General features: G+C 36.4%; 3 protein-coding genes and 1 pseudogene across 3 annotated transcripts; 3 read left to right on the top strand and 1 right to left on the bottom strand.

Annotated features, from left to right (window-relative positions):
- Window positions 1-46,706: 46,706 nt before the first annotated feature.
- LOC137398346 (ankyrin repeat domain-containing protein 24-like) lies at window positions 46,707-182,473 on the bottom strand. Its single transcript, XM_068084454.1, has 9 exons — window positions 181,792-182,473; window positions 180,756-180,818; window positions 180,304-180,366; window positions 180,084-180,188; window positions 179,873-179,947; window positions 110,914-110,988; window positions 47,314-47,388; window positions 47,103-47,177; window positions 46,707-46,833 (listed from the first exon to the last, which is right to left on the bottom strand). The coding sequence occupies exons 1-9, from the start codon at window positions 182,471-182,473 to the stop codon at window positions 46,730-46,732; spliced, it is 1,317 nt and encodes a 438-aa protein (XP_067940555.1). The 3' UTR covers window positions 46,707-46,729.
- On the top strand, window positions 140,404-142,224 carry LOC137398810 (uncharacterized). Its single transcript, XM_068084988.1, has 2 exons — window positions 140,404-141,073; window positions 141,674-142,224. The coding sequence occupies exons 1-2, from the start codon at window positions 140,404-140,406 to the stop codon at window positions 142,222-142,224; spliced, it is 1,221 nt and encodes a 406-aa protein (XP_067941089.1).
- LOC137398811 (uncharacterized) lies at window positions 142,254-145,092 on the top strand (annotated as a pseudogene).
- Window positions 182,474-274,682: 92,209 nt separating the features above from the next.
- LOC137398348 (fibrinogen-like protein 1) lies at window positions 274,683-281,960 on the top strand. Its single transcript, XM_068084455.1, has 5 exons — window positions 274,683-274,758; window positions 277,678-277,896; window positions 278,005-278,141; window positions 280,743-280,860; window positions 281,809-281,960. The coding sequence occupies exons 1-5, from the start codon at window positions 274,683-274,685 to the stop codon at window positions 281,958-281,960; spliced, it is 702 nt and encodes a 233-aa protein (XP_067940556.1).
- Window positions 281,961-288,358: the final 6,398 nt, after the last annotated feature.

Raw genomic sequence — 288,358 nt, forward strand, 5'->3', positions numbered from 1 at the left:
AGCATAAGGACTCACATTCTAACTCCCATACCGTTACAAAAATATGGACTCACATGCTAACTCCAATATCATTACAATCATATGGACTCACATGCTAACTTCTATATTATTACAAGCATACGGACTCACATGCTAACTTCCATATCATTACAAGCATATTGACTAACATGCTAACTTCCAATTCATAACAAGCATATGAACTCACATGCCAACTTCCAGATCATTACAAGCATATAGACTCACATGCTAACTTCCATATCATTGCAAGCATACTGACTCACATACTAACTTCCATATCACTACAAGCAAATGGACTCACATGCTAACTTCCATATCATTACAAGCATATGGACTCACATGCTAACTTCCATATCATTGCAAGCATACTGACTCACATACTAACTTCCATATCGTTACAAGCATATTGACTAACATACTAACTTCCATATGATTACAAGCATACTGACTCACATACTAATTTCCATATCATTACAAGCATATGGACTCACATGCTAACTTCCATTTCATTACAAGCATATATACTCACATGCTAACTTCCATATCATTACAAACATATTAACTCACATACTAACTTACATATCATTACAAGCATACTGACTCACATGATAACTTCAATATCGTTACAAGCATATTGACTCACATAGTAACTTCCATATCATTACAAGCATATGGACACACATGCTAACTTTCATATCATTACAAGCATATTGACTCACTTACTAACTTCCATATCATTGCAAGCATACTGACTCACATAATAACTTCCATATTGTTACAAGCATATTGACTCACATAGTAACTTCCGTATCATTACAAGCATATGGACTCACATACTAACTTCCATATCCTTACAAGCATATGGACTCATATGCTAACTCTCATATCATTTCAAGCATATTGACTCACATGCTAACTCCCAAATCATTACAAGCATAAGGACTCACATTCTAACTCCCATACCGTTACAAAAATATTGACTCACACGCTATATTCAATATCATTACAAGCATATGGACTCACATGCTAACTCCAATATCATTACAATCATATGGACTCACATGCTAACTTCTATATTAATACAAGCATATGGACTCACATACTAACTCCCATATCACTACAAGCATATGGACTCACATACTAACTTCCATATCCTTACAAGCATATGGACTCATATGCTAACTCTCATATCATTTCAAGCATATTGACTCACATGCTAACTCCCAAATCATTACAAGCATAAGGACTCACATTCTAACTCCCATACCGTTACAAAAATATTGACTCACACGCTAACTTCAATATCATTACAAGCATATGGACTCACATGCTAACTCCAATATCATTACAATCATATGGACTCACATGCTAACTTCCATATCATTGCAAGCATACTGACTCACATACTAACTTCCATATCGTTACAAGCATATTGACTCACATACGAACTTCCATATGATTACAAGCATACTGACTCACATACTAATTTCCATATCATTAAAAGCATATGGACTCACATGCTAACTTCCATTTCATTACAAGCATATATACTCACATGCTAACTTCCATATCATTACAAGCATATTAACTCACATACTAACTTCCATATCATTACAAGCATACTGACTCACATAATAACTTCAATATCATTACAAGCATATTGACTCACATAGTAACTTCCATATCATTACAAGCATTTGGACACACATGCTAACTTTCATATCATTACAAGCATATTGACTCACTTACTAACTTCCATATCATTGCAAGCATACTGACTCACATAATAACTTCCATATTGTTACAAGCATATTGACTCACATAGTAACTTCCGTATCATTACAAGCATATGGACTCACATACTAACTTCCATATCCTTACAAGCATATGGACTCATATGCCAACTCTCATATCATTTCAAGCATATTGACTCACATGCTAGAGAATTATTTACGTTATCTGGAATTAAAGTTATAAGAGGTATAGACTATAGGAGCGTCAACTGTATTGAATTTGAACCATACAAACAATAGCATCTACACTATTTCTTGCTTTGATTATAACTGAATACCAAAGAAAAGTTGTACTTACCACAGTGAATTCTCTCAACCCTCACACCTCAGAGCTAGTAGTGAAGTAGAGAATATTACTAGAGTGATGTTCAATCACAGACAACATGATCCCTTGGTAGACTTCTGACACGTGGGAGCAGGTGTCGTCAATCATGTCTATCAACAATATAATAACAGTGAGAAAGATACATGTTATGGTGATTATAATGGAACTGGTGTAACAACCAACAACCATAGGCATATACTGTCATACCACAACATACAAGCATAATGTGTTCCAGGACAAAGCGAGGATGCCAATTCTCTCTTGTGTCAAATCAATTTTTCCTACACAAAAAAACTATATACAAATTAATTCGTTCCTATCCTCAGAAAAATCACCAACAAACTAAAAACCTAAACATAACAGAAAACATGTTTGTAATTGTGCACAATGACCCTACAGTGACCAAACCTTACAATTCACCACCTGTGCTCACCAAATAACAAATGCTTACATGAATAATATTCTAGTCCTTCAGTGAAGGAGGTGTGACAACTCCAAAGCCAACAGTTTGTAAACAACTTTATATTAATATTGATATGGACTCACATGATAACTTCCCTATCATTACAAGCATATGGTCTCATGAGCTGACTCCCACATCATTACAAGCAACTTGACTCACATGCTAACTCTCATATCATTACAAGCATATTGACTCACATACTAACTTCCATATCATTACAAGCATACTGACTCACATACTAACTCCCATATCACTACAAGCAAATGGACTCACATACTAACTTCCATATCCTTACAAGCATATGGACTCATATGCTAACTCTCATACCATTACAAGCATACTGACTCACATACTAACGCCCATATCACTACAAGCATATGGAATCACATACTAACTTCCATATCCTTACAAGCATATGGACTCATGTGCTAACTCCGATATCATTACAAGCATATGGACTCAGGTGCTAAGTCTCATATCATTACAAGCATATGGACTCACATGCTAACTCCCATATCATAACAAGCATATGGACTCACATACTAACTTCCATATCATTAGAAGCAAAATGACTCACATGCTAACTCCAATATCATAACAATCATATGGACTCACATACTAACTCCCATACCATTACAGGCATATGGACTCACATGCTGACTCCAATATCATTACAAGCAAATTGACTCACATACAAACTTCCATATCATTACAAGTATATGGACTCACATGCTAACTTCCCTTTCATTACAAGCATATGGACTCACATGCTAACTTCCATATCATTACAAGCATATAGACTCACATGCTAACTTCAATATGATTGGAAGCATATTGACTCACATACTAACTTCCATATCATTGCAAGCATATGGACTCACATGCTAACTCCCATATCATTACAAGCATATTGACTCACATACTAACTCCCATATCACTACAAGCATATGGACTCACATACTAACTTCCATATCCTTACAAGCATATGGACTCATATGCTAACTCTCATATCATTTCAAGCATATTGACTCACATGCTAACTCCCAAATCATTACAAGCATATGGACTCGCATTCTAACTCCCATATCATTACAAAAATATTGACTCACACACTAACTTCAATATCATTACAAGCATATTGATTAACATGCTAACTTCCACATCATTGCAGGCATACTGACTCACATACTAACTTCCATATCATTACAAGCATATAGACTCACATGCTAACTTCCAATTCATAACAAGCATATGAACTCACATGCCAACTTCCAGATCATTAAAAGCATATAGACTCACATGCTAACTTCCATATCATTGCAAGCATACTGACTCACATACTAACTTCCATATCACTACAAGCAAATGGACTCACATGCTAACTTCCATATCATTACAAGCATATTGACTCACATGCTAACTTCCATATCATTGCAAGCATACTGACTCACATACTAACTTCCATATCATTACAAGCATAGGGACTCACATACTAACTCCCATATCATTACAAGCATATAGACTCACATGCTAACTTCCATTTCATTACAAGCATATATACTCACATGCTAACTTCCATATCATTACAAGCATATTAACTCACCTACTAACTTCCATATCATTACAAGCATACTGACTCACATAATAACTTCCATATCGTTACAAGCATATTGACTCACATACTAATTTCCATATCATTACAAGCATATGGACTCACATGCTAACTTCCATTTCATTACAAGCATATATACTCACATGCTAACTTCCATATCATTGCAAGCATACTGACTCACATACTAACTTCCATATCGTTACAAGCATATTGACTCACATACTAACTTCCATATCAATACAAGCATACTGACTCACATACTAATTTCCATATCATTACAAGCATATGGACTCACATGCTAACTTCCATTTCATTACAAGCATATATACTCACATGCTAACTTCCATATCATTACAAGCATTTTAACTCACCTACTAACTTCCATATCATTACAAGCATACTGACTCCCATAATAACTTCCATATCGTTACAAGCATATTGACTCACATAGTAACTTCCATATCATTACAAGCATATGGACACACATGCTAACTTCCATATCATTACAAGCATATTGACTCACTTACTGACTTCCATATCATTGCAAGCATACTGACTCACATAATAACTTCCATATTGTTACAAGCATATTGACTAACATAGTAACTTCCATATCATTACAAGCATATGGACACACATGCTAACTTCCATATCATTACAAGCATATTGACTCACATGCTAACTCTCATAACATTATAAGCATATGGACTCACTTAGTAACTTCCATATCATCAGAAGCATATGGAGTCATTTGCTAACTCTCATATCATTACAAGCATATTAACTCACATGCTAACTCACATGCTAACTCCCATATCCTTACAAGCATATGGACTCGCATGCTAGCTCCCATACTATTACAAATATATTGACTCACATGCTAACTTCTATATCATTACAAGCATATGGACTCACATGCTAACTCCCATATAATTACAAGCATTTTGACTCACATGATAACTCTCATAACATTATAAGCATATGGACTCTCATACTATCTCCTACGTCATTACAAGCATATGAACTCACATGCTAACTCCCATATCATTACAAACATACCGACTCACATGCTAACTCCCATATCATTACAAACATACGGACTCACATGCTAACTCCAATATCATCAAAAGCATATGGACTCCCATGCTATGATGCATATTATATATACATATATAGTATGTTTAAACAGTCATGTCATTTAAACATGTCATGCGAAATAGCCTAATGCATGCAGCACCATGACATGTGCCCTAGAAACGCTCCAGTACTGCACTACACTACTGAACTATGGGCAGTAGGTTATACAGCAAATGTAGGACTACCAATACAGCACTGTAGGCCTACCAATACAGCACTGTAGCCTAACAATACTGCATTGTAGGCCTACCAATACGGCACTGTAGGCCTACCAATACTGCATCGCAAACCTACCAATACTGCACTGTAGACCTGCCGATACTGCACTGTATGTCTACCATTACTGCACTGTATACCTACCAATACTGCACTGTATGCCTACCAATACTCCACTGTATCCTACCAATACTGCACTGTATATCTATCAATACTACACTGTATGCCTGCCAATACTGCACTGTAAACCTACCAATACTGCACTGTAAGCCTACCAATACTGCAATGTATGCCTACCAATACTGCACTGTATGCCTATCAATACTACACTGTATGCCTACCAATACTGCACTGTATGCCTACCAATACTGCACTGTAGGCCTACCAATACCGCACTGTATGCCTACCGATACTGCACTGTATGCCTACAAGTACTGCATTGTAGGCCTACCAATTCTGCACTGTAGGCCTACCAATACTACACTGTAAGCCTACCAATACTGCACTGTAAGCCTACCATTACTGCACTGTATACCTACCAATACTGCACTGCATACCTACCGATACTGCACTGTAGGCCTGCCAATACTCCAATGTATGCTACCAATACTGCACTGTATATCTATCAATACTACACTGTATGCCTGCCAATACTGCACTGTAAACCTACAAATACTGCATTGTATGCCTACCAATACTGCAATGTATGCCTACCAATACTACACTGTAGGCCTACCAATACTCCACTGTATGCTACCAATACTGCAATGTATGCCTACCAATACTGCATTGTATGCCTACCAATACTGCAATGTATGCCTACCAATACTACACTGTAGGCCTACCAATACTCCACTGTATGCTACCAATACTGCAATGTATGCCTACCAATACTCCACTGTATGCTACCAATACCGCACTGTATATCTATCAATACTACACTGTATGCCTGCCAATACTGCACTGTAAACCTACCAATACTGCATTGTATGCCTACCAATACTGCAATGTATGCCTACCAATACTATACTGTATGCCTACCAATACTGCACCGTATGCCTACCGATACTGCCCTGTACGCCTACAAGTACTGCATTGTAGGCCTACCAATTCTGTACTGTATGCCTACCAACACTGCACTGTATGCCTACCAATACTGCACTGTATGCCTACCAATACTGCATTGTATGCCTACCAATACTGCAATGTATGCCTACCAATACTACACTGTAGGCCTGCCAATACTCCAATGTATGCTACCAATACTGCACTGTATATCTATCAATACTACACTGTATGCCTGCCAATACTGCACTGTAAACCTACCAATACTGCATTGTATGCCTACCAATACTGCATTGTATGCCTACCAATACTACACTGTAGGCCTACCAATACTCCACTGTATGCTACCAATACTGCAATGTATATCTATCAATACTACACTGTATGCCTGCCAATACTACACTGTAAACCTGCCAATACTGCACTGTAAACCTACCAATACTGCATTGTATGCCTACCAATACTGCAATGTATGCCTACCAATACTCCACTGTATGCTACCAATACCGCACTGTATGCCTACCGATACTGCACTGTATGCCTACAAGTACTGCATTGTAGGCCTACCAATTCTGCACTGTAGGCCTACCAATACTACACTGTAAGCCTACCAATACTGCACTGTAAGCCTACCATTACTGCACTGTATACCTACCAATACTGCACTGTATACCTACCGATACTGCACTGTAGGCCTGCCAATACTCCAATGTATGCTACCAATACTGCACTGTATATCTATCAATACTACACTGTATGCCTGCCAATACTGCACTGTAAACCTACCGATACTGCATTGTATGCCTACCAATACTGCATTGTATGCCTACCAATACTGCAATGTATGCCTACCAATACTACACTGTAGGCCTACCAATACTCCACTGTATGCTACCAATACTGCAATGTATGCCTACCAATACTCCACTGTATGCTACCAATACCGCACTGTATATCTATCAATACTACACTGTATCCCTACCAATACTATACTGTATGCCTACCAATACTGCACCGTATGCCTACCGATACTGCCCTGTACGCCTACAAGTACTGCATTGTAGGCCTACCAAATCTGTACTGTATGCCTACCAATACTGCACTGTATGCCTACCAATACTGCATTGTATGCCTACCAATACTGCATTGTATGCCTACCAATACTGCAATGTATGCCTACCAATACTACACTGTAGGCCTGCCAATTCTGTACTGCATGCCTGCCAATACTGCACTGTAAACCTACCAATACTGCAATGTATGCCTACCAATACTACACTGTAGGCCTACCAATACTGCATTGTATGCCTACCAATACTACACTGTAGGCCTACCAATACTCCACTGTATGCTACCAATACTGCAATGTATATCTATCAATACTACACTGTATGCCTGCCAATACTGCACTGTAAACCTACCAATACTGCATTGTATGCCTACCAATACTGCAATGTATGCCTACCAATACTCCACTGTATGCTACCGATACCGCACTGTATGCCTACCGATACTGCACTGTATGCCTACAAGTACTGCATTGTAGGCCTACCAATTCTGCACTGTAGGCCTACCAATACTACACTGTAAGCCTACCAATACTGCACTGTAAGCCTACCATTACTGCACTGTATACCTACCAATACTGCACTGTATACCTACCGATACTGCACTGTAGGCCTGCCAATACTCCAATGTATGCTACCAATACTGCACTGTATATCTATCAATACTACACTGTATGCCTGCCAATACTGCACTGTAAACCTACCAATACTGCATTGTATGCCTACCAATACTGCATTGTATGCCTACCAATACTGCAATGTATGCCTACCAATACTACACTGTAGGCCTACCAATACTCCACTGTATGCTACCAATACTGCAATGTATGCCTGCCAATACTGCACTGTAAACCTACCAATACTGCATTGTATGCCTACCAATACTGCATTGTATGCCTACCAATACTGCAATGTATGCCTACCAATACTACACTGTAGGCCTACCAATACTCCACTGTATGCTACCAATACTGCAATGTATGCCTGCCAATACTGCACTGTAAACCTACCAATACTGCATTGTATGCCTACCAATACTGCAATGTATGCCTACCAATACTATACTGTATGCCTACCAATACTGCACCGTATGCCTACCGATACTGCCCTGTACGCCTACAAGTACTGCATTGTAGGCCTACCAATTCTGTACTGTATGCCTACCAATACTGCAATGTATGCCTACCAATACTGCATTGTATGCCTACCAATACTGCATTGTATGCCTACCAATACTGCAATGTATGCCTACCAATACTACACTGTAGGCCTGCCAATACTCCAATGTATGCTACCAATACTGCACTGTATATCTATCAATACTACACTGTATGCCTGCCAATACTGCACTGTAAACCTACCAATACTGCATTGTATGCCTACCAATACTGCATTGTATGCCTACCAATACTACACTGTAGGCCTACCAATACTCCACTGTATGCTACCAATACTGCAATGTATATCTATCAATACTACACTGTATGCCTGCCAATACTGCACTGTAAACCTACCAATACTGCATTGTATGCCTACCAATACTGCAATGTATGCCTACCAATACTGCACTGTATGCTACCAATACCGCACTGTATATCTATCAATACTACACTGTATGCCTGCCAATACTGCACTGTAAACCTACCAATACTGCATTGTATGCCTACCAATACTGCAATGTATGCCTACCAATACTATACTGTATGCCTACCAATACTGCACTGTATGCCTACCGATACTGCCCTGTACGCCTACAAGTACTGCATTGTAGGCCTACCAATTCTGTACTGTATGCCTACCAATACTGCACTGTAGGCCTACCAATACTGCACTGTATGCCTACCAATAATGCACTGTATACCTACCAATTCTGTACTGTATGCCTACCAATACTGCACTGTATGCCTACCAATACTGCACTGTAGGCCTACCAATACTGCACTGTATACCTACCAATACTGCACCGTATGCCTACCGATACTGCCCTGTACGCCTACAAGTACTGCATTGTAGGCCTACCAATTCTGTACTGTATGCCTACCAATACTGCACGGTATGCCTACCAATACTGCACTGTATGCCTACCAATACTTCACTGTATGCCTACCAATACTGCACTGTATACCTACCAATACTGCACTGTATCCCTACCAATACTGCACTGTATCCCTACCAATACTGCACTGTATCCCTACCAATACTGCACTGTATCCCTACCAATACTGCAGTAATACTGTTTACTACGTATTAATGAATAGTTGTACTGCATGTATACTGACTACTTATTAGTGGTAAAAGTACACAAATATGCACAATTGCATACATGTAATTACAAACATGCATTATGCATTGTTACTGCATAATGCATGTTTGTGACATTCATTATGCAGTAACAATGCATAATGCAGTAATATTTACATCCAACTCTAGCTCTCTCCACTCTCCTTTAGTGTTGAATGTAAACTAACAGTTATTAAGCTATTACAACAAAAAAGGACCAACCAGGTGTTGCAAGTTGTTTTATTTGAAGGCAGTAAGTGGTAGCAATGAGTGCACAACTCCAATGTGATCTCCTCGGATCAGCTCATTTATCTACAAATATGTTAAGGTTTTACTGCTTGTGAGACAAAGGTGAATCACTGAATGAATAACAATTCATCTTTCAGTTTTAGCAAATGCTAGACCAGGTATGTAAAACATGGTATGCGGGTCATATATTGTAGTTCACAGACATATGAAACATATCTGTGGACTAACATAAAGCCCGTGGACAGGAAATGAGATAACATTGTGTAAAATAAAAATACTCGGTTGAGATTAGAAGCGTTCGATAAGACAATGCTAGCAGCAACGGGTAGTAGAGAAGATGATGTCTAATACTAGGGTTGTCTTAGAGCTGTTCGATGTCTACCTGCACTATACATTCAATTTCAGAGTTGTTTTCTCCTGAAGACTGAATGAAACCGAATGTTCAATTGTTACTTCGGTTTACTCATATTGGCATTAGGAACCGCATCGAACCGAGATTTGTATATTTATTAATAAATAGTAAACTAATAATTAATATTTGCAAAAAAACGTTTAAGTAATGGTGAAAATTTTAATTATATTAATATTAATTAATCAGTACAATTTGAAAAAATTTATCCTCTTTAAAATTTAATGAATCAACATCAAATTGATTACATAATTTAAAAACAAATGAATAGTATAAATAAAAAATTACAATATACTCAGGACAAATACAATCAATGAAGATTAATACCATAATAAGATATTACAAATATAAGTCTCTCAACAACAAAACATCACATGAGTTTATTTGGCAAGAGTCAAGGCTATTGCTGCAATTTGGATGAAAAAAAGCCCTAAACTCATTTGCTGACTGATCGATGCTCTCACGAAAATTTGCTTAGGAAACTGCTGCGTGGGCATGCGCAAACACCGAATCGAATCGTGATGTGAAATTCAGTTCATACGCAGTTGTTTTCTCCTTCTGAATCGATGAACCGAGAGAGAACAACTATCGAAAAACCGAATGCACTCGTTATCCAGCGCTAAGTTGTCTATAAGTGAGACAAGTTGTCTTACCTTTTTAAGTATAGTATCACAACTCCCTTTATATAAAATATCCTTAGAGGATAATAACCCATCCTAAATCAGTCTGTTACCTGAGAAGAGAGGAATATTATCCATGGTTACTCATAAACAGGAGAGAGAGAGATAGGCTGACATATGAAAAAGGCAAGACAGAGATACAACAAGGAGAAGGAGCATTAGTCACACCGGAGAGGAAGAAAGGAGGTACTAGGATGGACATAGTAGGTCTGATTAGGAGGTAAAAAAAGAAGTTGAAACTTACACTTTGAAGCTGCAAGAGAGGAAGCAGAAGAGTTCAAAGAAGTTGGGATGACTGTAGACTGTGAGTCAGTGATGAATGTGAGGTGCCTATAGCTTAAGTGATCTAGGCAGGGTGGAGAGATCCTTGATGCGAGCGCCATAGCTCAAGTATACTTGTTCTGGGGCCAACAAGAGTAGTGTTACAGGCTTTTGGTGAAAACAAATAAAAAATAGCCTAAGAGCATTTGTACAGGTTGAGGGATGGATATTTATTTTGAGATTGAAGATGTGTTAGTGATACTGAGTCTGTATACTTATTTACCTGATGAGAACTTATTACCATCAGAACAAATATGTAGTCAGAGACAGAATTGAATACGCTGACACCTAACATACATCCGCCATGTTAGTATATTTGGATACTAAGATGACCTAATTAATTACAAAGGTACATTACATGTAGATACTGAATTAAAAAAGGTAGATTATGTGTTGCAGTTATAAAAGTTACACAAATTTATAAAACAATTATGACTGACCTTTATAAAAGTCGCAATATCAGATTAATAAGTACTGCCTGCTGTCCATATGTTAAATGGATTGCAGTCACAGTAAATCTTTGCTTGGATGTCTATGTAGTTGCATTAGCAGTACAAAAGCCACGGTAAGCATGCCACAATAACACGGTACTACTGGGCAGTATGCATTATAAATGCAGTACAACTGGTACAACATAATAATCTGTTCCAGTAACGTAAATGTTATGAAACAGATTATCATGTTGTAAGAATGTGTATTGTAATATCAGTAGCAGCTTACCTGATGGACTGAGTGGTTAAGGAGGGAGAATATGCATTGCCTGGTATGAATGTCTAGGTATGAATGTCTAGGAATTATGGCAGGAGAAGCAGGTATTCGCTGATATTAACCAGAACACATCTGTCAGCTGCGGTGACATGACAAGCTAAACAGGTGGCATCTAACCAGCTGATGCCACCTAACAAGTAGGTCGCGCAGGTAGATGAAAATCAGCTGAAATATAGTGTAAAGAAAACTTGAGATAATATGAAATGCTAAAATTTAATTTAAGCTCAGCATGTGTCAATTTGTGTCCTGAATGTTTTAATAAGCTCCAGATACCCTTCAGATTGTACTTAATAAGGTTTCCATAAGCATTTTCAGCAACAGCCTTTTTATATCTATGATATTCATCCTCCACAGTTAACGCACAGAGTTATAGCTGCAGAGTTATAGCACACAAAAATAAATACAATAACATCACACAGCATGAGATTCATAAAATATCTGAGAACTAGGTGAACAGGAAATGACCATCACACTGATGATATAAAATGGCAAAGCAAGTGCATGCCATAACAGAGCAAGGGACTGACAGGACATGTGCATAACATGACCAAACAAGTTAAGAGAATCCACACAGTGATTAGAATTCCATGTAATACTCACTGATGAGCCACTGATTGGAGAAGTCCAACAGAGTGTGTTTACCAGCGTACTTCAGAGAGAGCTGTGTTTTATGTGGTTGGACTGACAACTGACTGAGGTATATAACAGCCAAAAAACTCAGGCTTTCCACCTGCACAAACAAACTCATTTAAAACTCGTAAAAAGCTCCACAAAATGTAAAGTATTATGATTTTGATCAATCTGAACTGTGAACCCCAGCAATCTCGTCTTTTTTCGTTGTTTGTTAGATGGTTTTGATTGTCCCCGGTGTCAATTGAAACGGTTCATAACTTATTCTAGACCAGTTTAGCTGACAATGATAAATCAATCAGCTGCCAAATTACATGTTGTGTCTCTCTGAAATTGAAAACATGCAAGATTTAGACAATATGAGCAACCTAGAGACACTCCATGTCATGTTCAGTATATGATAAAAGTGAGGAAACAAGCAGAAGATAAAATTATAAACCTGTTTCAATTAAGTTGACTGTTTCTCTGATTTCGTCCAATTCTTCCTTCCAACCTGGATTAGGAAATCCATACAATCACTTTCCCCTGTAGATCAGAGCTAAAACAGTTGATAACAGTTTTGGCTCAACAATTCCATTTCTAAGTATTTTCAAAACAGGAAAACCAGATCGTTATCATCATGGCATCAAGAAACAGACTCTATGATGCTAAAACAGTTGATAGACAATATTAGACAAGTGATTAATTAAACAAGCTAAAATCCCTGCCTCTGAAGATGAATAGAGATAGAGAAGATGAGCTCTCATGCACTGTACTAAAATTGAAGCTAAAAATACATACATAAAAACGAACATTAAAAATTTGCATTTTTATATGCAATCATACACGGTATGAGATGGAATGGTATGAGATGGTATGGTACGGCATGATATGGTATGAGATGGTATGGTACGATATGATATGGTATGATATGGCATGACATAAGATGGTATGGTATAAGATGGTGTGGTATAAAATTGTATGGTATGAGATGGTAAGAGATGGTATGGTATGAAATGGGATGAAATGGTAAGAGATGGCATGATATGAGCAGGTATGGTAAGAGGTGGCATGGTATGAGATGGTAAGGTAGGAGATGGCATGGTATGAGATGGCATGGTATAAGATGTCATGGTATGAAATGTCATGGTATGAAATGTCACGGTATGAAATGTCATGGTATGAAATGTCACGGTGTGAAATGTCATGGTATGAGAGGGCATGGTAGGAGATGACATGGTATGAGCTGGTATGGTAGGAGATGGCATGGTAGGAGATGGCATAGTATGAGATGGCATGGTATGAGATGGCATGGTATAATATGGCATGGTATAATATGGCATGGTATAATATGGCATAGTATGAGATGTCATGGTATGAGATGTCATGGTATGAAATGTCATGGTATGAAATGTCATGGTATCAAATGTCATGGTATGAGACAGCATGGTAAGAGATGGCATGGTATGAGCTGGCATGGTATGAGCTGGCATGGTATGAGCTGGCATGGTATGATATGGCATGGTATGAGATGGCATGGTACGATATGTCATGGTATGAAATGTCATGGTATGAAATGTCATGGTATGAAATGTCATGGTATGAAATGTCAAGGTATGAAATGTCAAGGTATGAAATGTCTTGGTATGAATAGTCATGGTATGAAATGTCATGGTATAAGACGGCATGGTATGAGATGACATGGTATGAGACGGCATGGTATGAGATGGCATGGTATGAGATGGCATATCGAGCAACAAGAACAGCCCCAAGTGTTGGGAAATTATACGCCATTTTGTGAGATTGTATAGATTATGTGTAAAGTTTATTTTAGTTAAACATATCTTAACTATGAGGGCCTTAAAACTTAGCAAATCGGCAAGCGAAAACCATTTTCCTAAATAAAAACTTCTAACATTCGGCAAACCTTTGGAAACATTTCAACCCCCTTAAGCAATAATATCTGGATTTTAGAAAGCTGCAAACCAACCAGTGTATCAACTACTGAGTCTGTTTCACTGTGAACTATAGTCTAACATCTGGACCAATAGACATGAACCATTCATTGAGGTGAGAGACGAAGTGCAATCTTGCTTTATTCTAGTAAGAATTTATCCTGGACAATTACTGCCAAAAATGTTTCACTGAAGTCAAGAAGACACAGATGGCGAAAAATATAGGATCTACAATCATTATATTATTGAATTGATGGGTCATACAAGAGATGAAATAAAATGAGTAACAATTGGTAAAAATCTGCTCACCTTGTGGCTGGTTTGAGAAAAAGGTATGAAACTCAGCATATCTCAGACAATGATCTCCAACAAGCACGAGAGCTTCAATCACCTTGTCTATTGATGAGAGACTGCTCAGGCATATCTCAACGGTGATTGGGCCAGCTTCTGCAAGCATGGATGTAATTGGCTAGCTACTTTGTTAATGCTCAGTTCTCATACTTATACAAAGTCTTTACAGATATTGTGATACAAACATACTAGTCATATAAAGCTCTTATTCTTAGGAGGTTGTAAAATTTACTGCTGTGTTTACTACAAGTTATTTTCATCAAAAACCTATAGCGAATGTGCAATGGCTGCCTAATAACACAGTATCAGTGCAGCTAAAAAGAGATCATGATTGTCGTGCTGATCACAGGGTTCCCTCGTTCATCACAGTTAATGGGAACCTGCACCCTCACGATAAGGGAAAAACCTGCCAAGTAATCTCACCCCTATATGTACTTTTGAAGACATTTTGAATAATATATCAATATTTTTCAAACCGGTTTTAACTAATAAAAAAGTCAAATTATAATGCTATTGATACTGTATAAGTGTAAATTTATTCAATTTAGCACAGGGTTACTGATAACCAATAACTAGGAGTTATCCTCTCCATATTTACTTTTGTGGTTAGTAAACGACAAAATAGCTACTATACCGATTAGGTGATGATCAGTACATGGATACAGTGAAAACTTTTTAACCTGCAAGAAACACCCTTGATATACATATCAGCCTGCAAGTCATAAACACTGACCAGGATCTCAAGCTAGGTTTCTTAACCTAACATCATAAATCAATGTTTACTAGCACAGACGTTTCCCTATTTATGAACATTCGAGTTACGAACAACGGTACATACGAACAGGTCTGAGCGTAGGCACTACTCAAAAGCACCACCCAGCATCAACTTTTCTCTGACCAGTTCGTTGCCGTGCATAGTTGTGTGAATGTATCTCCAGTGCGCAAAGAACTTTTTTATTTTTGCTGTAGGTATTGTAAATGGATTTGCCGGGCTTTACTCTGCACGATCTAGTCTAATAAATAAAGAGAAGAGAGCGTGTGTAGTTTCATTAAACTTTTAATTAGCGAAGGAAGTTTCACTAGCCGAGGAGCATACGGCTATCTTCTCTGCTCAACTAAATGAGCGCACTCCTTTATATACAATAATATCAACTGTTCCGGCTAACGGCAATCACACCGGCTAACAAGGTGAATAAATAGGACCGCTAGCCGTTGGTATGGCAACAATCTAAGTGACGATAAGTGATAGTGTTATGACGGTATATCAGATATAACAATAGCATAACGAGTGAAACAACCATATAATAAACGAACAGAACATACACAAAATAAGACAGCAACGATAAGTGATAGCATAACAATTAAAACAACAATATAATAAAAAGGACAAGACATACAATAAATAAGAAATGCAGTGTCATGGCCCGGCGTCCACCAAGGTATCATCTCCATTTTATTAAATACTTTTTTCAGTACAAACCAATACGGGTTACTTATACAAGCCTTGAACATACTTATATAAACCTTTAATATACTCATATAGGCCTTAAAGAATAGAGAAAGCATAATATTATTACGCTTTGTTAGTTATCTTGAGGTGTTGACTAATGTTCTAAAAAAAGAATCAAGGAGATTGACCCACTAGAAGCTGAGATATAGCCAGCCATACGCAGGTCTACCTAATAAAGAATCAGAGGAAAACCCTTCGAAAATCCCGAAAACACTGACGTATAAAATCGACTTAATGTTCATGTGCCGGAGTTGCACACCCTTACCGCCGTTACGTATAATGATTGTTTTGGCTACGAGATGTGAAACGCTTCTCGCGATAGTAAATAATTTACAGACTAGATCTGGTTTCTCAAGAGAATCAAGCAAACATCGTGTGGTAAAGGCATTTGCCCACAACCCCTCGCCATGATTTTTTAAAACAGAAGAGCAGATTTTGACTATTGGGCTTCAAATTTTAACTCGATCTCCACGGATATGCTCCGAAGATCCTCTGTTCAACGAACGACACGTATATAGTCTATATGCGACATCCACGATTGCAGTTCGTTTAGAATAAGAAATGGGAATGTGAATTTTTGTTCAATCATCATTTTTCTACTGTGTATCTACTGCAGCATTCAGTTGATTTTCATGATTATCGCCACTATTAACAGACTGTAAGTTTACTACAGCCATAATCTTAAAAAGAAAAACTTGACCGTGCTGCTCTTGCTGTAAGAAAAGAAAACGATAACTTTTGATTTGATTTTTTTATTAATCTATTATCTATGATTATTTTTTATGATTAATATAATAATCATAATGCATATTATACAAAATAATAATATAACTGAGTATAGAATAAATGATGTAACTAATATAATTTGTAAAAAGTGATAGCAGAATGTTGCGAAATAATAGATGCGTGTAATTATTTTATTCTAAAACTAATCTACACGTCAGAGGGACTGGAATTCTCAGAGCAATGATTGTTAGGCCCAATTTGATTGTTCTACACTTCCAGGGATTAAACCAATTATAACGCTGTGATTAATATAGGAGAGCGCATTAGTTGGCTTAATGGACCAATGGCACACAAGTCGATTTCATACGTCATATATTGATGATTACCAAAACACTTATGTTTTTTGGTAGACCTGTGTTTGGCTGGCTATATCTCAGCTTCTGGTTGGTCAATCTCCTTGATTCTTTTTTTAGAACATCAGTCAAGACAAATAATAAAGCATAATAATATTATGCTTTCTCTATTCTTTAAAGATAAATTATTATACAAAATATAGCACTGAAGCAACTTACGAACAAATTCACCTTACAAACAATCGTTCGGAACGTAACTCGTTCGTAGGTTGGGAACTGTCTGTACCTGTAAATGTAATATTAAAATACAAATATCTGACAAAAAGGTAAGTAAATAAAACTTCCTTTATAAAAATGCCTTCATTCGATCACAAAATCAACTTTTAATTTAAAGTACTAATATATTTCATATTTAATAATTTTTATTTTGTATTTTTTTCGAAATTCTAACTCTAAAAGTCCAGTGTCCAGTATCAATAAATCGCCATTTTTCAAACGCCATTTCCACATACTTTTTCCTGTCATAAAATGCAGAGAATACAAAATCTGCACAATTAATCTGAACTGCTAAAGAAGTTCTCGATTAGCGCAGGTGCTAGTGTCGATATAACAAACTGAATGTTACGAGATTGTGTCCCGTGAAAAGCAATCATTTGCCCTGACCTCTAACCCTAACCTCAGACATACGGACAGACTTTACTATAGTAAAAACTGCAGCATTTTTGCACCTACATTGCTGTAAAATCATTCACAAATTCCTTTTAGTTGTGAGACATTCACAATGGGAACCCATATGCCATACAGATACTTCCGATGTATTAAGAAACCCAAAAGCACTCAATGCATAGAATATAATAAGGTATACATATATTTCCATGTTATCATATAACTCAACATAATCTAACAGAATGACAATATGCATGCCCAGAGAGCAACCGCAACTTGACAGATAGTTGAGGCTAACGACTCTGCAGGCGACTAAGTGCAGGCAACTCTCAAACTGGCACAGATTAACTGTGCCACTAGAATAATTGTGATTATGTGAGGTCAAAGTGGGCTATTGAAATCTACAAATTACAAAATACTATCTCACACTGATGTTGAACTGCTGAACGACAGCAATTGGAGCACTTCACAATCTTTTTGCAGCATGCTACTTGAATCTGCGACACTCAGTCTAGAAGTGCAATATTCTACCACTCGGCCATCTTTAGTATAATAAAAATGATAGTCTGCGACGATAACAAATGTGACCTCTCGCGTGAAAATCGACCAAAAGTCGGCATTCACTATCGTTAGTAATGTAGCTTCGAAGTTTGAATTAGGTTTATTGGGAGCACATGGCTACTTTGTTTATTATTTTACTCTAGACCAATCAGAGTGTGAGGAATTCATTTCTGAAGTCAAAAAGTGATTTCATTGGCTCCTTATGCCGAAATTTTGCGATTGAAGTCGTTGCTATGCGATCGTGACGTCATCAAAATGGCGACTTGTGAAGATTCTAAATCTTCGAATTTTTTTTTAATCTGATGAATCTGAAGAAATTAGCACATTGCTCGATGATATTGATGCTGAATATAGAGAAGCAATGTCTAGAGATACGGATTTTCATGTTACTGATGATCTGCAAGCTCGGATGCCCGAATTTATTAACGATGAAGAAGACGATGTTGAACCTACCGAAGGATTAACTGTTATTCACTCGTATAGTACTCCGGTTAATGACTCAGAATGACCTGCTGCCAGCTTACCAACTCAACCTATGGTGCCTGATGAACCTATTAGCTTCAGTTGCAAGTGTGACTGCATCAACAAATTTGATAGAACTCTGATTTTCAGTCAGCTGACTTACAATAAAGGAATTTCAAAGACAGAGTTAGATTTGATTATCATGGGCCGAATTTCTACTTGTGTGGATGATGGAAACACCACAAAACCTTTCCAGCATAAGGAGAAGATCAGAAAAAAGCCTAGATGCAACTTTAAATAATCATGGTGGGTCTTATTGAATTTTTTCTGATCAACCCTGTTCATTTTTGGTAGTAATAGTATAGGTGTAGTAGCCTACTAGTTGCTGGCCCAGTGTATGCCTCCCTGAGTCACATAAAATTACACCATACAATACATGACTCAGTGATCAGTCGTACTCACTGGCCTGAGTTAGGTGTGTTTTCACTCATAATTGATTGCCAGTTGCCACATGACTTTTTCATTGGGTCAATGCTTGTGTGTTTACTTTTTTGCCTGCTGACATTAATCCTATGGCATGAACAACCAATCCCTTCGTCACACGATCACTAGGCCACTAAGTCTATTACTCGTAGAAGTGTATCAGAGTCAGAATCTGTTGCCAATCACCTCATTAGCTCATTCTTTAGATTTTTTCTAAATTAATTATGAATTAAAGGAAATTCTAAATTAAAGGAGTTTAATTTTAATTTAAAAGAATTTAAGGATTTAATTCTAAATTAAAGGAATTAAGAGCTTTCACAAGTTTTCTATCAGCCAAGCTTACCCCGGTACGATGACAGGTTATTCTCATAGATTGTTGTGTGTACTGTTTGCTAACCATGCTACCAGGGTCACTTTGATGCACAGCCATGTTTTTGTTTTGTTTAGGAAAAGTAAAAATTCAGACGTATCTAGACTTCCCTGCCATGAAGTAAGACTCGAAGGTATCAATGGACTGCCGAATGTGATAAAACCTGAAGGTTTAGACTATGACCGCCAAGAATACTTGCATACTAACATTCGAGAATGTTGCCGTCTTGGCACTGAGGGTTTAGTTTGTCTGAAGCCTCATGGCATAAGACGTAGAACATGACCATAGCATGAATTTTAGCCTTTTTCTGAGTCAGATATGAGTAGGAATGTAATCGAGGTTTTGGGTCTGATACCCCTTGTGTTTTTTTACACTCAGTGTTTTGGCAAAATAAACCTCAGTATGGATTTCAGATGTGATGTTAAATCCTGAAGCCTATCAGTTAGTGGTGATATATCTAGGAGCTTCTCATCTTATTCCTAATGTGCGGTTAGTGTAAAGTACGGAAGCGTAAAAATGACAATTTTTTTTCAATTTGAGAGCAGGGTTTACCAGTCTTCTGTTGTCCTGACCTTAAAATGATGTACATCAGTTGTTTCAGCATGCTTACTTACCCTATAGACCAAGTTTCACCTCAGTCAGTGAAATACAAATGGCCGTATCCAAGGAGAACCTAACGTAAACAACCTATTTCTGTGCGTCGCGTCTTTATTCGCGATTTTCTCCATTTCAGATTTTGGGAGTTTTGGCTGACGTGCCTTCCAAAAAGTCGCAATATCTCATGAACTACTTAAGCTAACTCAAAAATTCAAAATGCTTTAAATGCTCCACAAAATTCTGCATCTGGCTGTGTTACTAACTCAAAATCTGAAAATCCCTCATTTTGGTTGATTTTCACATGAGAGGTCACAAATACTTGATGTTCCATGATGGTAACACATTTTCATGCAAATAGTGTTACATTCAGGTAACACATTAAAGATGAACACTCATGAAATCTACTAAAGTTTTTGTGTAAGTTCCTATTTAAAGACAATTGTTCTCAATGAACATGTTTATGGATTTGTGTTGACAATGAAAAAAATTCTGAGCAACATCAAATTTAATCTATTATTTAAAAAGAGAAATATAGTTCATGTACCCTAATAGCTTATCAAGACTGTGTATAAAGTTTAGGTCAAGCATTACGACTCAGTTTCATATTAAATTAAGAATATTTTTGGGTTCCAAAGTAGTACCACCTTGTATATAAGTCCAATATATCATAGATCTTCATGCAAATTCATAAACTTAGAGTTATTCTCTACACACCACATACAATGATTAGCAATCAACGATGTAATTAAATCACTCTATTAGTTGAATGATAGTTAGTTAGTTAGATAGTTAGAAAGACAATATTAGCAGCATTCACTAAACACACTTGCTATACAACAGGTGGTCAGCTACTTTAATCTATTCATAATAGATTATGACAACGACCTCAGGTCATGGTTTGTAAATAATATGATGAGGCACACAAATGCACCGTTGATAAGATTTTACCCTTGTTTTTTAACATACCATCATGTTTCATCATCACATAAACTATCTTAACCATTATACAATTATCAAGTGGGTGATTACCATAAAAGCATATCAACTATGCCAAGCTAATCCAAAAGCACCCTAGCTTATCTCAGCATGGCCTTCTATTATGATAGTTCAGTTACAAATTAGGATATATTCCTGTTATGAGGTGCATGTTCAATGGCAATAAAACCATTTGCAATATAACCAACCTGGTGATATCAACTCACTTGGCTAATTACCCTGGGTCAGAACTAAATAAATGCGAATTGAACACAGACCTAGAAATGTATTATGTATACCAGTTCGCTGCGGGCAATTAGGCCTGCCTAATCCATGGTATAGATTACAGCATTAAGATATCTTTACAGCAAGTAATGAACATTGAACGAATATTATTCAGCATCTAATGTCAGGCCTACTGAACCTCTTGTAATCAGCAATCACGCTTGCACAATTCGACTCTTGAACAGTGTTTTTAAGCCTTGCATATTCTATGAACAGATTAAAAATTTATGAGTCATTTATATCAAAGTACCCTAGAACAACTCACTGCTTGAAATGCAATCTAGCCTACTCTTACTGAATGAGTACAGCCGTTGGCCTGTAACTTGAAATAGTAATGTAATTAGTCTACAAACCTGTTTAGTACAACGCTCTCTAATTAATTAAAATTTAACAATTTATAAAGTTTGTTCAAGTAGATAACCAATATTATCATAGCAATATTTACTTGTGTGTAACAAATGTGAAAGCAGGTTACCGGTGCAAAGGACTGATTTTAACAAGACGGAAATACGCAGTGACAAGACAAAACTGTGCTCGGCCAATCGTAACCCACAATTACTTTCTTTCATGAGTCTAAGGAGACGCTCTGTGAAATCATCAAAGCTTAAAACTTAATATTGTTTAACTGGCACTATGTCATGGTGAAGCGTGCCGGTCTCAGCATAATTTTACATTATTAAAGATTGGATTGCACCATTGAAGTCATTCAAAGGAAATTAGGACCGATATAAGGCTAAAACTTCAGCTACAATTTGATGTAATTTGTGACTTGGTAGACCAGCCTTGTTCAGAGATATAAGCGTTTGAATGAGATCATACTTAATAACGTAAAGACGCGCTGAGCGCTCGTTGTTCACAGGCCTGGTAATTTTATTATATTAATTATATCAGGTGGAATTAGTAGCCTGTGTCCTGGTCAAGTGCTCAAGTTTCAGCTTTATAAACCTTTACGGGGCGTCATCCAAAAACGTATGAGAAAATGCGAAGTGTTATATCGTGGATTACGACTGACCGAGCAGAGTTGCGTCTTGTCACTGCCTAATTCCGGCTTATTTAAATAGCCCCGGACACCAGTTTGCTTGCTTATACATTTGCTACTTACAAGTAAAAATTGCAATGATAATATTAGTTGTCTACTCAAACGAAAATTATTAATTGCTAAATTTTGAGTAATCAGAGAATGCTGTATCAAGCAGGTATGTAGACTAATTACATCAATACTTTAAGTTATAGGCCAACGGCTGCACTCATTCACTAATAGTAGATTGTATTTCAAGCAGTGAATTGTTCTAGGGTGTTCTGATTTAAATAGCCTATAACATTTTTCTCAATTTATTGGAATATGCATGGCTTAAAGAACACTGTTCAAGAGTGCAAAATTTTGCGCACGTGTGACTGTTGATTGCAAGAAGTTCAGCTGTAGGCCTGATACCAATAATATTAATTGTTTATCAATTGGTTAATATTTGTTAAATGTTTCTTTTTGCGGTATAACTACTGTGATGCTGTAATCAATGCCATTGACCAAGCAAGCTTAATTGCTTACAGCAAACTCCAATACATAATGGATTTCTATGTCTGTTTTTAATTTGCATTTATTTAGTTTTGACCCTGGGAGGTAACCATCTGAGTTTACATCAATAGGTTGATTATATAACAACATGTTTCATTGACTTTCACAATGCACCTAACCAGAGTGATAATTCAAGATTTGTAACTGAACTATCATAAGGGAAGACTATGCCGAGATACGCTACTGCTACGGTAATTTTAGATTTCTATGGTGTAGTTGGTATGCATATATGGTAATCACCCACCTAATAACTCATAAGGTTACAATAGTTTCTGTGATGATGAGAAAACAAGGTGGTATTTTAAAAAGCAATAGTAGAAGCTTCTAAACGGTGCATCTGTGTGCCTCATATTATTTACACACCATAGCCTAAGTTCTCTGTCATAATTTAGTGTTAGTAGATTAGGGTAGCCAACCACCCGCTGTATAGCATGTGTGTTAGGAGAAAGCTGCAAATAGTTTCATTATATTGATTCGCCAGTTGTCCTTGATTATCATTTTTAAAATTTTGTTCATTGTCAACACAAATCCATAAACATGTTCATTGAGAACAATTGTCCTTTAATATGAACTTACACAAAATTTTAGTAGATTTCATCTGAAGTTATCAGAATTTTTAAATATGAATATAAATGTTATATGTTATAAATATTTTTAAATCTTTAAATATGAACTTACACATTATTTTATTAGATTGCATCATAAAGTATCAGCATTTTGCTAGTTTTATATTCACAATAGCAAATAGTGATGTCATTTTGCACGTATTTTTCTTTTGAGGATTTTAATCGCAATTTAGTTTTGTCTATGTTAATTTTGAAACACCCTGGTAGTCATATGACTTCAAAGTTAAGAAACAATCTCAATTGATAGATAATTACCGACACTTTCTGATAGAATATAATAAGATTTTGTGAAAGTTCATCTTGAAAGCATGCGAAGGTGGGTTTTTAAGTTTTTAATCAGATAGACATTAGCACATTTTTACCATATATGGTCAATTGATATTGGCATAGCTTTGTCACTTTCAATAAACTGGGTTGGTCTGTTTTTATAATGCTTTTTCACACGAGAAGTTGTTATCATCGCGGAACATCATTCTTATTATACTAGAGTGGTAAAGTGTTGTACGTCATTTTTCCAATGAAGGTAAATACCACTCGGAGAAACATGGTTTTTATGAAAATTTCTATGGATAAAAGATGGTTGTGTTGAAGTACTAAACTGACTGTTGAGGATTTGATCCTCTTGCTGCACAACAGTTTTGAAGTGCTTTATTTTGTTAAGTTTTGGAGTGAAGTACCACTGATCATCAGTGTGACTCGCTTTATGATTACAATTATAGAGTTATTAGAATTATGACTTAGCGTAATCACAATTGTTCTAGAAGATTCTATAGTGCAGTATTTTGAGTCATTTTCACATTTAATTGTTACTTTATTGATAGCACCATAAGCCAAAGGTAAAGTTAATCATACAAAAGCTACAGACTCGAGTCATTCAGAGCATTTCAGAGTTCCTCATAATCATAGGGCGGACCAACCACCCAACCAACCTGACATCACTCAAAGAGTCACGGCTAAGGATTGCTGACCTTGCTGGTAGGCACATATCAGACTGTCTCTATTATTTTAATTAATCGCATAATTAATTAGCTAGTGTTTTTATGCCTGTTTGGAAGTTGTCTGCACTTGTTGCCATCAGCCAACCATATGACGCGTTGTATTTACTCTCAAGGCATGCATATTGTAAGAAACTGTTGGATTATGTGATATTGAGAAAAAGCAATTGTTTAGTTCATTTCTTTGTGTTGATACAATTGAAATGTTCACCATTACAAATCTAAAAGAAAATACTTAATCAGGTTTGTTCATCGTACTGCAGCTTCATGATAATGGAGGGCTTGTAGCACACTATATTTTATAATTTTAATAAATAGATGCAGCATAACTCTAATTCAAGCTAACATTAAAATGTCATTTTTGGCTAGCCCTTACATAATTAGACACTAAGGCTATCCCTATTATGTGTTTTAAAGGATCTGATGATATAGCTTCTGCAATTTGAAATTCTGTAAATTCTTTTATTTGATTTTTATAACATTTAGCCGTGTGTCATTGAATAATAATAATAGATATTTTCAGGTATAACTTCCACTCTAACTAAACAAGTTGCCATATCAATGAAATTATCACATCAGTTTTATTTTACTAAATAATGTTTAAATAAAAACTTGGTCGGTCATTAGAGATCATTTGCTAATAATGGACAATGTTTGGTGAGAGTTCCTTCATATATCCTATGTATTGGGTGCTTTTGGGTTTCTCTATACAAAATAAGTATTTGTATACCATATGGGTCCCAATTGTGAATGTCTCACAATTAAAAATAATTTGTGAAAGATTTTGCATTTACGAAGGTGCAAAAATGCTGCAACTCTTACTATATTAAAATCCGTCTTTGTCTGTCTGTATGTCTGAAGTTAGGGTCAGAGGTCAGAGTAAATGATTGCTTCTCACGAGACTCGATCTCATAACATTCAGTTTGTTATATCGACACTAACACCTGCGCTAATCAACCTCCTTTTCAGTGTTTCAGATTAATTGTGCAGATACATATTCTCTGTGTTTTATGACATAAAAAGTAAGTGGAGATAATATCGATGAAGTTTGAAACATGATAATTTATATTTCAGCCTGATGATCTCTCATGACACACTTGACTTTTCTAGAGTTACAGGTTTGGATGAAACAGGAAATAAAAATATCAAATATGAAATATGTTAGTAATTTGAACTGAAGTTTGAATTTGTGATTAAATGAAGGCATTTTATGAAAAAAGTTTTATTTACTTGCCTTTCGTCAAATATACAAGATTACATTTACGGGTGCTAGTAAATATTAACTTGAGGCGTTAAGTTAATAAACCTAGCCTGAGATCTTGGTCACTATTTATGACTTGTAGGCTACTACGTGTATCAAGTGTGTTAGATGAGGGTTAAACAGTTTTCACTGTATCCATGTACTGGTCATCACCTAATCTGTATTTAGTAGATATCATGTTGTGTACTAAACCCAAAAGTCGATATGGAGAGGATAACTCCTAGTTGATGTTTATCCATAGTCCTGTGCTAAAATTATGCCATTGGACAATTCTGAGGACATTTTTAATCACTGTGTTGTGGTTCATAGTAGTTGTTCCCTCACTACTTCATGCTTCTGTGGACTCAGCATTTTGTGAATAAAAATATTTATTTCAAAATTAAAATAATTAATTAACTAACTAAAATACATGAATTTCTCTCATACTCTGGCCTAGTGGAATCTCTCAATGAGCATCACTGTGATAGCAGTTGTCGTGGTTTAGTATTTCCTGTTACATGTTGTAAAGCGTAAACCTACATTTTGCTTGTGCATATATTTTTTCATGTCATTTAAATGTCTTTGACCTTCAAAGGCATCTAATGAAGATAAGTAAAAAAGAAAATTGTTTATAAATAATAAAAAAAGTGATTTTATTAGACTGAAAAATCAGACAATAATATCTGTAGTAAGGGAATACGGGCTGAATGAATCTACGCATATACAGTATTAATAACATCATAATTTTGCTTTTTATCTTATAAAACCAGGTTGATTAGTATTAAGACCGTTAAATCATTAAAACACCTTCAAAAATACATATAAGGATGATATTATTTTGCAGATATTCGCCTATCATGAGGGACAGGTCCTCATTAACTGTGATGAATGAGGGGACCCTGTAATCAATATGAAAAATTATGATAGATGTCTTTTTACTAGTACTCATACTGTGTTGGGCAGCCATTGTACATCCTATTTAGGTTTTTGGTGACAATAGTTCATATTAAACACAACAGTTAATTTTACAACCTTCTAAGAATAAGAGCTTATATATGAGTAATATGCTTGTATCACAATATCTGTAAAGACTTTGTATAAGTTTGAAAACTGAGCATTAATAAAGTAGCTAGCCAATTATATACTTGCTTGCAGAAGCTGGGCCAATCACCATTGAGATTTGCCTGAACAGTCACCAATCAATAGACAATGTGATTAAAGCTCTTATATGGTTGTTGGAGATCATTGTAGAGATATGCTGAGTTTTATACAGCCTTCTGAAACCAGCCGCAAGGTGAGCAAATGTTTATCAATTGTCACATTTTTTGTATTTCATCCAACGTTTCACCCATTAGTTCAATACTAGAAGGATTGTAGATATTTTACTATATTATATTGTGACACTCTATGTTTATGCTAGTTTGCGCCTTTTTGACTTCAGTGGAATTATTTTGCAGTAAATGTCAAGGTTAAATTCTTCCTAGAATGAAGCAAGATTGCGTTTGTCTTCCACTTCAATGAATCACTCATGTTTATTTGTCCAGGTGTTAGACTAGTTCACAGTGAAACAGACCCAGTAGTTGATATGCAGGATGACTTGCACCTTTCTAAAAGCCTGATATTATAGCTTAGGGAGGTTTAAATGCTTCCAAAGGTTTTCCAAATATTAGAATTTTCCCTTTCAAAAGATGGTATCCACTTGCTGATTTGATAGTTTTAAGACCTTCAGAGTTACGATATGGTTAACTAAATTGAACTTTTCACCTAAATGTCTCACAAGATGGCATTTGATGACCTACACTTAGGCCTGTGCTCATTCTTGTTGCTCATAATGCCATTTCATACTATCTCGTACCACTACATTTCATACCAAGCCTTCGCTTACCATGTCATATCATACCAAGCCTTCTCATACCATGCTATCTCTTACCATGTCATCGCGCACCATGCTATCTCATACAATTCCATTTTATGTCATGCTATCTTTTACTGTGCCATCTCTTACCATGCCATCTCATACCATGCCCTCTTACACCACTCCATTTCATACCATGCCATCTCTTATCATATCATCTCCTATCACTCCATCTCATACCACTCCATTTCATACTACTCCATCTCATACCACTCCATCTCATACCACTCCATCTCATACCACTCCATCTCATACCACTCCATCTCATACCACTCCATCTCATACCACTCCATCTCATACCACTCCATCTCATACCACTTCATCTCATACCACTTCATCTCATACCACTTCATCTCATACCACTTCATCTCATACCACTTCATCTCATACCACTTCATATCATACCACTTCATATCATACCATGTCATCTCATACCATGTCATCTCATACCATATCATCTCATACCATATTATATCATACCATGTCGTATCATACCATGTCGTATCATACCATGTCGTATCATACCATGTCGTATCATACCATGTCATCTCATACCATGTCATCTCATACCACTACATCTCATACCATTACATCTCATACCACTACATCTCATACCATTACATCTCATACCACTACATCTCATACCACTACATCTCATACCACTACATCTCATACCACTACATCTCATACCACTACATCTCATACCACTACATCTCATACCACTACATCTCATACCACTACATCTCATACCACTACATCTCATACCACTTCATCTCATACCACTTCATCTCATACCACTTCATCTCATCCCATTCTAAATCATATCATGCCATCTCATACCACTCCAATTCATACCATGCCATCTCGTACCACTCTATCTCATACCACTCCATCTCATACTACTCCATTTCAAACCATGCCATTTCATACCATTCTCTCTCTCATACCACTCTATTTCTCACCATGCCATCTCATACCATGTCTTCACTTACTATGCTATCTCTTACCATGCCATCTCATACCATTATATATCTTACCATGCCATATCATACCGCTACACATCATACTACTACATGTCATACTACTACAGGTCATACCACTACATATCATATCATGCCATCGCATCTCATACCATTACACCTCGTACCATTACACCTCGTACCATTACACCTCGTACCATTACATCTCATACCATTACATCTCATACCATTACATCTCATACCATTACATCTCATACCATTACATCTCGTACCATTACATCTCATACCATTACATCTCATACCATTACATCTCATACCATTACATCTGATACCATTACATCTCGTACCATTACATCTGATACCATTACATCTCGTACCATTACATCTCATACCATTACATCTCATACCATTACATTTCATACCATTACATCTCATACCATTACATCTCATACCATTACACCTCATACCATTACACCTCATACCATTACATCTCATACCATTACATCTTATACCATTACATCTTATACCATTACATTTCATACCATTACATTTCGTACCATTACATCTCGTACCATTACATCTCATTCCATTACATATCGTACCATTACATGTCGTACCATTACATCTCATACCATTACATATCATACCATTACATCTCGTACCATTACACCTCATACCATTACACCTCATACCATTACACCTCATACCATTACACCTCATACCATTACATCTCATACCATTACATCTCATACCATTACATCTCATACCATTACACCTCATACCATTACACCTCATACCATTACATCTCATACCATTACATCTTATACCATTACATCTTATACCATTACATTTCATACCATTACATTTCATACCATTACATCTCGTACCATTACATCTCGTTCCATTACATATCATACCATTACATCTCATACCATTACATATCATACCATTACATATCATACCATTACATCTTATACCATTACATCTCATACCATTACATATCATACCATTACATCTCATACAATTACATCTCATGCCATTACATCTCATACCATTACATATCATACCATTACATCTCATACAATTACATCTCATGCCATTACATCTCATACCATTACATATCATATCATTACATCTTGTACCATTACATCTAATACCATTACATCTTATACCATTACATCTCATACCATTACATCTCATGCCGTTACATCTCATACCGTTACATCTCATACCGTTACATATCATACCGTTACACATCATACCATTACATCTCATACCATTACATCTCATACCATTACATCTCGTACCATTACATCTGATACCATTACATATCATTACATATCATACCATTACATCTCATACCATTACATCTCGTACCATTACATCTCGTACCATTACATCTCGTACCATTACATATCATACCACTACATCTCATACCATTACATCTTATACCATTACATCTCATACCATTACATCTCATACCATTACATATCATGCCTTGCCATATCATACCTTGTCATATCATACCTTGCCATATCATATCTTGCCATATCATATCTTGCCATATCATATCTTGCCATATCATATCTTGCCATATCATATCTTGCCATATCATATCTTGCCATATCATATCTTGCCATATCATATCTTGCCATATCATATCTTGCCATATCATATCTTGCCATATCATATCTTGCCATATCATATCTTGCCATATCATATCTTGCCATATCATATCTTGCCATATCATATCTTGCCATATCATATCTTGCCATATCATACCACTCTCACTCTATTTCATACTACTCTATTTCATTCTACTCTATTGCATACCACTCTATTTCATACTACTCTATTTCATACCAATCTACTTCATACCACTCTATTTCATACTACTCTATTTCATTCACTCTGACCCATTGAAATCTCTCAATGAGCATCACTATGGTAGCAGTTGTCATGATTGTGGTCATCATGTTTCAGTTTTTCCTGTTACCTTTTGTAAAGTGTTTGATTTCTAGTAGACCAACATGTTTGCCAAGACTGCCTTTTGCCAATGCATTTTACACACAAAGTATGCATTTCACAGACGTACATAGCCATGGCTCAATATGAACATCGGTAATGTTGGAATTTTGAACTGTGATAAAAAAATCTTTAAAATAATCTTCATAGCTAATATATTTACTAGAACTATTCAAGTGGTAAATATCATGATGAGGTGAAGCAAAAGTCCTTCAAATAAAAACATCAAGTTATATACTTAATATCAGGATTTACAGTTCAAAATGATTAAAATCCTAATAATTCATATTTTGTCAAATTTTTCCACTTGTTTGAAATGAGTTTTTTTGTGCAGGTGGAAAGCCTGAGTTGCTTGGCTGTTATATACCTCAGGCAGTTATCAGCCCAGCCAGCCGCAAGATACACAGCTCTATCTGAAGTACACTGGCAAACACGCTCTTTTAGACTTCCCAGACATTCCATCAGTGAATATAGAAATGAATTCTATTTACTGAGTGAAGTGTCAACTTGTTTGGTTATGTACTTTCACTGTCATGCCACATACTTACCCTATCATGTCTTTGTTTGGTCATGTTATTTTCTGGTTTGGGCATGTTATGTTCTTGTTTGATCATGTAATGTTCTTGTTTGATCATGTTATGTTCTTGTTTGATCATGTTATGTTCTTGTTTGGGCATGTCCTGCACTTTGCACTTGTCATGCCATGTACTTGCTCTGCCTTGTAAAGCCTGGTTCCCATATACACCGCAAAGCACCGGCGACCACACCGCATGCTATTACCGGTGAAATGGGAGCCTACGCACCGAGGACCGACGGTAGTTGCCGGCGGCAACGCAGAAGCCAAAACCTTACCAAAATGCACTGTAGAGGTGAAGGTCAGCATTATCTAAACGGCATGGAGAGCGACCATTTTTATGCCGTTATTAGCGATGCAGCTTTATGTGAACATAAGCCGAGCGTCCCAAGTGTTTTGCTGCGCAATATTAGCACCAGAGTCTCGCAATCTATCCCAGGCTTAATGTACTTGCCTTGTCATTTTATTTTATTATTCTGCTATTTTATTTTTGTCATTTTAATTATTGGCAGTGGATCGTCTCTTAGTTACCTAATTCTTAGATATTTTTTGAATCTCATGATGTGTGATGTTATTGTAATTATTTGTGTGTGCTATATAGCTCTATAACTCTGCAGCTTTAGCTCTGAGAGTCAACTGTGGAGAAGGAATATCATAGTTATAAAAAGACTGTTGCTGAAAATGCTTATGGAAACCTTATTAAGTACAATCTCTGAAGGGTATCTGAAGCTTACTAAAACATTCAGAACACACATTGACACATAACGAGCTAAAATTAAATTTTAGCATTTCATATTATCTCAAGTTTTCTTTACACTAAATTTTAGCTGACGATTCACTATCCACCTGCGGAACCTGCCGGTTTGTGCCACCTGCTGAGCTTGTCATGTCACCACAGCTGAGGGAAATGCATTCAGGTTACTATATGCAAAGACCTGCTTCGCCTGCCAAAATTCCTAGACATTCACACCAGGCATTGCATATGCTCCCTCCTCCACCACTTAGCCAATCAGGTTTGCTGTTACTGATAGCACTTGATAAAAGTTCCAAGCTATGAAGCTTAGCGCTAGTCAAGCTAGTAACGGGTGATTTATTGCTGCTAAAAACTCTAGGTTCAGTTACTTATTATGTAGAAGATAAATTTTCAGTTAATTGCATAAAATATTATTATAAAGGTAAATACATGGCTATGAAGACATGTTTGTTACTAGTTCTCTGCTGTTTCACAAGAAGTTACTTTCATTAAAACGAGTTATTATTTTGTTAACCATTCATACATGCTGACCTCTTAGTGAACTTTATCACAATATTTACACATGATACTAGAAATATTTGTAGAGATACCTACTTGTAGTCAGGTAGTGCTGCCATTATCATCATATCAAGTTACTTTAGAGGGTTGTAACTGAAAGGAGTTTTCTTGTTGAGCACTTTCCTTAGATACTTTTGAATACTTAGATATTTTGTAATACTCGGTTAGCCAATATAATCTATATACAGTGAAACTCGGCTAACTTGACCTTCACGGGACAGAGAGAAAGTGTTCGAGTTATCAGAGCGTTCAAGTTATGAGAACACTGTCAAAAGGGCATGTATTATTGTATTTATCAGTACATATACAAACTATTTATAAATCAAAAGCTTTGATTGCTTGTTGCAAGTTAAGGGACCTCTCATGTAATGTTTTAACCATTTTTATCAGAAAGTAAATATTTTCCTGTTATTACTTGAGATTCATTTGTTTGTTTTAGGTAATGTGACTGCCAGGACGTTTTCAGATTAAAATAGGCAAAACCTGATCGCAGTTGAAACTCTCAGAAAAAAAGGCATACATGTATTTTACTTTTGAGCTTTTTAACAAAAAACAGTTTTGCCAATTTTTCTTAAAGTTTATCTGAAGGTTAACTTGCTTCTCCTTGCTTGCGGAGGGCTATCCCCAAGCGGATGTCTGGTAAAATTTGATTTTATGCAAACCTATAGAAAAGTCGCTAATGAAAACATTTTGCTGATAGTGGTAATAATGACGCTTAAGAACTACTAAAAGTTGTTGTTTATCTCTATGGCTTGGGATAAAGTGATATTCTAAAGCGATAACAACCATCTCGGTAGCCTTTGGGCAAAAAACTGTTCCAGTTAACCAAGTTGTGGTCGAGTTATCTAAAGCAATTTATCATTGCTTTGGAACGGACCAAACAAATCCGTTCGAGTTAACCATGTGTTCAAGCTATCCGAGGGCGAGTTATCCGAGTTTCACTGTATATGTAAATTTAAAACTCTGTCGTGTCTAGCTATAGCTATTGAAATCTGAGAATAACAGATCTGTTTGGCGCTAGATTTGATCTCAAAACCTCCCATTCACCCAGTGATAGCTTAACCAATTAAGGCTATGCAAGATGCAATGAATTCATTAGGTTATATGCGTTGTTGTATTGGTTAAAACAAGCCTAGCACTCCGTGTTATCCAACATCACTAAAGCTTGATCTCAAGGCTCTTAGTAGTATGTTCAGCAATACGGATGGTAGCTTACTCAAGTTAGTCATTGGCAATGCGCCAGGCTAATGGCAGTGGTAGACAACTGTGTTACATGCCGCTATTTATAAGCTGTTTTAATACCCATGCCACGCCCAGAATTGGACTAATTTTTCATAAATTTTTAAAAAGATCTTTTGAAAATTTTCATAATTGCAGCACCTAATTTAGCTTTTTAATTCAGCATCTACGTGTAAGGTACATTTGTAATAAAGCAGGTTATCTCAGTACCCGGATATACTAACATGGCTGATGTCTGTTAGAAGTCAGTACTTGCAATTCTGTTTCTGGCTACATATTTGTTCTGATGGTAATAAGTTCTCATCAGGTAAATAAGTATACAGACTCAGTATCACTAACACACCTTCAATCTCAGCATACAGAGGTTACCCACACCCTCTAGGAGACTCTAAGGCTATTTCGACATTTAATTGAATTGCTGAATGGTTTGTACCAAAGGACATTTTGCTCACCTTTCAATACCGAATTGATAAAAGCTGGAGTTATCTGCTATTGCTAAGATAACTTCCATTTCTCATCTTTCACATGCAGTCATTGGTTGTTGGAATGCTTTAGCAAGGTATTGACTTTTTTAACAGCGCCATAAAAAGGCATTTGTTATTTGATTTTAACAGAACGCCTCAACAGTGTTCTGGTTGACTTAAATGCCAGCAACTCTATGTTATGATTCTTCATTGGCTCACAGTCTACAGTCATCCCAACCTTTTTAAATTCCTCTGCTTCCTCTCTTGTAAGTTTCAACTTCCTTGTTCCACCTTCTCATCAGACCTACTATGTTCATCCTAGTATATCCCTCCTTTCCAGATAAAGAAGTGTGACTTTTACTCCTTCTCTTTGTTGTTCCTCTCTCTTGCCTTCTTCCAATATCAGCCTTTCTCTCTTTTGTCTTTGAATAACCATGGGTGATGTTCCTCTCTTTGCAGGTAACAGACTGATATAGAACCGACCATCTCCTCTAAGGAATGTTTATATAGTCGAAGTAGTACATTCTATTTAAAAAGGTAAGACAACTTTTCCTCTTGTTGTCTACTTTCTCTTCATTCAATCTCTACAATATGGATGGTAAATATACTACAATTGGAAGTGTAAGCTTTACTCATAGAAGATAGACATTTAACAAGAGATCTAACAAGATAGTAACTAGTTCATTGCTCAGTTTTAGACTATTAGTAATTTATATACAACAAATCTATTGAGTTACTACTGTTCCTAGCTCTGTGAATTATCTATGTAGGGTGACTGGTTACCATGATTATGTTTAGTTCCTTATACCAACATCCTGTTCATAAGAAGGTGCTGACAACTCTAACCCAACACCATGACCCCAGCCATAGCATATCTTGATTTATACTCTTATGTTAGGAACTTGAAGTATTTGAGCTGGATGCTTCCACCAGCCAATTCTACCAAACAAATATCTACTTCTTGCTTTTGCATTTTCCCCTCTTACTGTTTTGTTCAAAGTTTGTCTTCTAATTTTCCTATTAAAAGTTGCTGCACCTTGTTGTGAGTTTTTAACTGAAGATTATTCTCCAAATAACTGTTAAGGTTTATACAATATAAAATTAAAAATAATTTTAGAATATCAACTTCATATGATGTGGTCGTACATGTATTTCCTTAATCAACTGAAATGTATTTAAGTAGCCCACACTGCATGACTAGATAGACACGAAGAAAGGTTATTTTTCAGAGAGCAGCTTTTTGCATATTTTGTAGAAAAAATCCAACTTTTCAAAACTGTTGATTCAACTGACCCTGTAATAAAAAAAATATTTTAAAGCAAATGATATATTCAAAAAACTACTGATCCATGACCTGGTGATCATCTGACTCACTGACCCTCTGATCACCTGACCTCTGACATGACTAGCATGGCCAATAATTAGAAATAGTGCACCCTTGGTGGGAGCCAATTGTGGTGCACTTAACATATTCAGGAATACACTTGCCCTTTTCTTTTAAATTTGTGCTAATATTAATCAGTCTTTTACAGTACTAATCTGTGCCGGCAACCATCTTTCTTATCATAATAACAGTTACTGCTAGTTAATACTTGTAAATTTACTATGTTTCTTAGATGTCTTGATTAGATCTGCTTTGAGCCAGTTTTAAGGTGAAGAAATCATCAACTTCCTCTCTTTTCTTTTTAACTCTCTCATTAGGTTCTTATTTGTTTCTCTATTATCCCTTTTTATAATACTCATTCCATTGTTCATCATATTCATTACTTAATCTCTCCGTGTCACTAATCTCTATCTTCATGTCATCATCCAATCACCTTCTTAGCCTTTCTAAAGGCTAATAAATGTTGCGGGTTCTAATCTACATGGCATATGCTAGGAACCATAGAGCTGTCAGCTAAAATTCTTCTCTCCGCTTGAATTACTGTAAACTCTGGTGATTAAACAAGGAGTGCTAACAGAAGTACATATTAACGTTATGTCATAATGCTAGTTCTTACATTTTCCTCTAACCATGCAGTTTGGATTAACTTAGCTTAGTTATAATTTATAGGCCTATTATAAAAGTGTTGTTTGCTGGAGTGATTTTATTATTCAAATTTATCAAGTCAGATCTATTTTTGGTGATATCTTTCAAAAAATATTTATCTCTTTAAGGGGGCATTGAACTTATTTAGGGACATGGAAATTTAGGTGAGTTTCGTTCCGTAATTTGATTTATTATACTCTAAAGGCAAACCACAGACTGTTACAATAAAACAAAACTGGGCATTTTATATACACTCATTGGATGATAATAGGCTCTTGCTGTAACAGCAACAGCAAAAGTTGTAGGTAGATTTCTTATGGCCTTCTGTAGCAGTCGGGCAAACGTGAGTCTTATGAAATATTGGAATAATGTTTAGCGGAAAAGTTAGCAGTTTTGGTTGGGAGTGTCTTTAACATTATGTTTCATTGTGTTTTGCACATGATATTTAGTAATGACCATATCATGTGTACAGGTGGACTCTCTGCCCTTCCCTCATTTCACTCTGAATTAATCAGTCAAAGATCTTTGCTATAATGCTAGCCCTGTCTGATTCTCAGAAACCAAGCTAACAGCATCAGGATAAAGGATTGCACTGTATGGGTATCGAACCTAGATATGCAGATTACTCATTATGATTATCTCTCACAGTGCACGGGACTATCATCATACTAGTATGGATAAAGTGTGGTCTACTAATGTATTATTTCAAGCATATTTGTAATATAATATTTGTCCATACCAAAACACTCAGACGCATTATCTTAGCTGTGATTAGTGTAGATGTACTGCTTCACATAGCCAACTATGACTAAACCAAGTACTTTAATCTCCTAGGCTTTACTTCTTTTTTTTCAAAAGGTTGTGGCAAACATTGATTGACAGTAATGATTAACTATTACGTAATATCCCAAACATTGACAAACTATCTGTATTTTCATGTTATGACAACTCCTTATAGTGAACCTTAAACATTAGAATATAAAATGTTTAGATATTAGTATAATCATTATTAATCTTTATATAGTACTGTTATTATTATTATTACTAGTATACTAGGAGTACCGTGCGCCATGAGAGATCATCATATGTAATAGTTATTAGCATAATTATTCTTAGATATGGAAGTGTTGCTGATACTAGGGCTTGGCTGAGAGTTTGAATATCTAATATTGACTCCTGTATGATATAATCTTTATTCCTAACACTTTTAGCATGGCTTCAGACAGACATAAACAACTCTTATTATAGTAAATACTGCTAACTAATAACCTGACAGTCTGGTGTGTTGTGAGAGACTGTCATGTGTAATAGCTAGACATGAACATATAATTATTCTGTAATGTCAGTAGACAGTTGATTGATGCAGCTGTTAGAGAGCAGATCTGCAATGCTGAAAGTAGTGAGTTTGAATCATGTACAATGCAGTTTTTTTTTGTAATAGTAAGACGTCTAAAATTTTATCAAAAGCAGTTTTTTTTTAATAAAACAAGAGTTTTGTTCTCAATGAGAATAGATATCGCTATATTATATGCTTATATTTCTATAGCCCAGTATGGTGATTTGGTGGAACAGCGGAATGCAACATCAATTGTAATGATAAGACAGGTTGTCTCTCTCTATCTATAAATAGATTAATTTAACCTTTACCTTCAGAGATGGCAGGATAACTCTCGATGTGTCTCTATGAACACCATGGCAAGGGGTGAACAAGTGTTTATTATAAGTGTTATATATTAACTCCGCCCCTTTTTCATTAACTGTGATATTATATTATATTGATATGAACATCATGGTAAGGGGTGAATAAGTGTATGTTGTAAGTCTGTCTATATTTGCCTTTATACAACATTGCAAGGTCTGAGTAACTGTAATCACTAGGCACCCTAATACTTGTCTGAAGGTAGCATCAGAAGCATCATTGTTTTTGTACTTGAAAATACATATTCTAAAACCTTTTAATTCCTTTCTTTGGTAAATATTAAAATTGTTAAACAAAAGCTTGTATCTGTTAATGTAGACGATACTGAAAGGTGGTTATTTATACTTTAAAATATTTTTAAACTCGAACATGTAACTTTGCTATATTAATATATAGGTATATTGATATATTGGTAAATTTATATATCAGTATATTGGCATATTGATATATATAGGTATATTGATTATTGGTAAATTTATATATTAGTATATTGGCATATTGATATATAGGTATAGTTCATGACCTAAATGAGACCAGTATATAATGTTTATGTGTAATGTGTATAGTGTTTATTCCTCTGCTGAATGCATAGATATAGTAAACCCTAGATTGGCGAATAGCTATCAATACAATGGAGCAAAAGTGAGGCCTATAATTGGCTGTTGTTTTCACGACGTTACGTTGTAGTGATGTGCATCACAGCATCAAAGCCTTCAACTGAGCAATAAGTTTAGTAGTGGAAGCGCGCTTGGCATGCTAGTTTTCAAGTCATAAACATAACAATAAGACCAAATTCTTAGTGAAATGTCATCAGAAGAGACCACAACACCCCAGGTATATCCTGAATTGCCCATAACATAACAGAACTTCAACTCAAAACAAGAAGTTCTCAACAATATCATAAGCTATCTATGCCGATTAAGGACACCAAGCTGAAAGCTGCTAGTGGAAAATAATAAGAAAATCATCATCATTTCGTCATTGGTTTTGAGTCAGCAGCCAAATCTGTACATGACATTACTCAATATCTTTTCAGCAACTACCCTTACATCAACTACTTCCTAACCTTTAAGATCAACCAGGATCACATTGAGATTCTGTTTTCCACAATACGATCTAAGGGTGGCTATAACAATAACCCGGATGTGCAGTGCTTTAGATCTGCACTTCGAGCACTGCTCATAAAAGCAGATATCACACCAAGTTCCAATGTTAACTGTATTGATCTGGATGTGAGCAGGGCTGAAAAAACTGGCCAACTCCTGCTACATTCTCTGGCTAGAAAGAAAAAGAAAGAAGAGACAAAAGCTGAGGAAGGTGAAGATGAGGAGTTCGGTGATGAGGATTTTTTTCTAACTCAAATGTGATGAATGTATCAAGTTCTTGACCGATGTCGAAGTAGTGGGAAGTAGAAATAGTGATGACATAACCTTAATCTCAGTTAAAAACAGAGGAGGATTGGTGACCAGATTGATAGGCCGAATATGAATTGCTGCAGAAAAGTGCCTACGTTCACACATGGAGAGCTGTGGTATCACACTGAGAGCTTTTAAACAAGTAACATCACAGACAGTAACATATATGTCTTATTGCATAACCTCCATCAAGGTTTTACATGTACAGTGCATGCCAACAGTCTACTCAAAACTATAGTAAATCGCTATACTAAAATCAGAAAACACTATGCCGCTTCAAAACAGGAATCTAGTTCAACCAACCTTAGACAAAAACTATCTCGTCTAGTTATTTTCAGTCATGTCTAATGGGTGTTTAATACAGTGGTCCAGCGTAACTGCTTCTAAACCTCATTTGATTCAATAGTTTGTTATTAGTTTGATTTCTATTTGGTCACTCTTTGTATTATCAATAATACAGAAGCTTCTAAATCATTGGTATTATTCATTACCATGTGTGTAAGATTCTTGCCTTTCTCATCCAAAGTCATTACAGTCATACTTCGACTTACGAGCTTAATGCGTTCAGAGACTGAGCTCGTATGTCAATTCACTTGCATGTTGGTGCAATTTATTTATATATAGAACAATTAAATATATATTGATAGGTTTTCATACTCTGAAAATGCAAATAAAACACTCAAAACAGTATATTGTAACAGAAAGAACATGTTGGTTATTGTCCTAACTTACCACATGCTTTCAAAAAGCAACAAATAAAAATAATGCAAGGAAATGTGATTAATTAAAATGTAAAACTAAATACATACAATAGCGGCTAACGCTAGCATTTGCCAGAGAGGGAGAGATAAGTTATCCTTCATTACAACAGTTGACTTTGATAAATTTAGATTTTATCCAAGTCTTAAAAGACAAACTTAAAAGCAAACCTAAAAGCAAACTTTAATCTTTAACTTAACGTAATTAAAGTTTCTTCGGCGTTCATAGTTTTAAGTTTCTCGCTGGTTAGCTAATTTTTTTTCTGTTTCGCTCTCACGACCAGCCTGCCGTTTTAAGAGAAACCTATCTAAGGACGTTTGCCTTTGTCGCCCTTTCAACGTGTTGCGATCAGGACGAACACAGTTGTTGTCACCAAGAGTTAATGCACGACCGCTAGCCAACTTGTCTGAATGTCTACATTTTATAGTCTTGATAGATAGCACCGGCCATTTTACGTAGCATCGTTTCAGTTACGCAGTCACCGGCCAATTGTTTGTCTTTTATCCAAAACCTGAGCAGTCTCTCCATCAGTGGTCGTGAAGATCGCTGCATCGTTTAGAAACTATGGTTAGTCCTTTTGTCGACTGAATGCCTTGAATATAATCCTTGTGTTTGATAATTGTGGATGTATTTCTGTCATATTGTTGAGCAAGCTCAATCACGCATACATCTTTTGCATATTTTTCAATAATTTTCCATTTAATATCAATTGTTATCATTAGCTTTTTCTTTGCATTATCTATCCTTTTACTGGCAAACTTTCGGTCTACGCACCGTACTTTTAATGCACATAATTCTGCACTGAAAATCGCGTACAAAAAACATGGTACAAAAGTATAATCTGAGCAGTTGAAAAATACAGAGTGATGCTGTTCTCATAAAACACCTCCGACATACTTGGCAACTGTCTCATGTGCTCGTATCTCAAACATGGCTTGTATTTTAGTGCTAAAACTTGCTTAAAAGCTGGCTCGTACCTCAGGTTTCTCGTACGTTAGGGCACTTGTAAGTTGAAGTATTACTGCATATAAGTTTTACATATTTTCAATAAAATATGCAGTCTCAGATGCACAAACTATGGAAAAATTGAGCAGTTTTTAGTGCTAAGTCAATAGGAGTTAATAGATCAGCTGATTCGCTTTGCACATCACCATGACGTTGCGTCATGCTAATTATAGGCCTCACTTGTTTTGATTATTCGCATATCTAGGGTTTACTATATCTATGGCTGAATGGATTGCTGAGTACCTCCCATAAGTCTAACCAATGTTTAAGAAGTTGTTTCCCCTTTGTATTGCCTCTAGTCTCTATCTTGTTCCAGTTCTCTCTATACTGTTATGTAGAGATATTTATCAGCTTGCTTAATGTCTCTTTTGATATCTCACGATGTAGGCGTCCATTCTGTTTCTATGGATAGCTTAACTTCTGGTATATAGCCTGTGGAACTAGGTAGATCATTATTGGAATACTGTTACCAGAATATCTCAATGATATGTATAAATATACCTGCTCATGGCAGAGTACCATTGTGCTTCACTACACGTGGTTACATATCTACTCTGGTATTTCAATATACTACCAGTTAGACTAGTGACCCAGTGTAGTTCAAGCTGTACACATCAACTATATAAAGTGTTAATAGTAATTATTAGTTTGTTAGTTGGTTGCTAGGTAATGAACACGATCGATTTTCGTCGATTTTAATCTTCAAATATTTTGACAATGAGATCGCCTAAAACAACAAACAACATTTCACCAGCTGAAAAAAATCAATATGTTCCATTGAAATCAACAAAAATTTGACACAATCACATCTTTAAAGAATAAGTTCTGAGGTTATGGTACAACAAAATTTTTTAGCTAATCAGTCAGATGATTGAGGCAGCCTGTGACACTGCAAGCTTGTGGCAGCCATTGACACCGCCTTTTAAACTGTTGAAATTTTTACAGACATTCATATTTTTGAAACAATGAAATATGTACTTTTCGTGTTTTCAATAGTATGCTACACATTTCATTTTGGAAGACTTGTCCTCTCTTAAACTGAGATAAATCATAGATTTATCTCATAATTATATGAAATCTTGTAACCTTGCTGCAGCATGTGACCTGGTATGTTTGACAAGCACATTATTTAGGTTACTTACTGACAGTAGATTTTTTCTCGTCCTAGTCTCAACAGGCATATTCTACACCTGAGTCACCTCCATGTCTTGACACGAGGTTATTAGGTGTCCTTGGTATGATGGAAAATACCTAATTTCCACTATGTCTGGTCAAAAGGGAGATGTTTGACCTAGTTGTAACCAGTTCACATCAATATTAGCCAATCATTGCTGTTCATGTTAGATCCTTCGATCCGTGCTTTCAAGTCACTGTTATTTATAAATAACAACATTTCAATCAGGCAGCCTGCAGGTATATTTTCATCCCACATTTTTACACTACTTTTATGGCAACAATGCATGAATGTTTTCATTGAGGGGAGTTATCCTTCTTGTACATGTATGTTACTGTGCATTCATGAGTTGCTATTGTGGTAGATCATGCAATGAAAACAAAAGTTATTACTAAGATTGCCAACTGAGCCAGATATCACTTAGAGTTGGTCTGTTTCTCACAATAAATAAGCTGTAGGTAACACTGTGAGTTCTGAGGGTCTTATAAATCTTTTCCCATGAGAAAGTTTTTTAAGTTTTGAATTTTTTTGCTGAGCACGGTTCTTATTATAGTAAATATTACTAAGCAATGCCAAAAGAGATTAGATCACTAAAGTTGTGTAACTCTTATGTTGCAGTCTTGAAACTGTCAAAGAAAATAATACATATACAATAATTAGTGTGTTTCATAAATGATCAATTTTTACAGGAGTCAAATTCATGACAGTTCCCCTAGTAGATGCATGACACTCCATGACTTGTAGTAGTTAACCAGTTACCAGTTTACTGCCAGGCTAGCCAGTATTGCAGCTGTATCATATATTGTGAATCCATCAAATGATTTGTTGAAGAAGAACTTTCCCAAATGTTTTATCACACAAGTGTTTTTATACTATTTGCGATTGTTTCGGAATTTTGAGATGATTTAACTGTCAGGATGCGTCTAAATTAAAAATGCTAAAACTTGATTGCGGTTAAAACGCTTGGAAGAAAATACGCACTAAACGACACGGTTGCTGGTCTTTCTCATTATTTATATTGGCTAGTACGATTAAGGTGCCGTGTTACACTGTCTTCACACCAGCAAGTTTGTAAACATGTGTTCATGGCCGATCTCTAAATGATTTTATGGGAGTTATCAGCCTGATTTTTTGTTCACTTCAGGATGCGTTTAAACCAAGAGTGCACGATTTTGTCATTTGTATTTGCCGGGTCAGTCAACTTTACCCGATATATTTTTAGCACGTCAAGACGTACATTTTGTTGAGTGTTTCTTACAAAGGTTGTCATGGACACCTGTAGCAAGTTTACCAACTATTTTGCACTGTCCACCTAATCACTAGTAATGGGAGGACAATCTGATAATAGGACAATCATGGGAGGACGATATTACACCAACAGCATCTGATTCAATTATTATAGCAACATGAGAAAAGCAGTCACTTTAATAATTAAACACAGTAATAATTATATTGATAGAACCTTTCAGTAGTTCTATCAACATAGTTATTACTCATGATTGCAGAATCTGACAGAAAGGCTGAGCAAATGTGAAATCTGATAGTTGTTATCAAAATGACAGTCTTTATGACATCACATCCTGTCATGTCTGCTTACACAAGTTTTTACATCCTTTCAAGACTACCTACTAATTACTCTACTATATGATGACTGGCTCTCGGGTGTGAGAGGACTAGTAATGGAGGTTACAAAGATTTAACTTTCTTTCATGATGAGGATAAACAATGTTTGCTTGTCTGTTTGTTGGTTGCTAGGCGCTAAGTAAATGGATACTTACATCACACAGAATGGTATTTATACTAGACCAAGTTCACACAATAGCAGGATTATTTTAATAAATTGGTATGAGATGTTAATCATATTCCTTTGTCCTTTTCACATAATGGATAGAGTCAGATCTATGAATAGCTTACTGTGAGCATTCTATGGATTGCTACTAAAATAACATAGCGCTGTCTAGATTATAATAATACCTTTGATGTGTTTTGCGTGCGGCTACTGTAAGGACAATATGCACAGTGCAGTTATGTTTGTTCTTTCTCTTATGTATATATAGAGACCCGGTTTGCCCAGTTCACATAATAACTAGTGTTAGTGTTAGACATTTGCAAGCACTCTCTGTATGGTTCATAATTTAACTATAATCTCCATACCAGTCCTATGGTAATATAGCACCCATATAAGATATGGCTGTACAGAATGGCTATAAACCATTTACTTCTAGGAGGATACTTTGGTGTTTAAAAATCAAATCCTTTAAAATATGTTCCAGGCTCTACAGTTGAGATACAATAAAAAACTTTTGTCATTCAGTGACACAATTGAGACAGCTTTGGTGACATTTTCATTGACATTAATTTCATCTTTACAAATTGAGTCCATTCTGAAGACTTGTCTCCTCTCAACCGGAGAGTATTATTATCAAAGAATCTCATAGCTTTATAAAAGATTGTGCCATACAGCACTGTGTGTCCTGGTAACATTAAACTAGCACGTTATTGGAAATAAGTAGTTGTCTTCTCAATCCTAGTCACAAGATGTTATTTACTTGAATCACCTGCTTGTTTATACACTAGGTCAATAGGCGACTTGGTTATGTTGGACAATACTCATTACCAGTGTGTCTGGTTGAGGAAGATGTTTGACCTGGTTGTAACCAGTTCATTTCAATATTAGCCAATCATAGCTGTTTATGTTGAACCTTTTTGTTAATGCTAAGACTATTTGTCAGATTAGATATGAATACCAAGGCTATCTGTCACACATCAGACATGAATACTAAGGTTTACTGTTATCAGTCGACTATCAGACCAACAATAGCAGATCTCCTGGCAGCAGCAGAAAAGTGTGCTAAATGTTTGTGCATTTTGCACATTTTATCTTAGTATTAAAAGGGCACTTTTTGCACTGAGTTTTTACATCAAAGCCAAACACGTGGCTTGACAAGAGATCATTTGGTGCAACTTGTTTCTTCAATAATGCCCACTATCTTTGGCTACTAGAGATGAATTTTATTGCAATTAAGATGGTCTACCTTAACACTATACAATCATTGCTGTTCCTGTTAGCCACTTTCTTATAAATGCTCAGGAACTGTTCATATTTAATATTAGAAAGGTGGCCTGCAGCAGTGAGAGCAGCTCTAAAGCATTGAAAGGTCCACATTGAGTAGGGATAGCATCTGTTAATCCAGTCTACACGATTTGGAATTTTGCCAAGCTATGCAGGTGGCATTATATAGCACGAGTGCAGTTCATTGATGGACATGTGTGTTCATAAGAATCACTGCTAGATGAGTAGAGAGGAGAAAATGTATCAAGTATAAATATGAAATTGTATTTAATTATAAATCTTAAACAAGAATTGCATGTGATTTCAATTAAACAAAGATAAAGGTATCAGCCCAGAGGCTCATGAAGCTGGTCTCCTGTCTCGTCTGTATCAGTAGGAGTACGCAGATAAATATCAAGTCTGTTAAGTCTCTCCATCATGGCAGCCATATCTAAATAAACATATATTTATCAGTATCTATTGTAAGCAACAATATCATTCATCTCTATCTATAAAAAATGCACCATCTCACAACCACCTTGTGTAAACCAACCTTTAGACTAAGGGAAGGTTCACAAGAGATGGTTTAGAGCTGTAACTACTCTAGTCTAAGCTGCTCAGTTACTGTACAGCAATACAACTTAGCCTGTGATTCACGTATTCACAACAGCGAGTTATGAGCGATGCGCTCCCTTTGAGCATTAACCAATAACTGCTGACCTGCTATCATCTGATTGTTTGCTTCTTGCAGGGCTACGACCTGCTGCTGAGACTCCTCCCTCTGATTGGCCAATGCTACAACAAAAATAGAATCATGGCTCATATACTGCTGTACGCATGAAGGTAAATGAATACGTGTTGTTACTGATAAACAGTAAATATGTAGATATTAAAATTCAAACACGAGTTGAACTGTGAGTAAAAACTTTACCTGCTGTCATCTGATTGTTTGCTTCTTGAAGGGCTACAATCTGCTGCTTAGACTCCTCCCTCTGATTGGCCAACTCTAAAACAATAATAGAATCAAGGCATATGTACTGACACTGTTACATCTTACAATAAGAAGCAATAACCAAATGTAACACTACAATTAGACAGCTTTATTAGCAACTGGACCAGAGTTAACACTAGCCAGCTCAACACTGAACAAGGTCAGCTGACAACCTGGTAAGTAAGACAAAATATAGGGGATGACTCATCCTAAGCTATTTATAGAGCACTAGCTGTACATGTCTGGGCAGGAACTAAACTGAACTCTAGTGATAGTGCATACATATCAGGTACTACATACAAATGAGGTGTAAAGATGTCATTATTATGTTATGACAAGAAATAAATCAATTTCTACTGAAATTAAAAACTCACCTGCCGTCTTACGATTATCCGCTTCTTTCAGAGCTACAATCTGTCGTTGAGACTCTACTAACTCCTCCTTTATTTTAGTCAATTCTAAAATAACAATATAATCAGGGTTCATATTCTGCTATTACAAGTTGATGAATTGTTTTATCAGCGGCAGCATCAACTACAAAATAAAACTAATCTTATTCTTTGCTCACCTTTTGTTTTGTGTCTGTCAGCTTCATGAAGAACAGCAATTTCCTCATCAGTGGCAGCGGCATGTGCTACAAAAAGGAAAAGTGAAGCTTCGGTAAACGCTAAAAAACAAAAATTAAAAGTTACTTTGATTTAATCCAATTTCTGGGAAAAAGTTTACGTTTCAAGATCTGTAGACTTTAGTCTTCAAAGCAATCTTATCCCAAGTTTACCTTTTGTTTTGTGTCTGTCAGCTTCATGAAGGGCAGCAAACCTCCAGAAAGTGGGAGCAGCGTGGGCTACAACAAAGTAAAAATAAATAAAACTTCAATCTAATAAACGAACAGATCATCTTATAAATAGGAAGTCCTCCACCTCACTACATGTTAGAACCAAATTAAAAAACAAAAACATTATTGCAATAAAAAAGTAACACATGGTGATAGTAATGGTATGTCTGGGAAAAAGATTGCTGTCATCAGGAGTAAAACTTTTGACTTTCAGCTATGTAGGCTGACAGTACCACCTGCACTAAGTGACTGCCTTTCAACATTCAGGAGTAATTAACCAAAAAGTCACACTTGACTGCATTGGACTGTTAGAGTACTAATACTATTAATCAGAGCTATTGGATAATTTCTCAAAACAGCCTTTGAATATGTTAATAGTTAAAACATAGCTTCAGAATCCACAGCTAAGAGTTGATGGTAGGAATTACTAGTGAATGAGAATCAACTAGTGTTGCTACTGGCTGCAAATATTATAAAAACTGCTACTGCATGTTGTACTTATCTTCTGTAAGGCTACAACCAGGTGTACAGACTCAGTGAGTAATAATAGACTGAGAACCTGCATTTAAACTGTTAAAAAATTTCAGTAAAACTATACCATATTTTATTCTTACTCAAACATTGTGATTCTATATTTAGCAAGAGCTGCTCTATAGGAAAAATATTTACTATAATTCGAGCCGAGTCTGTAAGAATTACTACTACTATAATTCTAGTAAATAGCTCATGTTTCTATTCAAAACTGTAATGAGTGATAAGAATATACATGAATCAGGAGAGTTCAGCTAAGTGCTGACTAATAGCTGCCACAAGGTGTTGAGATGCTAACATCACTTTAATCCTATCAGTTTGGAATAAGGAATTAAAATATTCAGACTATAATTATCCAAGAGAGAGCAGAAGTGATGAGTGATTAGCAAGGGCTGAGTGTTGGCTGAAGAGAAGAGGCTGAACTGACAGCATTTAATACAGAGACAGAGCTGAACGACTTCTACAGCCCACTGCAGTCTCTATGCAAGGAAAATGTAGATGGAATTCCCCAGGGTATGTTTATAAATATACCCTGGGCACAAGCAGAGAGTTATGCAATAGAGTACTACTAGTGAGTAGCTGGTATCACACTGTATAATAATCCTACCTGCTAATACTGGCTGCTTCCAGCTCTTAAGCAGCTCTACTGTCTCTTTCCACCCCTCAGACTCTGCAACCTTCAGAGGAGTTCTACTGTCATCATTCTTTATACGGAGGAGAGCAGAGACTTTATCAGGAGGGATGGAGGTCAGCATAGTCTGTAGAGCTGCTGTGTGTCCCCAGTAGGCTGCCCTGTGCAGTGCTGTGTCTCGGATGATATCCTGTATGTTGAGCAGGGAGACTCGTTGCTCTACTGAGAGGCTGATCAGTAGAGCCTCTACTATCTCTGTATATCCTCTCCACGCAGCCCATGTTAGAGCTCTGTAACCCACTCCATCCTCCTCAGCTATCAGCTTATACTTCTTACCAGAGGATACAGACTGAAGTATCAGCTCTACTAACTCTCTATCTCCCTTCCTTACAGCCCTGTGCAGAGCTGTATCTCCATCCTCCTTCTCAAACAGCAACTCATCTGCTATTCCTCTCAATGGAGTGAGTAACAGATGAGTTACTACAGGGTGGTCTCGGGAGATAGCCAATAGCAGAGCTGTATACGACTCACTCCTGATAGTTGTTATAAGCTGAAGTAGCTGATCAGGAGGGGTGGTTGTTAGAGCAGCCCTAAGAGAGGTAATGTCAGGAGCTCCACTAGCTCTAATATATTCCCTAATCCATTGCTCCATTGTATCCTGTAAAATACTCCACATAGTAAAATATGATAGAGAAAAATGAAGACAAATTGTGACTCAAATGCTGACTCTGGGTGAACTGATGACTTATATAGCTGCCAACCATAACAGAGTTGCTGCAGGTGAACCCTGGATATTCACAGAGTATAAAAAGGAGACTAGGAATGAGGTACTCAGAGCTGGGAAATCAAGCATAAACACTCCTGCTATTTGCTCTCTCATGTGTTAAACTAATGGAAATAAACTCAGTAAAATTTTAACAATGACAAAGCGGTAGACAGCAATAAGATTCATAGTCTCCTACTTTAAACACTAATTTCCTATAAAACTGGTGACTAAATACAATCAATGGCCTGCAGCTGATTCTGACCAGAATAAAGACAAGAAAAGCAGCCAAAAACTTCAGTTTCAGAGCTCCTCATTCTATTCATGAGAAGAATATGACATATTTACAGTAGGAAATGTTTGCAGGTACAAAAATGACTGAGGAATGAGACCAGAGACTCCTAACCTTAACTTAACCTCACTAGAGGATAGACTCTATGAGTCTCCTCAGGGTAGAGAGTGATAGTCTCAGGTGGTCAGAGTTATATTATAATAACACTGACTCAGTGTCTCTCCTCATCTAATCTATTATTCCCAGTAAGTATAATATCAACATATGCCAATATAACAGAGACATTATACTTACCTGTAGGTGCTCTGTAGGTGAAATGCTTGCTGGCTGCTTCATGTCTTTCATAGCTTGAATATATCTCCGCCCCTCATTCAACAATCTGCCTCTTGATTGGCTGAAGCAAATATAACTTATCCAATTACAAAATAGTTTGCCAGCCAGCAGTGACAGTGAACAGTGAAACTTCTATTAATATTGAATAATGTACACAGGAAACAATATTCAAATTATTCATCATGTGAGTCTATTATATGAAAAAGACAATTGATGAACACTTAAAGCAAATCCAGGACTAATGCTAGTTATATGTTTGAGCCTAGAAGCACTAGTGTTTTGGGGTGCAAGATTACCGCCGGGTCTCTCAGTGGAAAAAGGAACCAAGGTTTACATGCTGCTGAGTAACAATACAGTAATATTATATCCCTACTACAGTAGTTCAAATATCCACCATGCTCAATATAGTTTAAACTATTGACTAGTGGAAATGTCTATATTACTATCAACTATATTATTATATCAGCTTCACAACTCATAAAACAGCATAATATTCTCCATTTTCCAGCATTTCAGAAGTTTGAATATGCCTAAGCCACAAGTAAATGTTTTACATGCGATATCTATGTTTTATACTAACTGCACAAGCGAAATCCTGGACTAGGAAGTTTTGAACAATCTCTCATCTTTATCAAAAAGGTTTTTATAGTACATGTAATATCGTTGTCATTAAATATAATTTTTGAACAATAACTTTGAAGTTATTGCGGTCATATAGCTTCCTGTCAAATTTTAAAAAGCATAGAGTGTTCAGTGAGTTCAAAAAGAGCATCATAGACCGCCATGATCGACTACAAATGTGTTCAGAGCAAACACTACTATGCTGAGACTTGTACAGATGTCTGTGAAGAAATAAAGCAAATACATCAGGATTTATAAATTGTTCATATGAAATGTTGTACATAGATACTCACCATAACAAAATTAGATCTCCAGCTCTCTGCATCAAATTCAAGCTGTCTCCACTCTCCTCTAGTGATTAATGTAAACTGACAGTTGCAAAGCTATTACCACACACAAGCAGACCACCCAGGTATAACAAGCCATTGTACTTGAAGGCTACAAGAAGTAACAATGAGTACACAACTCCAATGTGATCTACTGGGAGTAGCTCATCTATCTACAAAGATTGAATGGTTGCACTGCTTGTAGGACAAAGATAAATTACTGAATTGATAACAATTCCTCTTTCAGTTTCAGCATATGCTAGACCAGGCTTGTGAAATATGGGCCGTCAGCAGGACCTGCCCTGTTGGATGATTCAATCTGGCCTGGCATCAATTTCTGAGTAAGTCAAAAAGAAGTGAGTCACTTACTACTGCTCTGAACTGCTTATGCAACTACATAGATATCCAAGCAACAATTTACTCCAACTGTAATGCATTTCACATATAAACATCAGCGAGTACTTATCAATGTGCAGTGAATTTTTTATAATGAACACAAGCCTGTTGTAAAGACAAGTTAACAAAAATCTAAACATGGAAAAACTATATTAAATCTTGTGTATAAGTCTAAATATAGAGAAGTTAGGCTGTACGAAATCTTGAAAAGTGCTGTGTCTCTATTAAAGATGTGGTTGCGTCAAAAAATTTGATTTAATGAAATTAAGACCCATAAAAGGCTAAAACATCAGCTACAATTTGATGCCATTTTTGTCTTTGTAGACCAACCTTGCCCAGAGATATATGCTTTGAATGAGGCCCTCCTTGAATTAACACAAGGACAAACAAACACCATATCAACTGATATAGAGATAAAAATGCTTTCTTTCAAGATCAACTCAAATTTGACGCAACCACATTTTGAAAAAGAGATTTAACAGCTGTACATTCCACAAACCTTATAAATTCATATAATGGTTTCAAGCTGACAAATTTTATTTAAGAAAAAAAAAGTTTTTCAGATCACGGTTGAAGGTCATTTAGCATAGTTTTTGAGCAGTAACAAAAGTCAAGGACAACTGTGAATCATCGTTACTACGGTTACGTAGTGTACAATATATATGGCAAAGAACAAAATATACTCGATGTACTACCTGTATTATGTATTCAATGTGAAGGTTTAGGGCCGTCCAACTCAAGCCATTTCCACTCTCCGCTGGTGATGAGTGTAAACTGATCGCTATAAAGCTATTAGCACACAAAAAGGACCACCCAAGTGTTAAAAGCTGCTTTATTTGAAGGCATGAAGCGGTACCATTAAGTGCACAACTCCGATATGATCTGCTCAGATCAGCTTATCTACAAATACAGAATGGTTTTACTGCTTGTAGGACAAAGTTGAGTCACTGAATGGATAGCACTTTCTCTTTCAGTTTCAGCATTTGCTAGACCAGGCATGTGAAACATGGCCTGAGGGCAGGACTATGAGTATGTCAAAAAGGAAGTAAGTCTCCAGTTCATTTCTATCAAAATTTGTGATTTTTGAAGATAAATACAACCCAAATGCTCCCTACAGCTGCTTGAGGATATTACATCTGTAAAAGTGCTCATGCCCAGCATTCATCCCTAGCATGCTGCACTGACATGAGTTAGTCACATAAAATCAACACTACACGATGGGTCCAAGCGATGATAAAAGTTTACCCAGCATGTTTCAAGCATTTTAAAAGTTTTATGCCCAGCATGATTCATGATGCACTGGCACAAGTTAGCCACTATAAAGGTTGCATATAAAACTATAGATACAACTATAGTTTTATAGTATGCATCTATATAATTTTATATTTGCAAACTATAACACTTAAGATATTCTGATCCGCTATGAAAGTCGCATACGGACACAAAACAATGCATTATTTTCGGACTCTTGTTATAGCATTCGGTCAGAAGAAAAATATATCATACATTTTTAGAACTTGTGTAATAGATTTAGTTGTTCATTTTACACTGACACCAGTAATCACAGTACTAGCTTCATGACCACGCGCCACCTTCCTTAGATGCATTCTCTATGTGTCAGACAAATAAATGCATGCATTGTTTCTAGCAGTTCAGAGAAGCTGTGCCAAAAATCTTCAATTCTAATGACTCGCTGAATCAGTTCGAACCGGTTTAAACCGGTCTACTGATGTTACTGAGACCTACTGATATTTGTCAACAGGTGGTCTTCATGATCAACAATAATAAAACAAAGTAGTGATCAAGATTAACAAACAAACACATTAATGACAATGTTAAATGTGCTGCTACTCAAAATATCACACCTAATAGTGATGCACTTGTGAAGGTAATAAGATGCCGTGTTAAAGAAACAGGCAGTAGCAGATAGACTACAGGAGTGTAGTGAGCGAGAGAAAAAAGGGCAGATGATATGAAACCTGTTTACACTCATGAATAGCAAACATTAAAAACCAGATTGCTTTGCCTTAACATAAAAGCAGTTAATATTTTAGAGTATATCCTTAGCTTCAGCATATTATTTTATATTTTTTATTTATTTCAAAGCAGTATAACAGTAAGGGTTACACTATTTCTTACAGCTTCTGTATGTTTTGTCTCCTCCTGTCCTGTCTTAGTATTAAATTGGTAGGAGTAAAAATGAAGATGTAATTCAGTTGTATGCCAAGACTTTGTTTTATTTTCAATTAGATAGTCTAAAGTACACAAACAGATTTTAACACAAATGGCTATGCTGTTTTTACTACTTGATGCTGGAACTAATGCTAATCGGAAAGGAACAAAGCTATAGTTGAAGAGCTACAAACAGGGTTTTCCATATAGAAGTAAACTCTAGACCACCCACTGCTATGGAACTGTTTTATTAAGTTATGATCACCACGTTGCAATTTGTTTAAAAACTGACTGATTGATAATGGTAAACTCCATGCTTCAGATACTCCAGCATTACCAGTAATTTGACAGTACTTCAATCAATTACATTCTAGTGACTGATGCTAGAGATAAGGGTTGTCTTATGGATATACTGTACAAGTTAGAGCAGCTATGGTAGCTTTGAAGTTGTCTCCTCTACTAGAGAATACTACATAGGAAGTTTGTGTGTAATATATAATAACCTATCATCGATCTGCTAATTATGTAACTCATGCAGATAAAACTACAGTAGGCACTCCTACAGCGTGAATAATCTGCTTTAGGAACCTTTACATTATTGGGATTTTACATTATTAGAACAGTTAAATACAAATAAATTGTCTAATCCATTCCAAGATCTTGCCAAACTTGCCCCATTGGCCATACAAAAAGGAAAAACTAGAATTAACATTATTAATTATAGGCTGTACTGTGATCGCAGTATTATTGGATTGGCTAGCATCGACAACTTTTCTCTTGTTTCTGATCGATTTCGCTGGCTTCATAGGCTATTATTGTACTTCAATTATAGGTTTATAAGGAGCAAACATCTTCAATGTTTATTTTCTCATTTTCTTATAAACAGAAAAGTGTATTCTGCAAAGTAAAAGTAGTAACCTATATTTTATGTTTACAATTAGGCAAAACAACCAAAATATTCAAAATATTTTTATTATAGAAGCACAGTAATACCTGTTTGTCGCCTATCTGCTTTCAGGGGTCAAGGTTAGGATAAAAAAAAACTTTCGACAAAAAACCAACTCGTGCCATTAATATTGATGGACCGACGCTGTAACACCTGCACCGATCGCCTTTGTATTAATGAATAATTGCACAGCAATCCTATTCTCTGTGTTGGCGACACATGTGACGGTCTATCACGACGAACTAAAATGTGAAGTAAGTTGTATATATAATAGATATAATGATATAAACTCATCATTTTTTATTTCACAAATGCAGCGGGTTTGATTAACATTCAAATCAAAATTGTGAACCCGCTTGACTTGAAGCTTTTAGTTATATGGAATTTTTTATGTAATACAAAGCAAAAATTTCACATAAATAATTTATATTATCTGGAGTTAAGTTTATAGGAGGTATGAGTTATAGGAACGTCTACTGTATTGAATTTGAACCATATAAATAATAGTGTATATACTATTTCTTGCTTTGATTATAACTGACGACCAAAGATTAGTTGTACTTACCACAGTGAATTATGTCAACCCTCACACCTCAGAGCTTGTAGTCAAGTAGAGAATATTACTAAAGTGATGGTTAATCACAGCCAAGATGATTACCTGGTAGACTTCTGACACATGAAAGCAGGTGACCTCGATCATGTCTATCAACAATATAATATCTGTGAGAAGGATACATGTTACGATGCTTATAATGGAACTGGTGTAACAAAGAACAACCTTAGGCATATACTGTCATACCAAAACATACAAGCTTAATGGGTTCCAGGACAAAGCGAGGATGTCAATTGACTTGACGCTGAGTCCCAGAGTAGCTCCACCCACTTGTCAGGTGACCAAGCAACTAGTCGCCCTCCGACACGCATAAACCGAAATGGCGGCTACACGAAGTTTACATTGTTTACCGAGTGATTTTGGCGAAAGCTTTTTACCGTATATTCCAACTCTTAGGCAACGAATTCAAGAAAGAAGATCTGCAACTGAAAGCTTCTTTGCATCAGTGAATGTGTCTGTTGAAAAAAATGATGAAGAAAGTACTGTAAAGGCGACAACGTACCGGTCACAGCGAAATAATGAGAAGCCGCTAAAGGTCACTGATGCACACTGTTCTTGTAAAGTGGGGTAAATTAACTCTTTAATTCTTACAAAAATAAGTGTATGTTTTAGTAATATTCACCATGACTGCCTCAAGTTCGTTCCATGTGTCCGATCTATACCAGGTACAGCACCTGTCAAGATTAGACCAAATAATTTGTACGTTGACAGTTTTTTATGATTTTTGATATGGCAAATGGGAGATTAGAAGAATTTTGTGCAACATGTCTATTGATAGTATGTTAGACACGTTACTGTCAATATGCGCAATAATTGATACATTTAATTTTTGATTGAATTTAATTGAGGCCCATTATTTCATAATAAGACATTTAAATTTCAGAGCTGGAGGAGAATGTGTCCATGTCTTGGGACTATAGTTCTCAAGTTGACCGACTGGCTGACCAGTGGCCTGCAAGAAGTTCCCAGTGAACCAGTCTGCACATCAAAACCGCAGGAATGGGACAGGCCAAGGGGTAGTGAGTTTCAACAGTTTCAACAGAAAAAAAGTAGTGAGTTTCAACACTTTATTGAAGACACTGTGTTTATAAATAAAACACATGTGTTTTAGTTACAATGCTATGAATAAATAGTCAACAATTCTTCAAGTATGAATGGAAAAAGTGTTCCTTATAATAATAATATTTTAATGTCAACTCTATAAAATATATACAACGTGTGATTGTACATTCTGCTTCACTTTATTTCAGAAAAATTCAGCTGTTGAACAGGGACATAAAGCTTCTCGCCGCTATGAGGGGTACACCACTTGGGTACTTAGCATCCAAGCCATACAAGACAGTGGCCACCAACAGTGGTGAGCAGTATGCTGGCTCAACACTAGAGCTAAATATATTGGCAATATTTATTTCTCTTTAATGTACTTGTGTCCAATTATTTATGTATGTTTCAAGCGACCAGCAATTTTTCTGAATCGGATAAAAAAATGACTGTTGGAATAATGATTAATTCTGCCCTTAGCATTATGTACATGTATGTATGTTAATGTTTATTCTGTTTATTGTATGAAGTCAATATTTGTAGAATTATCTTTATTGAAATTCAAATAAAGTCGCAAAGTCGAAAACGATGTCAACGGAGTCACAAAGACCCCATTGACATAATTTCACCATTTTAAATCGTCAAATAAACGGTAAAAATAGAAACACAATTAATGTTCAAAACAACATTCACTATTGTTGCTTTATCAGAGCTTGTCGGAGGTCACGGCGGATAGCAACATCGGTTGCTAAGCCTTGTCGTATTTGGACGCTGATTGGTCAATAGTTCAGTTTGATTGACAGTCGCGTCATGTCAATTCTCTCAGGTCGCAAATCAATTTATCCTACACAAAATTGGTTACTACAAATTAATTCGTCCCAATCCCCTAAAAACTACCTCATAGCAGAATATTAAGATACAAGAACATGTTTGTGATAGTTCACAATGACCCTACAATGACCGACCCTACACTTCACCACTTATGCTCACCAAGTAACAAAAATCTACCTACTGGTAATGATCTGCAATGAAATGCACGATTATTATGTAAAGTGCTAGTTCTTACCTAGTTCTTAACTTCTAGCTAGCAAATGTCAATAATGTGACATTTACAAATACAAATCTATTATAGTCCAGTAGTTAAAGGAGGTGTGACAACTCTAAAGTCAACACTCAAACGACAAAACTTTATATTAATAGAAAATAGTTCTATAAAAGTGTCTAGTGATCGATAACACAGGTCAAGGAACAACACGAAGTCGAGCTGTTAGTCATGTAGCCAGCTATCTACTTGACTCACTCAAATTCAATGCTCAGGGTAACACAATATTGTTGTGCCATTTGCTGTTGACCAAAAATGTTGACCAAAATAACCTAATATTTGAATAAAAACAGATCTTATTACTAATATAATTATGGGTGGGTTGTGATTCCAACTTACTATTCAGCTAAGCATTCCGAATGAACTTAGGTCTATTGTTTGCTCCTGTTCATTGATAAAAGCAACCGGATAACTTTTGTGTATTCAGAAGAACTTGCTTCAGAGAACAATTGGTAATATTTCCACTTCCTAAAAATGAGTTGTTGGCGTTTCAACAGCGCATCACATACAAAAATAATCTAGACTTGGTTTTAACCAGGGTTGTGACGCAATAGAGCTGCACCCTGTCATTGCAGTGCAGTAATTTTGCAGTACATTACAACTTCTAGTGCGTGGTACAGAATTACTGCTACTTCAAATTCACTCCCGCAAATTGTTGACTGCAATCTACTTGTATGAAGCATTACCTACAAACCAGCAATTCACGTGTACTGCAACTGCGCATTAGTATGAAGTTGATACGGTGAATCACCTAAAACAGCTGGATTTCTAAGCATCTGTACTGCATCTTATGAAATTGTCAGATGCTGTATTAAACAAGCATATGGACTCACATGCTAACTCCCATATCACTTTAAAATAGGGCGTCAGATATTGTTATCATTTGTAAAGATCTATGAGCCCAAGTTCCTGAGCTTGACACTACTAAAAAGCTAGTGCTGGAATGGCTATTGCAGCACTACCTTTCTAGGAATTTGAACGGTACGGAGGCCTTTAATTAAATTAAAACTTTTAAAAAGTTTGAAGTTTAAAAGTGCTTATACAGATTAAAAAGTTCTTTGCCCACCCAAACTCTAGTTTGAGCAGCATTTACTTCTTACACTAGTGAATTAGTTGCAGCAGATTCCACTCAATACTTGATTATGTTACAAAATTTTATGAAAATGTGCTGCGCATGGTTGTACAGTATAATAAATACTCATACATAAAGTATACTGCAACTGCAATGCATTTTACATATAGACATCAGTGAGTACTTATCAATGCGCAGTGTGATTTTATAATGGAAACAATCTCGGTTTTAACACAAAGTGCAAACGTGGAGAAGTTATTAGCTCCTGTATAAAATCTTGAAATGTTTAATATCTCATCTCTTTTAAAAGAGATTTGATGGCTGCACAGTGCATATGCCTTATGAAAGTCATCAAATGGTTTCAAGCAAACAAATTTCAAGCATGCAGAAATTTTTTTAGATCACAATTGAACATCCTTTAGCAAACTTTAGAGCCATAGAAAAGGTCAAGGACTATTATGAATCAATGCTATTATGGTTACAAAGTGTACTCTTTATATGATAAACTTAAAAACTGGATTATTTTTCTATGTGACAACTTCAAGTCGTCCAACTCAAACCCTTTCCACTCTTCTCCAGTGACAAATATGTTCTAGTTACATCATAATATAAATTGTTTATATGAAATGTTGTATATAGATTCTCACCATAACAAAAGTAGATATCCAGCTCTCTACATCCAACTCAAGCTCTCTCAACTCTCCTCTAGTGAATAATGTAAGCTGACAGTTATAAAGCTATTACCACACAAGCGGACCACCCAGGTATAACAAGCCACTGTACTTGAAGGCTTCAGGCAGTAACAATGAGTACGCAACTCCAATGTGATCTACTGGGAGGAGCTCATTTATTTACAAATACTGAATGGTTTTACTGCTTGTAGGACAAAGGGGAGTCACTGAATGGATAACAATTCTTCTTTCAGTTTCAGCATATGCTAGACGAGATAAGTGAAACATATGGCTTGTGGGTCATATGGTCCACATACATGTGAAACATATCTATAGACTATCATATGGCCCGTGGACAGGACTCTGAGTTTGTCAAAAAACAGTGAGTCATAAGAAAGTGAGAAGAGAGAAAAATTAGCAGTAGGAAAGAAAATAAAATTGTGTAAATTAAAAATATTTGGTTGATATTAGAAGTGTTTGATAAGACAATGCAAGCAGCAAAGAGTAGTAGTGAAAAATGTCTATTGCTGGGGTTGTATATTACTGAGAAAAGGTTGTCTTACCTTTTTAAGTAGTGTCACAACTCCCACTATACAAACATTCCTCAGAGGAGAATAACCCGTTCTACCTCAACCTATCACCTGAGAAGAGAATAATATTATTCATGGTTACTCATAGACAGGAGAGAGAGAAAGGCTGACATTGGAAGAAGGCAAGACAGAGATACAACAAGGAGAAGAGTATAAGTCACATACCTCTCACTTGAGGGGAAGGAGGTACTAGGATGAACATAGTAGGTATTGTGAGGAGGTAGAAAAGGAAGTGGAAACTTACACTTTGAAGCTGCAGGAGAGGAATCAGAGGAGTTCAAAAAGGTTGAGATGACTGTAGACTGTGAGTCAGTGATTAGTGTGAGGTGTCTATAGCTTAAGTGATCTAGGCAGGGTGGAGTGGAGAGATCCTCAATGTGTAGCTTGAGATCGTCCTGATTCCTAACTTCAACATAAAAACTGTGACAGTGTTGCATGACCTGCCCATAAATAAAATATAAGAGGTACCAAAGAATCTAGAAAGTCTAAATTATCAGACTAAAGCAGAACAACAATTAACAACATAAAATGAATGATAAGATGAATACATACAAAACATGATGAGCTGATGAGACGTGATACTAATTATTGAATTACTTTCTAACTGACCTGCTAACAAGACATATTCAAATGAGCCCTGAATATGACAAAGTCAGTGACTCAATTTCATATGGTGAGATTCAACATCTTAATGGGTGAAACATGAACAGATATTGAAAAACTCTACTAGATATTTGATGATTATTAAATTACTGTAGTTTATACAATGCAATCAGTATTACTATATAAATATTAGTGCTCAGAGAGATTTCTATTATCTGAATATGGGGTGCCTACATAAGCCCTATTTTTATATAAGAATATACCTCATCTTAGTCGATGTTCAGAGCAAGTACAGCAATATATAAGTAGAAGGAGGGACACAACTTTAAATCTTATCTACCTCATGTTATGATCTTTAGAAGCACCTGAGTATATCTGACGATTATAAAAATCATAACTGCGCATGATAAGTACTCACTGATGTTTATATGTAAAATGCATTACATTTGCAGAATATCTTTGCATGGATGTCTATGTAGGTGCATTAGCAGTGCAGAACAGTAGTAAGTGTGCCACAACCAAGCAGTATTACAGCTTTGCGTAGTTTTACTACTGCATGGTATGCACTATAAATGCACTACAACTACATTATTTGCTAATGCTTATGAAGCAGTATTGTTATAGTGGTGGTATTATCTACAGTACAGTATGTAGTGCTGGAAGGAGTGGGTGTGTTGCTAGTGCAGATTTTGCAGTGTACTATGTAGTAGGAACTTTAGCGTTACACTGTACATATATGCGCAGTAAATGTTCGTGAAAATTCATCACAAAATCAAGTATTGAGTTGACATTGGTGTAACCACAATACAACTGCAATATGTGAATTCCAGTTAAATTTGAGCGTGAGTGGACAAACAAATTGATCACAATGAACACATTGTATAGAGTTAAATAAAAATCTATTATCGTTTTAAAATTATGATGTCAATGAGAGTGTAACGCAAAGACCCAAATTTCCTCACAATAATTTAAGGAGTCAGGTGATAATACCTGACTCTCTATTTTCCGATGATATGATATTAAAGCATAAGTTTGATTGGTTAATGATAATTACTGGAGGCAATCCTACCTGAAGGTGTCTACCTAATCCAGTTCCATTTTCAACTTTTAAACAGGATCAACTTTGGTGAGAACAATGGGAAATGTGCAGCAACAATAAAATTACAGAGCAGATGCTTAAGTCTGGCTCTCATATCGATCGCAAGACTCCGGCGGTAAAATTGTGCAGCAAAACGCTAGCAACGCTAGGCTCGGCGGCTTATTTTCACATATAGCTGCATCCCTAATAACGACATAAAAATGTTCGCTCGCCATCCCGTTTCAATAATGTGGACCTTCACATGTACAATGCATTTCGGGAAGGTTCTGCTTGGGCTCTTCGCAAGGTTTGAACAGCGGTAAACTCTTGCGTTGCCGCCGACAACTACCGGAGGTCCTCGGTGGTACCCGATGCATAGGTTCCTGTTACACCGCTAACAGCCTGCGGTGCTGTCGCCGGTGATTTGCGACAGGTAAGGGAACCAGGCTTTAGAGAGCCAGCAGTGGCTGTTGATCTGCTGTATGAACTTCACACTATTGTGTGGTTGCTGAAAGAATGAACATTCACTGTATGCATGAAGGGCTGGTTTCAGATCATGTGTCATGGAAGATGGCAGTGGACACTGTGCAGTAAAAGTTGTAATTAGAAGTTGTAATGCTCTGCAAAATTGCACCAAGCTACATTGTAATGACACATGTAACAGGGCAGTCATAATATAGATGTTGCCATTCAATAACAAATAGAAATGATTGAAAAGGGTTGTAAACATAGATTTAACATATCAAAAACCAATAGATATGAATAAAGATATTCATAAACATAGATGTATCCTAACAAAAATCGAGATCAATATAGTTGTAAATATAGATGTAAAACTATCAAAAACCAATTTTTATATGGAGAAAGATAGTCATAAACATAGATGTAACCTATCAGACCCAACTAGCAAATTGATGAAGATAGTTGTAAACATAGATGTAACCCTCAGAAACAAAGAGAGATGAATGTAAATAGCCGTAAACTTAGATATAACCTATCAGAAACAGATAGAGATGAATGAAGAGCGTCGCAAACATAGATGTAACCTATCAGAAACATAGAGAGATGAATGTAGATAGTCAACTGATGAGAATGATTGTAAACTCTGATTGGTCAACTGATTACAGTCAATAACTCAGGTTGAGGTTTGAAATTATATGTTGATGTAGCGGGTGATGGGTGTAGGTTATGGAGTTGTCCACTCTATTGTGCTCAAGTATATGTATTAAGGCCTTGAGTTAAACCAACATGAAATTAAGTTTTCTTTCTCAAATAAAAATACACAGCCACAACATACATGTATTCACACTATTTCATACAAAAATACACTGAGTTAATAAGTGTAAACAAAAGTCTACAACGAAGTTCAACCCTTAAGCATTTTGATTAATAATTTGTGACCTTATGCTTTTCTACAGAGCACAAAGGGTACAAGTTGATCTCAGTGAGTAACTGCAAGGATGCCACTATCGACAGACATAAAATATCTAATATAATTTTATTTTTGTGAATATTTATATAGAAAGTATAGCTCAGTTGGTAGGGTGTCTGTTGGTGACCATGGGATCCAAGCTACCACAGCTCCCTTTCCTGGCCAACCAGTAGCTGAACCAGGACAAGGCAGTAATAAATTGGCTACTGGTTAAAAGGATTAAATGGACTCGGTCTGATTTCATGAAGCTACTGGAGCGACGCTCATAATCAAACTTAAGAAGTTGGGTAGCATCTGTGGATGGAAACTTGTCCTGAATTGTCTCTGACTGCTTAACAACTTGTTGTATAGAGTAACAATATAGTCAGGAGACAGATGATATCAGAACTTGAGGTACGCAGCCAGAGAACAGAAGACCCAAGAAACCTCTATCAAAGAGGAATGTGTGTCTAAGTGCACCATGAATAGGATGCATACCATGACTTGTGTTGACTCACTCATCGATAAAAACATGTACATTGAACCTGACACCCTTGATATAAGGAGTGAGAGAGCTGCTACTGACCTTATGGTGAGAATTTAAGGTCGACTCGAGTTCCTGCAGTTTCTGCTGATTCGTAGAGTTCTACAATTATTCTTCTTAGCATCTCTTTTACTTGCTGGTACCTTCTAGCAAGGTCACTGCAATGTGCACTTAATGTATAGTTATATACATATGTTCAAATGTATGACATCACAACTGGTCTAGACTCTGGTAATTACCGATAGTAGAGAAGAGAACCAAGCATGCAGGAACCATCTAATTGTTCTTAGGAGACAGATATTGACAAATATCAAGTAAACATTCACTCATGGTCAGAGTTGGTAGGGATGAGTGAAGGTCAAAGAATCACAACAAATTTAAAGTGAGCTACCAAAGCAGTGCAATCACTAGAAATGAATAAACTGGAATTTGACTGTTCAATGAGATTTTCGTTAATTGCAAAAGTGCATTCCACAACCTTGCTCATAAAGATGGAGTTAATGAAAGCTAAGAATCCACAAATTTTGTAGATAAATGATCTGCTCGGATTAGCTAATCATCTGAAAATCATTAGTATCAAACTCATCAGTACTAGTATTAGTATTTGGTAGTGGATTTTCTACTGATCCTTTTTTCTGCATAATTTATGAGAATCAAAGGTCAAATTAGGGTCAGCTTAAATTAGTGAAACGTAACGAATAGTCATTTGAAATTATTTTGCCCTCAAGAAGGGAAACTCTGAAAACAAATTTGCCTAGCAAGGTGTTAAAGGAATTGTGATGGTACTTGATAATGATAAACTCAATACTTCACAGACTGCAGCAACAGGATGACAATACCTTAATCAATTACACTCCAGCATCTGATATTAGAGAGAAAGGCTGTCTTATGGAGAAACTGAGCAAGTTGGAGCAAATATGGTAGCTTTAGAGGTATTTCCTCTTGTTGGAGAATATCAAATGGGAAGTATGTGTGTATTATGTAACGACCTAGCATCTATCTGCTCTCTATCACCAATGTACATACTGTGAATTGTTGTCATAATTTTCATTTTCGTAGCTCGTAAATGTTTTCAAACGCATATTTAATTTTTCGAAGTGATTGAAACCGCTGATGTTTTAAATTATTGTGTCAACAAAGTAGTACTGCTTAAGAAATGTGTCTTCAAATTTAAAATAAAACAAAAATTGAAAATGCCAAATTGCAAAGAAGGACACAGGCTATAATACCATCACAGGTCAATTACAAACAATAGATATCAACTGGTAGAGATATTTCTGTGTTTCTCGATGTACATTTATAGAGAGAACTTTGAAAAATCGGAGGTAAGTTAGCAGATTTATTGCATTCAAAAGGTTTAATCTCGCTCTACCGAAAAAATAGCGCAAAATATAGGCGACAAGGGCTAAATAAAGATAAAAAGGGCTAAATTAATCTTCCGAAAATTTTGATGAGCCGTTTGAAAATACACCGCAAGCCTCTATATGAACGCCGCCTCCAGTTGATTGCCACTATACAGAGGAAGTGTTGAAAAATAGAGCACCATGGCATTCATTTAGAGGTTTTACGGTATTTTAGAATAGTAGTGTACATATATCTCTGAGCTTTATTGGCACCCCTGATGATTTCTCATGGCATGTAGAACTGTCAGGACACTGCCATAGTCACTATTACTGTAAAACTTCTATTTGAATGCCATGGTGCTCTACTTTTCTACCTTTACCAGATACTTGCGTTCAAATAGAGGCTGACATTGTATTTCTCAAATAGATCGTCGCAATAAAGAAAGAAAATTTAACCTTTTTACAGGCGAGGTGAATTTCGCCTATATTTTGCACTCGCCTTCAGGTGGAGCGACATTAGATTTTTTGGATGCAATAAATCTGCTAAGTTACCTTGAACTTGTCAAAAATCTTTAAAGGTTGACTTGCAACAAAATTCACATAACAGTTATTTGGTATCAAAAGATTCGCCATGTTTTACTCTGTTGTGTGGTAGGTGCCAAATATGTGGAAATGTGATTAAAAGCTCTTAAAAGCTCAAAAACAAAAAGCCGCCGTAGATTGGAATCTCTTGATGTCGATGACGTATCCGCGCTGTATGGTTATTGTCTTGTCACGTGATGTTCTCGCGTGAATTGAAAGGCCAATAAAAAGCTCAATATCAAACTTATCGTAGCAATAGTTTATGATAATCACTTCGGGTTTTACCTAAGACCCCGTATCAAATATTGATGCTCGCTACTTTACAGTTTCGGCTTGGCCATTCCGTTCGACTATTCATGTCTGAGTTGCGATCATAAAAAATGTCAAATTCTGAAGAGTTAAGACCCTGGCGTTTCGAGCCTGACGCTCTATCTGAAGAAGATCCTCAACAGAATCAAACCTCCCAGCAAGTAAGCACCGCCACTAGCCAGCTCTTACGTGCCAAGCTAGCTAGTAGTAATAGTTTTAGCTTGAGAGTGATAGAACGAATATTATTATACAGTATATGATTTTAATGATGATAATTATCGCTTCAATATTGCGAAAAAATAATTACAGATTTTTCTCGAATGACAACATTAACAATTTTAATATTTAAATCTAGTGCTGCACTGATATACTGTTGGATAACATCGACCTGATGTATTAGCTATGGTTGCATAGACATATCTGTTCATTTCTTTGGGAGCTAATACCACCGGCTACAGAGTGGTGTGCCTGCGAGCGTTGTCAAGACATGCCATCTCTTCCTGAATGTTTGTGCTGCCATTATGCTGAGTTTTCGCATTGTCTCCTTGACCGAGGGGAGCATGAATGCCTGCGTATGCATCCTGGTGTAAACGAATTTGTGGCGTCTGCACCCCTTGAGTTGAGGTGGAATAATTACCTGCGATATCATAGTGAGTTGGATATTCATTTAATGCCAACAACACCAAGGCTATGCTAATGTGTCAAGCATTATCTACAATTCTTGTGTTACACATTTAATGCATCACTTGAACACACATATTCTGAACTCGTGGAACACAAGGAGAACTGGTATATTTGGCTTGTACACTTACTACAGTAGAGAGTGTATTAGTTTTATGATTTTATTATATAAAGATCGAGATTATTTTGATGATCAGCAATTATTGTTTTTCAATAGTTGTTTTGGTAGATAATCTATTCCCATTTGGAGAGCCATCGCCAAATGCTCGGAAAAGGTTGTGTGCATACCACAATCTTGTGTTTTGGTTTATGCCGCAAATCTTGTTTGCAAGTCTGCAAACTCTTCTTCATCATCCGTTGGTGGGAAAAGAGCCCGAATCTTAGACACCAAGCATGCAGGTAGAGGCCGTCGCTCACGGCGACAAATTTGCGGCATAAGCCAAAACACAAGCTTGCAGTATGCACACAACCTTTGTAACAACATCCGTTGTAATGGACCTCATTCTCAGGCCGTGGGAAATTAGATCGGGCTGGCATCGCTTGAAGCCTTTCAGCTCCATGGTGTTAGAGCTGGTGGTCTCTGTTGACTGCAAAGTAAAGAAAGTTACGACCAACAATTACTTTCACATTATTTGAATGAACTATTTAGCTAGATGAGCAACTTCATGTTTATGTATTGATAACTACTAAAAAATTTGGGTTTTTGTCAGGCTGTGAAGTAAAAACTGTCAAAGTTTTACCTTGACAAGATGGCTGCTGACTATTAAACCGCAGCTCTGATCCATCATAGTGTAGGCTCTGTATAGTGCGCAATGCCCCGGACTATCGCATCTACCGTCACCTGCCAAATCAAGCTCCCAATCGATTGCTGCCATCAATCCCTCGTTATGCAGGGTGTACTGCTCAGCAATACACTGTAATATATTGTAAAACTTCATTATACAAGATTAATTTGTATCATTATCATTAGTCTAAGAATGTAGAATCCTCTTCCCCCTTTTTGTGCTATATTATGATGAAGAATCAGAATTTTGAATTATAATATATTTTGCTTGAAGGATGACATATTTTCATTTAAAAAAAAATTGTTTCTAAATGTTGTTATTCAATTAGTGTGCCAAGCTTTTACTCACATTTTCCACGTTTATGAGTAAATATTAACACTCACACCATGTAAGTATTCTCTTTGTTGGTAGAGGCAAACGCTGTGGCTTGGTATTGCGATGTTCAGGAGCGACAGAAAACGGAGGTTCTGCGTAAGGCATCCGCCAGAAAAGAGAGATGCAGCTGCCAGCAGGGGGTTGATGACGTGAGCTCTGTTCACCCTGGCAGTTGTTTCCCAAGTGTACGATCGGTGACAGGAGGCACATGTAACCTTGAACTCTACCCATCCGCCTTCTCGCACCATCGTGAATGAGCAGGGGAGGGCGCAAGTGTGACAGTGAAATAGTCGCTGGAGTGCTGTCACACTTACTATTATTTTCTCCTCTTTGAAGGAGGATTCGGTTCTGAAATCACAACACAATAGTTGACTTGCAATAAGATTTGTACAATATCATTTCCTGTTATTATATCATATTTGCTTGATCAGAAAAAGAATAAATATATAGCCATGCAATCATGACACAGATTTTACAAAACCCTATCAGAATCCATGATATTGTAAACATAAAATGTGAGTAATAACTCTATGGATATTTTTTATATTTTGTCAAGTTTGGTTTAGTTCAGCTCTATCTTACATGTAATTGGAGAGCGTTTGATGCTGGCCAACATAGCGCTCAAAATTTTCCCAGTCTTCAGTGGTTGGCACAAACTCTTCATCTAATACTAATAATAATCAACTAATTGTTGTATTATGGGATTTGTTAGGCTCAGGCTATATTGGTGTCTGAGCTCAAGGCAGTACATGTGGTCTTGGTAATTACGGTGAGTGCATAAAGCAGGATAAAGCTAGTGGGTAAAGCTAGTAGATAAGCTAGTGTAAGGCAGTATAAGGGAGGATATAAGGCAGTGTAACGAAAGACAGAGGCTCTTCTTCATCTTCACATCAGTACATGTGAGTACATCGATTTTATACAACACTAATAATATTAATATGCTATTAACGATGACACCAGAAAATGACAATAACTATTTTCCCACGAACACACGAGCGGAGCGGAAGTGTGGGAGTTTTATGATAAATGCATGCGCACACAACTTACGAAAATTATTCATCAACAATGAGACGAACCCTCGTCAAGAAATTTCATCAAAAAATTTAAGCATCGGAATTTAAAGTTGTTAAAGTATAATAACGATACAAAACACATTTAAACCTATTTATATATGTTACCAAGTCTTTGTAAACCAACGATAATATCTTAAAACTTACCCATCTGATCGGATTATACACAAATAGACAGATTAATTTGAACGTAAATTGCCACAAAAAGCTTGAAAAGCTCGGTTTAATAAAAGTTAAGACCGAAAATTGAAACGCCAATAAAGCCGTGCGACCGGTTGTAGAACTATTTAGCAGTGCGCATTTCACGATAAAACCGTGCTCATTTCATCAGTCTATGGCATTTCTCACTTGTAATCGAATTTATTCGAAGGTTTCTGTAATAAACGTAGACCGTTTGAGGCGTAGACCGATTTACAGGTACGAAATTGTGGTACACAGTTTATCAGCCTGTGTTTTTTGTCCAATCACCGAAGGTTTCATTATTTGAAACGTTAACCGAAATTCTTTACAACTTATGTACAAGCTAGGGCCGAACTACAACGCCTCTTCATGACGAGAACATTTTTTATTTTGCTACAGTTTTATACGCGTGAATACTCTTATTCGCTTTCTGTTAAAGATCGCTTATCAAAACCATTCCACATTCAACGCAACCAACTTTCAAATTGTGTATAGTACACAGTAGCTTGCCATTTTACTTCTTATTTTGTATTTCAGAGTTATAATAAACATATTTCTTTATTGTTGTTGAATTACATACATTACAGTAATTTAGGCCTACAGCTTTATAACACTTTAATAACAGCTTTTATTTTGCTGCAGTTTGCAGAAATCTTCGAGACGCATGAACGCTCATAGGTTTTCTATTATTGCTGTATTACTGTATTAACAATATTGGTTATTTTAATAATATCAGTGCATTTTACTTATAATATTGGCCAACATTGCATTTCTCCTATTGCAAGGGAGAGATATAAACGTGTAATATTTTCCTTTCATTGTTGTTGTTTGTCATGACCAAACACTTTTTAAATAAATTTTCTAAAAACCTATATAAATACCACTTCTCGATATTGCTACCTATTACGTTTTGAAATGTAATCAAAATTGTGTATTGTTTTTTCTATTATTACTATATTAATAAAATTGATTATTCTAAGAATATCAGTGCATTTTACTTCTAATATTGGCCAATATTGCATTTCTCCTATTGCAGGGGGAAAATATAAACATCTTTTCCATTCATTATTGCTTATTGTTGTATATAATAACACCCACACCCAGTACATTACAGCTACCATTGCAGTTATCCTATTGCACTGCAGAGCCATTTGATTGCTAATGTTGCATTTCTCAACCATCAATACCCTTTATTTTTTTGCCAGTATCTCTGGCCATCTCTTTGGTCGTGGGCTGTATGACAGTGGAATTTCTAGTATATAACATATCTATAAGTGAGTGGGGTTAAGAAATTTGGCAAAATTAATCGTGAAACAACATTATTTTATCAATTATATATTAATATATTACGTTTTACAGATAGATATGCAGTATGAATTAGTTTTGTTATTATAATAAGAATAATACACGTAATTAAAAAGATAAAATACTAATAATATAATATTACAATTAAATGACATTAATATTGTTAAATTAAATATAGATTAATACAGTACAATTAGGAGAATACTAGATAATAACCCGAGTTACAACTACTAATACAAGTAGTTCATAAAATAAATTACTTACGTGCTTTGGTGATATGTGGAGTATGCAAACAGGTTAGAAAACATGTCGTCTTTGAACTGGCGAAAACAAAGGTAAGAGTAAGCAGGCGAATAAATAAAGTTTGTCACATCCAGCTTCACCCAGTTGCTCCACGCCCGGTGAAGGTCTGGTCTTTTCTCAGCTCTTGGCCAAAAAAAGGTGCTTCTCAGCTTGGCAGCTGCACAAACACTATGCGGCGCGTTAGACATTAAGACGAATTGAAATAAACAAGTTTAATATGAGATAGCGTGTTTGCTATTTGCGATAGATCAAACTTGAACTGAAACTAACATTATCTGATCATGTGACTTACAATTCCCGCTATATGGCGCGAAAAATTTCTACAGCATTTTTCAACCATCATAGCGGACCAAAAGGCTCATCATTTTTATCAGAGAATGATATGCAATCGTTCAAGCTAAGCTTAAAAAATTAAACATATTTTTATGCTATGTTTTGAGATATCAGTGCTCAAAGTTGCAGCATTACGATTCCGATAAAATAGACGCGTAAGAACAATAGACATGGTTTTTATCGCAAGCGTGAAGTATATTTGTGAAAATAGTTCGACGAATAAGGATGCATGAAAGTGTAAACATAAACTATCTCGCACACATTTTAGCCGTTTTAGCACACATACGTCACATTTTAGCCATTTTGGAAAACGAATCCAAACTAGGGCGGTCTCGTGTGGCTGCGATTTTCTGTTCGTTTTTGAGCTTTTACGAGCTTTTAATCACATTCCCACATATTTGGCACTTACAACACAATAGAGTAAGACATGGCGAATCTTTTGATACCAAATAACTGTAATGTGAATTTTGTTGCAAGTCAACCTTTAAATAAATATGCATTTGGAACCAAATAAATATCTCTACAAGTTCATACCTATTGCTTTTAATTAATCTGCTGATATGATGGAATTACTGCCTGTGCACTGCTTTGCATTTTAGTACAGCTTTATATTTTTTATTTCACTGTACATTTGAAGGCATGTTTTGAATTTATAATTATATTTAACAATGTCGTACAAAATTCCATTGCACTCATTGTTATGTTTACTACAGCTTGCAGCCAAAACTAGCTATATATGCGCAATAGAAGAGCAGTTGTGAGCATCGATCTATTGTAAGACGAGTTAAGATAACCGCTATCGAATAATATCCTACAAATCTGCAAATTTATAAGTCATATAATAATAATTTATCAAATACTGGAAATATAATACACTCAAGAACAAGTTACATAAATTAACCATATTTATATCTGCTTGGCAAAAATAAAAATTGACATTTTTAAAACAAAAATATCTCCATCGTTTGTTCGACCAGTTGCCATCTGATCGTTGCTTTCGATGGAACAAACATCTTCTGATTGTTTATTACCTTCCACAGTATCTTCTGACCTCAACTCTTCTTCGGCACTGCTAAGCGAGTTAATATTACCATCCGAATTATTTTTTGGCAGAGTATAACTTTTACGCATAGAATTTCCCACAAATAACAATAAACTTTATAAATAAATAATGATAATTCTTTAGTCGGATGGGCGCGAGGCAAACTTTTAGCCTAAAACTAGTTGCTAACATACCATCGTAAATGTAAACCATTTTTCAGATCCATATAAGTATCAAGACTGCGTTGAACAAGGAACTACTATTATCCTGATGTAGTTATTGATTATTTCTAAGGTGTTGCTACCAAAGTCTTAACAGATCAGAAGTGTTCAATAAGCCAATGCTAGTAGTACAGCATGGTAGTGAAGGAGATACCTATAACTGAGGCTTATTGTAAGAAAGAAAAGTTCTTCTACCTTTACAAATATAATGTCACAACTCCAGCTCCGCAAATGCTAGTAGCAAAGGCTAGCAGTAAAGGAGTTGATTGTGTTTCAGTGGGGTATATTATGAAAAAAAAACAAGTTGTCTTACCTATTGATGCATGTTGTCACAACTCTCATTACTCCAGAATATGCCTTAGAGGAGAATAATCAGCTCTACATTGGTCTGTTACTTGAGAAGGGAGGCACATTATTCATGGTTATTCAGAGACAGGAGAGAGAAAGGCTGATATTGGGAGAAAGCAAGAAAGAGATACAACAAGAAGAAGGACTATCAATCACACCTCTCTCTGGAGCGCGCCCTTGGGTTACGATTGGCCCCGCTATACGAGTTTCTTTCCCTACAATCTAGAACACAAGATACAAGGAGAAAGAGCATTAGTCGAACTGGAGGGAAAGACAGGAGGAACTAGGATGAACATAGTAGCTCTGACGAGGAGGTAGAAAAGGTAGTTGAAACTTACACTTTGAAGCAGTAAGAGAGGAAGCAGAGGAGTTAGAAGAAGTTGGGATGACTGTAGACTGTGAGCCAATGAATAGTCATAGTATGGGATGTCTCTAGCTTAAGTCTTTAGTCAGTGTGGAGTAAAGAGGTCCAACAGAGATTTAAGGGTAGCCCGAAATTTCTTTCCAGTTTTTTTGTTTAGAATAAAAAACTGGAGGAGTGGCACATGACCTGCCCATAAACAGAAGAAAAAGATGCTAATGAATCAGGAGAGATTAAATTCCCAGACTAGAGACAGAGTAGAGATACATGTACTACTTGCCTTCCTATCCAACAGACCTGCTAATGGATACAATCAAATAGACTCTGAACATGACTGTCAGTCACTCAAAATACATGAATATAGAATAGGAACTTTAAATGTAAACATTACAAAGCATTTCTAGTCCCCTGGCAGTGCCTAAAAAGAATTATATCGTCTGACTATGGGGTGTCTACCTTAGCCTTTATATGCGTATGAATATACCGTATGTTATCTGATGTTCAGAGCAAGTACAGCAATATGTAAGTAGAAGAGGGTACGCTTTCCAATCTTATGCACCTCATGTTATGGTCTTTAGAAGCACCTGACCGTCCAAGAACCATAGTCCAAATATATTTGATCTGCAGCCAGCCAGAGCCCTCATATGGAGAGTCTAGACAACTGTTATGGGCTTCTGTTAGGGTAAATCTCAAATGAATCTGGATGAAGTTGTTAGACAGAAAAAGTGGAATACAGAGACTTTCTAATGCAGGACAGCATACATGTATTGCATGTGTATAATAAAAAAAACAGACATAACTTATCATATCATAGGATAAAAACTCTAGCCTTCATCGATGAAGCATTATTGCATGAACAAAAATGTCCTACTGATACAAATCATTCAGCAAGTCGATTTAAGGAATGATAGCCTATGAGCATATGTACAGGTTAAAGGACAGGTATGTATGTTGAAATTGAAGGTGTGTTATTGGTACTGAGTCTGTATACTTATTTACCTGATGAGAACTTATTACCATCAGAACAAATATGTAGCCAGAGACAGAATTGAATACATTGACTCCGAACAGACATCAGCCATATACACGTAAGTATACCCAGGAACTAAAATGTCTTACTTTACTAAAAATATAACTCCCACAGCTCTGTAGCAATAACTCCCAGAGTTATAGCTACAGAGCTACATACTTATAACACACACAAATAATTACAATAACATGAAATTCATAAAACATCTGAGTATGAAAATGAGACAGAAATCATCATCACGATGGTTTAAAATGACAGAACATGGGCGTAATATGATTGGTGCATAAAATAACAAGGCAAGTGCATGACAGGACAAGTGGATGAAATGACAAGTGCATGAAATGACAAGTGTATGACAGGACAAGTGCATGAAATGACAAGTGCATGACAGAACAAATGCATGACAGGACAAGTGCATTACAGGACAAGGGCATGACAGGACAAGTGCATTACAGGACAAGGGCATGACAGGACAAGGGGATCACAGGACAAGTGCATGACAGGACTAGTGCATGACAGGACTAGTGCAAGACAGGACAAGTGCATGACAGGACAAGTGCATGACAGGACAAGTGCATGAAATGACATGGGCATGACAGGAAAAGGGCATGACAGGACAAGTGCATGAAATGACAAGGGCATGACATGACGAGTGCATGAAATGACAAGGGCATGACAGGAAGAGTGCATGACAGGACAAGTGCATGACCGGACAAGTGCATGAAATGACAAGTGCATGAAATGACAAGTGCATGAAATGACAAGTGCATGACAGGAAAAGTGCATGACAGGAAAAGTATATGACAGAAAAAGTGCACAACAGGAAAAGTGCACGAAATGACGAGTGCACGAAATGACGAGGACATGACGGGACGAGGGCTTGACGGGACGAGGGCATGACGGGACGAGTGCATGAGAAGACGAGTGCATGACGGGACGAGTGCATGACGGGACGAGTGCATGGCGGGACGAGTGCATGACAAGACGAGTGCATGACAAGACGAGTGCATGACAAGACGAGTACATGACAAGACGAGTACATGACAAGACGAGAAAATGACAAGACAAGTACCTGTCAAGACGAGTACATGGCACGACGAGTACATGACAAGACGAGTACATGACAAGACGAGTACATGACAAGACGAGTACATGACAAAACGAGTACACGACAAGACGAGTACACGACAAGGCGGGTACATGACAAGGCGGGTACATGACAAAGCGAGTACATGACAAGGCGGGTACATGACAAGGCGGGTACATGACAAGGCGGGTACATAACAAGGCGGGTATATGACAAGGCGGGTACAGACAAGGCGGGTACAGACAAGGCGGGTACATGACAAGGCGGGTACATGACAAGGCGGGTACATGACAAGGCGGGTACATGACAAGACGAGTACATGACAAGACGAGTACATGAAAGGACGAGTACATGACAAGACGAGTACATGACAAGACGAGTACATGAAAGGACGAGTACATGAAGGAACGAGTGCTTCACCGGACGAGTGCGTGACCGGACGAGTGCGTGACCGGACGAGTGCGTGACCGGACGAGTGCGTGACCGGACGAATGCGTGACCGGACGAGTGCGCGACCGGACGAGTGCGCGACCGGACGAGTGCGTGACCGGACGAGTGCGTGACCGGACCAGTGCATGATCGGCCGAGTGCATGACCGGACGAGTGCATGACCGGACGAGTGCATGACCGGACAAGTGCATGACCGGACAATTGCATGACCGGACGAGTGCATGACCGGACAAGTGCATGACCGGACAATTGCATGACCGGACGAGTGACTGACCGGAGGAGTGCATGACTGGACAAATAAATTACATAAAAAGGCTAGTGCATGATATGACAAGGACATGACAGGACAAGTACATGACATGATAAGTGCATGACAGGACCATGACATGACAAGTGCGTGAAAGGACAAGTGCGTGAAAGGACAAGTGCGTGAAATGACAAGTGCGTGGAATGACAAGTGCGTGAAATGACAAGTGCGTGAAATGACAAGTGCGTGAATTGGCAAGTGCATGAAATTACATGAAATGACAAATGCTTGAAATGACAAGTGCTTGAAATGACAAGTGCATGACATGACAACTACATGACTGGACAAGGGCATGATAGGATAAGTGCAAGACATGATAAGTGCAAGACATGACCGAACAAGTTAGGGGGATCCACTCAACAATCAGAATTCCTTGCAATACTCACTGATGGGCTGTTGGGGAAGTCTCGAAGAGTGTGTTTGCCAGTGTACTTTAGAAGGACTTGTGTTTCCTGTGGTCGGGCTCACAACTGCCCGAGGTATATAACAACCAAGAAACTCAGGCTTTCCACCTGCACAAACAAACTCATTTCAACTCGTAAAAAGCTCCACAAAATGTAAAGTATTATGATTCTGATCAGTCTGAACTGTGAATCCCAATAATTTCATTTTATTTTCATTGTTTGTCAGATGATTTTGAGGGTCGAAGGCGTTTAAAAGGCATGATGAAGGGTGCACACTGTGCAGGTCGGTCCACGCACATACTTTGGACCGACATCAAGTATAAAAATAATCTTCATTTAAAGGGACCTCCTGACTATCTTGACCTCATCAGGATATTTACTCATTGAATATTTCCGTTGAATATACTAGCCGTGAAGGTTAGTTATCACAGTTCGGGATCTAAAACATTATCAATGTTCATAATGAGATATGTTTACGCATGTCAGTGATAGGCATCGTGTGTGTAACCAATGCATTGGCTCTCTGAACAAACATGTTGATCTACCTGCCACAGAAATGAATGCGTTTATGATTGCATGAAAAAGTTTATTTTAAAGACCCTAACAGCAAATCAAATTAAATGATCTTCAGTGTGAGCATATTCTTTTGCAATTTTTTGGAATAACGACGGTATAACACTTTTCACAACAGCTGTTTAACTATAGACATACATATTCGTACTTGTGACAGATATGTGAAGGCCACGGGTGTCAATTAAAACTGTTCATAACTCATTCTGGTTCATTTTAGCTGACAATGAGAAATCTATCAGCTGCTAAATTACATTTTGCGTCTCTGGAAATGAAAACATGCAAGATTTTGACAATAAAAGCAACCTAGAAACACCCCATGTCATGTTCAGTATATGTGTCGCAGTCACGGAAACCATGGTTAAGTCGCAAATCACGAAGTTGAGTTATCCGACTTTGAAGTTGCACCAACTGAATGTATAATATCGGTAACGATTTTTGTAACACGTGCCTCTAGACTAATCAAAGAGTGATCTTTCTGAATCTGAAGTCAGTTTAGCCAATAAAAGTCTTTAACCATCGAAAAAAATCCTTAAAACCGTTGCTATGCTAAACAGGATGTACTGAAAAATGGCGTCCGATAAATATTATCGTTTCTTTTTTGCCTATTTTAAAGATAACTCTGACATTTTGGACGCATGTAATGAGTACTATGGTATTCTAACTGATGTCGAAAGCAGTGAAAGTAAAGGGAATTACGATGATATTTTCTTAACGATTCTTACAGGATTATTAAAATATTTAATTATAAGAATAATTATTCGATTTTATAGGATTATTATCAGATTTAATTATGAGAATAATTATTCGAATTTCCAAGATCGAAGTATATAGATACCGATGGTGTGCAATATGGTACTGTTGTTATTTTTCTAAGGATTTTGTTGATAATTTGGCTGCGTCCGATATCACGGTGCTGCCAAGCCGTTTTTGATATCTGCAAAATTAAGTAATACATTTCCTTATAAATATACAAGTATTTTTATGACAACCAGCTAAAATCTGTTTAGATTTTTAAATTCAGCATAACTTTTTGGATATAAAAACAGAAATCCAGATAAATGTCACAACTTCTTGATATTGGTTGCTATGACGTTTTGAAACGTAAACAAAATTGTGCATTAGTTTTCGATTCTTGAACTCTAACACCAGTTTTCTCAGAACAATGTTTTCGCACTGATGGTAAACGTGCATTCAGTTTATTGACCATAAAATCTGCTGTAATTAAGCTTGAATCAAAATTCTTTTTGCAAAATAACAGTAAGACTTTCCTCCTTCTGCTAATGTAGATAACTCCAAATCTTACAATCTCAACTTAACCATGGTTTCTGTGATCATGACCCACATGATAAAAGTGAGGAAACAAGCAGATTATAAAAATATAAACCTGTTTCAATTAAGTTGACTGTTTCTCTGTTTTCTTCCCATTGTTCCTTCCAACCTGCTTTAGGAAATCCACTAAATCACATTTTCCTGAAGATCAGTGCTAAAACTGTTGATAGGCAATATTAGACAAGTGATTAATTAAACAAGCTAATATCCCTGCTTCTGAAGATGAATAGATATAGAGAACCTGAGCTCTCATGCACTATACTAAATTTGAAGCTAGAACGTCATACATAGAGACGAACATTTAAAGTTTCCTGTTTTCATATGTAATCATACACGGTGTGAGATGGAGTGGTATGAGATGAAATGGTATGAGATGGCATGGTATGATAGGGTATGATACGAGATGGTAGGGTATGAGATAGCATGGTGTGAGATGGTATGGTATGGCATGGTATGATATGGCATGGTATGATATGGCATGGTATGATATGGCATGGGATGATATGGCATGGTATGAGATGGCATGGGTATGAGATGGCATGGTATGAGATGGCATGGTATGAGATGGCATAGTATGATATGGTATGAAATGGCATATCAAGCAACAAAAATGATCACAGTCCTAAATGTGGGCCATCATACGCCATCTTGTGATATTTTTATGTGCAAAGTTTGTTTTAGTTAACCATATCTTAACAATCTTAACAACAAACAAGACTTTGTTAATGCTCAGTTCTCTTACTTATACAAAACCTTTACAGATATTGTGATACAAAAATATTACTCATATATAAGCTCTTATCCTTAAGAGGTCGTAAAATTTACTGCCGTGTTCAGTACGAGTTATTTTTATCAAAAACCTAAAGCGAATGTGCAATGGCTGCCCAACACAGTATGAGTACTGCTAAAAAGAGATCTCGATTTTCGTATTGATCACAGGGTTCCCTAGTTCATCACAGTTAATGAAAACCTGCACCCTCGTGATAGGTGAAAATCTTCCAAGTAATCTCATCCCTATATGTACTTTTGAAGACATTTTTAATAATATCAATATTTATCAACCTCGTTGTAACTAATAAAAAAGTCAAATTATAATGCTATTGATACTGTAAGTGTAAATTCATTCACTCCTTTGACACAGACAGAGTTTATTTCAATCTAATAAAAACACTCCATACTCCTTTGCCACGGACGGAGTTTCTTTTTTCATATGTTCATTAGATGCTTTTGAAGGTCAAGGGCACTTGAAAAAACGTGATGACGTGGATGCGCAACTAGTTTGCAGGTTGATACTTTAAAAATTATGACAGGAGAAACTGAACCACGACAACTGCTATCATAGTGATGCTCATTGGGAGATTTCACTGGGTCAGAGTATGAGAGAGATTCATATATTTTAGTTATTTTAAATCAATTTAATTTTAAAAGTGAATATTTTTATTCACGAAGTAACTTCCACAAAAGCATAATTGCGAACTAGCATAATCTTTTGTTAAACCCTCCCCTTATTTTAATTTTGAATTAAATATTTTAATTCAAGAAGTACTGAGGCCAAAAATCAGAATCATGAAGTAGAGAGGGAACAACTACTATGAATCACGACACAGTGATTAAAAATGTCCTCAGAAGTGTCAAATAGCATAAATTTAGCACAAGGCTTTGGATAAACCACGACTAGGAGTTATCCTCTCCATATTGACTTTTGTGGTTAGTAAACAACACAATAACTACTATACCGATTAGGTGATGATCAGTAAATAGATACAGTGAAAACTGTTTAACCTGCATGGAACACCGTTGATATACATATTAGCTTGCAAGTCATAAACACTGACGAGGATCTCAAGCTAGGTTTCTTAACCTAACGTCATAAATTAATATTTACTAGTACCTGTAAATGTAATAATAATATACATGTATCTGACGAAAGGAAAGTCAATAAAACTTTCCTTTATAAAAATGCTCTCTTGAATCATAAAATCAACTTTTAGTCTAAATTACTAATATATTTCATATTTAATAATTTTAATTTTGTATTTCATCCAAACTTCTAACCTTAGAAGGCCAGTGTCAAGTATCAAAAAATCATCATTTTTCAAACTTCATTCCCTTATGCTTTTTCTGTTATAAAATGCAGAGAATACCAAAATCTGCACAATTAATTTGAATTGCTAAAGAAGTTCTTGATTTGCGCAGGTGTTAGTGTCGATATAACAAAATGAATGTTATGAGATCAAGTCCCGTGAAAAGTGCATGAAATGACAAGTGCATGAAATGACAAGTGCATGAAATGACAAGGGCATGAAATGACAAGTGCATGATATAACAAGTGCATGACATAACAAGTGCATGACATAACAAGTGCATGACAGTGCAAGTGCAAGTGCATGACAGGACAAGTGCATGACAGGACAAGTGCATGACCAGACAAGTGCATGACCAGACAAATGCATGACCAGACAAGTGCATGGTAGAACGAGTGCATGGCAGAACAAGTGCATAGTAGAACAAGTGCATGGCAGAACAAGTGCATGGCAGAACGAGTGCATGGCAGAACGAGTGCATGGCAGAATAAGTGCATGGCAGAACAAGTGCATGGCAAAACGAGTGCATGGCAGAACAAATGCATGGCAGAACAAATGCATGACAGAACAAGTGCATGGCAGAATAAGTGCATGGCAGAATAAGTGCATGGCAGAACGAGGGCATGGCAGAACGAGTGCATGGCAGAACGAGTGCATGGCAGAACGAGTGCATGGCAGAACGAGTGCATGGTAGAACAAGTGCATGGCAGAACGAGTGCATGGCAGAACAAGTGCATGGCAGAACAAGTGCATGGCAAAACGAGTGCATGGCAGAACAAATGCATGGCAGAACAAATGCATGACAGAACAAGTGCATGGCAGAATAAGTGCATGGCAGAATAAGTGCATGGCAGAACGAGGGCATGGCAGAACGAGTGCATGGCAGAACGAGTGCATGGCAGAACGAGTGCATGGCAGAACGAGTGCATGGCAGAACAAGTGCATGGCAGAACAAGTGCATGGCAGAATAAGTGCATGGCAGAATAAGTGCATGGCAGAACGAGGGCATGGCAGAACGAGTGCATGGCAGAACAAATGCATGGCAGAACAAATGCATGACAGAACAAGTGCATGGCAGAATAAGTGCATGGCAGAATAAGTGCATGGCAGAACGAGGGCATGGCAGAACGAGTGCATGGCAGAACGAGTGCATGACAGGACAAGTGCATGACAGGACAAGTGCATGACCAGACAAGTGCATGACCAGACAAATGCATGACCAGACAAGTGCATGGTAGAACGAGTGCATGGCAGAACAAGTGCATAGTAGAACAAGTGCATGGTAGAACAAGTGCATGGCAGAACAAGTGCATGGCAGAATAAGTGCATGGCAGAATAAGTGCATGGCAGAACGAGGGCATGGCAGAACGAGTGCATGGCAGAACAAATGCATGGCAGAACAAATGCATGACAGAACAAGTGCATGGCAGAATAAGTGCATGGCAGAATAAGTGCATGGCAGAACGAGGGCATGGCAGAACGAGTGCATGGCAGAACGAGTGCATGACAGGACAAGTGCATGACAGGACAAGTGCATGACCAGACAAGTGCATGACCAGACAAATGCATGACCAGACAAGTGCATGGTAGAACGAGTGCATGGCAGAACAAGTGCATGGCAGAACAAGTGCATGGCAGAATAAGTGCATGGCAGAACAAGTGCATGGCAGAACAAGTGCATGGCAAAACGAGTGCATGGCAGAACAAATGCATGGCAGAACAAATGCATGACAGAACAAGTGCATGGCAGAATAAGTGCATGGCAGAATAAGTGCATGGCAGAACGAGGGCATGGCAGAACGAGTGCATGGCAGAACGAGTGCATGACAGGACAAGTGCATGACAGGACAAGTGCATGACCAGACAAGTGCATGACCAGACAAATGCATGACCAGACAAGTGCATGGTAGAACGAGTGCATGGCAGAACAAGTGCATAGTAGAACAAGTGCATGGTAGAACAAGTGCATGGCAGAATAAGTGCATGGCAGAATAAGTGCATGGCAGAACGAGGGCATGGCAGAACGAGTGCATGGCAGAACGAGTGCATGGCAGAACGAGTGCATGGCAGAACGAGTGCATGGCAGAACAAGTGCATGGCAAAACGAGTGCATGGCAGAACAAATACATGGCAGAACAAATGCATGACAGAACAAGTGCATGGCAGAATAAGTGCATGGCAGAATAAGTGCATGGCAGAACGAGTGCATGGCAGAACGAGTGCATGACAGGACAAGTGCATGACAGGACAAGTGCATGACCAGACAAGTGCATGACCAGACAAATGCATGACCAGACAAGTGCATGGTAGAACGAGTGCATGGCAGAACAAGTGCATAGTAGAACAAGTGCATGGTAGAACAAGTGCATGGCAGAATAAGTGCATGGCAGAACGAGGGCATGGCAGAACGAGTGCATGGCAGAACGAGTGCATGGCAGAACGAGTGCATGGCAGAACAAGTGCATAGTAGAACAAGTGCATGGCAGAACAAGTGCATGGCAAAACGAGTGCATGGCAGAACAAATGCATGGCAGAACAAATGCATGACAGAACAAGTGCATGGCAGAATAAGTGCATGGCAGAATAAGTGCATGGCAGAACGAGTGCATGGCAGAACAAGTGCATAGTAGAACAAGTGCATGGCAGAACAAGTGCATGGCAGAACGAGTGCATGACAGAACAAGTGCATGGCAGAATAAGTGCATGGCAGAATAAGTGCATGGTAGAACGAGTGCATGGCAGAACAAGTGCATGGCAGAACCAGTGCATGGCAAAACAAGTGCATGGCAGAATAAGTGCATGGCAGAACAAGTGCATGGCAGAACGAGGGCATGGCAGAACGAGTGCATGGCAGAACAAATGCATGACAGAACAAGTGCATGGCAGAATAAGTGCATGGCAGAATAAGTGCATGGCAGAACAAGTGCATGGCAGAACGAGGGCATGGCAGAACGAGTGCATGGCAGAACAAATGCATGACAGAAAGGGTGCATGGCAGAATAAGTGCATGGCAGAATAAGTGCATGGCAGAACGAGGGCATGGCAGAACGAGTGCATGGCAGAACGAGTGCATGGCAGAACGAGTGCATGGCAGGACGAGTGCATGACAGGACAAGCGCATGACAGGACAAGCGCATGACAGGCCAAGTGAATGACAGGACAAGTGCATGACAGACCAAGAGCATGACAGACCAAGAGCATGACAGACCAAGTGCATGACAGACCAAGTGCATGACAGACGAAGTGCATGACAGACCAAGTGCATGAAATGACAAGGGCATGACAGGACAAGTGCACGACAGGACAAGTGCAAGACATGATAAGTGCATGACATGATAGAACAAGTTAGGTGGATCAACTCAGCGATTGGAATTCCTTGCAACACTCACTGATGGGGAAGTTTAGAAGAGTGTGCTTGCCAGTGTACTTCAGAAGGACTTGTGTTTCTTATGGTTGGGCTGACAATTCCCGAGGCATATAAGAGCCAAGAAACTCAGGCTTTCTACCTGCAAAAACAAACTAATTTCAAACTCATAGAAATATAGAATATTATGATTCTGATCATACTGAACTGTGAATCCCAATGATTTAGTTTCTTTTCATTGTTTGTTAGATGATTTTGAGGGTCAAGTGCATTTAAAAGGCATGATGAAGGGTGAAAACTGTGCAGGCAGGTCCACACACATGCTGTGGATTTGCATCATATAAAAATAGCTTTTTTTAAAGGAACCTCTTGACTATCTTCACCTCATCAGGATATTTACTCATTGAATAGTTGTGGTAAATATATTAGCTATGAAGGTTGTTTTAAAGTAAATTATCACAGTTCAGGATCTAAAACATTATCAATGTTCATATTGAGATATGGCTATGTACACCTGTGAAACGCATACTTTGTGTGATATGCAACAATTTTCTCTCTGAAAATGAAGACATGCAAGACTTAGACAATAAAAGCTGCTTAGAAACACCCCATGTCATGTTCAGTATATGATAAAAGTGAGGAAACAAGCAGAAGATAAAATATAAACTTGTTTCAATTAAGTTGACTGTTTCTCTGTGTCTTTCCAATCTTCCTTCCAACCTGCTTTAAGGAAATCCACTAAATCACCTTCTCATGTAGATCAGTGCTAAAACAGTTGATAGACAATATTAGACAAGTAATTAATTGAACAAGCTAAAATCCCTGCCTCTGAAGATGAATAGAGATGGAGAACCTGAGCTCTCATGCACTATATTAAATTTGAAGCTAGAAAAACATACATAGAAACGAACATTTAAAATTTGTGTTTTTTATATATATTGTATGAGATGGTGTAGTATAAGATGGAGTGGTATAAGATGGAGTGGTATGAGATGGTGTAGTATGAGATGGTGTGGTATAAGATGGAGTGGTATGAGATGGTGTGGTATAAGATGGAGTGGTATGAGATGGTGTGGTATAAGATGGTGTGGTATAAGATGGAGTGGTATGAGATGGTGTGGTATAAGATGGAGTGGTATGAGATGGTGTGGTATGAGATGGTGTGGTATAAGATGGAGTGGTATGAGATGGTGTGGTATAAGATGGAGTGGTATGAGATGGTGTGGTATAAGATGGAGTGGTATGAGATGGTGTGGTATGAGATGGTGTGGTATAAGATGGAGTGGTATGAGATGGTGTGGTATAAGATGGAGTGGTATGAGATGGCGTGGTATAAGATGGAGTGGTATGAGATGGTGTGGTATGAGATGGAGTGGTATGAGATGGTGTGGTATAAGATGGTATGACATAAGATGGTATAGTATAAGATAGTGTGATATAAAAATGTTGTAGTATATAAATTTGTAAAGGTTTACACTTTACAAATTATGACAGGAAAAACTGAACCATGATGGCTGCTATCACAGTGATGCTCATTGTGAGATTCAACTGAGACAGAGTATGAGAGAGATTTATGTGTTTAAGTGATTCAGTTCATTAATTTGAAAGTGAATGTTTTTATTCACAAAGTAATGCCTACAAAAGCGTAACTACGTACTAGCATAATCTAATTTTCAACCCTACCTTATTTTAATTTTAAAATAAATATTTGTATTCAAGAAGTACTGAGGCCAAAAAGCAGAAGCATGAAGTAGTGAGGCAACAACTACTATGAATCACAACACAGTGATTAAAAATGTCTTCAGAAATTTCAAATAGCATCCAATGTAAGTTTAGCACAGGCTATGGATAGACAACAACTAGGAGTTATCCTCTCCATAAAGACTTACATGGTTAGTAAACAAAATGATAATTACTATACAGATTAGGCAATGACCAGTACATGAACACAGTAAAAACTGTTTAACCCTCACCTAACACTCTCGATATATATAGTTGCCTACAAGTCATAAATACTAACCAAGATCTCAAGCTAGGTTTCTTAACCTAAAATCATAAATCAATATTTACTAGTACCTGTAAATGTAATAATAAAATACAAATATCTGACGAAAGGTAAGTAAATTAAACTTCCTTTATTAAAATGCACTTTTAATCATAAAATCAACTTTTAGTTTAAATTACTGATATATTTTATATTTAATAATTTTCATTTTGTATTCTATCCAAACTTCTAACTTTAAAAGTCCCCTGTCCAGTATCAATAAATCGTCAGTTTTCAAATGTCATTTCCACATACTTTTTCTGTCATAAAATGCAGAGAAAACAAAATCTTGTAAATACACCCGAATTCAGCTACTGATAAAGAGCTGTTATGAGTACAATATAACAAATAGTGAAGGTCGCAGTGGTTAACTTGTTTGACATATTTGAAAAAATACCAAAAACACAGTGCAAAATAGATGATTGATAGAAAAAAATGAATGAGTAAAATGTGTGAATTCCATATAAATGAATTAAACTGACAACCAAATACATGTAATCTACATTGGTTTAGTAATGAAAGTCTTAAATTATAAGCAATGATAAAGTTTCTAACTGATTAGTTCTTTAAAATTGTTGTTGCAAAAAGCCACCAGGCATCAGAGAAAAAATTTTGTTTCAGTAACCGCTGTGATTTTGCACACGATTTGACTATAGGTGCTAGATACAGTAGAGTTTTTATCAAACACTTGTAACGTCGAGCTCAATTTCTTTGTAATAATTTTGAGTGAAAAATTATTTTTTTACACTTATAAGTGCAAGTTTAGTGATTCACAAAACAGCCCTTACAAAGGTTTCCATTAATTAGGACCTTGAAAGGTTTGCAGCCGAGACATTTTTCATAAAAAATCAGCAAAAGTCAGTAAGGGTAATGTAATGAACGCTGACTACAACTCGTTTGCTGTTGATAGAATGATAGCTGGAAGCAGTATCAGTCTGTAGATGATACTCACTTTTCTGGTAGAGATCTTAGCTTGCACATATAAAATTTGAGTGTTTTTAAGTTACCAAAATCACCAAAAAAATCTGGTAGTCCACAAGAAAAGTTATTTCCAGAAAGGACAAGATCTTCTAGTCGAATCAACTTTGAAAAGCTGTAAATCATAAATAAGGACAAATACTAAAAGCTATCGATTAAAAATGCCTTCAGAAATTTCAAATAGCATCCAATGTAAGTTTAGCACAGGCTATGGATAGACAACAACTAGGAGTTATCCTCTCCATAAAGACTTACATGGTTAGTAAACAAAATAATTACTATACAGATTAGGCAATGACCAGTACATGGATACAGTGAAAACTGTTTAACCCTCAACTAACACACTTGATATACACATTAGCCTGCAAGTCATAAACACTGACCAGGATCTCAAGCTAGGTTTCTTAACCTAACGTCATAAATTAATTTTTACTAGTACCTGTAAATGTAATAATAAAATACATATATCTGCCGAAAAGTAAGTAAATAAAACTTTCTTTATAAAATGCACTTTTTAATCACAAAATCAACTTTTAGTTCAAATTACTGATATATTTCATATTTAATAATATTTATTTTGTATTTTATCCAAAACTTCTAACTCTAAAAGTCCAGTGTTCAGTATCAATAAATCATCATCTTTCAAATGTCATTTCCACATACTTTTTTTGTCATAAAATACAGAGAATACAAAATCTGCACAATTAATCTGAACTGCTAAAAAAGTTCTCGATTATCACAGGTGTTAGTGTTGATATAACAAACTGGATGTTACGAGATTTAGTCCCGTGAAAAGGAATCCTTTACTCTGACCTCTAACCCTGACCTCAGACATACAGACAGACACAGACTTTACTATAGTAAAATCTGCAGCATTTTTGCACCTACGTTATTGTAAAATCTTTCACATATTCTTTTTAGTTGTGAGACATTCACAATTGGAACCCATATAGCATACAGATACTTCCGATGTATTGAGAAACCAAAAAGCACTCGATGCATAGAATATAATAAGGTATATATTTCCATGTTATCACATAACTTAACATAATCTAACAAAATGACAATATGCATGCCTAGAGAGCAATCACAACTTGGTAGATAGTTGAGGCTAGCAACTCTGCAGGCGACTAAGTGCAGGCAACTCTCAAACTGGCACAGATAGACTTGTTAGTTAATTATGGAGTTGATTAAAATAACAGAAGGAGTCTTATATGCACCTATAAGCTAGCTCAGCAATCCTTAGCAGTGACTCTTTGAGTGATGTCAGGTTGGTGAGGTGGTTGGCCTGCCCTATGACTATGAGGAACTCTGAAATGCTTTGTTTGAATGACTGGAGTCGATAGCTTTTGTATGATAAACTGTATCTTTAGCTTAAAGTGCTATGAATAAAGTAACCATTAAATGTGGAAATGACTAGGAATACTGCACTATAGAATCTGCTAGAATAATTGTGATTATGTGAGGTCAAAGTGGGCTATTGAAATCTACAAATTACAAAATACTTTCTCACACTGATGTTGAACTGCTGAACGACAGCAATTGTAGTACTTCACAATCATTTCACAGCATGAGACTCCAATCTGCGACAATCAGATTAAAAGTGTGATATTTTACCACTCGGCCATCTTTAGTATAATAAAAATTATAGTCCGTGACGATAACAAATACTTGATGTTCCATGATGGTAACACATTTTCATGTAAAGAGTGTTACATTCCGGTAACACATTAAAGATGAACACTTATGAAATCTACTAAAGTAATGTGTAAGTTCCTATTTAAACCATAACTGTCACGAACAACTTTTATCGTATTTACTAAGTAAATCAGACACGCTGATTCCAATTTTGTAATCAAAATAAAGATTAGTCCACTAACTTTCAGAGTAATGAAGGCTTTTTTACAGCGTTTTAATATCGGTCTCGAAAACAACACGATCGGCATAACAAGCTCCTCCCATAAATACGTGACGTAACCTAGCTTTTTAGGAACAGCAGTTACGTAGGAATGTTTAGACCGCTTTAGAATAATAGAGATGGATGGTTTAAAATCCATTAATATTTAAATTCAGGCTTAAAAATAATATCAGTCTTTTCTGAAAGGTAGATGAGCTATTTAACATTGCATATTTAAAAAGCGCGATAACAACCCTAGCTTGTGATAACACCGCGCTTTTTGAGCTTATTTTTCTCGGCGTCCAGCCCATTTAAACGTCATGTAACAAGCTACGAGCAATTTTAAATAGTTTATATACCTTTCATAACAAACTGAAATTATTTTACAGGCTGGATTTAGATAATAATTGGTTTTAAGACACCCATCTCTATTATTCTAAATCGGACTAAACATTCTTAACTTCCGTTCCTGAAAAAGCTAGGTTTCGTCACATATTCATGGGCGGAGCTTGTAATGCCGACTGTGTTGTTTTCGAAACGAATATTTAAACGCTTTAAAAAAGCCTAAATGACTTTGAAGGTTAGTGGACTAATCTTTATTTTGAGTACAAAATCGGAATTAGCGTGTCCGATTTACTTAGTAAATACGATAAAAGTTGTTTGTGACAGTTATGGTTTAACCTAGTAAATCTAGTAATTTAACACTGATGTCAAATTCTGAATGAAGGCATTTAAACTACTTTACAACCGTTGTGCAGCATGAGACTCAAATCTTTGACAATCAGTTTAGTAGTGTGATTCTCTACCACTCGGACATCTTTAGTATAATAAAAATGATAGTCCGTGACGATAACAAATACTTGATGTTCCATGATGGTAGCTCATTTTCATGCAAAGAGTGTTACATTCCGGTAACACTTTAAAGATGAACACTTATGAAATCTACTAAAGTATTGTGTAAGTTAATATTTAAGGACAATTGTTCTCAATGAACATGTTTATGTATTTTTGTTGACAATGAAAGAAATTCTGAGCAATATCAAACTTAATCCTAGTATTTAAAAAGAGAAATATAGTTCATGTGCCCTAATAGCTTATCAAGACTGAGTATAAAGTTTAGGTCAAGCATTACGAATGGGTTTTGTATTAAATTAAGAATGTTTTTTGGTTCAAAAGGAGTACCACCTTGAGTATATGTAGCATTATCATATTACTTTGGTTCACATGCTATTTGTTTACTCGTATGTTGCTGATTGTATTCGGAACAAATACACTTCACCCTCTCTTTTGGCACACTACTCAATGCTCGCGGTTGTTGCTTAACTAGTCTCTACGAATATCCAACGATATCCAACATGTAACAAGCGATAATACTATATGGTGGCAGCGAAACTCCTCTTCCTGACCAGTTGTTCATCATGGGAGAAGAGGAGAACCCTCAAGCGGCTGTTATTCCTAGGTTTCATGCACCGCGATTGACATCTCCAGATAGATTCGATTTCACAGATCCGGCTCAATGGACTAGATGGAGGGCAAGGTGGTTACGATATAGGGATGCCAGCAGGCTATCCGAACAGCCAGAAATCGAACAATTCAATACATTAGCATATACTTTAGGAGAGCAAGCAGAATATATTATACTAGCCAGGAATATAAATGAAGACGCACATGATAACGTGATCACGGCCTTCAACGACTACTTTGGCGTCATAAATAATACCATAGTAGAACGTGCTAAATTTAATGAACTAATTCAAGGTCAAGATGGAATGGACAGTTATATACATAAACTTTATAGACAGGCAGAGAATTGTGCGTATGGAGCATTGAGAGAAGAACTATTAAGAGACAGGTTAGTCGTAGGAGTTAGTGATGACCTACTGAGTGAAAAGCTCCAGTCGGAAGCAGACTTAACTCTAGCTGCTGTTGTAGAAATATGTAGGCGATTTGAAGCTGCTAAGGAAGCACAACCTGTAGTAAGAGCTAACGTTGCTGGTGGTACCGGTACGGTGGACATGGTGAGATCTAAAGGTTACAACAATAATCGAGATAAACGCCAGAATAGTCACACACAGAGACCCAAAACTGCAGAACACAGGGCCCAAACACAGACTACGTATAAACAGCATAACTCTGACAATAACTCTAGATGCACTCGATGCGGCAAAACTCCCCAGCACAACAAGTAGTCTTGTCCAGCCATCTAATCCAAATGTGACTTTTGTAACCTCACGGGCCACTGGAAGATTATGTGTCATAAGAAAACTGCTAATGTAACTGAAGTAAACTTACCTGACACGTTCTTAGGTGAAGTTAGACATGCTAACATTACAAACAAGCCTTGGTCTGCATCATTATTTGTATCCTTAGATGACAGACATGAAGTAAAACATGATTTTAAGCTTGACACTGGCGCTGATGTGTCAGTTTGTAATGACTTTGGTTGGCGTAGCAGCCAAATATGCCCGTCAGATAGATGTCTCATAGGCCTTGGCAACACTGTATTACCTGTTTTAGGCAAAGTAAATGCTAGATTGAGAATAGCTGATAGGCATGTAAATAAAGTTTTATACATTGTAGAAAACCAGCAAACTAATTTGTTGAGCAAAACCGCTTGTGTTTCTTTAGGTTTAGTTCATTGTGATACTGAGCATGTTATGAATGTTACTGATGCTACACATGTTACTGACTTTTGTAGATTTAAAACGGAATATCCTGAAGTTTTTGTAGGCTTAGGTAAACTTTCCGAATCATACAACATAGAAGTTAGGTACGATGTCGAACCTGTGGCGTTACACGTTCCGTATGATGTTTCACTTCCTAGACTGCCGATAGTAAAGAGACAGTTAGACGAAATGGAATCAAGTGGTGTGATATCTAAGGATACAAATAACACCTCTACCTGACAATCAGAGTACTGACAATCGCATATCTAATACTCCTGAACCTACAGAAAGTAGACCACACTTATCTAGCTCGTCCAGACCGCAGGTTACGACAACTCCTCATCGGAGCACTCGAACCCGTAAACCGACAAACCGTCTCGACTTGTAGATGTAGGTTTACTATTGTATTAGTCATTTTATTATACTCAGTAGTTCAATAGATACGCTTTATATTATCATTTTGTTTTATGCTCACACTATGTTGGTGCCTTTATATGATAAGGGAGATGTAGCATTATCATATTACTTTGGTTCACATGCTATTTGTTTACTCGAATGTTGCTGATTGTATTCGGAACAAATACACTTCACCCTCTCTTCCGACACACTACTCAATGCTCGCGGTTGTTACTTAATTAGTCTCTACCAATATCTAACGACATCCAACATGTAACAAGCGATAATACTATAGTATAAAACAAATATATCATAGATCTTCATGCAAACTCATAAACTTGGAGTTATTCTCTACACACCACATACAATGATTAGCAATCAAAGAGGTAATTAAACCACTCTATCAGTTGAAGGATGGTTAGTGAGTTAATGAAAGACAATATTAGCAGCGTTCACCAAACACACTTGCTATACAACAGGTGGCTGGCTACTTTAATCTATTTATAATAGATTATGACAACGACCTCAGGTCATGGTTTGTAAATAATATGATGAGGCACACAAATGCAGCGTTGATAAGCTTTTACCATTGCTTTTAACATATAATCATGTATCATCTTCATCATCACATAAACTATCTTAAGTCTTATACAATTATCAAGTGGGTGATTACCATAAAAGCATATCGACTATGCCAAGCAAATCCAAAGGCACCCTAGCTTATCTCGGCATGGGCCTTCTAGTATGGTAGTTCAGTTACAAATCAGGATATATCCCTAGTATGAGGTGCATTGAAAATGACAATAAACAATTTGCAATATAATCAACCTGGTGATATTAACTCACTTGGTTGCCTACCCTGGGTCAAAACTACATAAAAGCGAATTAAAAACAGACGTAGAAATACATTATGTTTATCAGTTCGCTGTGGGCAATTAGGGCTGCGCAATCCATGATATAGATTACAGCAGTGATATATATTTACAGCAAGTAATGAACATTAAACGAATATTATTCAGCATCTGATGTAAGGCCGACTGAACCTCTTGTAATCAACAATCACGCTTGCACAATTCGACTCTTGAACAGTGTTTTTTAAGCCTTGCATATTTTATGAATAGATTAAAAATTTATGAGTCATTTAAATCAGAATACCCTAAAACAACTCACTGCTTGAAATGCAATCTAGCCTACTCTTACTGAATGAGTGCAGCCGTTGGCCTATAACTTCGGATCGGGTTTTTCTCACTGAAAGCCATACGCAGGAGGCAAAATACGTGGGAACTCTTTATTTTGAACAGTATACCAGCAAAAATTTTCCCTTCCCTTCCTCCTTTCTTTTCTCTCTCTTCCCCTTCTTCCCTTTTTTCAGTGTTTTTAATTTTGCTTTCGGCTTGTATTTGTATCTAAAGAGTATTGCAACAATATTCCTTCGATATTTCATATTTACATCATATAATATCTATTTCTAATACTGCTATGTGAATCCAAAAAAAAAAGAAAATGAATTAATGAATCAAATGCCATATACAAAATATTTACAATGATATAAATACAACATTGATTACAATGTCCCCGGGCCAAAAGGTGCCAAAAAGGGTGTGCCGAAATTATCAAATTCCATCTCTGATTTCTCAAGTGGTTCTAGGCCAGAAAGAATTAAAATAAGCTTTGGTTTTTATTGATGGTACATACAACCCTCCCTCTTGACGAGTATTATAGATTTGTTCGGGCTCTTGCTTATATGTATCTTTAATCACCCCATTGGCTGTAGCTATGCAAAACAAATTCACTCTTAATTCCTTTCGTCTATCTTTTAGCAATTGTATATTACTACTCTCCTTTATAGCAGTGTAGCTAACTTGCCCTCGTAAATCAAAGATGAATTTCACAGCCTTATTTTGTAAATTTTCTAGTTGAAGTATTAATTTAATTAGTCTACAAACCTGTTTAATACAACACTCTCTAGTTAGTTAAAATTTAACAGTTAACAAAGTTTGTTCAAGTAAATAACCAATTTATCATAGCAATATTCACTTGAAAGTAACAAATGCGAAAGCGGGTACATAGACTGATTTAAATAAGACGGAAATATGCAGTGACAAGACAAAACTGTGCTCGGTCAATCGTAACCGACAATCTAACAAGTCACTTTATTTTATGAGTTAATGGGGACGCCCCGTGAAATCATCGAAAGCTAATATTTAATATGATTAAACTGGCACTATGTCATACTATAGCGTAACAGTCTCAGCATAGTTTTACATTATTAAAGATGTAATTGCACCATTGAACTCATTCGAAAGAAATTATGACCAATATAAGGCTAAATCATCAGCTACAATTTGGTGTAATTTGTGTTTTGGTAGACCAGCCCTGTTCAGAGATATAAGCGTTTGAATGAGATCATATTTCATAACGTGAAGACGCGCTGACCTTTCGTTTTCCACAGACCTGGTAAATAAATTATATTAATTGTATCAGGCGTAATTAGAAGCTTATGTCTTGGTCAAGCGCACAAGTTTAAGCTTTATAAGCTTTTACGGGGCGTCATGCAAAAACGTATGAGAAAATGCGAGGTATTGTATCGTGGGTTACGACTGACCGAGCAAAGTTGCGTCTTGTCACTGCCTATTTCCGGCTTATTTAAATAACCTCGGACACCGGTTTGCTCGCTTTTACATTTGTTACTCACAAGGAAAAGTTGCAATGATAATATTAGTTGCCTACTTAAACGAACATTATTAATTGCTAAATTTTAACTAATTAGAGAATGTTGTATCAAACAGGTGTGTAGACTAATTACATCAATACTTTAAGTTATAGGCCAACGGCTGCACTCATTCACTAAGAGTAGATTGTATTTCAAGCAGTGAATTGTTCTAGGGTGTTCTGATTTAAATAGCCTATAAAATTTTATTCAATTTATTGGAATATGCATGGCTTAAAGAACACTGTTCAAGAGTGCAAAATTTTGTGCACGTGTGACTGTTGATTGCAAGAAGTTCAGCTGTAGGCCTGATACCAATAATATTAATTGTTTATCAATCAGTTAATTTATGTTAAATGTTTCTTTTTTGCTGTATAGATACTGTGATGCTGTAATTAATACCATTGACCAAGCAAGCCTAATTGCTTACAGCAAACTCCAATACATAATGGATTTCTATGTCTGTTTTCAATTTGCATTTATTTAGTTTTGACCCTGGGAGGTAACCATCTGAGTTTACATCAATAGGTTGATTATATAACAACATGTTTCATTGACTTTTACAATGCACCTCACCAGAGTGATATATCAAGATTTGTAACTGAACTATAATAAGGGAAGACTATGCCGATATATTATACGGTGATCTTAGATTTCCTTGGTGTAGTTGGTATGCATATATGGTAATCACCCACCCAATAACTCATAAGGTTACAATAGTTTCTGTGATGATGAGAAAACAAGGTGGTCTTTTAAAAAGCAATAGTAGAAGCTTCTAAACGGTGCATCTGTGTGCCTCATATTATTTACAATCCATGGCCTAAGGTCTCTGTCATAATTTAGTGTTAGTAGATTAGGGTAGCCAACCACCCGCTGTATAGCAAGTGTGTTAGGAGAAAGCTGCAAATATTTTCATTAGATTGATGCACCAGTTGTCCTTTATTATCCTTGTTGTAATTTTGTTCATGTTCACCACAAATCCATAAACATGTTCATTGAGAACAATTGTCCTTTAATATGAGCTTACACAGCATTTTAGTAGATTTCATCTGAAGTTATCAGAATTTTTAAATACGAATATAAATGTTATGTTATAAATATTTTTAAATTTTTAAATATGAACTTACACAATACTCTAGTAGATTGCATCATAAAGTAACAGCATTTTGCTAGTTTTATATTCACAATAGCAAATAGTGATGTCATTTTGCATGTATTTTTCTTTTGAGGATTTTAATCGCAATTTAGTTTTGTCTATGTTAATTTTGAAACATCTGGTAGTCAGATGACTTCAAAGTTGAGAAACAATCTCAATTGTTAGAGAATTACCGATACTTTCTGAAGAATATAATAAGATTTTGTGAAAGTTCATCTTGAAAGTATGTTAAGGTAGGTTTTTGAGTTTTTAATCAGACAGACATTAGCACATTTTTACCATATATTGTCAATTGATATTGGCATAGCTTTTTCACTTTCAATAAAATGGATGGGTCTGTTTTTATAATGCTTTTTCACACGGGAAATTGTTATCATCGCGGAACATCATTCTTATTATACTAGAGTGATAAAGTGGTGTACGTTATTTTTCCAATGATGGTAAATACCACTCGGAGAAACATGGTTTTTATGAACATTTCTATGGATAAAAGATGGTTGTGTTGAAGTACTAAACTGGCTGTCAATGATTTGATCCTCTTGCTGCACAACTGTTTTGAAGTGCTTCTTTTTGTTCAGTTTTGGAGTGAAGTGCCACTGATCATCAGTGTGACTCGCTTCATAATTACAATAATGAAGTTATTAGATGTATGACTTAACATGATCACTTTTTTCACAATTCTAGAAGATTCTATAGTGCGGTATTTTGAGTCATTTTCACATTTAATTGTTACTTTATTCATAGCATCATAAGCAAAGGTAAAGTTAATCATACAAAAGCTACAGACTCGAGTCATTCAGAGCATTTCAGAGTTCCTCATAATCATAGGGCGGACTAACCACCCAACCAACCTGACATCACTCAAAGAGTCACGGCTAAGGATTGCTGACCTTGCTGGTAGGCACATATCAGACTGTCTCTATTATTTTAATTAATCGCATAATTAATTAGCTAGTGTTTTTGTGTCTGTTTGGAAGTTGTCTGCACTTTTTGCCATTAGCCAGCCATATGACGCGTTGTATTTACTCTCAAGGCATGCATATTGTAAGAAACTGTTGGATTATGTTGGATTATGTGATATTGAGGAAAAACAATTGTTTAGTTCATTTCTTTGTGTTGATACAATTGAAATGTTCACCATTACAGATCTGAAAGAAAATACTTAATAATCAGGTTTGTTCATAGTACTGCAGCTTTATGATAATGGAGGGCTTGTAGCACACGATATTTTATAATTTTAATAAATAAATGCAGCATAATTCTAGTCCGAGCTAACATTAAAATGTCATTTTTGGCTAGCCCTTACATAATTAGACACTAAGGCTATCCCTATTATGTGTTTTAAAGGGTCTGACGATATAGCTTCTGCAATTTGAATTTCTGTAAATTCTTTTATTTGATTTTTATAACATTTAGCCGTGTGTCGTTGAATAATAATAGATATTTTCAGGTATAACTTCCGCTCTAACTAAACAAGTTGCCATAGCAATGAAATTATCACATCAGTCTCATTTTACTAAATAATGTGTAAATAAAAACTTGGTCTGTCATTAGAGACCATTTGCTAATAATGGACAATGTTTGGTGAGAGTGCCTTCAAATATCCTATGTATTGGGTGATTTTTGGGTTTCTCTATACATCAGAAGTATTTATATACCATCTGGTTTCCAATTGAGAATGTCTCACAATTAAAAATAATTTGTGAAAGATTTTGCATTTACGAAACTGCAAAAATGCTGCAATTTTTACTATATTAAAATCCGTCTTTTTCTGTCTGTATGTTCGAAGTTAGAGTCAGAGGTCAAAGTAGATGATTGCTTCTCACGGGACTCGATCTCATTACATTCAGTTTGTTATATCGACACTAAAACCTGCGCTAATCGAGAACTTCTTTAGCAGTTCAGATTAATTGTGCACATACATATGCTCTGCGTTTTATGACAGAAAAAGTAAGTGGAGATAATATCGATGAAGTTTGAAATATGATGATTTATATTTCAACCTGATGATCTCTCATGACACACTGGACTTCTCTAGAGTCACAGGTTTGGATAAAACGGGAAATAAAAAATATCAAATATGAAATGTATTAGTAATTTGAACTGAAGGTTGAATTTGTGATTACATGAAGGCATTTTATGAAGGAAGTTTTTTTTACTTACCTTTCGTCAGATATAAATTAATTTATTATTACATATACGGGTGCTAGTAAATATTAATTTGAGGCGTTAAGTTAATAAACCTAGCCTGAGATCTTGGTCACTATTTATGACCTGCAGGCTACTACGTACATATCAAGTGTGTTAGGTGAAGGTTAAACAGTTTTCACTGTATCCATGTACTGGTCATTGCCTAATCTGTATAGTAATACGTTGTTCACTAAACCTTAAGTCGATATGGAGAGGACAACTCCTAGTTGATGTTTATCCATAGTCCTGTGCTAAAATTATGCCATTGGACATTTCTGAAGACATTTTTAATCACTGTCTTGTGATTCATAGTAGTTGTTTCCTCACAATTTTATGACTCTGCTTCTGAGGACTCAGTATTTCGTGAATAAAAATATTTATTTCAAAATTAAATTGATTATTTGCATGAATTAAAAAACTAAAATACATGAATTTCTCTCATACTCTGGTCTAGTGGAATCGCTCAATGAGGATCACTGTGATAGCAGTAGTCATGGTTTAGTAGTTCCTGTTACATTTTGTAAAGCATAAACCTACATATTGCTTGTGCATATATTTCTTCATGTCTTTTAAATGTCCTTGACCTTCAAAGGCACAAAGTGAACTTGAGTAAAAAATAAATTCATTTACAAATAATAAAAAAGTAATTATATTAGACTGAAAAATCAGACAATAACATCTGTAGTAAGGGAGTATGGGCTGAATGATTCTACGCATATACAGTATTAATAACATTATAATTTTGCTTTTTATCTTATAAAACCAGGTTGATAAGTATTAAGACCGTTTAAATCGTTAAAAAGCTTTCAAAAATACATATGGGGTTGAGATTACTTTGCAGACATTCACCTATCATGAGTGTACAGGTCCTCATTAACTGTGATGAATGAGGGAACCCTGTAATCAATATAGAAAAATGATAGATGTCTTTTTAGTTGTATTTATACTGTGTTGGTCAGCCATTGTACATCCTATTTAGGTTTTTGTTGATAATAGTTCATATTAAACACAACAGTTCATTTTACAACCTCCTAAGAATAAGAGCTTATATATGAGTAATATGCTTGTATCACAATATCTGTAAATGCTTTGTATAAGTATTAGAACTGAGCATTAACAAAGTAACTAGCCAATTATATCCTTGCTTGTAGAAGCTGGGCCAATCACCATTGAGATTTGCCTGAGCAGTCGCCAATCAATAGACGAGGTGATTAAAGCTCTTATATGGTTGTTGGTGATCATTGTGGAGATAAGCTGGGTTTTGTACAGCCTTCTGAAACCAGCCACAAGGTGAGCAGATGTTTACCAATTGTTACATTTTTTTATTTCATCCAATGTTTCACCCATTAGTTCAATACTAGAATGAGTGTAGATCTTTTACTATATTATATTGTGGCGCTCTATGTTTATGCTAGTCTGCGCCTTTTTGACTTCAGTGGATATATTTTGCAGTAATTGTCAAGGTTAAATTTTTCCTAGAATAAAGCAAGATTGCGTTTTGTCTCCCACATCAATGAATCGCTCATGTTTATTTGTCCAGGTGTTAGACTAGTTCACAGTGAAACAGACCCAGTAGTTGATATGCAGGATGGATTGCACCTTTCTAAAAGCCTGATATTATAGCTTAGGGAGGTTTAAGTGCTTCCAAAGGTTTCCCAAATATTATAATTCTCTTATTCAGAAAATGGTATCCACTGGTTGATTTGATAAGTTTCAAGACCTTCAGGGTTATGATATGGTTAACTAAAACAAACTTTTCACCTGAAAGTCTCACAAGATGGCATATGATGACCTACACTTAGGCATGTGCTCATTCTTGTTGCTCGATATGCCATTTCATTTCATACTGTCTCATACCACTACATTTCATACCAAGCCTTGTCTTACCATGTCATATCATACCAAGCCTTCTCTTACCATGTCATCTCATACCAATCCCTCTCATACCATGCCATATCTTATCATACCATATCATACCATGCCATCTCATACCATGCCATCTCATACCATGCCATCTCATACCATGCCATCTCATACCATGCCATCTCATACCATACCATGCCATCTCATACCATGCCATCTCATACCATGCCATCTCATACCATGCCATCTCATACCATGCCATCTCATACCATGCCATCTCATACATCATATACCATACCACTCCATCTCATACTACTCCATTTTAACCATGCCATCTCATACAATTCCCTCTCATACCTCTCTATTTCTCACCATGCCATCTCATACCACTCTATCTCTTACCATGTCATATCATACCACTACGCGTCATACCCCTACATATCATGCCATATCATACCATTACATATCATACTGATACATCTCATACCATGCCATATCATACCACTCTATTTCATACCACTCTATTTCATACCACTCTATTTCATACCACTATAATTCATACCACTCTATTTCATACCACCCTATTTCATACCACTCCATCTCATGCCATGCCATATTATACCACTCCATTTCATACCATGCCATCTCATACCGTGTATGATTACATATAAAAACAGCAAACTTTTATTGTTTGTCTCTATGTATGTCTTTTAGATTCAAATTTAGTATAGTGCATGAGAGCTCAGGTTCTCTATATCTATTCATCTTCAGAGGCAGAGATTTTAGCTTGTTTAATTAATCACTTGTCTAATATTGTCTCTTGATGCCATGACAATAACGATCTGGTCTCCTGTTTTGAAAAAATAGCTAGAAATGGAATTGTTGAGCCAAAAGATTTTTATTGGCTACATGTGATTGCTAACAAAGCTGTTTCATGAGATACAACATTTGATTGGCATAGCTAATGTGTGAGATTCACAATGAAAAGAAAAGTAAAACCATATTGATAAGCCGATACATCGGCTCACGGTCTGTATACTTATATAACCGTGAAAACCGATACATCGGCTTACCATAGCAAAAGAGTTAAGAAACTTGGTCTTAGATCAGTATTTGATCTTTGCAGGCTATATACAAAATGCACTGTACAGATTAAGGTCAGCATTATTAAAGTGGCATGGTAAGCAAACATTTTTATGCCGTTATTGTCGATGTGGCTTTATGTGAACAGAAGTTGCTAAGCCGAGTGTCACAAGCGTTTTGCTGCGCAATATTAGGGCCGGTGTCTCGCAATTGATATCAGGCTTAATTTACTTGCCCTGACATTTTATTTTATTATTCTAACATTTAATTTGATGTAATTTTAATTATTATCAGTCGATCATGTCTCTTAGTTACCTAATTCTTAGATGTTTTATGAATCTCTTGCTTTGTGATGTTATTGTAATTATTGGTGTGTGTTATAACTCTATCACTGAGTTTCCATGATGCACATAATTAGCAAATTTGAGCCAATCCGCAAGCTATTCGCGTCATGGAAATAACATGAATGCCCAAGCTAAGCGAGTTTTGCAATCTGCAAAACTTTATCGAATCCATCATGCTTGCGATTCATGGAAACGGCACTTGCGAATAATGGCATTAGAATATTGATGGCTATTACATTACAAACATTTTCACGCTTCAGTTGTTTTTATTTCGATTTGTGCAATCTCCAATGCCCAATTTTCCGAACGATTGCTGCTAAGCTTAAGCCTAGTTTCCATATGACAGCGGAATGATTGTGCGCAGCCCAATGATCGTGCGCATCGCATTTCTTGGGGTTTTCGATTGCTGCTAAGCTTAGCGTGACAAAACTGCTAGCTATTTATAGTCATTAATTAGGCTAATACTTGACCTATGGGGTCAGGGGCTGGGGTTAAATCCCTGTCGGCAGGTGTTCATTGAAACGCCCCGCTGCAAAGTAACTCAACTTGCGGATCATTAGAATTGTTCGAATCATGCAAATTATGTGAGTCATGGAAACATAGTGTATAACTCTGCAGCTATAACTCTGGGAGTCAATTGTGAAGGATGAATATCATAGTTATGAAAAGACTGTTGATAAAAATGCTTATGGAACCCTTATTAAGTACAATCTGAAGGATATCCAGAGCTTATTGAAACATTCAGAACACAAATGACACATACTGAGTTTAAATTAAATTTTAGCATTTCATATTATCTCAAGTTTTCTTTACACTATATTTTAGCTGATGATTTACTATCTACCTGCGGGACCTGCTGGTTAGTGCCACCTGCTGAACTTGTCATGTCACCACAGCTGAGAGATGTATTCAGGTTACTATCTGTAAATACCTGCTTCGTCTGCCATGATTTCTACATACTCACTAGGCAATGCATATGCTTCCTCCTTCACCACTCAGCAAATCAGGTATGCTGTTACTGATAGTACTTGATGAAAGTTCCAAGCTGTGGGGCTTAGCGCTAGTCAAGCTAGTAGCGGATGCTTTACTGCTGCTAAAATCTCTGGGTTCAGTTACAAATTATATCAAGATAATTTTTAAGTTTGTTATAGAGTATTATTATAAAGGTAAAAATATGGATATGAAGACATGTTTGTTACTAGTTCTCTCACTTGTTTCACAAGAAATTACTTTCATTAAGATGAGTTATTGTATTGTTTACCATTCATACCAACTGACCTCTTAGTGAACTCTATCACAATATTTACACTTGATACTAGAAATAATTGTAAAGACAGCTACTTGTAGTCAGGTAGTGCTGCCATTATCATCATATCAAGTTACTCTATAGTATTGTAACTGGAGGAGTCTGTTTCCTTGTTGAATACTTTCTTTAGATGACACATGACTAAACCACACATGCAGTGTCTGTATTTTGGTTCTATGTGGCCATCTATTGTTTAAAACTGGCATAGATATGCTGAGATGAAACAATAAATATAATCAATAGTCGATAGTTGAAGATGTTTGAAAGTTGAAAATGGAACTGGATTAGGTACACACCTTCAGCTAGGATTACCTCCAGTAATTATCAACTAATCAAACTTATGCTTTAACTTCCATATCATTTGAAGATAGGGAGTCAGGCATTATCACCATTGTGATGGAATGTGGGTCTCCATACATATGAATTTAAAACTCTGTCGTGTTTAGCTATAGCTATTGAAATCTGAGAATGGCAGATCTGCTTGGTGCGGGAATAGATCTCGGAACCTCCCATTCACCGAGTAATAGCTTAACCAATTAAGCTAAGCCAGATGTAATGAATGAATTAGTTGACATGTGTTATTATATTAGTATAATGCGCCTAGCACTCTGCGTTATGTAATGTCACTAAAGCTTGCTCTCACGGCTCTTAGTAGTATGTTTAGCAATACTGATAGTAACTTACTCAAATTAGTCATTGGCAATGTGTCAGGCTAATGGCAGGGGTAGGCAACTACGTTACCTGTCACTATTTATAACGTGTTTTTAATACCTATGCCATGCCCAGAATTTGGCTATTTCTTCATAACGTTTTTTTCCAAAGATTATTTTGAGTTTTTTTTCATAATTCCAGCACCTAATCTACCCTTTTAATTCAGCATTTACATGTAATATACATTTGTAATAAAGTGGGTCATCTCAGTACCCGGATATACTAACATGGCTGATGTATGTTAGAAGTCAATGTATTCAATTCTGTCTCTGACTACATATTTGTTCTGATGGTAACAAGTTCTCATCAGGTAAATAAGTATACAAACTCAGTATCACTAAGACATCTTCAATCTCAACATACAGAGGTTACCCACACCCTCTAAGAGTCTCTAAAGCTATTTTGATATTTAACTGAATTGCTGAGTGGTTTTTACCAGAAGGACATTTTTGTTCCCCTTAAAATACCATATTGATAAAAACCGGAGTTATCTGCTATTGGTAAAATAACTTCCAATTCTCATGTTTCACATGCAGCCATTGGTTGTTCGAATGCTTTAGCAAGGTCTTTGCTGTTTCTAACAATGCCATTAAGATGCATTTGTTATCTGCTTTTAACAGGAGGCCTTAACAGTGCTCTGTTTGACTTGAATGCCAGCAGCTCCATGTTATGACTATTCATTGGCTCACAGTCTACAGCAATCCCAACCTTTTTGAACTCCTCTGCTTCCTCTCTTGTAAGTTTCAACTTTCTTTTCTACCTCCTCACCCGACTTGAATCTATATATATATTGATATATTGATATATAGGTATATTGACATATTGATTTATAGGTATATTAATATATTGATGTATTGATGTATTGATATATAGGTGAAGTTCGTGACCTAAAGGAGTATCTAATGTTTAGTTTATTCCTCCTCTGAATTGATTGCTGAGTCCCTCCCATAAGTCTAACCAATGTTTAAGAAGTTGTCTCACTTTTGTACTCCCTCCATTTTCTAACTTTGTTCCAGTTCTCTCTGTACTGTTATGTAAATATAATCATCAGCTTGCTTAATACCCTTTTATCTGATATCTCATGATGTAGGTGTCTATTCTGTTTCTATGGCTAGCCTAACCTCTGGTATATAGCCTGTGGACCTCTATGTAGATCATTATTGAAATATTGTTACCAGAATATCTCAATGATAGGTATAAATATACCTGCTTATGACAGGATACCATTGTGCTTCACTACACGTGGTTACATATCTACTCTGGTATTTCAATATACTACCAGTTAGACTAGTGACCCAGTGCAGTTCAAGCTGTACACATCAACTATATCAAGTGTTTATAGTAATTATTAGTCTGTTGGTTGGTTGCTAGGCAATGAGTAATTTGTTACTCATCTTGAAATTAATAATACTTAATTTTTATACAAATTCACACAATTAAGTATTTCGTTTTTAATGTATCATTATTCTAAAACCATTTCTTTGCTTTTCTAACAACTGGTATTGCTGAACCTTTTCCTAGTTACATCAGACGTCAGCCTGTTATGGTTTTACTTAATAAATAGTACTTTGCTGTTTAAAACACAATAATACTTGTATTTTACCCAACTATGATATATTTACACGCAGCCATTACAGAGACTGAGTATGCAAATATCATTGTTTCTTCTCTTAAGTGTATATAAATGTTAGCTATGTTCCTTTCACATGCTGGTCATATGACGATGAGATGTAAATATTCCTAAACCCTGCACTTATAATTGACCGTATAATATTACCAGTACAGTCAATCCTCAACATATGAAGTGACTCGTTGTAAGATATGAGTTATATATCATATTCACTATTAGTTTATAGAGAATACTGTCATAAGAATACACTGTAATTGGTTTAATTGGTTCAGCATACTAAAGGTCTGTAATAACTACTTTATAAGTACTTTGAATATATAGCATTAAACAATATAAACCATACAGAATTATTATAAGTTTAAAAACATTACACATTATTGCATACAAATCCAATAATGGAAATAACAATCAACTAAATGATACGTTTTAGAGAATTATAAGTGAAACGGAAGTGTAAAATTGGTACAAAGGTAGAAGTACACACAACATGTAAGTTACTCTTTCTTGTATTAGGTAACTTTTAAATTTCTTATTATTTGTATGTTTTATTTTATTCATAAAACTCCTGAGTTTTGGTAAACTTGTGAAGTTTTATGTTAGAAACTATTTTGCATCTTGTGTGCTATTCCTATGGTTTATAGTAACTGACATGGAAGAACGGGTTGTTGCGGAGTAGTGTTATCATACTGTTAGTAGCAGTAGTAGTGGTAGCAGTAGTATTAATAGTAGTAGTGATAGTAGCAGCGGCAGCAGTAGTAGCAGTAGTAATAGTAATAGTGGTAGTAGCGGTAGCAGCAGTAGTAATAGTAGTGGTAATACTAATAGTAGTAGTAGTAGTACACTCATATACTTTTGTACTGCTACAATACTGATTCTTTCATTCTATATTGATGCACTGTTATAATACCAAAAATTTTTGCCATGCACTTTTGTATTGGTGTACTTGGTTGAATACTTGTTTAAAAAATAGGTTATAAGTTCTGAGGCTAAGGTACAACAAAGTTCTCTTGTCACTCAATGACACAAATGAAACAGCCTTTGTAAAAGTTCTACTGACATGGTTTGACTCTTTTTAAAAGGAAAAACTATAAACAATTCAATTTTAAAATGGATGCTACATCTTTCTTTTTTGAAGTCGTGTCTTCTCCCAACCTGAGAGTATTACTGTTCAAGAATTATCTCATAGCTATAAGACTTGTAGCCCTACACAGGCTTGTGACCTTAGAAATGTTTGACAACACATTATCTAAATTAATTAAAGGCATATCTTCAAAAAAGATCTTATTGCATTCTTTCACTGAAATCATACGTCAATCTACTTGTGTCTCAAGGCACCATTTTCTATATAAAATAATTAAATACAAACTAATTCATTACCATGCTCTGAGAAGAGGTACATAAAACAGAATGCATGCATTACAGCAAAAATGTGCTTTTAACAGCTGTAATTTAGTACCAATGCTTACAATGTAACAAATAGACATTTAGTTATTAACATTTGCAACAAAATGTAACATTGCTATGTACACTGCTGTAAGTTTTTGTCTTCTAGACAGACTTAGTAGCTAGCGTCGATCGCGTGTCAACGACCGGTTGGAGGCTAACGCTTTAAAAACACTAAACTTTTGTGACACAACGCAACAAACGTCGAATTTAATTGGATTTAGACTAAACACACAGATAAAGCTAAGTGTTAATCTTTTATGTAACTTACCATAATTTTGTTGTCTTGATTTTCTATTATCTGTTTTTAGTTTGGCTCTTTTTGTCTCACGTTCATTATAGCCTTTAACTAACCTGTTAAAAACTGTGATAAACTGATTTGAGGAGAAAGAATGAGCAATGCTGTTCTCAAACTTCTTGAGAGTCTGCGACTTCTTGCATACTTGGCCTTATATACAGGCAATCGGGAACTGGCGAGTACGCTCGTATCTCAAAGGTTACTTGTATTTCAAAGAAGAAACTTGTCCAAATAGTGCTAGTATCTTGATTTTCTTGTATGTTTGGGTACACAGGTGTCAAGTTATGACTGCAGTAGTTGTTTTCTCATTCTTAGTCACAGCAGGATTTAATTTAGTTGAGATTGAGGCAATTTAATTTAGTTGAGATTGAGGCAATTCAATTGCCAACTGAGCTCAGCGTTAGTTGAAGTGAGCCAGTTTTTTTCCATTTAATAAACTGTAGGTAACGTATTGAGGTCTGGTGGTCTGCTTTCATAACTCTTCACTCGAGAATTTAAAAATTTTTTAATTGTTTGTAGAAATCTGGTTTTAATACAGTAAATGTTACCAAGGAAAGCTAATAGGCAGTAAATTTCTTATAATTATGTAACTCTGATCTTTTGGTCTTGCAACCATAAAAAATAATGCAATATATCATGGTATTAGTATTGCTATATTACTATTAGTAATATATCAAAATAATATATATACGATAAGGGGAGTGATTCATAAAAAATCAAACTGGACAGATTTCAAAATCTCAACTTTTCGCTGGGAAGATTAACACTATACGACTTGCGCTAATTGATCACCTTCCAGTTTACTGCCAGGTTAGCCTATATTGTGACTTTTTCAAATATATATAAACAAGATCGACTGTTACAGGACTAGAACTCACGACATTCCGCTTAGAAGACCAACATTATATGATCCTTGCTAATCGCCCACCTAATGGTTTACTGCTGGTCTAGCCTGTATTGTGACACCTTCAGACATCACAATACACCCCTATTATAATAGCAGTATATTACATATTACTGTAGTTTTCTGTCATATCATATATTGTGAAGCCAACAAATGATATGCTAAATGTAGAGTACAAACCGTATTCTATAGACATTAGCTTGGTTGTATTCATGAGACTTTTATATAAAAAACATGTGAAAGATTCAGATTCTCATATTAATTCAGATTATAAATTTATAAACTGAAATAAAAATTTACTTTCAAGTTGAAATCGTCATAAAAAGATCATTCTATGGCTCGTTTTATTTACCTACATAAGGTCTTAATTATAGGAACTCAGTCTATCTCATGAAGGGCACAGGTTTACTTGAGCACTAAACTATGAAAAGAACTTTGTGCATAAAAATTACTTTCGAGCCTGAGATAGAGCTGGCACGGGTAGCTCACTCTGTCTTGACTCACCGGGTCAGAGGTTCTCGGATCGGGTCACCCAACCCTCGGGTCTTCTTATACCGAGACACGGGTAGGTTAATGGCTAAACGAGATCGATTGTATATCGTTTTTTATGCGTGATTGAAATAGAGCCGCGCTTAGTCCTAGCGCAAAAGGACCAGGCGAAATAAAACAAGGTGACTCAAGACTATATTTTATGTCTGCGACAATAGTCTTTGAGCTATAGGTTTCACAACATTTTTCAGCAAGAAAATATCCACATGTTGGTGGTCTGGGAGTTCATGAAGAAGCCAGTCAAGAAAGAGAAATACCAAATTAATTGTACAAAATGCGAAAGCAAGTTAAGCTACAAAGAAGGGTCCACCTCAATACTATTGAGCTATTTACAAGAAAGGCATCCTGAGGAACTTAAAAGCGTGTCTAAGAACCTTCAATCCAGCAAATTTATTTTATCTTATTTTTAGTTTCTTTCACTAATACCAGAATTTTAGGGAAGTGATGGGTTTTATGCTTTCCACTATGCTGGGTTATCTATTTCTATATTTGTAAAGTATTTCTTAACTAATCTCTTGTTGATTATAATGGCAGTTGAATATAAAATCTGTAATAAAAACACTAGCCAAAGTCATGCCATTAATCTATCACCCATTGAATAGCATTGATCCAACAATGTCTAGCCATAAATTGTAGACTGAATCTATAAGCCAAGCCACAAAATATATAATATTAATAATATATAATAATAATGAATGGTGTGATAATGGGTTGTTTTATCTTAGGTTATTGATGTCACAACATTAAGCTGTAATAGAACTCTCTCGTAACCTTAAATGAATAAAAAATCATGCGTGCGGACCTGGCCGACTCGATCTTGACCGTCATTGCTGACCCTGAGTCTGGCCCGACCCTGCATTCTTTGGTCTCGTTCCAGCTCTAGTCTGAGAATAGTATAACAGTTGTATATTAAATGTGACAGCTTCGATGACACCACATCCTGTCATGTCTGCCTACACAAGTTTTTACATCCTCTCTAGACTGCCTACTATCGTACTCTACTATATGATGACTGGCTCTTGAATGTGAGAGGACTAGTCATGGAGGTTAGAAAGAGTCAACTTTTCTCTCACAGTGCATGACAACAAACTTGCCGGTCTGTTTGTTGGTTGCTAGGCGCTGAGCTAATAGATAAAAAACGTTACGCAAAGTAGTCTTTACTCTAGACAAAGTTGACACAATAGCAGGATTATGTCAATAAATTGGTCCTAGATATTAATCACTTTCTATTGTCCTCACAGAATAGATAGTCAGAATTGTGAATAGCTTTCTGGGAGCCTGCTATGGATTGCTAGTAAAATAACATAGGGATGTCTAGATTATAATAATACCTTTAGTGGTGTTTTGAGTGCAACAGCTGTAAGGACAATAGGCACATTGCAGGTATGTTTGTTCTTTCTTATGTATATGCAAAGGCCTGCTTTGCCCATGCAAGCAGTCACCACTGCTAAACATATGCAAGCAATCTCTGTAGGATTCATAATTTAACCATAATCTACCCTCTCAATACCTATCCTCTGGTAATGTAGCACTCCTGGAAGATATGAATGTGCAGTATAGCTATGAACTATTTACTTCCATGAGAATACTTTGGTGTATAAAAAAGCAAATCCTTTAAAATATTTGTCCAGGTTCTAAAGCTAAGATACAACAAAGTACTTTTGCCATTCAGCGACACAGTTGAGACGGCCTCTGTGACATTTTTATTGACATTAGTTTCATCTTTTTAAATGGAGTTCATTTTTCAAGACTTGTCTCCTATCAACCTGAGAGTATTATTACCAAATAATCTCATAAATTTATAAAAGATTGTGCCCCTACAGCACTGTGTGACCTGGTAACAATAAACTAGCACAATATTGGAAACAAGTAGTTGTTCTCTCATTCCTAGTCACATGATGGTATTTACTTGAATCACCTGCTTGTCTATACACTAGGTCAATAGGCGACTTGGTTATGTTGGACAATACTCGTTACCAGTGTGTCTGGTTGAGGAAGATGTTTGACCTTGTTGTAACCAGTTCACTTCAATATTAGCCAATCATTGCTGTTTATGTTGAACCTTTTTGTTAAGGTTTACTGATAGCGACAGTTCTAAGGCTATCTGTTACATATCAGACATGAATGCTAAGGCTATCTGTCATCAGTCGACTATCAGCACTACAGTATCACATCTCCTGGCAGCACTGTTGATATTTAATATTAGAAATGTGGCCAGCTGTAGCAGTAAGACCAGCTCTAAAGCATTGAAGGGTTCACATTGAGTAGGGAATACCATATGTTAATCTATGCCAGTCTAAATTATTTGGAATTTTGCCAAGCTATGCAGGTGGCATTATATAGAATGAGTGCAGTTCAATGATGGACAGATGTGTTTATAAAAATCACTGCTAGATGAGTAGAGGAGAAAATGTAACAAGTATAAATATAAAATTGTATTTAATTATAAATCTTAAACAAGAACTACAAGTGATTTAAATTAAACAAAGATAAAGGTATTAGCCCAGAGGCTCATGAAGCTGGTCTCCTGTCTCGTCTGTATCAGTAGGAGTACGCAAATAAATATCTAGTATGTTAAGTCTCTCCATCATGGCAGCCATATCTAAAGGAACAAATATTTATCAGTATCTATTGTAAGCAACAATATTATTCATCTCTATCTATAAAAATTGTACAATCTCACAACCACCTTGTGTAAATCATCCTTCAGACTTAGGGTATGTTTAAAATAGATGGTTTGGAGTTGTAAAAACTGCAGTCTAATCTTTTAAGTATAGCAATACAATTTAGACGGAATTCATACGACCATAAAAACAGATTTGAGCAATTGGCTCCCTTTGATCGTTAACCAATAGAATTAACTGAGTTATCCATGTTTGACTGTATATGAATGTTAAAATTCAAATACTAGTTGAACTGTGAGTAAAAACTTTACCTGCTGTCATCTGATTGTTTGCTTCTTGCAGGGCTACGACCTGCTGCTGAGACTCCTCCCTCTGATTGGCCAATGCTACAACAAAAATAGAATCATAGCTCATATACTGCTGTACGCATGAAGGTAAATGAATACGTGATGTTACTGATGAACAGTAAAAATGTGGATGTTAAAATTCAAACACGAATTGAACTGTGTGTAAAAACTTTACCTGCTGTCTTGCGATTATCTGCTTCTTGAAGGGCTACAATCTGCTGCTGAGACTTTACTAACTCCTCCCTCTGATTGGCTAATTCTAAAACAATATAAACATGGTTTATGTACTGCTACCACTATGAGACTCTTCTGTTACACAACTGTTACTTATGGTGCGTTTACACTGGCCGTCACCGACTCCGATTAGGTGCCAATACCCCGACTCAGACAGGTACCTCAGACATTTCACGTGTGGGCGCCGACACCGACTCCCCCTTTACATTGCAACGATCAAACGATTTTTGTCGGTACCAACAGCCAATCACAGCGTTTCGCCGTTCCGACCTTCACCCGGCCACGCGAAGACGAGTACACATAAAAATCAACGCGCTTGATGTGGAAAATTATATACTAGTACTACACTACTACTACTGCTCCTACTACTATCGCTAGAAACAACTACTGAATGCCAAGCAATGAATGAATGATAAGGCAATGAAAACCCGAGCAAAGAACTGTACGTACAGTTCTTTCGTCAGAGTAATTATAATAAATAAAATGAATAATGAAGAAGATTTAATGGTGAATGTATATTTGTGGTAGTAGTAGTGTGGTGGACGCCGGGCCAACACTTTACACTTTTTGTAATTATTTGTTTGTATATACTTTATATGTCTGTAAATATTTTATTATATGGGTTGTCCTTATTATTGTTGGCCTTGTTACTCGTTATGCTATCAATTGTCGTCGTTTATGTTGTCATATCAACGCACTAGCGGGCCTAATTATTGGCCATTCAAACATTGTCAGCCAGTGTTCTCACTCGGTCCCGTTAGCCGAAACGGGCAACTTTATTGTATATAAGGGAGCAACGCTCACTTAGTAGACAGAGCAAAAGGCCGTACGCTCCTCGGCTAGTGAATTTCCTTCGCTAATAAAACGTTGTATGAAATCACACGCAATTTATTTCTGTATGACATAATCTAGATCGTACCAAGTAAGGGCCAGCAAATTCCTTTACAGTAGTACTAGTAGTATAACTAGTAGTAGTCGTACAACTGGCTATTCACTTTTAATTAATTTAAATTAAAGAACTAACTTGATTTTTTGGTACTCTCGCGTTCACAGCGTTGCTAGCCATGCTGGTTCACTATTAAAAAGAGAACGAGGGAAAGTTTAATGACAGTCTTCTAGCCTCTCATTAAACCTAGCTCTTTCGTTTCATAAACTTAGCACTGTCATTAAAGCCTAGGCTCATTTAACCAGAGGCTCCTAGCTTCTGATTGGCTGATGAGCGTCCGATTTGTCGGTGCAACCGGGCACTGCTGAATAGCTCCGACACCGACTTTCAGATCGGTGCCGACACCGATTTTTCTGTTCACACCTACCGACACCGACTCATCAAATTTGTCTGTGCACGACAAAATCGGCCAGTGTAAACGCACCATTACAGTTAATACTTGTGATTGTACAGCAAAGTTCCTCGGGTATCAACTATCATTTCTCTACAGCAACAGACTAATGATATAATTTATCTGCTGTCTTGAGATTATCCGCTTCCTGTAAGGCTACAATCTGCTGCTTAGACTCTACTAACTTCTCTCCCTGATTGGTCAATGCTTAAACAATAATATAATAATAATATAACAATAATGGCTCATGTATTGAGGATATGTAGAAACATCAATATTCTGTTAACAACTATAGAATCATGGCTCATATACTGTTACTACATGAGAAGGAGATATAGAGAAACGAAAGAGTATAGACTCAGAACTAGTGCAAAAAGTTTATGGTGAGGAGTAAATTAGTTTTGGTATAAATTTACGAATTAACACATTTTTAAAAACTAAAAAGAAATAAAGTTTTGTAGAAAGAGTATTTTCATGAGCTCAGGTACTGATGTTCCAGTAACAGCTTAAGAACTGTAAACCCTACCTTTTGATTTTAGTTTGTCAGCTTGGTGCAGGGCAGCGAATTTTTGGTAAGTGACTGCATGGGCTACAACAAAGTAAAGATAAAGATTTCATTATAATAAAAGGATACAGACAAACCATCTTATAAATAGGAAGCCTTCCCCCTTATTTATTATAGCATCAGCTATATGTGGAAGGAGGCAACTGGTGCTGCGGGTTAATGTTAATACTATTAGTTAAAACTATTTGAGCAAATGTTAATGCAATTCAATTTAATGTTAAGCAAATTGCTAATGCATTCCTACCTAATTCTTAATGTGCCAACCATTCCTATTGCATGTTGTACTCATCTTCTCTAAGTTTCTAATAAAGTGTACAGCCTCAGTGAGTAATATACTGAGAACCTGCTTTTAAACTGTTAAAAAAGTTTGAGTAAAACTATACCATATTTTATGCTTACTCAAACATTGTGATTCTATCTTTAGCAAGAGCAAGAGCTGCTCCATAGGAAAATCTTTACTATAATAAAAGCTGTGTCTGTCTGTAAGAATTACTACAACTATAATTCTAGTAAATAGCTCATGTTTCTATTCAAAACTGTATTGAGTAATAAGAATATACATGAATCAGGAAAGTTCAGCTAAGTGCTGACTAATAGCTGCCACAAGGTGTTGAGCTGCTAACATCAATTTAATCATATCAGTTTTGGAGAGAGAGAGAGAGAGAGAGAGAGAGAGAGAGAGAGAGAGAGAGAGAGAGAGAGCAGAGGTGACGAGTGATTAGCAAGGGCTGAGTATTGGCTGAAGAGAAGAGGCTGAACTGACAGCATTTATTACAGAGACAGAGCTGAACGACTTCTACAGCCCACTGCAGTCTCTATGCAAGGAAAATGTAGATGGAATTCCCCAGGGTAAGTTTACAAAGATACCCTGGGGACAAGCAGAGAGTTATGCAATAGAGTAGTACAAGTGAGTAGCTGGTATCACACTGTATAATAATCCTACCTGCTAAAACTGGCTGCTTCCAGCTCTTAAGCAGCTCTACTGTCTCTTTCTCTCCCTCAGACTCTGCATACTCCAGAAGAGTTCTACTGTCACAGTTCTTAATACTGAGGAGATCAGAGACGTTATCAGGAGGGATGGAGGTCAGCATAGACTGTAGAGCTGCCGTGTGTCCACTGTAGGCTGCCAAGTGCAGTGCTGTGTCTAGGTACTCAGTCTGTATGTTGAGCAGGGAGACTCGTTGCTCTACTGACAGGCTGATCAGTAGAGTTTCTACTATCTCTGTATATCCTCTCACCGCAGCCCATGTTAGAGCTGTCCAACCCCCTACATCCTTCTCAGCTATCAGCTCATACTTCTTACCAGAGGATACAGTATGAAGTATAAGCTCTACTAACTCTCTATCTCCCTTCAATACAGCCCTGTGCAGAGCTGTACGCCCACCCTTATCCTTCACAAACAGCAACTCATCTGCTATTCCTCTCAATGGAGTGAGTAACATATGAGCTACCACATGATGGTCACGGAAGATAGCCAATAGCAGAGTTGTATACGACTTACTATCTCGGATTGTTGTTATAAGCTGAAGTAGCTGATCAGGAGGGGTGGTTGTTAGAGCAGCCCTAAGAGAGGTAATGTCAGGTGCTCCGCTAGCTCTAATGTATTCACTAATCCATTGCTCCATTGTATCCTGTAAAATACTCCACACAGTAAAATATGATAGAAAAAAATGAAGACAAATTGTGACACAACTGCTGACTCTGGGTGAGCTGATGACTTATAAAGCTGCCAACCATAACAGAGTTGCTGCAGGTGAACCCTGGATATTCACAGAGTATAAAAAGGAGACTAGGAATGTGATATTCAGAGCTGGGAAATCAAGCATAAACACTCCTGCTATTTGCTCTCCAATGTATTAAACTAATGGAAATAAACTCAGTAAAATTTTAACAATGACAAAGCAGTAGACAGCAATAAGATTCATAGTCTACTACTTTAAACACTAATTTCCTATAAAACTGGTGACTAAATGCAATCAGTGACCTGCAGCTGATTCTGATCAGAATGCAGATGAGAGAAGCTGCTAAAAACTCCAGTTTCAGAGCTCCTCATTCTAGTCATAAGAGGCATATGACATATTTACAGTAGGAAATGTTTGCAGGTACAAAAATGACTGAGGAATGAAACTAGAGACTCCTGACCTTTACTTAACATCACTACATGACAGACTCTATGAGTCTCCTCAGGGTAGAGAGTGATAGTCTCGGGTCAGAGTTATATTATAATCACACTGACTCAGTGTCTCTCCTCATCTACTCTATTATTCCCAGTAAGTATAATACCAACAGATGCTAATATAACAGAAAAGTTATACTTACCTGTAAGTGCTCTGTATGTGAAACACTTGCTGGACGCTCCATGTGTTTTATAGCTTGAAAATGTCTCCGCCCCTCATTCAACAATCTGCCTCTTGATTGGCTGAAGCAAATACAACTTGTCCAATTACATAATAGTTCGCAGGCCAGTAATGACAATGGACAGTTAACATTGTAATAATATTGAATAATGTACATAAGAAACAATATTTAAATAATTCATTATGTGAGTCTATTATATGAAAAAGACATTTGATGAATGTTTAAAGGTTGACTTGCAACAAAATTCACATTACAGTTATTTGGTATTAAAAGATTCACCATGTCTTACTCTGTTGTGCTATCGGTGCCAAATACGTGGAAAAGTGATTAAAAGCTCTTAAAAGCTCAAAAATGAAAAGCCGTCATAGATTGCAATCTATTTATTTCTCTGACGTAACCACGTAATTTGTTTATCGTCTTGTCACGTATGTTCTTACGTGAATTGAAAGGCGAATACAAAGCTCAATATAAAATCTATCATAGTACTAGTTTATGACAAACACTTCGGGTTTTACCGAAGACCTCGCATCAAATATAGACACTCGCTACTTTAGAGTTTAGTTTTGGCATTATTCAATCGTCAAGTCATAATCTGATCATGTGACACAATACTTCGCAAATAATTTTTGCAGCAGCACTTTCCGAGTATCACAGGTAACCAACGGGCTCGTCATGATTATCAGACAATGATATGTACTCTTTCAAGGTAAGGTTAAAAAGTTTAACAATTTTTTACGGTAAGTTATAAGATATCACTGCTAAAAGGGACGGCATTACGATGACAATAAAACAGACGCGAAAGAACAATAGACATAGTTTTATTGAATGCGTGCAGTATATTTGTAAAAATAATTCGACGAATAAGGTTGCATGAAAGTGTAAACAGAAACCATCCTGTAACAACTACATCGCATTTGACCCGTTTTGGAAAGGTAATCCAAACTACGGCGGTCTCGTGTGGCTGCGATTAACTGTTCGTTTTTTAGCTTTGAAGAGCTTGTAAACACATTCTCCCATATTTGGCACCTACAACACAGCAGAGTAAGACATGGTGAATATTTTTTTTATCAAATAACTGTAATGTGAATTTTGTTGCAAGTCAACCTTTATAGCAAATCCAGGACTAATGCTAGCTATATGTGTGAGCCTAGCGTCACTAGTATTTTGCTGCATTAGATTACTGCCGGGTCTCACTGCCAATATGGGAACCAAGATTTACATGCTGGTGTCTAAGAACACAGTAATATTATATCCCTACTTCAGTAGTTCAAACATCCACAATGTTCAATATAGTTTGAACTATTGACTAGTTAAACTGTTTATATTACTATCAAATGTATTACAGTAGCTTCACAACTCATAAAACAGCATAATATTTTCCATTTTCCAACATTCCAGAAGTCTGAATATGCCTAAGCTACAAGTGAATGTTTTACATGCGAGCTCTATTTTTCATTCTAACTGCACTAGCAAAATCCTGGACTAGGAAGTTTTGAACTGTCTCCCATCTTTATGAGCTCAAAAAAGTTTTTATATTAATATCATTGTTGCTAAATATAATTTTTGAACAATAACTTCGAAGTTATTGCTCAAAAATTACAGAATAGTTTACCAACCAGTAATGACAATGGACAGTTAACATTGTAATAATATTGAATAATGTGCACAGGAAACAATATTTAAATAATTCATCATGTGAGTCTATTATATGAAAAAGACATTTGATAAATATTTAAAGCAAATCCCGGACTAATGATAGTTATATGTGTGAGCCTAGCAGCACTAGTGTTTTACTGCTTGAGATTACTGCCGGGTCTCACAGTGGAAAAGCTGCCGAGTAACAATACAGTAATATTATATCCCTACTTCAGTAGTTCAAACATCCACCATAATCATTATGGTTTGAACTATTGAATACTTGAAATGTCTATAATACTATCAACTGTATTATTATTGCACCTTCACAACACATAAAACAGCATAATATTCTCCATTTTCCAACATTCTAGATGTTTGAATATGCCTAAGCAACAAGTAAATGTTTTACATGCGATCTCTATCTTTCATTCTAACTGCACTAGCGAAATCCTGTACTAGGAAGTTATGAACTATCTCTCATCTTTGTCATAAGCTCACAAAGATTCTTATAGTAATATCGTTGTTGTTAAATATAATTTTTGAACAATACCTTTGAAGTTATTTTGGTCATATAGCTTCCTGTCATATTTTAAAAATCATAGAGTGTTCAGTGAGTTTAAAAAGAGCATGATATAGTACAAATGTGTTCAGAGCAAACACTACTATGCTGAGCCTTGGACAGATGTCAGTGAAAATATGGACAAAATACTTTAGGATTTATGATATGTTCATATGAAATGTTGTACATAGATTCTCACCATAACAAAAAGAGATCTCCAGCTCTCTGCATCCAACTCAAGCTGTCTCCGCTCCTCTCTAGTGATGAATGTAAACTGACAGTTTTAAGCTATTGCCACACAAGAAGCCCAGACCACCCGGTGTACCAGACAAATACCAGACAAAAAGGTCACCCAACTGTAACAAGCCACTGTACTTGAAGGCTACAGGAAGTAACAATGAGTACACAACTCCAATGTGATATACTGGGAGTAACTCATTTATCTACAAATATTGAATGGTTGCACTGCTTGTAGGACAAAGATAAATCACTTAATGGATAATAATTCCTCTTTCAGTTTCAGCATATGCTACACCAGGCTTGCGAAATATGGCCTGTGAGCAGGACCTACCCTTTTGGATGATTCAATCTGGCCTGGCATCAATTTCTGAGTATGTCAAAAAAGAAGTGAGTCACTTACTACTGCTCTGCACTGCTAATGTAACTACATAGATATCCAAGCAACAATTTACTCCAACTGTAATGCACATCACATATAAACATCAGTGAGTACTTATCAATGTGTAGTGCAATTTTTATAATGAACACAAGCCTGTTGTTAAGACAAGTTAACAAAAATCTAAACATGGAAAAACTATATTAAATCTTGTGTACAAGTCTAATTATAGAGAAGTTAGGCCGTATGAAATCTTGAAAAGTGGTGTGTCTCTACTAAAAAGAGATTTAACAGCTGTACATTACACAAGCCTTATAAATTCATCTAATGGTTTTAAGCTGACAAATTTTATTTAACCAAGAAAAAGATTTTCGCATCACGATTGAAGGTCATTTAGCATAGTTTTTGAGCAGTAGCAAAAGTCAAGGACAACTGCGAATCACCGTTACTACAGTTACAATCTATATGGCAAAGGAAAAACGATACTCGATGTACAACCTGTATTATTTCTTCAATGTGAAGGTTTAGGGCCGTCCAACTCCAGCCATTTCCACTCTTCGCTTGTGATGAGTGTAAACTGATTGCTATAAAGCTATTACCATACAAGAGACCACCCAAGGGTTAAAAGCTGCTTTATTTGAAGGCATGAAGCGGTACCAATGAAAGCACAACTCCAATGTGATCTGCTCAGATCAGCTCACTTATCTACAAATACAGAATGGTTTTACTGCTTTTAGGACAAAGTTGAGTCACTGAATGGATAGCAATTTCTCTCTCAGTTTCAGCATATGCTAGACCAGGCATGTGAAACATGGCCTGAGGCAAGGACTCTGAGTATGTAAAAAAGGAAGTTAGTCTCCAAGTATTTCCATCAAAATTTGTGATTTTTGAAGATAAATACAATCCAAATGCTTCCTACATCTGCTTGAGAACATTAAATCTGTAAAAGCTCTCATGTCCAGCATTCATGGCCAGTCTGATGCACTGACATGAATTACCCACTATAAAAATTGCATATAAAACTAGAGATACAACTATAGTTTTATAGTATGCATCTATATAATTTTATATTTGCAAACTATAACACTTAAGATATTCTGATCAGCTATGAAAGTGGCATATAGACACAAAACAATGCATTATGTTTGGACTCTTGTTATACCATTTGGTCAGAAGAAAAATATATCATACATTTTTAGAATTTGTGTAAGAGATTTAGGTGTTCATTTTACAGTACCACCAGTAATCACAGTACTAGCTTCATGATCACACGTCACTTTCCGTAGATGCATTCTCTATGTGGCAGACAAATAAATGCATGCACTGTTTCTAGCAGTTCAGAGACTATGTGCAAAAATCTTCATTTCTAATGACTCGCTGAATCAGTTCGAACCGGTTTGAACCGGTCTGCTGATCTCACTGAAGCCTACTGATATTTCTCAACAGGTGGTCTCCATATCCAACAATAATGAAACTAAGTAGTGATCAAGATTAACAAATTAACACATGAATGAAATTGTTAACTGTGCTGCCACTCAGGATATCACACCTAATAGTGATGCACTTGTGAAGGTAATAAGATGCCATGTTAAAGAAACAGGCAGTAGCAGATAGATTACAGGAGTGTAGTGAGCGAGAGAAAAAAGGAGCAGATGATATGAAACTGTTTACACTCATGAATAGCAAACATTGAAAACCAGATTGATTTGCTTTAACACAAAAAGCAGTTAATATTTTAGAGTTTATCCTTAGCTTCAGCAAATTATTTTACATATATTTTTATTTCAAAGCAGTATGACAGTAAGGGTCACACTATTTTTTACAGCTATTTTTTATGTCGCTTCTGTCTGTCTTGTCTCCTCCTGTCCTGTCTTAGTGTTAAAAAAATAAAAGTAGAAATGACAATGTAATTCAGTTGTATGCCAAGACTTTTTTTCAATTAGATAGTCTGAAGTACACTAATAGATTTTAACACAAACTGCTATGCTGTTTTCACTACTTGATGTTCAGAATAATGCAAGTTTGAAAGGAACAAAGCTATAGTTGAAGAGCTACAAACAGGGTTTTCCATATAACAGTAAACTCTAGACCACCCACTGCTACGGAACTGTTAAGTTATGATCACCACGTTGCAATTTGTGTAAAAACTGACTGATTGATAATGGTAAACTCCATGCTTCAGAGACTCCATCAATACCAGTAATTTGACAATATATATCTTGCTTCACACCTTCTCCATGCTTCACAGACTAGATCAAGAGGGTGACAATACCTTCATCAATTACATTCAAGTGACTGATACTAGAGATAAGGGTTGTCTTATGGATATACTGTACAAGTTGGAGCAGCTATGGTAGCTTTGAAGTTGTCTCCTCTGCTAGAGAATACTACATAGGAAGTATTTGTGTAATATATAATAACCTATCATCTATCTGCTATTTATGTTACTCATGCAGATAAAACTACAGTAGACACTCCTACAGCGTGAATAATCTGTTCTAGGAACGTTTACATTATTGGGATTTTACATTATAAGAACAGTAAAATACAAATAAATTGTCTAATCCATTCCAAGATCTTGCCAAACTTGCCCCATTGGCCATACAAAAAGGAAAAAACTAGAATTAACATTATTAATTATAGGCTGTAATGTGACCGCAGTATTATTGGATTGGTTTGCATCAACAACTTTTCTCTTGTTTCTGATCAATCTCACCGGTTTCATAGGCCATTATTGTGGTACTTCAACAATGGGTTGATAAGGAGCAAACATCTTCAATATTTATTTACAAAAAAATTTCTCATTTTCTTCTAAACAGCAAAGTGTATTCTGCAAAGTAAAGTAAAACTAATAACACATATTTTATACGTTTACAATTAAGCAAAACAACAAAGTATTTTTGCTATTTTTTATTATAAAAGCACAGTATAACCTGTTTGTCATCTATCTGCTTTCAGGGGTCAAGGTTGGGATAAAAAAAAACTTTCGACAAAAACCCAACTCATGACATTAAGATTGATGGACCGACACTGTAACACCTGCACCGATGGCCTTTGTATTTATGAATAATTGCACAGCTATCCTATTCTCTGTGTTGGCGACACATGTGACGGTCTATCACGACGAACTAAAATGTGATGTAAGCTGTATATATAATAGATATATATTACTGTAAAATCATAATTTTTTATTTCACAAATGCAGCGAGTTAGATTAACATTCAAATAGAATTTGTAAACCCGCTTGACTTGACGCTTTTAGTTATATGGAATTTTTACGTTATACGAAGCAAAAACTTTACATAAATTATTTACGTTATCTGGAATTAAGGTTATATGAGGTATAAGTTATAGGAGCGTCTACTGTATTGAATTTGAACCATATAAACAATAGTGTCTATACTATATATCTTGTTATGATTATAACTGAATACCAAAGAATAGTTGTACTTACCACAGTGAATTCTCTCAACCCTCTCACCTCAGAGCTAGTAGTCAAGTAAAGAATATTACTAGAGTGATGTTCAATCACAGCCAGTACGATTACCTGGTAGACTTCTGACAGGTGGGAGCAGGTGACCTCAATCATGTCTATCAACAATATAATAACAGTGAGAAGGATACATGCTATGGTGCTTATAATGGAACTGGTGCAACAACCAACAACCATAAGCATATACTGTCATACCTCAACATACAAGCTTAATGGGTTCCGGGAAAAAGCGAGGATGTCAATTCTCTTTTGTGTCAAATCAAGTATCCCCATGTAAAAGAATACTATATGCAAATTAATTTATTCCAACCCTCGGAAAAGGACTACCTCCAGACTAAAACCTAAACATAACAGAAAAACAAGTTTGTAAGTGTTCACAATGACGCTACCTACATTGACTCGACTCAACCTGTAGACCTGGTTGACCCCTGTAAACCATTGACCCGGACTCAACTACAGTTCACCACCTGTGCTTACCAAATAACAAATAGCTACATAAATATAATTCTAGTCCTGTAGTCAAGGAGGTGTGACAACTCCAAAGTAAACAGTCTAATAATAAACAACTTTATATTAATAGAAAGTAGTTTCCTATAAGTTTCCAGTCATCAATAACACAGGTCAAGGAAAAATATCAAGTTGAGCTGTTATAGTCATTTAGCCAGCTATCTACTTGACTAACTCAAATTCAATGGTCAGGGCAACACAATGTTGTGCCATTTGCTGTTGACCAAAGATGTTGAAAGGCTTTATTTAAAATAGCTTAACATTTGTAGCAAAAACATATATTATTACTAATATAATTATGGGTAGGTCGTGATTCCAACTTACTATTCAGCTAAGTATTGCTAAGGAATTTAGGTCTATTGTTTGCCACTGTCTATTGATAAAAGCAACCAGATATTTTTTGTGTAATCAGGAGAAGTTTCTTCAGAGAATAATTGGTAATATTTCCACATGCTTTCTAGAATGAGGCATTAGCATTTCAACAGGCATCTCATTGAGGAATAATCTAGACTTGGTTTTAACCAGGGATGCAATAGAGCTGCACTCTGTCATTGCAGTGCAGTCATTTTGCAGTACATTACAACTACTAGTGCGTGGTACACAATTACTGCTACTTCAAATTCACTCCTGCAAATTGCTGACTGCAATCTACTTGTATGAAGCATTACCTACAAACCAGCAATTCACGTGTACTGCAACTGCGCATTCTGTATAAATTGAAACTGCATATGTACTGCAACTGCGCATTGGTATGAAGTTGATACGGTGAATCACTTAAAACAGCTGGATTTTAAAGCATCTGTACTGCATCGTATGAAATTGTCAGATGCTGTATTAAACAAGCATATGAACTCATATGCTAACTCCCATATCACTTTAAAATAAAGCGTCAGATATTATCATCATTTGTTGATTGATGAGCCTAAGTACCTGAAGTTGACACGGCTAAAAAACTAGCGTTGGAATGGCTATTGAAGGAGTTTACACGGTACGGAGGCCTTCAATTAAATTAAAACTTTTAAAAGGTTTGAAGTTTAAAAGCGCTTATACAGATTAAGAAGTTGTTTGCCCACCCAAACTCTAGTTTGAGCAGCATTCACTTCTTACACTAGTGAATTAGTTGCAGCAGATTCCACTCAATACTTGATTATGGTACACAATTTTATGAAAATGTGCTGCGCATGAATGTACAAAATAATAGATACTCATTCATAAAGTATACTGCAACTGCAATGCATTTTACATATAGACATCAGTGAGTAGGCCTACTTATCAACACTCAGTGTGATTTTATAAAGGTAACAATCTCGGTTTTAACACAAAGTGTAAACATGGAGTTATTAGCTCCTGTATAAAATCTTGAAAAGTTTAATATCTCTTCTCTTTTAAAAGAGATTTGATGGCTGCACAGTGCATATGCCTTATGAAAATCATCAAATGGTTTCAAGCAAACCAATTTCAAGCATGCAGAAATTTTTTTTAGATCACAATTGAACATCATTTAGCAAAGTTTAGAGCCATAGAAAAGGTCAAGGACTATTATGAATCGATGCTATTATGGTTACAAAGTGTACTATCTATATGATAAATTTAAAAACTGGATTATTTTTCTATGTGACAACTTCAAGTCGTCCAACTCAAACTGTTTCCACTCTTCTCCAGAGACAAATATGTTCTAGTTACATCATAATATAAATTTTTTATATGAAATGTTGTATATAGATTCTTACCATAACTAAAGTAGATATCCAGCTCTCTGCATCAAACTCAAACTCTCTCCACTCTCCTCTAGTGTGAATGTAAACTGACAGTTATAAAGCTATTACCGCACAAGCGGACCACCCAGGTATAACAATTGCCACTGTACTTGAAGGCTTCAGGAAGTAACAATGAGTACACAACTCCAATGTGATCCGCTCGGATTAGCTTATTTGTCTACAAGTACTGAATGGTTTTATTGCTTGTAGGACAAAGGTGATTCCTTGAATGGATAACAATTCTTCTTTCAGTTTCAGCATATGCTAGACCAGGTAAGTGAAACATATGGCTTGTGGGTCATATGGTCCACATACAAGTGAAACATATCTATAGACTATCATATGGCCCGTGAACAGGACTCTGGGTATGTCAAAAAGCAGTGAGTCAAGAGAAAGTGAGAAGAGAGAAAAATTAGCAGTAGGAAAGAAAAGAAAATTGTGTAAATTAAAAACATTGGTTGATATTAGAAGTGTTTGATAAGACAATGCAAGCAGCTAAGAGTAGTAGTGAAAAATGTCTATTGCTAAGGTTGTATATTACCGAGAAAAAGTTGTCTTCCCTTTTTAAGTAGTGTCACAACTCCTACTATACAAACATTCCTTAGAGAAGAATAACCCATTCTACATCAGCCTATCACCTGAGAAGAGAAGAATATTATTCATGGTTACTCATAGACAGGAGCGAGAAAAAGGCTGACATTGGAAGAAGGCAAGACAGAGATACAACAAGGAGAAGAGTATAAGTCACATACCTCTCACTTGAGGGGAAGGAGGTACTGGGATGAGCATAGTAAGTATTGTGAGGAGGTGGAAAAGGAAGTTGAAACTTACACTTTGAAGCTGCAGGAGAGGAAGCAGAGGAATTCAAAGAAGTTGGGGGTGGAGTGGAGAGATCCTTAACGTGTAGCTTGAGATCTTCCTGATTCCTAACTTCAACATAAAAACTGTGACAGTGGTGCATGACCTGCCCATAAATAAAATATAAGAGGTACCAAAGAATCTAGAAAGTTGATATTATCAGACTTAACGAGAACAACAATTAACAAGATAAAATGAATGATAAGATGAATACAGACAAAACCTGATGGGCTGATGAGACGTGATACTAATTATTGAATTCCTTTCTAACTGACCTGCTAACAAGAGATATTCAAATGAGCCCTGAATATGACTCTGTCAGTGACTCAATTTCATACGGTGAGATTCAATATATTAATGGGTGAAACATGAACAGATATTGAAAAACTCTACTAGATATTTGATGATTATTAAACTACTGTAGTTTATACATTGCTATCAGTAATACTATATCTATATACTACTATATTACTACTAGAGATTTCTATCGTCGGAATATGGAGTGTCTACCTAAGCCTTTGTATGCATCTGATTATACTTCATACTACTTGATGTTCAAAGCAAGTACAACAATATACCAGAAAAAGTATGAATACACCTTCTAATCTTATGTACCTCATGTTATGGTATTTATAAGCACCTGAAAGTCCAAGAACCATAGCTCAAGTCTACTTGCTCTGAGGGCAACAAGAGCAGTGTTACTGGCTTCTGGTGAAAACAAATAAAAAATAGTCTAAGAGCCCTGTACATGTTGAGGGACGGGTCTGTATTTTGAGTTTGAAGATGTGTTAGTTGTGCTGAGTCTGTATACTTATTTACCTGATGAGAACTTATTACTATCAGAACAAATATGTAGCCAGAGACAGAATTAATCACACTGACTTCTAACATACATCAGCCATGTTAGTATATCCGGGTACTAAGACGACCTAATTAATTACAAAGGTACATTACATATAGATGCTGAATTAAAAAGGTAGATTAGGTGCGGCAGTTATAAACAAACTATACGAAAATTAATTTTAAAAATTTATAAAAAATGATAACTATTTTAAAAATCAGAACTGGGTGTTGATATATACTCAATGATGTTTATATGTAAAATGCATTACATTTGCAGAATATCTTTGCATGGATATCTATGTAGGTGCATTAGCAGTGCAGGACAGTAGTAAGCGTGCCACAACCAAGCAGTACTACAGCTTTGCGTAGTTTTACTACTGCATGGTATGCACTATAAATGCACTACAACTACATTATTTGCTAATGCTTAAGAAGCAGTATTGTTATAGTGGTGGTATTATCTACAGTACAATATGTAGTGCTGGATGGAGTGGGTGTGTTGCTAGTGCAGATTTTGCAGTTTACTACGTAGTAGGGACTTTGGCGTTACACTGTACATATATGCACAGTAAATGTTCGTGAAAACTCATCACAAAATCAAGTATTGAGTTGACATTGGTGTAACCACAATCCAATTGCTAGATGTGAATTCTGGTTAAATTTGAGCGTGAGTGGACAAACAAATTGATCACAATGAACACATTGTATAGAGTTGAATAAAAATATATTATCCTTTTAATATACAATGTCCATCAGAGTACAACATGAAGACCCAAATTTAATCACAATGAATTAAGGAATCAGGTGATAATGTCTGACTCCCTATTTTCAAATGATATGGAAGTTAAAGCATAAGTTTGATTAGTTGATGATAATTACTGGAGGTAATCCTAGCTGAAGGTGTGTACCTAGTCCAGTTCCATTTTCAACTTTTAAACACCAACGACTGTGGTGAGAACTTTGTGTGATGTGCAGTAACAATGAAAATACAGAGCAGATGCTTAGGTCTGGTTCCCATATCAATTGCGAGACTTTGGCGGTAAAATTGCGCAGCAAAATGCTAGCGACGCTAGGCCCGGCGGCTTATTTTCACATAAAGCTGCATCGCTAATAACGACATAAAATCTTCGCTCGCCATTTCGATAATGTTGACCTTCACCTGTACAATGAAATTACAGAGCAGACGCTTAGGCCTGGTTCCCATATCAATTGCGAGACTCTGGCGGTAAAATTGTGCAGCAAAACGCTAGCGACGCTAGGCCCAGCGGCTTATTTTCACATAAAGCTGCATCGCTAATAACGACATAAAATCTTCGCTCGCCATTTCGATAATGTTGACCTTCACCTGTACAATGCATTTCGGGAAGGTTTTCCTGCGACTCTTCGCAAAATTTGAACAGCGCTAAACACTTGCATTGCAGCCGGCAACTACCAGTGGTCCTTGGCAGCAACCGATGACCACATAAGTTCCCATTACAATGGTAATAGCTTGCGGTGCTATCATCGGTGATTTGCGACAGGTATGGAAACCAGGCTTTAGCGAGCCAGCAGTGGCTGTTGATCTGCAGTATGAACTTCACACTAATGTGTGGTTGCTGAAAGAATGAGCATTCACTGCATGCATGAAGGGCTGGCTTCAGGTCATGTGTCATGGCAGATGGCAGTGGGCACTGTGCAGTACATGCTCAATTGTGTGTGGTAGCAGTAAATGTCTACTGCGCATTAGAAGTTGCAATGCTCAGCAAAGTTACAGCATGCTACACTGTAATGACACAGGTAATAGGCAGTTATAATATAGATGTCACCTATCAAAAACTAATAGAGATGAATGAAGATAATTGTAAACATAGATGTAACCTATCAACCAATAGAGATGAATGAAGAGTCATAAACATAGATGTAACCAATCGAAAACTAAAAGAAGTGAACGAAGATATTTGTAAACATAGATGTAACCTATCAACCAATAGAGATGAATGAAGAGTCATAAATATAGATGTAACCAATCAAAAACTAAAAGAAGTGAATGAAGATATTTGTAAACATAGATGTAACCTATCTGAAACAAAGAGATGAATTAAAATAGTGATCAACATTAAAGCCTGGTTTCCATATGACAGCGCAAAGATCGTGCGAGGCCCAGTGATCGTGCACAATGCATTTCTTGGGCTGTGATGCAGTGTTTCCATATTGTGTGTAGGCGCCATGTTTGTATTGGACCGGCTAAATAATTTCCTTACTTTTTCGTAGGAGAGACAGATTTCTTCGGAAAAACAGCCCTCCGTTGCGAAATTGCACTGTCATAGGAAAACCAGGCTTACTCTTTCGTACGGGAGACTGATTTCTTCGGAAAACAGCCGTCCGTTTGAATTGTGGCATAGGTTGAACAGGTCTAGGGGTGTATTATGGGATACATCACCGCCAGCACCCATCGCAATGATCTATTCTGTTGGATCCTTGCGATCAGCGTACGCACGTCGCGCTATCGTCCCGCATTGACGTTTCCATATCACAGCTGGCCTACGCACGATGTCGTGCGCCTTGTTGCGCGCCTAGCGCTGTCATATGGAAACCAGGCTTAAGGACTGGTTTCAAATCATGTGTCATGGAAGTAAATGTATGGTAGATGGCAGTAGGCACTGTGCAGTAAAAATTGTAAGTGGAGGTCATAATGCTCTGCCAAATTGCACCATGCTACGCTGTAATGACTCAGGTAACAGGGCAGTCCTAATATAGATGTAGCCATTCAAAAACAAATAGAGATTAATGAAAAGAGTCGTAAACATAGATGTAACTCTCAGAAACAAAGAGAGATGAATGTAGATAGTCATAAACATAGATGTAACCTATCAGAAAGATGTAACCTATCAGAAACAAATAAAGATGAATGAAGATAGTCATAAACATAGATGTAACCTACCAGAAACAAAGAGAGATGAATGTAGATAGTCATGTGATGAAAATGATTGTAAACTCTGAGTGGTCAACTGATCACAGTCAATAACTCAGGTTGAGGTTTGAAATGATAAGTTGATACAAGATACATTTGTAGATGTAGCGAGTGATGGGTGTAGTTGATGGAGTTGTCCACTCTATTATGCTTAAGTAAATGTATTAATGACTTGAGTTGAACCAACATGAAATTGCCTTCTCTATTGCTAATAGCAATATACAGCAATAACGTCCATGTATTCACACTATTTCATATAAAAATAGACTGAGTTAATAATCGTACACAAAAGTCTACAATAAAATTCAATCCTTAAGTATTTTGCTTTATTAATTTCTGACCTCTTTTCCTACTTTCCTTATTTCCTTTATTAATTTGTGGCCTGCCTTCCTACTTTTCTACAGAGCACAACAACTACAAGATGTTCTCAGTGGGTAACTACAACAATGTTATCCAGAAAAGACCTTAAAATAACTTATATAATTTTATTTATGTGAATATCTATATAGAAAGTATAGCTCGGTTGGTAGGGGAGTTCACTGGTGACCGTGAGATCCCAGCTACCACTGCTCCCTTTCCTAGCTACCCGGTAGCTGAACCAGGACAAGGCAGTAATAAATGGGCTACTGATTAAAAGGATTAAATGGACTCTGTCTGATAATATGAACCTAATGGAGTGCTAGTTCGTGAGAAACTTTAAGAAGTTGGGTAACATCTGTGAATGGAAACTTGTCCAGAATTGCCTCTGACTGCTTAACAACTTGTTGTCTAGAGTAACAATATAGTCAGGAGACAGATGATATCAGAACTTGAGATGGATGCAGCCAGAGAACAGAAGACCCAAGTTACCTCTATGAAAGAGGAATGTGTGTCTACGTACACCATGAATAAGATGCACGCCATGACATGTGTTGACTCACACATTGATAAAGACATGTACATTGAACCTGACACCCTTGATATAACGAGTGAGAGAGCTGCTACTGACCTCATGGTGAGAGTTTAAGATCGACTCAAGTTCCTGCAGTTTCTGTTTATTTGTAGAGTTCTACAATGTTTCTTCTTAGCATCTCTTTTACTTGCTGGTACCTCCTAGCAAGGTCACTGCAACGCGCACTTAATGTATAGAAATGTAAGTATGTTCAAGTGTGTGACATCACAGCTGGTCCATACTCTGGTAATTACCGATGGTAGAGAAGAGAACCAAGCATGCTAACTGTTCTTAGGAGAAAGAGATTGACAAATATCAAGCAAACATTCACTCATGGTCAGAGTTGGTAGGGACGCGTGAAGGTCAAAGAATCACAACAAATTTAAAGTGAGCTACCAAAGCAGTGCAATCACTAGAAATGAATAAACTGGAATTTGACTGTTCAATGAGATTTTCGTTAATTGCAAAAGTGCATTCCACAACCTTGCTCATAAAGATGGAGTTAATATGGGCTAACAATCCACAAATTTTGTAGATAAACGATCTGCTCGGATTAGCTAATCATCTGATAATCATTAGTATCAAACCCATCAGTACTTGTACTAGTATTTGGTAGTGAACTTTCTACTCATCCTTTTTTCTGCATAGTTCATGAAAATCAAAGGTCAAATTAGGGTCATCCTAAATTAGTGAAACGTAACAAATAGTCATTTGAATTTATTTTGCCCACAGGAAGGGAAACTTTAAAAATAAACTTGCCTAGCAAGGTGTTAAAGGAATTGTGATGGTACTTGATAATGATAAACTCGATACTTCACAGACTGCAGCAACAGGGTGACAATACCTTAATCAATTACACTCCAGTGTCTGATATTAGAGAGAAAGGCTGTTGTTAAGATTGAGCAAGGTGTGCTAGAGTCATTTGTTCTGTTGTTGCCCTACTGGCCGTCTGTGGTTTGAATTCGAGTCTGAGGTCACCGCACTTCCTGAGAGTTAAGTGTGCTGCACTGATTGCCTGACGCCTGCCGGCCAATCACGATGGGTTTGGGTAACAAGCAACTTGGGTGGTATTTTTTTTGATGGGAAACAGTTGAACTTAGCAAGCCAAACAAACAGATAGCATACAAGTTACTGATACACGGAATCAAATCTAAATGGGATTATCAGAGAACAGGTTAGCTTCTCTTTTATACATTATTATTGTTTTGCTGTTTGTTCATTAATATTACGCTACTGCTAATTAGTAATTTGATATATAATTTCAAGTTATTATGCCATATTATATCTTGTACTATCCTGTATTTTTAACCTTACAGGTTTCACGGTTTTATAAAATAAAGAACAAAATCAGTGAAATCAATCCTCACACGTAATCCCACTAACAGAAGTTTTTGAGTTTGACGAAAACTCTACAGTGAAACCTCGTCCTCCACACACAGAAGAGTGAGGATATGAAGAAACAGCTGCTCTGCTAGCAGGCCTAAAGAGCTAAACGCAAGATTAACCAACTGTCTAACCAGCCACAGTGTATAGGAAAAATACACAAGAGCTAAACACGAGATAAACCAACTGCCTAACCAGCCACAGTGTATAGGAAAAATACACAAGAGCTAAACACAAGATAAACCAACTGCCTAATCAGCCACAGTGTATAGGAAAAATACACAAGAGCTAAACAAAAGTTCAACTAATTGGAACATAAAAGAAAGGACACAGTTAAGCTAAACAAAGTCAATCTGCCACAGTGTACAAACATACACAAGAGCAGCAAACCAGAAACTCTCAAGCTAGTCAACCGGCCGCAGTGTGCAACGAAACGACACAAGAGCCAAACAAACAGGAATCAGCCACAGTGTATGAGAAATCTACACAAGAGCTAAACAGTTGCAGCGAATAAGATAAACTAAATAACACCAGAACCTCTCAAGATAGTCAACCAGCCACAGTGTATAATCAAGGAGCCTACACAAGAGCTAAATGAACAATTGCGACGAGTAACAACAAACTGTATCCATCACAACTATTCCAGAGCAGACCGATAAACTGTAAACAACAATACCAGCTATAATACCTCTAACAGTGACAATTTTCTACCAGGTGAAATAGGAAAGGTAAACAGCCCACATCAAAGACCGGTAAGATCTGACTAAACCACACTATCTAATAATAGCAACGTGATAGGCCTACGTAACAAGATATCCGTGATTCAACCGGCAGTAAGTGAATGACCCTTATTAGTTGTACAACATTGACAATACTTGATTAAGAAATCAGTCAACTTATTAGATTAAGTCTTTAACTTGAACCTTGAATTACTGGAATTTTTGAATTTATTGGAAATTTTTCATTGAGAATTGTAAACCATCTATAGTTGCTTGGGACCCAGATCTATTGCCTTGGCTAACGGCATTGTGTTGGGTTATTACCGGTGGCATGGCTGATGCTACGGAGGTCAGATGCATCGCGGGATTCAGGAGGTAGTGGGGAGGACTTAGCCTTTGGTACACCTTGTGAAATCTCTAGCACTCCACCTGATCACACTAATCAAACCATGCTTGTAGCTAGCGCGCCAGAACAAGGCGCACGATCAAAGCGAATACAGAAACTTTCTAATATTGGCAGAGAAAGCAAAATCTCAGAATTAAACCTCAAACTCATGAAACTAATTATGAGCCAGTACAAATACATTGATAACAGGCAACGTGAGTTAGCGGAAGGAGCTTCACTTGACTTTTTGTGTGATGTTTATGATACCATAGAGGCTAAGATTGTGGAGGTGTGCAGTATGTATGATGAGTTAAACGTGCTTTGTAATACACATTCAGATTCCAATAAAATGATTGAAAAAATAAAACCCATGTATAATGATTTGGTAAACGCAGCAGAAGCCTTGAAAACATCTATCGACAAGCTAATTGATGAACTAGAGGAGCAGGAAGCAGAAGAGGCTCAACAAAAAATCGAACAAGCCAACAGAGAGATCGAGGAGCAAGCCAAACTGTTGGAGGAGCTTGTCCAACAGAGACAGATGAATCCTATTCAACCACCCACGCTCAGATCAGCACCACTTACACGTTCTCAGGTGAGGGAAACAGGACCTACCCAATCAGAGCAACTCAGGAATGAACCACTAAACAATGAGTCTCCACAATCAACCACTGACACAGAGCAACGGCTATCCCTTACTGCCACAAGCGACGTCGAAGAAAGAGGAACCAATATTCCACTGCACCTAGACAAGAGAGAAAAAATCACACTCTCACCAAGACATAGTTCGGTTTCCAGCGAGCCCGGATCCTCAGCTGTGGAACAATTGACTGCCAGCCTAACAGCAGCCTTTGGAGGATTTAGAAATTCGGTCGAGCCTGCAGTATTTGAGGGAAATGTATTGGAATACAACGATTGGGAAGTTGACCTAGATACTTACCTACGCGTCGAACGAATAGAGGGAAATCACAGACTCCGACATTTAAAGAAGTTTCTTGGAGGACCAGCTAAAACATGTGTAGAAGGCCACTTTGCCACCAACACTAGCGAGGCCTACCTGGCTGCTAGAGCAACTGTAGTGGCCATAGGCTTGTAAGTTATACTGAATATATTTTCGTAGAACTGCAATCAAAAAAAAAGTAGACATGAAAATGGAACGAGCATTAAAACTCAAAGTACAGATACACAGAACAAATAACAAACAACAAGTACACAAAAACTCACTATTCATGAATTATTAACTAACAAAAATAATAAACAAATTACTAACCTTATTGGACTGGTAGCCTACTTCCACTAATACAACTGTTAATCAGACACTGAGGATTTGAACTGACCATTTGGTCCTGTCCTGGATGCAACACCGGGCAAGCTGACGGCTAATCCCGAAGCCCACAAGCGTTAGTCCAGCCCTAAGCTGTTGGCTATCCAAGCCGCAACACTCCCCCCAAACTGCCAGTCAAGGGGTACTACCAGAACAAGACCACAGACAAAAAAACATGAAAACCCAGACAAGACCTAAGGCCTATCAAAAAAAGGAGACAACCCAAGTTAACTGTTGCATTAATTTTCTAACAATAACACCATCTTATGGATTGGTCTCTCCACGATTATACCCCCTTGAGAACTGGATTTGGAAACTTGCACCTTAGCTTTCCGTACTAGACCATCTCTACCCGGTAGGAGTTCGACTATTTTGGCCATACTCCAGTCAGATCGACAGACTGACTCGTCTTTGAGCAAGACAATATCTCCTACCTTCAGGTTTCGTTTTGTCCCTTGCCATTTAGACCGGTTCTGCAGAGCCTGCAAATACTCAGATTTCCAGCGAGACCAAAACAGGTCGACCAAGTGTTGCACACGTCTCCAACGTTTTCGAGCGTACATGTCAGCACTAGTGAACACTCCTGGTGGGGGTTGCACCATTTCCGGTTTAATCATAAGTAGATGGTTTGGTGTGAGAGGTTCAACATCATCTTCAATGTTAGAAATAGGACGACTGTTCACAATGGACATGGTCTCATAAAATAAGGTCCTAATTGATGCACTATCTAGCTTGTCGTGATTCTGCAGAAGAATTCCGTTGATTACGTTTCTAAACACCCTGATCAGTCTTTCCCAGACTCCACCCATATGACTTGCACTAGGAGAATTGAAGACAAAGTCACAGTTTCTGTCAAGAAGAAAGCTCTTAATATGATCTTGGCTCATTTCCTTGAAAGCCTTGGCTAGCTCATTTGCCGCCCCAACAAAGTTTGAGCCTCTATCACATCGTATATGAGATACATTGCCACGTAAGGCAATAAAGCATCTTAAAGAGTTAATAAAGGCATCTGTCGACATATCATCTACTAATTCCACGTGCACTGCACGACTCTGGAGACAAACAAAGATGACACCATACTTCTTCAGAGACTTCCTGCCTTCCTTCACAAAAAAGGGACCAAAGCAGTCCAGTCCTACCTGCATGAAAGGTGAAGATGGGTCTGTTCTGTCAGAGGGCAAATCTGCCATCTTTTGCACTTCAGTATTTCGTCTAAGACGGCGACATGCGACACAATTGTGAATGACTGCCGAGACTACCGATCTGCTGGAGACTATCCAGTATCCAGCAGACCGGATAGCTGCCATTGTTGTCGTCCTACCTTGATGTGCAGCCTTTCTGTGGTAGTGTTCAGTAATTAGTCTGGTGATATGTCCTTCTCTTGGTAGAACAATAGGATGTTTCTCTCCATAGAGCATAGAAGAGAATTTCATTCTACCACCAACACGAATGACTCCATTCTCATCAATGAAAGGATCTAATCTCCACATTGAGCCTGATCGTTCAACCATCTTATCCCTCGTTAGTTTGTCATAGTCCTTTTGCATGGTAGCTCGTTGCACTGAACTTATCAGCCATATTTTGGTACGTTCCAGCAACTCAACATTGAGATGAACATGATATTTAAGTCTACTTTTAATGGTACCATAAACCAAGGCAGCACAGCGAACCGCAGAAGTCCATCGTGAGAATTTTTCAAGTGTTGAGTATAGCAGATTGAGTATCAGAGTTGATCACATGAAGGTATGCTGGATTTTTTAACTTTACTTCTGGATCATCATCATGAACCAAGAACTCTGCAGGATTCTTCGCTGAAAAATCTTTTTGCAATAGGAATTCAGGCCCCGACAACCAGAAAGATTTTAGAAATGAAGAGGCTTCAAGACCTCGAGAAGCAAAATCAGCAGGGTTTGATTGGCTTTCAACCCAGTTCCATTGAGTGGTAGGGGTAAGTTGTCGGATTTGGGCAACTCTGTTTGCAACAAAAACATGGAAGCGCTTTGACTCATTTGCTAGGTAACCTAATACAATCTTAGAGTCAGTCCACAAAAAAACCCTCACAGTGCAAAACATCAAGCTCTGCCTGAAGATATGCATGTTGCTTGGCAGCAAGCACTCCTGCTTGTAGTTCAAGGCGTGGTATGGTGGTTACTTTGAGAGGTGCTACTCTAGATTTGCCCATGAGAAAGGAACAGCAGACGTTTCCAAACCTGTCCTTCTGCCTCAAATAGGAACAAGCACCATACCCAATGGAACTAGCATCTGCAAATGTGTGTATTTGAGATAAGATGACACTCCCGCTGAGACTGGCTGGTTTGAGACACCTGGGAATTGAAATTCCGGACAGAGTTGAACTGACTTCTCCATTTCTTCCAGTTATCTTCAAGAGTTTTAGGTAATTCTTGATCCCATTCCAGCTTTTCCTTGCAAGCCATCTGGAGAATGTACCTTCCTTCTAACAATAGTGGGGAGAGAACACCAATGGGGTCAAAGATAGTCGCGATTCCCGATAGGACATTCCGTCTAGTGCAAGAACAGCAGTCGATTTTGAAGTCAAATTGAAATGTGTCTGTGTCTAGACACCATTGAATACCCAAGGTTCTCTCTATTGCAGGAAGCAGTGAGTACGATGAATTGGGTTCACTGGCCCAATCTTCCTTGGGAAAGGCTTGCATCACCTGTCTCTCATTTGAAAGAAGTTTATGAACTCGAACATTTCCCTTCATGCAAATAGACTGAGTTGCCTTGACTAGGTTGATGGCTTCAGAAATAGTGGGTACACTTATCAGGCCATCGTCTACATAAAAGTTTCTATGAATGAAAGATCCAGCAGAAAAATCTTTTTTGCATAGTCAGAAGCTAGTTGCTTAAGAGCAAATTTGGCTACTGCAGGGGAGGAGCGTGCTCCAAATAGGTGCACACACATTCTGTAGACTACTATCTTGGTAGGATCAGTGGGACTAAACCACAGGAATCTCAAGTAGTCCCGATACTTGGGCAGCACCTTGAAGCGATGATACATTTTTTCTATATCACAAGCTACCGCTACGTGTTCTAGCCTAAATCTTGTTAGTACTCCGAGTAAATCATTGTTCAAGTCAGGGCCCTGCAAAAGGTACTCGTTCAAGCTGATACCTTGATATTCCGCACTACAGTCAAATACTACACGTAGTTTGTTTTTCTTTTTGTGATATACACCATGATGTGGTATATACCAGCATGGACCAGCTGCAGAACTCGAAGCGATTTCGGCTTCCCCACGAGAAATTATGCCGTTCATGAACTCCTTGTAATCTCTTTCAAAGGACGCTGATTTGGCAAATTTGGACTGAAGACAGTGAAGTCTGCGCAGAACGACCTTGTAGTTATGGGCACTCAAATTAACCCCTTGTTTTAAGGGAAGGGGTAGGTAGTAGTAGCCATCGTTAAGCTGCACCACTTCTTTATTCATTATCGACAGAAAAGCCATATCTTCCTGTGAAACAAAATCATCTTTGACAGGCACACTGAAATCACCTTCTAATTTCTTCAGAAGTTCGGAAGAAGTTAATTCCTCCGAGCTTATTCGGTGTGAGAGAGTTGAGTGAATGGACTTTGGTTGTTTCTGAATGCTGGGTGTAAAGGAACCTACTAAGCACCAACCTAGGGCTGTCTTTACTGCATATGGTAAATTTCCTTTGGCTGGTATGAATTCAACTGGAGATAGAGCTCTGCTACAATTATAGCCTATCAGTAGACCAACACCGCAATCTAGAAGTGGTGGTATTTGATCTGCAATGCGATGTAGGTGTGGTATTCTTTGAGCTAATTTATTAGTTGGTATGTGATCAATGTTATGTGGAATTGAATCCCTAGTGTAACATGTAGAGATATCAATGCTTTCTTTAGAGGTATACCCTCTGATAATTATATCAGTAAGTTTGTCACATTTTACATTTGAGCCTTGGCTTGTCATAGTTGATATTTTTAAAGTCGTAGGAGTAATACTGTTTGATTTGAGCTGCCTAGCGACTTCATTGGTTATAAATGTAACATCAGATTGAGTGTCTAACAATGCATATGTCAGATGTTTTTTGCTGGGGTTTGAGCATGTGGAAACCCACACTGGAATTATCATGGTACAGAGTCCTGTGTTTTGCATGCTCCTTGCAGCTGAGTTGCAGTGTGCATTATTAGCATGCTGATTGTTGTTCACAATTTCCTGAGTTTTTGTTTTGCTTCTATGTAGTATGGTGGCATGCCTTCCACCACATTGGTCGCATAACTTATTCACTCTGCACTGGTTAGCGAAGTGATTCTGTGACAAACACACAAAGCATAATCTTTTACTAGTCACTAAAGAATACTTGTCATCTATGGGCAGTTGCTCAAACTTGGGACACTGTGCCAGTTTGTGAGATATTGAGTTGCACATTGCACATGGTTCGGCATCTGACAGACTGATATCCCGATGAGTCACGGCAGATGCAAGAGCATGGTGACGCCTTTGATCGGTATTGTGGCCTCTTGGCTGTGGGGTTGGCCTAAGAGACTGTAGTGAGGTAACAGGATTGCAGGCTATATCTGCTTCTAACCTAATGAAATTTTCAAACTCCGAAAATGGAGGAAAACAATTGTGAGCAATCTGGTATTTTGAGGCGTTGCGATTCCACAAATTAACAAGCCAATCTGGCAGTAGACACAACATCTTTCGGTTTTCTCGGTTGTCATCTAGAAGTTTTAGCTCAGGTATCTCAAACATAGCAGCTTTACACTGCCCAAGGAAGTCAGAAAATCTGCGAAGTGCTGCACCATCTCGTGCGGAAATCTTTGGCCAGTTTTCCAGCCTTGTACGGAAAGCCTCCGATATAACAAAACTGTTTCCATAGCGCCTATCTAGCACTGCCTGGGCATCTGAGTATGCACTTCTTGAATCTAAGGTAAAATAACCGCTGATAGCCTCAGCAGCTTCACCTGAGACATACCTTTGAAGGTAGAATAGGTTTTCCCTGTCTGACAAACCTCTATCCACAATCATAGCATTAAAAGCCTTTTTCCAGTCCTTGTATTTAATGGTTTCTCCTGTGAATACAGGTGGTTCTGGGGTGGGCAATTTTGACATTGCGAGCGACTGAGTGAAGGCTTTAATCATATCACTAAGCTGTATATTAGTGGCTTCTGTACCGCTATTATTGTTGCAATTAGAAGAATAACAACTTATTGCTTGACTGTTCTGATCATTATCTGGTACATTTCTGTTGTTTGAAAGGTCATGACCTAATTGACTGCTAAATTTAGTTAATGACTTTCTAGGAGCAGGTTTTGGTGCCACATTAGGTGAACTAGACTTATGAGAGTTGTCAGAACTAGTTATAGGCATGTACACACTTTGTCTAGGGACAGGCGTTGGTTTGTTTATCCTGCCATGGTCACCAAGAGTAAGTTCCATTGGAATGTTTGTCATGCTGTTTTCACTTTCCCTTATGAGATCGCTATCAGTAGTAGACTGTGGTAAAAATCTGACTGATGGTTGTTCGATTTTTCTAATAAATATATCACCAGGTGTCTTATTTGGCTGCGCACCACTTTGTGGTGTTGATGTCATATTTTTTGTGGGTTTAATAATGCTGTGTAGTCTAGTCATCTCAAGTTCAATTTTTGATATTTCAATTTTAGCAGTTTTAATTTGGTTATCAATTTCACATTTGGTATTATAAAGAGCTATCCTTTGAATTAGCTCAGCCTTGGTGCCATGCACAGGTAATTTTAGTTTAGATAACATTGATTGAAGCTCAAATTTCCGTAGGCCTCTAAGCCCATCTAGACTTGCATTCGATGCCATAATCCCACTCTAGCAGCAGCCCTACAATGGAGCTCGGCCAGGACCGCGGCAAGCAAGCACAGCCAACCAAAACTCAAGGCAAGAAGAAACGCAAGCGAACACCAAGGACAGCACGCCAGCAGTGCCAACTCGCTACAGACGAGGCCAAGACCAGCAATCATGAACCAAATCAAGTCAGTGTCTGACCAACAGTGAAGTACATAAGTGAATTTAGAAAAGTGTTAAGCACTCAAAATTATAGTAAATAAATGTTATGTTGTATGTATCAAGTTGATATAACGACCGGATACCTGAATTTTAATCCAACAGTACGATAAATTTGTGAGTTTTGTTGAAAGAAAATAATATATCAGTATTAAACTGGTTAAAAGGTCATTGACGCTTATGCATGATACGCGTCAATGACTAGTCAAGGATAAATAGTGATTAGAGGTAGAGTTCATCAAGGCCTTCAAGTAAAAGTGCGTTGCAAGGTTCATCAATGATGAGTGATTGCCTCTAATAATGATGGACGAGACCCAAGATTGATTATGTCCCTGATCTTCTGATGGAATAGATTATACATGTACATACATACAGTTTAGTATTGAGGCAGTGAAGGCTTCAGCCCTGGGTAGTTCATTAGCAGCTCTCTTATCTTGGTGGAGTTGCAGGCTTGCAGCAACATAGGAAGAACTAATTCAACCTTTTATAGATTTTCTATTTCATCTGACTTGGCAGTGGGATGATGGCAATGATTATCAATAAGTTCTACTGTAGTGGCCATAGGCTTGTAAGTTATACTGAATATATTTTCGTAGAACTGCAATCAAAAAAAAAAGTAGACATGAAAATGGAACGAGCATTAAAACTCAAAGTACAGATACACAGAACAAATAACAAACAACAAGTACACAAAAACTCACTATTCATGAATTATTAACTAACAAAAATAATAAACAAATTACTAACCTTATTGGACTGGTAGCCTACTTCCACTAATACAACTGTTAATCAGACACTGAGGATTTGAACTGACCATTTGGTCCTGTCCTGGATGCAACACCGGGCAAGCTGACGGCTAATCCCGAAGCCCACAAGCGTTAGTCCAGCCCTAAGCTGTTGGCTATCCAAGCCGCAACAGCAACATTGAAAGAGCGCTATGGAAATGAACACAACATTGCTCGATCATTCCGAATGAAACTAACGAACTGGCCAAGAATCTCTCCGAGAGATGGACAAGGGCTTAGAGAATTTGGAGATTTTCTTGGACACCTGAAAAGTGCAATGAGCTCAATCAAGACACTTCGAGTACTCGATGACTACCTGGAAAATGAAAAGATGGTCGAGAAGCTACCTGAATGGCTAAAACTGAAATGGATACGCCTTGTAGCTAAGGTCGAGTCCACCAAGGGACAATATCCTGACTTTCAAGAGTTTACGCAATTTATCAACGAAGAAGCACGCATAATGACATTGCCAATATGCCAATCACTGTCAAACCATGCCAACAAACCTAAAGAGAGAACGAGCTCGACAACTTCAAGCTCCCGATCATCCACAACTCAAGTTAAAGGAGTGCAACAACGAGAGAGGTCTACACCACATCCGAGAGCAATTAAAAGCTTTGTTACCACAACTGAAAGCAAAAAGGGATGTATTTGTTGCGGATTCACAAACCACAGCAGCTCGGATTGCTATCGATTGCAAGAAAGGACAAAGCCTGAAAAGGAAGAATTCATTCGCAAGAATGGGTTATGTTTCAAATGCCTGGAATCTGGGCACAGATCCAGGGATTGTGATAAGAGGCTAAAATGTCTCAAGTGCAAAAAGGGACACGCAACGGCCAACCACGAAAATAATTGGAGCGACAATCACTACCAAGAAAAAAGACCCTTAGGCAACAATCAGACCAACAAACCTGAAAACAAGGCTAAAACACCGCCCAAAGAAACTGAAGAGCAGAAGACTTTGAAAACTCATAGCACAAGCAAGATGCTAAACTGCCAAGCTACTGGATTGAAAAGCAGCTTAATAAGCATGGCTGTGCCAGTTTACATCTCAGTGGGTACAGGCAGAGAGATGCTCGTTTATGCTCTCCTCGACAACATGTCGGATGCATGTTACATATCAAAAGACGTTCTTAAAATGTTAGGAGCTAAGGCTAGTGAAACAGAAAGGAACGTGACTATTCACACCATCAACGGACCCGTCACAGAAGACATAGAGCGGTACGATGACATAATATTGCGCGGGTATTCTACCAACAGCTACGCACACATCAGTGCTTACAAGCGTGATGGAATATATTGCAATAAAGATCAACTACCGACAAATGAAAAGGCTAACAAACTCGACCACCTAAAAGACATTGCCAATCAGATACCCTCATTTCTTGATATCCCAGTTGGGCTTCTGATAGGGATGGACTCCACTGAAGTGATTCAACCACTTGAAACCAGACCAGCAACAAGTTGCAATGCTGGAAAAGCCTATGGTGTGAAGACACTGTTTGGGTGGACCATGTGCGGTGGGTCCATAAAATCAACGGAGAAGACCAGGGGCAGAGCAGCCTATAAAGCAAATATATCCAAAGAAATACAGCTACTCAGTATATTAGAACGGGACTTTCAAGAAACTAATGAGGAATCGTACGTCTCACAAGAGGACATGAAATTCATAAAAACACTCGAGTCCTCAACCATCCAAAATCAAGCTGGCAATTACATAATGCCACTGCCATTCAAATCAGAACTGCCCAAACTGCCTAACAACAGAAAGCAAGCACTGAGTCGCTTGGAGATCCTACTCCGGAAGTTTTCTACCAACCCTAAATACCAAGCAGAGTATGCGACTTTCATAGAAAATCTAATAGAGGCGGGGCATGCCGAAGAAGCACCCCCACAACAGCAAACGGACAGGTGTGGTACATACCCCATTTTGGGGTTAGACACAAACAGAAGCAAAAATTACGGGTGGTGTTCGACGCCAGTGCCAAGTTTGGCGGAGTTTCACTGAATGGTATGCTCCTATCTGGGCCAGACCACATGAATTCTCTACTCGGAATCCTCCTCAGATTTCGGAGAGAACCCATAGCAGTAACATGTGACATCCAACAAATGTTTCACAACTTTCTAGTAGCACCAGACCACAGAGACTACTTTAGATTCCTGTGGGTCGATAAGAACCTGAAGACAATAAAGGACTACAGAATGAATGTTCATTTGTTCGGCGCAACATCTTCCCCAGGCGTGGCCACCTTTGGCCTGCGCAAGCTAGCTGATGACTACAGGACACTCTCATTAACCGCGTCAAATTTTCTGAAAGACGACTTTTATGTCGACGATGGGGTTACAAGTGTGACAACTTCAGCGGAGGCCAAAGCCCTAATTCATGAGGCAAGACAAATATGTGCACGGGACAACATAAGACTTCACAAGTTCCTCTCAAACAACAAGGAGGTCTTAGATTCAGTGCCGGTCTCTGAGCGCGGTGAATCAACAAAAACCATGAACATGTTCACAGATCAACTGCCAAATCAAAGGACTCTGGGAATGGGGTGGTGTTTAGAAAATGACACATTCTACTTTGATATCCCAGAATCTGCAAATAAACCGTCGACAAAAAGAGGTTTGCTCTCAAACATCGCACAGATCTATGATCCGCTAGGCCTCATATCTCCATTTATCTTAAAAGGGAAGCGTGTACTACAGAAAGTAGTTTCCTCAGAACTGTCCTGGGATCAGCTAATATGCCTGGAGGACAAACAAGAATGGGACAATTGGAAAAATGACCTTACTGAGCTTGCTAGGTTAAGAATTCCGCGATGTCACAAATTAGCTGGTAATGTGATTACTACAGAAATTCATCACTTTAGTGATGCCAGCCTTAATGGATATGGAGCTTGCTCTTACATCAGGCAAATGACTGATGGCGGCACAATCAGGTGCAATTTGATTTTAGCCAAATCTCGAGTAGCTCCTCAGAAAAGCACAACAATTCCTAGGCTTGCGCTGCAAGCAGCAGTGCTAGCTACAAGGCTGGCAAACACCCTGCGCAAGGAATTAAAGATGAAAATCGACAGAGAGATTTTCTGGAGCGACTCTAAAGTCGTTCTAGGCTACATTTACAACGATGTTAGAAAGTTTCACCTGTATGTCGCTAACAGAGTGAGTGAGATCAGGAGGTCAACTGAACCTCCACAATGGAACTACGTGCCCACGCAAATGAATCCAGCGGATGTAGCATCTCGCGGAACATCTGCGAAAGAGATCATGGAGGATGAAAGGTGGTTCAAGGGACCACAATTTCTTAGCAAGTCTAACATACCAGACTTCATCAAAGGAAATCAAGTAAAAAAGGTGATCGACGAGATGGACCCAGAAGTACGAGCCAAGGTACTGGCCACGATGGCAACATCTAACACTAGTAGTGTTGTCGAGATATTCGAACGATATAGTAGTTGGGAGAAATTGGTGCGTAGTATAGCAATATTGAAGAGCTGTGGTAAACAAAGAAAACTGAAACTCAAAGAATTGAGTACCAGCGATTTGGAGGAAACTGAAGAATTCATAATAGCAGCTGTTCAAACAGCCCATTACCCTCTGAAGGAGAAGGAGGCGTCTTTACGAAAACTCAACCCGAAGATTGACAACATGGGTATTGTACATGTTGGTGGGAGAGCCTCAGCTTCTACATCCAATCATCATTCCCAAACGTTCCCATCTAGCCTACCTGCTGACAAAACACTATCATGAGAAAATATCTCATCTTGGACCCAGAAGCACTCTAGCTGCAATTAGGGATGCCGGAATATGGATCATCAATGGACCCGGACAAGTCAAGAGCTTACTAGCCAGTTGTGTCAGCTGTGCTCGACTGAGAAAACAGCCTGAAACCCAACTTATGGGCGAGCTCCCCAAAGAAAGGCTAGAACCTACACCACCATTCACAAATATAGCAATGGATGTCTTTGGACCTTACTATGTTAAAGACAGACGTACTGAACTCAAAAGGTGGGGACTCCTAATAACATGCCTCTATTCAAGAGCCATACACGTAGAGATCTTAGAGGATATGAGCTCAGACTCAATTATACAAGCATTGAGATGCTTCATGGCGCTAAGAGGACCAGTACAGGTGATCCATTGCGACAATGGAACAAATTTTGTTGGGGCAAATAACGAAATGGAAAAGGAGTTAGAAACAGCCAGTGTGGAAATGAAGCATTATCTACTGCAGAATCGCATCCATTTCAAATTCAACACACCAAGCGCAAGCCACCAAGGAGGTGCTGCAGAGCGAATGATCCGCTCGGTAAGAGCAGTATTAAACTCCATGGCCATGAAATTGAAGAACAGACTGGACACCAAAACACTGAGAACCTTCTTTTACGAAGCCGGAAATATTATCAATAATCGCCCTTTGGCAACAACCTCAACTGACAACCCTGAAGACAATGTAATAACACCAAATCATATCTTAACCATAAAAAACAAGCTACTGCTAGCACCCCCTCCTGGACACTTCTCAGACGATGACCTGTACAGTTCTAGGCGATGGAAGGCAGCTCAACTAGCAGCAGAAGATTTCTGGAAGGCGTGGAGAACCGAGTATTTACAAAGCATTACAATCAGACAAAAGTGGAGAAATGCCAAGGAGAATGTCAAAGATGGAGATGTAGTATTGATTAAAGACGAGAATGCCGCAAGAAGTGACTGGAAAATAGGAAGAGTGACAGAAGTAGCCCCAGGAGCGGATGGCCTAGTTCGAAACATAACAATAACTTTGGGAAACCGATTTTTGGACAAAAAGGGATTACCATTGGAACCACCTACAGTTCTAAAACGACCAATACAAAAGGTTGTTGTACTATTGCGTGAATAATCATATTAACCTCCTACTTTATTAATACTATGTTCAGTTTTGCAAAAAAAAAAAAGTTAAAATAAATAAAATAAAATAAATAAACGTTTACTCATTAAATTTCGCATAGAAATTTAGGTGGGAGTGTTAAGATTGAGCAAGGTGTGCTAGAGTCATTTGTTCTGTTGTTGCCCTACTGGCCGTCTGTGGTTTGAATTCGAGTCTGAGGTCACCGCACTTCCTGAGAGTTAAGTGTGCTGCACTGATTGCCTGACGCCTGCCGGCCAATCACGATGGGTTTGGGTAACAAGCAACTTGGGTGGTATTTTTTTTGATGGGAAACAGTTGAACTTAGCAAGCCAAACAAACAGATAGCATACAAGTTACTGATACACGGAATCAAATCTAAATGGGATTATCAGAGAACAGGTTAGCTTCTCTTTTATACATTATTATTGTTTTGCTGTTTGTTCATTAATATTACGCTACTGCTAATTAGTAATTTGATATATAATTTCAAGTTTATTATGCCATATTATATCTTGTACTATCCTGTATTTTTAACCTTACAGGTTTCACGGTTTTATAAAATAAAGAACAAAATCAGTGAAATCAATCCTCACACGTAATCCCACTAACAGAAGTTTTTGAGTTTGACGAAAACTCTACAGCTGTCTTATGGAGAAACTGAGCAAGTTGGAGCAATTATGGTAGCTTTAGAGGTATTTCCTCATGTTGAAGAATATCAAATGGGAAGTATGTGTATATTATGCGACCTAGCATCTACCTGCTCTCTATCACCACTGTACATGTTATGAATTGTTGTCATAATTTTCATCTTCAAAGCTTGTAAATGGTTTCAAACATTGCATATTCAATTTTTCGAAGTGATTCAAACCGCCGATTTTTTAAATCATCGCGTCAACAAAGTAGTACTGCTTACGAAATGTGTCTTGTAATTTAGAATAAAACAAAAATTGGAAATGCCAAAGTGCAAAGAAGGACACAAGCTATAATACCATCACAGGTCAATTACAAACAATAGATATCAACTGGTAGAGATATTTCTGTGTTTCCCGATGTACATTTATTAGGAGATATTTGAAAAATCGGAGGTAAGTTAGCAGATTTATTGCATCCAAAAGGTTTAATCTCACTCTACCGGAAAAATAGCGCAAAATATAGGCGACAAGGGCTAAATAAAGATAAAAAGAGATAAATTAATCTTCTGAAAATTTTGATGAGCTATTTGAAAAATACACCGCTAGCCTCTATGTGAACGCCGCCTCCAGTTGATTGCCACTACAGAGGAAGGGTAGAAAAATAGAACACCATGGCGCATACTTGGAGATTTCATAGTATTTTAGAATAGTAGTGTACATATATCTCTGAGCTTTTTTGACACCCCTGACGATTTCTCATGGCATGTAGAACTGTCAGGGCACTAGTATTCATAATCACTATTGCTGTAAAACTAAATGAACCATATTTATAACACAAGCAAAAATAAAAATTGACATTTTTGAAACTAAAATATCTGCATCGTTTGCTCGACCAGTTGCCATCTGATCGTTGCTTTCGATGGAACAAACATCTTCTGATTGTTTATTACCTTCCACAATATCTTCTGACCTCAACTCTTCTTCGGCACTGCTATGCTAGTTAATATTACCATCCGAACTATGTTTTCGGCAGAGTATAACTTTTACGCGTAGCATTTCCCACAAATAACAATAAATTTGTATAAATAAATAATGATAAACCTTTAGCCGGATCGGCGCTAGGAACAACTTTTTCACAACTTTTTCAAACCATTTTTCAGATCCATATAAGTATCAAGACTGCGTTGAACAAGGAATTACTATTATCCTGATGCAGTTATTGATTATTTTTATGGTGTTGCAACCAAAGTCTTAACAGATCAGAAGTGTTCAATAAGCCAAAGCTAGTAGTACAGTATGGTAGTGGAGGAGATACCTATAACTGAGGCTTATTGTAAGGAATAAAGTTATTTTATCTTTACAAGTAGAATGTCACAACTCCAGCTTCGCAAATACAAGTAGCAAAGGATAGCAGTAAAGGAGTTGATTTGTCTTTTAGTGGGGTATATTGTGAAGAAAACAAGTTGTCTTACCTATTGATATAGGGTGTCACAACTCCCACTACTCCAGAATATGCCTTAGAACAGAATAATCAGCTCTACATCAGTCTGTTACCTGAGAAGAGGGGAACGTTATTCATGGTTATTCATAGACAGGAGAGAAAAAGGCTAATATTGAAAGAAGGCAAGAAAGTGATACAACAAGCAGAATGACTATCAGTCACACCTCTCTCTGGAGCGCGCCCTCGGGTTACGATTGGCCCCGTTATAGGATTTTTTATCTCTACAATCTAGAACGCAATGGTTGTTTGTCCTTTCCATTCAAAATATTTCTCGCCATACAACATGACAAAATTTCTCTCGAATTCAAATTTGGCAGCCGGTGTGCTGATTACGTCGGAATTACTAATATGCCAATATGCTATCTGCTGAAATCCTTCTAACAACAACTGAAAGGATATGATGCTTATTATCACTTAGTTTGGCATTATTTGTTATTAATCATTGAAAAATTTAAACCGCAAACACAGATAATAAAATTTTAACCGATAAAAATGTTGAAGTTCAATAAAATGGATAAAAATACTTAAAACTTAGCTCTAAGTATGTGTTTAGTTAAACAAGTACATTAGTGTTTAGTTAGCATAGTACATTGTAAAGTTACATTTTGATGCAGATCACAACCACTGAATATACCAAAGTTACTGTAGATACCTGTAGTTACAAAGGTTAACATATTATTTTTGTTATAAATCTTTAAAATGGACATATATATATATATATATATATATAAAATAATGATGGCTTTTACCAGGGGTTGTTTGCATTAGATATTTACTATGGATTGATAAAGAGATACAACAAGGAGAAAGAGCATTGGTCACACTGGAGAAGAAGAAATGATGTACTAGTATGAACATAGTAGGTCTGTTGAGGAGATAGAAAAAGGAAGTTGAAACTTACACTTTTGAAGCTGTAAGAGAATAAGGAGAAAAGTTCAAAGAAGTTGGGATGACTGTAGACTGTGAGCCAATGAATAGTCATAGTATGAGAGGTCTGTAGCTCAAGTATCTAGTCAGTGTCGAGTAGAGAGATCCAACAGAGATTTAAGGGCAGCCCGATATTTCCTTCCAGTTTCTTTTTCTTTAGAATAAAAAACTGAAGGGGTGGCACATGACCTGCCCATAAACAGAAGAACAAGATGCTAATGAATCAGGAGAGATGAAATTCCCAGACTAGAAACAGAGCCACAATAGGAAATATAAAATGAATGATAAGATGAATATAAACAAGAATCAAGCTAACAAGAAGAGATACATTTACTACTTGTCTTCCTGTCCAACAGACCTGCTTATGGATACAATCAAATAGACTCTGAACATGACTGTCAGTCACTCAAATTACATGAATATGGAATAATAACTTTAAATGTAAACATTAAAAAGCATTTCTAATCCTCTGACAGTGCCTAGAAATATTTCTATAGTCTGACTATGGGTTGAATAGTCAGGTTACTGACAATGACATGAACAAAGATTTCCTACTGATACAAATAACTCAGCAAGTCGATTGAGGGAATAATAGCCTAACAGCACTGTACAGGTTGAGAGACGGGTCTGTATTTTGAGATTGAAGGTGTGTTAGTGGTACTGAGTCTGTATACTTATTTACCTGATGAGAACTTATTACCATCAGAACAAACATGTAGCCAGAAACAGTATTAAATACACTGACTCCTAACAGACATCCGCCATGTACACGTAAGTATACCCGTGAACTAAGATGTCTTACTTTATTAGAAATATAGACTACATGGGCGTGCTGAATTGAATAGGTAGATAGGTAATGAAGTTATAAAACAATAAAACAAAAATTCATTTAAAAAATTTCATTAAAATTTAAATGAACTATTCTTGACTATTATAAAATCACTACTGTGCATTGATAAGTACTAACTGCTGTCCATATGTGAAATGCATTACAGTTGCAGTAAATTTTATGTATGGATATCTATGCAGTTCCATCAACGGTGCAAAACAGTGGCAAGCGTGCCACAATAATGCAGTATATCAGCTATGTCTAGGAATCATGGCAGACGAAGCAGGTATTTGCTGATAGTAACCTGAAAGTATCTCTCAGCTATGGTGACATGACAAGCTAAGCAGGTGGCAGCTAAACAGCAGGTCCTGCAGGTGAATAGATATCAGCTGAATTATAATGTAGAGAAATCTTAGGATTATGTGAAATGCTCTACATGTATATATTTAATTTTTAGTGTGTTGCGTCTGTTTGTGTTCTGAACATTTAATTTTTTTTGCTGAATGTTTTAATAAGTTTCATATATACTTCAGAACTAATAAAAAGTATTCATATGCATTTTCAGTAGGGATCTTTTTATTACTTGGTTATTCATCCTCAACGGTTGACCCCAAGAGTTATAGCTGCAGAGCTCTAGAGTTATAGAACACTCAAATAATTACAATAAAATCACATAGCATGAGATTCATAAAACATCCGGGTATGAAAATGAACCAGCAATCATCATCACTCTGGTTTAAAATGACAGAACAGGGGCATGATATGATTGGTGCAAGAAATAACAGGGCTACCGCATTACAGGACAAATGCGTGACAAGACACATGCAATACAGAACACACCCATGTCAGGGCAAGTGCATGACATAAAAAATGTAAAAGAAGACAAGTGAGACAGAGTAAGAGTAAGACAGGACGAGTGAATGACAAAAGGGCTAGTGAATGAAATGACAAGTGCATGACAGAACAAGCGCATGACATGACAAGTACATGACAGGACAAGTACGTGGCAGAAAAAGTACGTGACAGGACAAGTACGTGACAGGACAGGTACGTGACAGGACAAGTGCATAACAGGACCAGTGCATGACATCATAAATGCAAGAGAGGACAAGCAAATTATATACATGTATATAAAAGGGCTAGTGCATGATATGACAAGACCAATGTATGATATGACCAGCGCATGACATTGTAAGTGTAAAACAAGACAAATACATGGCATAAAAGGGCTAGTGCATGACACGACAGGACAAGGGCATGACAGGACAAGGGCATGACAGAACAAATAAATTACACAAAGGGGCTAGTCCGAGACATGATGAGGGCTTGACAGGACCAGTGCATGACATCATAAGTGCGTGTCATCATAAGTGCATGACGTCATAAGTGCATGACGTCATAAGTGCATGACGTCATAAGTGCATGACGTCATATGTGCATGACGTTATAAGTGCATGACGTCATAAGTGCATGATGTCATAAGTGCATGACATCATAAGTGCATGACGTCATAAGTGCATGACAAGACGAGCGCAAGACCGGATGAGCGCAAGACCGGACGAGCGCAAGACCGTACGAGCGCATGACCGGACGAGTGCATGACCGGACGAGCGCATGACCTGACGAACGCATGACCGGACGAGCGCATGACCGGACGAGCGCATGACCGGACGAGCGCATGACCGGATGAGCGCCAGACAGGACGAGCGCCAGACAGCACGAGTGCCAGACAGGACGAGCGCCAGACAAAACGAGCGCCAGACACGACGAGTGTCAGACGCGACGAGTGTCAGACGCGACGAGTGTCAGACGCGACGAGTGTCAGACGCGACGAGTGTCAGACGCGACGAGTGTCAGACGCGACGAGTGTCAGACGCGATGAGTGTCAGACGCGACGAGTGCCAGACATGACGAGTGCCAGACACGACTAGTGCCAGACACGACGAGTGCCAGAAACGACGAGTGCAAGACAAGACGAGTGCAAGACAGGACGAGGGCATGACAAGACGAGGGCATGACAGGACGAGAGCATGACAGGACGAAGGCGTGACAGGACGAGGGCGTGACAGGACGAGGGCATGACATAATAGGTGCATGACATGACAAGTGCAAGACATGATAGAACAAGTTAGGGGGATAAACTTAGCGATTAGAATTCCTTGCAATACTCACCGATGGAGAAGTTTAGAAGAGTGTGCTTGCCAGTGTACTTCAGAAGGACTTGTGTTTCTTGTGGTTGGGCTAACAACTGCCCGAGGCATATAAGAGCCAAAAAACTCAGGCTTTCTACCTGCAAAAACAAACTCATTTCAAACTCATCAAAATGTAAAGTACTATGATTTTGATTATACTAAACTCTGAATCCCAGAAATTTCGTTACTTTTCATTGTTTGTTAGATGAATTTAGAGGGTCAAGGGTATTTAAAAGGTACGATGAAAGGTGCACACTGTGCAGGCAGGTCCACACACATGCTGTGGATTTGCATCATATATAAAAATAGTTTTGTTTTTAAAGGAACCTCTTGACTATCTTCACCTCATCAGGATATTTACTCATTGAATAGTTCTGGTAAATATATTAGCTATAAAGGTTGTTTTAAAGTAAATTATCACAGTTCAGGATCTAAAACCTTATCAATGTTCATATTGAGATATGGCTATGTATGTCTGTGAAACAAATACTTTGTGTGACATGCAAGATTTTGACAATAAGAGCAACCTAGAAACACTCCATGTCATGTTCAGTATATGATAAAAGTGAGGAAACAAGCAGAAGATAAAACTATAAACCTGTTTCAATTATTGTTTCCCTATTTTCTTCCCATTCTTCATGTCAACCTGCTTATCTGCAATCTTGTGAGACTTTTATGCGCAAAGTTTGTTTTAGTTAACCATATCTCAACTATGAGGGTCTTTTAGGAAGCCAACCGGTGCATCAACTACTGGGTCTGTTTCACTGTGAACTATAGTCTAACATTTGGACAAACAGTTATTTGCCCAATAGCTGCGGGGACTGTTTTTATCGCTGTAGATTATCACTTTATTCCAAGCCATAGAGATAAACATTAACTTTTAGTAGTTCTTAGGCATCATTGTTATTATCATCGGAAAAAATATTCTTGTTAACGAGTTTTCTAAAGGTTTGCAAAATGTCAAGGTTTACCAAACATCCGCTTGGCAATGGTTCATCGAAAGCGTAGAAACCTTCGGATAAACTTGAAATAAAATCAGCAAAATTGATCTTTGTTAAAACGCTCAAAAGAAAAAGATGTCTTTTTTTCTGACCATTTTAACTGAGATCAAGTTTTGCCTATTGTAATCTGAAAACATCTTGCCAGTCACATTACTTTTAAAACAAATCTCAAATAATAGCAAAATGTTTATACTTTCCGATAAAAAGGTTTTAAACGGTACACAAGAGGTCCTGTTGAAGACCTACATGAGAGCAACCTGTTGGGGGTTACACTGCCCCCCAAACCTCCAGGTTTTCATAACTAGTCGCTTAAGATTTGCCGCCCCAACTTGCAACCAGGGAGTACAGGCCTGCCTTCCAAGTTCCAAATATTGTGACATAAAAATATTACTCCCATATAAGCTCTTATCCTTAGGAAGTCGTAAAATTAACTGCTGGGTTTAATACGAGTTATTTTTACCAAAAACCTAAAGCGAATGCGATGGCTGCCCAACACAGTATAAGTACAGTTAAAAATACATCTATCAGGATTTTTAATAGTGCTCACAGAGTTCCCTCGTTCATCAAAGTTAATGGGAACCTGCACCCTCACGATAGGTGAAAATCTGTCATGTAATCTCATCCCTATAATTATGTACTTTTGAAGAAATTTTAATAATATCAATATTTATCAACCCGGTTTTAAGTAATAAAAAGTCAAATTATAATGCTATTGATACTGTATAAGTGTAAATTCCTTCAGCCACAGCCTTTTTGCCAAAGACAGTGTTTTTTTTTCAATATACTAGACATACTCTTTTTTGTTTGTAGGCGGGTTTCCTTTTTCTTATGTTCATTAGTTGATTTTGAAGGTCAATGGCACTTGAAAAACATGATGAAGTGGATGCACAACTAGTCTGCAGGTTCATACTTTACAAAGTATGACAGGAAAAACTGAACCATGACCACTGCTATCTTCGTGATGCTCATTGAGAGATTTCACTGGGTCAGAGTATGAGAGAGATTTATGTGTTTTAGTTATTTAATTAATTTAATTTGAAAGTGAATATTGTTATTCACGAAATAATGTCCACAAAAGCATAACTGAGAACTAGTGAGGCAACAAATACTATGAATCACTACACAGTGAATTAAAGTCTCCTCAGAAAGTTCAAAAGAATAGATTTAGCACAGGGATTCTGAAAGCCAATAGCTAGGAGTTATCCTCTCCATATTGACTTTTGTGGTTAGTAAACAACACAATGACTACTTCACCGATTAGGTGATGACCAGTGCATGGATACAGTGTAAACTGTTTAACCTTCACTAAATACACTTGATATACATAATAGCCTGCAAGCCATAAACACTGACCAGGATCTTAAGCAAGGTTTCTTAACCTAACATCATAAATCAATATTTACTAGTACCTATAAATGTAATAATAAAATACATATATCTGACGAAAAGGTAAGTAAATAAAACTTTCTTTATAAAAATGCACTCTTGAATAAAAGAATCAACTTTTAATTCAAATTACTAATATATTTCTTATTTAATAATTTTTATTTTGTATTTTATCCAAACTTCTAATTCTAAAAGTCCAGTGTCCAGTATCAATAAATCATTTTTCAAATGTCATTTCCACATACTTTTTCTTACATAAAATGCAAAGTGTACAAAATCTGCACAATTAATCTGAACTGCTAAAGAAGTTCTCGATTAGCGCGGGTGTTAGTGTCAATATAACAAACTGAATGTCATGAGATCGCGTCCCGTGAAAAGCAATCATTTACCCTGACCTCTAACACTGACCTCAGACATACAGACCGACACAGATTTCCCTACAGTAAAAACTGCAGCATTTTTGCCCCCACAATATTGTAAAATCTTTCGCAAATTCTTTTTAATTGTGAGACATTCACAATTGGAACCCATTAGGCATACAGATACTTCCGAGCTATTGAGAAACCCAAAAGCACTCAATGCATAGAATATAATAAGGTACATATTTCCATGTTTTCACATAACTCAACATAATCTAACAGAATGACAATGTGCATGCCTAGAGAGCAACCACAACTTGGCAGAAAGTTGAGGCTAGCAACTCTGCAGGCGGCTAAGTGCAGGCAACTCTCAAACTGGCACAGATAGACTTGTTAGTTAATAATGGAGTTGATTAAAATAACAGAACGAGTCTTATATGCACCTATCAGCTAGCTCAGCAATCCTTAGCAGTGACTCTTTGAGTGATGTCAGGTTGGCAAGGTGGTTGGCCCGCCCTATGACTATGAGAAACTCTGAAATGCTTTATTTGAATGACTGGAGTTGGTAGCTTTTGTATGATTAACTGTATCTTTTGCTTTAAGTGCTATGAATAAAGTAACCATCAAATGTGGAAATGACTCAGGAATACTGCACTATAGAATCTTCTAGAATAATTGTGATTATGTGAGGTCAAAGTGGGCTATTGAAATCCACCAATTACAAAATGCTATCTCATTCTGATGTTGAACTGCTGAATGATGGCAATTGTAGCACTTCACAATCATTTTGCAGCATGCTACTCAAATCTGCGACACTCAGTTTAGAAGAGCGAAGTTCTACAACTCGGCCATGTTTTTGGTTCCCAAGGAGTACCACCTTGTGTATAAATCAAATATATTATAGATCTTCATGCAAACTCATAAACTTGGAGTTATTCTCTACACACCACATACAATGATTAGCAATCAATGAGGTAATTAAACCACTCTATAAGTTGAAGGATAGTTAGTGAGTTAACGAAAGACAATATTAGCAGCATTCACCAAACACACTTGCTATACAACAGGTGGTCAGCTACTTTAATATATTTATAATAGATTATGTCAACGACCTCAGGTCATGGTTTGTAAATAATATGATGAGGCACACAAATGCACCGTTGATAAGCTTTTACCGTTGTTTTTTAACATACCATCAAGTTTCATCTTCAACATCACATAAACTATCTTAAGTCTTATACAATTATCAAGTGGGTGATTACCATAAAAGCATATCGACTATGCCAAGCAAATCCAAAAAGTACCCTAGCTTATCTTGGCATGAGCCTTCTAGTATGATAGTTCAGTTACAAATCAGGATATATCCCTCTTATGAGGTGCATTGAAAATGACAATAAACGATTTGCAATATAATCAACCTGGTGATATTAACTCACTTGGTTACCTACCCTGGGTCAAAACTAAATAAAAGCGAATTAAAAACAGACGTAGAAATACATTATGTTTATCAGTTCGCTGTGGGTAATTAGGGCTGCGTAATCCATGATATAGATTACAGCAGTGATATATCTTTACAGCAAGTAATGAACATTGAACGAATATTATTCAGCATCTGATGTCAGGCCTACTGAACCTCTTGTAATCAACAATCACGCTTGCACAATTCGACTCTTGAATAGTGTTTTTTAAACCTTGCATATTTTATGAATAGATTAAAAATTGATGAGTCATTTAAATCAGAATACCCTAAACAACTCCCTGCTTCAAATGCAATCTAGCCTACTCTTACTGAATGAGTGCAGCCGTTGGCCTATAACTTGAAGTATTGATGTAATTATTTTACAAACTTGTTTAGTACAACACTCTCTATTTAGTTAAAATTTGACAGTTAACAAAGTTTGTTCAAGTAAATAACCAATTTATCATAGCAATATTCAGTTGTAAGTAACAAATGTGAATGCTGGTTACCGGTGCATGGACTGATTTAAATAAGACGGAAATATGCAGTGACAAGACAAAACTGTGCTCGGTCAATCGTAACCGACAATCTAACAAGTCACTTTATTTTATGAGTTAATGGGGACGCCCCGTGAAATCATCAAAAGTTAATATTTAATATGATTAAACTGGCACTATGTCATTGAATAGCGTAACGGTCTCAGCATAATTTTACATTATTAAAGATGCGATTGCACCATTGAAGTCATTCAAAAGAAATTAGGACCAATATAAGGTTAAACCATCAGCTACAATTTGATGTCATTTGTGTCTTGGTAGACCAGCGCTGTTCAGAGATATAAGTGTTTGAATGAGAACAAACTTCATAACGTAAAGACGCACTGACCGTTCGTTTTCCACAGACCTGGTAAATAAATTATATTAATTCTATCAGGCGTAATTAGTAGCTTATGTCTTGGTGAAGCGCACAAGTTTTAGCTTTGTAAGCTTTTACGGGGCGTCATGCAAAAACGTATGAGAAAATGCGAGGTGTTATATCGTGGGTTACGACTGACCGAGCAAAGTTGCGTCTTGTCACTGCCTATTTCCGGCTTATTTAAATAACCCCAGACACCAGTTTGCTCGCTTTTACATTTGTCACTCACAAGGAAAAGTTGCAATGATAATATTAGTTGCCTACTTAAACGAACATTATTATTTGCTAAATTTTAACTAATTAGAGAATGCTGTATCAAGCAGGTGTGTAGACTAATTACATCAATACTTTAAGTTATAGGCCAACGGCTGCACTCATGATATAACTCAAATGTTCAGTTTCTATTTAACTAATAGTCATATCTCTTGTATTATGTGTAGAGCACGACTCAGCGATGTTCTTTGTCCTTGCCGTTAATATATGACGAATATTTGTCTCTCTCTGTGGCGGGTGTCTGTGTGGCTTGGGAACCACTACTGCATATAGTTATTTGTCCTTTTCTATAATAGTTGTGGTTTCATGTGGCCAAGTGTCTGTCTCTAAATAGAAGCTATCTTCTCCTAGCTCACCACTAGCTATCTCACTCTCCGCTCCTTAGCACTTCCCTCTATATATAACTAGGGTAAGTGCTAATATTAGTTTAGTATACTACAGAATTACATGTTCCTGGTTGTCGTTAACAGTAAGTAAAGGTATATTATCTGAGGTGTAGTCTGTTCAGTATCTCGGTATAGACTGCTCAAGGAAAAGAAATGCACTTGCTATTATACTGCCTTGTCAAGTGTGAGTTGTCTGTCACTAGGCAAATAATATAATCATGGAGCGGCAACTCCAAATCTCAATTATTATGTGATAAGCAACCAGGCACTGCTGGGAACTGGGAATAGTAATGGCTAAATGAATATGAGTTATTTTACTCATATCATCCATTCACTAAGAGTAGATTGTATTTCAATCAGTGAATTGTTCTAGGGTGTTCTGATTTAAATAGCCTATAAAATTTTATTCAATTTATTTGAAAATGCATGGCTTAAAGAACACTGTTCAAGAGTGCAAAATTTTGCGCACGTGTGACTGTTGATTGCAAGAAGTTCAGCTGTAGACCTGATACCAATAATATTAATTGTTTATCTGTGAGTTAGTAGTCACGTGGTGCCTGCCGATAGTTCGGAAGGGTTCGTGGGCATGCGCCACCGGACGAGAAAAAACGGCCATGTTGTCATTGGGAATCCAAGCTCCGTTCGCGTAGTTTGTGACTCTGTGCTTGTCGTATTTTAGAAAGGATTATTAAGAGTATTTCTGAGTCTTGGTGACTCGTGAGTAACCCTACTAGTGTAGTCTGGCACTACGGTGTTTTCTGGTTAAACGTGCAGGTGGAGTAAGGGTGACATAAGGGAGGTTTTGGAGTGTCACGGCTGGCAGTCTGGTACTGCATTATTTTTACTTAGTAACTTACATTATCAATCGGTTAATATTCGTTAAATGTTTCTTTTTTGCTGTATAGATACTGTGATGCTGTTATTAATGTCATTGATTGAGCAAGCTTAATTGCTTACAGCAAACTCCAATACATAATGGATTTCTATGACTGTTTTTAATTTGCATTTATTTAGTTTTGACCCTGGGAGGTAACCATCTGAGTTGACATCAATAGGTTGATTATATAACAACATGTTTCATTGACTTTTACAATGCACCTAACCAGAGTGATATATCAAGATTTGTAACTGAACTATCATAAGGGAAGACTATGCCGAGATACGCTACGGTAATTTTAGATTTCCATGGTGTAGTTGGTATGCATATATGTGACCCCGGCCGTCAGAATGTACAATCGTGCGGTAATTGGATTGTTCACAATAGCACGATAAGCGTGCTCTACCTATTGTATTATTCACCGTCACTATTTCAGTAAACAGTGGTATATAGTGCATTAAACCCTGCTCTTTCACGTGGTCTTGTTTATTTTTGTGTCTGACCAATCATAAAGCCATAATTGCCATTTAACTATGCCCATCTCGGTGGTTGCTATGGAATTTTTCATAACCCAAGATCATAAATATAGGCTCTAACTACGGGTGCTCGCCTGTATGTTGCTATTTCCTGTTTTGATGCTTCAGGCTAGAACAAAATAAAACCATCGCAAAAATTACGGCTCGTTGCTGCTATTAATTTAGATGAGTATTTCTACTTAGAATCTGAGTCAGCTGCCTCAGATCATAGTGAAAGCGATGATGAGGGAGGGTTGTAATAATAGGACAACCTTAGAAATACAGCTTCTTACGCAATATGAGGCTGCTAACGATAATGCGAGTAATAGCGGTCATCCTAATGAATTAAATCAAATTACCGCCTATCAAAGATCAGCCTATCACTGCTGATAACATTCTTATTTGAGCTGTTGACATCAAACTAATAAGTGGGTGCAAATGTAAAGAATTATGCGCTAGTTTTATGTCGTCTGAACAATTAAGCCTCATTAGAACTGTGTATCAAGAATTACCGAAGGAAACATTGAATATGGTTGTGTTGGGACAAATTGCCACTAGCATAATAAACAAACCCCTCCAATGCACTACAATAAATCTCTGCAGCGTAATCGTGCTACACTGTGTGAGTGTTAAACTACATAAAAAGAGCTCTAGATTGAATGGTCACTTGATGGGTTGATATTTCCGCATCCTGATGCCCTCTGTTGTCACTTTTCCTTGACCTTACCATGACCTTCTGTATAGGTGGACAAATCTGAATGCACTTACAACACTTTGTTAAGTTGTTGGACTGTCATTATATGCAGTCATAGCAATATAGCTTGATGAGAAGTGCCCAGTTTGAAGCATATCCTTTTAATGAAAAACTCCAGGACGGTGAGCTTTTAGCCACATATATTGTTAACCTTACCATGACCTTTGGGAGGTCAACCGTCAATCGAATTGAAATAAAAATGCAACAATCATTTTTTTCAGGGTTTTATTGTAGATAATCCCAAGTTTCATCAATATAGGTTGAGATTGAGTGGTCGGTTGCTATGGCATCTTGATTTGTAAACAAATACCATGATTTAATGTTCATGAATCATCAACTTTATCCTGCTTAAACTCAAAACAACAGTTTTAGTTCATTACGAGACCTTCTCTACTAAATCTTGCTTAACCTGGGCATAAATAATCCAATTTAAAAAATTTTAAATGCATTAAAATCCTCAGAATTTGCTGATTTCAATTCTTTAAATAACTCAAAAATGTGGTTTTAGCACGATTGTACATTCTGACTGCCTGAGTCACATATGGTAATCACCCACCTAATAACTCATAAGGTTACAATAGTTTCTGTGATGATGAGAAAACAAGGTGGTCTTTTAAAAAGCAATAGTAGAAGCCTCTAAACGGTGCATATGTGTGCCTCATATTATTTACAAACCATGGCCTAAGGTCTTTGTCATAATTTAGTGTTAGTAGATTAGGGTAGCCTACCACCCGCTGTATAGCAAGTGTGTTAGGAGAAAGCTGCAAATATTTTCATTAGATTGATTCGCCAGTTGTCCTTTATTATCCTTGTTGGAATTTTGTTCATTGTCAACACAAATCCATAAACATGTTGATTGAGAACAATTGTCCTTAAATATGAACTTACACAATACTTTAGTAGATTTCATCTGAAGTTATCAGAATTTTTAAATATGAATATAAATGTTATATGTTATAAATATTTTTAAATCTTTAAATATGAACTTACACATTATTTTATTACATTGCATCATAAAGTAACAGCATTTTGCTAGTTTTATATTCACAATAGCAAATAGTGATGTCATTTTGCATGTATTTTTATTTTGAGGATTTTAATCGCAGTCTAATTTTGTAGTCACCCTGGTATTCAGATGACTTCAAAGTTAAGAAACAAACTCAATTGATAGAGAATTACCGATACTTTCTGATAGAATATAATAAGATTTTGTGAAAGTTCATCTTGAAAGCATGTGAAGGTGGGTTTTTGAGTTTTTAATCAGACAGACAGCGCATTTTTACCATATATGGTCAATTGATGTTGGCATAGCTTTTTTAATTTCAATAAACTGGGCGAGAATAAAACTGGGCAAGTCTGTTTTTATAATGCTTTTTCACACGAGAAATTATTATCATCGCGGAACATCATTCTTATTATACTAGAGCGGTAAAGTGTTGTACGTCATCTTTCCGATGACGGTAAATACCACTTGGAGAAACATGGTTTTTATGAAAATTTCTATGGATAAAAGATGGTTGTGTTGAAGTACTAAACTGACTGTCGATGATTTGATCCTCTTGCTTCACAACAGTTTTGAAGTGCTTCTTTTTGTTCAGTTTTGGAGTGAAGAGCCACTGATCATCAGTGTGACTCGCTTTATGGTTACAATTATAGAGTTACTAGAATTATGACTTCATAAAATTACAATTATTCCAGAAGTTTCTATAGTACGCCATTTTTAGACATTTTCACATTTAATTGTTACTTTATTCATAGCACCATAAGCCAAAGATACAGTTAGTCATACAAAAGCTACAGACTCGAGTCATTCAGAGCATTTCAGAGTTCCTCATAATCATAGGGCGGACCAACCACCCAACCAACCTGACCTCAATCAAAGAGTCACGGCTAAGGATCGCTGACCTTGCTGGTAGGCACATATCAGACTGTCTCTGTTATTTTAATTAATCACATAATTAATTAGCAAGGGTTTTTGTGCCTGTTTGGGAGTTGTCTGCACTTGTTGCCATTAGCCAACTATATGACATGTTGTATTTTCACTCAAGGCATGCATATTGTAAGAAACTGTTAGATTATGTTGGATTATGTGATATTGAGAAAAAGCAATTCTTTAGTTATTCTCCTTGTGTCAAGTATCCAGTGTCAAGTATAAATAAATCATCATTTTTCAAACGTCATTTCCATATGCTTTTTCTGTCATAAAATGCAGAGAATAAAAAATCTGCACAATTAATCTGAACTGCTAAAGAAGTTCTCGATTATCACAGGTGTTAGTGTCGATATAACAAACTGAATGTCATGAGATCAAGTCCCGTGAAAAGCAATTATTTACCCTGACCTCCAACCCTGACCTCAGACATACAGACAGACACAGATTTTACTATAATAAAAACTGCAGCATGTTTGCACCTATGTTATTGTAAAATCTTTTGCAGATTCCTTTTAATTATGAGACATTCAAAATTGGCATACAGATACTTCAAATGTATTGACAAACTCAAAAGCACTCAATGCATAGAATATAATAAGGTCTATATTTCCATGTTATCACATAACTCAACATAATCCAACAGAATGACAATGTGCATGCCTAGAGAGCAACCACAACTTGGCAGAGAGTTGAGGCTAGCAACTCTGCAGGCGACTAAGTGCAGACAACTCTCAAACTGGCACAGATAGACTTGTTAGTTAATTATGGAGTTGATTAAAATAACAGAACGAGTCTTATATGCACCTATCAGCTAGCTCAGCAATCCTTAGCAGTGACTGTTTGAGTGATGTCAGGTTGGCGGGGTAGTTGGCCAGCCCTATGATTATGATGAACTCTGAAATGCTTTATTTGAATGACTGGAGTTGGTAGCTTTTGTATGATTAATTGTATCTTTTGCTTAAAGTGCTATGAATGAAGTAACCATCAAATGTGGAAATGACTCAGGAATACTGCACTATAGAATCTTCTAGAATAATTGTGATTATGTGAGGTCAAAGTGGGCTATTGAAATCCACCAATTACCAAATACTATCTCATTCTGATGTTGAACTGCTGAATGATGGCAATTGTAGCACTTCACAATCGTTTTGCAGCATGCTACTCAAATCTGCGACACTCAGTTTAGAAGTGCGATATTCTACCACTCGGCCATCTTTAGTATAATAAAAATGATAGTCTGTGACGATAACAAATACGTGATGTTCCATGATGGTAACACAATTTCATGCAAAGAGTGTTGCATTCCGGTAACACATTAAAGATGAACCCTTATGAAATCTACTAAAGTATTGTGTAAGTTCATATTTAAGGACAATTGTTCTCAATGAACATGTTTATGGATTTGTGTTGACAATTAAAAAAGTTCTGAGCAACATCAAATTTAATCCTAGTATTTAAAAAGAGAAATATAGTTCATGTACCCTAATAGCTTATCAAGACTGAGCATAAAGTTTAGGTCAAGCATTACGACTCAGTTTTATATTAAATTAAGAATATTTTTGGGTTCCAAAGTAGTACCACCTTGTGTATAAAACAAATATATCATAGATCTTCATGCACTCATAAACTTGGGGTTATTCTCTACACACCACATACAATGATTAGCAATCAACGATGTAATTAAACCACTCTATTAATTGAAGGATAGTTAGTGAGTTAAAGAAAGACAATATTAACAGCATTCACCAAACACACTTGCTATACAACAGGTGGTAGGCTACTTTAATCTATTTATAATAGATTATGACAACGACCTCAGGTCATGGTTTGTAAAAAATATGATGAGGCACACAAATGCAGCGTTGATAAGCTTTTACCATTGCTTTTAACATACCATCATGTTTCCTCTTCATCATCACAAAACTATCTTAAGTCTTATACAATTATCAAGTGGGTGATTACCATAAAAGCATATCAACTATCATTGCCAAGCAAATCCAAAAGCACCCTAGCTTATCTCGGCATGGGCCTTCTAGTATGATAGTTCAGTTACTAATCAGGATATATCCCTCTTATTAGGTGCATTGAAAATGACTAAACAATTTGCAATATAATCAACCTGGTGATATTAACTCACTTGGTTACCTACCCTGGGTCAAAACTAAATAAAAGCGAATTAAAAACAGACATAGAAATACATTATGTTTATCAGTTCGCTGTGGGCAATTAGGGCTGCGTAGTTTATGGTATAGATTACAGCAGTGATATATATTTACAGCGAGTAATGAACATTGAACAAATATTATTCACCATCTGATGTCAGGCCTACTGAACCTCTTGTAATCAACAATCACATCTGCACAATTCGACTCTTGAACAGTGTTTTTTAAACCTGGCATATTTTATGAATAGATTAAAAATGTATGAGTCATTTAAATCAGAATACCCTAAAACAACTCACTGCTTGAAATGCAATCTAGCCTACTCTTACTGAATGAGTGCAGCCGTTGGCCTATAACTTGAAGTATTAATGTAATTAGTTTACAAACCTGTTTAGTACAACACTCTCTATTTAATTAAAATTTAACAGTTAACAAAGTTTGTTCAAGTAAATAACCAATTTATCATAGCGATATTCACTTGTAAGTAACAAATGCGAAAGCGGGTTACCGGTGCATGGACTGATTTAAATAAGACGGAAATATGCAGTGACAAGACAAAACTGTGCTCGGTGAATTGTAACCGACAATCTAACAAGTCACTTTATTTTATGGGTTAATGGGGACGCCCCGTGAAATCATCAAAAGTTAATATTTAATATGATTAAACTGGCACTATGTCATACTATAGCGTAACGGTCTCAGCATAATTTTACATTATTAAAGATGTAATTGCACCATTGAAGTCATTCAAAGGAAATTAGGACAAATATAAGGCGAAAACATCAGCTACATTTTGATGTAATTTGTGACTTGGTAGACCAGCCTTGTTCAGAGATATAAGCGTTTGAATGAGATCATATTTCATAACGTAAAGACGCGCTGACCGTTCGTTTTTCATAGACCTGGTAAATAAATTATATTTATTCTATCAGGCGTAATTAGTAGTCTATGTCTTGGTCAAGCGCAAAAGTTTCAGCTTTATAAGCTTTTACGGGGCGTCATGCAAAAACGTATGAGAAAATGCGAGGTGTAATACCCTAGGACACTTATGTATTCGCGGCATCTAACTTTCGCGTTTTCGCGGTGTCATCCTCTCGCGAAAATTTAATGAGCGAAACTAAACTATCCTAACAAACGAGCGAAAACGCGAAGTTAAATAGCTTTGTTCATTGATATCCACAATAAAATCGTAATATTACAAATGCAGGCAATTTTCGTCTGTGGTTGGATAAATGGGAAATTTCTGGTAAACTCATTATAGCTAATACACCGACTGAGCAGCATGGCAAAGCAAATTAAGATTATATCAGTTTAGTCAACGAATTTGTAACTGATAAGGATGAAAGTCTGGTAGGTGAAGTCATAAAATTGAAGAATAATTATTGTAGTGATGATTTTTATTACCATCCAAAACAATATCAACTCTCATCAGGTCCAACCACATTATCTCTTTCACTGCCAACCATGTACAAATTCGTTACCGGCCTAGTGCCAGCCATTTTACCGAAATTGCCGATATTGCTTCATGATATGTATACAGTATTTTTTCAAGTTCTACTTTAATTATCTCTATAATCACAAAAATCTAAATTGGCTATTATGTCATCAACAACTAATTACCTGTTTTATGACTCGCACGGAGTAGTTAATGAACTCACAGAAAAATGTTCGTTTTTAGATTAGAAATTCTCAAACAAAAGTTTAAAATTGCTTCGTTGTTTTAGGCTGCTTTTATAGAGAGATCTTCGGACAACACAGTCAATTTCATAAAACCCTTAAAGACCGTGGGTTATGTGGTCAACAAATAATAAAATCAGGTTACCACACAATTGCTGAGAAAATCAAAAAATGCGTTTATGGCAGTGGCCCCTAAAAACGCATAAATGCGTTTATGGCAGCGTAAGGGTTATACAGTTTTGGTTGTGAAGTTGGTTGTTACCTATCTATTTTCTTCTTCTTGGGATTCGAGTGTGAAAGTCATGGCGGGAGGGACCTAGACGTCATTGATAGTCTAAGAAAAAAGAGGCAGCAAGTGATCAAATTGAATTGTCGATCTCACCCACACATTTCAACCTGTGGTTTACTAATACGAACTATTCCCAAATTGAATTTTTTTCTTATTAGTGAACTGGACCTGAGAATGTAATGTTTTTTCCACTGAATTTATTTTCACATCACTATATTTTCGCACTCATCAGAGCCGCGAAATTAAGTTGCAGCGAAATTTTACTCTGTGTGCTACTCACGAAACTAAATACTAGCGAAATATAGGTGTCCTAGGGTATCGTGGATTACGACTGACCGAGCAAAGTTGCGTCTTGTCACTGCCTATTTCCGGCTTATTTAAATAACCCCGGACACCAGTTTGCTCGCTTTTACATTTGTTACTCACAAGTAAAAATTGCAATTATAATATTAGTTGCCTACTTAAACGAACATTATTAATTGCTAAATTTTAACTAATCCGAGAATGCTGTATCAAGCAGGTGTGTAGACTAATTACATCAATACTTTAAGTTATAGGCCAACGGCTGCACTAATTCACTAAGAGTAGATTGTATTTCAAGCAGTGAATTGTTCTAGGGTGTTCTGATTTAAATAGCCTATGATAGTTTATTCATTTTATTAGAATATGCATGGCTTAAAGAACACTTCAAGAGTGCAAAATTTTGTGTGTCTGACTGTTGATTGCAAGAAGTTCAGCTAAATGCCTGATTTCAATAATATTAATTGTTTATCAATCAGTTAATATATGTTAAATGTTTCTTTTTTGCTGTATAGATACTGTGATGCTGTAATTAATGCCATTGACCAAGCAAGCATAATTGCTTACAGCAAACTCCAATACATAATGGATTTCTACGTCTGTTTTCAATTTGCATTTATTTAGTTTTGACCCTGGGAGGTAACCATCTGAGTTTACATCAATAGGTTGATTATATAACAACATTTTTCATTGACTTTTACAATGCACCTCACCAGAGCGATATATCAAGATTTGTAACTAAACTATCTTAACAGAAGACTATGCCTAGATACGCTACAGTAATTTTATATTTCCTTGGTGTAGTGGTTATGCTATATGGTAATCACCCACCTAATAACTCATAAGGTTACAATAGTTTCTGTGATGATGAGAAAACAAGGTGGTCTTTCAAAAAGCAATAGTAGAAGCTTCTAAACGGTGCATCTGTGTGCCTCATATTATTTACAAACCATAGCCTAAGGTCTTTGTCATAATTTAGTGTTAGTAGATTAGGGTAGCCAACCACCCGCTGTATAGCAAGTGTGTTAGGAGAGAGCTGCAAATATTTTCATTAGATTGATTCGCCAGTTGTCCTTTATTATCATTTTTGGAATTTTGTTCATTGTCAACAGAAATCCATAAACATGTTCATTGAGAACAATTGTCCTTTAATATGAACTTCCACAAAATTTCAGTAGATTTCATCTGAAGTTATCAGCAATTTTAAATATGAATATAAATGTTATATGTTATAAATATTTTTAAATCTTTATATATGAACTTACACAATATTTTATTAGATTGCATCATAAAGTATCAGCATTTTGCTAGTTTTATATTCACAATAGCAAATAGTGATGTCATTTTGCATGTATTTTTCTTTTGAGGATTTTAATCGCAATCTAGTTTTGTCTATATTAATTTTGAAACACCCTGGTAGTCAAATGACTTCAAAGTTGAGAAACAATCTCAATTGATAGAGAATTACTGATACTTTCTAGTAGAATATAATAAGATTTTATGAAAGTTCATCTTGAAAGCATGTGAAGGTGGGTTTTTGAGTTTTTAATCAAACAGACAGCACATTTTTACCATATATGGTCAATTGATATTGGCATAGCTTTTTCCCTTCCAATAAACTGGGTGAGTCTGTTTTTATAATGCTTTTTCACACGAGAAATTGTTATCGTCATGGAACATCATTATTATTATAGTGAAGCAGTTAAGTATTGTACGTCATTCAGTTGTGAGGCTTTTCCAATGACAGTAAATACCACTTCGAGAAACATGGTTTTTATGAACATTTCTATGGATAAAAGATGGTTGTGTTGAAGTACTAAATTGACTGTCAATGATTTGATACTCTTGCTGCACAACAGTTTTGAAGTGCTTTATTTTGTTCAGTTTTGGAGTGAAGTGCCACTGATCATTAGTGTGACTCGCTTTATGATTACAATTATAGAGTAATTAGAATTATGGCATAACATAATCACAATTATTCCAGAAGATTCTATAGTGCAGTATTTTGAGTCATTTTTACATTTAATTGTTACTTTATTCATAGCACCATAAGCAAAGGTAAAGTTAATCATACAAAAGCTACAGACTCGAGTCATTCAGAGCATTTCAGAGTTCCTCATAATCATAGGGCGGACCAACCACCCAACCAACCTGACATCACTCAAAGAGTCACGGCTAAGGATCGCTGACCATGCTGGTAGGCACATTACAGACTGTCTCTATTATTTTTATTAATCGCATAATTAATTAGCTAGTGTTTTTGTGCCCGTTTGGGAGTTGTCTGCACTTGTTACCATTAGCCAACCATATGACGCGTTGTATTTACTCTCAAGGCATGCATATTGTAAGAAACTGTTGGATTATGTGATATTGAGGAAAAACAATTGGTTAGCTCATTTCTTTGTGTTGATACAATTGAAATGTTCACCATTACAGATCTGAAAGAAAATACTTAATAATCAGGTTTGTTCATGGTACTGCAGCTTCATGATAATGGAGGGCTTGTAGCATACGATATTTTATAATTTTAATAAATAGATGCAGCATAACTCTAGTTTGAGCTAATATTAAACTATATTTTTTGGCTTGCCCTTACATAACTAGACACTAAGGCTATCCATATCATATGTTTTAAAGGATCTGACGATATGGCTTCTGCAATTTGAAATTGCATAAATTCTTTTATTTGATTTTTATAACATTTACCCGTGTGTCATAGAATAATAATATATATTTTCAGGTATAACTTCCGCTCTAACTAAACAAGTTGCCATAGCAATAAAATTATCACATCAGTCTCATTTTACTAAATAATGTGTAAATAAAAACTTGGTCTGTCATGAGAGATCATTTGCTAATAATGGACAATGTTTAGTGAGAGTGCCTTCAAATATCCTATGTATTGGGTGCTTTTTGGGTTTCTCTATACATCAGAAATATTTATATACCATCTGGTTACCAGTTGTGAATGTCTAACAATTAAAATGAATTTGTGAAAGATTTTGCATTTACGAAGGTGCAAAAATGTTGCAATATTTGCTATAGTAAAATCTGTGTCTGTCTGTATGTCTGAAGTCAGAGGTCAGTGTAAATGATTGCTTTTCACGGGGCTTGATCTCGTAACATTTAGTTTGTTATATCAACACTAATACCGGCGCTAATCAACTTCCTTTTCAGTGTTTCAGATTAATTGTGCAGATACATATTATCTGTGTTTTATGACAGAAAAAGTAAGTGGAGATAATATCGATGAAGTTTGAAATATGATGATTAATATTTCAACCTGATGTTCTCCTATGACACACTTGACTTCTCTAGAGTTACAGGTTTGGATGAAACAGGAATTGAAAAATATCAAATATGAAATATATTAGTTATTTGAACTAAAGTTTAAATTTGTGATTGAATGAAGGCATTTTCATGAAGGAAGTTTTATTTACTTGCCTTTCGTCAGATATAAATTAATTTATTATTACATTTATGGGTGCTAGTAAATATTGATTTGAGGCATTAAGTTAAGAAACCTAACCTGAGATCTTAGTCACTATTTATGACTTGCAGGATACTACGTATATCAAGTGTGTTAGGTAAGGATTGAACATTTTTCACTTTATCCATGTACTGGTCACTGCCTAATCTGTATAGTAATTATAATGTTGTTTATTAATCCCAGAAGTTGATATGGAGAGGACAACTCTTAGTTGATGTTTATCCATAGTCCTGCGCTAAATTTATGCCCTTGAACATTTCTGAAGACATTTTTAATCACTGTGTTGTGATTCATAGTAGTTGTTCCTTCATGACTTCATGATTCTGCTTTTTTGGCCTCAGTATTTCATTAATAAAAATATTTATTTTAAAATTAAATTGAACTAAAATACATAAATCTCTCTCATACTCTGACCGAGTGAAATCTCTCAATGATCATCACTAGGATAGCAGTGGTCATGGTTCAGTTTTTCCTCTTACCTTTCGTAAAATGTAAACTGACAAACTGCTTGTTCACCCCTTCATCATTTCTTTTAAATGTCCTTGACCTTCAACAGCATCTAATGAACATAGGTGAAAAAAACATCACTTATAAATGATAAATAGTAATTTTATTAGACATAAACAGACAGTAGTGTCTGTAGTAAGGGAGTATGGGATGAATTAATCTACACGTATACAGTATTAATAACACTATAATTTAACTTTTATCATTTAAAACCAGGTGGATAAATGTTAACTCCATTAAATCATGGAAATTTCCTTCCAAATACTAGTAAAGGTGAGATCTCTTTGCAGATGTTTACCTATCGTGAGGGTACAACTCCCTATTAACTGTGATGAATGAGGGACCCTGTAATCAAAAAGTCGATTACAAGAAGACTATGAGAAGTTGTGATAGATACTTTGTTAACAGTACTCATATTGAGTTGGGCAGCCATTTCACATCTGATTTACGTTTATGTTGACAATATTTCATATTAAACAGAGCAGTTAATTTTACAACCTCCTAAAAATAAGAGCTTATATATGAGTAATATGTTTGTATCACAATATCTGTAATTGCTTTTTATAAGTATGAGACGTGAGCATTAACAAAGTAGTTAGCCAATTATATATTTGCTTGCAAAAGCTTGGCCAATCACCATTGAGATTTGCCTGAGCAGTATCCAATCAATAGACAAGGTTATTGAAGTTGTCATCACCGTGATGGCAGTAGTCATGGTTTAGTATTTCCTGTTACATTTTGTAAAGTGTAAACCCACATATTTCTTGTGCATATTTCTCCTTCATGTCTTTTAAATGTCCTTGATCTTCAAAGACATCTAATAAACTTAGGTAAAAATAGAAAATCATTTACAAATAAAAAAAGTAATTTTTTTAATTAGAAAATCAGACAATAACATCTGTAGTAAGGGAATATGGGCTGAATGAATCTACACGTATACAGTATTAATATCATTATAATTTGAGTTTTTATTTTATAAAACCAGATTGATTAGTATTAATACCGTTAACTCGTTAAATAAGCCTTCAAAAATACATATAGGGGTGAGATTACTTTGCCAATTTTCACCTATCATGAGGGTGCAGGTCCTCATTAACTGTGATGAACGAAGGAACGATGTAATCAATACAAAAAATCATGATAGATGTATTTGTGCAGTAGCTAACACAGTACTCACACTGTGTTGGGCAGCCATTTCACATCTGATTTACGTTTTTGTTGAAATTAACTCGTATTAAACACAGCAGATAAATTTACAACCTCCTAAGAATAAGAGCTTATATATGAGTAATATGTTTGTATCACAATATTTGTAAGGGCTTTGTATGAGAACTGAGCATTAACAAAGTAGCTACCCAATTATATCCTTGCTTGCAGATGCCTGACCAATCACTATTGAGATTTGCCTGAGCAATCTCCAGTCAATAGACAAGGTGATTGAAGCTGTCATAGGTTTTGTTGGAGATCATTGTGGAGATAAGCTGAGTTTTTTACAGCCTTCTGAAACCAGCCATAAGGTGAGCAGATGTTTACCAATTGTCACACAGCAGTCAACCTAATTAAAACAGGCTCATATTTATATCTTCTGCTTATTTCCTCGCTTTTGAAATTTACCAGTCATGACATGGGGTGTCTATCGGCTTCTCTTATGGCCAAATTAGTAATAGGTTAAGTAATAAGCCAAATAAGTAATAGCTTAACCAATTAAGCTAAGCCAGATGTAATGAATGAATTAGTTGACATATAGTTTGATATTAGGTTATATGTGTTGTTATATTGGTTAAAAGGAGCCTAGCACTCTGTTATGCAATGTCACTAAAGCTTGCTCTCACGGCTCTTAGTAGTATGTTTAGCAATAGTGATAGTAACTTACTCAAATTAGTCATTGGCAATGTGTCAGGCTAATGGCAGGGGTAGGCAACTACGTTACCTGTCACTATTTATAAGGTGTTTTAATACTTATGCCATGCCCAGAATTTGGCTATTTTTTTCATAACGTTTTTTTTCAAAGATTATTTTGAGTTTTTTCATAATTCCAGCACCTAATCTACCCATTTAATTCAGCATTTACATGTAATATACATTTGTAATAAAGTGGGTCATCTCAGTACCCGGATATACTAACATGGCTGGTGTATGTTAGTGGTCAGTACTTGCAATTCTGTCTCTGACTACATATTTGTTCTGATGGTAATATGTTCTCATCAGGTAAATAAATATACAGACTCAGTACCACTAACACACCTTCAATCTCAACATACAGAGGTTACCCACACCCTCTAAGAGTCTCTAAGGCTATTTTGATATTTTGATATTTAACTGAATTGCTGAGTGGTTTGTACCAGGACATTTTTGTTCCCCTTAAAATACCATATTGATAAAAACTGGAGTTATCTGCTATTGGTAAAATAACTTCCATTTCTCATGTTTCACATGCAGTCATTGGTTGTTGGAATGCTTTAGCAAGGTCTTTGCTGTTTCTAACAATGCCATTAAGATGCATTTGTTATCTGCTTTTAACAGGAGGCCTTAACAGTGCTCTGTTTGACTTGAATGCCAGCAGCTCCATGTTATGACTATTCATTGGCTCACAGTCTACAGCCATCCCAACCTTTTTGAACTCCTCTGCTTCCTCTCTTGTAAGTTTCAACTTTCTTTTCTCCCTCCTCACCCGACTTGAATCTATATATATATATTGATATATCGATATATAGGTATATAGTTATATTGACATATTGATTTATAGGTATATTAATATATTGATGTATTGATATATAGGTGAAGTTCGTGACCTAAAGGAGTATCTAATGTTTAGTTTATTCCTCCTCTGAATTGATTGCTGAGTCCTTCCCATGAGTCTAACCAATGTTTAAGAAGTTGTCTCACTTTTGTACTCCCTCCATTCTCTATCTTTGTTGCAGTTCTCTCTATACTGTTATGTAGATACAGTTATCAGCTTGCTTAATACCCTTTTATATGATATCTCATGATGCAGGCGTCTATTCTGTTTCTATTAATAGCTTAACCTTTGGTATATAGCCTGTGGACCTCTATGTAGGTCATTATTGAAATATTGTTACCAGAACATCTCAATGATAAGTATAAATATACCTGCTCATGGCAGGATACCATTGTGCTTCACTACACGTGGTTACATATCTACTCTGGTATTTCAATATACTACCAGTTAGTCTAGTGACCCGGTGCAGTTCAAGCTGTACACATCAACTATATCAAGTGTTTATAGTAATTATTAGTCTGTTGGTTGGTTGCTAGGCACTGAGTAATTTGTTACTCATCTTGAAATTAATAATACTTAATTTTTATACAAATTCACACAATTAAATATTTCGTTTTTAATGTATCATTATTCTAAAACCATTTCTTTGCTTTTCTAACAACTGGTATTGCTGAACCTTTTCCTAGTTACATCAGACGTCAGCCTGTTATGGTTTCCTTAATAAATAGTACTTTGCTGTTTAAAACACAATATTACTTGTATTTTACCCAACTATGAGATATTTACACGCAGCCATTACAGAGACTGAGTGTGCAAATATAATTGTTTCTTCTCTTAAGTATATATAAATGTTAGCTATGTCCCTTTCACATGCTGGTCACATGACGATGAGCTGTAAATATTCCTAAACCCTGGACTTATAATTGACTGTATAATATTACCAGTATACAGTCAAACCTCAACATATGAAGTTGACTCGTTGTAAGATATGAGTCATATATTATATTCACTATTAGTTTATAGAGAATATTGTCAAAGGAATACACAGTAATTGGTTTAATTGGTTCAGCATTCTAAAGGTCTGTAATAACTACCTTATAAGTACTTTGAATATATAGCATTAAACAATATAAACCATACAGAAATATCATGTTTGAAAATATTACACATTTTTGCATATAAATCAAATAATGGAAATAACAATCAACTAAATGATACGTTTTAGAGAATAAGAAGGGAAACGGAAGTGTAAAGTTGGTACAAAAGTAGAAGTACACATAACATGTATGGTACTCTATTTTGTATTAGGTAACTTTTAAATTTCTTATTATTTATATGCTTTATTTTATTCATAAAACTCCTGAGTTTTGGTAAATTTGTAAAGTTTCATTTTGGAAATTATTTTGCGTTTTGTGTGCTATTCCTTTGGTTTATAGTAACTGACATGGAAGAATGGGTTGTTGCGGAGTAGTGTTATCGTACTGTTAGTAGCAGTAGTAGTGATATCAGTAGTATTAATAGTAGTAGTAGTCGTAGCAGTAGTAGTAGTAATAGTAGTAGCAGCAGTAGTAGCAGTAGTAATAGTAGTGGTAATTGTGGTATTAGTTCTAGCAGTAGTGGTAGCAGTAGTAATAGTAGTAGTAATAGTAGTAGTAATAGTAGTATCAGTAGTATTAATAGTAGTAGTAGTAATAGTAGTAGTAGCAATTGTAGCAGTAGTAATATTAGTAGTAGCAGTAGTAGCAGTAGTAATAGTAGTGGTAATACTAGTAGTAGTAGTAGTAGTAGCAGTAGTAGCAGTAGTAATAGTAGTGGTAATACTAGTAGTAGTAGTAGTAGTAGTAGTAGTAGTAGTAGTAGCAGCAGCAGCAGCAGTAGTAATAGGAGTGGTAATACTAGTAGTAGTAATAGTAATGGTAATACTAGTAGTAGTAGTAGTAGTAGCAGCAGCAGCAGTAGTAATAGGAGTGGTAATACTAGTAGTAGTAATAGTAATGGTAATACTAGTAGTAGTAGCAGTAGTAATAGTAGTGGTAACACTAGTAGTAGTAGTACACTCCTATACTTTTGTACTGCTACAATACTGATTATTTCATTCTATATTGATGCACTGTTATAATACCAAAACCTTTTGCCGTGCACTTTTGTATTGGTGTACCTCGTTGAATACTTGTTTACAAAATAAGTTATAAGTTCTGAGGCTGAGGTACAACAAAGTTCGCTTTTCACTCAGTGACACAAATGAAACAGCCTTTGTAAAATTTCAACTGACATGGTTTGACTCTTTTTAAAAGGAAAAACTATAAACAATTCACTTTTAAAATGGATGCTACATCTTTCATTTTTGAAGACTTGTCTTCTCCCAACATGGGAGTATTACTGTTCAAGAATTATCTCTAGCTATAAGACTTGTAGCCCTACACAGGCTTGTGACTTTAGAAATGTTTGACAAGCACATTATCTAAATTAATTAAAGTCATACCTTGAAAAAATATCATATTGCATTCTTTCACTGAGATCATACGTCAATCTACTCGTGTCTCAAAGTATCATTTTCTATATAAAATAATTAAATACAATCTAATTCATTACCATGCTCTGAGAAGAAGTGCATAAAACAGAATGCATGCATTACAGCAAAAATGTGCTGTTAACAGTTGTAATTTAGTACCAACGCTTACAATGTAACAAATAAATATTTAGTTATTAACCTTTGTAACAAAATGTAACATTGCTATGTGCACTACTGTAAGTTTTTGTCTTCTAGACAGACTTAGTAGCTAACGTCGATCGCGGGTCACACAGATAAAGCTAAGTTTTAATCTTTTACTTAACTTACCATAATTTGTTGTCTCAATTTTCTATTATCTGTTTTTAGTTGAAAATTGTTATTTGATATTTGGTTGCTATTATTGAAAATTATTATTATTGAAAATTGATTTGCTATTATATGTTTTAGTTTGGCTCTTTTTGCCTTGCGTTCATTATAGCCTTTAACTAACCTGTTAAAAACTGTGATAAACTGATTTGAGTAGAAAGATTGAGCAATGCTGTTCTCAAAAGCGACTTCTCGCATACTTGGCCTTATATACAGGCAATCGGGAACTGGCTAGTACGCTCGTATCTCAAAGGTTACTTGTATTTCAAAGAAGAAACTTGTCCAAATAGTGCTTGTATCTCGAGTTTCTTGTATGTTTGGGTACACAGGTGTCAAGTTATGACTGCAGTAGTTGTCTTCTCATTCCTAGTCACAGCAGGATGTTTTAAGATTTATTGTGTTTGTGCTTGTGTCACTCGCAGGTCTTAACAGAAGGTTATTACATGCCCTTGTTAATCTGTAAAATACCTAGTCATAGGTTACCAGTATGTCTGGTCACCACATAGATTTTCTTTGGACCTAGTTGTAAACAGTTCACTTCAATATTAGCCAACCGTTGCTGTTCATTTTATATTATTTTGTTCTTCTTTTCAAGTCACATTTATTTATTATCAATTATTAGTAATTCCTGCGTTGTCTGGTTCTCTAGAATTTCTGTAATATTCAATCAGGTAGCCATAGTTCATGTATAGATTCTTAATACAAATTTTTAAAGTGACGTGACGACAACAATGCATGGATGTGTTCATTGCGGGGAGTTGTCCTTCTTGCATGCAAAAGTGCATGCATGAGTTACTAAGGTGGTAGATCGTGAAGCATTTGCAACAAAAATAAGTTTTAATTGAGATTGAGGCAATTTAATTTAGTTGAGATTGAGGCAATCTAATTGCCAACTGAGCTCAGCGTTAATTGAAGTGAGCCAGTTTTTTTCCATTTAATAAACTGTAGGTAACGTATTGAGGTCTGGTGGTCTGCTTTCATAATTCTTCACTCGAGAATTTCAAATTTTTTTAATTTTTTGTACAGTTTTGGTTTTAATACAGTAAATGTTACCAAGGAAAGCCAACAGGCAGTAAATTTCTTATAATTATGTAACTCTGATCTTTTGGTCTTGCAACCATCAAAAATAATGCAATATATCATGGTATTAGTATTACTATATTACTATTAGTAATATATCAAAATAATATATATACGATAAGGGGAGTGATTCATAAAAAATCAAACTGGACAGATTTCAAAATCTCAACTTTTCGCTGGGAAGATTAACACTCTACGACTTGCGCTAATTGACCACCTTCCAGTTTACTGCCAGGTTTGCCTATATTGTGACTTTTTCAAATATATATATAAATAAGATCGACTGTTACAGGACTAGAACTCACGACATTTTGCTTAGAAGACGAACATTATATGATCCTTACTAATTGCCTACCTTATGGTTTACTGCTGGTCTATCCTGTGTTGTGACACCTTCAGACTTCACAATACACCCCTATAGCTGTGTATTACATGTTACTGTAGTTTTCTGTCATATCATATAATGTGAAGCCAACAAATGATATGCTAAATATGGAGTACAAACTGTATTCTATAGACATTAGCTTGGTTGTTTGCATGAGACTTTTATATAAAAAACATGTGAAAGATTCAGATTATCATATTAATTCAGATTATAAATTTATAAACTGACATAAAAATTTACTTTCAAGTTGAAATCGTCATAAAAAGATCATTCTATGGCTCGTTTTATTTACCTACATAAGGTCTTATTTAGAGGAACTCAGTCTATCTCATGAAGGGCACAGGTTTACTTGAGCACTAAACTATGCAAAGAACTTTGTGCATAAAAATTACTTTCGAGTCTGAGATAGAGCTGGCACGGGTAGCTCACTCGGTCTTGACTCACCGGGTCAGAGGTTCTCGGATCGGGTCACCCAACCATCGGGTCTTCTTATACCAAGACACGGGTAGGTTAATGGCTAAACGAGATCGATTGTATATCGTTTTTTATGCGTGATTGAAATAGAGCCGCGCTTAGTCCTAGCGCAAAAGCACCAGGCAAAATAAAACAAGGTGACTCAAGACTATATTTTATGTCTGTGACAATAGTCTTTGAGCTATAGGTTTCACAACATTTTTCAGCAAGAAAATATCCACATGTTGGTGGTGTGGGGGTTCATGAAGAAGCCAGTCAAGAAAGAGAAATACCAAATTAATTGTACCAAATGCAAAAGCAAGTTAGGCTACAAAGAAGGGTCCACCTCAATACTATTGAGCCATTTACAAGAAAGCCATCCTGAGGAACTTAAAAGCGTGTCCAAGAACCTTCAATCCAGCAAATTTATTTTATCTTATTTTTAGTTTCTTTCACTAATACCAGAATTTTAGGGAAGTGATGGGTTTTATGCTTTCCACTATGCTGAGTTATCTATTTCTATATTTGTAAAGTATTTCTTAACTAATCTCTTGTTGATTATAATGGCAGTTGAATATAAAATATGTAATAAAAACACTAGCCAAAGTCATGCCATTAATCTATCACCCATTGAATAGCATTGATCCAACAATGTCTAGCCATAAATTGTAGACTGAATCTATAAGCCAAGCCACAAAATATATAATATTAATAATATATAATAATAATGAATGGTGTGATAATGGGTTGTTTTATCTTAGGTAATTGATGTCACAACATTAAGCTGTAATAGAACTATCTCATAACCTTAAATGAATAAAAAATCATGCGTGCGGACCTGGCCGACTCGATCTTGACCGTCATTGCTGACCCTGAGTCTGGCCCGACCTTGCATTCTTTGGTCTCATTCCAGCTCTAGTCTGAAAATAGTATAACAGTTGTATATTAAATGTGACAGCTTTGATGACACCACATTCTGTCATGTCTGCCTACACAAGTTTTTACATCCTCTCTAGACTGCCTACTATCGTACTCTATTATATGATGACTGGCTCTTGAATGTGAGAGGACTAGTTATGGATGTTAGAAAGAGTCAACTTTTCACTCACAGTGACAACAAACATTGCTTGCCGGTCTGTTAGTTGGTTGCTAGGCGCTGAGCTAATAGATAGTCACCTTACGCAAAGTAGTCTTTACTCTAGACCAAGTTCACACAAAAGCAGGATTATGTCAATAAATTGGTCCTAGATGTTAATCTCTTTCTATTGTCCTCACAGAATAGATAGTCAGATTTGTGAATAGCTTTCTGGGAGCCTGCTATGGATTGCTAGTAAAATAACATGGGGCTGTCTAGATTATAATGATACCTTTAGTGGTGTTTTGAGTGCAACAGCTGTAAGGACAATATTCACATTGCAGGTATGTTTGTTCTCTCTTATGTATATGCAAAGGCCTGTTGTGCCCAATGCAGTCACTGCTGCTGAACATTTATTGTACAGTATAGCTATAAACTATTTACTTCCATATGAATACTTTGGTGTATAAAAAAGCAAATCCTTTAAAATATATTCCAGGTTCTAAAGCTAAGATACAACAAAGTACTTTTGACATTCAGTGACACAGTTGAGACGGCCTTTGTGACATTTTTATTGACATTAGTTTCATCTTTTTAAATGGAGTTCATTTTTGAAGACTTGTCTCCTCTCAACTGTAGAGTATTATTACCAAATAATCTCATAGCTTATAAAAGATTGGGCCCCTACAGCACTGTGTGACCTGGTAACATTAAACTAGCATGTTATTGGAAACAAGTAGTTGTCTTCTCATGCCTAGTTACAAGATGTTATTTATTTGAATCACCGGTTTGTCTATACACTAGAACAATAGGCGACTTGGTTATGTTGGACAATACTCGTTACCAGTGTGTCTGGTTGAGGAAGATGTTTGACCTAGTTGTAACCAGTTCATTTTAATATTAGCCAATCATTGATGTTTATGTTGAACCTTTTTGTCAAGGTTTACTGATAGCGACAATGCTAAGGCTATCTGTCATCAGTCGACTATCAGCACTACAGTATCACATCTCCTGGCAGCACTGTTGATATTTAATATTAGAAATGTGGCCAGCTTCAGCAGTGAGACCAGCTCTAAAGCATTGAAGGGTCCATCCACATTGAGTAGGGAATACCATATGTTAATCTATGCCAGTCTAATATATTTGGAGTTTTGCCAAGCTATGTAGGTGGTATTATATAAACTGAGTGACTCTGTGAAACTCTGTGAAACTATACGACACGACACGGGAATAAGAATAGCATCTGTTAATCTATGCCAGTCTAAAAGATTTGGAATTTTGCCAAGCTATGCAGGTGGCATTATATAGCATGAGTGCAGTTCAATGATGGACATGTGTGTTCATAAGAATCACTGCTAGATGAGTAGAGAGGAGAAAATGTATCAAGTATAAATATAAAATTGTATTTAATTATAAATTTGGAACAAGAACTACAAGTGATTTAAACTAAACAAAGATAAAGGTATCAGCCCAGAGGCTCATGAAGCTGGTCTCCTGTCTCATCTGTATCAGTAGGAGTACGCAGATGAATATCCAGTCTGTTAAGTCTCTCCATCATGGCAGCCATATCTAAAGGAACAAATATTTATCAGTATCTATTGTAAGCAACAATATTATTCATCTCTATCTATAAAAATTGTACAATCTCACAACCACCTTGCTACAACAAAAATAGAATCATGGCTCATATACTGCTGTACGCATGAAGGTAAATGAATACGTGTTGTTACTGATGAACAGTAAATATGTAGATATTAAAATTCAAATACTAGTTGAACTGTGTCTAAAAACTGTACCTGCCCTCATCTGATTGTTTGCTTCTTGCAGGGCTACAACCTGCTGCTGAGACTCCTCTCTCTGATTGGCCAATGCTACAACAAAAATAGAATCATGGCTCATATACTGCTGTACGCATGAAGGTAAATGAATAAGTGATGTTACTGATGAACAGTAAATATGTGGATGTTAAAATTTAAACACGAATTGAACTGTAAGTTAAAATTTGACCTGCGGTCATTTGATTGTTTGCTTCCTGGAAGGCTAAAGTTTGATGCTGAGACTGGACTAGCTCTTCTCGTAGTGCTACAAGCTCCTCTCTCTGATTGGTCAACTCTAAAACAACAATAGAATCATGGCTCATATACTGTTACCCTGTGAGGAGGAGATGTAGAGACATCAGTATTTAATCACAAGGGAAGATTCTAGTTCTACTGAAAGTGAGACTCACCTTCCCCCTTTTGACTATCTGCTTTTATTAAGGCTGCTAACTCCTCCTTGTGATTGGTCAATTCTAAAATAATAATATAATAAGGGCTAATGTACTGATACTGTTACATCTTACAGTAAGAAGCAATAAGCAAATGTAACATTACAATTAGACAGCTTTATTAGCAACTGAACCAGAGTTAACACTAGCCAACTCAACACTGAACAAGGTCAGCTGACCAGCTAGTAAGACAAAATATAGGGGGATGACTCATCCTAAGCTATTTATAGAGCACTAACTGCACATGTCTGTGCAGGAACAAAACTGAACTCTAGTGATAGTGCATACATTTCAGGTACTACATACAAAGGAGGTGTAAAGGTGTCATCCATATTTTATGACAAGAAAAAGGTCCAGTTAAGAACTTAAAGTAAGCAGTAAGTTAAGTACAGCTTAAGAACTGCAAATCCTACCTTTTGATTTTAGTTTGTCGGCTTCCTGGAGAGTAGCAAGTCTTTGGTAAGTGGCTGCATGGGCTACAACAAAGTGAAGATAAAGACTTCATTATAATAAAAATGGTCAACAGACAAACCATCTTATAAATAGGAAGCCTTCCACGTATTTATTATAGCCTCAGGTATATGTGGAAGGAGGCAACTGGTGCTGCGGGTGTAATGTTAATACTATTAGTTAAAACTATTTGAGCAAATGTTAAAATGTAGCCTGAGAAACTAGTGCTAAGAGTTTATGTTAGGAGTTATTAAAATGAGAATCAACTAGTATGGCTGATAGAAACAAATATTATATAAGTTCCTACTGCATTCTTGCCTAATTCCTAATGCTTAAAACATTCCTATTGCATGTTGCACCTATCTTCTCTAAGGCTACAACCAAGTGTACAGACTCAGTGAGTAATAATAGACTGAGAAACTGCATTTAAACTGTTAAAAGATTTCAGTAAAACTATACCATATTTTATGCTTCCTCAAACATTGTGATGCTATCTTTAGCAGGAGCTGCTCCATAGAAAAAATATTTACAACAATAAGAGCTGTGTCTGTCAGAACTACTACTACTATAACTCTAGTAAATAGCTCATGTTTCTATTCAAAACTGTAGTGAGTAATAAGAATATTCATGAATCAGGAGAATTCAGCTAAGTGCTGACTAATAGCTGTCACAAAGTGTTGAGCTGCTAACATCACTTTAATCCTATCAGTTTTGAATAAAGAATTAAAATACTCAGACTATAATTATCCAAGATAGAGCAGAGGTGATGAGTGATTAGCAAGGGCTGAGTGTTGGCTGAAGAGAAGAGGCTGAACTGACAGCATTTAATACTGAGACAGAGCTGAACTGCTTCTACAGCCCACTGCAGTTTCTATGCAAGGAAAATGTAGATGGAATTCTCCAGGGTATGTTTATAAAGATACCCTGGGGACAAGCAGAGAGTTATGTAATAGAGTAGTACAAGTGAGTAGCTGGTATCACACTGTATAATAATCCTACCTGCTAATACTGGCTGCTTCCAGCTCTTAAGCAGCTCTACTGTCTCTTTCCATCCCTCAGACTCTGCATCCTCCAGAGGAGTTCTACTGTCATCATTCTTTATACGGAGGAGTGCAGAGACTTTATCAGGAGGAATGGAAGTCAGCATTGACTGTAGAACTGCTGTGTGTCCCTCGTAGGCTGCCCAGTGAAGTGCTGTGTCTCGGATGATATCCTGTATGTTGAGCAGGGAGACTCGTTGCTCTACTGACAGGCTGATCAGTAGAGTATCTACTATCTCTGTATATCCTCTATATGCAGCCTCTGTTAGAGCTGTCCGACCATCTCCACCCTCCACAGCTATCAGCTCATACTTCTTACCAGATGATACTGTAAGAAGTATAAGCTCTACTAACTCTCTATCTCCCTTCAATACAGCCCAGTGCAGAGCTGTATATCCATAATCATCATTCTCAAACAGCAACTCATCTGCTATTCCTCTCAATGGAGTGAGTAACAGATGAGCCACTACAGGATGGCCACGGGAGATAGCCAATAGCAGAGCTGTATACGACTCACTGTCTCTGATTGTTGTAATAAGCTGAAGTAGCTGATCAGGAGGGGTGGTTGTTAGAGCAGCCCTAAGAGAGGTAATGTCAGGAGCTCCACTAGCTCTAATATATTCACTAATCCATTGCTCCATTGTCGCCTGTAAAATACTCCACACAGTAAAATATGATAGAGAGAAATGAAGACAAATTGTGACACAACTGCTGACTCTGGGTGAACTGATGACTTATAAAGCTGCCAACCATAACAGAGTTGCTGCAGGTGAACCATGGATATTCACAGAGTATAAAAAGGAGACTAGGAATGTGATACTCAGAGCTGGGAAATCAACCATCAACATTCCTGCTATTTGCTCTCTCATGTGTTAAACTAATGGAAATAAACTCAACTCAATAATTTAATTTGATAATGGCGAATAAAAAAGCAAGAGACAGCAATAAAATTCATACAGTTTCCTACTTTAAAAACTAATTTCCTAGAAAACTGGTGACTAAATACAATCAGTGACCTGCAGCTGATTCTGACCAGAATAAAGGAAGGAGAAGCAGTTAAAAACTCCAGTTTCAGTGCTCCTGATTCTATTCATAAGAGGAATATGACATATTTACAGTAGGAAATGTTTGCAGGTACAAAAATGACTGAGGAATGAAACCAGAGACTCCCGACCTTAACTTAACCTCACGAGATGATAGACTCTATGAGTCTCCTCAGGGTAAAGAGTGATAGTCTCAGGATGTCAGAGTTATATTATAATAACACTGACTCAGTGTCTCTCCTCATCTACTCTATTATTCCCAGTAAGTATAATATCAACATATGCTAATATAATAGAGATGTTATACTTACCTGTAGGTACTCTGTAGGTGATATGCTTGCTGGCTGCTTCATGTCTTTTATAGCTTGAAAATGTCTCCGCCCCTTATTCAACAATCTGCCTCTTGATTGGCTGAAGCAAATACAACTTGTCCAATTAAAGAATAGTTCAGAGGCCAGTAATGACAATGAACAGTTAAAATTGTAATAATATTGAGTAATGTACACAGGAAACAATATTTAAATAATTCATCATGTGAGTCTATTATATGAAAAAGACATTTGATGAATATTTAAAGCTAATCCAGGACTAATGCTAGTTATATGGGTGAGCCTAGCAGCACAAGGAGTGACTAGTTGAAATGTCTATATTACTATCAAATGTATTATTATATCAGCTTCACAACTCATAAAACATCATATTATTCTCCATTTTCCAGCATTTCAGAAGTTTGAATATGCCTAAGCTACAAGTAAATGTTTTACATGCGAGCTCTATTTTTTATACTAACTGCACAAGCGAAATCCTGGACTAGGAAGTTTTGAACCATCTCCAATCTTTATTATTAGATCAAAAAGGTTTTTTATAGTAATATCGTTGTTGTTAAATATAATTTTTGAACAATAACTTCGAAGTTTTTGCATCAAATGCATCAGGATTTATGAATTGTTCATATGAAATGTACATAGATTCTCACCATAACAAAAGTAGATCTCCAGCTCTCTGCATCCAACTCAAGCTCTCTCCACTCTCCTCCAGTGTGAATGTAAACTGGCAGTTATAAAGCTATTATCACACACAAGCGGACCACCCAGGTATAACAAGCCACTGTACTTGAAGGCTACAGGAAGTAACAATGAGTACACAACTCCAATGTGATCTACTGGGAGTAGCTCATCTATCTACAAATATTGAATGGTTGCACTGCTTGTAGAACAAAGATAAATCACTGAATGGATAGCAATTTCTCTTTCAGTTTCAGCATATGCTAGACCAAGCTTGTGAAATATGGCCTGTCAGCAGGACCTGCCCTGTTAGATAATTAAATCTGGCTTGAGATAAATTTCTGAGTACCCTAGGACACTTAAGTATTCGCGGCATCTAACTTTCGCGTTTTCGCGGCAACAGCCTTCCGCGAAGATTTTATGAGCGAAACTAAACTATCATAACGAACGAGCGAAAACGCGAAAATAAATGGCTTTCTTCATTGATATTCACAATAAAATCGTCATATTAGAAATGCAGGCAATTTTCGTGTGTGGTTGGCTCATTGGGCAAGTTTTGCTAAACTCATTATAGCTAATACACCGACTGAGCAGCTTGGCAAAACAAATTAAGATAATAAAATTTTTTTGGAAAGGCCTAGACAAATGAAGAAGATGATGATATTAGTTTAGTCATTGGATTTGTAACTGATGAGGATAACAGTCTGGTAGGGAAAGTCATAAAATTGAATAGTAATTATTGCGGTGATGAATTTTATTACCAACCAAAAGCAATAACAACCCGGGGCCATGGCCACCGCGGCACCGCGTGCTATAAATACTTGAATTCTAATATTGGTACAACATCAGTCAATGCGGGAAGGGACCTTGAGGTCATTGATAGTCCAGGAGACAAAATGCAGCAAGCGATTAAATTGCATTATTGATCTCGCCTACACATTTCTACCTGCGGTTCACAAATACAAACTACCGTACTTTTCGGACAATTAGCCGCTACTTTTTTCTGATGATTTGAGCCATGCGACTTATAAGTAGGCCTACAAGGGTGCGGCTAATCACTGTGGCTTGTTCTGTGGCTTTTTCTTTCACCGCTAGGGCGCACTAACGGGAATCTCCAATTAGTGCACTTCTAGCTGTGAAAGAAAATACGAAACAATGCCTCACAGTACTGTCCCGTTAGGCACTAAGTTAAAAAGCGTCGGATAATACGAAACTGTGTCGTTCTGCACTGTTCCGTTCTGAACTGGACCTGAGGAATCTAATGTTTGTTCCACTGCATTTATTTTCACATCACTATATTTTCGAACTCATCAGAGCTGCGAAATTAAGTTCCAGCGAAATTTTACTCTGTATGCTACTCACGAAACTAAATACTAGCGAAATATAAGTGTCCTAGGGTATGTCAAAAAAGAAGTGAGTCATTTATTACTGCTCTGCACTGTTAATGCAACTACATAGATATCCAAGCAACAATTTACTCCAACTGTAATGCATTTCACATATAAACATCAGTGAATACTCATCAATTTGCAGTGCATTTTTTATAATTGATGAGTAATTTGTTGTTAAGATAAGTTAACAAAAATCTAAACATGGAAAAACTATATTAAATCTTGTGTACAAGTCTAAATATAGAAAAGTTAGGTTGTACGAAATCTTGAAAAGTGTCGTGTCTCTTTTAAAAAAAGATTTAACAGCTGCACAGTACACGCGCGTTATAAATTCATCAAATGGTTTCAAGCTGACAAACTTTCTTTAAGCAAGAAAAATATTTTTAGATCAAGATTGAAGGTCATTTAGCATAGTTTTTGAGCAGTAGCAAAAGTCAAGGACAACTGCGAATCACTGTTACTACGGTTACAATCTATATGGCAAAGGAAAAAAGATACTCGATGTACTACCTGTATTATTTCTTCAATGTGAAGGTTTAGGGCCGTCCAACTCAAGCCATTTCCGCTCTCCGCTGGTGATGAGTGTAAACTGATTGCTATAAAGCTATTAGCACACAAAAAGGACCACCCAAGTGTTAAAAGCTGCTTCATTTGGAGGCATTAAGCGGTACCATTGAGTGCACAACTCCGATGTGATCTGCTCAGATCAGCTCATCTACAAATACAGAACGGTTTTACTGCTTGTAGGACAAAATTGAGTCACTGAATAAATAGCAATTTCTCTTTCAGTTTCAGCATATGCTAGACCAGGCATGTGAAACATGGCCCGAGGGCAGGACTATGAGTATGTCAAAAAACAAGCGAGTCTCCAGTTTCCATTAAAATTTGTGATCTTCAAAGATGAACTCAATCCAAATGCTCCCTACAGCTGCTTGAGGACATTAAACCTGTAAAAGCGTTCATACCCAGCATGATGCACTGACACGAGTTAGCCACTATAAAAATTATATATAAAACTATAGATACAACTATAGTTTTATAGTATACAACAATATAGTTTTATAGTTGCATACTATAACACTTCAGATATTCTGATCCACTATGAAAGTCACATACGGACAAAAACAATGCATTATTTTTGGACTCTTGTTATACTATTCGGTCAGAAGAAAAATATATCACACATTTTTGGAATGTGTGTAAGAGATTTAGGTGTTCATTTTACGCTTTCGCTAGTAATCACAGTATTAGCTTCGTGATCACATGTCACCTTCCTTTAATGCATATTCTATGTGACAGAAAAATGAATGCGTGCATTGTTTCTAGCAGTTCAGTGAATATGTGCAAAATACTTTATTTCTAATGACTCGCTGAGTCAGTTCCACCCGGTTTGAACCGCTCTGCTGATCTCACTGAAGCCTACTGATATTTCTCAACAGGTGGTCTCCATATCCAACAATAAAGAAACAAAGTAGTGATAAAGATTAACAAATAAACACATTAATGACATTGTTAAATGTGCTGCTACTCAGGATATCACACCTAATAGTGACATACTTGTGAAGGTAATAAGATGCCATGTTAAAGAAACAGGCAGTAGCAGATAGACTACAGGAGTGTAGTGAGCGAGGGAAAAAAGGGGCAGATTATATTAAACTTGTTTACACTCATGAATAGCAAACATTAAAAACCAGATTTTTTTTCTTTTATATAAAAAGCAAAACAATCTGGTTTTAATATAAAAACTGTTAATATTTTAGAGTATATCCTTAGCTTCAGCAAATTATTTTTTATTTTCTATTTATTTCAAAGCGGTATGACAGTAAGGGATGCACTATTTTTACAGCTCCTGTCAGCCTTGCTTCCTCCAGATCTGCCTTAGGGTTAAATAGGTAACCGTAAAACTGAAGATGCAATTCAGTTGTATGCCAAGACTTTTTTCATTTTAAATTAGGTAGCCTAAAGTAAACAAATAGATTATAACACAAATGGCTATGCTGTTTTCACTACTTGATGCTGGTGCTAATTTGAAAGGAACAAAGATATAGTTGAAGGGCTACAAACAGGGTGTTCCATATAGAAGTAAACTCTAGACCACCTACTGCTATGGAACTGTTTTGTTAAGTTATGATCACCACGTTGCAATTTGTGTAAAAACTGACTGATTGATAATGGTAAACTCTATGCTTCAGAGACTCCAGCAATACCAGTAATTTGACAATATCTTGCTTCACATCTTCTCCATGCTTCACAGACTGGAGCAAAAGGGTGACAATACCTTCATCAATTACATTCTAGTGACTGATACTAGAGATAAGGGTTGTCTTATGGATATACTGTACAAGTTGGAGCAGCTATGGTAGCTTTGAAGTTGTCTCCTTTGCTAGAGAATACTACATAGAAAGTCTGTGTGTAATATACTCACTATGTTTCCATGACTCCCATAATCCGCATGTTTCACATAATTCGAACGATCTGCAAGTTGAGTTACTTAGCAATTGAGCGTTTCAATGAACACCTGCTGATGCAGAATGACACCAGTGCTTGACCCCATAGGTCAAGTATTAGCCTAATTAATGACTCTAGAAATAGCTAAGCAGTCTTGTCACGCTTAGCTTAGCAGCGAACGTTGGTGCGTTGAGACTGCTGAAATCGAAATAAAAACGACTGATGCGTGAAAATGTTTTTAATGTAATAGCCAACGATAATCAAATGCGCATTAATCGTTAGTACCGTTTCAATGATTCGCAAGCACGATGGATTCGATAAAGTTTTGCGGATCGCAAAACTCGCTTAGCTTGCGAATTTATGCGGATAGCTTGCGGATTTATGCCGTTTCCATGACGCATATAACTTGCGGATTGGCTCTAGTTTGTGAATTATGCGGGTCATGGAAACGCAGTGATAATAACCTATAATCTATCTGCTAATTATGTAACTCATGAAGATAAAACTACAATAGGCACTCCTACAGCATGAATAATCTGTTCCAGGAACGTTTACATTATTGGGATTTTACATTATAAGAACAATAAAATACAAATAAATTGTCTAATCCATTCCAAGATCTTGCGAAACTTGCCCCATTGGCCATACAAAAAGGAAAAAACTAGAATTAACATTATTAATTATAGGCTGTACTGTGACTGCGGTATTATTGGATTGGTTTGCATCGACAATTTTTCTCTTGTTTCTGATCAATCTCACTGGTTTCATAGGCCATTATTGTAGTACTTCAGCAATGGGTTTATAAGGAGCAATTATCTTCAATATTTATTTACAAAAAAAATTTCTCATTTTCTTCTAAACAGCAAAGTGTATTCTGCAAAGTAGAACTAATAACACATATTTTATATGTTTACAATTAAACAAAACAACAAAGTATTTTTATTATAAAAGCACAGTATTACCTGTTTGTCGTCTATCCGCTTTCAGTGGTCAAGGTTGGGATAAAAAAGAACTTTCGACAAAAACCCAACTCATGATATTCAGAGTGATGGACCGACGCTGTAACACCTGCACCGATCGCCTTTGTATTTATGAATAATTGCACAGCTATCTTATTCTCTGTGTTGGCGACACATGTGACGATTTATTACGATGAACTAAAATGTGAAGTAAATTGTATATATAATAGATATAATGATATAAACTCATCATTTTTTATTTCACAAATGCAGCGAGTTAGATTAACATTCAAATCGAAATTGTGAACCCGCTTGACTTGACGCTTTTAGTTATATGGAATTTTTACGTTATTCGAAGCAAAAACTTTACATAAATTATTTACGTTATCTGGAATTAAGGTTATATGAGGTATAAGTTATAGGAGCGTCTACTGTATTGAATTTAAACCATATAAACAATAGTGTCTATACTATATATCTTGCTTTGATTATAACTGAATACCAAAGAATAGTTGTACTTACCACAGTGAATTCTCTCAACCCTCTCACCTCAGAGCTAGTAGTCAAGTAGAGAATATTACTAGAGTGATGTTCAATCACAGCCAAGATGATTACCTGGTAGACTTCTGACATGTGGGAGCAAGTGACCTCAATCGTGTCTATCAACAATATAATAGCAGTGAGGAAGATACCAGTTATGGTGCATATAATGGAACTGGTGTAACAACCAACAACCATAGGCATAAACTGTCATACCTTAACATACAAGCTTAATAGGTTCCAGGACAAAGTGAGGATGTCAATTCTCTTTTGTGTCAAATCAAATTTCCCCATGTAAAAATACTATTTGCAAATTAATTTATTCCAACCCTCGGAAAAGGACTATCTCAAGACTAAAACCTAAACATAACAGAAAAACAAGTTTGTAAGTGTTCACAATGACCCTACCTACATTGACTCGACTCAACCTGTAGACCTGGTTGACCCTGTAAACCATTGACTCTGACTCAACTACAGTTCACCACCTGTGCTTACCAAATAACAAATAGCTACATAAATATAATTCTAGTCCTGTAGTTAAGGAGGTGTGACAACTCCAAAGTAATCAGTCTATAAGCAACTGCAGAAAGTAGTTTCCTACAAGTTTCCAGGCATCAATAACACATGTCAAGGAAAAATATTAAGTTGAGCTGTGATAGTCATTTAGCCAGCTATCTACTTGACTAACTCAAATTCAATGGTCAGGGCAACACAATGTTGTTGTGCCATTTGCTGTTGACCAAAGATGTTGAAAGGCTTTATTTAAAATAGCTTAACATTTGTAGCAAAAACATATATTATTACTAATATAATTATGGGTGGGTCGTGATTCCAACTTACTATTCAGCTAAGTATCGCTAAGGAACTTAGGCCTATTGTTTGCTCCTGTACATTAATAAAAGCAACAGGATAACTTTTGTGTATTCAGAAGAACTTGCTTCAGAGAACAATTGTTAATATTTGCTCCTTGCCTTCTAAAAAAGAGTTGTTGGCGTTTCAACAGCGCATTACATACAAAAACAATCTAGACTTGGTTTTAACCAGGGTTGTGACGCAATAGAGCTGCACTCTGTCATTGCAGTGCAGTAATTTTGCAGTACATTACAACTTCTAGTGCGTGGTACACAATTACTGCTACTTCAAATTCACTCCTGCAAATTGCTGACTGCAATCTATTTGTATGAAGCATTACCTACAAACCAGCAATTCACGTGTACTGCAACTGCGCATTCTGTATAACTTTAAACTGCATATGTACTGCAACTGCGCATTGGTATGAAGTTGATACAGTGAATCACCTAAAACAGCTGGATTTCTAAGCATCTGTTCTGCATTGTATGAAATTGTCAGATGCTGTATTAAACAAGGATATAAACTCATATGCTAACTCCCATATCACTTTAAAATAAAGCGTCAGATATTATCATCATTTGTTGATTGATGAGCCTAAGTTTCTGAATTTGACAATGCTAAAAAACTAGTGTTGGAATGGCTATTGAAAAAGTTTGAACAGTACGGAGGCTTTCAATTAAATTAAAACTTTTAAAAAATTTGAAGTTTAAAAGCGCTTATACAGATTAAAAAGTTCTTTGCCCACCCAAACTCTAGTTTGAGCAACATTTACTTCTTACACTAGTGAATTAGTTGCAGCAGATTCCACTCAATACTTGATTATGGTACAAAATTTTATGAAAATGTGCTGCGCATGATTGTACAATATAATAAATATGTATACATAAAATTTACTGCAACCTAATGCATTTTACATATAGACATCAGTGAGTACTTATCAATGTGCAGTGTGATTTTATAATGTTAACAATCTCGGTTTTAACCCAAAGTGCAAACGTGGAGAAGTTATTAGCTCCTGTATAAAATCTTGAAAGGTTTAATACAGTATCTCATCTCTTTTAAAAGAGATTTGATGGCTGCACAGTGCATACGCCTTAAAAAAGTCATCAAATGGTTTCAAGCAGACAAATTTCAAACATGCAGAACGTTTTTTTCAGATCACAATTGAACACCATTTAGCAAACTTTGGAGCCATAGAAAAGGTCAAGGACTATTATGAAATGATACTATTATGGTTAAAAAGTGTACTCTCTATATGATAAATTTAAAAACTGGATTATTTTTCTATGTGACAACTTCAAGTCGTCCAACTCAAACCCTTTCCACTCTTCTCCAGTGACAAATATGTTCTAGTTACATCATAATATAATTTGTTCATATGAAATGTACATAGATTCTCACCATAACAAAAGTAGATCTCCAGCTCTCTGCATCCAACTCAAGCTCTATCCACTCTCCTCTAGTGTGAATGTAAACTGGCAGTTATAAAGCTATTACCACACACAAGCGGACCACCCAGGTATAACAAGCCACTGTACTTGAAGGCTTCAGGAAGTAACAATGAGTACACAACTCCAATGTGATCTTCTCGGATTAGCTTATTTGTCTACAAATACTGAATGGTTTTATTGCTTGTAGGACAAAGGTGATTCCTTGAATGGATAACAATTCTTCTTTCAGTTTCAGCATATGCTAGACCAGGTAAGTGAAACATATGGCTTGTGGGTCATATGGTCCACATACAAGTGAAACATATCTATAGACTATCATATGGCCCGTGGACAGGACTCTGGGTATGTCAAAAAGCAGTGAGTCAAAACAAAGTGAGAAGAGAGAAAAATTAGCAGTAGGAAAGAAAATAAAATTGTGTAAATTAAAAATATTTGGTTGATATTAGAAGTGTTTGACTAGACAATGCAAGCAGCAAAGAGTAGTAGAGAAAAGTGTCTATTGCTGAGGTTTTATATTACTGAGAAAATGTTGTCTTACCTTTTTAAGTAGTGTCACAACTCCCACTATACAAACATTCCTTAGAGGAGATTAACCCGTTCTACATCAGCCTATCACCTGAGAAGAGAATAATATTATTCGTGGTTACTCATAGACAGGAGAGAGAGAGAAAGGCTGACATTGGAAGAAGGCAAGACAGAGATACAACAAGGATAAGAGTATAAGTCACATACCTTTCACTTGAGGGGAAGGAGGTACTAGGATGAACATAGTAGGTATTGTCAGGAGGTGGAAAAGGAAGTTCAAACCTACACTTTGAAGCTGAGAGAGAAGAATCAGAGGAGTTCAAAAAAGTGGGGATGATTGTAGACTGTGAGTCAGTGATTAGTGTGAAGTGTCTATAGCTTAAGTGATCTATGGCAGGGTGGAGTGGAGAGATCCTCAATGTGTAGCTTGAGATCTTCCTGATTCCTAACTTCAACATAAAAACTGTGACAGTGTTGCATGACCTGCCCATAAATAAAATATAAGAGGTACCAAAGAATCTAGAAAGTTGATATTATCAGACTAAAAGAGAACAACAATTAACAAAATAAAATGAATGATAAGATGAATACAGACAAAACCTGATGAGCTGATGAGACGTGATACTAATTACAGTAATACTTCCACACAAAGAGCCAGACCCTGGCTAGGTAAAAGACTAATATCATGTTGAACTAAACATTACTAAGTACAGTAATACTGCAACTTACGAGTGCTCCAACGTACGAGAAACTTGAGATACGAGCCAGCTTTCAAGCAAGTTTTAGCACTAGCATACGAGCCATGTTTGAGATACGAGCACTTGAGTCAGTTGCCAAGTATGCCGGAGGTGTTATATGACAACAGCATCACTCTGTATTTTTCAACTGCTCAGGTTATACTGTTGTACCGTGTTTTTTGTGCACGATTTTCTGTGCAGAATTATGTGAATTAAAAGTACTGTGCGTAGACCGAAAGTTTGCCAGTAAAATGAAAGATAATACAAAGAAAAAGCAAATGATAACAGTCGATATTAAACGGAAAAATATTGAAAAATATGCGAAATGTGTATGCATGATTCAGCTAGCTCGGCAATATGACAGCAATACATTCATAATTATCAAACAGAAGGATTATATTCAGGGCATTTAGTTCGCAAAAGGACTAACCATAGTTTCTAAACGGTGCAGCGATCTTCACGACCGCTGATGGCATTGGACAAACAATTGGCCGGTGACAGCGTAACTGAAACGATGCTATGTGAAAAGGCCGGCGCTATCTATCCAAACTGTTTAATAGACATTCGGACAAATTGGCTAGTGGTCGTGCGTTAACCATTTGTGACGACACCTGTGTTCGTCCTAATCGTAACATGTTGCAAGGGCGACAAAGGCAAACGTCCTTAGATAGGTTTATCTTAAAACGGCCGGCTAGTCGTGAAAGCGAAAAAAAAGGAAAAATTTCTCGCTAACCAGCGAGAAATTTCAAACTATGAACGCCGAAGAAATTTTAATTACGTTTAGTTGAAAATGAAAGTTTGCTTTTAGGTTTGCTTCTAAGTTTGTCTTTTAACACTTTGATAAAATCCAAATTTATCAAGGACAACTGTTGTAACGAAGGATAACTTATATCTCCTTCCCTGGCAAATGCGAGTGTTAACTGCTATTGTATGTATTTAATTTTACATTTTAATTAATCACATTTCCTTGCATTATTTTTTATTTGTTGCTTTTTGAAAGCATGTAGTACGTAAGGACAATAACCAACATGTTCTTTCTGTTACAATATCTTGTTTTGAGTGTTTTATTTGCTTTTTTTAGAGTATGGAAACCAATCAAAACATATTTAATTATTCTATATATAAATGAATTGCACCAACATGCGAGTAAATTGACATACGAGCTCAGTCTCGGAACGCATTAAGCTCGTAAGTTGAAGTATGACTGTATTGAATTCCTTTCTAACTGACCTGCTAACAAGACATATTCAAATGAGCACTGAATATGACTCTGTCAGTGACTCATTTTCATATGGTGAGATTCAACATCTCAATGCATGTGTTGCGCATGAACAGATATTGAAAAACTCTACTAGATATTTGATAATTATTAAATTACTGTAGTTTATACATTGCTATCAGTATTACTATATCTATATACAACATCTACTATATTACTACTAGAGATTTCTATCGTCGGATTATGGGGTGTCTACCTAAGCCTTTGTATGCATTTGATTATACTTCATACTACTTGATGTTCAGAGCAAGTACAACAATATACCAGAAAAAGTATGAATACACCTTCTAATCTTATGTATCTCATGTTATGGTATTTAGAAGCACCTGAAATCCAAGAACCATAGCTCAAGTCTACTTGCTCTGAGGGCAACAAGAGCAGTGTTACTGGCTTCTGGTGAAAACAAATAAAAAATAGTCTAAGAGCACTGTACAGGTTGAGGGACGGGTCTGTATTTTGAGTTTGAAGGTATGTTAGTTGTGCTGAGTCTGTATACTTATTTACCTGATGAGAACTTATTACCATCAGAACAAATATGTAGCCAGGGTCAGAATTAAACACACTGACTCCTAGCATACATAAGCCATGTTAGTATACCCGGGTACTGAGATGACCCACTTTATTACAAATGTATATTACATGTAGATGCTGTATTAAAAAGGTAGATTAGGTGCTGCAGTTATAAACAAACTATACAAAAATCTATTTGGAAAATTTCTAAAAAATAATATCCGACTAATATTAAAATTATTACTGTGCATAGATAAGTACTCCCTGACGTTTATATGTAAAATGCATTACATTTGCAGAATATATTTGCATGGATGTCTATGTAGGTGCATTAGCAGTGCAGAACAGAAGTAAGCGTGCCACAACCAAGCAGTATTACAGCTTTGTGTAGTTTTACTACTGCATGGTTTGCACTATAAATGCACTACAACTACATTATTTGCTAATGCTCATGAAGCAGTATTGTTATAGTGATGGTATTATCTACAGTACAGTATGTAGTGCTGGATGGAGTGGGTGTGTTGCTAGCGCAGATTTTGCAGTGTACTATGTAGTAAGAACTTTGGCGTTACACTGTACATATATGCGCAATAAATGTTTGTGAAAACTCATCACAAAATTAAGTATTGAGTTGACATTGGTGTAACCACAATCCAATTGCTAGATGTGAATTTTGGTTAAATTTGAGCGTGAGTGGACAAACAAATTGATCACAATGAACGCATTGTGTAGAGTTGAATAAAAATCTATTATCCTTTTAATATACAATGTCCATCAGAGTGTAACACAAAGACCCAAATTTCATCACAATGAATTAAGGAATCAGGTGATAATGCCAGACTCCCTATTTTCAAATGATATGGACGTTAAAGCATAAGTTTGATTAGTTGATGATAATTACTAGAGGCAATCCTAGCTGAAGGTGTGTACCTAGTTTAGTTCCATTTTCAACTTTCAAACACCAACAACTGTGGTGAGAACTTTGTGTGATGTGCAGTAACAATGAAATTACAGAGCAGATGCTTAGGCCTGGTTCCCATATCAATTGCGAGACTCTGGCGGTAAAATTGCGCAGCAAAACGCTAGCGACGCTCGGCCCGGCGGCTTATCTTTACATAAAGCTGTATCGCTAATAACGGCATTAAATCTTCGCTCGCCATTTCGATAATGTTGACCTTCACCTGTACAATGCATTTCGGGAGATTTTTCCTGCGACTCTTCGCGAAATTTGAACAGCGCTAAACACTTGCGTTGCAGCCGGCAACTACCCGTGTTCCTCGGCGGCAACCGAGGACCACGTAAGTTCCCATTACAATGGTAATAGCCTGCGGTGCTGTCGCCGGTGATTTGCGACAGGTATGGGAACCAGGCTTTAGAGAGCCAGCAGTCGCTGTTGATCTGCAGTATGAACTTCACACCAATGTGTGGTTGCTGAAAGAATGAGCATTCACTGCATGCATGAAGGGCTGGTTTCAGGTTATGTGTCATGGCAGATGGAAGTTGGCACTGTGCTGTAGATGCTCAATTGTGTGTGGTAGCAGTATGTCACACAATAGATGTGGTGACACCCCGAGTTCTTATATACGATCCCTTGTGCGGTTCTATCATTGCCTTTATTGCAAGTGAATAATGAATGTCTCAAGCCAGCAGCATGTCAGTCTTTATATACTAAAAACGTTATTTCAGTAATTTCCAGCAAAAACAGCATTATTGGTCAGTTGCTAAAAATAAAATATTGCGTAATAACTGAGTAAGTGAACTGTGTTAATAAAGAAATAGTATGACTCAACCATGGATTGCGCAATACTACGGCAGCAATTTAACTATTGCGCAACATGCATGTACAAAGGTAAGAGTCTGATGCAGATTATATTGACACAGTAAATGTCTACTGTGCGTTAGAAGTTGTAATCCTCAGCAAAGTTACAGCATGCTAAACTGTAATGACACAGGTAATAGGCAGTTATAATATAGATGTAACCAATCAAAAACTAAAAGAAGTGAATGAAGATAATTGTAAACATAGATGTAACCTATCAACCAATAGAGATGAATGAAGAGTCATAAACATAGATGTAACCAATCAAAAACTAAAAGAAGTAAATGAAGATATTTGTAAACATAGATGTAACCTATCTGAAACAAAGAGATGAATTAAAATAGTGATCAACATTAAAGCCTGGTTTCCATATGACAGCGCAAAGATCGTGCGAAGCCCAGTGATCGTGAGCAATGCATTTCTTGGGCTGTGATGCAGTGTTTCCATATTGTGTGTAGGCGCCATGCTTGTATTGGACCGGCTAAATAATTTCCTTATGTTTTCGTAGGAGAGACAGATTTCTTCGGAAAAACAGCCCTCCGTTGCGAAATTGCACTGTCATATGAAAACCAGGCTTACTCTTTCGTACGGGAGACTGATTTCTTCGGAAAACAGCCGTCCGTTTGAATTGTGGGATAGTTTGAACAGGTCTAGGGGTGTTTTATGGGATACATCACCGCCAGCACCCATCACAAGGATCTATTCTGTTGGATCCTTGCGATCAGCGTACGCACGTCGCGCTATCGTCCCACATTGACGTTTCCATATCACAGCTGGCCTACGCACGACGTCGTGCGCCTTGTTGCGCGCCTGGTTGCGCGCCTTGCGCTGTCATATGGAAACCAGGCTTAAGGACTGGTTTCAGATCATGTGTCATGGAAGTAAAAGTATGGTAGATGGCAGTAGGCACTGTGCAGTAAAAATGGTAAGTGGAAGTCGTAATGCTCTGCCAAATTGCACCATGCTACACTGTAATGACTCAGGTAACAGGGCAGTCCTAATATAGATGTAGCCATTCAAAACAAATAGAGATAAATAAAGAGAGTCGTAAACATAGATGTAACTCTCAGAAACAAAGAGAGATGAATGTACATAGTCATAAACATAGATGTAACCTATCAGAAAGATGTAATCAATCAGAAACAAATAAAGATGGATGAAGATAGTCATAAACATAGATGTAACCTACCAGAAACAAAGAGAGATGAATGTAGATAGTCGTGTGATGAGAATGATTGTAAACTCTGAGTGGTCAAATGATTACAGTCAATAACTCAGGTTGAGGTTTGAAATGATAAGTTGATACAAGATACATTTGTTGATGTAGCGAGTGATGGGTGTAGTTGATGGAGTTGTCCACTCTATTATGCTTAAGTAAATGTATTAAGGACTTGAGTTCAACCAACATGAAATTGCCTTCTCTATTGCTAATAGCAATACACAGCAATAACGTCCATGTATTCACACTATTTCATATAAAAATATACTGAGTTATTAATCGTACACAAAAGTCTGCAATAAAATTCAATCCTTAAGTATTTTGCTTTATTAATTTTTGACCTTTTTCCTACTTTCCTTATTTCCTTTATTAATTTGTGGCCTGCCTTCCTGCTTTTCTACAGAGCACAACAAGTCAAGATGTTCTCAGCGGGTAACTACAAGAATGTTATTCAAAAAAGACGTTAAAATAACTTATATAATTTTATTTATGTGAATATCTATATAGAAAGTATAGCTCAGTTGGTAGGGGAGTTCACTGGTGACCGTGAGATCCTAGCTACCACTGCTCCCTCTCCTAGCTACCCGATAGATGAACCAGGACAACGCTGTGATAAATGGGCTACTGATTAAAAGGATTAAATGGACTCGGTCTGTTAACATGAACCTAATGGAGTGCTAGTTTGTGAGAAAACTTAAGAAGTTGGGTAGCATCTGTGAATGGAAACTTGTCCTGAATTGTCTCTGACTGCTTAACAACTTGTTGTATAGAGTAACAATATAGTCAGGAGACAAATGATATCAGAACTTGAGGGGGATGCAGCCAGAAAACAGAAGACAAAAGTAACCTATATCAAAGAGGAATGTGTGTCTAAGTGCACCATGAATAGGATGCATACCATGACTTGTGTTGACTCACTCATTGATAAAGACACGTACATTCAACTTGACACCCTTGAAATAAGGCATGAGAGTGCTGCTAATGACCGTATGGTGAGAATTTTAGATCGACTCAAGTTCGTGCAATTTCTGCTGATTTGTAAAGTTCTACAATTATTCTTCTTATATGCTGGTACTTCCTAGCAAGGTCACTGCAAAGTGCACTTAATGTATAGTTATATACGTATGTTCAAGTGTATGACATCACAACTGGTCCAGACTCTGGTAATTACTGATAGTAGAGAAGAGAACCAAGCATGCAGAAATGATCTAATTATACTTAGGAGACAGAGATTGACAAATATCAAGCAAACACTCACTCATGGTCAGAGTTGGTAAGGACGAGTGAAGGTCAAAGAATCACAAGAAATTTAAAGTGAGCTACCAAAGTAGTGCAATCACTAGAAATGAATAAACTGGAGTTTGACTGCTCAATGAGATTTTCGTTAATTGCAAAAGTTCATTCCACAACCTTGCTCATAAAGATGGAGTTGATGTGGGCTAACAATCCACAAATTTTGTAGATAAATGATCTGCTCGGATTAGCTAATCATCTGATAATCATTAGTATCAAACTCATCAGTACTAGTATTAGTATTTGGTAGTGAACTTTCTACTCATCCTTTTTTCTGCATAGTTCATGAGAATCAAATGTCAAATTAGGGTCAGCTTAAATTAGTGAAACGTAACGAATAGTCATTTGAAATTATTTTGCCCACAGGAAGGAAAACTCTGAAAATAAACTTGCCTAGCAAGGTGCTAAAGGAATTGTGATGGTACTTGATAATGATAAACTCAATACTTCACAGACTACAGCAATATGGTGACAATACCTTAATCAATTACACTCCAGTATCTGATATTAGTGAGAAAGACTGTCTTATGGAGAAACTGAGCAAGTTGGAGCAATTATGGTAGCTTTAGAATAATTTCCTCTTGTTGGAGAATATCAAATGGGAAGTATGTGTGTATTATGTAACGACCTAGCATCTATCTGCTCTCTATCACCAGTGTACATACTGTGAATTGTTGTCATAATTTTTATCTTCGTAGCTTGTAAATGGTTTCAAACGCATATTTAATTTAAGTGATTCCAACCACTGATTTTCAAAATCATTGCATCAACAAAGTAGCACTGCTTACAAAATTTGTCTTCAAATTTAGAATAAAACAAAAATTGAAAATGCCAAAGTGCAAAGAAGGTCACAGACTATAATACACAGGTCAGTAACAAACAATATATGTCAACTGGTAGAGATATTTCCGTGTTTCTGGATGTACATTTATTATAAGATCTTTGACAAGTCGGAGGTAAGTTAGCAGATTTATTGCATCCAAAAAGTTTTATCTCGCTCTACCGGAAAAATAGCGCAAAATATAGGCGACAAGGGCTAAATAAAGATAAAAAGGGCTAAATTAATCTTCCGAAAATTCCTGCTAACAAGACATATTCAAATGAGCACTGAATATGACTCTGTCAGTGACTCATTTTCATATGGTGAGATTCAACATCTCAATGCATGTGTTGCGCATGAACAGATATTGAAAAACTCTACTAGATATTTGATAATTATTAAATTACTGTAGTTTATACATTGCTATCAGTATTACTATATCTATATACAACATCTACTATATTACTACTAGAGATTTCTATCGTCGGATTATGGGGTGTCTACCTAAGCCTTTGTATGCATTTGATTATACTTCATACTACTTGATGTTCAGAGCAAGTACAACAATATACCAGAAAAAGTATGAATACACCTTCTAATCTTATGTATCTCATGTTATGGTATTTAGAAGCACCTGAAATCCAAGAACCATAGCTCAAGTCTACTTGCTCTGAGGGCAACAAGAGCAGTGTTACTGGCTTCTGGTGAAAACAAATAAAAAATAGTCTAAGAGCACTGTACAGGTTGAGGGACGGGTCTGTATTTTGAGTTTGAAGGTATGTTAGTTGTGCTGAGTCTGTATACTTATTTACCTGATGAGAACTTATTACCATCAGAACAAATATGTAGCCAGGGTCAGAATTAAACACACTGACTCCTAGCATACATAAGCCATGTTAGTATACCCGGGTACTGAGATGACCCACTTTATTACAAATGTATATTACATGTAGATGCTGTATTAAAAAGGTAGATTAGGTGCTGCAGTTATAAACAAACTATACAAAAATCTATTTGGAAAATTTCTAAAAAATAATATCCGACTAATATTAAAATTATTACTGTGCATAGATAAGTACTCCCTGACGTTTATATGTAAAATGCATTACATTTGCAGAATATATTTGCATGGATGTCTATGTAGGTGCATTAGCAGTGCAGAACAGAAGTAAGCGTGCCACAACCAAGCAGTATTACAGCTTTGTGTAGTTTTACTACTGCATGGTTTGCACTATAAATGCACTACAACTACATTATTTGCTAATGCTCATGAAGCAGTATTGTTATAGTGATGGTATTATCTACAGTACAGTATGTAGTGCTGGATGGAGTGGGTGTGTTGCTAGCGCAGATTTTGCAGTGTACTATGTAGTAAGAACTTTGGCGTTACACTGTACATATATGCGCAATAAATGTTTGTGAAAACTCATCACAAAATTAAGTATTGAGTTGACATTGGTGTAACCACAATCCAATTGCTAGATGTGAATTTTGGTTAAATTTGAGCGTGAGTGGACAAACAAATTGATCACAATGAACGCATTGTGTAGAGTTGAATAAAAATCTATTATCCTTTTAATATACAATGTCCATCAGAGTGTAACACAAAGACCCAAATTTCATCACAATGAATTAAGGAATCAGGTGATAATGCCAGACTCCCTATTTTCAAATGATATGGACGTTAAAGCATAAGTTTGATTAGTTGATGATAATTACTAGAGGCAATCCTAGCTGAAGGTGTGTACCTAGTTTAGTTCCATTTTCAACTTTCAAACACCAACAACTGTGGTGAGAACTTTGTGTGATGTGCAGTAACAATGAAATTACAGAGCAGATGCTTAGGCCTGGTTCCCATATCAATTGCGAGACTCTGGCGGTAAAATTGCGCAGCAAAACGCTAGCGACGCTCGGCCCGGCGGCTTATCTTTACATAAAGCTGTATCGCTAATAACGGCATTAAATCTTCGCTCGCCATTTCGATAATGTTGACCTTCACCTGTACAATGCATTTCGGGAGATTTTTCCTGCGACTCTTCGCGAAATTTGAACAGCGCTAAACACTTGCGTTGCAGCCGGCAACTACCCGTGTTCCTCGGCGGCAACCGAGGACCACGTAAGTTCCCATTACAATGGTAATAGCCTGCGGTGCTGTCGCCGGTGATTTGCGACAGGTATGGGAACCAGGCTTTAGAGAGCCAGCAGTCGCTGTTGATCTGCAGTATGAACTTCACACCAATGTGTGGTTGCTGAAAGAATGAGCATTCACTGCATGCATGAAGGGCTGGTTTCAGGTTATGTGTCATGGCAGATGGAAGTTGGCACTGTGCTGTAGATGCTCAATTGTGTGTGGTAGCAGTATGTCACACAATAGATGTGGTGACACCCCGAGTTCTTATATACGATCCCTTGTGCGGTTCTATCATTGCCTTTATTGCAAGTGAATAATGAATGTCTCAAGCCAGCAGCATGTCAGTCTTTATATACTAAAAACGTTATTTCAGTAATTTCCAGCAAAAACAGCATTATTGGTCAGTTGCTAAAAATAAAATATTGCGTAATAACTGAGTAAGTGAACTGTGTTAATAAAGAAATAGTATGACTCAACCATGGATTGCGCAATACTACGGCAGCAATTTAACTATTGCGCAACATGCATGTACAAAGGTAAGAGTCTGATGCAGATTATATTGACACAGTAAATGTCTACTGTGCGTTAGAAGTTGTAATCCTCAGCAAAGTTACAGCATGCTAAACTGTAATGACACAGGTAATAGGCAGTTATAATATAGATGTAACCAATCAAAAACTAAAAGAAGTGAATGAAGATAATTGTAAACATAGATGTAACCTATCAACCAATAGAGATGAATGAAGAGTCATAAACATAGATGTAACCAATCAAAAACTAAAAGAAGTAAATGAAGATATTTGTAAACATAGATGTAACCTATCTGAAACAAAGAGATGAATTAAAATAGTGATCAACATTAAAGCCTGGTTTCCATATGACAGCGCAAAGATCGTGCGAAGCCCAGTGATCGTGAGCAATGCATTTCTTGGGCTGTGATGCAGTGTTTCCATATTGTGTGTAGGCGCCATGCTTGTATTGGACCGGCTAAATAATTTCCTTATGTTTTCGTAGGAGAGACAGATTTCTTCGGAAAAACAGCCCTCCGTTGCGAAATTGCACTGTCATATGAAAACCAGGCTTACTCTTTCGTACGGGAGACTGATTTCTTCGGAAAACAGCCGTCCGTTTGAATTGTGGGATAGTTTGAACAGGTCTAGGGGTGTTTTATGGGATACATCACCGCCAGCACCCATCACAAGGATCTATTCTGTTGGATCCTTGCGATCAGCGTACGCACGTCGCGCTATCGTCCCACATTGACGTTTCCATATCACAGCTGGCCTACGCACGACGTCGTGCGCCTTGTTGCGCGCCTGGTTGCGCGCCTTGCGCTGTCATATGGAAACCAGGCTTAAGGACTGGTTTCAGATCATGTGTCATGGAAGTAAAAGTATGGTAGATGGCAGTAGGCACTGTGCAGTAAAAATGGTAAGTGGAAGTCGTAATGCTCTGCCAAATTGCACCATGCTACACTGTAATGACTCAGGTAACAGGGCAGTCCTAATATAGATGTAGCCATTCAAAACAAATAGAGATAAATAAAGAGAGTCGTAAACATAGATGTAACTCTCAGAAACAAAGAGAGATGAATGTACATAGTCATAAACATAGATGTAACCTATCAGAAAGATGTAATCAATCAGAAACAAATAAAGATGGATGAAGATAGTCATAAACATAGATGTAACCTACCAGAAACAAAGAGAGATGAATGTAGATAGTCGTGTGATGAGAATGATTGTAAACTCTGAGTGGTCAAATGATTACAGTCAATAACTCAGGTTGAGGTTTGAAATGATAAGTTGATACAAGATACATTTGTTGATGTAGCGAGTGATGGGTGTAGTTGATGGAGTTGTCCACTCTATTATGCTTAAGTAAATGTATTAAGGACTTGAGTTCAACCAACATGAAATTGCCTTCTCTATTGCTAATAGCAATACACAGCAATAACGTCCATGTATTCACACTATTTCATATAAAAATATACTGAGTTATTAATCGTACACAAAAGTCTGCAATAAAATTCAATCCTTAAGTATTTTGCTTTATTAATTTTTGACCTTTTTCCTACTTTCCTTATTTCCTTTATTAATTTGTGGCCTGCCTTCCTGCTTTTCTACAGAGCACAACAAGTCAAGATGTTCTCAGCGGGTAACTACAAGAATGTTATTCAAAAAAGACGTTAAAATAACTTATATAATTTTATTTATGTGAATATCTATATAGAAAGTATAGCTCAGTTGGTAGGGGAGTTCACTGGTGACCGTGAGATCCTAGCTACCACTGCTCCCTCTCCTAGCTACCCGATAGATGAACCAGGACAACGCTGTGATAAATGGGCTACTGATTAAAAGGATTAAATGGACTCGGTCTGTTAACATGAACCTAATGGAGTGCTAGTTTGTGAGAAAACTTAAGAAGTTGGGTAGCATCTGTGAATGGAAACTTGTCCTGAATTGTCTCTGACTGCTTAACAACTTGTTGTATAGAGTAACAATATAGTCAGGAGACAAATGATATCAGAACTTGAGGGGGATGCAGCCAGAAAACAGAAGACAAAAGTAACCTATATCAAAGAGGAATGTGTGTCCAAGTGCACCATGAATAGGATGCATACCATGACTTGTGTTGACTCACTCATTGATAAAGACACGTACATTCAACTTGACACCCTTGAAATAAGGCATGAGAGTGCTGCTAATGACCGTATGGTGAGAATTTTAGATCGACTCAAGTTCGTGCAATTTCTGCTGATTTGTAAAGTTCTACAATTATTCTTCTTATATGCTGGTACTTCCTAGCAAGGTCACTGCAAAGTGCACTTAATGTATAGTTATATACGTATGTTCAAGTGTATGACATCACAACTGGTCCAGACTCTGGTAATTACTGATAGTAGAGAAGAGAACCAAGCATGCAGAAATGATCTAATTATACTTAGGAGACAGAGATTGACAAATATCAAGCAAACACTCACTCATGGTCAGAGTTGGTAAGGACGAGTGAAGGTCAAAGAATCACAAGAAATTTAAAGTGAGCTACCAAAGTAGTGCAATCACTAGAAATGAATAAACTGGAGTTTGACTGCTCAATGAGATTTTCGTTAATTGCAAAAGTTCATTCCACAACCTTGCTCATAAAGATGGAGTTGATGTGGGCTAACAATCCACAAATTTTGTAGATAAATGATCTGCTCGGATTTGCTAATCATCTGATAATCATTAGTATCAAACTCATCAGTACTAGTATTAGTATTTGGTAGTGAACTTTCTACTCATCCTTTTTTCTGCATAGTTCATGAGAATCAAATGTCAAATTAGGGTCAGCTTAAATTAGTGAAACGTAACGAATAGTCATTTGAAATTATTTTGCCCACAGGAAGGAAAACTCTGAAAATAAACTTGCCTAGCAAGGTGCTAAAGGAATTGTGATGGTACTTGATAATGATAAACTCAATACTTCACAGACTACAGCAATATGGTGACAATACCTTAATCAATTACACTCCAGTATCTGATATTAGTGAGAAAGACTGTCTTATGGAGAAACTGAGCAAGTTGGAGCAATTATGGTAGCTTTAGAATAATTTCCTCTTGTTGGAGAATATCAAATGGGAAGTATGTGTGTATTATGTAACGACCTAGCATCTATCTGCTCTCTATCACCAGTGTACATACTGTGAATTGTTGTCATAATTTTTATCTTCGTAGCTTGTAAATGGTTTCAAACGCATATTTAATTTAAGTGATTCCAACCACTGATTTTCAAAATCATTGCATCAACAAAGTAGCACTGCTTACAAAATTTGTCTTCAAATTTAGAATAAAACAAAAATTGAAAATGCCAAAGTGCAAAGAAGGTCACAGACTATAATACACAGGTCAGTAACAAACAATATATGTCAACTGGTAGAGATATTTCCGTGTTTCTGGATGTACATTTATTATAAGATCTTTGACAAGTCGGAGGTAAGTTAGCAGATTTATTGCATCCAAAAAGTTTTATCTCGCTCTACCGGAAAAATAGCGCAAAATATAGGCGACAAGGGCTAAATAAAGATAAAAAGGGCTAAATTAATCTTCCGAAAATTTTGATGAGCCATTTGAAAAATACACCGCAAGCCTCTATGTGAACGCCGCCTCCAGTTGATTGCCACTACAGAGGAAGTGTTAAAAAATAGAACACCATGGCGTTCATTTAGAGGTTTTGCGGTATTTTAGAATAGTAGTGTACATATATCTCTGATCTTTATTCACACCCCTGATGATTTCTCATGGCATGTAGAACTGTCAGGGCACTAGTATTCATAATCACTATTACTGTAAAACTTCTATTTGAATGCCATGGTGCTCTATTTTCCAACCTTTACCATATACTTGCGATCAGTTAGATAAAGGTGGCGCTCAAATAGTGGCTGGCATTGTATTTTTCAAATAGAACGTCGCAATAAAGAAAGAAAATTTAACCTTTTTACAGGCAAGGCGAATTTCGCCTATATTTTGCACTCGCCTTCAGGAGGAGCGACATTAACTCTTTTGGATGCAATAAATCTGCTAAGTTACCTTGAACTTGTCAAAAATCTCTAAATTAATATGCATTTGGAACCCAATAAATATCTCTACAAGTTCATACCTATTGCTTTTAATTAATCTGCTGATATGATGGAATTGCGGCCTGTGCACTGCTTTGCATTTTAGTACAGCTTTATATTTTTTATTTCACTGTACATTTGAAGGCATGTTTTGAATGTATAATTGTATTTAACAATGTCGTACAAAATTCCATTGCAATAATTGTTATGTTTACTACAGCTTGCAACCAAAACTAGCTTTATATGCGCAATAGAAGATGAGTTGTGAGTGTCGATACATTGTAAGATGAGTTAAGATAACCGCTGTCAAATAATATCCTACAAATCTGCAAATTTATAAGTCATATAATAATAATTTATCAAATGCTACAAATATAATACACTCAAGAACAAGTTACATAAATGAACCATATTTATAACACAAGCAATAAAAATTGACATTTTTGAAACAAAAATAGCTGCATCGTTTGTTCGACCAGTCTGATCGTTGCTTTCGATGGAACAAACATATTCTGATTGTTTATTACCTTCCACAATATCTTCTGACCTCAACTCTTCTTCAGCACTGCTATGCTAGTTAATATTACCATCCGAATTATTTTTTTGGCAGATTATAACTTTTACGCATAGAATTTCCCACAAATAACCATAAACTTTATAAATAAATAATGATAATTCTTTAGTCGGATGGGCGCGAGGCAAACTTTTAGCCTAAAACTAGTTGTTCATATACCATCGTAAATGTAAACCATTTTTCAGATCCATATAAGTATCAAGACTGTGTTGAACAAGGAACTACTATTATTCTGAAGCAGTTATTGATTATTTCTAAGGTGTTGCTACCAAAGTCTTAACAGATCAGAAGTGTTCAATAAGCCAATGCTAGTAGTACAGCATGGTAGTGAAGGATATACCTATAACTGAGGCTTATTGTGAGGAAAAAAATATTTTACATTTACAAACAGAATGGCACAACTCCAGCTATTCAAATGCTAGTAGCAAAAGATAGCAGTAAAGGAGTTGATTGTCTTTTAGTGAGGTATATTATGAAGAAAACAAGTTGTCTTACCTATTGATGTAGAATACCACAAATCTCACTACTCCAGAACATTCATTAGAGGGGAATAATCAGCTCTACATCAGTCTGTTACCTGAGAAGAGAGGAACATAATTCATGGTTATTCGTGGACAGGAGAGAGAAAGGCTGATATTGGAAGAAGGCAATAAAAAAGATACAACAAGGAGAAGGACTATCAGTAACACTTTTCTCTGGAGCGCGCCCTCGGGTTACGATTGGCCCCGTTATACGATTTTCTTTCCCTTAAGATATTTACGCGTAGCATTTCTTAGCATAAACTTTATAAATAAATAATGATAAACCTTTAGCCGGATGGGCGCTAGGCACAACTTTTAGCCTAAAACTAGTTGTTCATAAACCATCGTAAATGTAAACCATTTTTCAGATCCATATAAGTATAAAGAATGCGTTGAACAAGGAACTACTATTATCCTGATGCAGTTATTGATCAATTCTATGGTGTTGCTACCAAAGTCTTAACAGATCTGAAGTGTTCAATAAGCCAATGCTAGTAGTACAGTATGATAGGGAAGGAGATACCTATAACTGAGGCTCATTGTAAGGAAAAATAGTTCTTTTACCTTTATAAATATAATGTCACAATTCCAGCTCCGCAAATGCTAGTAGCAAAGGATAGCAGTAAACAAGTCGATTGCCTTTTAGTGGGGTATATTATGAATAGAACAAGTCGTCTTACCTATTGTTGTAGAATGTCACAGCTCCCACTACCCAGAACATTCATTAGAGGAGAGTAATCAGCTCTACATCAGTCTGTTACCTGAGAAGAGAGGAACATTATTCATGGTTATTCATGGACAGGAGAGAGATAGGCTGATATTGGGAGAAAGCAAGAAAGTGATACAACAAGAAGAAGGACTATTAGTCACACTTCTCTCTGGAGCGCGCCCTCGGGTTACGATTAGCCCCGTTATACGATTTTCTTTCCCTACAATCTACAGTAGAACACAATGATTGTTTGTCCTTTCCATACAAAATATTTCTCGCCATACGACATGACAAAATTCCTCTCGAATTCAAATTTGGCAGCCGGTGTGCTGATTACGTCGGAATTACTAATATGCCAATATGCTATCTGCTGAAATCCTTCTAACAACAACTGAAAGGATGTGATGCTTATTATCACTTAGTTTGGCGTTATTTGTTATTAATCATTGAAAAAATTAAACCGCAAACACAGATAATAAAATTTTAACCGATAAAAATGTTGAAATGCAGTAAAATGGATAAAATAAAATTAAAACTCAGCTCTAAGTATGTGTTTAGTTAAATAAATCCATTAATCCATTCTTACAGTACGTACTGCACATAGTACATTGTAAAGTTACATTTTAATGCAGATCACAACCACTGATTATACCAAAGTTACTGTAGATACCTGTAGTTACAAAAGTCAACATATTATTTTGTTATAAGTCTTTGAAATGGACATATATATAATTTTGATGGCTTTTACCAGGGGTTGTTTGCATTAGATATTTACTATGGACTGCTAAAGAGATACAACAAGGAGAAAGAGCATTGGTCACACTGGAGAGGAAGAAGGGAGGTACTAGGATGAGCATTATAAGTCAAGTAAAGAGGTAGAAAAGGAAGTTAAAACTTACACTTTGAAGCTGCAAGAGAGGAAGCAGAAGAGTTCAAAGAAGTTGGGATGACTGTAGACTCTGAGTCAGTAATTAGTGTGAAGTGCCTATAGCTTAAGTGATCTAGGCAGGGTGGAGTAGAGTGGTCCAACAGAGATTTAAGGGTAGCCAGAAAATTCCTTTCAGTTTCTTTTCTATAGGATAAAAAACTGAAGGGGTGGCACATGACCTGCCCATAAACAGAAGAAAAAGATGCTAATGAATCAGGAGAGATGTAATTCCCAGACTAGAGACAGAGCCACCATGGGAAATATAAAATGAATGTTAAGATGAACGTGAACAAGAACCAAGCTAACAAAAAGAGATACAAGTACTACTTGACTTCCTGTCTAACAGACCTGCTTATGGATACAATCAAATAGACCTGAACATGACTGTCAGTCACTCAAATTACATGAATATGGAATAAGAACTAAATGTAAACATTAAAAAGCATTTTTAATCCCCTGGCAGTGCCTAGAAAGACTTCTATTGTCTGACTATGGTGTGTCTACCTAAGCCTTTATATGCGTATGAATATACTGCATGTTACCTGATGTTCAGAGCAAGTACAGCAACATGTAAGTAAAAGAGGGTACGCTTTCCAAACTTATGCACTTCCTGTTCTGGTCTTTAGAAGCACCTGACCGTCCCAGAGCCATAGTCCAAGTATACTTGATCTGCAGCCAGCCAGAGAACTCATATGGAGAGTCTTGACAACTGTTACAGGTTTCTGTTAAAGGTAAATCTCAAATGAACCTGGATGACATTGTTAGACAAAAAGGGTTGAAAACAGAGACTTTCTAATGCAGGACAACATACTGGTATTGCATATGTATGATAAAACAACAGACAGAAGTTATCATACCCCAGGATGACGACTCTAGCCTTCATCGATGAAGCATTATTGCATGAACAAAAATGTCCTACTGATACAAATCACTCAGCAAGTCGATTGAAGGAATAATAGCCTACGAGCATCTGTACAGGTTGAGGGACAGGTCTGTATGTTGAGATTGAAGATGTGTTAGTGATACTGAGTCTGTATACTTATTTACCTGATGAGAACTTATTACCATCAGAACAAACATGTAGCCAGAAACAGAATTGAATACACTGACTCCTAGCAGACATCAGCTATGTACATGTAAGTATACCCAAGAACTAAGATGTCTTACTTTATTAGAAATATAGATTATGTGTGGGAGCTGAATTGAATAGGTAGATGAGTAATAAATTTATAAAAAAAATTATACAAAAAGTCATTTCTAAAAGTTACAAAAACATTTATAACTGACTATTGTAAAAATTACAACTGAGCATTGATAATTACTCAATGCCGACAAATGAAATGCATTTTGGTTGCAGTCAATCCTTGCTTGGAAATCTATGTGGTTGCATAAAAAGTGCAGTAACAGTAGTAAGCGTGTAGCAACAGTAGCAACCATGCAGTATATTGCTTTGGGTATTGTTACTACTGGACAGTATGCAGTATAAATGCAGTACAACTGATACAACATAATAATCTGTTCCAATAATGTAAACGCTACTGGAACAGATTATTTATGTTGTAAGAGGGTACTATCAGTAACAGCATACCTGATGGGCTGAGTGGTGAAGGAGGGAGCATATACAATGCCTAGTGAGTATGTGTAGGAATCATGGCAGACGAAGCAGGTATTTGTTGATGGTAACCTGAAAGCATATCTCAGCTGGTGTGACATGACAAGCTAAGCAGGTGGCACCTAACCAGCAGGTCCTGCAAGTGAACAGAAATCTTATGTACCTCATGTTATGGTATTTAGAAGCAGCTGAAAGTCCAAGAGCCATAGCTCAAGTATACTTAATCTGGGGCCAACAAGAGCAGTGTTCCAGGCTTTTGGTGAAAACAAATAAAAGAAAGTCTAAGATCATCTGTACAAGTTGAAGGATGGATGTGCAAGGATACTAAGATGACCTAATTAATTGCGAAGGTACTTACATGTGGGTGCTGAATTAAAAGGGTAGATTATATGTTGCAGTTATTAAAATTACACAAAAATTTATAAAAAAGATTATGACTGACTTTTATAAAAATCGCAATATCAGATTAATGAGTACTGACTGCTGTCCATATGTTAAATGGAATGCAGTCACAGTAAATATTTGCTTGGATGTCTAAGTAGTTGCATTAGCAGTGCAAAAGCCACGGTAAGCATGCCACAATAAGCATGCCACAATATTGCAGTACAACTGGGCAGTATGCATTATAAATGCAGTACAACTAGTACAACATAATAATATGTTCCAGTAACGTAAATGCTATGAAACAGATTATCATGTTGTAAGAATGTGTATTGTAATATCAGTAGCAGCTTACCTGATGGACTGAGTGGTTAAGGAGGGAGCATATGTATTGCCTGGTGTGAATGTCTAAGAAGCATGGCAGGAGCAGCAGGTAGTTGCTGATAGTAACCAGAATGCATCTCTCAGCTGCAGTGAAATGACAAGCTCAGCAGGTGGCACCTAACCAGCTGATGGCACCTACCCAGCTGATGACACCGGTAGATGAAAATCAGCTGAAATAAAGTGTAAAGAAAACATGAGATAATATGAAATGTTATAATTAACTCACAGAGTTATAGCTGCAGAGTTATAGAGTTATAGCACACACAAATAATTACAATAACATCACACAGCATGAGATTCATAAAATATCTGAGAACTAGGTGAACAAGAAATGACCATCACACTGATGATATAAAATGGCAAAGCGAGTGCATGCCATAACAGAGCAAGAGACTGACAGGACACATGCATAACATGACCAAACAAGTAAAGAGAATCCACACAGTGATTAGAATTCCATGCAATACTCACTGATGAGCCACTGATTGGAGAAGTCTAACAGAGTGTGTTTACCAGCGTACTTCAGCAAGAGCTGTTTTATGTGGTTGGACTGACAACTGACTGAGGTGTATAACAGCCAAGAAACTCAGGCTTTCTACCTGCACAAACAAACTCATTTTAAACCCGTAACAAGCTTCACAAAATGTAAAGTATTATGATTCTGATCATTCTGAACTGTGAACCCCAGCAATTTCTTTTTTGTTGTTTGTTAGATGATTTTGAGGGTTAAAAGGCATTTAAAAGGCATGATGAATGGTGCACACTGTGTAGGTAGGTCCACACACATACTGTGGACTGACATCATGTATAAAAATAATCTTCATTTAAAAGGACCTCTTGACCTCATCAATATATTTACTCATATAATAGTTATGTTAAATATATTAGCTGTGAAGGTTATTTGCAAGTTGTTATCACAGTTCAGGGTCTAAAATATTATCACTATTCATATTCACATGTCAGTGAAAGGCATCGTGTGTGTAACCAATGCATCGGCTAAAGGCTCTCTGGACAAACATGTTGATCTACTTGCCACAGAAACGAATGCGTTTATGATTGCATGAAAAAGTTCATTTTTAAAGACCCTAACAGCAAATAAATTTAATTGATTTTCGGTATAATCATATTCCTTTGCAATTTTTTTGAATAACGATGGTAGAACACTTTCCACTACAGCTGCGTAACTAGGCATAGATAATCTTGCTTGTGACAAATTTGTGAAGGTCGCGGTGTCAATTGAAACTGTTCATAACTGATTCTAGTCAAGTTTAGCTGACAATGAGAAATCAATCAGCTGCCAAATTACATTTTGCGACTCTGAAGATGAAGACATGCAAGATTTTTACCATAAGATCAGCCTAGAAACACTCCATGTCATGTTCAGTATATGATAAAAGTAAGGATAGAAGTAAAATCCGTACAATCACCTGCTCCTGTAGATCAGTGCTAAAGTAGTTGATAGACAATACTAGACAAGTGATTAAGTGAACAAGCTAATATCCCTGTCTCTGAAGATGAATAGAGATAGAGAATCTGAGCTCTCATGCAGTGTACTAAACTTGAAGCTAGAGAGACATACATGGAGATGAACATTTAAAGTTTCCTGTTTTGAAATGTAATGATACACGGTATGAGATGGAGTGGTATGAGGTGGTATGAAATGGCATGACATAAGTTGATATGGTATTAGATGGCGTGGTATAAGATGATATGGTATGAGATGGCATGGTATGATAGGGTATGATACGAGATGGCATGGTATGAGATGGTATGATATGAGATGGCATGGTATGAGATGGCATAGTATGAGATGGCATGGTATGTGGTATGGATGGTATGGATTGGATTGTTGAGCAACAAAAACGAGCACAGCTCGAAGTGTGGGCCATCATACGCTATCTTGTGAAATATTTATGTGCAAAGTTTGTTTTAGTTAATCATATCTTAACAATGAGGGTCTTAACAGTTGTCAAATCGGCAAGTGAATACCAATTTCCTAAATAAAATTTTTTAACAATCGGCAAATCTTTGGAAACATTTCAAACTCTATAAGCAATAATACCTGGCTTTTAAAAAACTGCAAGCCACCCAGCATATCAACTACTGAGTCTGTTTAAGTGTGAACTATAGTCTAACATCTGGACTAATAGACATGAGTGATTCATTGAGGTGGGAGACAAAGTACAATCTTGATTTAGTCTAGTAAGAATTTAGCTGACAATTACTGCAAAATTATTTCACTGAAGTCAAAAAGGCACAGGCTAAATATAAAGCGCTACAATATAATATAGTAAAGCAGCTACAACCATTATATTATTGAACTGATGGGTGATATTAGAGATGAAATAAAAATGTGTAACAATTGGTAAACATCTGTTAACCTTGTGGCTGGTTTGAGAAAGAGGTAGGAAACTCTGCATATCTCGGACAATGATCTCCAATAACAGGTAGGAGAGCTTCAATCACCTTGTATATTGATTAGAGGCTGCTCGGCAAATCTCAATGGTGATTGGCCCAGCTTTTGCAAGCATGGATATAATTGGCTAGCCACTTTGTTAATGCTCAGTTCTCATGCTTATACAAAGTCTTTACAGATATTGTGATACAAACATACTACTTATATATAAGTTCTTATACTTGGGAGGTTGTAAAATTTACTGCTGTGTTTACTACAAGTTATTTTCACCAAAAACCTAAAGCGGATGTGCAATGGCTGCCCAACAACACAGTATGAGTACAGCTAAAAAGAGATCATGATTGTCGTATTAATCACAGGGTTCCCTCATTCATCACAGTTAATAAGAACCTGCACCCTCACGATAGGGGAAAACCTGCCAAGTAATCTCACCCCTATATGTACTTTTGAAGACATTTTTAATAATATATTAATATTTTTCAACCCGGTTTTAACTAATAAAAAAGTCAAATTATAATGCTATTGATACTGTATAAGTGTAAATTTATTCAAATTAGCGCAGGGTAACTGATAACCAATAACTAGGAGTTATCCTCCCCATATTGACTTTTGTGGTTAGTAAACAATGCAACAACTACTATACCGATTAGGTGATGATCAGTACATGGATACAGTGAAAACTGTTTAACCTGCATGGAACACCCTTGATATACATAGTAGCCTGCAAGTCATAAACACTGACTAAGATCTCAAGCTAGGTTTCTTAACCTAACATCATAAATACATATTTACTAGAAACTGTTAATGTAATAATAAAATACAAATATCTGACGAAAGGTAAGTAAATAAAACTTCCTTTATAAAATGCACTTTTTAATCACAAAATCAACGCATAGTTTAAATTACTAATATATTTCATATTTAATAATTTTTATTTTGTATTTCATCCAAAATTATAACTCTAAAAGTCCAGTGTCCAGAATCAATAAATCATTATTTTTCAAACGCCATTTCCACATACTTTTTCTGTCATAAAATCAGAGAATACAAAATCTGCACAATTAATCTGAACTGCTAAAGAAGTTCTCGATTAGCGCATGTGTTAGTGTCGATATAACAAACTGAATGTTACGAGATCGAGTCTCGTGAGAAGCAATCATTTACCCTGACCTCTAACTCTGACCTCAGACATACACACAGACACAGACTTTACTATAGTAAAAACTGTAGCATTTTTGCACCTACGTTATTGCAAAATCTTTCACAAACTCTTTTCAATTGTGAGACATTCACAATTGGAACACATAGCATACAGATACTTCCGATGTATTGAGAAACCCAAAAGCACTAAATGCATAGAATATAATAAGGTATATGGGTCTATCCATAAATAAATGAATTTTTTGGCAAAATTTCAAAACAGTATTTTCATTAAAATAATGCTTCACATATTAAGTATACATACCAAACCCCAAAATAAAAAATAATTGTTGGGGTAGTGCTCCTCTATCATGTTTTAATAGTTTGCTAAAGTTAGTGTATATGCACAAAATACTTTATAGCCATAATGGCAAGATAGAGATGCTCGTACATGGTATACATATTACTCTGAACACAAATATCTAGTTGTAATGGATTTCACAATGGCTTTGCTGCCCGTTAATGCATAAATTGGCATTGCGTGCACTGATCTATTGGTATGAGGCTGTTTTATAAGTTGGCATGATTTGAGTAACAATGGTGACAGGAAACATCAATCAGTTTCTACTACACTTGTATTATTAGTTCAAAATTAGTAGTAAGTTGTTTTCAACGCTAACTTTATACGCTGTACCTTTAACTAATTTCAGTTTTGCTCAAAGTTGCACACATTTCCGAAATTTGTGTCACCGCTGTTACACTGTCACCATTGTTACACCCCTCAACTCATATAATTGGAGGATTAATTTGAGTGAATGTCACATTTAACAGTAATTTGTGGTGTTTTTGATGTTTTCATGTATGAGTTACTCATTATATTGTAAATTTAAGCCATTGTGGGAACTTAACAAGCTTCATCTAGAAAGATAGCAAATGGTTGCTACCTAACAAATGTATTACTAAGACTTGCGACTCCGATACTGCAAATGGTTCAAAATTTAATCAAATCTACTCATGGGAGTAACTTGTAACAAGTGCTTGAAACAGAATATTGTTAGGTGGAAAGTCTGCTGGTCATTTCTCTTTTCAACATGGGTAAGACAACATCAGCAGAGCAGATGCGTAAATATCGTAATAAAATACGTCATGTTCAAAACAACAGACTCAATATTTGACTGCCCAAGCTAGTCAGAATCAAAAGAGTAGAACAAGAAGAGCTCAACTTACAGAAGATCAATTGGAGGAAACTAGAAAAAGCAAGAATTAGAGTTTAGCAATACAGAGATCGGGAAAAAACTATTGAAAGTAAAATTACCAGGTATGTACATTCATTTTTTTTCTTCAAAAAACTTAATGCTTTACTAAATCTTTGAACATTATGAATGTTTTAAGTTAATGTTTCAATTATTTTGTAAAAAAAATCATTAAAGTTCAAATTCATTTTTTGTAGCAACCACTTCCCAATTTGACAACCCGCAATCTGAAGATAAAGCTGTAAAAAGATTGATCGAGCACTTTTAAACAGCCCAAGCAAAGGTTGCCAGACTGTCCATAAACTAGCCATGACAGTTGGACTATCATTGTCGGAAGATGGCAATAGAGATGAGAAAAGATAAAATAAAACAAAGAAATAGAAAAGTAAAAGTATGCCATTCAAACATTTTAACCTTTTACTTTTGATCCTAATGACCATGCAATCAGTGATCCAGAAAGTGAGCGCAATCCCGAGCCCATGAAACAACTAGCAAGCACATTGAAAGAAGGTGATTTTGTGCTAACATTGCTGCCTGCAAAAAAAAAACTTCTAGGCATGTAGGAGTGGTAAAAAATGTAGATGCCCTCGAAGCTGAAGTGCAGTTTTTTGTAAAAGAGAGAAGCCAAAAGACACTTTTGTTGTTAACACAAAATATGTATCATGGGTAGAATTTAATCACATAGCCAGGTCACTGTCTTGTCCTACTTTCTCTAAAAGAGGTCAGTAATGTTTTGAAAAAGATTTAGAGCATGCAGAATTATCTAAAACATTTTGTTAGTACATTCTCACAATTACATGATCGATATTAATTTTTTCATCTTACGTTATTTAAGCTTAATCAAGTTTTTCATGTATTATTACTATTATATTATTATACTTTATACTTTGAAACCAATGAAAAAAATTTCAAGTTAAGGCTTGCCTATATATATCTTGTCATCACTAGCTTTAATACCATTATTGATTTCATTACAGTGAACTTAAATACTTATAAGTTTACAGAATATAAGAAGCGTAACGAGGGTGACAAACGAATGTAACAGTGGTGACATGTTTACAAGCATGTAGTTCACCACTACCATCTAATATCTGTATAAATTTTAGTGCATATGTCAGCAAGCTTCTTTAAAATAAGACAAATGAGTTTATATAGTTGTGCTTCCCACCAAATCAGAGAGTCTTAAGGATAAGCGACTAGCTCTACACAATGCATATTTCTCTGATGTAACGCGAGTGACACACTAACTAAAAGATTTCTCAGTAAAAACTAATGTTAGTGTTACATATTATACATCTTTGGAAAGAGCTTGTTGAGCTCTAAAAGAATATCTGATTTAAAATTATCTTAAATGCAATACCAATATTTTATAATTAAATTTCTGCTCTAATTGTAACAATGGTGATTATGGATAGACCCATATATTTCCATGTTATTACATAACTCGACATAATCTAACAGAATGACAATATGCATACCTAGAGAGCAACCACAACTTGGCAGATAGTTGAGGCTAATGACTCTGCAGGCGACTAAGTGCAGGCAACTCTCAAACTGGCACAGATAGACTTGTTAGTTAATTATGGAGTTGATTAAAATAACAGAACGAGTCTTATATGCACCTATCAGCAAGCTCAGCAATCCTTAGCCGTGACTCTCTGAGTGATGTCAGGTTGGTTGGGTGGTTGGCCCGCCCTATGACTATGAGGAACTCTGAAATGCCTTGTTTGAATGACTGGAGCCGGTAGCTTTTGTATGATTAACTAAATATTTGGCTTAAAGTGCTATGAATAAAGTAATCATTAAATGTGGTAATGACTCAGGATACTGCACTATATAATCTTCAAGAATAGTTGTGATTATGTGAAGTCAAAGTGGGCTATTGAAATCTACAAATCACAAAATACTATCGCACACTAATGTCAAATTCTGAGTGAAGGCATTTTAACTACTTTACAACCGTTGTGCAGCATGAGACTCAAATCTTTGACAATCAGTTTAGTAGTATGATTCTCTACCATTCGGCCATCATTACTACAATAAAAATGATAGTCTGTGACGATAATAAATATTTGATGTTCCAGGATGGTAACGCATTTTCATGCAAAGATTGTTACATTCCAGTAACACATTAAAGATGAGCACTTATGAATTCTACTAAAGTTTTGTGTAAGTTCCTATTCATGGACAATTGTTCTCAACGAACATGTTTATGGATTTTTGTTGACAATGAAGGAAATTCTGAGCAACATCAAACTTAATCCTAGTATTTAAAAAGACAAATATAGTTCATGTGCCCTAATAGCTTATCAAGACTGAGTATAAAGTTTAGGTCAAGCATTACGACTCAGTTTTATATTAAATTAAGAATATTCTTGGGTTCCAAAGTAGTACCACCAGGTGTATAAGTCAAATATATCATAGATCTTCATGCAAACTTGTAAACATGGAGTTATTCTCTACACACCACATACAATGATTAGCAATCAACGAGGTAATTAAACCACTCTATCAGTTGAAGGATAGTTAGTGAGTTAACAACATACAATATTAACAGCATTCACCTAACACACTTGCTATACAACAGGTGGTCGGCCACTTTAATCTATTTATAATAGACTATGTCAACGACCTCAGGTCATGGTTTGTAAATAATATGATGAGGCACACAAAAGCACCATTGAGAAGCTTTTACCATTGTTTTTTAACATACCATCATGTTTCATCTTCATCCTCACAGAAACTATCTTAACTCTTATACAATTATCAAGTGGGTGATTACCATAAAAGCATATCAACTATGCCAAGCAAATCCAAAAGCACCCTAGCTTATCTCAGCATAGCCTTCTTTTATGATAGTTCGGTTACAAATCAGGATATATCAATCTTACGAGGTGCATTGTAAATGACAATAAACCATTTGCAATATAATCAACCTGGTGATATTAACTCACTTGGTTACCTACCCTGGGTCAAAACTAAATAAAAGCGAATTAAAAACAGACGTAGAAATACATTATGTTTATCAGTTTGCTGTGGGCAATTAGGCGTGCCTAATTGTCCACCGTGATTACAGCAGTAAGATATCTTTACAGCAAGTGATGAACATTGAACAAATATTATTCAGCATCTTATGTCAGGCCTACTGAACCTCTTGTAATCAACAATCACGCTTGCACAATTCGACTCTTGAACAGTGTTTTTTAAGCCTTGCATATTTTATAAATAGATTAAAAATTTATGAGTCATTTAAATCGGAATACCCTAGAACAACTCACTGCTCGAAATGCGATCTAGCCTGCTCTTACTGAATGAGTACAGCCGTTGGCCTATAACTTGAAGTATTAATGTAATTAGTCTACAAACCTGTTTAGTACAACACTCTCTATTTAGTTAAAATTTAACAGTTAACAAAGTTTGTTCAAGTAAATAACCAATTTATCATAGCAATATTCACTTTCAAGTAACAAATGTGAAAGCGGGTTACCAGTGCAAGGGCTGATTTAAATAAGACGGAAATACACAGTGACAAGACAAAACTGTGCTCGGTCAATCGTAACCGACAATCTAATACGTCACTTTATTTTATTAGTTTATGGAGACGCCCCGTGAAATCATCAAAAGTTAATATTTAATATGATTAAACTGGCACTATGCCATAGTATAGCGTAACGGTCTCAGCATAATTTTACATTATTAAAGATGTAATTGCACCATTGAAGTCATTCAGAAGAGATAAGGACCAATATAAGGCTAAACCATCAGCTACAACTTGATGTAATTTGTGTCTTGGTAGACAGCCCTGTTCAGAGATATAAGCGTTTGAATGAGATCATACTTAATAACGTAAAGACACGCTGAGCACTCGTTTTCCACAGACCTGGTAAATATATTATATTAATTCTATCAGGCGTAATTAGAAGCTTATGTCTTGGTCAAGCGCTCAAGTTTCAGCTTTATAAGCCATTACGGGGCGTCATGCAAAAACGTATGAGAAAATGCGAGGTGTTATATCGTGGGTTACGACTGACCGAGCAAAGTTGTGTCTTGTCACTGCCTATTTCCGGCTTATTTAAATAATTTCGGACGCCAGTTTGCTCGCTTTTACATTTGTTACTCACAAGGAAAAGTTGCAATGATAATATTAGTTGCCTACTTAAACGAACATTATTAATTGTTAAATTTTAGCTAATTACAGATTGTTGTATCAAGCAGGTGTGTAGACTAATTACATCAATACTTTAAGTTATAGGTGTCAGGGTTTGAAATGATAGATGACCAATAAGTCAAAAGAAGTAATAATTTGTGGGATCACCTAATACCACAACTGCTGCAAAACATTGCAGTAAGCACTGTGATGCATCAATAAGCAGACATGAAATATATGGCAATTGCTATGCTGCTGGAAGTATCAAGCATGGGAGTTGTCCAACTATCACAGCTGATGCAATGTGAATATATGGGACATCAGTTCAATTGGGAGTTGTCCAACCATCACAGCTGATGCAATGTGAATATATGGGACATCAGTTTGATTGGGAGTTGTCTGATCATTATAATGAAAAGCTTAATGAATGAAAAACAGCATAAAATTGTTGCTAAATCACGATTATTATTGATCAACACCACTTAATATGAAAGAGACTAACTGGTTACAACAATTATTAATGGATATTCAGCGAAGCAAACAACTCTACAGAGTATCAGGCAAAAATGGAGGTATATCGCCAATATTACAGGAGCCAGCCAAATTTATGACTTGTTGGAGCGAAGAAGCAGCCAGCGTGCACCAGATCAGCAACCAGCCATCAGTGAAAGAACCATTTACAACACTTTATTTAGTGTATTTAGTTATACCTTATAACATCATTATAGTCTAGAAAATGTTGTATTGTAGAGCAGTAGAAAAATATAGCATAATTATTCATTAACTCAGATATTGTATTTTTTGAGAAAATATTGACGAAATGGTTGTAAAAAGAATGGCATAATATGATAATAGTTTCTCTTGCTTCATATAAATTAGCTAGCTAGTAGCGTCTTAGAACGAGGATTACTGTAAAATTAATTTTAAATGCTGCCATTGTTAGTTTTTGAGTTATGGCCAGTTTTGTACAATTTGTTACCGGACTTAAAATATTTTTCACTTCTCATTCGCTTGTCGTCATGGAATCCCAACCACAGTAAGGAATTTTAGCTCACCGCAAGGAATCTGAAATAGAAATTACACAAAAGCTTACGCAAAGACCACAAGTAAAACACAACCAACCAATGACATTCGACAATGGCTCAAGGACAAGTATAAAAGAGGGGCAAAATCAAGGGAAAAGCAGGAGAAGCTGGCAGCGAGCCAGGCAGGAGAGAGGAGAAGCTGGCAGCGAGCCAGGCAGGAGAGAGGAGAAGCTGGCAGCGAGCCAGACGGCAAAGGAGAGCCGCAGAAGAGAAGCTGGCAGCGAGCCAGACGGCAAAGGAGAAGCTGGCAGCGAGCCAGACGGCAGAGGAGAAGTTGGCAGCGAGCCAGACGGCAAAGGGGAGCCGCAGAGGAGAAGCTGGCAGCGAGCCAGACGGCAAAGGGGCGCCGCAAAGAAGAGCCAAGATAGGAGGATTAACATAAGCCCAAGATAGCCAAGGAGCCAGTAGCAACCAGCTCGCCGAGAATAGACTCAACAAACACGATTCACCCAAAAAGAGGTGGCAAGCCAGGAAGCCATAAAGCCCTGAGAGAAGAGAGCTAACTCAGCCGCCCCTGTTTACAGTAAGAGCTACTGCTACACGCCTAACAGATACGTACTCATTTAACCTAGTAAGGCCATAACAAATAGGGCTAAGTATATAAGCATATTGTTATTTTTGCTTGAGCTAGTAAGCCTTGACAGAATAATTGTTATTTTGACCTTTGAAGAAAAATAGAGTTCACAGACGCTTAGAAACAAACCACTGGCGTGTTATTGTCAATTATAAGATAATTACCTGCAGAGAGTTGCCCACAAGAGATAGTAGGCCTCATAATCTCAATAATACTTGATACTTGGGCTCATCGATACAGCAACGCCTTACTGTCAAAACAAATTGCAAGGATAACTATAGTAGTGCCCATCTCCATTGATTGAGTTGCTATTTCAATTTTGCTTTATAGCAACGGTCGGATTTTTGTGGGGCAAAAGTGCCACTTTGTCTGCGGTCAAAATTTGTCTTGGGAGAAATTGAACTCAAGGTCCAGAGGCTAACCATTACACATAGAACCATAAAACCATAGAACCATTGTAGTATTTCACTCAAAGGAAACTCACAAAAACAGTACATTTCATATTATTATTTAAATATCAAATTATCATTATTAGCCTACTTTTTATATTCATTATTATAAGAAATTTAAAATAAACATAATTAGTAAAAAAATTAAATTAGTTAAAATTTCTCCCTTGACAAAGGCCAACGGCTGCACTCATTCACTAAGAGTAGATTGTATTTCAAGCAGTGAATTGTGCTAGGGTGTTCTGATTTAAATAGTCTATAAAATTTTATTCAATTTATTGGAATATGCATGGCTTAAAGAACACTGTTCAAGAGTGCAAAATTTTGTGCACGCGTGACTGTTGATTGCAAGAAGTTCAGCTGTAGGCCTGATACCAATAATATTAATTGTTTATCAATCAGTTAATATTCGTAAAATGTTTCTTTTTTGCTGTATAGATACTGTGATCCTGTTATTAATGCCATTGACCAAGCAAGCTTAATTGCTTACAGCCAACTCTAACTCTAATACATAATGGATTTCTATGTCTGTTTTCAATTTGCATTTATTTAGTTTTGACCCAGGGAGGTAACCATCTGAGTTTATATCAATAGGTTGATTATATAACAACATGTTTTATTGACCTTCACAATGCACCTCACCAGAGTGATATATCAAGATTTATAACTGAACTATCATAAGGGAAGACTATGCCGAGATACGCTACGGTAATTTTAGATTTCTTTGGTGTAGTTGGTATGCATCTATGGTAATCACCCACCTAATAACTCATAAGGTTACAATAGTTTCTGTGATGATGAGAAAACAAGGTGGTCTTTTAAAAAGCAATAGTAAAAGCTCCTAAACGGTGCATCTGTGTGCCTCATATTACCGTACAGGATGAATTTATTCGCGGAGTTATATTTCGCGAATATTGTCTTTTCATGCATATTCGCGGATGAATTTATTCGCGGCTGAAAACTGCCACTCTCTAGGAAATGTTAACTCTATTACGTCTAGCAATAGAGTTAACATTACGCATGCGCGGCTGCGCACATTGCGCGTTTCGTTTTCTATTTAGCTTACAACTACGGGTGGATCGTACGAAGCTATAAATTCTTAGTTGCGTTCAGAGGTTTTCACGAATATTCACAGATTTGGAGGCCTTTGATGAACCAACAATTTGTGGTAAGTAATAAGTTTTTCACATTTACTAAATTAGTTGAATCTTACTTTGGTTCTTCGGTAAAACGCAATATTCATGTTTTCCATCCCTACCAATTCATTATTTGTTTTAGTGTGAGGGAGATTTTTCATCATACACGGAAGAACAATGATTGCAAGGGTGGTGTATGTCATTTTTAGAAGATTACGAATCATTCAGGGAAGTCTGGAAATTCAGATAGAAGTGACCGCAGCTACTTACGAGGAGAATATATCTGATTTAAAAAAAAGAGCAAAAACGCCTTTACGAGCACAAATCTTTGGCCAGCCGGCAGAACTTTGCAATAGTAAGCTACGAGGAGAGTTCTGATGATAACTTTCTTACCAGCCAGCTAGTAGCAGGAGAATCGCCTTTAACATCTACCCAAGACAGTGACAGCGATGTAGAGCTACTATTACCGAAATAACTAGTCAGAGAGCGCCATTACACGCTAGTATTCACTTATCAAGAGTATCAGTTTAATTTTATTGCTCTAGACAACCGCAATATAGACTAAACTGTTTATATTTACTCCATTCATCGTTTGTAAAATTTTATTTGTACACTCAAGTTTGTAATAAATTATAATATTATTATACATGAAATAAAATATATAATTTAATCATGTTTGCTGCAGCGATATCAAGGAGTTGTTGTCAATGAAGGGGTCTAGGTTGACTGGTTGCTTCTCTGCCAATATTCCTGCCTTGATGAATATTACTACTTGTCTCTAGTTTTGGTAATCGGAGTAGGTTGTTTTATTCTCAATCTGCAGTAAACACATAAAAGAAAAAAATCTTAACAAGTGTCAAGGAAGTACAAAAACAATAGCTGAAGTATTTAATGAAAGCGATCAGCTTTTAAACAAAAGAATTAACTAATGCGGTTAATAATGGAAAAACGTATCTGCACTGCACATCAAATACATACCATAATGTCCAGATCAGAATCATGATCGTCCTCAACTTCGGTATTTGAGATTGATGGAGTTGATTTCAATGTATAAAGACTAGGAGAGCTTTTTTGCGATGATGAAGCCATGCCGAACTACTTGTAAAAACTTTGAATAATTTTGTAAAGTTTGCTGCAATGGCAATAAAACTCGAACCCCGGCGAGGATTTTAAAGAAGTTTTGGAACTCGGCTACGTTTAGTACTTCTGCCTAGTGGCTATTTTCGCTATGACGCCATTCTGCCTATCTTGTGGCAACATTGAATAATTTTGTAAATAAATGTGATGCATTGGCAATGGTGTTAGCTCAAAGCCTAGGCAATGATTTTAAAAATGTTTTGGAACTCACCTACGTTTAGTAGTTATATTAAAAACTAGCCTAGCAACTAGTTTTCAATTTGATGCAGTAGTTATTCTCCCTTGTGATAAAAAATAGAACTAATTATTCACGGAATTTAATAATTCGCGGAGTTGACTGTTCGCGAAATTTTTGAATTTCGTTCATTGTCAACACAAATCCATAAACATATGGTATGAAATGTAGTGGTATGAGACAGTATGAAATGAAATGGCATATCGAGCAACAAGAATGAGCACATGCCTAAGTGTAGGTCATCATATGCCATCTTGTGAGACTTTCAGGTAAAAAGTTTGTTTTAGTTAACCATATCATAACCCTGAAGGTCTTGAAACTTATCAAATCAACCAGTGGATACCATTTTCTGAATAAGAGAATTCTAATATTTGGGAAACCTTTGGAAGCACTTAAACCTCCCTAAGCTATAATATCAGGCTTTTGGAAAGGTGCAATCCATCCTGCATATCAACTACTGGGTCTGTTTCACTGTGAACTAGTCTAACACCTGGACAAATAAACATGAGCGATTCATTGATGTGGGAGACAAAACGCAATCTTGCTTTATTCTAGGAAGAATTTAACCTTGACAATTACTGCAAAATATATCCACTGAAGTCAAAAAGGCGCAGACTAGCATAAAAATAGAGCGCCACAATATAATATAGTAAAAGATCTACAACCATGCTAGTATTGAACTAATGGGTGAAACGTTGGATGAAATAAAAAAATGTAACAATTGGTAAACATCTGCTCACCTTGTGACTGGTTTCAGAAGGCTGTATAAAACTCAGCTTATCTCCACAATGATCACCAACAACCATATAAGAGCTTTAATCACCTCGTCTATTGATTGGCGACTGCTCAGGCAAATCTCAATGGTGATTGGCCCAGCTTCTGCAAGTACGGATATAATTGGCTAGTTACTTTGTTAATGCTCAGTTCTCATACTTATACAAAGCATTTACAGATATTGTGATACAAACATACTACTCCTAAGCTCTTATTCTTAGGAGGTTGTAAAATGAACTGTTGTGTTTAATATGAACTATTATCAACAAAAACCTAAATAGGATGTACAATGGCTGCCCAACACAGTATAAATACAACTAAAAAGACATCTATCATTTTTTATATTGATTACAGGGTTCCCTCGTTCATCACAGTTAATGAGGACCTGTACACTCATGATAGGTGAATGTCTGCAAAGTAATCTCAACCCCATATGTATTTTTGAAAGCCTTTTAATGATTTAACGGTCTTAATACTTATCAACCTGGTTTTATAAGATAAAAAGCAAAATTATAATGTTATTAATACTGTATATGCGTAGAATCATTCAGCCCATATTCCCTTACTACAGATGTTATTGTCTGATTTTTCAGTCTAATATAATTACTTTTTTATTATTTGTAAATGAATTTATTTTTTACTCAAGTTCATTTTGTGCCTTTGAAGGTCAAGGACATTTAAAAGACATGAAGAAATATATGCACAAGCAATATGTAGGTTTATGCTTTACAAAATGTAACAGGAACTACTAAACCATGGCTACTGCTATCACAGTGATGCTCATTGAGAGATTCCACTAGGCCAGAATATAAGAGAAATTCATGTATTTCAGTTAGTTAATTAATCATTTTAATTTTGAAATAAATATTTTTATTCACAAAATGCTGAGTCCACAGAAGCATGAAGTAGTGAGGGAACAACTACTATGAATCCCAACACAGTGATTAAAAATGTCCTCAGAAATGTCCAATGGCATAATTTTAGCACAGGACTATGGATAAACATCAACTAGGAGTTATCCTCTCCATATCGACTTATGGGTTTAGTGAACAACGTATTACTACCCTAGGACACTTATATTTCGCTAGTATTTAGTTTCGTGAGTAGCATACAGAGTAAAATTTCGCTGGAACTTAATTTCGCAGTTCTGATGAGTGCGAAAATACAGTGATGTGAAAATAAATGCAGTGGAACAAACATTAGATTCCTCAGGTCCAGTTCGCTGGTACGAAATATTTTTTAATTTGGGACTATCGTACTGTTTGGACTATAAACCGCACCTCTATATAAGCTACATGTGCTTTATTTTCCAAAAACGATAATAAAACAATACATAAGCCGCACCTTACTATAGGCCGCAGAACTAAGGACTGTGCTTTTTAACGCCATTTAAAACGGAACAGTGCAGAACGGCACAGTTTCGTATTATCCGACGCTTTTTAACTTAGTGCCTAACGGGACAGTACCGTGAGGCATTGTTTCGTATTTTCTTTCACAGCTAAAAGTGCACTAATTGGAGATTCCCGTTAGTGCGCCCTAGTGGTGAAAGAAAAAGCCACAGAATAAGCCACATATATTAGCCGCACCCTTGTAGGCCTACCTATAAAACACATGGCACAAATCATCAGAAAAAAGTAGCTGCTAATTGTCCGAAAAGTACGGTAGTTTGTATTTGTGAACCGCAGGTAGAAATGTGTAGGCTAGATCAATAATGTAATTTGATCGCTTGCTGCCATTTGTTTCCTAGACTATCAATGACGCCAAAGCCGCAGTGACTGATTGGTACCAATATTAGAATTCAAGTATTTATAGCACGCGGTGCCGCGGTGGCCATGGCACCGGGTTGTTATTGCTTTTGGTTGGTAATAAAATTCATCACCACAATAATTATTATTCAATTTTATGACTTTCCTACCAGACTGTCATCCTCATCAGTTACAAATTCAATGACTAAACTAATATCATCATCTTCTTCATTTGTCTAGGCTTTTCCAAAAAAAATTTATTATCTTAATTTGTTTTGCCAAGCTGCTCAGTCGGTGCATTAGCTATAATGAGTTTAGCAAAACTTGCCCAATGAGCCAACCACACACAAAAATTGCCTGCATTTCTAATATGACGATTTTATTGTGAATATCAATGAAGAAAGCCATTTATTTTCGCGTTTTCGCTCGTTCGTTATGATAGTTTAGTTTCGCTCATGAAATTTTCGCAAGAGGCTGTTGCCGTGAAAACGCGAAAGTTAGATGCCGCGAATACATAAGTGTCCTAGGGTATACAGATTAGGCAATGACCAGTACATGGATACAGTGAAAACTGTTTAACCCTCACCTAACACACTTGATATGTACGTAGTAGCCTGCAAGTCATAAATAGTGACCAAGATCTCAGGCTAGGTTTATTAACTTAACGCCTCAAATTAATGTTTACTAGCACCCGTAAATGTAATAATAAATTAATTTATATCTGACGAAAGGTAAGTAAAAAAAACTTCCTTCATAAAATGCCTTCATTTAATCACAAATTCAACCTTCAGTTCAAATTACTAATACATTTCGTATTTGATATTTTTTATTTCCCGTTTTATCCAAACCTGTGACTCTAGAGAAGTCCAGTGTGTCATGAGAGATCATCAGGTTGAAATATAAATCATCATATTTCAAACTTCATCGATATTATCTCCACTTACTTTTTCTGTCATAAAACGCAGAGCATATGTATCTGCACAATTAATCTGAACTGCTAAAGAAGTTCTCGATTAGCGCAGGTTTTAGTGTCGATATAACAAACTGAATGTCATGAGATCGAGTCCCGTGAGAAGCAATCATCTACTTTGACCTCTGACTCTAACTTCGAACATACAGACAGAAAAAGACGGATTTTAATATAGTAAAAATTGCAGCATTTTTGCACTTTCGTAAATGCAAAATATTTCACAAATTATTTTTAATTGTGAGACATTCACAATTGGAAACCAGATGGTATATAAATACTTCTGATGTATAGAGAAACCCAAAAAGCACCCAATACGTAGGATATTTGAAGGCACTCTCACAAAACATTGTCCATTATTAGCAAATGGTCTCTAATGACAGACCAAGTTTTTATTTACACATTATTTAGTAAAATGAGACTGATGTGATAATTTCATTGCTATGGCAACTTGTTTAGTTAGAGCGGAAGTTATACCTGAAAATATCTATAATTATTCAACGACACACGGCTAAATGTTATGAAAATCAAATAAAAGAATTTACAGAATTTCAAATTGCAGAAGCTATATCGTCAGACCCTTTAAAACACATAATAGGGATAGCCTTAGTGTCTAATTATGTAAGGGCTAGCCAAAAATGACATTTTAATGTTAGCTCGGACTAGAATTATGCTGCATTTATTTATTTAATTATAAAATATCGTGTGCTACAAGCCCTCCATTATCATGAAGCTGCAGTACTATGAACAAACCTGATTATTAAGTATTTCTTTCAGATCTGTAATGGTGAACATTTCAATTGTATCAACACAAAGAAATGAACTAAACAATTGTTTTTCCTCAATATCATATAATCCAACATAATCCAACAGTTTGTTACAATATGCATGCCTTGAGAGTAAATACAACGCGTCATATGGTTGGCTAATGGCAACAAGTGCAGACAACTTCCAAACAGACACAAAAACACTAGCTAATTAATTATGCGATTAATTAAAATAATAGAGACAGTCTGATATGTGCCTACCAGCAAGGTCAGCAATCCTTAGCCGTGACTCTTTGAGTGATGTCAGGTTGGTTGGGTGGTTGGTCCGCCCTATGATTATGAGGAACTCTGAAATGCTCTGAATGACTCGAGTCTGTAGCTTTTGTATGATTAACTTTACCTTTGCTTATGGTGCTATGAATAAAGTAACAATTAAATGTGAAAATGACTCAAAATACCGCACTATAGAATCTTCTAGAATTGTGAAAAAAGTGATCATGTTAAGTCATACATCCAATAACCTCATTATTGTAATTATGAAGCGAGTCACACTGATGATCAGTGGCACTTCACTCCAAAACTGAACAAAAAGAAGCACTTCAAAACAGTTGTGCAGCAAGAGGATCAAATCATTGACAGCCAGCTTAGTACTTCAACACAACGATCTTTTATCCATAGAAATGTTCATAAAAACCATGTTTCTCCGAGTGGTATTTACCGTCATTGGAAAAATAACGTACACCACTTCATCACTCTAGTATAATAAGAATGATGTTCCGCGATGATAACAATTTCTCGTGTGAAAAAGCATTATAAAAACAGACCCATCCATTTTATTGAAAGTGAAAAAGCTATGCCAATATCAATTGACAATATATGGTAAAAATGTGCTAATGTCTGTCTGATTAAAAACTCAAAAACCTACCTTAACATACTTTCAAGATGAACTTTCACAAAATCCTATTATATTCTATCAGAAAGTATCGGTAATTCTCTATCTATTGAGATTGTTTCTCAACTTTGAAGTCATCTGACTACCAGATGTTTCAAAATTAACATAGACAAAACTAAATTGCGATTAAAATCCTCAAAAGAAAAATACATGCAAAATGACATCACTATTTGCGATTGTGAATATAAAACTAGCAAAATGCTGTTACTTTATGATGCAATCTACTAGAATATTGTGTAAGTTCATATTTAAAAATTTAAAAATATTTATAACATATCACATTTATATTCATATTTAAAAATTCTGATAACTTCAGATGAAACATACTAAAATTTTGTGTAAGTTCATATTTAAGGACAATTGTTCTCAATGAACATGTTTATGGATTTGTGTTGACAATGAACAAAATTCCAACAAGGATAATAAAGGACAACTGGTGAATCAATCTAATGAAAATATTTGCAGCTTTCTTCTAACACACTTGCTATACAGCGGGTGGTTGGCTACCCTAATCTACTAACACTAAATTATGACAGAGACCTTAGGCCATGGATTGTAAATAATATGAGGCACACAGATGCACCGTTTAGAAGCTTCTACTATTGCTTTTTAAAAGACCACCTTGTTTTCTCATCATCACAGAAACTATTGTAACCTTATGAGTTATTAGGTGGGTGATTACCATATATGCATACCAACTACACCAAGGAAATCTAAAATTACCGTAGCGTGTCTCGGCATAGTCTTCCGTTATGATAGTTCAGTTACAAATCTTGATATATCGCTCTGGTGAGGTGCATTGTGAAAGTCAATGAAACATGTTGTTATATAATCAACCTATTGATGTAAACTCAGATGGTTACCTCCCTTGGGTCAAAACTAAATAAATGCAAATTGAAAACAGACGTAGAAATCCATTATGTATTGGAGTTTGCTGTAAGCAATTAGGCTTGCTTGGTCAATGGCATTAATTACAGCATCACAGTATCTATACAGCAAAAAAGAAACATTTAACATATATTAACTGATTGATAAACAATTAATATTATTGGTATCAGGCCTACAGCTGAACTTCTCGCAATCAACAGTCACATGTGCACAAAATTTTGCACTCTTGAACAGTGTTCTTTAAGCCATGCATATTCCAATAAATTGAATAAAATTTTATAGGCTATTTAAATCAGAACACCCTAGAACAATTCACTGCTTGAAATACAATCTACTCTTAGTGAATGAGTGCAGCCGTTGGCCTATAACTTAAAGTATTGATGTAATTAGTCTACACACCTGCTTGATACAGCATTTTCTAATTAGTTAAAATTTAGCAATTAATAATGTTCGTTTAAGTAGGCAACTAATATTATCATTGCAACTTTTCCTTGTGAGTAACAAATGTAAAATCGAGCAAACTGGTGTCCAGGGTTATTTAAATAAGCCGGAAATAGGCAGTGACAAGACGCAACTTTGCTCGGTCAGTCGTAACCCACGATACAATACCTCGCATTTTCTCATACGTTTTTGCATGACGCCCCGTAAAAGCTTATAAAGCTGAAACTGGTGCGCTTGACCAAGACCTAAGCTTCTAATTACGCCTGATACAATTAATATAATTTATTTACCAGGTCTGTGGAAAACGAACGGTCAGTTCGTCTTTACGTTATGAAATATAATCTCATTCAAACGCTTATATCTCTTAGCAGGGCTGGTCTACCAAGACACAAATTACACCAAAATGTAGCTGATGGTTTAGCCTTATATTGGTCCTAATTTCTTTTGAATGAGTTCAATGGTGCAATTACATCTTTAATAATGTAAAATTATGCTGAGACCGTTACGCTATAGTAGGACATAGTGCCAGTTTAATCATATTAAATATTAGCTTTCGACGATTTCACGGGGCGTCCCCATTAACTCATAAAATAAAGTGACTTGTTAGATTGTCGGTTACGATTGACCGAGCACAGTTTTGTCTTGTCACTGCATATTTCCGTCTTATTTAATACAGTCCATGTACCCGCTTTCGCATTTGTTACTTACAAGTGAATATTGCTATGATAAATTGGTTATTTACTTGAACAAACTTTGTTAACTGTTAAATTTTAACTAAATAGAGAGTGTTGTATTAAACAGGTTTGTAGACTAATTACATTAATACTTCAAGTTATAGGCCAACGGCTGCACTCATTCAGTAAGAGTAGGCTAGATTGCATTTCAAGCAGTGAGTTGTTTTAGGGTATTCTGATTTAAATGACTCATAAATTTTTAATCTATTCATAAAATATGCAAGGCTTAAAAAACACTGTTCAAGAGTCGAATTGTGCAAGCGTGATTGTTGATTACAAAAGGTTCAGTAGGCCTTACATCAGATGCTGAATAATATTCGTTCAATGTTCATTACTTGCTGTAAATATATATCACTGCTGTAATCTATATCATGGATTACGCAGCCCTAATTGCCCACAGCGAACTGATAAACATAATGTATTTCTACGTCTGTTTTTAATTCGTTTTTATGTAGTTTTGACCCAGGGTAGGCAACCAAGTGAGTTAATATCACCAGGTTGATTATATTGCAAATTGTTTATTGTCATTTTCAATGCACCTCATACTACGGATATATCCTGATTTGTAACTGAACTACCATACTAGAAGGCCCATGCCGAGATAAGCTAGGGTGCCTTTGGATTTGCTTGGCATAGTCGATATGCTTTTATGGTAATCACCCACTTGATAATTGTATAAGACTTAAGATAGTTTATGTGATGATGAAGATGATACATGATTATATGTTAAAAGCAATGGTAAAAGCTTATCAACGCTGCATTTGTGTGCCTCATATTATTTACAAACCATGACCTGAGGTCGTTGTCATAATCTATTATAAATAGATTAAAGTAGCCAGCCACCTGTTGTATAGCAAGTGTGTTTGGTGAACGCTGCTAATATTGTCTTTCTTTAACTCACTAACCATCCTTCAACTGATAGAGTAGTTTAATTACCTCTTTGATTGCTAATCATTGTATGTGGTGTGTAGAGAATAACTCCAAGTTTATGAGTTTGCATGAAGATCTATGATATATTTGTTTTATACTATAGTATTATCGCTTGTTACATGTTGGATGTCGTTGGATATTCGTAGAGACTAATTAAGTAACAACCGCAAGCATTGAGTAGTGTGTCGGAAGAGAGGGTGAAGTGTATTTGTTCCGAATACAATCAGCAACATACGAGTAAACAAATAGCATGTGAACCAAAGTAATATGATAATGCTACATCTCCCTTATCATATAAAGGCACCAACATAGTGTGAGCATAAAACAAAATGATAATATAAAGCGTATCTATTGAACTACTGAGTATAATAAAATGACTAATACAATAGTAAACCTACATCTACAAGTCGAGACGGTTTGTCGGTTTACGGGTTCGAGTGCTCCGATGAGGAGTTGTCGTAACCTGCAGTCTGGACGAGCTAGATAAGTGCGGTCCACTTTCTGTAGGTTCAGGAGTATTAGATATGCGATTGTCAGTACTCTGATTGTCAGGTAGAGGTATTATTTGTATCCTTAGACATCACACCACTTGATTCCATTTCGTCTAACTGTCTCTTTACTATCGGCAGTCTAGGAAGTGAAACATCATACGGAACGTGTAACGCCACAGGTTCAACATCGTCCCTAACTTCTATGTTGTATGACTCGGAAAGTTTACCTAAGCCTACAAAAACTTCAGGATATTCCGTTTTAAATCTACAAAAGTCAGTAACATGTGTAGCATCAGTAACATTCATTACATGCTCAGTATCACAATGAACTAAACCTAAAGAAACACAAGCGGTTTTGTTCAACAAATTAGTTTGCTGGTTTTCTACAATGTATAAAACTTCATTTACATGCCTATCAGCTATTCTCAATCTAGCATTTACTTTGCCTAAAACAAGTAATACAGTGTTGCCAAGGCCTATGAGACGTCTATCTGACGGACATGTTTGGCTGCTACGCCAACCAAAGTCACTACACACTGACACATCCGCGCCAGTGTCAAGCTTAAAATCATGTTTTACTTCATGTCTGTCATCTAAGGATACAAATAATGATGCAGACCAAGGCTTGTTTGTAATGTTAGCATGTCTAACTTCACCTAAGAACGGGTCAGGTAAGTTTACTTCAGTTACATTAGCAGTTTTCTTACGACACATAATCTTCCAGTGGCCCGTGAGGTTACAAAAGTCACATTTGGATTAGATGGCTGGACAAGACTACTTGTTGTGCTAGGGAGTTTTGCCGCATCAAGTGCATCTAGAGTTATTGTCAGAGTTATGCTGTTTATACGTAGTCTGTGTTTGGGCCCTGTGTTCTGCAGTTTTGGGTCTCTGTGTGTGACTATTCTGGCGTTTATCTCGGTTATTGTTGTAACCTTTGGATCTCACCATGTCCACCGTACCGGTACCACCAGCAACGTTAGCTCTTACTACAGGTTGTGCTTCCTTAGCAGCTTCAAATCGCCTACATATTTCTACAGCAGCAGCTAGAGTTAAGTCTGCTTCCGACTGGAGCTTTTCACTCAGTAGGTCATCACTAACTCCTACGACTAACCTGTCTCTTAATAGTTCTCTCAATGCTCCATACGCACAATTCTCTGCCTGTCTATAAAGTTTATGTATATAACTGTCCATTCCATCTTGACTTCGAATTAGTTCATTAAATTTAGCACGTTCTACTATGGTATTATTTATGACGCCAAAGTAGTCGTTGAAGGCCGTGGTCACGTTATCATGTGCGTCTTCATTTATATTCCTGGCTAGTATAATATCTTCTGCTTGCTCTCTTAAAGTATATACTAATGTATTGATTTGTTCGATTTCTGGCTGTTCGGATAGCCTGCTGGCATCCCTATATCGTAACCACCTTGCCCTCCATCTAGTCCATTGAGCCGGATCTGTGAAATCGAATCTATCTGGAGATGTCAATCTTGGTGCATGAAACCTAGGAATAACAGCTGCTTGAGGGTTCTCCTCTTCTCCCATGATGAACAACTGGTCAGGAAGAGGAGTTTCGCTGCCACCATATAGTATTATCGCTTGTTACATGTTGGATATCGTTGGATATTCGTAGAGACTAATTAAGTAACAACCACGAGCATTGAGTAGTGTGCCAAAAGAGAGGGTGAAGTGTATTTGTTCTGAATTCAATCAGCAACATACGAGTAAACAAATAGCATGTGAACCAAAGTAATATGATAATGCTACATATACTCAAGGTGGTACTCCTTTTGAACCAAAAAACATTCTTAATTTAATATAAAACTGAGTCGTAATGCTTGACCTAAACTTTATACTCAGTCTTGATAAGCTATTAAGTTACATGAACTATATTTCTCTTTTTAAATACTAGGATTAAGTTTGATGTTGCTCAGAATTTCTTTCATTGTCAACAAAAATACATAAACATGTTCATTGAGAACAATTGTCCTTAAACCATAACTGTCACGAACAACTTTTATCGTATTTACTAAGTAAATCGGACACGCTAATTCCGATTTTGTACTCAAAATAAAGATTAGTCCACTAACCTTCAAAATCATTTAGGCTTTTTTAAAGCGTTTCAATATTCGTTTCGAAAACAACACAGTCGGCATTACAAGCTCCGCCCATGAATATGTGACGAAACCTAGCTTTTTCAGGAACGGAAGTTAAGAATGTTTAGTCCGATTTAGAATAATAGAGATGGGTGTCTTAAAACCAATTATTATCTAAATCCAGCCTGTAAAATAATTTCAGTTTTTTATGAAAGGTATATAAACTATTTAAAATTGCTCGTAGCTTGTTACATGACGTTTAAATGGGCTGGACGCCGAGAAAAATAAGCTCAAAAAGCGCGGTGTTATCACAAGCTAGCGTTGTTATCGCGCTTTTTAAATATGCAATGTTAAATAGCTCATCTACCTTTCAGAAAAGACTGATATTATTTTTAAGCCTGAATTTAGATATTAATGGATTTTAAACCATCCATCTCTATTATTCTAAAGCGGTCTAAACATTCCTACGTAACTGCTGTTCCTAAAAAGCTAGGTTACGTCACGTATTTATGGGAGGAGCTTGTTATGCCGATCGTGTTGTTTTCGAGACCGATATTAAAACGCTGTAAAAAAGCCTTCATTACTCTGAAAGTTAGTGGACTAATCTTTATTTTGATTACAAAATTGGAATCAGCGTTTCTGATTTACTTAGTAAATACGATAAAAGTTGTTCGTGACAGTTATGGTTTAAATAGGAACTTACACAATACTTTAGTAGATTTCATAAGTGTTCATATTTAATGTGTTACCGGAATGAAACACTCTTTGCATGAAAATGTGTTACCATCATGGAACATCAAGTATTTGTTATCGTCACGGACTATAATTTTTATTATACTAAAGATGGCCGAGTGGTAAAATATCACACTTTTAATCTGATTGTCGCAGATTCGAGTCTCATGCTGTGAAATGATTGTGAAGTGCTACAATTGCTGTCGTTCAGCAGTTCAACATCAGTGTGAGAAAGTATTTTGTAATTTGTAGATTTCAATAGCCCACTTTGACCTCACATAATCACAATTATTCTAGAAGATTCTATAGTGCAGTATTCCTAGTCATTTCCACATTTAACGTTTACTTTATTCATAGCACTTTAAGCTAAAGATACAGTTAATCATACAAAAGCTATCGACTCCAGTCATTCAAATAAAGCATTTCAGAGTTCCTCATAATCATAGGGCCGGCCAACTACCCCGCCAACCTGACATCACTCAGAGAGTCACTGCTAAGGATTGCTGAGCTAGCTGATAGGTGCATATAAGACTCGTTCTGTTATTTTAATCAATTTCATAATTAACTAACAAGTCTATCTGTGCCAGTTTGAGAGTTGTCTGCACTTAGTTGCCTGCAGAGTCGTTATCCTCAACTATCTACCAAGTTGTGATTGCTCTCTAGGCATGCATATTGTCATTTTGTTAGATTATGTTAAGTTATGCTATAACATGGAAATATATACCTTATTATATTCTATGCATCGAGTGCTTTTTGGTTTCTCAATACATCGGAAGTATCTGTATGCTATATGGGTTCCAATTGTGAATGTCTCACAATTAAAAAGAATATGTGAAAGATTTTACAATAACATAGGTGCAAAAATGTTGCAGATTTTACTATAGTAAAGTCTGTGTCTGTCTGTATGTCTGAGGTCAGGGTTAGAGGTCAGAGTAAAGGATTCCTTTTCACGGGACTAAATCTCGTAACATTCAGTTTGTTATATCAACACTAACACCTGCGCTAATCGAGAACTTTTTTAGCAGTTCAGATTAATTGTGCAGATTTTGTATTCTCTGTATTTTATGACAGAAAAAGTATGTGGAATTGACGTTTGAAAAATGATGATTTATTGATACTGAACACTGGACTTTTAGAGTTAGAAGTTTTGGATAAAATACAAAATAAAAATTATTAAATATGAAATATATCAGTAATTTGAACTAAAAGTTGATTTTGTGATTAAAAAGTGCATTTTATAAAGAAAGTTTTATTTACTTACTTTTTGTCAGATATATGTATTTTATTATTACATTTACAGGTACTCGTAAAAATTAATTTATGACATTAGGTTAAGAAACCTAGCTTGAGATCCTGGTCAGTGTTTATGACTTGCAGGCTAATGTGTATATCAAGTGTGTTAGTTGAGGGTTAAACAGTTTTCACTGTATCCATGTACTGGTCATTGCCTAATCTGTATAGTAATTATCATTTTGTTTACTAACCATGTAAGTCTTTATGGAGAGGATAACTCCTAGTTGTTGTCTATCCATAGCCTGTGCTAAACTTACATTGGATGCTATTTGAAATTTCTGAAGACATTTTTAATCACTGTGTTGTGATTCATAGAAGTTGTTGCCTCACTACTTCATGCTTCTGCTTTTTGGCCTCAGTACTTCTTGAATAAAAATATTTATTTTAAAATTAAAATAAGGTAGGGTTGAAAATTAGATTATGCTAGTACGTAGTTACGCTTTTGTAGGCATTACTTTGTGAATAAAAACATTCACTTTCAAATTAATTTGGACTGAATCACTTAAACACATAGATCTCTCTCATACTCTGTCTCAGTTGAATCTCCCAATGAGCATCACTGTGATAGCAGCCATCATGGTTCAGTTTTTCCTGTCATAATTTGTAAAGTGTAAACCTTTACAAATTTATATACTACAACATTTTTATATCACACTATCTTATACCATACCATCTTATGTCATACCATCTTATACCACACCATCTCATACCACTCCATATTATACCAAACCATCTTATACCACACCATCTCATACCACTCCATCTTATACCACACCATCTTATACCATACCATCTCATACCACTCCATCTCATACCGTGTAGGATTACATATAAAAAACACAAATTTTAAATGTTCGTTTCTATGTATGTTTTTCTAGCTTCAAATTTAATATAGTGCATGAGAGCTCAGGTTCTCTATCTCTATTCATCTTCAGAGGCAGGGATTTTAGCTTGTTTAATTAATCACTTGTCTAATATTGTCTATCAACTATTTTAGCACTGATCTACATGAGAAGGTGATTTAGTGGATTTCCTTAAAGCAGGTTGGAAGGAAGATTGGGAAGAAACAGAGAAACAGTCAACTTAATTGAAACAGGTTTATATTTTATCTTCTGCTTGTTTCCTCACTTTTATCATATACTGAACATGACATGGGGTGTTTCTAGGCTGCTTTTATTGTCTAAGTCTTGCATGTCTTCATTTTCAGAGAGAAAATTGTTGCATATCACACAAAGTATGGGTTTCACAGACATACATAGCCATATCTCAATATGAACATTTATAAGGTTTTAGATCCTGAACTGTGATAATTTACTTTAAAACAACCTTCCTAGCTAATATATTTACCACAACTATTCAATGAGTAAATATCCTGATGAGGGGAAGATAGTCAAGAGGTTCCTTTAAAAAAAGCTATGTTTTATATGATGCAAATCCACAGCATGTGTGTGGACCTGCCTGCACAGTTTTCACCCTTCATCATGCCTTTTAAATGCCCTTGACCCTCTAAAATCATCTAACAAACAATGAAAAGAAACGAAATTATTGGGATTCACAGTTGAGTATGATCAGAATCATAATATTCTATATTTCTATGAGTTTGAAATTAGTTTGTTTTTGCAGGTAGAAAGCCTGAGTTTCTTGGCTCTTATATACCTCGGGAGTTGTCAACCCAACCATAAGAAACACAAGTCCTTCTGAAGTACACTGGCAAGCACACTCTTCTAAACTTCCCCATCAGTGAGTGTTGCAAGGAATTCTAATCGCTGAGTTGATCCACCTAACTTGTTCTATCATGTCATGCACTTATCATGTCTTGCACTTGTCCTGTCGTGCCCTTGTTCAGTCATGCACTTGTCATTTCATGCACTTGGTCTGTCATGCACTTGGTCTGTCATGCTCTTGTCATGTCATGCCCTTGTCATGTCATGTACTTGGTCTGTGATGCTCTTGGTCTGTCATGCACTTGGTCTGTCATGCTCTTGGTCTGTCATGCACTTGGTCTGTCATGCACTTGTACTGTCTTGCACTTGTCCTGTCGTGCACTTGTCCTGTCATGCCCTTGTCATTTCATGCACTTGGTCTGTCATGCACTTGGTCTGTCATGCACATGGTCTGTCATGCTCTTGGTCTGTCATGCTCTTGGTCTGTCATGCACTTGGTCTGTCATGCACTTGGTCTGTCATGCACATGTCATTTCTTGCACTTGTCCTGATTTGCACTTGTCCTGTCATGCACTTGTCCTGTTATGCACTTGTCCTGTCATGCACTTGTTCTGTCATTCACTTGTCCTGTCATGCACTTGGCCTGTCGTGCGCTTGTCCTGTCATGCACTTGTCCTGTCATGCGCTTGTCCTGTCATGCACTCGTTCTGCCATGCACTCGTTCTGCCATGCACTCGTTCTGCCATGCACTCGTTCTGCCATGCACTCGTTCTGTCATGCACTTATTCTGCCATGCACTTGTTCTTCCATGCACTTGTTCTGCCATGCACTTGTTCTGTCATGCATTTGTTCTGCCATGCATTTGTTCTGCCATGCACTTGTTTTGCCATGCACTTGTTCTGCCATGCACTTGTTCTGCCATGCACTTATTCTGCCATGCACTTGTTCTACCATGCACTTGTTCTGCCATGCACTTGTTCTACCATGCACTTGTCTGGTCATGCATTTGTCTGATCATGCATTTGTCTGGTCATGCACTTGTCCTGTCATGCACTTGTCCTGTCATGCATTTGTCTGGTCATGCACTTGTTATTTCATGCACTTGTCATTTCATGCACTTTTCACGGGACTTGATCTCATAACATTCAGTTTGTTATATCGACACTAACACCTGCGCTAATCAAGAACTTCTTTAGCAATTCAAATTAATTGTGCAGATTTTGGTATTCTCTGCATTTTATGACAGAAAAAGCATATGGAAATGAAGTTTGAAAAATGATGATTTATTGATACTTGACACTGGCCTTCTAAGGTTAGAAGTTTGGATGAAATACAAAATTAAAATTATTAAATATGAAATATATTAGTAATTTAGACTAAAAGTTGATTTTATGATTCAAGAGAGCATTTTTATAAAGGAAAGTTTTATTGACTTTCCTTTCGTCAGATACATGTATATTATTATTACATTTACAGGTACTAGTAAATATTAATTTATGACGTTAGGTTAAGAAACCTAGCTTGAGATCCTCGTCAGTGTTTATGACTTGCAAGCTAATATGTATATCAACGGTGTTCCATGCAGGTTAAACAGTTTTCACTGTATCTATTTACTGATCATCACCTAATCGGTATAGTAGTTATTGTGTTGTTTACTAACCACAAAAGTCAATATGGAGAGGATAACTCCTAGTCGTGGTTTATCCAAAGCCTTGTGCTAAATTTATGCTATTTGACAATTTGACACTTCTGAGGACATTTTTAATCACTGTGTCGTGATTCATAGTAGTCGTTCCCTCTCTACTTCATGATTCTGATTTTTGGCCTCAGTACTTCTTGAATTAAAATATTTAATTCAAAATTAAAATAAGGGGAGGGTTTAACAAAAGATTATGCTAGTTCGCAATTATGCTTTTGTGGAAGTTACTTCATGAATAAAAATATTCACTTTTAAAATTAAATTGATTTAAAATAACTAAAATACATGAATCTCTCTCATACTCTGACCCAGTGAAATCTCCCAATGAGCATCACTATGATAGCAGTTGTCGTGGTTCAGTTTCTCCCGTCATAATTTTTAAAGTATCAACCTGCAAACTAGTTGCGCATCCACTTCATCACGTTTTTTCAAGTGCCCTTGACCTTCAAAAGCATCTAATGAACATATGAAAAAAGAAACTCCGTCCGTGGCAAAGGAGTATGGAGTGTTTTTATTAGATTGAAATAAACTCAGTCTGTGTCAAAGGAGTGAATAAATTTACACTTATACAGTATCAATAGCATTATAATTTGACTTTTTTATTAGTTAAAACGAGGTTGATAAATATTGACATTATTAAAAATGTCTTAAAAAGTACATATAGGTATGAGATTACTTGGAAGATTTTCACCTATCATGAGGGTGCAGGTTTTCATTAACTGTGATGAACTAGGGAACCCTGTCATCAATACAAAAATCGGGATCTCTTTTTAGCAGTACTCATACTGTGTTGGGCAGCCATTGCACATTCGCTTTAGGTTTTTGATAAAAGTAACTCGTATTGAACACAGCAGTAAATTTTACGACCTCTTAAGGATAAGAGCCTATATATGAGTAATATTTTTGTATCACAACATCTGTAAAGGTTTTGTATAAGTATGAGAACTGAGCATTAACAAAGTCTTGTTTGTTGTTAAGATTGTTAAGATATGGTTAACTAAAACAAACTTTGCACATAAAAATATCACAAGATGGCGTATGATGGCCCCCACTTAGGACTGTGATCGTTTTTGTTGCTCGATATGCCATTTCATACCATATCATACTATGCCATCTCATACTATGCCATCTCATATCATACCATCTCATACCATGCCATCTCACATCATACCATCTCATACCATGCCATATCATACCATACCATCTCATACCATGCCATCTCATACCATGCCATCTCATACCATGCCATCTCATACCATGCCATATCATACCATGCCATATCATACCATGCCATACCATCTCATACCATGCCATTTCATACCATATCATCTTATACCATACCAACTTATGCCATTTCATATCATCTCATACCACTCCATCTCATACTGTGTATGATTACATATGAAAACATAAAACTTTAAATGTTCGTCTCCACGTATGTCTCTCTAGCTTCAAATTTAGTACAGTGCATGAGAGCTCAGGTTCTCTATCTCTATTCATCTTCAGAGGCAGGTATTTTATCTTGTTCACTTAATCACTTGTCTAATATTGCCTATCAACTGTTTTAGCACTGATCTTCAGGAGAATGTGATTTAGTGGATTTCCTAAAGCAGGTTGGAAGGAACAATGGGAAGAAAACAGAGAAACGGTCAACTTAATTGAAACAGGTTTTTATTTTTATAATCTGCTTGTTTCCTCACTTTCATCATGTGGGTCATGATCACAGAAACCATGGTTAAGTTGAGATTGTAAGATTTGGAGTTATCTACATTAGTAGAAGGAGGAAATTCTTGCTGTTATTTTGCAAAAAGAATTTTGATTCTAGCTTAATTACAGCAGATTTTATGGTCAATAAACTGAATGCACGTTTACCATCAGCGCGAAAACATCGTTCTGAGAAAACTGGTGTTAGAGTTCAAGAATCGAAAACTAATGCACAATTTTGTTTACGTTTCAAAACGTCATAGCAACCATTATCAAGAAGTTGTGACATTTATCTAGATTTCTGTTTTTATATCCAAAAAGTTATGCTGAATTTAAAAATCTAAACAGATTTTAGCTGGTTGTCATAAAAATATTTGTATATTTATAAGGAAATGTATTACTTAATTTTGCAGATATCAAAAACGGCTTGGCAGCACCGTGATATCGGACGCAGCCAAATTATCAACAAAATCCTTAGAAAAATAACAACAGTACCATATTGCACACCATCGGTATCTATATACTTCGATCTTGGAAATTCGAATAATTATTCTTATAATTAAATCTGATAATAATCCTATAAAATCGAATAATTATTCTTATAATTAAATATTGTAATAATCTTGTAAGAAACGTTAAAAAAATATCATCGTAATTCCCTTTACTTTCACTGCTTTTGACATCAGTTAGAATACCATAGTACTCATTACATGTGTCCAAAATGTCGGAGTTATCTTTAAAATAGGCAAAAAAGAAACGATAATATTTATCGGACGCCATTTTTCAGTACTTCCTGTTTAGCATAGCAACGGTTTCAAGGTTGTTTTTTCGATGGTTAAAGACTTTTATTGGCTAAACTGACTTCAGATTCAGAAAGATCACTCTTGGATTAGTCTAGAGGCACGTGTTACAAAAATCGTTACCGATATTATACATTCAGTTGGTACAACTTCAAAGTCGGATAACTCAACTTCGTGATTTGCGACTTAACCATGGTTTCTTTGACCGTGACACATATACTGAACATGACATGGAGTGTTTCTAGGTTGATTTTATTGTCAAAATCTTGCATGTTTTCATTTCCAGAGACGCAAAATGTAATTTAGCAGCTGATAGATTTCTCATTGTCAGCTAAAATGAACCAGAATGAATTATGAACAGTTTCAATTGACACCCGTGACCTTCACATATCTGTCACAAGTAAGAATATGTATGTCTATAGTTAAACAGCTGTTGTGAAAAGTGTTTTATCATCGTTATTCAAAAAAATTGCAAAAGAATATGCTCACACTGAAGATCATTTAATTTGATTTGCTGTTAGGGTCTTTAAAAATAAACTTTTTCATGCAATCATAAATGCATTCATTTCTGTGGCAGGTAGATCAACATGTTTGTCCAGAGAGCCAATGCATTGGTTACACACACGATGCCTATCACTGACATGCGTAAACATATCTCATTATGAACATTGATAATGTTTTAAATCCTGAACTGTGATAACTAACCTTCACAGCTGATATATTATACAGAACTATTCAATGAGTAAATATCCTGATGAGGTTAAGATAGTCAAGAGGTCCCTTTAAATGAAGATTATTTTTATACTTGATGTCGGTCCACAGTATGTGCGTGGACCGACCTGCACAGTGTGCACCCTTCATCATGCCTTTTAAACGCCTTTGACCCTCAAAATCATCTAACAAACAATGAAAATAAAATGAAATTATTGGGATTCACAGTTCAGTATGATCAGAATCATAACACTTTACATTTTGTGGAGCTTTTTACGAGTTGAAATGAGTTTGTTTGTGCAGGTGGAAAGCTTGAGTTTCTTGGTTGTTATATACCTCGGGCAGTTGTGAGCCCGACCACAGGAAACACAAGTCCTTCTGAAGTACACTGGCAAACACACTCTTTGAGACTTCCCCAACAGCCCATCAGTGAATATTGCAAGGAATTCTGATTGCTGAGTGGATCCCCCTAACTTGTTCGGTCATGTCTTGCACTTATCATGACTTGCACTTATCCTATCATGCCCTTGTCCAGTCATGTACTTGTCATGTCATGCACTTGTCCTGTCATGCACTTGTCCTGTCTTGCACTAGTCCTGTCATGCACTAGTCATGTCATGCACTTGTCCTGTGATCCCCTTGTCCTGTCATGCCCTTGTCCTATAATGCACTTGTCCTGTCATGCCCTTGTCCTGTAATGCACTTGTCCTGTCATGCCCTTGTCCTGTCATGCACTTGTCCTGTCATGCACTTGTCCTGTCATGCACTTATCATGACATGCACTAGTCATGTCATGCACTTGTCCTGTGATGCCCTTGTCCTGTCATACACTTGTTCTGTCATGCACTTGTCATTTCATGCACTTGTTCTGCCATGCACTTGTCATATCATGCACTTGTCATTTAATGTATTTGTCCTGTCATACACTTGTCATTTCATGCACTTGTCCTGTAATGCATGTGTATTCTCATGCACTTGTCCTGTCATGCACTTGCCTTGTTATTTCATGCACCAATCATATCACGCCCATGTTCTGTCATTTTAAACCAGCGTGATGATGATTTCTGGCTCATTTTCATACTCAGATGTTTTATGATTTTCATGTTATTGTAATTATTTGTGTGTGTTATAACTCTTTAGCTCTGTAGCTATAACTCTAGGAGTTATTGCTACAGAGCTGTGGGAGTTATATTTCTAGTAAAGTAAGACATTTTAGTTTCTGGGTATACTTACGCGTATATGACTGATGTCTGTTCGGAGTCAATGTATTCAATTCTGTCTCTGGCTACATATTTGTTCTGATGGTAATAAGTTCTCATCAGGTAAATAAGTACACAGACTCAGTACCAATAACACACCTTCAATTTCAACATACAGACCTGTCCTTCAACCTGTACATATGCTCATAGGCTATCATTCCTTAAATCGACTTGCTGAGTGATTTGTATCAGTAGGACATTTTTGTTCATGCAATAATGCTTCATCGATGAAGGCTAGAGTTGTTATCCTATGATATGATAAGTTATGTCTGTTTTTTTATTATACGCATGCAATACCTGTATGCTGTCCTGCATTAGAAAGTCTCTGTATTCCACTTTTTCTGTATAACAACTTCATCCAGATTCATTTGAGATTTACCCCAACAGAAGCCCATAACAGTTGTCTAGACTCTCCATATGAGGGCTCTGGCTGGCTGCAGATCAAATATATTTGGACTATGGTTCTTGGACGGTCAGGTGCTTCTAAAGACCATAACATGAGGTGCATAAGATTGGAAAGCGTACCCTCTTCTACTTACATATCGCTGTACTTGCTCTGAACATCAGATAACATACGGTATATTCGTACGCATATAAAGGCTCAGGTAGACACCCCATAGTCAGATGATAGAAGTCTTTTTTAGGCACTGCCAGGGGACTAGAAATGCTTTGTAATGTTTACATTTAAAGTTCCTATTCTATATTCATGTATTTTGAGTGACTGACAGTCATGTTCACAGTCTATTTGATTGTATCCATTAGCAGGTCTGTTGGATAGGAAGGCAAGTAGTACATGTATCTCTACTCTGTCTCTAGTCTGAGAATTTCATCTCTCCTGATTCATGAGCATCTTTTTCTTCCGTTTATGGGCAGGTCATGTGCCACTCCTCCAGTTTTTTATTCTAAACAAAAAAACTGGAAAGAAATTTCGGGCTACCCTTAAATTTCTGTTGGACCTCTTTACTCCACACTGACTAAAGACTTAAGCTAGAGACATCCCATACTATGACTATTCATTGGCTCACAGTCTACAGTCATCCCAACTTCTTCTAACTCCTCTGCTTCCTCTCTTACTGCTTCAAAGTGTAAGTTTCAACTACCTTTTCTACCTCCTTGTCAGAGCTACTATGTTCATCCTAGTTCCTCCTGTCTTTCCCTCCAGTTCGACTAATGCTCTTTCTCCTTGTATCTTGTGTTCTAGATTGTAGGGAAAAAAACTCGTATAGCGGGGCCAATCGTAACCCAAGGGCGCGCTCCAGAGAGAGGTGGGATTGATAGTCCTTCTTCTTGTTGTATCTCTTTCTTGCCTTTTTCCAATATCAGCCTTTCTCTCTCCTGTCTCTGAATAACCATGAATAATGTGCCTCCCTTCTCAAGTAACAGACCGATGTAGAGCTGATTATTCTCCTCTAAGTCATGTTCTGGAGTAGTGAGAGCTGTGACATCATGCATCAATAGGTAAGGCAACTTGTTTTTTTTTCATAATATACCCCACTGAAACACAATCAACTCCTTTACTGCTAGCCTTTGCTACTAGCATTTGTGGAGCTGGAGTTGTGACATTATATTTGTAAAGGTAGAAGAACTTTTCTTTCTTACAATAAGCCTCAGTTATAGGTATCTCCTTCACTACCATACTGTACTACTAGCATTGGCTTATCGAGCACTTCTGATCTGTTAAGACTTTGGTAGCAACACCTTAGAAATAATCAATAACTGCATCAGAATAATAGTAGGTCCTTGTTCAACGCAGTCTTGATACTTAAATGGATCTGAAAAATGGTTTACTTTTACGATGGTATGTGAGCAACTAGTTTTAGGCTAAAAGTTTGCCTCGCGCCCATCCGACTAAAGAATTATTATTATTTATTTATAAAGCTTATTGTTATTTGTGGGAAATTCTATGCGTAAAAGTTATACTCTGCCAAAAAAATAATTCAGATGGTAATATTAACTCGCTTAGCAGTGCCGAAGAAGAGTTGAGGTCAGAAGATATTGTGGAAGGTAATAAACAATCAGAATATGTTTGTTCCATCGAAAGCAACGATCAGATGGCAACTGGTCGAGCAAACGATTCAGATATTTTTGATTAAAAAATGTCAATTTTTATTTTTGCTTGTGTTATAAATATGGTTCATTTATGTAACTTGTTCTTGAGTGTATTATATTTGTGGCATTTGATAAATTATTATTACCTGACTTATAAATTTGCAGATTTGTAGGATATTATTCGATAGCGGTTATCTTAACTCGTCTTACAATGGATCGATGCTCACAACTGCTCTTCTATTGCGCATATAAAGCTAGTTTTGGCTGCAAGCTGTAGTAAACATAACAATGAGTGCAATGGAATTTTACAATGGAATATAAATTCAAAACATGCCTTCAAATGTACAGTGAAACAAAAAATATAAAGCTGTACTAAAATGCAAAGCAGTGCACCGGCCGTAATTCCATCATATCAGCAGATTAATTAAAAGCAATAGGTATGAACTTGTAGAGATATTTATTGGGTTCCAAATGCATATTCATTTAAAGATTTTTGACAAGTTCACGGTAACTTAGCAGATTTATTGCATCCAAAAGAGTGAATGTCGCTCAAGCATGAAGGCGAGTGCAAAATATAGGCGAAATTCGCCTCGCCTGTAAAAAGGTTAAATTTTCTTTCTTTATTGCGACGTTCTATGTGAAAAATGCAATGCCAGCCACTATTTGAACGCCACCTTTATCTAACTGATCGCATGGTAAAGGTTGGAAAATAGAGCACCATGGCATTCAAATAGAAGTTTTACAGTAATAGTGATTATTAATACTAGGGCCCTGACAGTTCTACATGCCATGAGAAATCATCAGGGGTGTGAATAAAGCTCAGATATATATGTACACTACTATTCTAAAATACCGTAAAACCTCTAAATGAACGCCATGGTGCTCTATTTTTCAACACTTCCTTTGTATAGTGGCAATCAACTGGAGGCGGCGTTCACATAGAGGCTTGCGGTGTATTTCTCAAATAGCTCATCAAAATTTTCGGAAGATTAATTTAGCCCTTTTTATCTTTATTTAGCCCTTGTCGCCTATATTTTGCGCTATTTTTTCCGGTAGAGCGAGATAAAACTTTTTGGATGCAATAAATCTGCTAACTTACCTCCGACTTGTCAAAGATCTTATAATAAATGTACATCCAGAAACACGGAGATATATCTACCAGTTGATATCTATTGTTTGTAATTGACCTGTGTATTATAGTCTGTGACCTTCTTTGCACTTTGGCATTTTCCATTTTTGTTTTATTCTAAATTTGAAGACAAATTTCGTAAGCAGTGCTACTTTGTTGATGCAGTGATTTTGAAAATCAGTGGTTGGAATCACTTAAATTAAATATGCGTTTGAAACCATTTACAAGCTACGAAGATAAAAATTATGACAACAATTCACAGTATGTACACTGGTGATAGAGAGCAGATAGATGCTAGGTTGTTACATAATACACACATACTTCCCATTTGATATTCTCCAACAAGAGGAAATACCTCTAAAGCTACCATAATTGCTCCAACTTGCTCAGTTTCTCCATAAGACAACCTTTCTCTCTAATATCATATGCTGGAGTGTAATTGATTAAGGTATTGTCACCATATTGCTGCAGTCTGTGAAGTATCGAGTTTATCATTATCAAGTACCATCACAGTTCCTTTAACACCTTGCTAGGCAAGTTTATTTTCAGAGTTTCCCTTCCTGTGGGCAAAATAATTTCAAATGACTATTCGTTACGTTTCACTAATTTAAGCTGACCCTAATTTGACCTTCGATTCTCATGAACTATGCAGAAAAATGATGAGTAGAAAGTTCCCTACCACATACTAATACTAGTACTGATGAGTTTGATACTAATGATTATCAGATGATTAGCTAATCCGAGCAGATCATTTATCTACAAAATTTGTAGATTGTTAGCCCACATCAACACCATCTTTATGAGCAAGGTTGTGGAATGAACTTTTGCAATTAACGAAAATCTCATTGAGCAGTCAAACTCCAGTTTATTCATTTCTAGTGATTGCACTGCTTTGGTAGCTCACTTTAAATTTCTTGTGATTCTTTGACCTTCACTCGTCCTTACCAACTCTGACCATGAGTGAGTGTTTGCTTGATATTTGTCAATCTCTGTCTCCTAAGTATAATTAGATCATTTCTGCATGCTTGGTTCTCTTCTCTACTATCGGTAATTACCAGAGTCTGGACCAGTTGTGATGTCATACACTTGAACATACGTATATATCTATGCATTAAATATGTAGTTGCGTCAAAAATGAAATTAGGACCCATAAAAGGCTAAAACATCAGCTACAATTTGATGCCATTTTTGTCTTTGTAGACCAACCCTGTCCAGAGATATATGCGTTTGAATGAGGCCCTCTGTTAAAAAGCTCACGTTCCAGCGGGTGCCAATTTCGTGACGTAACAAGCTTGTTATCTGAAACGAAACCACGAGCGATAAAAATGAGGTCGATTCGTTAGCCAATCATGCGTGCGAAATTTTTATATAGGCCGTAATAAATGTTATCACTCGTAAAACGCGTTGTCTGTGGTCTCGAAGATTCTCATCATTGTTTCTGATTCAACGCGTTTCAACAATTACTAAGTTATACATAGTTTTAAAATGGCTTCAAGTTCGAGCGACCGCTACTCAGAGTTTTCTGAGCAACTTTAAGTAAAATATTAGAGTAGACAGCCTATGGCCAAAGCTGACAGGCGTCAGCAGCGTTTTGCTGCAGGAGAAGACAGAATGGAGGTAAATTAACTTAGAGTCTTCTATACTTTAGTAAATGTAATATTTTTTATAGTCATAAATACATGTACTAATTAATAAAATGATAATTCTTTGCTATCTCCAATCATCGTTTCATAGCTTATCTGCCGTTTTACCTAGTTATAATATTTTTTTCGAATTTTCTTTGGTAAATTAGAGTCATGATTACAAATTATTTTCACTCGTAGGAAGTGGGTAAAATCGATTGATCATTGCAAATCTTTAATTTCCAGAACCAAAGCTTCGAATCGTTGGCTTGGCGTACTTGCGCCTTTATTAAATGTTTATTCGTTTTTAAAATTACACTCGCAATCTATTCAACTCCCAATTTGGAAGCTGTCAATAGATACGCTTTAGAATGACATATCTATGAATGACATATTTATTGCATCTACTTTGTTTACATTTACTTGTTTTACTGATTACAGAATGTTTATGTCGTCCCACCAGCCGAAGAAGCTTTGTCAGTGTGGAAACTGCCATAAAGGAGAAAGCGAGAATTGAATGCGTGCTGGATGATGTTTTGTTGAGTTTGTTGCAGTAGATGAATTTGTCTTATTGTATCAGCTAATACTATGTGAGTGGCCACGACTTGATGAATATCTTTAATAAAAGCTTTATGCCGAGATGAAAATATTTTTGCTTGTAAAAATTATATAATAAAATAATATTGTTAAAGATAATGCAGAACATGATTTGCAGAATATTGTAGTGAATCGGATATGGTATATGGGTGTCCGCAGAACTGAAGAATGTGAGTTCAAATCCAGTTTGCAGCAGACTTCTCATCCTTAAAACTCTATCCCTGTCTATATTCTTTTCAAAGAGGTGGCTTGCTTATTTCATTAATTTAGTATTCGGTAAGAATACTACTAGCAATGATATACAGCAATGTATATCATTGCTACTAGCAAGAAACTAGTACGTAGGCAATATGTAATAGGCGACATAATGTGGGCGGGGCTTATGGGAGGCTGTATAGGGTAGCTGCAAAACTGCTGATACAAAGACCGCGTCCTACATAAAGTGACTTGACAGAATTACCGTAGACCGGTAGAATTGGTAGTCGGTACCCAAATGTTTAAACAACATTTGGAGAAAGTGAGTAGAACAAATTTTCAATTTTCGTTATTTGAGGCCTTTGAAACATTCATAATAATGCATCTGTAGCAGGATTTAAAATTTTATTCTAGCTAACATGAGCAAATACAAAATAAGATATATGCCAATAGAGCCGCGTAAGACTAGACTTTTATCGCAAATAGCCGATGTGAATACGAGGGATAGAGACAGGTTGCCAAACGCGTGACATCATTTTTGGCGAGGCTGGGCACGTTTTTGTGGCCTGAGCGTTTTTACGGCGATCAGATTTTTTCGGTTTTAATCTTCAAATATCTTGGCAATGCGATCGCGTAACACAACAAACAACATATCAACTGATAGAGAAAAAAAAATGCTTTCTTTTAAGATCAACTTAAATTTTGACGCAACTACATCTTTAAGTGCACTTTGCAGTGACCTTCCTAGGAAGTACCAGCATATAAAAGAGATGCTAAGAAGAATAATTGTAGAACTTTACAAATCAGCAGAAATTGCACGAACTCGAGTCGATCTAAAATTCTCACCATAAGGTCATTAGCAGCACTCTCATGCCTTATATCAAGGGTGTCAGGTTCAATGTACATGTCTTTATCGATGAGTGAGTCAACACAAGTCATGGTATGCATCCTATTCATGGTGCACTTAGACACACATTCCTTTTTGATGGAGGTTTCTTGGGTCTTCTGTTCTCTTGCTGCGTACCTCAAGTTCTGATATCATCTGTCTCCTGACTATATTGTTACTCTATACAACAAGTTGTTAAGCAGTCAGAGACAATTCAGGACAAGTTTCCGTCCACAGATGCTACCTAACTTCTTAAGTTTGATTATGAGCGTCGCTCCAGTAGCTTCATGAAATCAGACCGAGTCTATTTAATCCTTTTAACCAGTAGCCCATTTATTACTGCCTTGTCCTGGTTCAGCTACTGGTTGGCCAGGAGAGGGAGCGGTGATAGCTGGGATCCCATGGTCACCAACAGACACCCTACCAACTGAGCTATACTTTCTATATAAATATTCACAAAAATAAAATTATATTAGATATTTTATGTCTGTCGATAGTGGCATCCTTGCAGTTACTCACTGAGATCATCTTGTACTCGTTGTGCTCTGTAGAAAAGCAGCAGGTCACAAATTATTAATCAAAATACTTAAGGGTTGAACTTCGTTGTAGACTTTTGTTTATACTTATTAACTCAGTTTATTTTTGTATGAAATAGTGTGAATACATGAATGTTGTGGCTGTGTATTTTTATTTGCGAAAGAAAACTTAATTTCATGCTGGTTTAACTCAAGTCATTAATACATGTACTTGAGCACAATAGAGTGGACAACTCCATAACCTACACCCATCACCCGCTACATCAACATATCATTTCAAACCTCAACCTGAGTTATTGACTGTAATCAGTTGACCAATCAGAGTTTAAAATCATTCTCATCAGTTGACTATCTACATTCATCTCTCTTTGTTTCTGATAGGTTACATCTATGTTTGCGACGCTCTTCATTCATCTCTATCTGTTTCTGATAGGTTATATCTAAGTTTACGACTATCTACATTCATCTCTCTTTGTTTCTGAGGGTTACATCTATGTTTACAACTATCTTCATCAATCTCTTTTTGGGTCTGATAGATTACATCTATGTTTATGACTATCTTTCTTCATATAAAAATTGGTTTTTGATAGTTTTACATATGTATCTACAACTATATTCATTGATCTCTATTTTTTGATAGGATGCATCTATGTTTATGAATATCTTCATTCATATCTATTGGTTTTTGATATGTTAAATCTATGTTTACAACCCTTTTTATTCATTTCTATTTGTTATTGAATGGCAACATCTATATTATGACTGCCCTGTTACATGTGTCATTACAGTGTAGCATGGTGCAATTTTGCAGAGCGTTACAACTTCTAATTACAACTTTTACTGCACAGTGTCCGCTGCCATCTTCCATGACACATGATTTGAAACCAGCCCTTCCCACATACAGTGAATGCTCATTCTTTCAGCAACCACACGTTAGTGTGAAGCTCATACTGCAGATCAACAGCCACTGCTGGCTTTCTAAAGCCTGGTTCCCTTACCTTTCGCAAAGCACCGGCGACAGCACCGCAGGCTGTTAGCGGTGTAACGGGAACCTACGCATTGGGTACCGCCGAGGACCTCCGGTAGTTGCCGGCGGCAACGCAAGAGTTTACCGCTGTTCAAACCTTGCGAAGAGCCACACTCCAAACCTTCCCAAAATGCATTGTACAGGTGAAGGTCCACATTATTGAAACAGGATGGCGAGCGAACATTTTTATGTCGTTATTAGGGATGCAGCTATATGTGAAAATAAGCCGCCGAGCCTAGCGTTGCTAGCGTTTTGCTGCACAATTTTACCGCCGGAGTCTTGCGATCGATATGGGAGCCAGACTTAAGCATCTCCTCTGTAATTTTATTGTTACTGCACACTTCCCAATGTTCTCACAACAGTTGATCCTGTTTAAAAGTTGAAAAAGCATTCACATATTGCAGTTGTATCGTGGTTACATCAAAGTCAACTCAATACTTGATTTTGTGATGAGTTTTCACGAACATTTACTGTGTATATATGTACAGTGTAACGCCAAAGTTCCTACTACATAGTACACTGCAAACTCTGCACTAGCAACACACCCACTCCATCCAGTACTACATATTTTACTGTAGATAATACCACCACTATAACAATACTGCTTCATAAGCATTAGCAAATAATGTAGTTGCAGTGCATTTATAGTGCATACTATGCAGTAGTAAAACTACGCAAAGCAGTAATACTGCTTGGTTGTGGCACGCTTACTACTGTCCTGCACTGCTAATGCACCTACATAGATATCCATGCAAAGATATTCTGCAAATGTAATGCATTTTACATATAAACATCAGTGAGTACTTATCAATGCACAGTTATAATTTTTATAATCGTCAGATATACTCAGGTGCTTCTAAAGATCATAACATGAGGTAGATAAGATTTAAAGTTGTGTCCCTCCTTCTACTTATATATTGCTGTACTTGCTCTGAACATCGACTAAGATGAGGTATATTCTTATATAAAAATAGGGCTTATGTAGGCACCCCAATATTCAGATAATAGAAATCTCTCTAAGCACTAATATTTATATAGTAATACTTATAGCACTGTATAAACTACAGTATTTAATAATTATCAAATATCTAGTAGAGTTTTTCAATATCTGTTCATGTGCCACCCATTAAGATGTTGAATCTCACCGTATGAAATTGAGTCACTCATAGAGTAATATTCAGTGCTCATTTGAATATGTCTTGTTAGCAGGTCAGTTAGAAAGAATTCAATTAGTATCACGTCTCATCAGCTCATCAGGTTTTGTCTGTATTCATCTTATCATTCATTTTATTTTGTTAATTGTTGTTCTCCTTTCGTCTGATAATATCAACTTTCTAGATTCTTTGGTACCTCTTATATTTTATTTATGGGCAGGTCATGCAACACTGCCACAGTTTTTATGCTGAAGTTAGGAATCAGGAAGATCTCAAGCTACACACTGAGGATCTCTCCACTCCACCCTGCCCTAGATCACTTAAGCTATAGACACCTTACACTAATCACTGACTCACTGTCTACAGTCATCCCAACTTTTTTGAACTCCTCTGATTCTCCTCTTGCAGCTTCAATGTGTAAGTTTCAACTTCCTTTTCCACCTCCTCACAATACCTACTATGTTCATCCCAGTACCTCCTTCCCCTCAAGTGAGAGGTAAGTGACTTATACTCTTCTCCTTGTTGTATCTCTGTCTTGCCTTCTTCCAATGTCAGCCTTTTTCTCTCCCCTGTCTATGAGTAACCATGAATAATATTATTCTCTTCTCAGGTGATAGGCTGATGTAGAACGGGTTATTCTCCTCTAAGGAATGTTTGTATAGTGGGAGTTGTGACACTACTTAAAAAGGTAAGACAACTTTTTCTCAGTGATATACAACCCCAGCAATAGACATCTTTCACTACTACTCTTTGCTGCTTGCATATTCTTATCAAACACTTCTAATATCAACAAAATATTTTTAATTTACACAATTTTATTTTCTTTCCTACTGCTAATTTTTCTCTCTTCTCACTTTCTTATGACTCACTGTATTTTGACAAACTCAGAGTCGTGTCCACGGGCCATATGATAGTCTATAGATATGTTTCATGTGTATGTGGACCATATGACCCACAAGCCATAGGTTTCACTTACCTGGTCTAGCATATGCTGAAATTGAAAGAGGAATTGTTATCCATTCAGTGATTCACCTTTGTCCTACAAGCAGTGCAACCATTCAATATTTGTAGATAAATGAGCTACTCCCAGTAGATCAGATTGGAGTTGTGTACTCATTGTTACTTCCTGAAGCCTTCAAGTACAGTGGCTTGTTATACCTGGGTGGTCCGCTTGTGTGTGGTAATAGCTTTACAACTGTCGGTTTACATTCACACTAGAGGAGAGTGGAGAGAGCTTGAGTTGGATGCAGAGAGCTGGAGATCTACTTTTGTTATGGTGAGAATCTATATACAACATTTCATATGAACAATTTATATTATGATGGAACTAGAACATATTTGTCACTGGAGAAGAGTGGAAAGGGTTTGAGTTGGACGACTTGAAGTTGTCACATAGAAAGATAATCCAGTTTTTAAATGTATCATATAAAGAGTACGCTTTGTAACCATAATAGCATCGATTCATAATAGTCCTTGACCTTTTCTATGGCTCCAAAGTTTGCTAAATGATGTTCAATTGTGATCTAAAAAAATGTTCTGCATGTTTGAAATTTGTCTGCTTGAAACCATTTGATCACTTTCTTAAGGCGCATGCACTGTGCAGTCATCAAATCTCTTTTAAAACAGAAGAGATATTAAACTTTTCAAGATTTTATACAGGAGCTAATAACTTCTCCACGTTTGCACTTTGGGTTAAAACCGAGATTGTTAACATTAAAAAATCACACTGCGCATTGATAAGTACTCACTGATGTCTATATGTAAAATGCATTGCAGTTGCAGTATACTTTATGTATGAGTATTTATTATATTGTACATTCATGCGCAGCAAATTTTCATAAAATTTTGTAACATAATCAAGTATTGAGTGGAATCTGCTGCAACTAATTCACTAGTGTAAGAAGTAAATGTTGCTCAAACTAGAGCTTGGGTGGGCAAAGAACTTTTTAATCTGTATAAGCGCTTTTAAACTTGAAACTTTTTAAAAATTATTATTTAATTGAAAGCCTCCGTACTGTTAATTTAATTAAAGACCTCCGCATCGATCAGACTGCTACAATAGCCATTCCAGCACTACTTGAGTATGAGTTGACCAAATACTTTATGATATGTATATACTCTTTTAAACTTTAAAAGTTTTAATATAAAAGCCTTCATACCGTTCAAACTCCTTCAATAGCCATTCCAGCACTAGTTTTTTAGCCGTGTTAAGTTCAGGAACTTAGGCTCATCCATCAACAAATGATGATAATATCTGACGCTTTATTTTAAAGTGATATGGGAGTTAGCATATGAGTTAATATGCTTGTTTAATACAGCATCTGACAATTTCATACAATGCAGTGCAGATGCTTAGAAATCCAGCTGTTTTAAGTGATTCACCGTATCAACTTCATAGCAATGCGCAGTTGCAGTACATATGCAGTTTCAATTTATACAGAATGCGCAGTTGCAGTACACGTGAATTGCTGGTTTGTAGGTAATGCTTCATACAAGTAGATTGCACTCAGCAATTTGCGGGAGTGAATTTGAAGTAGCAGTAATTGTTTACCACGCACTAGAAGTTGTAATGTACTGCAAAATTACTGCACTGCAATGACAGAGTGCAGCTCTATTGCGTCACATCCCTGGTTAAAACCAAGCCTAGATTATTTTTGTATGTGATGCACTGTTGAAACGCCAACAACTCTTTTTTAAAAAGCAAGTGGAAATATTACCAATTGTTCTCTGAAGCAAGTTCTTCTGAATACACAAAAGTTATCCTGTTGCTTTTATCAATGGACAGGAGCAAACAATAGACCTAAGTTTTTTCGGAATGCTTAGCTGAATAGTAAGTTGGAATCACAACCCACCCATAATTATATTAGTAATAACATCTGTTTTTATTCAAATATTAGGTTATTTTGGTCAATATTTTTTTTCAACAGCAAATGGCACAACAATATTGCGTTACCCTGAGCATTGAATTTGAGTTTATTTGACGATTTAAAATGGTGGAACTATGTCAAGGGGGTCTTTGTGACTCCGTTGACATCGTTTTCGACTTTGTGACTTTATTTGAATTTCAATAAAGATAATTCTACAAATATTGACTTCATACAATAAACAGAACAAACATTAACATACATGTACATTATGCTAAGGGCAGAATTAATCATTATTCCAACAGTCATTTTTTTATCCGATTAAGAAAAATAGCTGGTCGCTTGAAACACACATATAAATAATTGGACACAAGTACATTAAAGAAAAATAAATATTGTCAATATATTTCTGCTATATATATATATATATCCAATATATTTAGCTCTAGCGTTGAGCCAGCATTTTGTTCACCACCGCTGGTGACCACTGTCTTGTATGGCTTGGATGCTAAGTACCAAGTAGCGTTGAACCAGCATTCTGTTCACTGCTGCTGGTGGCCACTGTCTTGTATGACTTGGGTGTTAAGTACCCAAGTGGTGTACCCCTCATAGCGGTGAGAAGCTCAATGTCCCTGTTCAACAGCTGAACTTTTCTGAAATAAAGTGAAACAGAATGTATTATCACACGTTGTATATATTTTAGAGAGTTAACATTAAAATTTTATTATTATAAGGAACACTTTTTCAATTCATACTTGAATAATTGTTGACTATTTAGTCATAGCATTGTAACTAAAACACATGTGTTTTATTTACAAACACAGTGTCTTCAATAAAGTGTTGAAACTCACTACTTTTTTTCTGTTGAAACTGTTGAAACTCACTACCCCTTGGCCTGTTCCATTCCTGCGGTTTTGATGTGCAGACTGGTTCACTGGGAACTTCTTGCAGGCCACTGGTCAGCCAGTCGGTCAACTTGAGAACTATAGTCCCAAGACATGGACACATTCTCCTCCAGCTCTGAAATTTAAATGTCTTATTATGAAATAATGAGCCTCAATTAAATTCAATCAAAAATTAAATGTATCAATTATTGCGCATCTTGACAGTAACGTGCCTAAAATAATATCAGCAGACATGTTGCACAGAATTCTTCCAAACTCCCATTTGCCATATCAAAAATCATAAAAAACTGTCAACGTACAAATTATTTGGTCTAATCTTGACAGGTGCTGTACCTGGTATAGATCGGACACATGGAACGAAATTGAGGCAGTCATGGTGAATATTACTAAAAACATACACTTATTTTTGTAAGAATTAAAGAGTTAATTTACCCCACTTTACAAGAGCAGTGTGCATCAGTGACCTTCAGCGGCTTCTCATTCTTTCGCTGTGACCGGTACGTTGTCGCCTTTACAGTACTTTCTTCATCATTTTTTTTAACAGAGACATTCACTGATGCAAAGAAGCTTTCATTTGCAGATCTTCTTTCTTGAATTCGTTGCCTAAGAGTTGGAATATACGGTAAAAAGCTTTCGCCAAAATCACTCGGTAAACAATGTAAACTTTGTGTAGCTGCCATTTCGGTTTATGCGTGTCGGAGGGCGACTAGTTGCTTGGTCACCTGACGAGTGGGTGGAGCTACTCTGGGACTCAGCGTCAAGTCAATTGACATCCTCGCTTTGTCCTGGAACCCATTAAGCTTGTATGTTTTGGTATGACAGTTTATACCTAAGGTTGTTCTTTGTTACACCAGTTCCATTATAAGCACCATAACATGTATCCTTCTCACTGATATTATTATATTGTTGATAGACATGATCGAGGTCACCTGCTCTCATGTGTCAGAAGTCTACCAGGTAATCATCTTGGCTGTGATTAACCATCACTCTAGTAATATTCTCTACTTGACTACAATCTCTGAGGTGTGAGGGTTGAGAGAATTCACTGTGGTAAGTACAACTATTCTTTGGTCGTCAGTTATAATAAAAGCAAGAACTAGTATATACACTATTATTTATATGGTTCAAATTCAATACAGTAGACGTTCCTATAACTTATACCTCCTATAACCTTAATTCCAGATAATATAAATAATTTATGTAAAATTTTTGCTTTGCATTACATAAAAAATTCCATATAACTAAAAGCTTCGAGTCAAGCGGGTTCACAATTTCGATTTGAATGTTAATCAAACTCGCTGCATTTGTGAAATAAAAATGATGAGTTTATATCATTATATCTATTATATATACAACTTACATTACATTTTAGTTTGTCATGATAGACCGTCACGTCACTGTCATGTAGTTCGTCGTAATAAATCGTCACATGTGTCGCCAACACAGAGAATAGGATAGCTGTGCAATTAGTCATCAATGCAAAGGCGATCGGTGCAGGTATTACAGCGTCGGTCCATCAATCTGTATGGCACGAGTTGGTTTTTCGTCGAAAGTTCTTTTTTATCCCAACATTGACCCCTGAAACCAGAAAGACGACAAACAGGTAATACTGTGCTTTTATAATAAAAATATTTTGAAGTTTTTGTTGTTTTGCCTAATTGTAAACATAAAATATTGTTTATTACTTTTACTTTGCAGAATACACTTTGCTGTTTAAAAGAAAATGAGAAAATAAATATTGAAGATGTCTGCTCTTTATAAATCATTTAAATATTGCTTCCTGTGTACATTATTCAATATTATTACAAGGTTAACTGTTCACTGTCATTGCTTCCTGGCAAACTATTATGTAATTGGATCAGTTATATTTGCTTCAGCCAATCAATTTAAGAGGCAGATTGTTGAATAAGGGGCGGAGACATTTTCAACCTATAAAATACACTGAACAGTCAGCAAGCATGTCACTTACAGAGCACCTACAGGTAAGTATAACTTCTTTATTATATTAGCATCTGTTGATATTATACTTACTGGGAATACTAGAGTAGATGAGGAGAGACACTGAGTCAGTGTTATTATAATGTAACTCTGACATCCTGAGACTATCACTCTCTACCCTGAGGAGACTCATAGAGTCTATTCTCTAGTGAGGTTAAGTTAAGGTCAGGAGTCTCTGGTTTCATTCATCAGTCATTTTTGTACCTGCAAACATTTCCTACTGTAAATATGTCATATTCCTCTTATGAATAGAATGAGGAGCTCTGAAACTGGAGTTTTTAGCTGCTTCTCTTGTCTTTATTCTGATCAGAATCAGCTGCAGGTCACTGATTGTATTTAGTCACCAGTTTTATAGGAAATTAGTGTTTAAAGTAGGAGACTATAAATCTTATTGCTGTCTCCTGCTTTGTCATTCGCTTTTGTCATTATTAAAATTTTGTTGAGTTTATTTCCATTAGTTTAACACATGAGGATTGGTTTAGCATAACACATTGGTTTAACACATGAGAATGCAAATAGGAGTGTTGATGCTTGATTTCCCAGCTCTGAGTATCATATTCCTAGTCTCCTTTTTTACTCTGTAAATATCCAGGGTTCACCTGCAGCAACTCTGTTATGGTTGGCAGCTTTATAAGTCATTAGCTCACACAGAGTGAGCAGTTGAGTCACAATTTGTCTTCATTTTTCTCTATCATACTTTACTGTATGGAGTATTTTACAGGATACAATGGAGCAATGGATTAGGGAATATATTAGAGCTAGTGGAGCTCCTGACATTACCTCTCTTAGGGCTGTTCTAACAACCACCCCTCCTGATCAGCTACTTCAGCTTATAACAACAATCAGAGATAGTAAGTCGTATACAGCTCTGCTATTGGCTATCTCCCAGCGCCACCTTGAAGTAGCTCATATGTTACTCACTCCATTGAGAGGAATAGCAGATGAGTTGCTGTTTGAGAAGGATGAGGGTGGATGTACAGCTCTGTACTGGGCTGTAGAGAAGGGAGATGGAGAGTTAGTAGAGCTTATACTTCATACAGTATCCTCTGGTAAGAAGTATGAGCTGATAGCTGTGAAGAATGTAGTGAGTTTCACAGCTCTAACATGGGCTGCAGTGAGTGGATATACAGAGATAGTAGAGACTCTACTGATCAGCCTGTCAGTGGAGCAACGAGTCTCCCTGCTCAACATACAGGATAACTACCTAGACACAGCACTGCACTGGGCAGCCTACAGGGGACAGACAGCAGCTCTACAGTCTATGCTGACCTCCATCCCTCCTGATAAAGTCTCTGCACTCCTCAGTATAAAGAACGGATACAGTAGAACTCCTCTGAAGTTGGCAGAGTCTGTAGGAAAGAAAGAGACAGTAGAGCTGCTTAAGAGCTGGAAGCAGCCAGTATTAGCAGGTAGGATTATTATACAGTGTGATACCAGCTACTCACTTGTACTACTCTATTGCATAAGTCTCTGCTTGCCCCCAGGGTATCTATATAAACATACCCTGGGGAATTCCATATACATTTTCCTTGCATAGAGACTGCAGTGGGCTGTAGAAGCAGTTCAGCTCTGTCTCTGTATTAAATGCTGTCAGTTCAGCCTCTTCTTTTCAGCCAACACTCAACCCTTGCTAATCACTCATCACCTCTGCTCTCTCTTGGATAATTATAGTCTGAGTATTTTAATTCCTTATACAAAACTGATAGGATTAAAGTGATGTTAGCAGCTCAACACCTTGTGGCAGCTATTAGTCAGCACTTAGCTGAACTTTCCTGATTCATGTATATTCTTATTACTCACTACAGTTTTGAATAGAAACATGAGTTATTTACTAGAAGTATAGTAGTAGTAGTTCTGACAGACAGCTCTTATTGTTGTAAATATTTTTTCTATGGAGCAGCTCTTGCTAAAGATAGAATCACAATGTTTGAGGAAGCATAAAATATGGTATAGTTTTACTGAAATTTTTTAACAGTTTAAATGCAGTTTCTCAGTCTATTATTACTCACTGAGTCTGTACACTTGGTTGTAGCCTTAGATCAGATAAGTGCAACGTACAATAGGAATGTTTTGCGCATAAGGATTTAGGCAAGAATGCAGTAGGAACTTATATAATATTTGTTCCTATCAGCCATACTAGTTGATTCTCATTGCAATAACTCCTAACATAAACTCTTAGCACTAGTTTCTCAGGCTATATTTTAACATTTGCTCAAATAGTTTTAACTAATAGCATTAACATAACACCCGCAGTACCAGTTGCCTCCTTCCACATTTACCTGAGGCTATAATAAATAAGGGGAAGGGTTCCTATTCATAAGATGGTTTATCTGTTGATCCTTTTATGATAATGAAGTATTTATCTTCACTTTGTTGTAGCCCATTCAGCCACTTACCAAAAATTCGCTGCCTTGCACAAAGCTGACAATCAAAAATCAAAAGGTAGGATTTACAGTTCTTAAGCTGTTACTGGAACAGCAGTACCTGAGCTCATGAAAATATTCTTTCTACAAAACTTTATTTCTTTCTAGTTTTTAAAAATGTATTAATTCGTAAATTTATACCAAAACTAATTTACTCCTCACCATAAACACTTTGCACTAGTTCTGAGTCTATACTCTTGTGTTTCTCTATATCTCTTTCTCATGTAGTAACAGTACATGAACCATGATTCTATAGTTGTTAATAAAATATTGATGTTTTTAAACCTTATCAATACATGAACCATGATTGTTAAATTATTATTGTTATTATATTGTTATTTTAGCATTAGGATGTGTCATCTACCTATATTTTGTCTTTCTTACCAGCTGGTCAGCTGACCTTGTTCAGTGTTGAGTTGGCTAGTGTTAACTCTGGTTCAGTTGCTAATAAAGCTGTCTAATTGTAATGTTACATTTGCTTATTGCTTCTTTTTGTAAGATGTAACAGTATCAGTACATGAGCCTTGATTCTATTGTTGTTTTAGAGTTGGCCAATCAGAGAGAGGAGTTGACCAAACTAAAAGAGGAGTTAGTGGAGTCTAAGCAGCAGATTTCAGATCTTCAGGAAGCAGATAATCGCAAGACAGCAGGTAAATTATATCTGTAGTCTGTTGCTGTGGAGAAATGATAATTGATACACTGAGGAACTTTGCTGTACAATCACAAGTATTAACTGTAAGTATCAGTTGTGTAACAGTAGAGTCTCATAGTAGCAGTACATGAGCCATGCTTTTATTTTATTTATTTTATGTTATTTTATTGTTTTAGAATTAGCCAGTCAGAGGGAGGAGTCTCAGCAGCAGGTCGTAGCCCTTCAAGAAGCAAACAATCAGATGACAGCAGGTAAAGTTTTTACACACAGTTCAACTAGTATTTGAATTTTAATATCTATATATTTACTGTTCATCAGTAACATCACGTATTCATTTACCTTCATGCGTACAGCAGTATATGAGCCATGATTCTATTTTTGTCGTAGCATTGGCCAATCAGAGAGAGGAGTCTCAGCAGCAGGTCGTAGCCCTGCAAGAAGCAAACAATCAGATGACAGCAGGTAAAGTTTTTACACACAGTTCAACTAGTATTTGAATTTTAATATCCATATATTTACTGTTCATCAGTAACAACATGTATTCATTTACCTTCATGTGTACTTTGTCTTGCTAGTTATTAACTTATAAGGTATGGATATGATGAGTATTGTTTCATCATTACTATTGGCTGGTCAGCAGTTAATTCTATTGGTTAATGCTCAAAGGGAGCCAATCGCTCAAATCTGTTTTCATGGTCGTATGAATTCCGTCTAAATTGTATTACTAGACTGCAGTTTTTACAACTCCAAACCATCTATTTTAAACCTACCCTTAGTCTGAAGGATGGTTTACACAAGGTGGTTGGGAGATGGTGCAATTTTTATAAATAGAGATGAATGATATTGTTGTTTACGATAGATACTGATAAGTATTTGTTCCTTTAGATATGGCTGCCATGATGGAAAGACTTAACAGACTAGATACTCATCTGCGTACTCCTACTGATACAGATGAGACAGGAGACCAGCTTCATGAGCCTCAGGGCTGATACCTTTATCTTTGTTTAATTGATATCACTTGCAGTTCTTGTTTAAGATTTATAATTAAATACAATTTCATATTTATACTTGATACATGTTTTCCTCTCTACTTATCTAGCAGTGATTTTTATGAACACATCTGTCCATCATTGAACTGCACTCATGCTATATAATGCCACCTGCATAGCTTGGCAAAATTCCAACTTTCTTAAACCACCATAGAGTAACAGATGATATTCCCCACTCATTGTGGACCCTTCAATGCTTTAGAGCTGATCTCACTGCTGCAGCTGGCCTAAAATGCTCTAAAATGGCTAACAGAAACAGCCATGATTGTATAATGTTAATGTAGAGTCATAGACCATCTAAGTTGCAGTAAAATTCATCTTCAAAGATAGTGGGCATTATTGGGAAGCAAGTCGTACTAAAGGATCTCTTGTCAAGCCACACGCTGGGCTCTTATGTAAACGTATTACAAAAAGTACCTTTTAAAAAAATAGAAAATGTCCAAATTGCACCAACAAATAGCACACTTGTCTGCTGTGGCCAGGAGAAGTGATACTGTATGCCAAAACTAAGGCTGATGACGGATAGCCTTAGTATCGATGTCTGATTGATGACGGATAGCCTTAGTATGCATGTCTTATCTATGACACAGCCAAGTTTCTATGTCTGACTTATGGTAGGTAGCTTGAGTATTTGTTTGATCTATAATAGATATACTTAGTATTCATGGCTGATCTATCACAGATATTTAATGAGTCATGCGTGATCTGTAACAGATAGCCTAACTATTCATATCTGCCATCAACATATAATTTTTCAACGATAGATGCAACTGCTGAGAGGAGGCAATTCTGATCTCATGCTTTCCAATATAAAATACATAACATATAATTTAAAAAATTAAAGTTATAGCAATTGAATGACTTTGTTAAATTTATTATTATATAAACAAGATTTATTTTTGCTGTGAAGGCTATTGACATCAATAAACATGCTGTTAAAATGACTCGAAAAACTTTGCAGTAGTATAAGCTCTCGTTTACAGCAAGTAATCTGGATCTATTATAACCAACAGGTTTACATACACATTCTATGGAAGTTGATTCTTTGAAGAAGGAAATGTTAGTTAAGAGAATATAATTCCTTGAACAGATTGGGACCAACAAGAAAAACCAACAAGTTCACAGATGGTGAACATTTCACCTTCCAGTAGAGTTGCCGCAAACACTAGGAGTAACATTAATTCTAGAGATCTTCAGAACAACATTAAATAATTTTAAGATATTTTAGATATTTGGGGTGTCTATAAGATAGTTTTATATGACACTGTGGTGCTGAATCATTATGATGACAGGAATAAAGTCAATGTTTTATTGAACCTCACATATTGAAATATCAACCCAATTAACTGGAGTGCTTTATTATGGAAGTTGAAAACAGAGTTTGTCACTAAAGGGTATGTCAATAAGTGATAAAGATTTAAGGGTATAAAGGTTAAAGTGTATCACTCGAGTGTCTCATGACAAAATTAAACATACATAATTGGCTTGTATACGTAGGAGCTCAAATACCATGTGAGTTGTTTCAGGAGTTTCATGATAACAGGCAGCATTTTGGTTGCGGTGAAACTCTGATAAGATAAACTTTCGTGTAAATTGTATACATAAGGAGCTTAAAGGTCAGAAGGTGGTAGTTTAAGATGTGATAAAATGTTTGACACGCTGGAAATAGCAGTGTTATCACAAATGTGACGCCAGCCAGACACTCACATGACCAAATACCTGTTTAGTTACAAAGTTCACTCTGTCAGCTAGAAAATTCAGTTTAATAGCTCCATATGTATGGCTGACTTGCGATGCAGAGAATCAGTTGATGCTGCTGGAGTTGTGATACCTTTGCAGTCTAAAATGCAAATATTGGTACCAACATTCTTTATTGTATTGATTTAGAATTGATCAATAAAACATATTTCAATCACTGATTCAAAAGGCAACTTAATACCCAACTATGAACACATAGTTCCTTTTTGACAAAATGCACAGGTGTCTCCACAGTTATCACATGACATTTCCAAAGCTAAAAAGATCCACTACTGATATCGCAAAAATGTATTAACTGGTAGCTAAGGTATTTTGAAAAGGTGATTTGTAATTGTGAAGCTGACAATTTATACAGACTAAGAAGATTAACTCTTTAACAATATAAGTAATAAGTGTGAGGAGATAAATCTTAAAGAGAGGGAATGTATTGTTATAAAAGCTATGAGTCATGTTAATATGTGTTCTCAGAGCCTTACTGGTAAATATTATTGTGTAAGTCATCAGGACTTTTGATAAGTATTTGAAGTGTAAGTTTTTTAACATGATGACAACTTACCATGACTCCTGATCCTCAATAGTTCTCAAATAGTAATATTATTCTCTTCATAAAATGAACCATAAAAATTGAGCTATTTATTATACAGACTCAACATAGCACCTGCTACAACATGACAGGGAAGAATCCGCGAATAAATTCATCCTGTAGGGTACAATAAGTATTAATATAAATTCTAGCGATAAAATATATTCTTCCCATTGCTTCCTGGCAGCAGTCATCATATTCTTGTTTTAAAATGAATAGTAAAGAATATGGAATGCTTTGCTATTCAAGTCAGAAAATGCACTTGTGGCCATATAATTGTATTTCCATAACTGATGGAGACAAAAATATGTTCTTCTCATTACTTCATAGCAACAGCCGGCATGTTGAGCAGATCTCTGATTAGCTAATCATTGATATAAATTGCATACATTAGAGCTAAATGCCAGGAGGTGTGTTGTTTGAGCTGGTGATTAAATATCTGTCGCAATGCTTGGTATTGCGTTTATCAGAGAGATGACGCCTACCAGACTCTCACATGACTAGAGACCTGTGTATTTACAAAATTAACTGTGTTGAATAAAAAAATTACTTTTAGAGACCTAAAAATACTCACAGAGATCTACAAAGATCTGTTGAGTATAGTAGGCAGTTGACAAAAAAAATCTAAAGAAAAATAGAAAAATTGGTAAAAATTATGTAAAAAGCATGAGTTGGTTACAAAAAGAACAGAGATATTAAAAGCATAGAAAGAATTTGAATATTCATAGAGTGTACGAGTATTTCTATTGATAATTTTATTGCTCAGTCAGTTGAAATATAAAATGTATAGTGTAGCTAATAAAAGGTAGAGCTAATAAATGTGTAGTGCTTTGAATTACTCATATACTAAAACTAAAAAGGTGTTTTACACGTATGTACATTAAATGTTTGAATGTACATATACATTAAAACATCTTGTGCTACAAGGTGACAGCTCATAGAACAGCGTATTAAGGGCCAATATGGAGTTACTGAATATTTATATGGATCACATGAAATACTAGGAAGTTGAGGCTTTCTTTTAGTCGTAAAATATGATAACATTCCCTTAGGTTGCAGGTAATAATTATGCCAGTTGAAATACCCCAATAGACCACATGAGAACACAATGTAGAAATATATTATTGAGTGTTAGTCAGCTGTTTATATTTTACAATTTCACTGGAAAGCTAGCTCAGTAATATAGAATCTATTTCATGTAGAGATTGAAAGGCCATGACTCTTGCATTTATGTTATTCAGTACTACAGGCTGTGCCTAAAACATCACTAAACAGTTTATATGGAAGCTATGGTTGATATGTGAGCTGCACAAGCATCACTCACGAGGTACAAAATTGAGAATACAAAGTGTATTTGGAGTCGTCTTTTACAACCAATAGTTCCAACAACTCCAAAGATCGAAAAATGTGTAAACACTAGTATTATTGAACTGCAGAACACCTGCTGTCGTTGCTAGAACAGCTGCAATTTTATTGATTTTGGTATCAGTCAGTTGACATCCTCTAATTTTAATAAATTCTCACCCAGTTTCATGATATTGCCTCTGACTTATCAAGCAACATCTTGCAGCATCAGCCTCACACTGACACACTGTAAGTTTCTAATAAATTTACATCTGACACAAAGTACTGCTGTTTCTACACTGTATCCTTTTAATTCATAGTAGAACTGTGGCTCCCTCTACAGTAACCATTACTCCTAGTACAGCTATAGTAAGTCGGACCTAGTCATTGATTCCTTGCCCATAGTACTACAGCAACTCCTCATGTGCTCGTAGTATAGCTGTTATTATCCACTCAATCAGTTACAGCGATTTATTGCTAATTTTAAGATTTTAATAGATATATTTCCTGGCAAAGCTAGTGTAAAAACTTATAACAGATCAGCAGAAAGTTAATTGGCTAAAAAAAGAAGCACCAGTAGACAAAATTCTACATACAAGAAGATGGCATGTATGCTAGCACAAAATTTGCAAGAAAAAATATAAATATTTTGGTGACAGCTTTCTATTTGGTTAGTAAATTGGTTTATTATAGTCAAGGTTTGACTCCGCTCGTGGGGGACACTTTCTGGAACGCCGTCGAAGTCTTCTCTTGATGACAAGAAAATAGAACAAACCGGCAATTACAATAGCAGATGTGATATACAATAAATAGCACATAGACATCTCTGCACGACCTATGGCTGTTTTGGTTTCCCAATCTCGCAGTGAGTCCACGCCTGGCAAGTGTTTCCGCTCCGCAGCCTGAGAGAGGAGTTTAGGAAAGTTGAAGGGTCTAACATCTGCATAGAGTGAATGTAGAAAATCATAAACCTGTAAGAAACAAAACAATCAAATACATATTAGTTGATACAAGTAACTGTTGACTGGGTGTACATAACTAACAGATAGTCACTGTACTCACCAACTACACTCATAATAAATGGTCTTGACAATTCATTACCACTACAAATAATCCTATAAGGTAAAGGTTCCTGGAATAGATCGTTTACGGTGTAGGAGCGTCTACTGTATATTAACTTTACCCATCGCACCTGATACTTGCACCTGATTCTTGCACCTGCTATCGAATAATGCACAACCTGCTTCGAAGGTCATTTTGCCGGAGACTAAACTGGCACTACCAGCTCCAAACTGGGGTGTATTTGGGCATTCTGTTAGAATGAAATAAAATACCCAACATAGAGTTTGACTAGACTTCCCAGAAAGTGTGCTATGGCCACACTCGAAGACAGGCAAAAATAAAGTTAGTCTTAAGCTACCCGCAGCATCAGACTGAAGATGACAGTATGTGTAGACCAGTTTTTGCTTGCTAGATTACATCTCTACTGCCAACAGATTGACTCTAGTAAAGCAAAAACTGGTGTTTCTTTATACCTTTTACATGCAGTATTATGGAAATGACTCAAATCAATACTAATCATATCAGCTCGACCATCGTCCGGCTACAAAAAGGTGTTTTCACTGTGGAGCTCTAGCGCCATCACTCAGTGAAATATCAGCTAGGAAGGAAACAAAGAAGTAACAAGACCAGAATAGTTCTTGGTAGTGATAGCTCAAATCAATCATAATGAAAAATTGCACTGGTGGCAACAACACTTTAGATCTACCAGATTAATATCACAGCACTCTGTGAGACCCGTCTAACGCCGTCAACAACAGAACTTCAGATAAACCACATTAATATCACAGCACTTTGTGTGAGACCTGTCTAAAGGTATGGAAACACGTAACGAATTATTCGCTCAATCTGACCGAGTTCGCAAAATTCACAGAATTCACAGCTTTATTCGGCCGAATATAACATAATTATCTGAGCTGTGCAAATGCACCAAATTTGTCGACGAAACGCTTTAAATTGGCTAAACAAGTTATTAGCGAGCACGATTCTAGCAGCTTTTGCAATTAGTATAGTCCGAGACACGTATGACGACACAGAATAAAAGTACGAGTGCAATTCAACTTTTCCAATCCCCACGAGAGCCATGCCCAGGCTAACCAGACATAGTCAGACCACCTACTAAACTTGTACAAGTGGTAGGCGTCAGCCTTATAGAACTTGTTTACAATGTTTATTGAAAATTAAAATTACACCAAGACTCCCTAACCTAAGTTAGATTAATAACAAGAATATGCAGAATAGCAGGTATATGAGTTCAACTCGCCACAAAAAGTTTTAGCAATATACAATCTCTAACTAATGTCAGTCAATGGTAATCATGAAATTGGTGAAGTCACATACACACAACCTGGTTTATATACTTAAAAAAGGGTTGAATTTTAAACGCTGCTTTTAAAGTCAGTACAGATAAGTGTAAAAACTAAAAATAACTAAAACTAACTTATTGTGAACGTTAGTTTTAGTTAGGAACTGTGAACTAACTTTCATAGTAGGTTAGCTTGAAGTTGCCTTAGTATAAGGCAGTGTAAATTGGAAAAATAATTATATACGAAAGTAACAGGTTGCAAGATAATGCTAGGTATTTGTCTGTACTCAGTTGAAACAACCTAACATGGCTTCATAGAAAGTCAATAAATCATTTTTGTAAACCAATATCTGCACCCAAAACAAGAATCCTAGCATAGGTCATCAGACTTCCCATTGATCATTCTAATTAAACAAAATTTGATTTCTTGTTAGTGTCTCCCAAACAACAACAAAGCAAATATCGGACGAGCTTACAGAAAGTTCTTTAAAAAGTTTTATTGATTTCACTGGGATTAGAACCCAGTACCTCTTGCACCCAAAACAAAAATCATGTCATAAACCATCAAGATTTGAATTATGTAAAAAAAATCTGATTTCTTGTTAGTGTCTTCCAAACAACAAAAAAGCATATATTGAAACAAGCCTACAGATAATTTTCAAAAGGTTTAGTTGACTTTACTGGGATTTGAACTCATGACCTCTCGCACCCAAAATACAAATCCTGTCATAGACCATCAAGATTTGAATTATGTAAACAAAATCTTCTTTCTTGTTAATGTATCCTTAACGACAAAAAAGCACATATTGAAACAAACTTCTGTAGAATTCCTTAAAGGTTTTTTCGCTTCAGCGAGATTTGAACACAGGGCCTCTTGCACTCAAAATGAGAATCATTTTCTAGACCATCAAGCTATCAAATAATACAAACAAGATTTCAATTTTTGGCAATATCTCAGAAACAGGAAGACACATATATTGAAACACACTTTCAAATTGTTTTAAAAAGGTTGGTAGGCTAAACAGGATTTAAACCCACAACCTTTCACACCTAAGCGAGAATCGTATCTCTAGTCTGTCGAACCAATAATGATGCAATCAGCAATATGATCTATTTATACTGTGTAAGAAGCTATGACCACTTTTTTATAGAAGTTTTGCTGTTGAAAATACTGACCCTTGACATAAAAATACTATTTGATGCTGATCCTATATGCATGCAAAACATGTAATTTAAGTACACTCCAGCGAGTATTACCTACACTATGGCTATATATTAAGGCATGATCAATGCCTGTGGTTCGAAACTAATCAGCAAATGGTGTGTATTACTATAGAAATATATATTCCAAGTTGCAAATATTTTAAAAAAGTAGTCTAACCTCTCCACCAATTACCTTCAAAAATAAAAGGTTGGTTATAGATCATGTACATGTAGACCAGCCCACAACAATGACCAAACTATATTTTATACACAATAGAGAAAGAAGGCTGTGCGCCAATAGGCAATTTTTATGGAAGTACCAACACTTTAGGATATCTAAAGTTTATGTCTAAGTCTAATCTAAGTCTAATGTAAGTCTAATCTAAGTCTAATCTAAGTATAATTTAAGTTTGATCTAAGTCTTATCTAAGTATAATCTAAGTCTAATCTGAGTCTAATCTAAGTCTAATCTAAGTCTAATCTATGTTTAATCTATGTCTAATCTAAATCTAATCTATGTCTAATCTAAGTCTAATCTAAGTCTAATCTAAGTCTAATCTAGGTGTAATCTAAGTCTAATCTAAGTCTAATCTAAGTCTAATCTAAGTATAAAGATAGTTACTGATAATACTCAACTACTCAATAATACAAGTATGCAAAAGGTCACCCTAGGAACCCAGGCCATACTTGTTAAAGTGGTTCAGTAACACGGCACTATATGTCTAATGATGCAATGTTTTAAAGCTGTTAAAAAATATATCTAAATATTCTCATGATACAAAATTATTTTAGCATAACACTAGGGAAGTCCACAAATACTAACCTAGATATGCTTACTTACCTGGCATAAAGTTGCCCCATAATTGCTTATTTTCCTCGAGTATATTCGCTTCTGAAGGCTGTTTTTAAATCAACAAATTTTGCGAAAATATCAGCAATTTAAAAAGTTTCTAATATGGCTAATGTACGAAATAAACATACTTTTATAACATGCAGAAAAAAAACATTATTTGAAAAACTTACTAAAAGTAAAACAATGTGTGTAATTTAATCAACTCCTAAAATATCACATATATGATAACAAGTAGGTGAGAGTGTTAGATGGATAACACTGCTCATGACTACTGCTGCATACACACATCAGTAGTCATGGGCAGATCTAAACAATGTAGCAAATGTTCCCACAACTTTCTTTGAAACATTTTTCATCATTGTAAATACTGTTAATTAGCCTAAGAATGAAGATCATCATCATCTATCCAAGGCTTATCTATAGAGATCTTTAATTTCAAAATTGCTAATCTTAAATATTGAATTTATAAATGCATTAAAAAGGAAGCCAAAAAGGTGAATGACTCTGTTAGTGATGAATGAGAAAGAAAATAGGTCAAAAGTTATGTAGGTGATTGAGTATGTACACACAATAAACATTCGATTTTCAGTAATACGGCGTAACACTAGCACCATATTTTCCTTCGATTGATAAATGCAGATACAAAGTTAGACACATTTTGTTATCAGCAGATGTGTGTAAGCATGTTGATACATCATTAAAGGCTATAGCCTGAGATCTTAATAAATAGTTAAGATATGTAGCCTATGATAACTATGTACTTGCCAGTAAGAACAACATTTAAAGTTAGCAAAAACGTTTGCACAGCATTCATTCAAGGCCCATTAATGAACAATACAAAGTAATTACATTAAATAAGATTGTAATAAGGTATTGCGTAATTTTTCTGTTTCTTTTCCGTAAAAAGTGTTCTGCATGGTTTGCTGTGCAACGGTTCTGTTTACAACTTGAAGTCATAAAGTCATAGTTTTTAACATCAAAGAGTAGTTAAATTTATTTTACATTATAAAATTACATTTTGTTACAATTATAAGTTACATCTGGCCCCTTGATGACAGCCATTACGCTGATGTGGCCCTCAGTGAAAATGAGTTTGGCACCTCTTCTATATCATAAAGCACCTGAGCATGTTAGTATTTAAGAAGAATCTTGAATTGTAAATATTTCTGTAAAAATTCTATATTAATTCTATAGCCTAAATACATCAATGAGACTTGTAGTGTTTGCAGTTGGAGTTGTATGAAGCTATAACCAAAGCATATTCAATCAGTCTGAGAGACTCGTTTTAAAGAGTAAACTAAGAAGAAAGGTTACTGCTAGCAACTGATGATATTGTCGACAGACTTCAATGCTAGCCATAAATGTAAAACACATTTTCAATATTTTATGTTTTCCGCAGACACAGGTGAGATACACTACTGATTACGGCTTGTAATCTTGAAATTAAAAACATTGGAAATCTTTTTTATATTGTCAGTCAAAATACAACTGTGGTAACATCAAAGTAAATGTGGTAAGAAGACAGTTTTAATTACAAGAGATGAAGTGAGTCGCTAAGGCATAAACATTGATTTCTAGTTTTGATGGAACAGCAGCTTAAGTGCAGAGTATCTACAGTTCATTTGGGCTGTTTCCAGCGAGCCAGCATGAAGTTTCATTTAACTTATCCTAACTTTATTCTACTGCTCATCACAATATTCAGTACTCCAGTGGCAATGGATGAGCTCTATGATATCATCAGAGATGTTTCCCAAGATCTGCTCACCAACCAAAATAGTTTTGAGACAGCAGGTAACTTTCACGATCCTAAACCATTAGTAACTTTGCTGTGTTCTAACGCCTATGCAAATATAACATTAAAAATCTAAATGTTTATTTGTCTTGTTACACTTGCGCGTTGCCATTATCGCCATTTGATTAGCTATGGTTCTATTCATCCAAACCTTTTAAGGGCTGTTGCATCTTGGATCGTTATTTTTAACTAATATTTAAATTTAGCAATCGGTTTTCACATGCAATTTATCTACAGAGTCAATGTATAAAAGTTCAGACTAACCCCAAGTACCTTGTTCTAGTAAGATACTCAGATTAATTCGAAATAAAAAACAAATCTTAACAAAGTAGCATAGACTGAGGCATAAACAAAATGGCTTCTTTTATTTTATATAGGAAGTTTTTCTCTCTCATTATGTGTGAACCTGTGTACCGCAAGCCCTACCTGCCTGTCAGCTGTGAGAATCAGTGCATCTGGAGAATGTAAGTTATTTTCTTCAATCCTGCACGCACTTCCTACTGGAACAAAAACTGGGCTGACATACATCAAAAAGAGAAAATCTGATGCGGCAAAAACCACAACAGAGGTACATATGGACATGTACTGACACCAGTTTTTATATACCCTGTGTTTGAGTATAGGGTGAAACTTTTTTAATTGAAATTTTAAGCCTATTGATATCTAACAGAATCCCTAAACAATAATTAACAACTTGACACTCAAGATGGGGGACTATTCGTTAGCAAATTTTTGAATTTTTTAGATGTTTCAGTCAAAGTCAAAGGTTTTTCTAAGCAATGATTTAAAAACTTGCCTTCCATGGTAGTTTTGCTCATAAATGGGAGGTCTTTAAACAGAAGTTGCATGCTGCATGCTTTCAAAAATAGCAAACTTTAAACTTATTGTAAGTTTTACGTGTAAGGTATCATATACATACATACATACATACATACATGCGTATGTACATATGTATGTACATACATACATCATACGTATGTACGTACATACATACAAACATACACACAAACATACAGACAAACATACATATGAACGTATGTATGTACATACATACATGTACATACATACGTATGTACATACATAGGTACATACGTAGGTTCATATGTACGTACGTACCTACGTACGTACATACGTGTGTGCATACATACATACATACATACGTACATATGTATGTACATATGTACGTATATATGTATGTACATATGTACGTACATATGTATGTACATATGTACATATGTACGTATGTGCATACATACATACATATTTATGTACATATGTGCATACATATGTACGTACATACATACGTACATACATATGCACATATTTACATAAGTATGTATGTACATACAAACCTGCATACAAATGTACATACATATGTACACACGTATGTACCTACACATGTACACACATACGTAAATACATACGCACATATGTACATACACACGTATGTACATACATACGCACATACATACATACATACATACATACATATGTATGTACATATGTACATACATACACACATACATACGTAAATATGTACACACATACACACGTACGTAAATACATACGCACATACTTACGTACACCTGTATGCACATACGTACACACATACATACATACATACATACATACATACATACATACATACATACATACATACATACATACATACATACATACATACATACATATGTACATATGTACATACATACACACATACATACGCACATATGTACACATGTACGTATATATGTATGTACATGTGTGTGTTCATACATACGTACATACATACGTACATACATATGTACGTACATACATGTCTTCATACAAATGTACGTACATAGATCTCTTTAGACGTACGTACATCTGTATGTACATAAGTACATACATATGTACATACATATATAAGTACGTATGTACATACGTACATACCTACATACATACGTGTGTATGTATGTACATACATATGACATACATATGTACATACATACGTACATAGAGTACATACATACATAGAGTACATACGTACATAGAGTACATACGTACATAGAGTACATACGTACATATGTACTCTACATTACGTACTCTATGTACATACATTACTCCTGCACTGTACCTACTACCTACTCCCAAATGACTGGTTCGAGTAGCTTCACACGTTACTGTAACTCTCTGTTCATACAAAATCTCCTAAACAGATTTACTATAAACTAATGCAAATAATTTTTAATTCTAATGTGGTTGAGAATGTGCTGCAAGATGTCAAATAAAATACTTGGTTTAAATAAACCCACTATCTATAAGGGTGTGAGCCAGCTGTCTACTTGACGGGCAAATAAATTTAGGTCAACAAAACAAAGCTAGGTTTACAGTTTAAAGCCAACCTTAATCATTATTTTTTGTTTTTTGAGGTTATATGTGCTCATTCAAATACTGGAAATATTTTTCACTTCAAAAAGTTAAGCGCTGAGTAATTCAACACAGTGCTGCTAATAGTAAATAAACAATAAATCAAATGCGTTTGAACTTTGGTCTTTTTGCTTGGAATTTATTTTTGTACTGCATCTCTGCTAATACATACAAATGTTATAGATGCAAGGTTTCTGTGGTACAGAAAAGACTTCCACATGTAACACAGCTCCATCGCCAAGAGTCTATCAAGGTTAGTATGCAAAATAAAATAAAAGCAGATAAAGAGATCTTAACAAATGGTTTACTACAAACAATTTAACATTGTCTACTCTGGTTAGAACACTTTGTTTACATGTATATTGTTTTAAAACTTCTGTATTGTACCAGCCCACTAAGCCATACATGTTATATGGTCTATTAAGAAGAAATATGAATTGAGTATATAACTTGAATTGGGACTAAGGGTTACCCTCATTTGCATAATTATGTTACTTTTTTTACTTCAGACTGCCAAGATGCATTTGATAATGGAGAAAGAAACAGTGGAGCTGTGTATACCCTTCACACTGACCCTGAGTCTGCACATGTGTTAGCTGTCTGCCAGTTTGATGATCAATCTGGTTGGACTTTAATACAGAGAAGACTAGATGGTACCATTGATTTCAACAGAGGATGGGATGAATATGCTCATGGCTTTGGCAATCCACAAGGAGAGTACTGGATAGGTAACCAAAACATATGTTCAGTGGCAATTTGCATATATCATTTTCATTGGTCTGTTCACTGGATGTTATATTTTTTTTCTCTTTAACGAAATTCATGTATGTTTAAAGGTCTGAAAAATATTTTTTATTTGACGAAGAAGAACCAGAAACTGAGTATATTTCTTGAAGATCATGAAAGTCAGTCAAGAACAGCCAATTATTCTTTGTTTCAAATAGAAAACGAAGAGAGCAATTACCAACTCTTGGTGAGTTTTTTTTTAGATACATCTGTGTCTATCATATTCTGATATATCATGGAATTTCAGTTATCATCACATTAGCACGCCATATTAGTGTAGAAATAATTAACTTACATAGAGAATAATTCTGCAATATTTATAGATCATACAAGTGTATACATTTGTATATGTGTGCATAAATATTTATGTTTATATATATATAAATATTTCCTTCGTGTTAGGCATATATATAAATTTATATATATACATATATGTATATATATATATAATATACATATATTTACAATAGAAAAAGCACTATTAGGAAAACAGTAAATTTTCAGTAAAAGCGCTAAAGATTTGTTTCTTGCTTTGCACTCCACAGGTGTGGTTGTACTAAAATGCAAAGCTGTGCCGAAATGCTAGAAATGGGCTTGATGTTATAATCATGTGATTTAGTGCCAAGCGTAACCAAGAGGATAACTCCTAGCAAGTCTGCAATTAGAGGACAACCCATTTATTTTATTCAATGTGCTCGAGTTGGGTCTGCATATATGAAGTATTTTTCTAGTAAACATAGTTTACGTCGTTTGGTTTTGTTTGTATATGGTTGTGATTGAGCTTATAATTTCCATTTTAAGTCGTATGTTGAATTGCTTTCTTTCAACTTCTCAATGTGTTTGCTCAGTCCTATGTAGTGCTGTTTGTTATTGTAGGTAAACAATGCTTTATGATTGCTATATCCTCTTTTAAGTTCTGTTGGACAAAGTCCTGTGTACATGTAGGTTGATGCGTGGTTGTCTGTAGGGTTATTCACTGTTACTTAGAATATCAAAATCTTAGCTAAGCATTTTCTTTCTAAAGAGCAATTTCTTTTTTGTCTGCAGTCGCAAAGTTTTTCATTGTTTTCTTTTTGTTGTGTAATAGTTTTTGAGATTTTATTATTGCTTGCATCAAATATTGCCTTCATGTTTGGCATTACTGAGTAGCTCTGTTATAAGCTTTTTCCATTAAATGTTGCTTGGAGTGGGTGTTCCTTTGGGAAGCATGTTGCAGCTATATCGAATAATTTTTGTCCCACGATGGTTGCAGCATTGGCGCTGAATTAGGGTTGTACCAAGTGATTATCTTTGTCTGTTACGTTTTATGAATTTATGTATGTTGGTACCATATTGTAGTTTGCTGTTGCATTTACTCTTCTGGAGTTCTTGTTGGTTTGGTTGCGTTGTGCTGTTAAATTGTTGTTCATTTTTATGAAGGTGTGTTTAATCCTTTGTTCACAATGTCTGCTCAATTTTTCAATATGGAAAGTGGATGGTTGCTTTGTGTGTGCACATATAGTATTATATTACCTGGCTTTTGGAAAGGTTTGAAGCTGTAATTTTGTTACGTTATGTTTAAAGTTACGTCAAGAAAGCTTACTGATCTTTTTTGCTTTAATAGTATTTTTCAAGTTGTTTTCTTAAAGAGGTTGCATAATAATTTATTTGTTTTCTCTGTAAATTGTTCGTCGCCTTCGTAATAACACAATACTGCAAATCAAGTTTTTGGGTACTTGAGTCAGTAAGCAAGTCCTTACTAATTCACAAATGTCTGCACCTCAAAGCTACCCATAGTCCTGTCAAACCACTTATTAGTGTCTTTCTTTGACCAAGCTGTATCGTTGTAAAATACAAGCAATTTTGCGCATGTAGTGTGATTGTGTTTTCGTCTTCTGTCAAGACGAAATACATATATATATATATATATATATATATATATATATATATATATATATATATATATATATATACATATATATATATATATATGTATGTATATATATATAACTGTATATATACTGTATATATACACAATATATATACACAATATACACAATATATATACACAATCTATACACGATATATACACGATATATACACAATATATACACAATATATACACAATTTATTTATATGCACAACAGTTTGTTGTGAAAGTACATACTTAGTTTAGATCCGATGTCTTTGGCATTTTTTTTCTATAGCTAAAGGGTCGTGCACCACAAATATTTAGGTTTTTAAAATTTTATCTGAATATTTTTCTTGTAGGGACTCCGCAAACAGTGTTTTTTATACTTACGTATTACACAAAAGCAAATATATTTTACTTTGAGATTGTCATTTTGCAAATTTTTTTTGGCGACTTTTTGATTGAAATGCATATTTTAAAATTGTTCTTTTATATACACTGTTTTTCAAATAAAAAATACATTAATGCATATTAAGTAAACTGAACTTGTAATTCTACCCATTTTACAGGCAAATTCCTCTTTTAGATAGCTATTAGATATTGTATTTATATATTCCACATTGATGATGAAATGCTAAATAAAATAAATGTGAATATAATTTCTATTGAACTGTAAATGGGTATTTTAATTATTTATATTCAGTACTTATTGTAAATAAACAGTATTTAAATGGCGGTAATGTAATTATCACTTTCACCAAGTTTTGTGATGACAAAGCTTTCCATTTGTAAAAGTCGCTTGGCTTTCAATCCGTTGTAGGTAGAGTTTTCACTTTGTACTAGCAGAATGCTTAATGAATATGTTATTGCAAACAAATCTATATGTCTCAATTTTAGGTAAGTGGTTACAGCGGAGATGCGGGAGATTCTCTCTCTTATCATCATGAATTGGGCTTCTCTACCTTTGACTATGACAATGATGGTCACCCTGGAAGCTGCGCTTCAACTTTCCAAAGTAATATAACAAAATTATATAACTGTTTGACAAAAAAAGGAGGAGCATAACATTGTTCTTATTAAACCGCCACTAAAAAGACCTTCAGAGCTTTCAATACTTTTGACCTTAATTGATAGCATCATTCACACAAAACTATGGCAACAATTATTTTATCTGATGTGATATAAAATATGTGTTCCTAATGTGAATAAGTGAGATACTTGTGTAAGCTACATCTACTCTACCTAACTAACTTCTGTGTTTCCCTAAACATACACTGTGATTGGGTACAAAATCTGTTTCAGATTTACCAAAACTTGTTTTTTCACATGTAGATTCAATGCATGACCTACTAACGTAAAACTAGGTACTTAATCTTACTAAATGTCAAAAAAATATTTTTGAACTTCATCAAAGTACCTCTAAATACAGCGACTTTTTCTTCTCTAAGATGTTTGTAGAGTTTACTTGTACACGCATTATTGGATAACGCAAATATGTACATATGCAATCCAAAATCATTTTCAGGGTTAGATATCAGGGAGATACATTAATGATTATTTACTAGAACGAACTTGAAGCATATCGTCCAGTCCTGCAACACGAAATATTATAGCAGCGCAAACAGTTATTAGTACAATATTATTCAATTGGCTATCAATACAGTTTTTAGTAGAGATAGAAGCGTAATACTCAAAATTGTTGAATATATTGTTAACAATATCGTCATTCTGGTGTTGAGTTAAATCGTTGTCTAACAAGTTGTATTTGGTATCTGACAATGTAATAGGGAGTACTTTATTTTCATCCTTTAGGGTCTTGCTTATTTTTGCCTCTTGATCACCACTAGAGATTTCACCAGGTTCTAGATATAAAAGTGAATGCAGCTGATAAGAGGGAACCATTTTTATTTAGAATGTCTAGCAAACCTCTGGTTGTTTCTTAAAAATACATGCATATTTTTAGGTGGCTGGTGGTATGACGCTTGCATGAGTGCTAATTTAAATGGAGTTTGGCACGATGCCAACAATGCTCGACCGTCGACATTTGGAGTAGCTTGGTTTGCTTGGAAATCTCCGTATTCATTTAAAACTGTGTACATGAGGATTGGTAACTGATGCCACAAAACGTGAAGTTAAATAAGACAGTTTCAATATTGTTTCATGTTATATCATATTTCTTCCTTAGTTCCTAACGTACTTTATAGTTGTTGTCTTCTAGTTTCTATAGTTTTGGGATGATCTCTTGATTTTTTTGACCCAAACAAATAGTAAGGCATTCATCCTGTTTATTGTTGAAAGGTTATTCATTAAATAAATTGATGTCTTTCAAAGCGTAGCATACCTTGTCAAAATATTTACTACAAAAAATTACTTCATTGTCTGTACATCAAGGTTTGAAAAATGTTAAAAGATTAACAGAACTTAAGTAAAAATCGCAATGCTTTGAATATTTTATGAGTTATGGTACAGCAAACAGTCGTAACATTACTTTTTGTCTTGAGCCTCTATTCCATTTTTATTAGAAGGCAGTATCATATAGTCTGAAGAGCAAAGATCAATATGTATTCAACTGAATCAAACATGAAAAATTTCATGTATTTGGGTCTTTTGTGAACCCCTGCTCGACAAAAAACCCACAAAAAGATTATTGTATATATACAAACAGTAAAATGACTGAAAAATTTATATGTATACCGTGAAACTTCTAAATGAAGGCTGCCTTTATTTGACCGCCGCTACCTCTATTTGACCACCACTACGAGTAAATAGTTGGGAAAAGAGCATCCAATATTACTATAAAACTATATATATAAAAATATATATAAATCTATATATTCATCATGTCTAGAGTAATATTGCATGCTCTTTTTACATAAAAAGTCATAAAAACATGCACAATCTGTTCAATACATCAGTGCAATGGTTATAGTATTACCTGTTTCTCAATAGATAATATTCCAGCAATAATGGAAAATGCTATAAACGCCCGCGTAGCATCATGGCACAAAAATGGAAAATCCTTAATGCATAGGGTACTGGTTTTAATCCACATCCCAAGTTTCAGTGACATTTTCATTTTGCGTGTAACACTTATGTTGAAAATAACAAAAAAATGCGGTTTTTACTTTCAAATGTGCACCAACCGGCAAACCTTTAGAAGTACCAGGAACAAGGTAAAGTTCATATGACCTGAGCCACTATTAATTTTTATACAAACCTATTGAATAACGAAGAGCTATTATCACTCTAAAAGTATAGAAATACAGCTCAACACACTTTAGTTAGTTTTCTTTTTAATAATATAAAGTTATTAGTTTTACTATGTTAAATAGTTACCTGAAGTCTGTTCTTTTCATCGTGGCTACAAACAAAAACTTGTATTTGGAAAACAACTTTTGCTAAACGTAAGAGAGGAAATAAATTGTTTCTTTCGCGATCATAAGAAAAACTTTATGATTCCAAACTTTAAGTGTTGGCCCTTTTTCGTTACAATTTGTGGTAACCATTATAATCTGTATATAAGAAAAATATGTGCAATAGGTAAAACAGATGTATTTGAGGCCTGTTGACCCAAACACGCTATTACACAGAGTAGTTACTAAGATTCAATGTAATGATGACTTGATGAAATCTGAAATTGTCAAAGTGTAGAAATGAGTTGAAAGCGCTCAAGCACCACCCTCTTTACAACTTTTTTTTTTTCACAAAGCTAAAGAAAAGATGGATCAATTTTGACCTGCAGAAATTACGTACAGACTTTGCTGTAGATTTTGGATAAACTTCTACAGATTCAAGAGATAAATTTGGCACCGTTCAAAAAACATTAAAGCTACAACAATAGAAGTCTTATTAAACCTGCCAAAACAATAGAGACAGTCAACAACATCAGCATTTGCTATCACATCCTCCTTCAAGTCCCGATCTTGCATCATCTGACATCTATCAGTTTGGGTCGATTAGGGAGTTTCTGAGAGAAACAGACTTCAATATGGATGACGAGATTAAGATAGCAACCTTTTAAAAAGTCGATCTAAATTTTTCTTTCCTGAAGATATTCAAAGAATCTTTAAGCTTGACCAGGAGTCAAACCTGGAGCCTCTAGCACTCAAACAAGTATCACAACCCTAGGCCATCAACCTACAAATTATGTACAAAATAGCAATCTTCTTGAGGGTGTTTATAATAAAAAAACACTTTCCATCAGTTCTTGAAATGTTATTGGGCTTGACCAAGATTTGAACCCAGGGACTATTGTGCATGATAGTCAGAACTAGAGAGGCACTTGCTTGGTTGCTGTCTATACAAGAACTGTATTATGTCCATATATCCAAGGCATACAATGTGCCATAAAACTTGATGAGACAATAATGCAACCAAGGTAAATAGGCTGACTAAACATAATGACCAACATAATGGTTTTCTCGGCATGCTAATGAAAACATACAATGTGTGGGAACTAAGACACTACAATCCTTTCCTTCTTTGGAAAATAAACCCGGTAAATGTAATAGCATTTAATTTCACTCAACTGGCTAATTTAAATTTTGATATACAGCATTGAAAAAAACCATTCACCATAAATGTCAAGTAAGCATCAGCTAAATCTAATTGCGGCACACCTAAGCTAAAATATGAAGATATAAATGTATAACTGTGTTTATAAGCACTACTACTACATGAGCCTCAGTGTGATACAGGATTGCCAAACCTAAGAGGTGGAGCCCTTGACCTTTGAACCAGTGGTTGGGTTTGAGTGCACTTCCCAGCAAACCCACCCCCATGGGATTCAGACTGGCCAGACTGGGCGCAGTTGTGATCGTTAGATTCTACACATCGCTTCGCAAAAGACACATTTCGTCTCACTACACTACCACTTTCAGCATTCTCACATACAATTTCTGACCCTACCCTTCCTGTGACGTAGAACTTTTCATTACCAAAGTTTGCATCTAGTTTGCTTTGTTTTGGTTGTTTTAGATAGACACTGTCACCTACTGTGATTTGGTTTTCGACTGCCCCATTTTTTCCTTCCACATTGAGCTTAGATGACAACTTTTTCAATGCATCATTATCTGCTGCTTTATCGTGTAATGTCCTGTCAATGTCAGCACTAGTAGTCTGCACGGAAGGCAGCTTTGTTTTCATGTCTCTACCAAACAGCAGTGTATAAGGTGCAACACCTGTAGACGAGTGGGGTGTTGAGCGGTATGCCATGAGAAACTTTCGCAGCTCAACTGACATATCAAGGTTGTTCAATTTTGCAATTTTTAAAGTTTTCAGTAGTGTTCTATTGGTCCTTTCTATTTCACCGTTGGCCTGGGGCCACAGAGGTGTTGTAGACACCCACCGAATTCCACAGTCATGCATATACTTCTGCAAGACATCTGACACAAACTGTGGGCCATTGTCTGTTCTAAGGCTGTCAGGGAACCCGAACCTTGAAAATACTGTATCTAAGAACTCGATAACTTTGTCTGCAGTAGTGGATCTAAGGAATGCGCACTCAAAGTATTTGCTGTAGTAATCAATAACAGCAATCACTGACCTTCCATCAGGTAATGGGCCTAAGAGGTCACAGCTTAGCTGCTGCCATGGCTTGCTAGGAAACTTGCTCATTGACATAGGTTCTGGAGGATCTGGGGCGGACACTTTTACACAGTCCATGCATTTTCTGCAGAACTTTTCTGCCTCATAATCCATTTTAGGCCACCACAGTTTGGATCTCAGTCTTTGTTTTGACTTCACTATGCCTTGGTGGCCCTCATGAGCTAGTTCAACACACCTAGGTCTAAGGCTTAGCGGCACAACAATCTTGTTATTACGTAGTAGCACACCATCACACACACTCAGCTCTTCTTTGATACTCTGATAGGAGAGCGCACAACTCTTAAAATCACTCCGCTCAACAGCTCTAATAACTGACTGTATCTCTAGACAGTCCTTAGTCGCTGAGGCAATTTCACTCCATGTTAGAGCACATGGTACAGACTCCCTAGCGATTATGTTTATGTATTGTTCGGCTACAACTGAGGCTATGCTTTGCTTCCCCATGTACTCTGCATTGGTTGAGATACTCAGTCTAGACAGGGGGTCGGCAAGATTACATTTTCCTGGTTTGTGGACTACCTTATACCTAAATGACTGCAGCCTTAGTGCCCACCGCTCAATTCTAGGTGTTGGTTTACTCGATGCACTATTAAAAATAAAGTCAAGAGGCTTATGGTCAGTCACTAGCTCAAACTCAGTGCCTAACAAATACAGCATAAAATGTTCACATGCCCACACCAATGCTAAGGCCTCTTTCTCCGTTTGACTATATTTCCTTTCTACTGCAGAGAGGCTTCTATGACCGTAACTAACTATCCTCTCAGAGGCACCTTGTGTCTGAATAAGGATAGCACCGAGACCATAGGGACTTGCATCTGCTACAACTCGAGTAGCAGCTTGGGGGTCAAAGTGTGCTAATGTTTGTGCTTGTGACATTGCATTTTTGATGAGCTCAAATGCCTTTTGCTGTTCATTGGTCCATTTGAAGGCCTGGTCTTTGTGTGTTATGCGTCGTAGTGGTTCAGAAATTGTAGCAAGATTTGGCAAAAATCTGCCCACAAAATTTACCAAGCCAAGAAAACTCCTACAGTCTGTCACATTATCTGGTCGCCTAAAGTTGACTATAGACTCAACTTTACTAGGGTCTGCAGAGATACCTGCAGCTGAAACAATGAACCCTAGAAATCTAATAGAAGACATTCGAAAAGCACATTTCTTTCCATTCAGTGTCAGTCCTACTTGTTCTAACCTACAAAGCAGGCTGTGCAGTCGTCTATCATGCTCTTCAGCGCTAGACCCATATAGAATGATATCATCTGCTAAGTTTTGCACCCCTTCCAAACCTACCAGTGTCTGCCTTATTACATGCTGAAATATCTCAGGGCTAGCATTTGCACCTTGTATTAGACGTTTATATCTAAAAAGACCAAATGGAGTAATGAATGTTGTTATGTCACGTGAGTTAGGGTCAAGCTCAACTTGGTGGAAACCTTGATTGAGATCTAGCTTAGAAAACACTTTCGCACCCTCTAACCCAGCAAGCATTTCCTTAACAGTAGGGACAGGGTGTCTTTCACGAAGGATGGCCTTATTTGCCAGACGCATGTCAATGGTTTGCCTAATCTCACCAGAGTCTTTCATCACACATACAAGTGGGCTCACCCAAGAAGTACCCACCCCCTCCACTGGCTCAATGATGTCATTGGCTAACAAATTGTCTAAATTCTGTTTGACCTTTTCTCTATATCCGAAAGGTAACCTACGTACAGGCTGTGCTACAGGAGGCACACTATGGTCTACATGAAACTTTACAGAAACATCCTTTAATTTCCCTACACCCTCAAAAACCTTGGGGAATCTATCTACTATATCTTTGTGACAACCACTAACAGCATATACAACATTTTCATTGATAGACAAAATACCTAAATCTCTAGCAGTTTCATAGCTCAATAAACACATGGTAGCATTGCTAAATACATATAGTTTTGTACTCACTACTCTACCATTAGCAGCACATGCAACATTAGTGTTTATTTCTCCCTTGAGGTCTAGCCTGGTGTTACTTCCATAAGCAAACAGTTCACGGCTAGTAGGAATCAGTGTTGCATCCTTGTGTATCCGATCGTATGTCTTAATGTCTATGATGTTGGCGCAAGCTCCTGAATCGATCAAAAATGTCACAGTCTTTCCGGCTACAGACAGTTGTACTTTTGGCATGCCACTTGAAACTCCAGCTATTTGTTGGCTACACTTTGTCGACGTTGATGCCTCACCAATTGTAAATAGTTGATTCTCCTGAAATTGAGTATTGCTACGTTCGGTTGGAGTTGTCTCCTCACTACCAACTGTACATACTTTCTGTGTTGATGAGCTGTTTGTACAGTATTTCGAGCCCGAGAAATGCCCTCGTCTTTTACAAGTGTTACAAGTTCTACCTCGAGCCTGACAGGATGGGTCACTTCCAATATGGCCTCTGCGGTTGCACCGGAAGCAGATGACATCTTTGTCTTTACCCTGTCGAGGCTGACGATTGGTTGTGTTACCAATCCTGTGTATACCATCAGATAGGACTTCGGTTTTGTCTTTACTCGCTGTGCCACTGCTACCATCAGCATACAACTCTGCCTCTACAGCCATCTTAAGCACTGTGTCTAAGTCAAACTGTTTATCATTAGGTATTCTAACAAGACATGAAGCAATGTGAGAATGGTTGATACCTCTTCGAAACTGTTCGACAAGGTTTTCGCTGAGATTTGTTTTAAAGTCACACCCTCTCGCTGCTTTTCTTAGCCTTACTACGTATTCATTTACCTTCTCATCTGGCCTCCTCTCCACTTGCCTAAACTTTTGGCGCTCTAATATAGGATTTGTAGAGCCTCCGTAATGATCTTTGAGAAGTTTTGTCAGTTCATCGAAAGCCATCTCACTAGGCATTCTTGGACTGCACAAGTCCCTCAGCACAC

Source organism: Watersipora subatra, chromosome 6 (assembly GCF_963576615.1).
Source record: "Watersipora subatra chromosome 6, tzWatSuba1.1, whole genome shotgun sequence".
Taxonomy (NCBI): domain Eukaryota; kingdom Metazoa; phylum Bryozoa; class Gymnolaemata; order Cheilostomatida; family Watersiporidae; genus Watersipora; species Watersipora subatra.

What these genes read in the sequence shown, in the direction of transcription:
- LOC137398810 (XM_068084988.1), top strand. Translation starts at nt 140,404, where the DNA reads ATGAAACTAACGAACTGGCCAAGAATCTCTCCGAGAGATGGACAAGGG. An exon ending in CAACCACGAAAATAATTGGA is followed by an intron (nt 141,074 to 141,673) that starts GCGACAATCACT and finishes AAACCAGACCAG; the next exon opens with CAACAAGTTGCAATGCTGGA.
- LOC137398346 (XM_068084454.1), bottom strand. Translation starts at nt 182,473, where the DNA reads ATGGAGCAATGGATTAGTGAATATATTAGAGCTAGTGGAGCTCCTGAC. An exon ending in CGACAAACTAAAATCAAAAG is followed by an intron (nt 180,367 to 180,755) that starts GTAGGATTTGCA and finishes TTATTATTTTAG; the next exon opens with AATTGACCAATCACAAGGAG. An exon ending in AGATAGTCAAAAGGGGGAAG is followed by an intron (nt 180,189 to 180,303) that starts GTGAGTCTCACT and finishes TTGTTGTTTTAG; the next exon opens with AGTTGACCAATCAGAGAGAG.
- LOC137398348 (XM_068084455.1), top strand. Translation starts at nt 274,683, where the DNA reads ATGGATGAGCTCTATGATATCATCAGAGATGTTTCCCAAGATCTGCTC. An exon ending in AGAGCAATTACCAACTCTTG is followed by an intron (nt 278,142 to 280,742) that starts GTGAGTTTTTTT and finishes TCTCAATTTTAG; the next exon opens with GTAAGTGGTTACAGCGGAGA. An exon ending in CTGCGCTTCAACTTTCCAAA is followed by an intron (nt 280,861 to 281,808) that starts GTAATATAACAA and finishes GCATATTTTTAG; the next exon opens with GTGGCTGGTGGTATGACGCT.